This window comes from Liolophura sinensis, chromosome 3 (genome assembly GCF_032854445.1).
Source record: "Liolophura sinensis isolate JHLJ2023 chromosome 3, CUHK_Ljap_v2, whole genome shotgun sequence".
NCBI lineage: Eukaryota > Metazoa > Mollusca > Polyplacophora > Chitonida > Chitonidae > Liolophura > Liolophura sinensis.
Window position 1 is genome coordinate 17,291,714 of NC_088297.1, and position 274,552 is coordinate 17,566,265.

The 274,552-nt window shown below is 39.1% G+C and overlaps 8 protein-coding genes and 1 long non-coding RNA gene across 15 annotated transcripts; 6 read left to right on the forward strand and 3 right to left on the reverse strand.

The window, feature by feature from the left end:
* Positions 1–7,691: 7,691 nt before the first annotated feature.
* LOC135464125 (uncharacterized) lies at positions 7,692–13,759 on the reverse strand. Its single transcript, XR_010443631.1, has 4 exons — positions 13,653–13,759; positions 11,868–11,918; positions 10,771–10,861; positions 7,692–9,016 (listed from the first exon to the last, which is right to left on the reverse strand). It is a non-coding gene; the product is annotated as an uncharacterized LOC135464125 (long non-coding RNA).
* A 19,480-nt stretch (positions 13,760–33,239) lies between these two features.
* Positions 33,240–38,076, forward strand: LOC135463717 (peflin-like). Its single transcript, XM_064741126.1, has 5 exons — positions 33,240–33,265; positions 33,654–33,768; positions 35,172–35,327; positions 36,683–36,826; positions 37,509–38,076. Exons 1-5 carry the CDS (start codon positions 33,242–33,244, stop codon positions 37,733–37,735), a joined length of 666 nt encoding a protein of 221 aa, XP_064597196.1. The 5' UTR covers positions 33,240–33,241; the 3' UTR covers positions 37,736–38,076.
* An 8,073-nt stretch (positions 38,077–46,149) lies between these two features.
* LOC135463929 (transcription factor E2F2-like) lies at positions 46,150–58,972 on the forward strand. Its single transcript, XM_064741393.1, has 9 exons — positions 46,150–46,693; positions 49,829–49,934; positions 51,474–51,565; positions 51,830–51,954; positions 52,387–52,460; positions 53,999–54,098; positions 54,702–54,816; positions 55,674–55,836; positions 58,151–58,972. The coding sequence occupies exons 1-9, from the start codon at positions 46,379–46,381 to the stop codon at positions 58,351–58,353; spliced, it is 1,293 nt and encodes a 430-aa protein (XP_064597463.1). The 5' UTR covers positions 46,150–46,378; the 3' UTR covers positions 58,354–58,972.
* A 9,461-nt stretch (positions 58,973–68,433) lies between these two features.
* Positions 68,434–151,518, reverse strand: LOC135463587 (transmembrane and coiled-coil domains protein 1-like). Of its 3 annotated transcripts, XM_064740901.1 has the most exons (16): positions 151,496–151,518; positions 138,321–138,410; positions 110,203–110,353; positions 103,641–103,699; positions 100,690–100,719; positions 93,383–93,614; positions 91,974–92,142; positions 91,228–91,453; positions 86,043–86,075; positions 81,719–81,801; positions 79,513–79,582; positions 74,669–74,903; positions 73,593–73,724; positions 72,842–72,931; positions 71,138–71,316; positions 68,434–70,410 (listed from the first exon to the last, which is right to left on the reverse strand). In XM_064740901.1, exons 4-16 carry the CDS (start codon positions 103,679–103,681, stop codon positions 70,290–70,292), a joined length of 1,641 nt encoding a protein of 546 aa, XP_064596971.1. In that variant the 5' UTR covers positions 103,682–103,699; positions 110,203–110,353; positions 138,321–138,410; positions 151,496–151,518; the 3' UTR covers positions 68,434–70,289. The 3 variants fall into 3 exon arrangements, with proteins under 3 accessions (XP_064596971.1, XP_064596972.1, XP_064596973.1); XM_064740902.1 differs by lacking the exon at positions 86,043–86,075; XM_064740903.1 differs by lacking the exons at positions 100,690–100,719; positions 103,641–103,699.
* A 525-nt stretch (positions 151,519–152,043) lies between these two features.
* On the forward strand, positions 152,044–184,652 carry LOC135464227 (tudor domain-containing protein 7-like). Of its 2 annotated transcripts, XM_064741733.1 has the most exons (12): positions 152,044–152,412; positions 153,346–153,532; positions 156,264–156,369; positions 162,115–162,229; positions 162,613–162,798; positions 164,688–164,891; positions 166,720–166,831; positions 170,815–170,889; positions 174,308–174,454; positions 175,318–175,392; positions 176,341–176,426; positions 184,408–184,652. In XM_064741733.1, exons 2-12 carry the CDS (start codon positions 153,430–153,432, stop codon positions 184,543–184,545), a joined length of 1,347 nt encoding a protein of 448 aa, XP_064597803.1. In that variant the 5' UTR covers positions 152,044–152,412; positions 153,346–153,429; the 3' UTR covers positions 184,546–184,652. The 2 variants fall into 2 exon arrangements, with proteins under 2 accessions (XP_064597803.1, XP_064597804.1); XM_064741734.1 differs by lacking the exon at positions 170,815–170,889 and having other exon boundaries at positions 184,408–184,561.
* Positions 156,954–160,886, forward strand: LOC135464226 (zinc finger protein 862-like). Its single transcript, XM_064741732.1, has 5 exons — positions 156,954–157,841; positions 158,227–159,310; positions 159,635–159,889; positions 160,070–160,367; positions 160,568–160,886. Exons 1-5 carry the CDS (start codon positions 157,429–157,431, stop codon positions 160,789–160,791), a joined length of 2,274 nt encoding a protein of 757 aa, XP_064597802.1. The 5' UTR covers positions 156,954–157,428; the 3' UTR covers positions 160,792–160,886.
* Positions 184,653–186,674: 2,022 nt separating the features above from the next.
* Positions 186,675–209,515, forward strand: LOC135464225 (tudor domain-containing protein 7B-like). 3 transcript variants are annotated; one of them, XM_064741728.1, is made up of 16 exons: positions 186,675–186,780; positions 191,364–191,483; positions 193,091–193,225; positions 194,103–194,190; positions 196,188–196,406; positions 197,231–197,331; positions 198,180–198,332; positions 200,269–200,364; positions 200,591–200,709; positions 202,433–202,535; positions 203,364–203,519; positions 204,827–205,570; positions 206,159–206,236; positions 207,235–207,345; positions 207,874–207,991; positions 208,353–209,515. In XM_064741728.1, the coding sequence occupies exons 1-16, from the start codon at positions 186,688–186,690 to the stop codon at positions 208,565–208,567; spliced, it is 2,649 nt and encodes an 882-aa protein (XP_064597798.1). In that variant the 5' UTR covers positions 186,675–186,687; the 3' UTR covers positions 208,568–209,515. The 3 variants fall into 3 exon arrangements, with proteins under 3 accessions (XP_064597798.1, XP_064597799.1, XP_064597800.1); XM_064741729.1 differs by lacking the exon at positions 206,159–206,236; XM_064741730.1 differs by lacking the exon at positions 203,364–203,519.
* A 5,510-nt stretch (positions 209,516–215,025) lies between these two features.
* LOC135464222 (peroxisomal acyl-coenzyme A oxidase 1-like) lies at positions 215,026–238,268 on the reverse strand. 2 transcript variants are annotated; one of them, XM_064741726.1, is made up of 15 exons: positions 237,761–238,268; positions 234,993–235,152; positions 232,733–232,893; positions 232,071–232,178; positions 231,548–231,667; positions 229,195–229,310; positions 227,888–228,057; positions 227,208–227,370; positions 226,341–226,531; positions 221,985–222,137; positions 221,249–221,354; positions 220,441–220,587; positions 219,745–219,951; positions 218,067–218,161; positions 215,026–215,933 (listed from the first exon to the last, which is right to left on the reverse strand). In XM_064741726.1, the coding sequence occupies exons 1-14, from the start codon at positions 237,912–237,914 to the stop codon at positions 218,093–218,095; spliced, it is 2,025 nt and encodes a 674-aa protein (XP_064597796.1). In that variant the 5' UTR covers positions 237,915–238,268; the 3' UTR covers positions 215,026–215,933; positions 218,067–218,092. The 2 variants fall into 2 exon arrangements, with proteins under 2 accessions (XP_064597796.1, XP_064597795.1); XM_064741725.1 differs by lacking the exon at positions 215,026–215,933 and having other exon boundaries at positions 217,370–218,161.
* A 92-nt stretch (positions 238,269–238,360) lies between these two features.
* On the forward strand, positions 238,361–264,462 carry LOC135463433 (lysine-specific histone demethylase 1B-like). The gene is given in 25 exon segments (XM_064740693.1): positions 238,361–238,490; positions 239,612–239,737; positions 240,009–240,218; positions 242,270–242,359; positions 243,135–243,201; positions 243,203–243,360; positions 243,779–243,830; positions 244,325–244,366; positions 245,673–245,706; positions 245,824–246,011; positions 248,032–248,208; positions 248,421–248,495; positions 249,104–249,238; positions 251,132–251,200; positions 251,202–251,276; positions 251,279–251,315; positions 252,651–252,709; positions 253,826–254,026; positions 255,201–255,275; positions 256,472–256,561; positions 256,563–256,589; positions 257,190–257,321; positions 257,706–257,852; positions 259,417–259,569; positions 260,170–264,462. Coding segments are annotated over 24 exon segments (2,445 nt in total). The 5' UTR covers positions 238,361–238,490; positions 239,612–239,681; the 3' UTR covers positions 260,266–264,462.
* The last annotated feature ends 10,090 nt before the right edge of the window (positions 264,463–274,552 follow it).

The window sequence follows — 274,552 nt, forward strand, 5'->3', positions numbered from 1 at the left end:
TTTTCAGTCATATGACGACGAAGGAATCCTTAGGGTGCATGCACGTGTAATGTGCCTCCTTGTTGCAGGACGGATTTCCACCGCTCTTTTATTTAGTGCTGCTTCACTGAGGCGACTTACCGAAGGCAAGTAAGCCGCCCCGCCCGAGCCATTATACTGATACGGGTCAACCAGTCGTTGCACTATCCCCTTCATGCTGAACGCCAAGCGAGGCAGTTACAACTTCCTCTTTTAAAGTCTTAGGTGTGACTCGATCAAGGATTGATCCTGGATCTACCGGTCCCGAAGCGGACGCTCTAACAACTGTGCTATCCGGGCCGGTAGCCTTACAGGGGACAAGGCACAATACAGCTTTAAACCGAGCCGCCGTTGCATTAACTCGGCTTACTGGACGCCTCACACGATAATTACGTAGCGGAAGGCGGTCGTTCAAGCTTCCATGCGGACCATTTCACTGATTCCCTTTGTTCACTGATGCCCTTTGTTCACTGATTCCCCGTGTCGCCCGAGATGTAGATATGTACACCCAGTATCGGTAAACCATCTTTTAACTGTAGTCCACCCCTTATAACTTTTCAATCGAAGTCTAACCGAAGTCCGTCATGTAATGAGTATAAAATTCCGCAATGTTCGGGTCGTTCTAAAGATAATTAGTTGACTACGGAATCCAATGTTTTATAGTACAGGTACCCTTATATTTTAAGGTAATAAAAAGCAAAAAACAAATTAATTTATAACGAAAAGTCACGTTTGAAGAAATTTTCGAACAGCCAACAGGAAGGGGGATAAAATAATTTCCTTATTTGACTGTTGGTTTACACCACTGTGGGATTGGACCGCTTCAGTGGCCTAATGCTTAGAGCATCTGCCTCGAAGTCGGGAGACCCCAGAATCTAACCTGTGTCGGGTCGGGTCGTACCAAAGACTAAATGTGGTACTTGCTGCTGCCTCACTTGGCGCTCAGCACTGAGAGACTAGATCAGGGAAACTTTACTGGTTGGCCCAGTGTCAGTATAATGTGACTGGATGAGCTGTCATGTCTGGTGTCTTCAGTGGCCGCAGACTCTCCCAGCTATCCATGAAACACACTGTGTGTACACACACTTCATGACTCCTCGTCGTCATATGACTGAAATGTTTTTAAATACGACGTAAAACCCCAAGCATACATGCATGCATACATAAATACATATATACACGCACACATACATACGTACGTACACTGCACGTACACTACTATTGCGGTCAGACCTTTAGCCAATTACAAAGTCACCCACGTGTGACGTACAGATAGATATACACACTATGATGGTAGAAGGCACGTGGTCGTCAAAAAACGTCACGCTGCGAAAACGGATATACGACCTGCATCGACCGCCCATTGTCAGCAAGGCTCTTCAATCAAGCAGACATAGCGGAGAAATGTACAAATTGTCTGTCCAGTGCCACGAGGGGGAGAAAAAATGTCGACGAAACAATTACGTGCTTACTGTATAGACCGGACGTTTAACAAAATGAAGCTGGAAACTTAAACATATCCGTGCACAGCAGTCAGATAGTTTGCACAAGATGTTGCTCGAAACATACGTGTTTAGCCGGTATATGTCTATTAAAATTTAATCGAAACTCCTGTCTAAAGAAGCTCATACCAATTGTATACATTCATGTATGTATTTTTGTGGGTATGCTAGGGAAGGGGGGTGGGGGTACACCAATGAGGTCAATACTTAACAATTATTCAGTCACATAATGACGAGGCCTCATTAGGTGTGTGTCAATATACACGTTCGCTGTCTTCTTGGAGCATGGCGAGTGAATGCCGCCAAAGTTCTGCCGACAGTGAAGCACCATGCCAAAGACACCAGACATGACACCCTTCCAGTCACATTATACTGACATCCGGACCAACCAGTTCTGTTTTCTTGCTCCATCGTAGCAGTGTTGATTATACCGTTCGTAGTGATTTGGTTAATGTAAAGCATTAAGTGGGTTCTCACCAAGTGTTTTTTTTTTTTTTCCTATTTAAAAGCTTGTCTTTACAGGACTGTATAACAAACGATGTTCGGTTAAATCCCGCCTTTGGGAGTAAATTTTTTAAGACAACGTGTCTTCCACCAATATGGTGTGAACATCTTCCCGTCACAATTGCTGTTAAAGCTCTGCGTATGGAAGCCGGATAAAGCCAACATCGAAACGTCGTTCCAACGCCCGGCATTGGTACGAAGCGATGACACGATGAAGGGAAGCGATGGCACGAAGCGATGACACGATGGTACTTCGAAGATGACAAGAACACAGCAGACAAATTGGCGTCTAATATATCGACAGCCTTCCTGTGTGGGTCTGGTGACTCCTCGAATTCCCTGTCTATGGCCGGGGTATGGACCAATATACCGCATGTGTCCTAGGTATAGACAACCTATTAAAAGCGATCGTCCCTGTTCAAACTATTCATCTATATGAGTGTAGCTCAGACAATTACATGTAGGTAGACATTGAACCACGAGGTCACAGTTGTCCAAAGAAATCCAATCGCATTTAGCCAATGAGATCGCCGTTGACAAACAAGGTGGCACTTAGGAGGTTGCACATTGACCATTGAGGTCACACTTGACAGATCGCCCTTTGTTGGTGAGGTCGCACTTGACTACTCAGGTCGCACTTGACCATTGAGGTCGCATTGGTTGATGACGTCATACTTGACCACTCAGGCAACCCTTGACCAATGAGGTTACCCTTGACCAATGAGGTCACACGTGACCAATGAGGTAACACTTGACCAGTGAGGTTGCAACTGACCAATGAGGCCGCACTTCACCAATGAGGTCGCACTTTACTAATAAGATCGCAGTGGACCAATGAGGTCGCACATGGCCATTGAGGTCACATTTGACCAATGACATCGCTGTTAATTATGTTGCCCTTGACTAATGAGGTAACCCTAGACCAATGAGGTTGTCTTTCACCAATGAGGTCAGCCTGTGCCAGTGAGACCGGCTTTGCCAATTGCGAGGCCGCATTGAACTCTGTGTCTGGGTTGCCGTCCTATATCAGGTCTACTAAAACAATAAGGTGCTGTGGTTTCCTACAAACTTTTCATCTGTTTCCCTGAGCTCTAAAACTTACCGCTGTTAAAAGATGTTACAAATTTGGCCACACAACACGTGTTCAAAGATAGGTAGACAAAAATTGGACGGACAAACCAACTGACAGACAGAGCGTCTGATAAAGTTTCTTTTCGCTTCTATAGAACATATGGAAAGGTACTGTATCTTTAACCTAATTTGCTATTTGAGAAAGTGGTGATGTTGTCATGCGCTCGGTGATACGAGAGAGAGCAGGACTTTCGATCACTAGGTTACATGAGCAGCTGGTTCAAACCCGACCTTGGACAAGGAGTTTGTAATTTTATGCGCTCTTACGGTTTGTGGAGCCTCGTTGACCATAAGAGGTTGACGATGCTCATTGAGGATCACCTATACTGTCAGCATAATAAACAAATAAACGGTTAATTTAAGTTGAACACGCACTCTTTAAGTTCACTTTGTCCACCGGTATGACGCAATTGACAGGATGGTAAACAGTTATCTTTACACACCAGGTAACACCTGGCATGTGTGAAGAAAACACCTTATAGAATTATTGCGCAGACAAACGTTCGTATGTATGCTAGGTACACGTCGGCCTATATATACATTTTGCAACGCGTGATTATTTCCTTGAATACAAGGCCTTATCCAATCACATTTCGCAAACACTTGGATGTCCTACTTTAATGGTGTGCAACAGCTTGAGTCAGTGGACCCTGTATACTTACGGTAGTGTTCAATCATCCCTATTTATAGTTGGACATAGTTCTTGATTCACAGAGTTCTATATTGATTTCAGAAAGGTATTTTGAGATTTGTTCTGAAGTTTAAGACGATATCCTTACTGGAGAAATGTTAGCTTAATTCGGCACCTAGTTTTAGGTTATTTGCAATAATTATGGATTTTTAATTTCTGCATCGATATTTCGACTGAACTCGATGAACATGAACAAAGGAATGTGAGTTTTAACCGTCGCACGGACGTATTTATAGGCGTCCTCTTGCGCATTGGCACCAGTCGCCTGAACAGAAGTCTCCAGAGTGAAAAGTTTTTTTCTTCATCCAAACCTTATTCCTTTCTTCGTCCTTGTCAGCTTTCTTCGCATAACTTCATCAGTCATGAGACGCGTACCTTTCCTACTTGGTCTATGCATTCTCCTAGTTTTGGTAATGACTAATGTGGAGAGCAAACGCTCGAAGGAAAGAGGAAGTGATTCAGGTAGCCATTCAGACCACAGTGAATCCGGAAGCAGTGAATCCAAAAGCAGGGAGTCTAGCAGCAGCAGTGAATCCAAAAGCAGGGAGTCTAGCAGCAGCAGTGAATCCGAAAGCGGTGAATCCAGAAACAGTCAGTCTGTTTTCGGTATCAGTAAGTTCAGTCATGTATACCTCTGTTAACTTTTCACTGTTATTCAAAATACGACTTACAGGTATACACAGGCGTGAGTTAGTCCTCAAAAAGAAGATTGAAAATTTTTATCGTTTATATAACAGTTAAGTTGGCTTAACACCTTTACTTGTAAATTCCAAATATGGGGAGTAAGCAACAATGTTTTGCGTTTACCCTGTGAGACCACGCTAGCTTAGTTGTCTACAGTGCAACTCTCGTTGGAGTTTATCGGCTTTATGAGAGTGCGGGTACTCTACTCCAGCTCATGCCCGTTTTGGAAGTAAGTCCGCAGGTTTGTCAGGTACCTGCCAGGCGAATGGCATCAGTATTCCACCCACAAAGATCCGTTTCCTCCAACAATAAGCCATATCGAGTCCCCCAATATTGGCAAAAGGCTTTTTATAATGCGGCGTTGAAACCTACAGTTAAACATATACCATGCATAGAAGACTATACCTTCAGCGACTTAGTAGATTGTATTTCAAGACAATGAGTTTTTATTGATTGATTGATTGATTGATTGATTGATTTATTTGATTATTATTTTACGCCGTACTCAAGAATATTTCACATATACGACGGCTGTCCGCATTATGGGAAAGAAAATAGGAGAAACCAACCACCATCCGCAGGTCATTGACAGACCCAGAGTTTTTGACAGAAAGCCATTGGTCACTTTGGATTTTTTCCTAGATATACATTTTTGTCAATTGCAAACGAAGTCTATAAAAAAATCCACAGTCTCCATGCGAATGCGATTTCACTTCAGCTGAATAAATATAGATTTTAAACTCTCCCTTAATTGGAACGTGATGCACGCTTGCCTTTCAATCGCAAAAACACACGAGATGCAGGTTTTAAAGCTGACCTTGGACGTAGAACTCGAACATTCCCCCGCTATCACTGTTTGTAAATGATTAATGACAACAAGCAATAAGCCGACTTGTTCAGCGGTTTGCATAGATTAATGTCCCCACTTATCGTTCGCCAATACGGTGCACATATCTGTAACTTGCCAAAGATTAGTGCTGTCGTCGGTGCTTTGCTTTTACTCTCTATGCTGTACGTCTTTAATTATATTACCCCTGGGCACTGCGGTTTTCTCCACCCGTAAAACTTGCTGTCAACCAAAATCTTAAGGTCATGAATATATCAATCAGTCAATCAGTCATTTGTATAATGTTATAGGGGAATTAACTTAACAGTGAATTTCCATCAGCACTGTATATAGCGGTATATATTTTGTTGTATGACACAATCTGTTAATAAAATTATCAACGGTTGTATATTGTACTTGTAGGGAAGACCACCCCGACCACAGGGCCGACCATACTAACATCCACCTAAAACTGCTGATCTCATTTTCGGTTATGCACCGGGTGGCGGACGATCTTATTACGGGCATCATCGTGAATATCAGCGTGTATTCACGAACAGGACACGTACATCAACGATGGCTTTTAGTATGACCTACAGGCCTTTATACATATGCATTGTGTTGTGAACTGGATTTTTTTTCTTTCACATTTTTTTTCAGATTATCGAAGAAAATATTGAATACTCAACGTTTTGCTTATAGTCGAAATTTAAAAGTATGCTGATGACTGGAAAAATGACAGTTTTTACCAGATAAGAAATTAGACACCATGAATTTCTTTTCTCTCGGTTATGTGGCGTTCTGGTTATGACATGTCACGAATGAGAAATTAAGTAGTGACGCATATTTCTACAGTTTGAAAGTGGAGCACAAAGTAAGGTTGCAGACTGTATTATTATATAGAGAACTCAAGACCTACACATATTGCTTGTCGAAACTTGCTCTTTTTCTTCACCTATACCATACTTTTAAAATCTGACACAATGTAATCACGTACATGCAATGAGTTAATAAACAAGTCAGAAGCAATCCTGTATATGTATTTGTCCATCTGCTGTGTTTTAAAGCATGCGAATATAGCTTGCCACAAAAGTTATGAAGATATATTGTAACAGGTATGACCACAGACTTATAACTCATCACTGAGGTTTGTCAGTTACTTGCCAAAGAGAGGAGATTTATTTCAGTTTCCTTCATCCATAAACCCGAACGTTGTTGTGTGCGTGCGATGTTCTTGTGAGTTGCGTGAATCCCCAATGAAGTAATCGTCTATTTCGAGCATTGATCTGGTGTCCCTACGATGTCATGAGTTACCTTATGGCTGGTAAGCCTATAATGAGTCGTGACTAGTGAGCCGACGATGAGACCAGGTTGGTGAGCCAACGATGGGCTTAGGTTGGCGAGCCAACAGTAAACGGTGATTGGTATGTGGCAGTGAGAGTTGGTTGGGGTGCTGACAGTCAGCCTTGATACGTGAGCTGGCGATGAGCTGTAATAGGTGAGCTCACGCTTTGAGCTGATTCGTGAGCTATCATAGATGAGCCGGCCGTGAGAGCTGTTTGGTGAGTTATAGTCCATGATAGGTGAGGCTGACGATGAGCCCTGGTTTTTGAGTCAACAAATCCTCTATTTGGTGAGCTGACAATGAGCCCTGGTTGGTTAGCCGACGATGAGCCTATGACGGTGAGTAATGTCTGACAATGAGTAATGATTGGTGAGCCGACTATGAGCCCTGGCTTGTGAGCTGACGATGAGCACTCGTTGGTGAGCCGACGATGAGAAATTGGTTGGTGACCTGACCATGAGCCCTGATTGGTGAACTGACGAAGAGCCCTTTTTTGTGACCTGACGATGAGCACTAGTTTGGTGAACCGACGATGAGTAAAGGCTGGTGAGCAGACGATGAGCCCTGGGTGGGGGACCCGACGATGAGTAATGACTGGTGAGACGGAGATGAATCATGGCCGGTCAACCAAAGATGAAGTATGTCTCACGGCCCGACCAACGATCAGTAATGACTGGTGAGTCGACGATGGGTCGAAGTCCATGAACCGCCTGTATGTATAAGCTATTAAGTTATGACCTGAATGACACACTACAATTATGTTTCCAAAATCACTGGGAAGCATAGCATAAAATGAAGATATGATGTCATCAGACAAACGAGAAAAAACAACGTACATATATGTCTAAAATACCTTCATTTCCAAAATTTATAATTTATAAAACTTATAATTTTCTTGAACAGAATTAAATTAGCTGGACTAAACCAAACCCAAATGAGTAGAAATCATTTTAACACATATCTCCAAAAAATGTAGGAAAAGGCCATCGGAAAACCATCCATTTATTCTGAGTCATCTCGCGAAAACCCGGAGCTTCTGCCTATAGAAAAAAGAACCAGTGGAATAATTTAAAAACGACTCGTGAAAACCCAACTTAGATCAATCCTTAGGAAACAAGCAATGTTGATCATGGAAGAAGGATCGCGACGTTGAACCTTGGATAAGTGCAGCTCTGTGTTGTATCATTAGAAATGTTTTCGGTACAAAAAAATCATGGTTCTATTTATTTATTCATTTGATTGCCGTTTTACGCAGTATTCAAGAACGTTTCACTTATACGATGGTTGCCAGCATTATGGTGGGGGGGGGGGGGGGAGCCAGGTAGCGCCCTACGGAAACCCACGACCATCCGCAGGTGGCTGGAAGACCTTCCCGCGTACGGTCGGAGAGAAAGTCAGCATGAGCTGGTCATAAACGACCACGGAGACCCACAATCTTTTGCATGGCATGAACTTGATTACAATGTACGCGTCGAAACAGACATTCCTATAAAATCAGCCTAAAAGGACGTTCCAGGTCAGTAATGGCAATGTCAATTCCCAAAACGACGCATAACACAAACCACCAAAGAAATAAGAAAGTATATACAGTACGATAATAGGACGGGATCATGCAAAGAGAAGCAGTCAACAGTTTTCATTGATGTTAGAAAGACACAGGGTATGTTCTAGGCGACTGAGAGAACACAGTATTCAAAGGCATACAATGGTCAACTATTGAAATCAGCGCTTGTCTTCAGGCTGTCTTGGAATCTACATTAGAGTGTGATGCCAAAATGAAACACAGGATCACCGTTCGCGAACAAGATTTTCACTCTCCGATTTCGGGGCGCCACAAGAACAATATTAAAATAAAGCGCCCTATGCACGTGCTGTTTTTGTACTTACACATTCGTTTGTACTGACACGAGAACAGCGCACTCGGCTTACACACTTATGTGGATTGTATGGTGCTACATGGAGTTCGCTGATAACCGCTGACCTACATGCCATCTGTCTGACGTGACAAACTTCATGAGTAACTTGCCAAATGTCGACTGTGTATATTCTGGACACTATGGTTTTCTCCAACCATAAAACCAGCCGCTACCAATGGTATAAAAATAAAGTAAAAAAGTAAAATCTGTATTTGATGACATGGTCTCTAACTAAACAGATTTGGTCGTTAATCGACTTTTCTTCTTCTTCACACCTAAGCCTGACGTCAACATGACGTGTTGTCTTCATTTTCTCTAAGGCTGACGTCATCAAATTTCGCATCATCGTCATCGTTGCTCATGTTATGTACATCTTTGCTCAACTCGTCCGGCACTCCACTGAAACAGAGAATACAAATGTATAACCTCATTTAACATGCAATAGATAAACCGGCATAGTTACATTATTTGCTTACAAATTCGACTGCACTGTCAGTTAGCAGAGACAGTATGTTTTACTGCATCTTCAGAAAATTAATGTATACGATACATATTCAAACGGTGAAGGTTAGCAGGCCAGTGCGGTACAGTGACGCAAGAGCCTCTCACCAGTGCGGTGATTGTTAGCTCAAGTTCAGTTCATGTTGGCTCTCCCACCATAATGCTGGCCGCCGTCGTATAAGTGAAATATTCTTGAGTACAGTGTAAAACACCAATCAAATAAATAAACACAAATACAGCATCTTCATGTGACAGGGCGAGTCCATGCTGAAAAAGTGATGTCGCCAATGAAGTATCTTGCCGATGACACCAGACATGGCACCCCAACCAGTCAATTATACTGACACCGGCCAACCAGTCCTGTTTCCCTGCTCTAACCTCTCAGTGCTGAGTGCTAAACGAGGTAGTAACAAGTGCCATTTTTAAAGTCGACCCGACTTTGATCTTAAGACTAGCCACGTTGAAGCGGACTTTCAAACCATTATTACAGGCAGCGAAATTTGGCGCGAACGAAACCGTCGGTCGCGCAACGGTTACGTGCGGTTCAATTTGGCTAACCGGAAAATCGGTTAGGCCAACTGTCCAACGAGAACGTCCTGAGAGTCAGTGTGCATTAGGTAACTACAGATAAACTGGACTGAACAGCTTTCAGAATCACAACGCGGTTAGTATGGCAACGCGTCTAAAAATAGAAACATCGACTTCAGCCACAGCCAGCTGCCTGTGCTGGTCACATGGAAATGTAATCATTCATATATGCCTTACAGGCTTTGAGATAATACTCAAATTATTTATTTTGACTTATCTTTTCACGATCACGCAAGTAAATAAAACAAGGTTACCTTTTCATGTACATGTAGTTTAACTGCTACTCGAGCCCAAATTAGTCGAGTCTACGTACAGATTGATGGAACCCTTACGGGACCTCACCGGCTGCGTTCTGATTTAGAGCACAGGCCTGTGACGCATAGGCCTGTGACGTCAAGGTCTCTCCCGGCCCTGTAGCGAGTATATATATATATATATATATATATATATATATATATATATATATATATATATATATATATATATCACTGTGGTAAGACTCACACCACGTGCGTTGGAAACTGCGTTAATTATCAGTAATCAGGGATGCCAAACTCGCTCCCCAATACCGTAATGACACTTACTGGAAGTACTTAATGTTGGACTGGGCATATTGCAAACATATAAGCCTGTATAACGGAATTTCACGTAAAAATGTGCCACAGGAGTCAAGTACCAACCAGGCAACACACAACGTTGAAACACCGTGTGAGTGTAAAATTTCTCTTTCTTTTGTTCACCAACCTTACGGTATGAGCTGCTAGATATAGAAAAGAAAAACAAACATAACATTGAGCTGAATACTTTTATTAATGATCCAGAATGATGCCTGAAACATAAACCACGTAAACAATTAGCGTAACCGATCGGGTTGATAAACATACGTGGCGTAACCGAATGATCGGTTAGGCGAGGCGGAAAAGACGTAACCGATTTCTGGGTTTCGCCGGCAGGCCAAATTTCGCTGCCTGTTATTAGGTCACCAACGCGGTCTAGCGATTGAAAGACATGTGTCTCAAGCACGCGGTCATGAGCCGCTTGTAAGCCCGAGCTGCTATGCTGACCTTATATCATATTCAGTGATTTCCTCCGTTCTGGTAGGCTTGAGGGCGGCCATGATCATCCCTGTCAATGATGCCAATAACAATAAACCACCTGAATGAAAAAAGAACAATGAAGCCAAGAGTCAGTTTAAGAATGAGCTTGCAGCATAAACATCGATCTGATTGTTGTTTAATTGTCATATCCAAGGATTTTTCACTTATAAAATGGCGGTCAGTTTCATGAAAAGAAACAGAAATGCCCGGCTTAAACCACCCTTCTGTGGTAAGATAATGACAGCCTTTCCTACGTGTGACGCAGTGATATGCACGTCATAATGGTGGAAGACATGTGGTCTTCAAAGGACGTCGTGAGAATGCTTAGTATATGGAAGGGGCAAACTACCTCACATGTGTCTCACAGGCTTTAAATTAGAATCCAGATATACGTCCTATAATCCTATAAAGAGATCTCCAACAAGCATTCATGAAAAGCCCGGAAGGACTTGAGACCAACTCAACTCAACTCGACTGTAGCGTCGGGTCTAGTGCGCAGGTGTATTCGAAATGGCCATCAGCGACTGGGACCAACTCCGCCCGACCAATTGGATTGAGTCAGTCTTTGGCTTTCATGGATGCCGAATTTTAGTGAAGCCAGATGTTGTTCGTTAACAGTTCAAGCCCTTTATGCATCTGAGAATGAGCAGCGTAAATAACAAATCTGACGAAACACTGGCAAAACTAGAACTACAGGTAGCGTTACCAATAAAACAGGTTAACACCCCAGCATGTGGAAAGCAGCATGAACTACAAACGTTCACAAGAGTAAAAGTCATATCCATCTCTTGGTAGACTTAACCAATATAATCACAACATAGCCATGGCTTAAAATCTTATGTTCAAATGGATTTATTTGACTTGTTTGCTGTTTTACCCCATACTTAAGAATATTGGACTTGCGGGACGGCAGTCAGCTTTGCGATGGGAGGAAACCGAGAAGAAGCCTGGGAAAAATCCAAGACCATCCAAAAAAAAACTTATACACCTATACTACAGAAGAGAAAGACAGCAAGAGCTGGTCTTAAATTCACTGTCCAAGTGGAGAGACGTTACTATCTTACCTGCTGCAACCAGTCCCACCGTATACGACTGGAATGTTTCGATTAAGGTACCTAACCAAGGATATATACAAAGATAAATAAAAAATCAAATTAAAATCAGCTAAGTTTCTTAGTATTAAAAACTGGTAAATTGCGACCCTTGTAAATTCTCGACAGTGAACGAGTATAGAGTTGCTCGAATTCCAAGAACTCAAATTAAATCACAAAAAGAAAACAATAGGGAAACAATTACGAAGAAATTAATTTCAGCATCGAGCAATAACAACAATAAGTTAATACACAATATTACAGTTTAAAGAACAAAACTATAGCATCGACGACCTTGTGATAGCTGGACAATGATCACACGTAACCTCTTGTCAATTTACCTCAAAGTTTATTTTAACTGTTCATGTAAATGCTTAACAAGTAACGACATACACGCCCCTTAGCACCATGGCTTAAGCAGTGATGTTAATTACAAATTACTGAGTTACTCAGTAAACCAGGCAATCATTATATCAAAGTGTCGTTCAAACATATCTACCTGACCATTATATAACAATTGATCCCACTGGATAACCGGCTCTCATGATCAGTGTAATAATTCGGTCAACAGTCCGTAAGCCAACCAGTAAACAGGTCATTCAAACATACCAACTTAATACAAGTAACATTTGGTCCCAGAGGATAAACGGCCCTCAGAGTCAGTTCGATAATTTTAAAGTCACCAGTGTACATGGGAAGGTCTCCAGCACCCTGCGGATGGACGTGGGTTTCCCCCGGGCTCTGCCCAGTTCCCTTTCACCATAATGCAGGCCGCCGTCGCATAAGTGAAATATTCTTGAGTACGGTGTAAAACACCAATCAATCAATCAATCTAATGTCAACAGTTAGCGAGCCAACCAGTAAATGGGTCATTCAAATATACTCACCTTTTACGAGTAACATTTGGTCCTCGTGGATAACCGGTTAAAATGATCGGCTTGATAATTCCAAAGCTTACAGTCACCCAGTCAGTAAGTCAACCAGTCAAAACAGACAAAATCTCACGGGTAAGAATGGACAACGTTGTCGCCAAAAGCAATTCGGGTCAAAACTGTATAATCTATTGTTCATTCCTGCTTTTGTGTTGAGGATTTGTGGTGTCATGAGGATTTGTGGTGGGATGAGGATTTGTTGTGTGATGAGGATTTGTGGTAAAACGTAGTATTCCAGTTCTATATGGCCGACAACAATGGGCAATCTGGCCTGGACCCGGGTCGCCATCGCGTCGGTCCCATTGGCTGAACCAGATCAGCCTCGGCGTGATGATGATATACCAAAGCCTCTAGTCAACCAGAAAATCATTGTGTCATTCAAACATATCGATCTTTCTAATGACAATGAGTTCCAAGAGGCGAGATAACCGGAATGACAAGCATGATAATCCCAAAGCCTAAAGTAATTCAACTAGTTTACCCGTAATCCTTTGGTTCGTTTAAACCTGCTAACCTTTACCCGTAAAACTTGCAAGGCTTCTGACTACATATCACTCAGTGAGCGAAACATTCAATAAACCAATCGGTAATTATTCTAGATACCAACTTTACCGCTAAAAACTGGTCCCAGTAAATAGCCGGGTTACCATGACAACTCCAAATAAAAACCTACAGTCACTCAGAAAGTAAGTCAGCCAGCTGATTAGTAAAACGTTGGGTCATTTCATTACACCAACTTTTATCGTAAAAAAGAGGTAAGAGGACTACAGTCACTCAGTCAAGGAGTCAGCAACTAAATTAATGTGTAATTATACAAGATACCAACCTTACCGCAGGCTATTGGTCCCAGTATAAAGCCCGCTCCCATCGTCACCATTATGATTCCAAAGCCTACTGGTAGTAGTTTCATACGGAGCATGTCCACGGTCAGTGAGTTCAACAAGGATATGTTTCCCTGAGAGTAAAACCCCAGAGCGCAAGCAAAAAACACTTGTCCTGCCTTCCATTGACACATCAACGGCGAAATCAACGTGAAAACTCCCGCCAGGCCAATCGTACCGACGTAGATGACGTACGTGGTCTCAATTTTGTTCTGCGTGACCATTCCCGTCATGATGCGCGCTGCCAGGTTGCTAATTCCTCCAAAGGAGATAAGTAGAGCTATTCTGTGCCTGTCTTCGCCCAGAGAGGCCAGGTAGCTGGGGAAATATAAGCTAACTCCGGCGTAGCCTGCCCCATATAAACACGTACTGGCGTTGAATGACAAGAAAGGTTTATTCGCAAAAATTTCACACAGCAAATCCCTGTAGCGACGAACTCGTGAACTAAAAGACGAGTTATCTCCCTCTGATTGCGTCGATTCTGTCACACCAGGTGGCGTGACTGTCGCGTTCGAAGGTGCGTCCAATAACTTTACTGAGCCATATGGCGTTATTGTTACTGATATAGAGCGTTGGATTGGAGATTTTTCCAAAGTCGATGGTCGAATTAAAGCACTAAGGGGAAATGTATGGAGAAGCATTGCAGTCAGCATGAACAAAAGTCCTCTCCAACCGTAGAGATCAGCAAAGAATGTAATCAAGGGAGGAAATACAGCAAGTCCTGCCCCTACTCCAGCCAAAGCCATACCGCTGGCTAAGTCGCGCCTTTTCTCAAAGTAAAATCCAATTGAAGCAATAGCGGGTGTATAAATCATACCAGACCCTGTGCCTGCAAAAATATTCGAAGAAACCAGTACAAAATCAGAATAAACAACTGAGGGCAAAAAAAATTCAGTAAACTAGGATACATGAGCATTAACCTACATTTTTGGTAGGCCTTATCATTTAAATAATTCCTGCTTATATATCCCCTTCATTATCATCATCCAAAGTTTAATGGATCGATCCTTTCCCCAAGGCCAACCATTACACAAATCTTCATCCATTTTCCCTGAACACCTTTTCCGTAAAGTTCCTGGAAGACAGATATAAACACAGGCAAAACCATGTATCTTTAGCAAAGGGGTGCTTTTTTTTTCACCTGGATGCGGCATATAGCACACTGCACGCTGGAACTGTTATATAACAGAGTATATTTTACTAATCTGATGAACAAAATAGAGCAAAATATCAATTTTCAGCGTGGAATCAAGGATGGCCGGCACAAGACGAAATTTGTCCAAAAACAAAATGTTTTCTGCAAACGTATAAGTATTGTTCTACATGGTATAAAGCGAGTCAATGCCACCAAATTGCTGCTGCCACTGAAGTCTTATGAAGAAGACACCAAACATGGCAACCCACCCAGTCACATAACACTGACACCGGGTCAACCAGTCCTGTTTCCTTGCTCTAATGCTGAGCGCCAAGCGAGGCAGCAAAAAATGCTTGATCTCGGGATATAATGCTATAACCCGGAATTGATCTCGGGTTTCCCGACTTTGAGGCGGATGTTCTAACCTATAATAAAACTGACCGCCTTCCTATAAGTGAAAAATTTATTAAATCAGACACATAAATAAATTCATTTGGAGTTTTGGGCGGGAAAACCGTTCAGAGCAAAATATATGCGTGCACAAAAGTGCAACATACTTGAGAATTATTTCTAATGAACATTATTTTATTTTATTGTTCCTGGAAGTTATCCTATCTCCGCTCTGTAGGCAAAAATTATGTCTGGAAATTGATAGGAAATTGCAATTCACCCTGTGTTGCACGTGTCCACGCACCCTGCTTGATAAACATTGGTTGGTCACTTAGCCTACAATAGACGCCTACAATTTGTCGTTCTCACGGTACGATTTGTCGTTCATACCGTGCGATTGGTAGTCCGTGTACATTGACTGTTTGTTGAGAATATTTGGATACGCTATCCATATTGCTGCTGAGCCTACCATAAAACAGTGACATGTCGCCACAATTGGGCGTCACAATTCTGTAACTTCTAAACTCGAAAAACAAGCGAATATGCGTTTTAACAAATCGTTCGGTCCTATATTAATAATGCCGCTTTATTAAAGTCATAGCCTTACCTGCAATTACACCATAGGTCAAGACGAGCTCTGAAACATTTGTGGCAAAAGCACTTCCGAACAGTCCGGTAAATAATACAAATGAACCAACCAGCATCGCAGAACGGCATGACGTCATTCCAGCAAGGACACCTCCGATAATACCTAGATGAATGAAATTTGTGATAATGGTAAATGGAATAATGAGTAATGTAAAACTGTACATAAATGTTGCAATAAAAACTGTTTAATAAGTACTTAATGGATATTGCCAAAAGGTATATTTGGATCTCCACAGAGAAGATGACCAATATTCCCGCCATGAGGCTCATAAGACATCTTAGCGTTACCATGACAACCGCTATTGTAGGCATGCAATTACGCCGTCGTAGCATTTACATGCGAGTAGGTTTAAAAGAACAGAAAATTCCCAAAATTTTTTGAATATACCCGTTCTGTGAAATGAGTGACCATAAAGCTATGAAGGTTTCTAAGACTACATCGACGTGTTTTAGTTGATGGTTAACTGATATGCAACAGCGTCCGACCGTGAAGTCCATACATGATAAACAGCAGTTCCCAAAGGGATATACTAGTATTAGAAAAAATATACAAATAAAAGCCAACGAAGTTGGTAATATGTCAGAGAAAAACTACTGATATTCAAATACATATTAAACTTGTAGTCCGTGAGGAATTTCAAGATCGATTAAAATTATAGGTATCTTATATGTGCTTTGGTTACAACTGTTCTTACAAGCGAGCTCATGCTGGCTTCCTCTCCGGCCGTAAGTAGTAAGGTCATCCAGCAACCTGCGGATGGTCGTGGGTTTCCCCTGGGCTCTTCCCGGTTTCCACCCACCATTATACTAGCTGCCATCGTACAATTGAAGTATTCATGAGTACGGTGTAAAACATCAATCAAAAAAATAAATATATAAATTATAAAAGTGCCATGCTGATGTAAAAAAAATGGATGCTTATGTCTCCCCTAATCCCAGAATAAAAAAATAATCAAATTAATGCATTTATGTATACACATATAAAGATGTACTGAGAAGAAGTGATAATACGTTCAATATATTCAATAAAGTATATAGAGGTATACATGAAGGGAATGTATTCATTGGTTTATTAATTTGATTGGGTTTTTCACGCCGTGCTCAAGAATATTTCACTTATACGATGGCGGCCAGCATTATGGTGGAAGGAAATTTAGCAATGTCCGAGGGGAAACCCATGACAATTCGCAAGCCGCTGACAAATGCAGCGTCCATTCCCCCCCCCCCCCCCCCCCCCACCCAATGAAAGCAAAAATAAACGCGCAATCCGGTGGATCCTTTTTAAGACTGAAGCAAAACATATTGTCTAAACTTAGAACAGCTTCTGATTTTCACAACAATAGTGAATTTTATCTGGCTCTAACTCACTCAGAAGCTACAGGAAATGTCGTATACAAACTGCCAGTTGCCCATTGACCACAGAATGGCGCTTTTGTTAAGGGTTGGTATGATCTGACAGTTGTCTCCTCAATGCATGGTTTCATTCATGAGTTCAAAACCAGTTGTTTCCAACTTTGTTAGTATCCTCAAGGAGTTAATAATAATTAATAATTTAATTTTGTAATCAATTTTTGGATGACTTGTTAACGTCCAAATGACCAGTTTCAGTTCAACATTTTGTGTCTCGTACAGTCTGTTACAGAGCATAAAATATAAAAAGGCTGAACTGTGGAGAGTAAAACCAGTGCAGTTGGCGAGGCCAATTATGACATTTGGCAAATAGCAACACGTAATTTGTAAACCATATTTGAAGGCAGCATGAAATAGTCTTTTAGATGATACGTACTTTATATAAAAAGTAGTATGTTCTTTTAAGCCATTGCATGCGTCATTTAGAACCCAGTCCATCATTTGATCGCAAACTTTTCTCCTCTTCAAAAATTGGCTGCAGATAAAAACTTTACACCCAGTCTCCATTTACAACGTCATACGAGTTGTACTGAATCGGACACTGCTGTCACGTTGTACAGAGTAACTCCAAATCATTGCGGAAACCTGCTTTTTACAATGAACTACACAGACGTCTTTCTATTGGGACCCTTTCCTACTTAAAGTATAAGTGTCCTGCCTTTGCGATTAGGACTTGTGGACAATCTGGTAATGTAATTCTTGTAGTAAGAAAACAGTGGACCCGCGTCGCCATATACTGCGGGAAACTATACGTTATTCTTCAACACACCTAAGTCTTCCATAACAAGCTTTACGTTATTCGAAACTTGACGTAATATAAAAGACAGCAACATAAAGAGTAAAACCAAAGCAGCGACGACAGTGTGTTAGTTGGAAAATGGTCACACATGATGGGTAAAGTATTCATCAGTCACGGTTTTTTTCTGACTGTTATGCTTTAAAAAAAGTAGCAACGTGCCAGCGCGCAAAGAATTACTTGACATACTGTGTTGTCATCACATTTAACATACATTCACATTAATACCTGACGTGATTTACTCAACATTATAATGGAACGAGGTGGCACGAGGTGTTTCAGCTGTTAACAGAATTAAACAGTATAATTTGGCAAACTCCTTCCACAGGTGGATTTAATTACGGACCTACAGCGTTGAAGAGATCGAACATAATCTCCGCCACATGCGTATAAGCTACAACCTAGTTTCCTTTTGGATGAACGACTTACCCGCCACGCAGGTCAGACTGATCAGCAGAGAGCCCGCAATGGCGGACTGGAGAGGGTCCTCTGGAAATATCTCGAGGAAGAGCACGTACGTAATTCCCGTACAATGAACGAGACCTCCCAATAACAGCATGATGGTGAACACACCGGTTAAAGCTACCCAAGCCCAGCCTCGGTCAACGTCGACCGCCATTGCGGGTATGGAGGACTCCCAAGGCGATCCAGAGGAAACTGGACGGTGATGCACCGAGGTTGGAGGAATCAATAATAGCTTGAGTCGCGCAAAACGGGATGACTATGGTAGACGCTGGCAGTGAGTGGCGAGGAACGTGTTGTGCGAAGTGTACCACAAAACAGATGTTTATACAGGGCTGTCTCCTACATAGATAATCAATCTACACATCTGCTTATGTAACGTTGCTGGTTGTCAAGACACTAGGCTGTAGTAGGCCTACAACTGGCAGCCGATCACAACATCATGAAGCCGTATTCCTACGCAGGTCTTACATAGGTAAAGAGTCCCAAATGATTACGCGGGTAAACAGGCTTGCCCGGAAATTGCGCTTGATTGCGATTATTCATCGGGGCCTACATAAATTTCGTGAATCTTAGAGTGGATTATTGCAAATACAATCACATAGAGTCTCGATCAACATTACTGTGACGGGTAGAGTTCTTTATTTTTGTTTTTGGAGCGGAGCACTATTTATCAAGTGTTGCTATTTGAACTTCTCACAAACCAACCCTTCCAGTTTAATGAATATTTTCGGTAAACAGAAAAAAATTGTCAGCCCGGTCTCAAGCACGTTCTGTACCGATCCCACCGAAGAAATATTGCCCAGATCCCATTTATTAATTTATATATGACGTAATCTAGCGCCACAGCACAGATGGCACGTACGACCTTGGCGACCGCAACGAGCATGGCGACAAACTGACAATACAAAATAAAGACTACAGCATAGCCATATAAAAGACGGCATTGATTGCAAAACAGTCAAGAGCTGCTCAGTCAGTCTGCGCCAAAACAGGAACGTAATGCGAAAGAAAAAAGGGAAGCACAAAAAACCCAAATTTACGGATCCTGAGAGACAGATGATAGATCACTCCCACTTCATTCGAGTGGATAAAGCTTGACATCCGTACTGGTACAATATGCTTGTTGCACTTTTCACGGACACGGGTTTTTACCGCGCTGTGTTTTCCCAAACGGCCTCCAGTATAAGTGGCGGGGAAGTGCCAGAACACTATATCACAGATGAGCAAGGAGGGGAACTATAAGGTATCGCCCTACACATGTTATTGATGTTATTTTTCTTTATAAACACATTTGTAAAAAGCAGACATTAAAAGAAATTAGTATACCAGCCGTCAACCAAATTGGACGTTCCATGTCAATGATCGCAAGACTAATTCTCAAAACAATGTTCACTACAATCAGCGAACTAAGAAAGTACATCAAGTACGAAATAAAGCCAGATTCAGACGTTAAGAGAAGCAGTTAACAGTTTTTCATTGATGTTGGAAAAGCGCAAGGAATGTTCTTGGCGAATGAATGAGATCAGTTTTCAGATAGTAAGTATAGTATAATTATACCACATACGTAAATAGACAATAAGCACTATAAACGAAAAACAGTTGCGAACGAAAATGCATGAATGAAGCTGTGATTTGACGGGCCACAATATCCGCAAGGAAAGTGGCCCTAAAACCAGTGTTGCAAAAAACATATAAATATATAGGCATACAGCATGGAGGGTGAAACCACAACATGAACGACAGTGTGAAAACTGGAAAATTGTCACACGTAACTGGTGAAACACGGCCTCTTTTCATTTAACATTAGTTAAGGTTCTGTTCAATTCATTGGACGTCTCTTATCTAGGATTACTCAGAATACGGTGTTGTCACCACATTTAATGTAAAGTCACATCAATACCATACAAACGGGTGATGCCATGGGGATGCTTAGTCCACCAGCAGAATCTTGATTTATGTAGGACTATAATTAGAATAAATGACTACAGCATACAGAATAACCCACGACTGTTAACTACTTGTAGCTTATGACGCCATTCCCCGGGGCGGTTATATTTTGGGGACACAACACAAGTGGACCGTGAAAAAAAAAACGCACGGTATATACAAATGGTCACACGTAACTGGGGAATACGACCTCACAATATCGAGTCACACCTAAGACCTTAAAAGGGGCAGTTGTACCTTTTCGCTTGGGGTTCAGCATGAAAGGGATAGTGCAACGACTGGTTGACCCGTATCAGTACAATGGCTCGGGCGGAGCGGCTTACTTGCCTTCGGTAAGGCGTCTCAGTGAAGCAGCACTAGATAAAAGTGCGGTGGAAATCCGTCCTGCAACAAGGAGGTACATTACATGCACTCTAAGGATTCCTTAGAGTGCACTGAAATGCATACGTCAGCGAACTAGGGTTAGGAGCAGCGATTAGGTTGCAGGCAGGCATACATTGTGCAGGCATACCAGTCTGAATCTATAATGCTTTCTTATTGCTAAATGGGAATTTTTGTGTATAATTGAAACCACCATTTACAAAGAATAAAGGCCTCTATTGCCAATAGAGGTATCGCATGGTTGAGCATTTGTGCCGAACTAATAATCATGAGGTTTAGTATTAAATGAAAGGGAAATCTTTCGTGTGTGTTTGGGTGTGTGTGTTTGTATATAACAAAACTCAATGTTTTGACCACATGTAGATCACAGGCATGTTATATATGAACAAAATAATTTCAGGCTGTAGAGAGGTCAATGTTGAGATTTCACCGCTGTTAAACAGTATGTGACAATGGAGTTAATTACCAGAAAATGGAGATGCTTTGTAGGTGAAATCCGTGATAAACATGTATGATAGAATTTGGAAGGTTAAATTTTTTGTGTTGACAGAATACAGTTCAATTTGATACAGATTCAGACTTTAGGTAGCAAGGCAAGACGATAAATTTAGACCTATATTGTACGACGTAAAACCCCAAACATACATAGACCTACTTTATACTGTATAGGCAGTGTATTGTAACAGTAAACAAAGAGAGCGGAGGCAGACAGAACAGTTATAACTTTCATTCTATAATACTTTTTTATGTGCGTTGCATTTCCAACTTTAATATGTGTGGACATTTAGATGACAGCGTGTTGTATAAGGTGATCTAACTGGAGTTATAAATAGCGCAATTAATCTGACATTTTTAAAGCATTGTGAAATTTCAAGACAAATAAGGTTGTTTTGCACATAGTTATGTGAACAACTACCGGTAGCTTCTAAATTTAGCTTGCCACTGTTTACATATGCTGAGTTCAGGGCCTGCAGTCTGCTTCTGTCTTAGAATGTTCCAGAGTACGCTCAGCTCGGGGCCTGTTTGTTTACAACAAGTGCTTAAGAATTTTCTTATTCTAGAAAATTCCACCAGTCTGTATAAGACCTATGAAAGCAGGTCAAAAGGAAGAAAGGAGAATTATTGATAGTTTTGGATGCTTTCGCTGTGTGTTACTTTAGTAGGCCTTTTGTGCTGAATTTTGGTGTCTTTATAGCCTCAGGCTTTGTTATATCCTATCTCCACCGAGCACTTGTTCAGTCTGAACTTGTATATTTAATTTGTGCTCTTGTGTACACAGTGCTTATTAGTACACGGACCCTGTCTGTGGAATTTTGTGTATATTTCGTCATACACTCCGTTATACTGTGGACTTTCCCTCTTGTGCATATTGCCTATGTGCATTTTTAAAGCATTGTGGAGTGTATGCGTCCGTTTTGACTTGACACCGTTGTACATGTAAGTACTTTAGTATTTGTATAGATACTGCTATCCTTTCTTATTAAACTGAAGTACTTTAGTATTTGTATAAGTCTTGTTATCTGTTCTTGTTAAACCTAATAAATTATTGAAAAATAAAATCTGCTGGTTTTGGTTACTTTTTTGTGCGGCTAAACTGTCGTGTATTTAGAACAAGCCATCTCTTTATAATAGGCCTACAGACAGTTTGGGTCGTAACAATGGAAAGGATAAAGCTTTCATTGTAAGGTACCGAAGTGGCGATCTTTGCGAAAAATGCATATCCTGATAATTCAGCTAATTCAACCGCAGTTTTACCATTAAATTTTTATTTTAACCAATATTTCTTCGAATGGCAAATTGGTATTAAGTGAAGTCACATCGCAGGTAAACAGTAGATTGTTCTCAAAGAGTTGCACTCAATGGTGAATTGTGCAGAATCCGTTGCATAGGCTGTTTCGCGATATAGGTTAGCGCGTTTGTACCAAAGTCAGACAGTTTTTAATTGGTTAATAGCAGAAGATACCTGGTAGATTTAAATACAAGTTTTTTCAGCAAAATGTTTCATATATGAGTCGGGTCCTACCTCTTCTTCCAATGTTTCCGTGATGTTTTAGCATGCAATTAGACATATTAGGTGAAGGTATAGACCTCAATCATAAGGCTAGTATCAGTGACTTAGAGGCCATCAGCCTGAAACTTTCTCCAGACAACACTTATCAGTCCCCAGCTTATAGATATGCAGATCATCTATCTGTTGTGGTTTATGAACCGCTGGGGCTACGTGGAAGGGACAAGTTTCTTAGACTATTAGGAGAGACAGGATAGGTTTAGCCAGTGGACAAAGGCTTGTACACAATCCATGGCTTTTTGTCGCGGATGTTGATTGGTCGCAAGGAGGTAAACAATTATACCGCAGATTGACTCCAAGATAATACTGATGGCCTTTCGATTGATGGCGCGGAGACAGGTCGAGATTAGAAATAGTCGACAAATATAGAACACAATTTCGAAGGCTGAAGTAGACAATATCAGTACACAAATGACATAAAAGTGCAATATATAGTACTTAAAGACAACAGTCAACAACAACAGCAGCAAAATCACAGTATAGCAAGGCTTCATACATCACCCGGCATGCTTGTAGAAGTTAGAGCTGGATATACATGTAGGTTTGGACATGTGCTTTTCTTTTATAACTGCGCTAGATGTGCGTACGGTAGTGTAGTTACGCGTGTTATTGCAGACAGTGTTGTGGTGAATCCTATGTCAAGGAGGAGAGAAGGATGGACACGAGTGCAATAGTACCTCATGATACAGATAGGGAGGTTAGGCAGGTACAAATTACCTGCCGCCACACAGAGATACACTTACTCTCCACGAACACATATTCACCTCCCAACCGATTACACCACAATGTGATGTAGACACTACATTCATAACCATAACTTCAGGTCACAATTGGTAAGACCCTACATTACATACACGTACATATGAATTTGTTGATTTATTTAACTGGTGCTTCACATGTACGACTTAGCGAAGAATGACTCGATGACCCAAACTTAAATGAGATCCGCATTTCTTCGAACATGGAAATGTTTAGACCCACGCGAAAAAAAGATTCATATTTTGCTCGCGATATTTTCGCACGTGTCTCAAAATTTCCCTGTTCGAAGAAATGCGGATCTCATTTATGTTTGGGTCATCGAGTCATTCTTTGCTAAGTTTCCAAGGCGGTATAAATTTATAGCGGTTATATTCGATCGTCAATTAGAACCCTTAGTGAGTAAGTACCTGTTCAATCCCATCTTTGAGCAGGAAATTTTTAGATTTATTTATTCATTTATTTATTTGATTGGTGTTTGATTGGCTGAGCCCGGAGGAAACCCACGACCATCCACAGGTTGCTAGAAGGCTTTACCAAGTACTGTAGGAGAGGAAGCCAGCATAATCAACGACAGCAATAGTGAGAGGGCACTGTGTAATTGCGCCGCGCTAGCCCGCTACCCAATCGGCCACGGAGGGTACCCAGGTAATGTTTAGATTACTCCATTGTTATGGCATGACTTTGGTGATCTATTGATGACGTTCTTGTTGTCCTATGCGCAGTCTAACGCACATTGCAGACCACACACACACATATATACGTCACACGCTGGAAAGTTCATCAGTAACCTGTCAAAGGTCGGAGGTTTACCTTGGTCACTCTGGATTCCTCCATTCACAATAATGACGCCATCGTATAAGTGAAACTGAATATTCTGGGTACAATAAAATAAATGCGTGAATAAATAAAACTTTACCTGATACGCATGTGAGACTGATGTACAGGGAGCCCGCCATGGCGGTCTGGAGAGGTTCCTCAGGGAATGCTTCCATGAAAATGACATACATAATCCCCGTTGAAAGGGCGTGGCCCCCATGTACCACCATCATGATGAATACAGCGGCTAAAGACACCCATGCCCAGCCTCGGTCAATGTCAACCGCCATTCCGAGCATGGATGAATCTGTTAGCGGAGGAGAAACTCGACGGCCAAGCTGCGCGGAGGTTGGGAGGCAGAATCAACAGCTGAATGGTGGCGGATTTCTCATCTTCGCTGGGAATAAACCTGTTGTACAGCACAGAACTCTACACAGTGCAACTCAAGTAAGAATGCGGTGCATTGAAAATTCAGCTACACCAGCGGCTGGTATGGCAACATCAATGTGTAGTTATGTGGTAATGAATCCCAAATGTTTTTCTTTTGAATTTTTTTTTTTCTTTTTTTCTCTTTTTTTTTTTTTGGCGGGGTTGGGGGAAAGGGGTGTTAACTACTTGTATTTTATGTCGGCATTCCCGGGGCGGTTATACGCAACACAAGTGGAGCGTGGAAAACGCATCCTGTACGTAGGCCTCTGGACAGCTAATGAAGCCTGTATACAAATGGTATATTTTAAACGGGATCTCCATTAAGTATGACTCCATTTTGCTGTATTGTTATACGGCACTATACAATTAAAGACGTGCAGCAAAGAGAGTAAAACCAAAGCAGTGACGACTGTGTAAGATGTGTCAAATGGTCACACGTAACTGGCGAAATACAGCCTCATGTGAATTTACCTCAGTTAAAGTTTTATTTTAGTAACCTAATTTTTTTTCCTGACAGTGCGAGGTCATGCAGCCAGTGAACTATCATGCCGAAGACACCAGGTATGACGCTCAAACCAGCCACATTATACTGATACCGGACCAACCTGTCGTGCTTCCTCGCTCTATCCTCTCAGTTCTGGGAGCCAAGTGTGGTAGAAGAAAAAAAACCTGACAGATCTAGGTCCTCGTGGCAATGTAATAATCCCAGTAACATTAAACCTGGTTATTCCTGAGTACTGCGTAAAAAACAATAAAATAAAAAAAAATTAAATTAAATTTATTTATAATTTTCTCTTCATCTGAGTCTTCTGAAAACTAATTGGTATTGTAAACATTTTCTTCGGGAGACGATCATGGTACGATCACTGAAGCGGTTTCAAAACTTGAATCTTGTTAACTTTTTGAATCTTCCAAATAATCCATTTAAGCTTACTGAACTAAACGCCAGAGCAATTAAATAACCAATCAATCTATAAATTTATATACTCTCCATTAATCTAAGTAACCAGCTGGCCACAAGGTAGATGGGTGAATTAAGTGGACCGTATGCTAGAGTCTATATGGAGGTTTTGATCCACATGACTCAGAAACAAAAACTTTTAATTTTTTTTTACGTGCAAGCCCTAAAACCAAAGCAGTACAGATTTCTACGAGAGTCCATTCAATGACTTGTAGAAGACTAGACCATAAAAATTCAGAAGAACAAAACCTTTATTTATTTATTTATTTGATTGGTGTTTTACGCCGTACTCAAGAATATTTCACTTATACGACGGCGACCAGTACTTTGGTGGGTGGAAACCCGGCAGGCCACGGGGGAAACCCACGACCATCTACAGGTTGCTGACAAACCTTCCCACGTACGGCCGGAGAGGAAGCCAGCATGAGCTGGACTTGAACTCACCGCGACCGCATTGATGAGAGACCACTGGGTCATTACTGTGACAGGTTATTTCCCTTGCGTAAAGTAATGTCAGACTCATGTAACGTCATTGGGGGCGCAGACATTTTCACGGGAACACAACATGTTGCCCGTGATCACTGTATCAGCATAACCCAAAACATCGGGTTTTCTGGTTGTTATAGCTGTCCGATCAACTGTCACGGCCCAGTATGTTAAGTACGATCAACACCTCTTGACACTTTGAATCATTCCTTGGCGGATTTGGGGGTGTTTTCCTAATAAAGGGCGCAAAGACACCTCAAACAGATTGGCTTCCGCCTTGCTCTGTTACATTACGCTGCGCTAGCGCGCTAACCAACTGAGCCACGGAGGTCCCGTTGAGTCTTTATGTTGAATTAATATAATATGAGTGTTATATTAAACAGAACAATGTACTGCCGTAAAAGAATACATTCTAACAACTCTAACAAAATTAACCAGGGAAGAGCTCTGCAACATACAAACCAATACAGACAATTAGCTTACATGTGCATGTAGCCTTGACAGTAATCAAGCATTCGTATAATGTTGCTACAATAAATCCTTCCACATGTATTCAGATATAGTATGTCGAGAATGGCATCCTTATTCTGATTTTAATACAATATTGTAATGGCTGTTAATACCTCATACACTATCTGTAGCCATTAGCAACTCCTATATCTTGGCCATGAACACACATAGTACAATACTTGGATGAATTCCGGTTTTTAAAACCACACATCCTTAGTAGTCAAAATCCCTAAGTCGACCAGAACAATTTTATCTGCTTAATAATTGCTGCTATAACACGCTCCATACTTTAATGGTCATTTCCTGACCTGGTAAGATAGGCTGCATATGCCTTCCTCAGTATAAACACAAAAACTAGAAAATAAGTATCAAAATTCAAACATGGGGCAACAATTGTACCTGTAGTTACCGTTAATAGTATCACAGATTAAGGAACTACAACTGTCCTCCAACTATTGTGTTGCACATAACATTATAATGTTACGACGGGTATTGATACAGTACTCCTGTACCTAACTTAATCCAACTTTGAACAGGTATCAACAATACAACCTATTGTGCTCTTGATATTACCGTGCATATGTTATATGTATCTTTATACTTATGACAGCATAGAGACAATCGTAACATCTCTAGACTTAACATACACCTGTTTTATACATACCTCTGGTCACAATTACACACAACAGTTGTGAATAATCTATTCTCTCTAATGACTTTATACTGCAGCTAATGCCAGCTACATCTACCAATGATTTAACATGTGCAAACAAGAATTATCTGTACTATAAGCCTTCATATGTATAGTTCATACCAATAAAATGTAAAGACCTGTACTACGGTACGCCGAACTGTACACAGAAATCAGCTCCCATGCACTGTGTATGGCGCATACACAACCTTAAAATGAATAAATTCAAGATAAGCATGCTACCAATGATATAACATGTGTTAACAGGTCACATTCCATAACCTGCTTATTTATGCGAGCAATACAGATAAATTCCAAATTGCTGACACCTTAACATGTCAACGAATGGGAGGCTGTTTCACAAGACTGGAGGCTGTTTCATATGATTATAAGAATCTTGTTTCAACCGTTTAACTTCATTACGTTGTTCCATCTTGGTTGTACTTGTACTCATAGAAACACAAAAGATCTCCGAAACTCCCATTCGAGATCACGCGCCTTCCTACGTGATCCTACGGTACCGAGACAAGCCTTATGTATAGATGGCCTCAGACCCACATTAATTTTCCATAAGCGACAATGTTAACGTCTAACGCTGTAGTTCAGTCCCAAACAATCCGTAGCCTATAAGCTTTGGTGCGTACCTGGCTCAGCCTGTGAGAAACAAGCCATAAAAATCTTGACATAGGTTGACTGTCAAAATCTGGACCTTTCCATGCCGGCAGCTGGGAGGCGTGCCTGGCAACGCCAAGAGGACGTCACTCGCAGCCTCATCACTACCTCAAACCTTGTGTCCTCTCGCCCAGAATTTCAAACTTTCATCAATAAAGCTCATACCTCTTCAAAGTTTAGACAGTTTCCAGCATTTTAATACCAAGCATGCGCCTGTACACCAAAAATGGCCGCCTGGGAGCAAAAAAAGACCTTATACCCTAAAATACACAGATTTACATTCGTCCAGATGGGCGCCAAGAGCGGAGTGATTTCCCCCAAAATTTAGGGATATTTGTTGATAGAAGAGTATCAGATGTTTAATAAGTATTTTCAGATTCCTTGAGACTAAACCTGTATCAATGGTATAAAATCAAGCAACTATCTGCATCTGAATTAATCAAAAATATCCAAAATAAAAATGAACTATTTACTCACGTATTAGCTAATGAATATTAACTTATTCAACATGGCATACAACCGGCACCAACGAAAGACGGCATGAAAAGGGAGTTCGAAGAAGCAATCGCGTAAGCCAATGTCAGCGGTGGCGTTTTTGTAGAGTTAAAGGCAAAGCAGGTCGCCGCCTTTCGATTGGCATTTGAGAAAAGAAATGTCATTGCAGTCTAATCGACTGGGTATGGTAAAAGTCTTGTATGCCAGTTTATGCCTTGGGTCATCCTGTATGCTGCAAGAAAGCATCTTTAAGTCAGGGTGATTCTCGGCTGGCTGTTAAGGTGCGGTGGTTTCCTTGCGTATCTTCCAGGTATCCCAGTTCTGAGATCGGAGGGTTGTCATGTACGATGCATGGATATTCATATACTGATAAAGGATTAGGCTAAGCAGAGAAATGAATTAATTAATATGTTTATACATTTTGTATTTACTTCTATTTATTTGTTGTTTAACACCATTCTCAAGACAAAAATAAATAAATACAAGGTCGGTTTGGAATACAGAGTAAACTGAAGTGCCTGGGGTAAACCACCAGTGGTGCTTCTTATAAGATATACGTCCTGAAAGCAAATATCAATTATAAATTTATATATATGTAAGGATATTTATTTCTATGATGAATACATTTTTCTCAAGGTACAGTTTGGTAAATGTCGGCTTAAGGGATAGACATGTACAACCCCCCAACCAGTTTAGCGTATCAAAAGCTGCCAGCCGAATTGATACTTGCCACTCCAACCCGCTTACTCTTCACCTGCCAGTCGGTACTCGCTACTCCCGCTCGCTTATTTTCCACCCGCCAGATGATACTCATCACTCCGACCCGCTTAAGCCTGGCGCACACGAGAGAAACTTGCTGAGCTATCGCCCACGAGAGGCAGGCAGCTGAGCTCTTTCCCCGGAGTGCGGCGAAGTTTTAGTTAGATTTTCGGCACGAGAGGCACTGAGGGAAGTATCAATCGTGTTTGATATTTTCTGCCACGAGAGGCAGAAAATTCTCAAATTCTCACCGTGTGACCACTCTGCGCCGACAGCTGAACTGGAAAACGGCCAATAAAAAATAAATTATCGTAGCACGTGAATATTAGCAGCATGGCCACCATCGAAGACCTCGTGAATGAAGCCCTTTTGGATGATAACTTCGTTGAGCTGTGGCAGGACTACTATAGTATGCGGTGAACACGGCAGAATTAAAAAACAGGGATCTAATCTAGTTTGTTCGAAAATATGCATTTCAACGGCGTCGACGGCGACGTAATAACAGCAGTAGTAAAAGCAACTCTTCTTCCTGCGTTTCGTCGTCCACCATTTTGAGCATTCAAGTGGGATAGTTGAAGGTCACGTGGTATATTAGAGCGAAAATATGCTGAGACGAACGCGCCCGTGTGCGGTGAAGCAAGTGTAAAGTAAGTTGCTGCGCTGACAACTTCTCGTGATCGATAGCTCAGAAAGTTCCCTTCGCGTGAGCCAGGCTTCACTCCCTGCATCTAGCTTTCTCTCCGCCCGTCACCCGGGACAGGCGATAACTGTGGGCCCGCCCCATCTTTCGTTCAAGCCCGCTTGAAAACTTCTGTCTCAGTTTTTCTCCTGTGAGGTTCCTCCATGGAAGGTTGGAAAAACAGAGGTAGATATATGCTCTGCACCATAGCCACTTCATCTTCAGACGAACTGTTCACGGCAGATACTGGGGTTACCCGCCGATGTGCCCGCTTAGACTGGATAGGGGCCTACATCCCATACTAAGTAAGACTTAGAAGACGGAAAAATAATGATACAGTCGCAGTTAATTTCATTAAAGCATTTCCTGTCTACATGTAACCGTGTTACAACTATATGCACACAAAATCGCACGCTCAGATGGTCTACGTCACAATGCATTCGTCAGCTAATCAGCGACCTTCACGCGCAACCTTCTTATTGAGGTCACAGAAAGTATTCTCAGCTGATGCCATGCACGCTAATATGGAAGGGGTGCAACAAAGACACCGAACGTTCTATTTCAGCGTCAACAGTGACGTCACAGTGAGTTGATCAAATACGTCACAGATGAAAGTATACATGTAGCAAGCAACACGCTTGACGTCGTACAACACGAAAATCCCATCCAAATACAGCTGAAAGCGACATTAAAACCAAATCATACATACAAAAAAAGAAGAAGAAAAAGAGTCCAACAGGGGCATAAACTCTATATATTGCTATTCATGTAGGATTCGTGAAGTTCCTCGTAGTAATATACGAATAAGGCTTTTATCCGTGTTCTCTCTCAAATGATGTTCTCTCGGTTTTGGGGACACACTTTGCTTGAAGTCCTTTGGCCAATATATTTCTCCGGGATTTAAATTTAATATCACACCACTTCGGTACATGTACATACATGGTTCAGTCGCAAAACAATCTTGACATTCTTCAGCTGTTTTTTTAGTCCGAGATTGCTCTTACGTTACGTTATGCAAATTTTTCTACTCCAGTTAAGGATGGCCCCAAACTAGATCTGAGATCTGTTTCATTTGTCCCAGCTTAGCTTTAACGAAAATATGTTTCCTTCTGTTTTCATACTACCAATACCTATTCATTTGTCAGTACATGAATGCCATAAGGGCACAATTGTCACACTGTACAGTGGAGTAGGAAAAGTTTTTTGGCGGGGGGAGTCATATGTTCTGGCCCACCCACTTTTCGACCCTACCAAATGAAAACCACTACAGTGAAACTTCATTGCTGTCTTCACTATTTTGAATCGGATGTTAAAACATTTCTTTTAATTTGTTAAATCAGATTAACGCATACGCTGTAATTCTATTAGTAAGATATTTTAACCTCGGGGAAAAGCGCTAATGTCGTCATCTTGTCACGGTATCTGAAATTTTGTAATTTGAAGAATTGATGAAAACTCACATCAATATTAATTTCCTCAGAAGCCCTCTTACCTTCCAGCGCCCAGCAAAACTGAGTGTTGTATTTGCCCTGTTTTATGGCATATTTTCAGCAAGGCGATAATACTTACAAACGGTTCTTATGTTTTATGAAGCCAAGCCTGCATGTTTTCTGTCACTAAGAACGTAAGGAAATATAAACATCGAGTTTACCTAGATTATTATCATAATGCTGTGTAGGAACTCCCTTTTGCGATTTTGTGGATGCTTCTAGCTCTCCGTTCAGATGATCTCCATCATAGCACACCATTTTTCAATAGTTTCAAGTTAAAGACTCTGAACATCTGTTTATATTAAAAGGCAGTTAGAACATGTCTCCAGACGTCTCGAATCTCCGAGCTTCCGGGGCTTTGGTCGTTCCGCTTGCTTATGTACAACCCCACCACCTCTTCACTTCGCTGCCTACAGACCTGATTATTCTGGTCAATATATATAATAAACACTGTTCAGTTCATCCGCATGTGTTATTAGAGTAAATATTTCACAACGAGGATCGGTATTTCAAGGGAATAGTATATGGGCGTACATGTAAAGTATGGAAGCGATCGGAAAACTGAATCTGTGCCAAAATGTGGAGTATAGCCTTTAAAATGGATATTTTTTCTCTTAAAATACGTAAAAGGGCCTTGGCCCTTGGACCCTCGCCTCATTGGTTGGGATTCCGCGCAATATAGGCCTACAGTTCGCCAAAAAAAAAGAGGTTGAAATTCTTCATGTGCTTAATTTACGTAAATACCTATATTGCATAAGCATTAAGCACCTTTGTAGAATGTATAATTACTTACAGACAGCGTTTAAAACTGGGAAAAGGTGTTTTTCTTCCCACATGCAACAGATAAACTGATACGCATTTTTATACATCTAAAGAAAATGTCAGGATATAAATAATAATAGAATATTGCACAGTGCACAGTTATACCTTTCTTGTGAAACGTAGAAATGATAACTAAAACGTAGAAATATAAATAATATCATTTCCACCTCTCACTCGAACAATATTTATGATATTCAACCTTCACTGTGCAGTATCCTCTATTTATCGCGGACGTCAGATCTAGGTGCAATCTAGGATTACAGCTTCTTTCTGTGTAGACATATATAGGACTAGCTGTATGCTCAAGTATAACAGAAAACAGTTATTTTGAGATGAAAGCTCTTAGCCTGTGTGGATTTATACCTACATGGAGGCCTACTGACTACAAATACCACTACTACTTTGAATTAAAGAACAGACCCCCTGCAACAGTGTCTATCTATATGCACTGCAGAGCGGATCATGAAATATTATACAGGCCCCATAGGCCTACATGTATGTGATACGTCAGTTGGCCCGTCATTACATTCTTTTGATGGTGTATATTTAGCATGAAAACAGGTGTACAATTGACCATGATTGCTAACTTCATGATATTTACTTTTCGATACGACACATGCATGTACGTCATTGCGGTGCGTGGATGTTGAACATTTCGCAATATCCGTTTATCTTCCGCGACATAAGTAAGTCTGCTATTTTGACACACCCAAAAAAAAAAAAACATGGCGGGATACGGCTACGGACAGGTATGTGTACGGGAAAACTGGGCGTTTTTGCTCTTTGACAGCCCGTGTATATGTTGTCAGTTTTGGTGAGCATGAAGCCGGGATCCTTCAAGAGTAACCTACGATAAAAATACCAGCAAATATATTTCTGTAATATATATTTGAGCTTAGTCAAATCCTTGTAAAACAACAACAACACAAGTACAATATGCAGTAGGCCTACATCTCTCACGGGGCGTTGGCTACATGTACATGTAGATACTGTGTACATATCTAGAAAGAGTTGCTGGGGACCTTATACACGCTGGCTTGTCCAAAAGAGCCTTCCTCCAAAAATAAAAAAAATAAATAGTATTTAGAAGATGTACGAAGGGTTCGTGTGTGCAACGTAATCATTTCTTCTCTTCAGGGCCCACCTGGAGGATATGGTCAGCCTGGGTATGGAGCCCCGCCCCACGGACAGCCTGGATACGGAGCCCCAGGCGGGTATGGTCAACCAGGATATGGGGCACCCCCTGGCCAGGGTAAGTTCCACATAGGGCTGAAAATTAACATGTTAGCCAGCATAAAACAAGTTAAGTCTCAGCAAATTTTAGTAAGAAGTTACATGTATTTGTTTCATAAGCGAAATTGTAATTTGTCAAGAATTCAGAAGTTAGTTCACAGTTTGCATATACTTGAAAAAGCTGTAAAAGAACAAGCATTGCAAAATTATTAGATGCCATCAAAGGTATGTTGGAAAATTTTGAAATACATGTATTCTCCAATGAAGGATAAGGAAGTGATACAGAGGATAAGTACAACTGTGACATGGCACTGGACTTTAAAGTTGACAATCTTGCTACGTGTATGTACAATGATTAAAGTGAAAGACAGCACCTGACTAATGTTTATGTCCACTGAAAGACTGCCGTTCAGAATATCTTGAACTGGTAGCCTATTAAATATTTTTTTAGATTTTTTTAAAAATTTTAATGAAATTTGGTCTTGACATAGCTTCAGCACGTCTCCATTATTGAGAGCAAGGTGACGTCACATTTACTCTAGCTCTCTAACGTCAAAGGTATTCCCCGTATAAGCAGTAGTTTCTGACGGATGAAAGTTGTGAACTTCGGCAATGAAGGCCCAAGTGATAAATATTGTTTGGAGTAGTTCTGTGTTATCAGATGTCACTTCATAGAATGAATGGGCAAAGGCTACATCACAGCCTAGGCAGTGCATCCTGATAGCAACGTGTTTGATTTGATAAAATTCTGAAGATGGTTACCTTGACTTAACCGAGCGATTTGTGCAGTATTGTCATTTTGTTGTACATGCTATTAGGTGAAATGTCATTAAAATAATAAAGTATGATGCGTTTTAGAAAGCTTGTGTATCCTGTATCCATTGAAATATGTTTTAGCCAGGTGCTGTCTTGTGCTATAAAGTAACTAAAATTGGATTAGTTCCCTTTGGTATGGTGTCAGTATAATATGACAGGATGGAACAGGCCCTACCATAGATTTTTTGCTAAAAATCTATAATCGCTAATCAAATATAAAATTTTTGTATTTACCTAAAATAGTTCAAATTATTGCCTTAAATATAGTAAATATCAGACTTGTACAGGCCGTACCTGTACTATTTGAAGTTTGAAAAGTTGTATCATGACCCAATTTGTAAATTTTAGGAATATAACTTTTAATTTACATATATTTATATATTTTTTTAATTTATAATTTTGAACGATAACAGTTACACAGCAGAGGCTGATCGATTTTGTGACAGGTAATTCTTTAGGCAGTTCTAAAAAAATAGCAAAAATTTATTTGGATTTGCAGTAACCCATTTTTTGTCAAAAATCTGCAGTACAGCCTCTTAAACTCTTTACTAAGGATTGAGTGAAAGGCTCTGAAGTGATGATTTTTTCCTCATTGTCTTTCGACAGGTATGATCCCCCCTGGGGTAGACCCTCAAGTCTATCAGTGGTTCATCGCCGTTGATGCTGACAGATCAGGGAAAATCTCAGCCATTGAACTGCAACAAGCTCTGACCAATACGAACTGGTCACATTTCAACCCTGAAGTCTGTCGTCTTATGATAGGTGATAGCCTTGTAATTTTATTGACTGCATTTGGCCTATAAATTCGCCCCCCCCCCCCACCCCCGAAAGAGTGCTTTTAGAGGCAAGTAAAGATCTAAAAAATGTTACTTCTTGTTCTGAAACTTACATTTTTGTAGTAGGATATCAATGTACCTTCAAAACTAACCTCAAAACACCTATCTAAGATCAATAGAACACTCAGAATTCAAATGAATAAGTTAGTCATGGGGGAATTTTTTTGTCAAATGCAGCGCTGGTATCTCCATGGTTCAGTTGGTTAGCGCACTAGCGCAGGGTAATGACCCAGGAGCCTCTCACCAATGTGGTCGCTGTGAGTTCAAGTGCAGCTTATGCTGGCTTCCTCTCCGGCCATGTGTGGGAAAGTCTGTCAGCAACCAGCAAATGGTCATGGGTTTCCGCCAGGTTCTGCCCGGTTTCCTCCCACCATAATGCTGGCTGCCATCGTATAAGTGAAATATTCTTGAGTACTGTGAAAAACACCAATCAAATAAATAAATAGTTTTCACATTTTGCACATCTGTGTGGTATACAGAAAATTGGCAGAGAAAAAAGTCTCATTTAAATGGTCACAAAATCATGGGGATATAAAGCAGTCTGGTTTTGGTCAACTCCATTATTATTATTATTATTATTATGCATGATATTTATCTGTTTAACTATTGTGTGCACAGTTTGAACCTTTATGATGGCTATTGTCTTAATTAAAGTTTTCTCTTTTCTTGTAAAATATGTGCTCTTTTACAACTTGAATGTAGAACTGAAGATATGTATACATATTATTAGTTACATGGTTACTCATTGACTCAATCCGGAAATATACGTGTATACTGTCAGTATTGCCTTGCCAAATACAAGGGTTTCATGTGGGAGTAAGCATGTAGTGAATGCAGACTTCCAAAGATCCATCAGTTCAGCGCAAAAGACAATAAAGATGTGTAGGAGAATTGCTTCAGTGATGTAGCCAGTGTTTTGACAACTGAACAAAGGGCGATATTTTAGTCAGCAGACGCATGCAACAGCTGCATGAGAAGGGAATACCCCAATTCTTCAACCTTTTCGCATATGAAAGGGCAACTTTCAGTGCAATTTATGAAACTTCGTTTGATTTTGGTGAAAAAACCACATCTTCAGTTGACCTACTGTACTTCATGTTGACCCGCTATGTTTTTATTATACAGGAGTAGCATTATCGTTATCGTTACTGGCTTAATATCATCACATTGGTCAGGATGAAGAAATCAGTTATTTGTTATTTAAACCTCTGTCAGTGATCACCATCTTGTAGCAGACTGCAGATGTATTAATAATGATGATATTCCATGGTTATTTTGTAGGAATGTTTGACCGTGACCAAAGCGGCACAATAGACCTGTTAGAGTTCCAGTCACTGTGGACGTATATACAGCAGTGGAGGGGCGTCTTCCAGCAATACGACAGGGACAGGTCGGGAGCCATTGAGGGGGCAGAGCTTCACACAGGTGGGAGGAGTTTGACATCTTGGATTGCTTCATTGTCTGCCTGATAAGTCAGTGAAAAGATTTAAATTTTATTATATTAGAGCAGTACCCTTTAATGTGGCTGTTAGGCTGTTTAGATGGTCACATGGCTTTGACCAATATGGCATACACATTGACATCCTTGAGGAGGTAAGAACTTGTGTAGCACTATGTGGGAAGGGTCGTGAGTTAGTTGCCAAAGGCTAGTGGTATACTTTAGGAACTCAGGTATCCATCCAATAAACAGACTTCCTTTGCATGGTGAAAAAAAGCGTGTTTAGCTGTGACGAACAACTCTAAAGTGTCTCTGTTTGACAGTTGAACAAGTTGTGTGTCGGTAAAATCTTTAAACATGGACCCATTTACTTTACGAGAGACCTAAGTTTAATGACCTTGACCTGTTTGTAGATGACGTAGCTTTTGCGAATTCGCGCTTGGTAAAGCATATATGAAATGCCTGGCTTTTATTTCTTTATGCGAAGTGTAAGAGGTGGAGCAATACATAAAAGTGAAAAAAACAAAACAGAGAGAAAATTTATTTTCTCAATCTCTTGGAGGTATCTTTCTTCATTTTCCTAATTAAAACCATACTCTGCATTTTACATGTATTCTTAGATGACCAGTTGTACAAATAACTAAATCATTGCATTACTTGTTTCCTTAGCCTTATCACAGATGGGGTACAACTTGTCGCCTAATTTCATCAACCTGGTAGTGTGTAAGTTTGATGTGCAGGCACGCCGTCAACTTACTCTGGACAACTTCATCCAGGCGTGCGTCATGCTCAGATCCATCACCGAGACCTTTCGCCAAAAAGACACAGGTGGCATGGGCACCATTCAGATCTCCTATGAGGACTTCATGACCATGGCTATGTTAAATAAACCTTAATTAATTCTCTTCAGGAATCGTTTTAGCTTTAGGTATAACTAAAAACCAGCCTTCAATAAGTGTCAGGAAGAGAGCATAAGGCTTTTGAGCCCTTATGATTCACTGAAATAATCCTTATTCAACTTCCGCAGAAATCTTGTGAAAGTCCAGGGATTTCAGGACCTGTTTTCACTCACAATACCGTGGCTTTCATTTGATTTCTGTGAAAGTCAGATAGCACCTAGTAATACATGTTTCACAAGGTTCTGTCAATCCATTTTCTGGTATAAACTTTTCTTTCAGAAATGATGTTGCCTAAGGAATGTTGCAACAAGAAAAAAATGTATTTACAAAGTTTTGAGAAAGTTAGTCCAGGAATTTGATTTGGACAGGCAAACTGCAGTGGCTTGGCAATGGCAAGGCAACTCTCAAAATTATAGCCTGACTGAAACGAGCCAATAGATAACATTGTAACATGTGCTATGTCCAGATGTGTAACCCCAATTAATGCTAATACTCTTACTAAAACACTTTCTATAAGACGTCCTCTAAGTAGTTAACATTTTTGATGAAGTAGTCATCATAGTCTGAATGAAATAAACCCATGAACGCATAGATGTTTACATATCCATCTATGTTTGGATCCTGTGAACTCACAAAGTGTTGATATATAGAGCCTGTCAACTCACAAAATGTCGATATATAGAGCCTGTCAACTCACAAAATGTCGATACATAGAGCCTGTCAACTCACTTTCAAATAAAATCAAAAGCTTCATCCTGTAAACTCACAAAAAGTCAACTCACACAGCCTGTAAGCCCTTTTTTTTTAAAAGTAACATATAGAATCTAGAAACTAAAAACTATATAATCTACAGATATGTAACAATTTACCTCATTTGGAATTGTCAGGTACAAACTTGTTAATGTTGACCATGACAACATAATATACTTACTTAAGCTGACCTTGAAAAATACATGAGGTAAAAGTGAAAAATGCAGAATACCAAATTTTTTAAATTAAATGATGTGAGAGCAGATGGGAACATTTTTAGTTTAAACTTAAAAGTTAGCTTGTTTAAGAGGGTTTTATATTCAGCTTTGATTTTGTGTCTATTTTGGATGTTGGCCTTACACTTCAAAAAGCAAACTCTTTCGTGGCTTTACACATTTGGTGTGAAACATGTATGTAAAAAGAGATGGTGTAAATATCACATGTAAATGAGCTGATTATTAATTTTTTACTTTTCTGTAGAAAGAGGTGATAGTTAACTGCGTGTGCTTGTCACTCAGGCAGTGATATTTTGTAGTTTTACATTTGTTACATGTATCTGTGTGCTTGGCATACAAACAGTCCAGCTCATTATGACATATGATGCCTTTGAAAATATTTTTTGGAAATTATTATATTGAGTGGGCCAGAAAAAAAATTAAATTTGTTTTTGTTTTAATACTATTTCACCTATGATGTTGAAATTGTCATAAAAGGTGTGTAACATGTTAATAATGTGAACAAAATACCAGTCATATGTTTTGACTAATCACATATTTAAGAAGGTTATTATTTCTCTCTGGACCAGTCAGTGCTATTCAAAACAGTTTAAAATTTTGAGATGCCTATGTATTTTAGATTTTTTTCCAGTTTTCATTTTGTTTAAATCCGAAATATTATATCTTCATTGTTCTTTTAATTTACATCTTTGTTAAATATGCCTTCTGGTTGTTTGTTGTCCACTCTTTGACCACTGATGTGCAGGGTTCTCTGGCCTATACTCACCTGTACTGTTGATTGCACCTGTGACCACTCATGACAGGAGCATGTCCTTTGATTTTATACTTATATGCTTAAGACATCAGTGCATTAACTATACAGATTGCCGATTCTACATATATTCATGGCACCCTATAAAATTTTATTGATACCTGCTGCTCGATACTTGCAATTTAATAAATTATATTATTCATTTTAAGAAAATTGTGACAATGTTTTAATAGAAGTTATTAAACTAATCAAACATCCTCACCTGTTCTTTGTTGTTCTATGTACAGCGTTGTCTGTTATGTCATCCCATTTCTGTTGTCATCATTGTTCTGTATAACCTTGTCTGTCATGTCTTATATGCTATGTCTGTTCTGTTGGTTAGTCTCCATTGTTCAGTACGGCATTGTCTGTCATGTCTATACCTTTGGGTTGTCCCCACTGCTCTGTACAACATTGTCTGCATGTGTTTACTCATGGGTTTTCTCTGTTGTCATTCTGTACAACATTATCTGTCATGTCTACTGTTGTCTTGTCATCGTTGTTCTGTACAACATTGCCATGTCTTACTGTTGGGTTGCCTCCATTATTCTCTACGACATTGTCTGTGATGTTTTGACTGTTGTCTTGTCAGCACTGTTCTGTACAACATTGTGTGTCATGTCTCTACTGTTGTCTTGTCATTGTTGTTCTGTACAACATTGTCTGTCATGTCTTACTATTGGGTTGCCTTAATTATTCTCTACAACATTGTCTGTGATGTTTTGACTGTTGTCTTGTCAGCACTGTTCTGTACAACATTGTGTGTCATGTCTCTACTGTTGTCTTGTCATCGTTGTTCTGTACAACATTGTGTGTCATGTCTTACTATTGGGTTGCCTCCATTATTCTCTACAACATTGTCTATGATGTTTTGACTTGTCTTTTCAGCACTGTTCTGTACAACATTGTCAGTCATGTCTTACTATTGGGTTGCCTCCATTATTCTCTACAACATTGTCTGTGATGTTTTGACTGTTGTCTTGTCAGCACTGTTCTGTACAACATTGTGTGTCATGTCTCTGCTGTTGTCTTGTCATCGTTGTTCTGTACAACATTGTGTGTCATGTCTCTGCTGTTGGGTTGCCTCCATTGTTCTGTACAACACTATCATGTCTTTACTGTTTTCTTGTTATCATTGTTTTGTGTGGTGTGTTGTCTTCATTGATCTTCATGGTTCATTGGTCTTCACGGTTGTCTTTTCTCCATTGTTCTATACAGAATTGTCTGTCACATCTACACTGTTATTTTATATTCATTGTTGTGTGCAACATTGTCTGTCATGTCTACACTGTTATGTTGTATTCATTGTTCCGTCCGTACCTGATAAGGTTTGTCAGCAACCTGTGAATGGTTAGAGGTTTCCTCTGGGCTCTGCTCGTTTTCCTTCCTTCATATTGCTTGTTGCTGTCCGGATAAGCGAAATACCGAGTATGGCGGACCAATCGGCAATCAAATAAATAAAGAAATATTTGTTGCTCTATAAAGCATTGTCTTCCCTGTTATTTTGTCTTCATTGTTCTAGACCGCATTGTCTGGTGTGTTTTCGCCGTTGTCTTTTCTTCATTGTTCTGTACAGAATTGTCTGTCATGTCTACACTGTTATGTTGTCTTCATTGTTCTGTACAGAATTGTTTAAAGTGTCTTCATTGTTGTGTTGTCTTCATTGCGGTACATGGTACAGCACTGTTGGTTTGTCTGTGTGTCTGTCTGGCTGAGTAATTAAGCCCAGGTTTCAACGAAAAGAAGAGAGACAAACTGAGTAACCATTGTTTGTGTTGTGTGTCTTGTCTATACCACCTGTGGTTGTCTCGGTCCAAATTATAAACATCCGGAGAACCTCTGGCACTTCAGGCACAACGGCTGCTTGCTTCGGGGCTAAAACCATGTCCAACTTGGTATATGGAAACAGGTCTTTCTGTCCATTTTTGGTCTGCTTTTGTTACATAGGTCTGCAAAACACGACAACAATCAAAAGTTTGAAACTGGGCAAAAAGTGAACCTTGACAATCACACAAGCTATGAAGCAAAAACTATGTAAGCACGCATGTTACCCACGACTACCCATCTTGAAAGTTCGCGTGAATAGCGGTTCCGAGTGAATGATTTATGTATTGATTTCATTGGTTTTTTACGCCGTACATGAGAATATTTCACTTATACAATGGTGGCCAGCATTTCGAGGGGCGGGGGGGGAACCCCGGGGAAACCCATGACCATCCGCTGGCTGTTGGAGATCTTCCCACGTTCGACCGGAGAGGAAACCAACATGAACGAGTGAATTAAAGATAGATTCATACACTTGCCACGTGGGCAGTAATTCACATTACGCATAAATATAGTTGGAACTAAAGAATCCCTGATGAATATTCCTCACACTCGCGTATTCGTCGAATAAGGGGATCGATTTTCAAGTCAAAACGTTATCTGTGGTGCATGTAATTTGAAAAGGATCCCTTTTTTATATTTTCGTATTTGCCTACATTAATATGCTGTGGATATACACGTCCATGCGGTTCTCGAAGATTTTTCAGGTACATACAAGGCTGTTAGGTTTGTGTGTGGATGGGAGAAACCATAGCGGCGTGCACGATGGGTCACTTCTCTCGAACAGGTTCCTGACACACCTGGATCCCAACTGCGAAAACAGACCCTGTTTTATGCATATAGAATAAACACTGACTACACAGTGTGCGGAGGATCAGTGTGATGGTTGGTAACTGTCCACACGTAACCGGTGAAATCAGGCCTGTCACTCATGCCTGCAATGGTCTATAATGCGCGTATAGCTAAATCACATTATCAACATCATATATGTATACAGTATGAATTTAGCACACATCGCCCCCCCCCCCCCCCCCCCCCACTGGACATTTTCCCCTCCTGGACATTTTCCCCTCCGGACATTTCCCCCTCCCCATATGTGAATAAAATCTTCTGTGATCCGTCCTCCATTATCCATTGCCAAGGATGGATCTTAATCATTAAAACATTTACAACATTTACAAACTGGAAAGTTGTGGTGAACTTGCAGCAGTTTTTTTTTTTCATGTGTAGCGTTCAATTCAATTGAATCAACACTTTGTAGGACAATCCAGTCGGTACAACGGAAGCCCTATATCGGAAAATGACAGTAGACGGAAAGTTTATTCATGATAAATAGATGTTTTATTATTTGCAACAACAAGCAATACAAATAAAAAGACTGTAGCCAGTGTGCCTGGCTTTTGGGTTAATCCGTTGACAGAGAACTGATTAGCATAGTAAGTGTAAAGATTATTGACTTGTCACAGCTTACTCCAAATTCTGGAGAACACAGGTCTATTCATTAAGCTTTAATCACAATACCGTTTGTTTCTTCTGTCCATTGTAGGCTACTTTTCTCACTTTTCTCACTTCACTGTACAGTTTTATTGAATGGTTTTATATACCATAAACATGCATATCTTCCTTTCATATGAGGACACCCAGCCTTATTATGGGAAGTTCCACTTTGAACTTTGCCGTTCACTTTTCCCGTGTTCAGGAGCCATATGTCTATATTGGGGCAAGTGGATTTTCGCCACAGAGCTTTTGTCCATATTCTTTTGAATCCATCCAAGACACCCCCATCGCCCATGGCTGCGCCCCCCCCCCCCCCCGTGCAATCTTACACCTCAATCACTTTGTATCGGATGGTTCTTTCATGGGCGTGCATGTCATCAGCTCTGTCCTATATATAGCCCCATATATAATTAGGCCTACCTGGATGGCGATCTGCTTTCTTTGTTACTTAAATTTCACTTCGCAGTGTTGACGGAATATACCCAGGACGGTATGCAAGCCTATTGCGCATTATGGTAGATGAATATAACATTTTTTTTTTTAGGAATTCCTAAAGGCTTCAAATATAGGCCTATTTAGTTTGGTGCCATGTGTCCACATGCAGCACGTATAAGGTGCATGGATTTTACAGTCACGTATATTTTGAGTTTGAAGTGTACATTGTAGAAACATTGTTTTAAACACCATAGGCTTAAAATGTTTAATTCTTACAACAGCTAAATTTGCGAAAATGGTAAGCTATATTCCTTATTTAATAGAAAGAAAGGCAATAAGAATAACTGAAAATAAATGAAAGGAATGAATAATTAAATGATTATGGCTTAACTACACATCTGCAATATTCTGCCATGTCGAGGCGAAGTAAAGAAAAGAGAGTTCCATTGACTATTTATTTATTTTATTGTGTTTTTACGCCGTACTCAAGAATATTTCACTTATACGACGGCGGCCAGCATTATTGTGGGTGGAAACCGGCAGAGCCCGGCGAAAACCCACGACCATCCGCGGGTTGCTGCAAAACCTTCCCACTTACGGCCGGAGAAGAAGCCAACATGAACTGACTTGAACTCACAGCGACTGCATGGGTGAGAGACTCCTGGCATTTTGCTGCGCTATCCATTGACTATGTTGGAAGCATTATATAATGCTTTCAGACAGGAAAATGTGTCAAATTTATAAACATCTACATGGGTTTCGATTTCTAGATGTACAAAAAACAATGAAACCTTTTAGTTTTCACTTTTTGACTTTTAGTTCTGATTTTAGCCCTTTTGAGTTTTGGAAGAGCCCTGTATACGGAACATTGCGATGGCACGCTATGGTTCACGTGCCAGCAATATTTGTGACCACACATAATATATGCTGTCTCCAAGTCATTCTGACCGAACACGTATTGTAATTTAACTACACCCTCACCACTTCCTTTACATAGGCAATGAACGCGTGTCCATTAGAAAGGGCCATTCTTCCACCGACGCGTGTCCGGTTCAACAACCATTCTAAACTCCAAATAATTAAGAACGAACCATTCAGGTCCATTTTCTCCCGCGTTTTTTTTTTTCGTTCTCTTTATACTTGACGCGCTGCCCGTGCAAATAGCGAAATGTTCACATTAAGGCATTCATTGAAATGCCCTATACAGCCCCCAAGCGCATGCACGTCATTTAACGCGCACAGCTGTTACCTTATTTGAGCAAAGGCATGCTGAATCCATCATAAAAGCCGTTGCAGCGATATGCGCGCACCTGCTGTTCCATAGCCTGCACCAAGCCACGTCGTCTCTCACTCATAAATAATCAGTACAATTGTAAGTGCTTTTACTGGGTCTTTGTTTATCACCTGTATGTACAACAGGACGGTATACATTATGGAGATAGGATATTCCACCCCAATGGCACAATTAACAATGTATGCACCAACAGGGAAGTAAAATAAAAATCAGTTCCACAAGACATATACATTCGAGAAAATCCCTAAAACATAACAGAATATTAGAGTTGGGTAAAAAATATATGCCACTCGATATTATTTGTTTTATTTTATTTTTACTTTCCACTGGATTTAACTTTGTATAATCATATCTGCTTCACATACACAATATTATACGGTGTTATAATAATAACATATCTCATTGCAAACTCACCGCTCTTCGACAATATGTATTCCTGACAAACTTCAATATCCACCTATATGTAAATATATATTGACACATATGTCATAATATATCTCAGGAACAACAGGCCCCTATACTGAACGACAAGAGTACATTTTTTGGGGGGGTTTATGTTTAAATAGATTTAAGGCACAGGCCTACATATAGGCCTTATATAAGTTTGCGTCCAACATGTACTTCATGTTGACAATGATGAGGGTTCTACATTTATAGAATTTCCATTTTATAATGAGAATTTGTATTGTTGGACTTATTTAGGACCTACATTTATATTTAGTGACATTTATTTATTTACGGATATTTATTCTTCTCTTGTTGTGTTTGCATAAATGGGCAGGTAAAATTTTTTCGTCTTTGCATTAAAACTTTGTAGGCCTACATATGAGTAGTAGGCCTAACGACGGGGTTCTCGGTATCATAGTTACATGTATATCATAATTTAATTTTAATGACAGACGTTTTTCTGTATAGTTCATCATAGCATTAGGACTACAAATTTAGACCTACATATAGGCCCTATATAGGAGTCTATAGGCCCTATAAGGATTGAAATTCCCTTACGGTACAGTATATAATTTGCTGCATGGTGGATCTTTTTGATGCCAAATCAGACTTTAAAATGTTAAATTCAAGTAAAAAGAATTTATCAGTATAAAAAATTTGTAAGTTTTGCTTTTATTTCATTTGTATCCATACATATATTCTCGGCGTTTTGCAATTAGGCGAATCGGTGCATGATTAGCGGAGCGTGCTCAAGTCCCTGGGAAAATATCCTGTAAGAGAAATTTCACTCACAAAGGTAGACGGCCCGGTTTAACCATGATTAAATTCCAGTGAACAAAACTGCACAGAAAGAAATATTTATAGTAATAAAAGGCACATTTGAACGCTATATAATCTGACCAGGTGCCAATTTAATACACCTGAGCATTAAAAGGTTTTGTTTTTATACTTTTCATGGATTATTTTGCGTGGAAAAGTTATTGTGTTTTAACTATACATGGGTATGGGCAGCACCACGTGATGTCATATCGCGGGAAATACGATTTCGCGCCATTTCAATTTCCACATTGTTGGGCCGTGAAATTAGTGTGAGGCTGGCATGACGGGAAGGAGTTGTTAATTCAAATTGGACCATCCCCCACCATCCTGCCACAAAGCTACCCTCCCCACCGATCAATTATCGTCAATGGGTGGCAAAATCATCACTGTTTCGTAATTCCTCACTTTTATCGCAGTAGCACGGGATATTTTGTGGAAACTGGCCGATGTTTTTAGAAGGGGGGTGTATTTCTACCGACCGGAGCTGACGTTGTAAACAAAGGGGGACCTACAGTGATCTAGGGACCTGCCGAGAAAAATCCGGGAAAATGCCTAAAGGTGTCCCAAGTTTTAATCGACAAGTTTGTGCCGCTGTTTTACCTCGGGATAGCAGCTCGGGACAACTTTCTTCACCGCAGATCTTGAATTTGACGAGTATTTATAACAACCATCAACAACCGGTGCAAGATGCGACTCAACTTTTGTCGATGATAGGACTTCCTACGCAAACTCAGGAACTCGGCGTGGGACTTGTGCAAGAGGACACGCAAACTTATAATTTATTACCAGATCAGTTACTTGGTCGGACTCCAAATGGACCTGCTTATGAGCCCATCAACAAACCCTCAGTCGGTAAACCTCAGGTAAAACAAAAATGTCCATCGTCGCTATTCATTTCACCCGTCTATCAACTATTGAATTGTGTTGTAACAGCTGTTGCAAAAAAAAAAAATTCCGCTAACATTGCCCCGTTGAGTCCTCCCCCTCCCATGCTTGTATAACTGTTTCTGTGATGTGTTTCTTGAAATATTTAATTTTGTCCAATGTTGTGATGTGGTATGTTCAGTTTGATTTGTTATCACTTTAGCTGCCGGCCTCCGAGCAAGACAAAGGGACCCAAAAATTTGCCCCTCACCCCTCCCTTACGAATCGTCCCCCTGGCACATCCTGTTCTCGTAAGCGACCCAGAAAGAATTTTGGGGCAAAGTACAGGAGCATGCATCAGTTAACATTGTCAGTGTCAGAATGACATTCCAAAGGCCATGCACAGTAACAGTAATAAACTAGACGAAATTGACCTACATTATCACTGGTAATAGTATGAGCTTTCTTTTAATTTTCAGATGAAGATGTGTTTTTAGTATATTTTTTGCATCTTATCTTATGTGTCCATGTTGCAGGACTTTATATTATTATACGTAAAGGTGAAAAGCAGTATAAATTTGAAACGTGTTAGGCTTGTTTTTAAATGCTTCAGAAATTTCTGAAAAGTCAGCAATAATTCTCGCAGTTGTAAAGACTGTTGTTGGTCATGGAGCTCCTTGTCAGATGTTCATTGTGCAAAACTGCTTCTTCAGTGAATTGACATCACTTTACCACGTGACACTACCCTCAAGTTTAAAACTAACATAATTAATGCTGAAATTAAAACTGATAATTTGGAAATTTTCCATGCCTGTTTTGTCCGAAATTTTGAGTCAGGGATAGATTGATCTTGTGACTTTACAGCTGTGTTTTTGGGTGACTTCGAGTATTTACAAGCAACAAAACAGATCAGCATTTCGGGTTTCTCACAAGTTCATGCAGAATTGGACGAGACAGAATGAGGGGTGTGATTTCGCAGTATTTACTAGGCTGAATATACACCTCTCATAGTCAGCTCTGTTGTTCTCAGCGGCACTGTTAGCAGGTACTGTAAAATGATATCTTTTAACCAAATTGGTTTGGGAGAGCCTTGTATCTCATCTTGCCTTAACCTCAGCGAACTCGCACAACTCCTGAAATGTCGATTCGGCTTACTCGGAGCGTCTTACTTGATGTTAGTTTTGGTAGATCTACGCTGACTTGAGGTTACTGACAACTGCTGACTCAGCATTCGCCCAGACTAAAGCATGGTATGCTTTCCTGCGTGTTGAGACATCCAGGTATGTCACTCTACACTAACATGCAGCCAGTTAAGAACAGTTTACGCCAAGGTGGTTGTTGTGATGCAGCATGAGAAATACAGGACGGTCATATTGATACTTCGTTGCCCACAGATGAGTGGTAATTGAGTGAGTGAGTGAGTGCTTGGGGTTTAACGTCGTACTCAACAATTTTTCAGTCATATGACGACGAAGGAATCATTAGGGTGCATGTACGTATAATGTGCCTCCTTGTTGCAGGACAGATTTCCACCGCTCTTTTATTTAGTGCTGCTTCACTTACCGAAGGCAAGTAAGCCGCCCCGCCCGAGCCATTATACTGATACGGGTCAACCAGTCGTTGCACTATCCCCTTCATGCTGAACACCAAGCGAAGAAGTTACAACTTCCTCTTTTAAAGTCTTAGGTGTGACTCGACCCAGGATTGATCCTGGATCTACCTGTCCCGAAGCGGACGCTCTACCAACTGTGCTATCCGGGCCGGTAGTGGTAATTGACAAACACGCACTAAAACTGAAATCTGTTCGTGCACTGACAGATGCTCACAATCACATCGCTTCTTTTAAAGTTTCAAGAAACATTTTCGCATTGGAGGACCCTGTGGGTAGGATTGGATGTCAACCTATGGCAGGCTTCATACTTATCCGAGAAGACCAGCTAATGACGATTAAAAGCCAGCGTATACTTAGTCGGAGAATGGCCTCGAACCATCGTCCGCACACCCTCCATTTAAAACCTGCAGGCAAAAATTATGCATCGAATACAGTTTCGCGGCTTTAAATTTGCAGTCACACATGTTCCTCACTCTTTTGTCTGTCGATCAACTGCACGCACAACAACGATACATAGTGCATTGGTAGTGCTCAGGAAGGGCTGCTGTACCGGAGGCTTCCGTTTGACATAGTTGACATATGCAGCTAACTGTGTCAGGCTTGTAAGTTAACTCATTTGCTACCACAACGTCATACAGTCCTCGCTACTGCAACCCTGATCACCGCTTGGTCCCCAGCAGGCCACAGCAGAAATACAGTTTTGCACTAAAAAATTCAAAGTTTTTGTTTTATGATTTTGGGATAATTCCACCATCAGATATTTGGTGGCAGTTGGTATTTTTGCTCTGTGAAGCGTGTAAACGTAAAATTAATCACAATTATTAGAACAATGTATCTCTCGAGCAAATAAAATTGCGTTTCCATAGTTCGTGTTGTTATTGTTACTGGTACAGTTTCCGATAGTTCAGGTTCGCGTCTCTCGTTAATTCTGGAGCGTAATTGTCCTAAAGTTAGTTCCTCTCTGTCGGAAGACTCTTCTATGTCACTGCTAACATCTGAAACCGAATATCCGAATCAAAATCCTCTCAAATGTCTTTATTCATAAAGCGCTTGTAATCGTCGTCTGCACTCGAGTCCGCCATTACGGCAAACGTCTCAAGGACAGTCGTCGAATCTTTTCCACATTTTTTCGCGCCTTTTTATTGCTTGCAACCAATGAAAATCTGCGAACCTCACTCGTGTGGCTTCCATAGGGTCTAATAAGGCAGTATTTGATTGGTTTAGCTCCCTAAAAATCCCAATTTTTGTGCAAAAATAGACCAGTCAGAGACAGTGTTTAACGCTGCTTAACCCGCTCGTGGGGAAATGAGGTGCCGTCATATGTGCGGCTTGAGCCGCTTGCGAGGACCAAGGGGTGTGGCTAGGCTGCAGCTTAAGCCGCTCCCGAGAGCAAATGAGTTAAAGCAAACTTGGGGCCATCCTTGACTGAGGAGATTTTTTTTCAAGCCTAAGGCCAGAGCAGTCTGGGATTAGAATACATACTGTCAGATCTGTAATTTCTTTTTCTCATTCTTTCTTGCAGGCCAAGCGGAAGCTTGAGCTGGAACCAGAGATTATTAGTGATGGGTTTAAAACACCATTAAAAAGCTGTAAAAGAAAAGGAAGGCTTCCAGTAATAAGCCCAAAAGGTAAGAAACTTGTGGAAAACACTCATATCTTATTCTATTTAATACAGTAATATTAATAAAAGTTTGTTCTCGATCAAGGACGCAATCTTTGTTGTGTAGATTAAAAGAAATCAGTTCCACAGCCTCTGTGAGTCGGATTACAAGCAATCTTTAGCTCCACAACCTTTGTCACCAGGATCACAAGCAGACTGTAACTCCACAGCTTGTGTGACCTAGATCACAAGCCATAAGTAGCACCACAGCCTTTGTGATCTAGATCACAAGAAATCAGTAGCTCCACAGCCTGTGTGATCTAGATCACAAGGAGTCAGTGCCTCCACAGCCTGTGTGACCTAGATCACAAGGAGTCAGTGCCTCCACAGCCTGTGTGACCTAGATCACAAGGAGTCAGTGCCTCCACAGCCTTTGTGATCTAGATCACTAGCAGCCAGTGCCTCCACAGCCTGTGTGACCTAGATCACAAGGAGTTAGTGCCTCCACAGCCTTTGTGATCTAGATCACTAGCAGCCAGTGCTTCCACAGCCTGTGTGACCTAGATCACTAGCAGTCAGTAGCTCCACAGCCTGTGTGATCTAAGTCACAAGCAATTAGTAGCTCCACAGCCTGTGTGACCTAGATCACAAGCAATCAGGAGCTCCACAGCCTCTGTGATCTAGATCAGTCAGTAGCTCCGCAGCTTTTGTGACCTAGATCACAAACAATCAGTGCCTCCACAGCCTTTGTGATCTAGATTACAAGGAGTCTGTAGCTCCACAGCCAGTGTGACCTAGATCACAAGCAGTCAGTGCCTCCACAGCCTGTGTGACCTAGATCACAAGCAATCAGGAGCTCCACAGCCTGTGACCTAGATCACAAGCAGTCAGGAGCTCCACAGCCTGTGACCTAGATCACAAGCAATCAGGAGCTCCACAGCCTGTGTGACCCAGATCACAAACAGTCAGTGCCTCCACAGCCTTTGTGACCCAGATCACAAACAGTCAGTGCCTCCACAGCCTTTGTGACCTAGATTACAAGCAGTCTGTAGCTCCACAGCCTGTGTGACCTAGATCACAAGCAGTGCCTTCACAGCCTTTGTGATCTAGATCTCAAGCAATCAGGAACTCCACAGCCAGTGTGACCTAGATCACAAGCAGTCAGTGCCTCCACAGCCTTAGTGACCTACGTCTCAAGCAGTCTGTAGCTCCACAGCATGTATGACATAGATCACTAGCAGCCTGTAGCTCCACAGTCTATGTGACCTAGATCACAAATAGTCAGGACCTCCACAGCCTGTGTGACCTAGATCACAAGCAGTCAGTAGCTCCACAGCCTGTATGACCCAGATCACAAGCAGTCATTACCTCTACTGCCTTTGTGACATACATGAAGATCACAAGCAATCAGCTCAGTGAACTACCTTGTGGACCTGAACAGCATTTGCTGGGAATTTGATTGGGTTACCCAACTTTGAGAATTCTCTACAATTTCTTTCAGGGTACATAAAATTGAATGAATTTTGTAAATATTAAAGCATTTTGCATATTCCTTTCTTTCCAACAGCTAAATCTCCAATAGAGAGGACGAGATATGACACATCACTTGGCCTTTTGACCAAAAAATTTGTAGGGTTGTTGAAAAGTGCTCCCGAAGGGGTAAGTAAATTTTTGTATGACTGCTATAGTACTTTTCCAGCATTTCCAACAAGTTGTTCAGTAACTATTTCAATGGGTGTATTCACAAAATATTGTTTTAACGGAAGTACTGTGCATCCAGGCAGTAAAGTTGTGGTGGTCCCTGCCATGTATTTATCTCATATCAATCTAGCACATAGCTCCATAGCAACACGTGATAACACTGTTGAAGTTCATTAATATGTTAAAGTAAACAAAGGTTGTTTTTTTTTTTATCATTTTCAGGTGTTAGATCTTAACAAGGCTGCTGAGTATTTAGATGTACAGAAGAGAAGAATATATGACATCACAAATGTGCTAGAAGGAATTAATTTAATCCAGAAAAAATCCAAAAATAATATACAGTGGAAGTAAGTATAAATAAATTTTGGTGCGCTTCCAGAGTGTGAAAGTGCTGCCATAATGCTGGCCGCCATGGTATATTTTCTAGTTCTGCGTAAAACACCAGTCAAATAAATAAATAGGAAAGCGTAGTGAATTGCTGTTGTGTATTTTATTTATGAGCATGTGTTATTTCTTGTTTCCTTACTGTAACAAATGGATGTGTATGTGCTTCCTTTAAGTAACAAAATGGATATGTGCATTTCCTTTGAGTATCAAATGAACGTGTATGTGTTTCCTTTGAGTAACAGTTGGACATGTGCATTTCCTTTGAGTAACAAGCAGATGTGCATGTTTTTGCATAATAAATGGACGTGTGTGTTTCCTTTGAGTAATAAGTGGACGCATGTGTTTCTTTTGAGTCACAAGTGGTCGTGTCATGAGGACGTTTGTGTTTTCAGAGGCTCATCTGCTTCCATTGCTGCTAATCCAACAAGTGCTAATGCTGCTTCAGAATTTGAGCAACTACAGAGAGGTAAGTTTTTGTAAAATAAATAACATCATCTCTGCTGGGGAACTTACATGCATTTTCATTTTTGTGTTGGGTTTGGTGTTCTTTTCATCTAGAACAGTTAAATGGTACACAGTATATTTCATTACCACAACAACATTTGGTGATACTTGACTGAGGGGCGAACACTGATCGAATGGATAAAGGTGAGGCCATTACTCTGGGGTGGAAACTTCCTCCTTGTGAAATCTTCCTTCAGAAAAGTGAAATGTTCTTGAGCTTGACATTTTGCCATAAGAAACGTTCGTAGCTGAAACTGAAAGAAAATGAAAAATGAGTAGCAGAGTAAAGAGTAGGCTGATGTGGAGCTAAGGGATCTTTCTGCTGATGCCAACAAGCTGCGTTGATTACTGTAATTCACCTAAAGTTAAGCGTTCTTAAACTGATACATTTTATGTGATCCGTCTACATTATGGTACCATTAAAGCATTTCCTTTTTGGTGAAGTTTGATCAGTTTCTTACGAGAAAAAGTAAAGTGTTGCATTTATTTAAAGTAAAGAAAAGCTAAAATATGAAGTAAAAAGGTTCATCATACAGACAACTGAAAACTGTGTAAAACTACTTTCATTTATTTTTTTCAGATTTTTTTTTAAGGGTGTTGAAAGGCATTCAAATATTTGAACAGTAGGCTTTATAAGCCATACTGACGGTATCTAGGAACTCTGATGTCACACCACCTTTGTTTTTTTTTCGTTATGCTCGCCAGAAGGAAGCAGTTTTTTTGGGAACATTATTTCAGTAACTTTTTACTCGTGGCTAAAAAGTTATTCGAACTTTCAGAGTCATGATTAGAGTTGGATAAACTTCCTGTGATGTCAGAGATATAAAGCCCCCCTTAGAAGTCATATGTTTGAGCGCCTTTAACTCTCTTCACAAAAATCTAAAAAAGTAAATTAAAGTATATTTATGAATAGTTTTAAGTGGCCTATTTAATGATGCCTACTTCGATTTTTAGAGGTCTGAACGTGCTTCTGAAAGTGTTGTTATATGTTTTTCACTGATGTATTAAGAGCTGAATGCTTCAATCATTAAAAATGTTTGAGTTCAGAAGTCTCTTAAATGCTGACCCAGGAGTCTCTCACCAATGCGGTCGCTGTGAGTTCAAGTCCAGCTCATGCTGGCTTCCTCTCCGGCCGTATGTGGGAAGGTCTTGCAGCAACCTGCGGACGGTTGTGGGATTCCTCTGGGCTCTGCCCGGTTTCCACCCACCATAATGCTGACCGCCATATAAGTGAAATATTCTTGAGTGGGGCGTAAAACACCAATCAAATAAATAAATAAATAAATAAATCTCTTAAATGCACAACATATAGTAACCTGGTTAGTTGTTGATGATGAAAAGTAAGTACATGAGAAGGTCTGCCTGCAACCTGCGGATGGTCATGGGATTCCTCGGGTACGGCGTAAAACACCAATCAAATAAGTAAATAAAGAAATAAATAACGGAAAATAATTTTGACATACCTTAACATTAGGTGACATGGTTTTAATCTGTTTTCAGAATTAAGCTATCTTGATAACAAAGAGAACATCCTGGATCAGCTGGTGGAACATTCTACGAAACAGTTGAAACATTTGACGGAAAACCAGGAAAACTCAAAATATCCTTATCCGACAGCTCCATACCTTCTTACTTTTCTTCAGCCCCAAAGTCTATTTTGTATGTCTATCCTTGCATTCATTTGCCTACTAATCCACTCAATTTGCCTACTAATCCGCTCAATTTGACTACTAATCCGCTCAGTTTGACTACTAATCCGCTCATTTTGACCACTAATCCGCTCAATTTGCCTACTGATCTGCTTAATTTGCCTACTAATCCATTACCCTGTCTCCATCTTCGTTACTGATATTTATTCAAACATTTGCTTGATTTGTTGTTTTGCGTTTTGGTCTCTTCAAATCAGTACTTGCATTAATTAGCATATTAATCAGCTTAATTTGCATAACTGCTGTATCCACCGTAATTGTGGACGTATTGAAGGGAGATTTACGAAAGTTAGCCCTTATGGTCTTCTAAAGCCACATGCTATGTGTATCACTGTGGAGTACTGCAATTTGCATTGGTTTTGTTCAGTATTTTTTGTACTAATCATGAAAGCATTTTGTATGCCACACGTGTGTGCTATGTTGACCTTCCGGAAGTTAAATTTGGGCTACAGTTTTGTACTACATTTATGCTGGTTTTTCCTTAACTCGGTCACGTTAGCTTATGTCACATATCAAGACATTCGTAGTATACAGTCATTTGAAGAGCAGACAGTGATTGCAATCAAAGCTCCACCAGAGACAAGACTAGAGGTTCCAGACCCATCACAGGTAAGTGGGCTATATGGTTAAGCTGTTTGCCACTAGGTAACCATGGTTACGGGTTGATAATTTAGTCATGTTTTGATTAAGTTGGTGCTGTCACTCTAATCTCGAGTCCAGCTCATTTGGGCCTTCTCTCGTATGTGGTTGTATGTGGGAAGGTCTGTCCACAGACTGCGAATGGTTGTGGATTTCTCCAGGGCTCAGCCCAGTTTTTTTCCCCACCATAATGCTGGCCGCCGTCATGTAAGTGAAATATTCTGATTACGGCATAAAACCGGGGTCAAATAAATAAATAAAACCTAAAGGTGATGGAATTAGTTACATTTCAGACTAAGTGGTGTAAGTTGCAGAATTTCAGTAGGTGTTGTGTAAAATATCACTCTTGAAATGTACGTTGTATCAAAGCCTAACCGAAATACTTGTAAGCTGTTATGATTGGATGAATGTCACACTGCAATGACCGAATGGTAGAAGATGTCTGCCTCAGAAGTGAGCTAAATGTGAGTTGTGTTTGTTGTCCCCACCCCACTTGATGTTCTGTGTAAGGGGATTGACTAAGTCCTAATCATGCCGAAGTCAGTGACTTGGTCTACTTTGACTGGATGGGACGTTGTACAGTATAGCATTACAGTGGGGCAGCACTGTAAACATCAGCAGTGAGATCAGTCCTGCTAGAAGGGGACACCATTTTGGTATGACTGAAATAATGTTAAACCCAAGATAACTTGTGTGAAAATCCTCGGTGATTTTAACAAGTTGTGTATATTTGCTGCACATAGCTAGTATTAGACAAGCGAGACGGCCTCCAACACAGGACTTAGTGATGTGTGTATTTACACGAGGCATTTTGTTTTTTCTGTCAGAGCATTCAGATCTGGCTGAAGAGTCACAAAGGCCCTGTAGAAGTGTACTTGTGTCCTGAGGAGGCTCCAGAAGGGGCGGCCACGCATGACAGCAGCACAAGCGAGGAGGAGGAGAGCTCCACATCATTCTCAGAGGACTCCTGCTCCAATGACAGCTTCAAAGGTGAGTCCCACATTACGGACCCTCAGTGAAATAACATCAGCCACCACAACAAAAAATCCTTCAGTAATCAGTTAAACGCTGATGAGATGAAAAAAGGAATACCGTATTTGCTGGAAAGGTTTGTTGGACCGGGATTTCTTTCACCCATAGTAGTGCAGACCTTGAAATAAGGAAATGGAAGGGTAGTGGCTCTGTACAATTTGCTAAGGGGAGTCTCTTGGGAACAGTAAATCGCTCCATGTCGTGAACTAAGGGGAGCTATGCAGACATGAATCGCATGTATCGGTCTTTCTATTGTGAGGAAAAAATGTGACCTCAGATACGTGTAGTCTTAGTTAAAGTACACAGTGAATAGGTATGAACATGTGAAAGGAATCTCAGTCCACGACATCATTAAATAATGACACACTGACAGGTAGAGATACCAAGGTTTGGCTGATCAATGCATAAAGAATATCTCGTTTAAATTCGTCACCACAAGCCTGAACCGTTAAAATTAAACTCATCTAATCTTTTCGTTTATTGTTTGTGATGATCCTCAACTGGACATGTATGACTTTTTGGCAATACACAAAGACACAGGAAAACATGTACTTAGTGAATGAAAAATCACATCATTGAAGAAATACCAATGCTACATATTTGTCATTGAAGAAATACCAATGCTACATATCTGTCATTGTAACAGCAAATGCCATGCTATCACACCCGTATATAGGAGCCTCCGTGGCTCAGTCGGTTAGCACGCCAGCGCAGCCATCCAGGAGTCTCTCACCAATGCAGTCGCTGTGAGATCAAGTCCAGCTCATGCTGGCTTCTTCTCAGGCCGTATATTGGAAGGTCTGTCAGCAACCTGCTGGTGGTCATGGGTTTCTCAGGGCTCAGCCCGGTTTCCTCCCACCGTAATGCTGGCCGCTGTCGTACAAGTGAAATATTCTTGAGCACGGTGTAAAACACCCATCAAATAAATAAATAAATAAATCACACCCGTGTAATCTTAGCGTTGATGACAAATGCCTGGTGAAATTGTGCTTTGTCAAGTAGCTTGTCTCGTTAATGCATGTGCAGATCTCCTCACGTGCTTTCCCGCGGATTCTACTGAATGTCAGAGCATTTTCTGCAGATTCACTGGTGCCGTAGCCAATGTCACTTGCATTCCACCCCAGAAAAGTGGATAAATTAACAAAATTTCCCTTGTTGCCTCTCTCAGTTACAATGGACGCCAGCACGATACCATCTTCCAGTTCATAACGTTTTCAGTGAGCATGTGTCGCTTCTCAAAGCGGCAAAGCTTCCAGATTGTCAGCTGTTCTGTATGAGAGCAAGTCTGCATGTGTTCGATACGAGTGTGTCCAGACATTCCATAGAATTTTTGTTTCGAAATCTTGTTGAAATAAAATGAAATAAATACTGAACACTTTACAGCAAGGGGTGCGATGAATCTCATTCTCAGTGTAAGGTTTGGATGCGCAATGTCTGCTGACTGCTATGTTACATGTGAAAAATACTGGAGCATGGCATTAGACAACAATAACATAAATGGTGCCAAAGTTGCCTGAAAAAATGCATTTGTAGACGAAACTAAAGGTCATGAAGCATTGCTTTGTTATCTAACTTTTCGTTCCAAACAAACCTCAGGTCACCTGTCTGAGATCAGTAGAATTCTCGGAATCTGGCAAAACGAGAAACTCTGCATGGATTGTAATAGAGACCTTTAGTAAGAAGTCAGAAGTTCAACTTGTAACCTCAAACTAAACTAGGTAAACTGATTGTACTTTTGAAGTTACAAGTTTCACTTGGTAACATCTAACTAAAGGTTTCTATTGCACATTTTAAAACCACTGATAAGAATAAGGAAAGATAAGGCCAGGTAACAAAGCTCTCTTAGTTTCCTCTACCCATAGACCTGATCCCAGGATCACGCAGCAGTCTTAGACTTAAGTCAAACTTTTAACATCAAAATACATGTAGTTTATTGTGCTAAAATTGTGATACACTTTAGGAATTTGCTTCAGTTCTGAGGTTTGTCTCGGTTCTTCCTGATAAAATCGAAAATTGGCGATTAAGTTCCAGTCCAATACAACACGCTGAGACGAAGTGGGAATTAAGTCAGAGACGGCATCATGATCCTCCTGGGGCCAGAACCCGATCGTCCTGAAAGTGGAAGACAAAAAAATGACCACCCACCTGTATGCAGCTGCAACAAAACTGCAACAGTAAGAACGGTTGTAGCTCAAAGATTTCCAGTTCAGTATAAACTCCTATCAAGTTTTGGATAAATGGGTCAATAATTTTTGTCTTTCTCTGCCTGTAGGTGGAGCTGCAAAGTCAGCGCTTCTGATGGACCAGGACATTTTACCTGACACAGAACAATTAAATCTGACACAGACAGAGGACCAGAACCTAGATGCACTGGTGGCCCTCGAGCCGCCCATCAACGTGGAGGATTATATCTTCAGTTTAGAAGAAGGGGAGGGAATCGCAGATCTGTTTGATGCGTATGACATGCAGTTTTAGGCTTACATAGACATAGAGAATTTGGCATCTTGGGGAAAATCTATGCCAGTTGTCTGACTTGATTCACCAAACATTAATGATGTCCAGGTGATAAAGACTGAGGTTTTTACTGCTCTCAAAACTGCTGTTTTACATTGTAAGTTTATATTTACATGCAGGGTCTTTAGGATCGATTAATATGTGAGCAATGTTGGCCAATTATATTCAAGATAATGGGTGTTAAGGAGTGAAAATATTCCCTTTTACATGGTCTTGTTTAAGCATAGTTCATGGGGTGAACTGATAGGCTATAAAAAAGCCGCTGTAGTAATCAATAATTATACTAATTAAGTTAATAATTTAATGATACAAAAGTGTTGTTTTGTCATTATCACCATTATCACCATAAAGAACTTTATGTAATTTCATGTCTTGCTGGAAATGTAATTGTAATACTGTTAATTCACACAGAAATAGTAAAATAAAAAATCTGCTAAGAATTTTATAAATTTCACAGTTTACAAGTTTGTAGATACAACCATTGGCAGCATCAGTTTTTTATGTACTTTAATTCGAAATAGGGGTAAGAAGGTATAATTATCTGTGTTGGACTAACTTCTGAGCACCTAAATTTCATAATTTAGGAAAAAGTGAAGAAAATATTAAAATTAAAATAAAATAAAATATTAAAATTAAAATAAATGCCTCTTCTGGAAATTGATAATTAATGGTTATCCCTGCATTTGTAACATAAAATTAATGTAATTAAATTAAAAAAAAAATTGCCTTCATTTGACTCGAACCAGTCAGGGTTCTTGCACATTTTTCACAGTACATGTAATATTCACTTCATCTGTTTGGAGAAAAGAAATGAGGAAAACATTTTGCGTTGTCGACTCTTGCGACTCAAAAGAAATAAACCTTTTGTTGCTCAAGGTATAAAGCCTCCCAAAAGTGTACGATTTGATAACATAAAAAGCAGCAGTTGCTGTGTTCTGTTTGCAGGAGTCTACTACAGGTAAAACTAGCTGTACATTGTAAGTCTTTTAAACAGATGCATCTTACCACTGCACACTGTCCAGAGACAGATTTCCTTCCTTTATGAATGAATTTTGTTCAGTATCATTTCATGCTATCAAAATGGTTGTAGCTACAACAGGCACTTCCTTGTGATAGACTGTACTCTAGATGCAGAGATATCCAGGAAACTGACATTTTGGAGAAATGACAATTTTTTTTCTTTTTCTTTCACAAATGGTCAGGAAAGTGTAGCATTTCATGTTTTACTGAAAAAAATAAGGGGTTGCATTTATTCCTGTCACTTGAAATCAATGGGGCGAATATCCAAGTTTGTCATGTGTATGAACATCTACTTTTTGAGATACGTGCTGGTTATTGGCAGCTGGATTTTTACAGGAGAAAACCGTAGTCGTGTGGCAAAAAGTTATGGTTTGTTCATGTTTTTCACTGTGACGAGTAGAAATGTAAGTTTTGAAGTTTATCAGTTGAATGCGAGGTTAATACTACTCTGCTAAAACAACACGAAAGCTGTTACATGTATATAAGCAATACAATATAGGTTAAATGGTGCTATGTTAAGATGAGAAATCAATTTGTGTGCATTATATCCCAGCAGTATCCAGATTGTATTGAAGTGTGTTTGATAGGTTATAATTCCAGAGCATGATTATGTTAAATGGATTCTCTTATACAGCCCTGGTGGAAACTTTGTTGTAGAAGTGACGGGCAGCATTCTGTAGAAGCTACCTTACTCCGCTGATGTGTGTTAATTAAAAGCTATACTTAGCTTGTTAATCAAACTCAGTTTTGTTTTGCTCGGTAGTGCCGAAAAATTAGCTGTTTTATGATTTCTTTTTTTTTTTTGGTTTTGTGACGTAAAACCAGGATTTGCATGTCAAATTGTTGCGTGAGGAATTAAACTGCTTTGTGTGCCGATCTATTTTTCTGTTGCATGTACAATTAACAGCAACTTCATCTTAAGTAATGCTTTTGCATTTATTAATGATATATATCTAAATATATATGTGTATATATATATATATCGAAAGTTATATATTTATTGTCCCAATTTCAAGAATGGGACAAAGTACTCTATTTGCAGGACTATTATCTTACGAAAATGGTCGTTAAATATCTTCAGGAATGCTCATAGTTTAGGACAATTTTGACCCAAGTAAAAGTTAATATGTGATTTAAATGTTTGTTTTTTGAACTTTTCGCATGTTCTGACAATTCTGTGGCAATTTAAAGCGCATAAACTGAACATCATGTATAAGTTTTACGTTTTGCCTTTTGTTTGTGGAAAATTATTGTGCAGTTGAAGTGTAATTTCCTTAAGTATTGGATTCTCGAAAATAAAGTTGTTGTAGATGTCCATAAAAAAATCATTTCTTCGAAAAAATATAACTTGAAATTGCTTGTTTTCATGTAATTACCAGGTCATTAAACAAAATTCGAGCTAATTTATTATCTTTGAAGCTTATCGCGTGAAGTGACTGAAAAATGGTAACTGATCTTGCCTGATATTATTCAGGTGAAAAACATCAAGAATTAATTGAATAAGTAACACAATTCTATTTAAGATACCATCATTGTGAAATTTATTTTCTGGTCAGATTTGTCTAGAAATAATGAGGATGATTCTTCTATTTAATGCTGTATTTATTTATTTATTTATTTGATTGGTGTTTTACACTGTACTCAAGAATATTTCACTTATACGACGGCGGCCAGCATTATGGTGGGTGGAAACCGGGGGAAACCCACGACCAACCGCAGGTTGTTGGCAGACCTTCCCACTTACGGCTGGAGAGGAAGCCAGCATGAGCTGGACTTGAACTCACAGCGACAGCATTGGTGAGGCTCCTGGGTCATTACGCTGCGCTAGCGTGCTAACCGACTGAGCCACGGAGGCCCCTTTAATGCTGTAAACAGCAATTTTAATGGATGTTAGTGTGTTTTATAAGCTTTGAGACATTTTCTCTTCCTGTGTGCAGTAAAGATATTTATTCTCTGTCTGATTTCTTGTATTATACAGTTTTTATCAGTCAAAATTAGAAAGTAATAAAGTATGTTTAAAATATGAACATTTTCTTAGTTTTGTGCATTATAACATTGGTAATTGTATTGACAGCACATTAATACTTGGTGCATGGTCGATTTCCATCTGAATGAATCTCTAATTCAGATTGCCTGTCATCCGTGTCTCGTGGTTGGGTCAGTCAAAGCACATAGTTGCTGGCTTACTTTCTGATGGTAGGTTGGAAGGACTGTCAGCGACCTGTGAACAAGGCCTTCATGACATAATGGTCTGCCATGCTCTTGTTTTTTGTCATACATGAAGTCTGAAGATTACAGTTCTGTAACAAGTGGGGGAGTTCCCCAGTAATTTGCCAAACGTCAGTGGTTTACTCTGCATAGGCATTCTGGTTTCTTCCACCTATCAAACAGATTAGGCCATATCAAACAATAAATTTCAAATTTTCACTCTTAAATCCTTCCTGGCATGGTTGTAAGCATCAGGAAATAGGCCAACAGATACTACATGTACATTGTCTTGATGTCCTTATGCTGTGATTGAGTGGGTGCAATGTCTAGCGCCTTGTGCTGTGACTCAGTGGGTGTGATATCTGGTGTCCTTGTGCTGTGACTGAGTGGGTGTGATATCTGGTGTCCTTGTGCCGCAACTGGTGTGCGTTTGATGTCTGGTGCCGTGACTGAGTGTGTGATGTCTGGTTTTTGTGCTGTGACTGAATGGTTGTGATGTCTGGTGTCCTTGTGCTGTGACGAATTGGGTGTCTCTCTGGTGTCCTTGGGCTGTGACTGTGTGGGTGTGATATGTGGTGTCCTTGTGCTGTGATGGAGTGGCTGTGATGTTTGGTGTCCTTGTGCCGTAACTGAGTGGGCGTGATGTCGGTGTCCTTGTGCTGTGACAGTGGTGATGTCTGGTGTCCTTGTGCTGTGACTGAGTGGGTATCATGTATGGTGTCCTTGTACAATGAGTGGGTGTCATGACTGACCTCCTTGTATTGTGACTGAGTGGGACAGTTTGGATGTCCAGCTAAGGCAGTAAGAGTGGAGGAATCCACAAATTTTCTGTCCAAGGTCGGAGTTCAACCAGCACCATGCTATCCGTCCAGGCGATCACAAGAATCACCAAAACTGCACAGCCACAAACAGCTCCATCCGACGTGAGGATGTTGGTCATGTGGCTGGTGAGAGGTGCTCTAAAAAGGACAGCTCTAAATTGAAATAAATGTGGGCATCACAAGACAGACTACTAAAAACTATGTCCAAGAGTAGGCCTACTTAGTCATATTTTTATACTTTTTTTTTTCAAGACGGAATTACTGTAAGTGCCTTCAAATGTTTGAGGGTGAGCTTTTTCATGCATATTTTTCACTCTTCCATACGATGAATCTTCCTTCATTTTTCTAGCTTTCTTTCACTTCTTGTGACCTTTGGAACTACTTTGTCAGCATTCATCAATAAAGTCGTTTTAGATCGTTGGTTAGAACTGCGATTAAGATAAGACATGTTGAGACTTGCTGCGCGCTATCCTGACATTGCGGCGCCACAGCCAGTACTAAAACAAAAGCAAATATAACACCGTGGGCTCAAACAGCGGAGCTTCGTATCCTTTCGTCTATCTTAATCCCAGGTTAGAATGATACTGTCCATGCTTTAGATAAAGATTTATTTATCTATCTGATTGGTGTTTTACGCCGTACTCAAAAAAATTTCACTTATATGACGGCGGCCAGCATTATGGTGGGAGGAAACCGGGCAGAGCCCAGGGGAAACCCACGACCATCCGCACGTTGCTGGAAACCCTTCCCACGTACGGCTGGAGAGGAAGCCAGCATGATCTGGACTTGAACTCACAGCGACAGCATTGGTGAGAGACTCCTGGGTCATTTCGCTATGCTAGCGCGCTAACCAACTGAGCCACGGAGGCCCCGGACCTTTAGATAAAGAGAATGCGTGACTATAAATACAACACACAGTTTTGAGACAGTTTTTGTGTTTTCTGACATCACTCGATCATCTACATGACCCAGTGACTTTGGCATCTTTCAACATTTGTGTACAAAATTTGCTAGTGTTGGCAGTGATCTAAAGCAAACACACAGAGCGGCGTAGTGCAATGTATGGAATTTGAGTTGTGTTGCTGTTTTCATCCACTTAACAAATCATACAAATTTATACAAATGATTTGGATTCTTCCTCTAGCTGAAGTACTTTTAAGAGGGGTTAAACAAACAACAACATAAACAAGATGTAAATAGCTCTGCTTCCTTGTTTTTTTATTTCTCTTTTTATTTCATTGCACTCCCACCCCCTCCCAAATCTGCCAGGTCTATATACGTCAATTTCTTTTCTGTGTGAAAAAAAGAACAACAACAGTAAAATGCAGGCCTACTTGGGAAGCATACATTTAGGTACTGAATGTTTAACACACGGTAAACATTTAATTTAAAACTGCAAAAGGGATAATTTTTCTTCACATCTAAACACCATCTTAAATTACAGCCTATTTCCACTGCCTGGCAAAAAGAAGCAACTTGGTACATATACCCATGAGATACTGTGAGCTAACAAAACTCAACTTTACTTATAGCACACGTGAACTTTGAAATAATACATATAAATTTACCTTGATCTCTAACAGTGTAACATTGCTTTAGTACTGGGATACTGATATCATAGTTGTAGATGTGGAAAGGGAAAAAAAAATTAATAAAAACAACAAATTGATTAAGATATTCTGGACATGTCACAGTCAAACAAATTCACAGATTTACACAAAATTTTCCGGTTGGAGACTTGACAAATGACAAAATGGCTAAAAAAAAAAAACACTGGACAAAAAACACTGGCCATCAATTTTCAACAAGAACCCAATTCCACTTTTCTAAAAAAAATTCTCTTAATTAACCTTGAATTTTTAAAATCCACTTAACACTGAGACATTTAAAAATAAAATGATGTACATGAATAGGACAACCAAAGAGCTTCGAGAAAAAACCAACCACCCTCGGATATAGAGCTGAGAATTCTTTTAAACATTAAATATGAATACAACCCCAAACACGATTTGGGATAAAAACATAGCCAAAACAATCATTAATCTATAAGAGAGTCAAATTCTGTTAGATTTTACACTCCCACTTTTTGTTGGACAATGCATGGACAAAAATTCTCATTTTGTATATCATATATAATATATTATATGCATGATCTAAAATTTTGTCTTACAAAGTGTATTTTTAGCGGCAAGTAAATGTCGTAAAATATTACGTTTAGAGCTGAGCCTTACCTTTTCCAGGTAAGATGTTATTGTCTATTCCTCAAAAACTTTTCTAAAATCAATAGAATTCTCGAAACTGGGGAAAATCTGCAGCTTTGTCATGGGCAAAATTTTCGGTCATTTCTACACTATTTGATCTGCGATGTAATTTAATGGATATAATGGTATTTTTTTGTCAACTAGGTACATGTACTTTTAGACACAGAGTCTTCTCTCTACATGATATATAAAAAAGCACTGTTCCATTAACTACATGCAGGAATCATCTGAGATCAACTACTGAATTAGTTCACTATTTGAACTGCCAACGGAACATTAGAGTCACCTTGTATTTGGATAAACCAGATCAATGTCTGACAGATTAAAGAGCTATGCATTAATATAGCCACAGAAATTGGTCAAGGCAAAAGAAAATCTTCACGCAGAGCATTAAACAGATGTGGGTAGACAGGGAGGAGTAACAATATATAAAATAATATACAAATAACAATATTGATATTCATTTTTTTATGAAATTCAATAACTAAGAACGATTGTCGCAGAACGTCATGAACATTGAACAATAATTTGTGAGTTATTTCATTGTATATTGTATAGGTGTATATTGTATAGGTGTATATTGTATAGGTGTATATTGTATACGTGTATATTGTATACGTGTATATAGTAAAAGAACTTTTTAGTTTCTGCTATTCCATTCACTACTCTATAATTCCTTGTAACTATCCATTGACTGGATTATTCTTCTTTACATGTCACCGACACCTGTCAATAACTGGAACATACCGTAAGAAAGTTGACCGCTGTTTAGAGTACAGTGTTGTCTCATTGCACAAAGGCCTCTCCTTAAGCAAATGACCCATGCTAAAGCCAGCTCAACAGTTTAACTGAATGACAAGACAAAAGCAACTTAAAAACAAAAAAACAAAAAAAAAAAATGCCCAAAAGAATATGAAGTGGATCATTTTATTTTAGCTGTCAAAATGTTGTGAACATACTAGAAGTGTCATTTCATACTGGTATCCTCAGTTAAAGAATAGGTGATAACTTATACCATCATCATTACAGAAATCTAAGCTCCAATTTGACACAATTTAAGCTCACATACTCTTTAAATTTCTGTTTGGTGAAATGGATTCTTTCTTTCCTCATACTGAAAGTACCTTTAAAGACTATGTTGTTTCACAAGCCAATAAGATTTACCTAATGTTTCAACCTCAACATCCCCAAAAGCAACACAGGTGAATGAAAAAAAAAAAAAAAAAAAAAAAAAACGGGAAGCAGAGTGGAGAATTTCACAACCTAAGATCGTATACCTGTACTCCAATGTTATTGCACATGTATATGTAGTGTACACTAATACAATTATCCTTCACACAAGATCCCTTTGCAAGTAAAAAAAACTACATTAAAGATGTTGCACACGATGTGACTGGTCACTTAATACGTCCATGACTATAAGTGAGTTCGGGATTTAATGATTATTAATGGGCCTGACATGGTTCATTAATGTCAGAAACTCGTGCAAAATTATCAATAATTATAATTATTATTAATCATAATAATAATTATTATTATACCCCTCTCTCTTCTGGAAGTAGATAACACTGTGCATGAGTGACTGAATACAGGCATGTACATGTATATACTGGTGGATTTTGTGTACTGGCTTAAGTATTACACATACAGTAGGCCTAAATTTGTATGTCTATTTAACTGCATCTCTTACAAACTTTGATGTCATTGTACATGGAGGTTATCATTCATACATACATATATACTGTAATTTTTCATACATAAATACAAGGTACATGTAGATGTGAGAATTGTCAATTGTTAACACAATAAATTAATGCCAACGGGACTCAATGGAAGCCATCCAATCAAAACGCACCTTGTCTTCAACTTCAAGTGGGTCTGTTTGTGGACCAGTCAAACAAATGTATAAAACTTCCTTCAGCTCAAACATTAAAGGAAAGCAGATACTGTGTTTTCCTGGGTCTTGGACATTACCTGACAGACCCTCCCAAAAAGTTTCTACTGGAATTTTCACAGAAATCTGTTTTTTTCAAAATGCTGTTTCTTTAAAATTAAAAGATACTATATATTTTTTCTTTAAAAGAAAAGAATTCTCTGCTACCCTGCCTTATTGTCTATTCATCATTGCCAATTAACATTTTTTTAAAAGACAAATAACTGTCAACTTAGGATAACATGTAAGTACACTTCTCACTTCTGTAGTTATACACAATACACAACCAGAACAAAAAAAAAACAATTAACGAGACAGGGTGATAAATAAACAATGGCTGTTTAAATGTCATACAAGTATATCATAAACATACAGTGTGCTACGGTTCTAAAACTAATGTCCTATCAATCCATATGTATACATGTACAATACAAAGGGAGCTAACTGTGTAAACTGAGACATGTCTGTCGTCACTAGAAGGAAATGCTGGTGTAGAAAATACTTGCCAGAGCAAGGCTGTGAAAGGCCATGACTTCAGAGAACTGCTGACAGTTAACTGCCAGCCCTGCTGTAGACGTCTGAAAAAGCCTTCAAAAAGATCAGAGCTGTGTCCCCCCAAGTCCCCCAAGTTCTGTAAAGTTACAAACCTATATTGGCTACTGCACAGCAGCCCCACAGTACATGATACGTGGCACGGTACATGATACGTGGCACAGTTCATAATACGTGGCGCGGTACATGATACGTGGCACAGTACATGATACGTGGCACAGTACAACATGCTTCATGAACGGTCACATGTAGCTGTAAGGGAATGAATGGATGAATCTGGTGTAATGCCACTACAGGACAAAGCGCACAGTACAGTACAGTACAGTACAGTACAGTACAGTAGAGCCTGACACAGGGACAGTACATATATGTATGTCATTGCTGAAAAAACCTACAGTTCTCTGTTCTAGTTAGATGATTTACTGATCAGATTTAAACTCGGGTCTCCCCATCCAAAGTCTAACAGTCTGCCAATTGACCTAAGGAAAGTCCCGCTGGCTACAGCTAGTATAAGCCCTGGAAAGCCGCTCCCATTGCAACTATTAAGAGCTCTTTCTGTTGAGTACTGTGCTTTCACAGTACAGTTCTGTACAATGAACATTTGCTGTGAAACACAGGAGCTGTGACTGTAGATGCTATTACATGTACGTCCATGCACCTCATCCACAATTCCATGTATAGCCCTGCTCAAAATCACTGCTATATCAGGACATATCAAAGCACAGTGCATACATTTTGTTATACATGTATAAACATGATAGATACCTACATGTAAGCTAAAAATTTATCACATTGTTGCAAAAAAAAAAAAAGTTCCTTGTGCCTGAAACTCAGGACAAGTTTTCACGCAAGTTTTCTGAATGAGAGGACAGAGTAACTTTCATGTATAGCCATCCCAATGTTAACGTCTTTTACCGTAAATGGATCAATCACCCTTAAACGTCATGCGTGTGCCACCTCCCAAAAAATGAGCACATGGTTATAATTTTCAAACATGTACCTGTACAGGTAATTTGTCTCGTTAACCATGTTAATTAGGACACAAACTGTTCTCTAGCTGTGTGTTTTTATCAAGGCATTTTAGGAAGCATTTTTATAACAGTTTTTTTCATTTCCGGATGATACAGTGAGAAAAGAGTATAATTTAAATTTCGAGATAAAAATGAGGAATATTAGTCGGTCCCAAAGTATGCCAAAAAAAAAACAAAAAAACAAAACACACACACAAAAAAAGAAAGCTACCTGCTGCAACTCATTAATACTTTTGTACTACATCATGGCTTTGTGAGCACACCTTCACAGTACAGACTAAAGACTAGCACATTTTTTTGTTACCCGAGCTGATTAAAACAAACATGTTAAAATAAAAATATTTTACTTGCACCTTGGAAAAAATATTCCCCAGGCATCTGCAAAAAAGGACAACCGCAAATTATTTTTCTCAGCGACAAAAGCATTTTCTAAATTATTTTACCACATGCCCAAAATATCTACCAAAGCTTTAGTTTGGAGCTTTAATCGTGTATTCTTAGCTTGCTTTCCTTACTCTACAATTTAGAGAACTGAAATTTTCAAACTGAGTTTTATTGCTATCACATTTACAAGTACCATGTGATATCAGTTTGCTGAATAAGACAAGTCCGATTCCAAGCCCCACCACACCTTTCTTGAACAACACGACTTTTTGTTTTTGCTTGTTTTTCTACACATAGTTTGCTGGTATGGAATACAAACACCATGTGCACCAAATAAAAAACAAAAAACAACCTTATCTACAGTGCCCTTCACAAGAATACCACAGTGCTGGCAACTGTTTCCAGATTCTTTAAATCATGATTTTCGGACCCACATATCCAGCAGGCTCTAGACCTTTCGTGTTTAAATGTGTTTAAGACCGAGGTGCATCCTGAAGAACATACACTTCCCATGTTTGAATCCTGCAGACTCTTTCAGTTCTGGTACTTCCATCCTGTATACTATACGGTTTTCTCATATTTGAATCCTGCAGACTCTTTCAGTTCTGGTGTTTCCATCTTGTAGACTATACAGTTTTCTCCTGTTTGAATCCTGCAGACTTTCAGTTATGGTGTTTCCATCCTACAGTTTTCCCATGTTTGAATCCTGCCAACACTAGATGTATACGTTTTTCCATCCTACAGTTTTCCAATGTTTGAATCCTGCTGACACTACATGTACAGGTATGATCTTTTAATCCTTCTGACTTTATACTCCTGGCAGTGTTAACTGGCATCTTGATCCTGTCAATATGTTTAATACTACAGACTCAACACTCCATTACAGCACTGCAATCCTGCAGAAGTTCAATCCTGCAGCAGTTCAATTCTAAAGCTTCTGACTCAATTCTGAGACTAAAAACATCTAGGTGCTTTCACAAACCAGTGAAAACACGCTTTCTCCTCCAGAACTGACATAAAAGTAGTCTTGAATCCTGCTGCCTCTCTTAGCTCAGTCTAGCAGTGATATCCTCTGAAGGTAAAATTACACCTTCTGTAATTCTTCCAATCCGCACACTGAACTGTATACATGTAGTTTGGATACTGAATGGCATTAAAATTCACAGAATCTTTGCTTAAAAAAAGGAAAAACACACCCTGCTGGCATTTAATAATTTAAAATCACGTGTGGCTCATTTCGAAGACATGCACATATTTTGCCTTAAATTAAAAACCCAAAATTGGACTTTTCACAAATCATTTCATTGTCAATGCATCACGTAATCCACTGGAGATCGTTCCCATCCATAAAATAGGGTCCACGAATCACCTGACCTATAAAAAGGGCCAACAAATCACTTTGACCTGCAAAAAGGGTCAATGAATCACTCCCGAAAAAAAGGGTTCCTTGTATCACTTCAATCAAAAATATAATCCATCTTTATCTGTCAAAGTCACTCCAAATATCTATTTTCACTTTATCATCGTTCGATAATAGACAACTGGGCTGGTCTATCACAGGTCCTCCTCAGAAGGGAGACAACTGTGTCAGAAAAGCTCCTCTCACAGCCTAGAGCCTTGAAGAACTGCCATGCCTCTTTGCTGTCACAGTGCTGTAGGAATTAACTAAAAAAACCCTCAGCTGGGGCTAAGTGTCTGTTGGAGCGTACTGTTGTCGTATATGGTGTCCCCAGTCACAAATGTCATCCCACTGCCGCCAAATGATCACAAACACGACAATCATTACAGAACTACTCAGAATCCGTGCTCTGAAAACACAGCAATACAGGAATTACTGTTGACATGATAACTAAAAGCTGGGATCACTTTACAGGGGATCAGTTCTCAGGTAAAAGCGCCAATCACAAAATACAGGTGAAAACTTGGACCACTAACAAAAGGTGAAAACTTGTCATACAAAAATGGATGAAAATTTGTATCACACTAAAAAGGTGAAAACTTGGATCAATAATAAAAAATAGGGTTATAAAACAATCAAAATACACCCCTCAAAATTTCTGACATTATAAGCTGGACATCATTTTCATTCTGTATCAAATGACAACTCAGATATCAAATGACAACTCAGATGTCAAATGACAACTCAGATGTCAAATGACAACTCAGATATCAAATGACAACTCAGATGTCAAATGACAACTCAGATATCAAATGACAACTCAGATATCAAATGACAACTCAGATGTCAAATGACAACTCAGATATCAAATGACAACTCAGATACCACATAACGTGCCTGAAATGTTGAATTACCAAAGATTGGAGAGCAGAGAACAGAAAGTTTTTAAAACTTGGATTTTTCAATCAAACATGATGGCAGCAGATGGATTAACAATATTTTGAAATATGTACCATAAATTTGATTTAAGGAAGTAATTACCCTGAGCTACAACTTAATATTTTGATCGGCACAAACTACATAGCTTCAAAAAATGTGTTTTAAAACACATGAATGACAAAAGAGAATATATTTACCTGGTTGTTAGAAAGGGAGCCAAAAGGTTCGCAGATGTTGAAACGAAGACCAGCACTACAGCAATCAGAGCCAATGCCACATTGATCAGTTTTGTCAGCAATGTTCGAAATGTTACATTGTCCACCATTTCCATTGAGATGATTTGTTGTTGTTGTTGCTGAAGTTCCATTTTGGTTATCTGTTGTCATTGAATCACAAAGTAGCAATTAGCATAATAAATGAAAAAATTATTTATAATAATGTAACGAATAAACAGGACGGCGAGAGCAATCAATAACACTGAGGGGCGACAGGCAGAGCACGACGGGTTAGGAAGGCTACGTCTGACCCAGTTAAAAACATATAAACAACAAATCGGCTGACACAATTAAATCTTTTTTACCTGAAGTGCACTGGCATAATGGAAAAAAAAAAAAAAAAAAGGTATAACTCTTCAACTTTTTCGCAGGTTGATTCAAGCAGATTTTCAGGGTATTATTAATTATGTGCAGACTGATAAAATGAAACTTTTTGTGAAGCCCTTGGCCGAAAAATGTAGATTTGTCTCCAAAATCAAACCAAAAAAGGTGAATAAATCACAATGAAACTTGCTCTTTCATACACAAAAAAAATGAGGAAATGGGGTATTCCCCTAGTTGTAAGATGAAAGAATGCCTTTAAGAGACAGCCAGAAGAATCTTATTGACACATTGCAACAATAAAAACAGCAGCTTGTGTGACAGTTTCCTAAAGAGAAAACACATTCCCATATTTTTAGAATATAAAGAGGGTATTGCATTGTGAAGGTTGAATATCCTAAATACAAGTGAGAGGGGAAAATGATAACACACAAGACATGAAGCATCCAACAAGTTATCATTTCCACCTCTCACTTGAAAAATATTTATGATATTCAACCTTCACTGTGCAATATTCTATTTATTATTTAAATTTTGACGCCATCATGATTTTGTGCACTTGAACCAGTTTAAGCAATGTGTTTAGCCTGGGATTTCACAGACTTGTGTACACGTATATGGTGTGACGTCGTATATGGTGTGATGTCGCACATGGTGTCTTGTGTGGTGTCATGTCTCTGACTGAGCCAGTGAGATATCAATTTATCAGTGAAGGAAATCCTGACAATTCATTTTTACATAAATAATATGATAAAAAAAGACTCATACAATAGAGAGTGGAAATTAGAACAGCAACAGTGTGATAACTGCTAAATGGTCACACGAAACCCTCGAAATACAGTCAGGGTTTTAGTCTTATCGTTCATGTCAATACTAAGATACAAGCTGACCTAGCCACATGGTTTAAGCAGACTGAGGTACATGTAAGAAATGTAGTGTTAATTTCAATTTATGATTATGCACTCAAAATGGTGTGTTGTCATCACGTTTAAGACAGTCACAATAAAACACTGCAAAAGTTCCACGCCTCTGAAATGCTTAGTCCACCACAAGAATCTTGGATTATACAGGAAAACGTTTATGACTTCAAATCAACATTCTTCACATTGGCATCCGACTGAACATTGGCATCCGACTGAACTCCTGAGGTCCTGTGAGACATAGGATAGAGTGAGTGAGTGCTTGGGGTTTAACGTCGTGCTCAACAATCTTTCAGTCATATCACAACGAAGGTATTCTTAGGGCGTATGAGACATAGGGTAGAAGCTCCAATATGTAGACTTGTCTGAGTTTCAAGCTACTCACCCTGGTTTGGCAATTCTCCAAGGCGTCGTGTAAGTCACGTGTCCGCTCGTCCAGCTGGTATTCTATCTTCTCCTCCATACTTGATATATCCTGTAAGGAAACACGTATGTTAATAAGTATTACCTGCCAATATAATATATCAGCATGTATCTGATATACCTTCTGACTAATCTGGTGACAAGGCCACCACAGAGCTCGCCTGTAAGAGACACATGAACGCAACACTTCAGCTCAAAGCATAGGATTCCAAAAGAAAAAAAAAAAAGAGGCACAAAATCAGGAGTGTATTGTAATTCTTCACCCTGTTTGCATGTTAGCAACTTGTTTATTCAAGCATATTCTGAAGGCATTATCGTGAGTAAACTGATAAAATTATACTTTCTGTGAAGCTCTGAAACTGGCCAGTCCAACCAATGAAGTTTTATTTCCAAAATCAAATAAAAATTATGAATAAGTAGCACTGAAGGTTGCTCTTTCATATGCAAAAAGGTTACGGGGTTAGGGTAGGGCATCAACAAGGTAACATCCCTCTCGCCTGACTATGGTTTACATATGCAAAATGTAGGCATAACACATGATGCCGTGCTTTTTGAAATATAAGTCCTAACATTTACCTTCACATTGCTTTGACCGTCATTGAACGCCGACACTCAGGTTATGACATTATCCACGTCTGTACTTTAAACAGGTGAGCTATAGATCAAGATTGATATTTGCTACAACTGTCTCAGCCTGTACAGTGAGCACTTACCTGTCGCAGGTTTGTCATTTCGTTCTGATGCAGTTCCGTCATGTCATTGATTTGCTCCTCAAGCGTGGACAGCCGATACCTTTCATCGTCTAGTAAAGACTTCAACTGGCTCATCTCTGTCCTGGAGTTTGTCTGAAAGTAGTTTTGAGATCTGCTTGAGTTTCCAAGTCTCTGTAACTAGTGGAGTATCATCAACATCAATTGTGGGCTATCCTTGAGCTCTACCTGATTTCCTCCCATCATAATGATGGCTGTCTTCGTATACGTGAAATATTCTTGAGTACGGCATAAAACACCAATCAAATAAATAAATAAATCAAAACCAATTTACTGAGTTTAACTGAACCAATATCACATCTCTGAGGGCCATAAAGAACACACAAGAAAAAATTTCATCCCTCCTGCATATGCCTGGTGTTATGTCATAATACAAGATGTCATCCACATGTCACCCATCACTAAAATATAGCCACAAAGGACGCCCAATCCCCAATGGCTTTTGATTGATCTATTTAATTTACGGTTATTCTGCACCATGCTCAAGAACTTTCACTTTACAATAGGGGGAGAGAAATGAAGGCTCTCAGAGTGCTTGTGGTAAGTTACTGACAAACACACTGCATCATATCTATGAGGGACACATGCACAAACTGCTTGTCAACCACTCGTCACCGAGGACCTATAAACACTGAGAGTGGACAAATCAATACATTTTTTGTCCAAACTGTCCAGCATCGGACAGTTTTCACTCACAGCCTGGACAATTCAAACACAGCCACATGAACACGACAGCCAAAATGCCCTCCTCTCATCAATGGCAAGATTTTACCCAAGTTAACAAACTATTCCTTGATTTACTTTTGGGATACTACATCAAAATGATGATAGAAAGAAGAGAGAGAAAGACAGATAAACCTAAGATTTGACATGAAAAGAATAATTTCAAGGCCTTTTATGTGGTTCTGAAAATGCATTTTCGCACACCAAATGTTAGGTGAAATACAGTATTGGTTTCAAAAACAGTTTACAAATGGCCGTCGAAATGGAACCTGCACGCACGCATGTAGAGCACTTACCTTGTAGGCATCAAACTCCTCCAGCATCCTGTTCATGCTGTCCTGCAGCTTCCTGTTGGATTCCCTCTGCTCCTGCAGCTCCTGGTGGATCGGGTGAATGACAGTCTCCAGGCTCTGGGACATGGCAGCAAACTGCTGAGAGGCATTCTGGGAAGTGGAGTGCGGGCTGCTGTGGGCTCCGAACCCAGACCCAGATGTCATGCTGGAGTTGTCATCATCAGAACTGTACTTGAAACTGTAAGCAGAACAGTTCAGAACAGAACAGTTTTTTATTTTGTAAAATTAAAAAAAAAAAAAAAAATAAATAACAAAAAAAACAGATTACTTTCAATTTTATGCTTGATATTGCCTTTTAACAGTGACCGGAAGAAAATTCGATTTTTTTTTTTCCTTTTCTGAAGTATGATGGTTTTAACAGAGAATTTTCTTTTTGCTGATCTTGCAAAAACATGCAAACAGGTGAAAATACACCAGAAATATGGAAGACAGGAAACAACCCAACATTTTGCCCTCAAAAATGAATTTTTCCCAGTGTTAGTCCATCTTCCTAACAAATTTTAAAACACCTTTCTAAGACCAATAGAACCCTGACAAAACAGAAAAATGAACGAGTTAGTCATGTATGAAATTGTAGTCATTTAATACATGTATCACTGTAGTGTTAATCCAAATAATCCATGAGTTACTTAAGCTCGAGCCCTGTGTGTAAATGTATGAAAATTACCATGTATTATAGATTATGGAGATGACTGAGAATAGAGAGAGAGGGGTCGGGGTTAGAACAAAAAGTGGCGTCTCGAACAGATGGAAAGAAAATCTTCCCGTCAACACCGCTATGAATATGTCTGTCTGTGCAGCGTCAGTAAGATTACTCTACACAACTGGATACCAGAATGACTCAAACTTTAATTTGGCAGCCAACTTCAATTTCTATGCATACATTTACAAAATGAAACCATAAAGAATACATATTTACATTTAGTGGAGCAAAAAGAAACAGTCCAGTGGTAATGAAGAGTGAAGTAGTGTTATGACTTGAATTATACTTGTGTATATCTAGCTTTTTCTTCAACTCCAGCCCAGAATTAAGAGAAGGCAATACAGTTATGGCGTATCCTAATTCCTCAACTTTTTCGCATACAAACTTTTACTGTGACTTTATACACTTTTTGTATTTGATTTTGGAGATAAAACTACGTTGATGTGATTGGCCAATTTCAGGGCTTCGCAAAGAGTATCATTTTGTCAATATACACTGAGTAGTACCCTCAGAATATCCTTGAATAAACAGCTTACAAATCCGTGAATATGATTGAAGAATTACAGCATATATATAAGGAGTCCAAAGAAAACTTAACTTCAACAAAAATATTTCTGCTGCAGTAGTTGTCGGGTACCTGACGACAGGGTAGGAGTTGTCTCCACTCTTACACACAACTGCTGTTGTGTACTACGGTATTACGCCTTATTTCATAACGCCTTATTTCATAACGCCTTATTTCATAACGCCTTATTTTCGCATATTCAGGGACAACTTTGAATTTAATTTACGCACCTTAATTTACTGATTACCAAAAAAAGACAAAATTAATTTTTTTCAGTCTAGGCCGAAAAATGCTCCCATAAAATATAGATTAAACACTAAAAACAAAAAAAAAAAAAACATGGGAAACGCTTGATGATATGGGCAAATGTTCCAAAGTGTAGCTTAAAACCCGATCAAAGAAATCAATTCACAAACAAAATAACAAAACTTACCATCACAGACACAAACAATTTTGACATTCAACATGTACACGGCCGGTCACAAAACACACAAATTACCAACAAATATCTCTCATCTTGAATATACTCTATGTTACATGCAACTACATAGATGTGCTGGATCAAGGTACTGACACTGGTTATACATGCACATAGAACACTGATTTACACCCCAAATATGCCCCCAAGTGCAAGAATTGGGAACTTTCTCAGCTAATAACTCCACTCCATGAATTGTGCAATTATTTATAATGCAGTCTGTTGCCATGGTAATGTCATAGTGGGACACGAACACTACCTAATCATTTGTTAATTACTATCTAGTAACACAATACAAGGTAATATAAATGCTTAAGCCAGGCAACATAGTCATACATGTTAGGCCATTCTAAAAAAATTCTATGCTGAGGGTTTACTGACCGTTTCAGAAAAAAAAAAAAAAAAAAACAGGTCAGTAAGTAGGGTGTGTGACAGCTATTAAGGTAGGTGACATGGGTTTGTGATAGGGTTTCGTGACAAGTATATTTGGCAGGAGTGTTCAAAAGGGTTTCTTTCATACACTTAAAAGAGCCAGTTCATTTTTAAAGAAATGCAAGCTGTTCATGTTAAACTATAGTACAGATGAAAACTTAAGACATGTGGTTGATTATCTCTTAGACGTACACGTTTACGAATAAACTGACATGCAACAATATTTAACAAAGCAAGATCATTCTGATGATTCAGTATAAAAGCAATACACATATGTTAAAATATATTTGATCTTTATCTTCAGCTGCCTTGTTTATAAGTTGCTAACAAGCAGGGCTGATGGTCAGTTAATAATGGTACAAAAATGGACTGAAGAGATAAAATCAGCAAATAATAAGTAACTGGATAAAGCCACATCGTTTACTTGCATGTCATCAATGCATACTTACTTCTCCAAAGTATTTCTAAATGAAAGGAAAACATACCCGTCAGAATCCTAAACCCCTAGATAAAATCTTTTTACAAAACCTTATCAATGAGAACGCTTTTATAACGGAGATAGGCAGAAAAGGTCTGTTGACAAAGTTGGGATAACGTAAACGCTGACAAAAGTATTGTCGAGGTGACTACAATAAAAGCCTGTTGACAAAACTGGACCAACTACATGTACATGTAATTGTTGACAAACATGTTGTCGTGGTTACTGCAATAAAAGTCTGTTGACAAAACATGAACTACACCTAATGTTGACAGAGACGGGTAAGAAAAGCTTGGTGACAATACTCAAATGCTGTCTAAAATGTTGTAGCAGATATGTAGGTCTATATACATAGCTGCAGAATAATGATTCTGCCCACTGAACTAAAGTTGACACATATATTATATTACAGAGACCTGATGAGGGGTCGATCTGTGGGCAAACTGAAATCATGGTCATAACCTGGTTAACATTCATGAAACATCTGCAGGTAGCTGAAAAAGATCTACCAGCAAGTCTCTGTCCATAGCACACAAAGCAACTGGTCAATTCTACACAAAAATTCACTCATGAAAACATGTATGCAAGGAGTGTTGGATGAAGTCCATTCGTTAACAATAACCAGTTAATTAATGTGAATGGATCATAAATTATAACGCAAATTTCATGTGTTTAAAGGAGAAGAAAATGTAAATATCCATCAAATACCACTGAAAATAGTATGTATTTCCACATGCCGTAAAAAAAACTGTAGTATGTTCCTCAAGTTGATAAATTATAAATAAAGTCAGCGCCAAAACAAGCAGTGGGCGACTCCATTTTGCCTAAGAACTAGTCCTGAAGTCTTCTGTGTTAGGAGGAGAATTGCTGTCGAAAACCGACGAAGTGCAGTTCGTACATTTCCGGTAGAACTCTTCTTCCCAGAAGGTAGCGAACAGTACATCTCGTTTTCCACTTGACGATCGGGAAACTGGAATGTTGGATGTAGGTTCCGAGTTTACACGAAAAAGCAGGCAGTTTTAACAACTCTCATTGGCTGAGAGGCAACACACCCTCGGCATAAATTACAGGGTGTTAAAGATGGAGGATGTGATAGACTAAGCGATTTATGCCAGCTTTGCTGTTGTCAGGCTTTACATGTATGCCAAGGAAAAATCGCAAAATTATGCAGCAGGCACCACCAGATAGAAAAAGATGTGCTCCTTTCGGCCTATAGTGTCATTTTTTAAAGTTTTCTTCTCCTTTAAATGTGCGCAAACAGATTGGAGAGCTTTGTTCCCCAAGCTTCTGAAGCTTCTAGGGGTGTACATGCAACACTAGTGTAAAGGTAGAAAGTCCACCAATCTGACTTAAGCTATGATTTCTTTCCTAAAGTCACTTTAGGTTATTGCAACAATTACTAGAAAGGAAAATACACATAATCCTGGTTCTGTAAGTACTTTTGCTTCATGTGTCACCATTCATAAATACTTCCATTTACATGTATACTGTAAATCTTCAGCCTTTTCAACCCCTGAAACACTTTTTTTTAGTGGAATTTATGCATATAATTATTTTGAAAATAATGCTAAAAATGACCTGTTTGTGTCATCAAAGATGCAAGCTTCCTCTAAACCCCATAGATTTTTCAGAATGTTTCAAAATATGGATTGCAGAGGTGGCTGAAAAGGTTAAACAATTAGCCTAAGTACAAACTTTGTGAATTTATTTCTGAAGTTTTATCGAAACAGGACCCTGAGAATTCAGTTGTACAAGAATAAAGCATCATTAATTCTTTGAAAAAAAAAAAAAAAGGTGTCAAAATACAAAATTTAGGAAAAAGTCAGCGACTAACTAGGGACTGGATTTCTTTCTCTTCCCTCTCAACATGCCGATACATGTACGCGGAGTGATGAACAAGGTTAAGACCATAATGCAGCATTCCCCATTATGCCAAGTGAACTTCCCATCACCACGATATAAACGGGGCAGTTTTGAACAGGACTATACACAAGTACGTGGGCTAAGAACTCTGTAAGGTTTGAACGCAGGCACGTAACTAACAGAACTACACAGACTGATCGGGCTGAATGGAAACAGTTAACAGGCAAAAGAAGAGCAGAGAAGTCAGGCTGGCAAAACTTCTGCTCACCTTGCTGGCAGAGTTCCTCCCCCTTGCCGGCCACCTTCTTCTTCAGCACCACCATGATTTTCTTCCATTTCTGAAGTAAAAGAAAAAATGTACATGCATTTCATAAGAACACTTTGATGAAGTGAAAAATGTATTTAACTACCAGATTCCTACTTCAGGGAAAAGACTCCATATGTGTATGTACACACATGTAAACGTTAAAGTGTGTCTATGGTTATTAAAATATGGTTACAAAAACAAAGGCAAATTAAAATAGCTGTGACATCCGGCAAAAATCGTCCATGTCACTCAGATTCCTCAAAAAATTGGACATAACAAATCTGACTGACTGACTGACTGACCAAACAACTCACACACCTGCTCACAGGTCTGCAGCAGCTGAAAACTGACCTAATTTAACCTAAATTCAATAATACCTGATATGCTCAGACATCTTAAATCTTTTCTTTTCTTGACAGGAACATTGCCTTTCTTTGAAACACTCCAACATACATGTACAAGCTGCACCTTCCAGGACTTCTGATGTACATGTATATATTTGATACAGCGCAAGATCTTTACAGTGTGAAACTGTGTCACCTGCAGAAGTCGGATTTGTCTTACGTTCAATAGTACAGGTCACATCCCGACATTCGATCTAGTCCATACAATATGCAGCTGTTATGCCTGTACACGGACACAAGCCCCATTGTCTAACATAGTCTGAGTGGTTAAGGATAAGCATTGATGGTTTACAGTCAGTATTTATAATGAGGTCACCATATTGCGTGTTGTACAATCAATCAATACAGTTTCAGTAACTAGTACTACATGAGTGTCTGCTAGATGTATATTGTGATATAGTAGAAAATTTGGCCCAGCAGTCTTGGAGATATCAGAAACACAAGGCTTCTGAAGGGTAATAGTGTACAACAAGGTCAGTAATAGTGTGCTACAAGGCAATAATGTGGTACAAGGTAATAATGTGGTATAAGGCAATAAAGTGGTACAAGGCAATAAAGTGGTACATGACAATAATGTGCTACAGGGTAATAATGTGGCATAAGACAATACTGAGCTACATGGCACTAATAAGCTAGAAGGCTATACTGTGCTATAAGGTCTTAACTGTCTTCTACAAGGTCAGATATGAAGCATTAATGTGTCACTATCTGCTACAAGGTCAGGTTCCTACAAGGTCCTAGTTTTCTACAAGGTTTTCGTCTGCTACCTGTACAAGGTCATGATCTTCTGCATGGTCACAGTCTCCTACAAGGTTATGACCTGCCACAAGGTTATAGTCTCCTGCAAGGTTATAGCTTTCTACAAGGTCACAGTCTCCTACAAGGTTATAACCTGCTACAAGGTCACAGTCTCCTACAAGGTTATAACTTTCTACAAGGTCACAGTCTCCATCAAGGTTATAACCTGCTACAAGGTCACAGTCCTACAAGGTCACAGTCTCCTACAAGGTTAAAACCTGCTACAAGGTCACAGTCTCCTACAAGGTCATAACCTGCTACAAGGTCACAGTCTCCAACAAGGTTTTAACCTGCAACAAGGTCACAGTCTTCTTCAAGGTTATAACCTGCTACAAGGTCGTGGTCTTCTACAAGGTTATAATCTGCTAATCGGAAAAGCTGTCAAATTCTTAAAGCCCATGTAATCAGTCAACAACCAAATTTACTTAAACTTGGCCTAGGATAAAATATCTGGAGACAAAGTACAAACAGGGAAGAGGTCTGATATAGAATCAAAATAATGGCAAATGGACAACCTAGCAGACACACTCCAAAAACTGATCAGTTCTTACAGGGCCAATGTCATAAAGCTCCAAAACAAACTCTGGAGATATCAAATGGACATTGTTACTTTAAGATGCCAGAAAGCACAAACAATTTCTTCTCTAACAGAGTTGACCAGCTCGGATAGCACAGTTGGTAGAGCATCTGCTTTGGGAGAGGTAGATTCAGGGTCAATCCTCGATCTACTGAGACACTCTGGTTTCAGTGAAGCAGCACTATATCAAAGAGTGGTTTAACACTGTCCCGCAACAAGGAGGCACATTACATACACACTAAAGATTCCTTCATCGTCATATGACTGAAAAAGTGTTGAGTACGACATTAAACCCCAAGCACTCACTCACACTAACACAGTGGGGTGTTGGGGTGAGAAACATACGGTAATTAGAAGTTTTTTACTGTGAGAAAAAATAACTACTCACTCAACTGGCTGATGTTATCAGCACTGCCAGACTTGATCTTGATGATTCGATGAGCCAGTTCACGCGGCTTCGAAACAATGGTACTGTGGAGAGAAAAATGATGACATAAGCACTCCGACTGCTCCAAGAATTCACGGGAAACTTACTGATTAGTGCACTTATTCTTATACATGCATTCTACTGTAAGATGTTTAACCTCTTTTGTTAACACATTTTCAGTCGTTACACCTACATGCAGTATAAGGATACATCCGTTAGGATTTAATGATTTGACTGTTGTTTAACGACCTATTCAAGAATGTTTCAATAGACCTATCCGATTTGTCAACCAAGAACACACAACTGACCAATCATAAGCAGTACTGCCGTAAATAGGTCAACGAAATGTCCCAACACAATGATTACAAATGTTCAATCTTTCTAGGACTTCATGATCTCACAACTGCTTCCACATGGAATGGAATGAAAAGTTGTCATCAGAAGGGTTGGGGTGGGGGGAGGGGCACTGGATGTGATGGATTCTTCCATTGTGTGATGGCAGTAATGTTTATGGATGGAGGAAGCCAGAATGCCTCGAGGAAACCACCGCCCACCTCAAGGTATCTGACAAATCTCCTGATTTAAAGCAGTAGCTAAAACAGCAAGAGTTGAATTCAAACATGCACTTTTTACTGTTCAAAGGCCATACAGACGTGAGGATCCCATTGTCTAGGATGGATAGTATAGCTGTGGGATTCAACGGCTCTTGGGGATCCGGCTATTAGACAAATTACTACAAATGTAGCCATTGTTCTTGGCCAATATCATCACCTGGAGTGGGGGGGGGGGGGGCTGTTTCTCAAAGGGGCTGTAACCTTACACTGGTCGCTAATGCCAAGTCAGCCTGAGCGGTCATGGTGATTAGGCCGGTGTAACGTTACAACCCCTTTGAGAAACAGCTGCCAGAAAGTTCATGGAACAATTGCTCTTTGGCCAATAATGGCCATCCTCTAGCCACTAGTACTCAATCATTACACATGTGCCTGTACAGTAAATGTGTACATGACTTCAGCAATAGAGTCTTCTAGATAGGTTTTTTTCCCTTAATATACACGTACACACAAGACCTTACTCAGGCACCTGAAAGGAAAAGCCTGCAAATGAAATATTAGAAAAAGGACTCATTAATGTCATCTACCTTACTAATCTGTAGTAGACAATTTTCAAACAAACACACTTTTCAGGGCATCTGACAGCAGAGACCCCATTCATTTATTAAGGTACATTATGACTAGAATAACTCAAATTTATTTGATTTATTTATTTGATTGGTGTTTTACGCCGTACTCAAGAATATTTCACTTATACGACGGCGGCCAGCATTATGGTGGGAGGAAACCAGACAGAGCCCGGGGGAAACCCACGACCATCCACAGGTTGCTGACAGACCTTCCCACATATGACCGGAGAGGAAGCCAGCATGAGCTGGGCTTGAACTCACAGCGACCGCATTGGTGAGAGATTCCTGGGTCATTACGCTGCGCTAGTGTTCTAACTGACTGAGCCACGGAGGCCCCCGAATAACTCAAATATGAAATCATTTTTGAGATTGTTCACAATTCACAGTGCTGTTCCAATTCATCAGTTTCTAAAGCTACACCTCAACTTCCACATGATTTGATTCATTAGGCATAAACTGCCATGGGGAAATGGAGGAAGCATCTGTGGGTAGCATGAAATCAAAACATTTGGAGTCCCACTGCCTTCATCAAACGATGTTTCTTAGAAATTTAATGGCAAAAATTTCCAGGTACATGGGTTTAATGTACGTAAGTTTTACCCCTAAAATTCTATGAACAATAAAACACACAAGTCTAGGGATATACAGTAATGAATCTGCAATGAAAATATTCATGAGAAAAACACCATATACAGACAGGTACCAGTACAGGTACATGGTAGTAAGTAAAACATGTTGTGCGGAATGACCATAAAAATCTCAAATAAACAGACAGTTGGTAGCATATTTTTCTTTAGCCACAACACAAAGTCAACACTAGGTGTGCCTGCCCCATCTTCAGTGACTTGAACACCGGAATGACCTTACCTGGGATTCAAAACCTTCCTGCAAGCAGATGTTGCAGCTGCACAGATCTAACCTGACATCACCAATAAGAATCTCAGACAGAATCCACAAAACCATTCCCAAGTCGATTTAAAGTATGATTTTACAGATTAATTTTGGTCCCTGTAAATTGAAATTCTGACAACTTCTTCAATATGTTAACATATGGACATAAATGTTGTCAAAACGTCAACTTCCAGTTCCAAAAACGAAGCGTGGTCAAAAGGTTTCAAAATTTGACTGAAGCCAGAAATGGCCTTGTGGAATCTGCCTCCAGCCACTGACACCTCCATGTACAAAGTCCTATCCAAGGACCACGCTATATAACACCAAACAGTTGTGCACAAGGATGGAGGACTATGGAGCACAGGTCATGCTTTAACCTTTGAAAAACCACTCGGGAATTCCCTGTGCTTAAGGATTGTTAATGCCACGTACTGTGTGAAATATGGACAAATGAGCAAGCATGTATGAATAATCAATAGCGCAAATCTTTACAGATGTACATGTCAATGATTGGGCAACTGTATTTCAAGTCATCGCTGGTTGTGGGCCAATGATGACTACATTTTATCCACATATTAAAGTACAGACTACAAGGCACTGTATGTCCATACAATCATGTATTATATGGGGAAAGTCTAACAGCAGGAGCTCTTCAGTGTTTAGCTTAGTCAGTAAAAGGGTTATATGTAGCTTTCAGAGATAGAGAATCAAGGTATGTGGGAGGTATTGGGCCATTTCCGAGAAGTTTTAGTTTCCGTTGTAGCTTCAACAGTGCATGCAGCGCCACAATGAGCTTAACATCACACAGAAAAAAAAACCCTTGAAATTCTATTTCGCCGCAGTGACACCTGTTGTGAGAGAAAATCATTTGGGACCCCATTATGCTGTATCTGCATCTGCTGTATGATCAAACAGCACCTAGTGTCTATATTTACATGCTAACCATGACGTGTACTGAATCCACCATGTACTATTACACAAGTCCGCAGGGAGTCACAGCCAACAGATCTGTGTTACACAATGAAACTGGAATGATCTTATTTATAAATAGAGAGAAAAAATCTTGACAACTGATGTACATTAAGCCAGTGCTTTAGTGTAAGTTTTAAGGCTAATATCAAATCTATTACACACACATATTAAAGTACAGACTACAAGGTACATTGTACATACAGCCATACATAAACATGCATGTGAAGTATTTACAAGGTGGATATGTCACAAACAATAGGATCTACATTAAAGTTATTAAAATAATATTTAGTTTGATTTTGGTTTAATGCGTTGAGCATGTTAATATTTTACTCTTACACTTTCTCGGAGACAGATTTATGGGTGGAGAGAACCCGACTGCTCACTGTATAAAGCCATGTGCCATTCTTCGCCAGCTAACCTGAAACCTAAAGCTGGAACTGGATTCAAAACCTAGTCTCAATGATATGGGATCAATGGGAAACAATACTAAGTTATGGCCCATGACCATAACACACCTACCGCCATCTGGATGTTATCTAAGGGAAGATGGTACTCTGTGGTATATAATTCAAGGGAGTTTAGGGAGTTATCTTCCCTTGGACAAACATCCAGATTGGTATTGTTTCCAATAGGAGGGTTTTGAGTGAGCTCTTTTCTTGTACAAGATAAAAATAGTCCTACTGTTGTCAACTGATTTGTAAAAAACATGTCAGGCAACTTTTCCGGACATTAATTTACCGATTGCCTGTCTCAGTTTTGAGGCACAAAAGACAACCTTTTCACCGCAGGAATTTCTTATACAAATATCCAGCTCTTTAATTTTCTCCATCGACTGACTGCTCTAATAAACTTTTGTCAGATGCTTATATTACAGTCAATGTAAACAAAAATTTTGTGTACCATACCATTTGTGACATGGTAAAGTATGACCTTTTTTACCTTCAACAATAGAAGAGTTCCAACCAGAAACTCACCCATGGCTGCTGCCCGAACACTTTCAACAGAGGTGGACAGAGTCTTAGGATGAAAGGTTTATGTCTTCAGAGCTACTGACTAAACCCTTATCACATATAAATGGTGAGATAAGTGCTAAGTCTTGAAGATGTTCTCACATTCTACAAAAATGAGATTATATGTATACGTATATATCAAAAAGGCTCTCGACTAGCCCCATCCTACACAACAACAACATCACCAGTAGATGATGATGATGATAACATAAAGGTGTGGTTTACTTACTCTTTAGCACCCTTGATGTTATCCACAACCCCGCTGGCAACATACAAAAATATCATACAATAACTCATCTTGTTCAGTTCATACAAAATACACCGTGCAACACTACTGTACATACAAATACGAGTAGGGTAGTTCTTTAGCTGGTCTAGCTGGAGTTCCAATCATGGAACTGATGAATTTTCAAGCACACAAGACTGATAACTAATGACTGAAGCCATTTAATTACATGCCTTGCATGCAACATGATCAAGACTGACAGTTCCTTTGTTTTCTTATTTCATTTATTGTGTTTACTTTTAAGACTTATTTAGGATTCCTTAGAGAAAAGTGTACCATAATTCTTTACAATCATTTCTGTCACAGAGATGTTAGAATTCTGATTCCACAGTTGGAGCTTAACAAGATTTCCCCTTTGTAAAGTGACACTGCTGAGTTAAGCAAATGCATCTCTCATAACAAGGAAGATTATCAGTTTGGAATAAACTGCTGATTGGTTTCTTTCTTTTAGCACATGTACCTTTTTTGACTTTCAAGGCCAAGAAGAAAATGGAAGTATATGTAAACAAAAATTAAAACAAGGAACAATATTTCCTTTTTTTTTTTTTTTTTGCTTAGGGAAGCATATTCTATATTTGTGTACAGTGGCCAGTTTCACTACTGAAACAATGATTTTTATTCATGCTGCACACACTGGCATGTTAAAAAAACAAAAGCTGGAAGACTTTCTATTCAGAAATATTTTGGAAGACTTATCGAACAAGCTAGATTAGTTGGCCAGTAATTGATCACGTTTTACAGAATTAAAAAAAAAAAAAGCCAAGCTCTATACACAGAAACCGTACTTCAGTGAAAATTTAAAAAACAAGTAAAGAAAAAAAAAAGTAAATAAAATAAATAAAGGCTCAGTGCCAATAAGTTTTTGACAATCTGGGCGAAGTCAGAATTGCAAGCAAGACTACTGATCTTTGCGAAAACGTTCAATAAAGAGGCAGACACAATATCTAACTCACAAGCAAATGTTAAGTTTTATTCTTGCTGATTTACAATCTCTTGCAAAATGTATTAACGCATTTGCAGTATACATCACTAAATTGTTTTTCAAGCCTTTTATAATTAATATCTAGCAATATTTCCTATTTGGTAGCAAACAATAGAAATGCCGTAATCCTAGAAAGCTTAAGACATCAGCCACGAGTGATAAGCTACATGTACTGCTATTTAAACCTAGTGAAACTGACAGACCTATTTACAGAACACCACAGAGTCGTCACTCAGGTACCACAACACAGAAGAGTGCTAATCAGGGGTGACAACTCACCCAGAGAAACCTGTTATTCCATCCACTATATTAGCACCCACATCTCTGAAAGCATCAAAATGTCCCAAAACAGAGGCCATAGTGAAAATGATATACATATAGGAAAGAGAGGTAGTCTAACTACATGTTATATCACTTGAGAAAAAATAAAAACAGAAATAAAACAAAAAAAAAGTTAGAATCTGAAAGAAGAAAATGATAACTAGAACAGGATAAAATATGCCTTTTCACGCTTCAAAGTAGAGAGAAATAATGTCACTGATCAATCTATTCGTCTACATCTACCCTAAACGACCATAAATTTCATCCATGACTAACTTGCCCATTCTTCCCGATTCTGAGAGTTGTATTGATTTTTAAACAGAAAACTGTCCTGAGGTTTGCTTGGAATATCAGATCATATTCTACTAGAAAACTGTAAGTATCAGCACCAAGGATAATAATTTGTGACATTTGCCTCTAAAAATGCACTTTTGTGGGCGAAATTTGAGGTCATTTATGGTAGTTACATTTTCAAACTACAGAGATTCTGTGTTACATGTAAGTAGAACACAGTACAAGTCATATGTATATTGGTGCTGCAATAATGATAGGTTATCCAATGGTGTCATTTTAGCACTGTGGTGGCACCAGACAGGGGACACCCAAACAAGCCATAGCACGAGACAATCGGAAGTGATAACTGAATACCTTGGGCTTCAAAATGATCTTTACTCAATCAGAAAGACTGGTCTTAACAGAAAACATGGAGGCCCTCTGGAGGGGTTGTCCAATAGTCAGACTGGCAGAGTTGGTAGATTTTATGAGGATGAAGCTTTGCTGCTTGGGGAACATTGCCAGTGGTCATTTTCCCTGACACTTACCCAGTGGGATTTTCATTTTTTTTTTCCTTCCCAAATTATAGCAGGAGTGTGGAAAAGAGCATAAAATAAAGTACAAGTGGGATCACCCAACAAGAGCAGCAAAAACGACATCACGAAGGAGAAGATAACAAGTATGTGCAGCATTTCAGTTTTGTGCATTCCAACTTAAAATATGAGCTGAAACCTCAAACTGATTTGTCACGGTACCTATGTCCTAAAGTATGAGAACTTGGCAAAACCCCTGTCAAAATAACAGCCCGGGCAAAAGACTACAGGTACAAAAAATTTAGATTCGTTAACTGTCTGCTACTGATCAGGCAATGCTAATCACCAAACAAAGGCGAGCCAAGAGATCTTGGGTTGTCCTTGCGACAGATGGATGTTTCAGTGGGGAGAGGGCACATTTTGTAATCCTGTAAGGCGGCACTAGGGTCAAGCATGGCATAACATAAGCATCCAACCCAAATGAATTCTGTATACGTGTAAACCCTACTGCACCCCTAATAATTCTCACTGCTGGAAAACAAAGTTACTATGTCATAGGGTTCTTATTTACTATTAGAGAAGGAGGTCAGAGCTCAAAAACGGGCAACTGAATTTCAAGTAATAATGTCACAGGTACCACTAATACAAATGGTCAGAGTATCCCGAACAAGTCACCAGAGGGGCAGCAGCAGATGGCTGTCCGCAGCCTGCTCCTTACCCTTTTGAATACCCTACATGAAAACAAGGGTTGAGCTCTCTACACTTTCACAAAACTTATTTTAATAAACCATATTTTCTGCAAATTACTTTGTCTAGGTTATTTTATTACTCAATTCAAAAATTACTTTTAAACTAAATGATTCACAAAGTTTTGGAGGACTGGCTGCTCAATTTATTTACATGGGTTATCCCTATGAAGTGACATGGGTCCACACAGGGTCCACACAGTCCATGTTGACTTTCCCTTTTAACAGTACTGATAAGGGGCTTGGGCACTGTTCTCTTCCTTAACGTACCTATTTTTCAGCAGCTATAAAGTAACTTAGTTGGTACCAGGTTGAACACGACATGCGTTGACAGAGAACACATGCACACAGCCACTTGTACACAGTCTTTGCCATTCATGTATGTATTGCATACAACCATGGAACTATTCTGTGTAGACTGTTAAAATTATGCCTTTGTGATGACCTGAAATTGGCCAAGCCAACCAATATGGATTTGTCTCCAAAGGCAAGTTAAAAGTGTCCCTAAAAGTTGGATTTTATATACGAAAAGGTTGAGGAATTAGATTACACTCATATTTACTGTTTCCCCTCACTCATAGACACGACTGGTGTCACATGTGTAAGTGCAAAATCCTTGATCTGGCATTGGACATCAATCAATTCATTACTTGGTGTTTTATGCCATACTCAAGAATATTTCACTTAAACAACGGGGCCAGCACTTTGGTGGGAGGAAACCGGGCAGAACTCGGGGGAAACCCACGACCATCTGTAGGTTGCTGACCCACCTTTCCACGTACAGCCAGAGAGGAAGCCAGCATGAGCTGGACTTCATTGGTGACGACATTGGTGAGTGGCTCCAGGGTCGAACATCAGTCAAACAAATAAAATATAAATGAATGAATGTGTGAATGACTATTGCTTTCTACCACTTTGGCAATATTGCTGGTGAGGTTTAAAGAAATCAAAATCCTGAGATCGGTGAATAAGAGTGCAAAAATGTCAGTGTAGCACATACGTTAAAACATTAGAAATAAAATCACCACCGAAAATCATCTTCATCAAGTATGTACATTACACACTTCATCCTGAATCACACTGTAAATGACATGGACAGATTCTTGTATGCTTCTGTAACATGTAAAACCACCAATACGGCCCTATAAGCACCGACAAACATATAGCCACCAAGGTTTGAGAATATTTAAGGTGGGGAAATCTTGTTTGAGACTCATCCTCAATAATCAACATGACTATAATCAACCAAAGAAAGGTTACAGGTAGATGTATATGATGTTCACACAACTGCTGTCTCGGCTGATACAACATACCTGAACTTTAATCAAAAAATGATTAAAATGATCGATAGGAGAGTTTTGGAGTTCAAACTCTTTTATTGCTAAAGGGACAAGGACTCTATCATGTCACCTCTCAAAAATGTTAGGCTACTATTCAGGATCATATTTACTCTAACATGGACATGGAAGTTTCACAAAAAGTAATTTAGAGTAAATGAACTTTTGAAATGAAAATTGTGAAGTTGAAGGTCTGTGAACTTGAGAAGTTCCTAAAAGGAAAGATGCATTATTTGTACCTCTGGACAACAATGAGACAGCTGATCCGTATATTCGTGTGATCAAAAGCTTGCCTAACATTTTTCATAAGTCACATGATATAGCTGGACCGTTTTACCTTTGACGGCAACAGAGTTTGAACTGGAAACTGTCCTATCCTGGTACATTAATGATGTTTTACTTCCCCTATCTGCGGCGACTGTATACATACAAGTGAACACGGTTGTTTCTCCAGGTCTATTTCCTATAGCAAGTATACACGTTAAAACAGCACTAACAGTTGCCGAGGGTTGGTCGTCATGATTGTAAGATAATGCCTTTTCCCAGCTGACCTAAGGATGCAGCCTTCTTAGGTTGGAAAAGATAAACTTGAGTGTCAATCAGAATACATGTACATGTAGCTGTTTCAATGAACTGAAAAGTGGAGAGCGGAATTCACCTATTCAGAAATACGACAGCAAAGAATTCCACTGAACCAACGCTGTACACAGACAGACAGACAGGCAGACAGCACCTTCTTCATCAGATCTAAACCTAGTTCACAACAAAGTTAGCATAGAAAAGCGGCGGCTAGACACCCTGAAGAACATGTTCCCTTCGCCTAAAAAATTGAAGCATAGATTTTAAGCAACCTATAGCCCCCTCCCATCACCATGCACAATGATTGGTTAATGGAATGCAGGAGTGTCCCAAAAAAGGGAGAACTCTAGCACTTACTTCAAACCCTGGCTCATTGCCTGCAGCCTCTCTTTGGGATGTTTATGACTCGGGAGTCCATGAATCTCTACATCTTTAAGTCTCTTATGATACGTCTCCAGCTTCTTTTGCATCTGATTAATCGTCTGAGCGGACTTTTGGTTTTTCTTCTCGAAAACGTTCTTGATTCGCTGCAGTTGTTGTTTGTCCGCATTTGCTGCCAGGCGGAGATATTCGTTGACATTTGCTGAAAACAGACAGACAAAGTCAACATCTTTAGTACATAATTTCAACATCACTGTGGTTATATCAAGATGGTGTCCTTAATTAGTAGCTGTTTTACGCCGCACTCAAGAATGTCTCACTTATACGTTGTTGGCCAGGATTATGATGGAAGGAAACCAGGCTGAGCTTAAAATTAATTACAATTTATTACGTCAATTTGATAAGCATGAAACTCACATTTTTATATTTAACTGAACTTAAAATTAAAATTAAATTAATAGCAATCATATGGATTACTGTATTTCACCTAAAGTTTGGCCTGTAAAAATGCACTTTCAGAAGAGTGTAAAAAGCCTTAAATTAATAATTTTGATGCAAACGCATTTAGTTGTTTTCTGATATTAATTAAACTGAGGTGGATGAATAAATCACAAACAAACAAAATGTACCTCTTGAAAAAACAACAGCTAAATACAAATTAAAATTCAATACTCACAACAGCCAGATTTAACTCAGAACAACATGGAACATGTATCACTCACATTCTTTGTTAGCCTGCTCAGTCTTTATGTGGCTCTTGACTTTCTGAATTTTACTCTGCAGATGGTCCATGGCCGCTCGCATGCGTACTGGATCGGGAGCGTGCATCTCCATTTCGTCCAGCGCTGCCTCCGTGCTGCTGCCATTTTCCTTGGAGCTTCCTGTGTCCACCTGCAACAGACAAGCAAGACATCACACAACTCAAAATAAATTATAACCAGCTAAAAATGTGTTACATACCAAATCCCATCAGTTCTATTGCCACAAAAACACCTCATACCATCATTTTGAACAGAAATACCACTAACAGAACAACCTACAGGTAAAACTGTATAATTTGAAAACTGAATTTGTTAAAGTTTATCTCTTTGAATCAAAAGGACAGACACAGCTTAGCACAGGCATGCAATATATACACTGTATGAGAAAGATAAGATAAAATCCACAAGTAGAGCTTATGGCAGTGTTACAAAAATAACTTTTTGTTACACCAAAATAATCTCTTAAATGACTGAATTTTAAAGCACAAATGTACATGCATTTGTTCAGTTTACATTTATGGTTATTATCATCAGGTCACTCCACAAACCATGCTATGAATTTAAGCAATAGGGTTTCAATATTCAATATATAATATTACATTTCAATATGAGGTGAGCAAAGTGTCATTATCAGGTGAAAATGTAGTAAGGCTGTAGTCAGAATTTGTCTTCCGGACTTTTTGGCCACACTGATGTGTTAGGTTTCAAGACTTGGGAGAAGAAATTCATCGTTAGTGATTCATATTAGGTAGGGATATCGCATATGACTATGTTCGTATTAAGTTGTACTTTGTCATCATGGTTGCTAGCTTGCAGGTGGAATAATATTTATAGTTATTGAGGATTTACAGTAACATTAAATAAGTTAGTGTGGTTTCACAGCTATTAAATGATGTTTACTTATAAAAGTAGAGGTTGTAGGTTTTTCATATTTTGCATACCCCTACAGTATAAATAGCAGATTAAGTAGCAGTTAAATGTTCTTGCATGTACCTTTTACACTGTCTTTAAATGCAGTGTTTCCAATGTTTTGGAAACACAAATCTTAGTTAAATCATGTACTGAGTAGACACCCACAGCTGGGTAATTCAATGCTTTCTGTAAGGTCATCTCAGGGTCTATAAAAGTCCAGCCCTAATGTGCAGTGAGTAGCGAGATGACAGCGATACATATCACTCAATCTGATTTGGTGTTTGGGTCAGTTATTTGCCTACCACCTAGCATCCCCTATGTTAGTGATAGCTAACCTGTTGCCTCGCCCCCGGGCAAGGTTACACAAAGGTGTACAGATAAAAGGACATGACCTTTAATACAGCTGACACAAATTATCACTCCTGGCAATATGGGAAAATATTGAAGCTTCTACTCACGATATCAAGATCCTCGGAGCTCTGGCCAATATCATCACTGAGTGAGAGTGGGTTAAGCTGACTTGATGAGCTACCCCCACTGGTGTGTCGGGTTTTCCCCGCTCCGCCTCCATCGATGGCAACATTAAGCCCCGATGATTCATGCGCTGCTTTCTTTGGCAAGTTTGGGCTTTTTGAAACCTTGGAGGCTTTTAAGCCTTTCAAGGCCAACTTTCCTGGGTCTGATTTTTTCCTAGGAAGAAAAAAAAGGTTGATATCTAAAGATTTGTCTGCCAAAATGCTGTTCACAGAACACAGTTGACATGAAAATATAACATTTACAAGGGGAGACAACTACGCTTACTTTTAACAATGACCAAGTTGCTTCCCTTGATATTAAGTTGGCATACAATAGATCCCACATTATAATCTTTCCCACAAGTGTACAATGTCTGACTTACTCTCAGACCAAGTACATCAGCATGGTTTTAGATTATTCTAGATGAAAGATATAAAAATGGAACATTTTATACAGATGTGGTACTATCAGTTAGGCTGTTTCTGAGTTTTTCTTAAAACAAGGAACATCTACGTCTATGCACTCACACATAAACAAGAAATCTTTTACAGTTACTATAGTTGTACTCTGTGTCAGACTTGATTTTTAAATGATCTTTTTGGTTTGATTAAGGATTCCGAGCCATTAATGCTACAAAATCATTTAAACTACATGGACATGCAATTCAAACTAAACTAATATTGTACTTATAATATTAGTATGCAATAACTGGATGAATTTTTAGAGAATTTATTTTAAATAGCAAAAAACAACCTATCACATTTTTCTCTTAGTAAGTACGATATCTAATCTTTATTCATGTATAAATTAGGAATACAGTTATAACTAATTCCACAACTTATTATAATTAAACATTGTATTCTATTTGTTACAAGTGCTTCCTACAAATACTGTGCAATCTACTGGATACCAAAACCAGAACTATTTCATTTGTTTCAGCTATTGGCTTGGTGTTAAAACCATGACCATCTGTAAAAAAATTTTCCTCAAATGACTGCAGTCGAGTTTAAGAGTGGATGAAACCAAGAGCTCATAGATATATGTAACCACCATTCTTCAAGCCTCCGGAATCGTATGCCGTACTCAAGAATATTTCGCTTATACGACGGCGACCAGCATCATGGAGGGAGGAAACCGGGCAGAGCCTGGAGGAAACCCATGACCATCCACAGGGTGCTGACAGACCTTCCCAACATACGGCCGGAGAGGAAGCCAGCATAAGCTGGACTTGAACTCACAGCGACCGCTTTGGTGAGCGGCTTCTGGGTCATTACGTTGCGCTGGCGCACTAACCAACTGAGGTCTCCCCTAAACCCATTTGTATGCTACATAGTACTTTAATGGTGACAATTACAAAGTGCAGTTATTTGTTCATGAACCTGAAGTATCAAGAAAAAATGTTTACAACTGAAAAAAAAAAATCATTATCACTGCTCAAAAGACTGTCTGGGTGGCCTTCGTGGCTGAGGGGGTTAGCACGCCAGCAGTGTGCAATAACCCAGGAGCCTACAGCCAGTGCACTCATTATGAGTTCTAGTCCAGCTCATCATCTCTGGATGTACGTGGGCAGGTCAGTCGGCAACCCGTGGAAGGTAGCCCAGTTTCATCCCACCACAATGCTGGCCGCCATTGTATAAGTGAAATATTCTTAAGTTATCAAATAAATAAATAAATTAATAAAAGACTGTCTGAAATCCTTTTATATCACATCGTGTCAGAATTGTTTCATCATAACACACAGATTATCACTAATACTGAAGTGTTACCCACACACACTGTGCAACTAAATCTATCAAAACCAATTACACAGTATGTTTAAATTCATTTAATTTAATTGGTATTTTTTTTACACTGCCGTATTCAAGAATAGCGGTTAGACTTGCACGTGAAGGAAACCATCACACCTTTCTTACCAGGTACATGCACCTGACACCTTCTGGCTTTGAACCCACAACCTCAGTGGTCAAGAGCTAGAGCTCTGAACTCAAGCAGTCCAGACCATTTGGTCAAAGAGGGTTCTCATCCCTCATCGGTACTAGTAATTAGTACAAAGCTGTAAAATGTTAGTAATAGAAATCCCATGCTCAGCTTTTCACATAAAGCCAGCCTCTGCAGCAAATGATACCGCACACATGTGGACATTTATATTATATGCACATGTAGCGTTAAGACAATAATACTGCTACGACGACAACAAGAAATATGGCACAAAAAGCATTTCATAGCTCAAGGTGTAAATGAAGCCAAGGGAGGTAGCTGAGTGAGGGTGTGCAGTTAAGCGCATGAAGATCAAGAAATTCGAGCAACACATTATGTAGCTTAAAGTTTGAATATGTATCGTGGTGTAACATCATGCAAAAATAAATCATATTTACACTAAATCACTAACTTACATCTGTAACAGTCACACTGCCTGTCATCAAAAATATATAGTCACGTCACGTTTATGTAATTATATTTTACTACATGTAAATGTAGGCAATAGTGCGTGTGTGTGAGCCATATGGCCTGTTATATATTAAAAGATATGTATATTCCATCATAGTCATATCATATTTTACCATAGACGGCCTGTTTATATGTATACAAAGATGTACATATGTAAATAGACGATTTTTATGTCATACATGTAACTTAACACACTACAATATAACTCGGAATATAGATAGAACAACAATCAATAAAAGTGAATGAAGATGACAAAAGTGCAAATGTGATAACTGGTAAATTCCTAAGTGCTAATTCATCAGCTGTATCTCGCACGTAACTGCTGCTAGCTTACATGCAACTGTCATCAAGGACCAGTTGACTAGGCTCTATTTCAACTTTTACAGTAAGAGCAGAATCATACAATATTTTTCTTACTTTCACCTGGAACATATTTCACCACACCTAAGACATCTACTTGTATCAAATTCAAAACATGTACTCCAGACTAAAACACTTAGGTTGAAATTTCTGTGGAAGGGATGGGGATTTTCAGGTAGAGCAGAGAATTTCTGAATAAGGTATCTGAGGTTTGTTGAGTTTTCACACTTTTAATGGGGACGTTGTGGTGTTGGGGGAGGGGTGTGGAGGGGAAGGGGGTGTGGTGGTGTATTTTTGGGAGGTGAGCAAGGAACGAGTCTTCTTGAGCAGGAAATGGGCCTTTCTCAGTAGGGGATGGTATCAAGGGTATGGAGATTGAGATTCGGGGTGTCTGACAATACATGTACCCCACTTTACACAGAGCCTGTAACGACCATTGGTGATCGAGTACACACACACAGCCTGAAGGAGAAATCAGCATCGGGAAATTGAGACAACAGATTGTGCGTTGAACAATGACAATTACTAACAATTCAGCAGTCTGATGCATAGATTAAACTACAGTCAAACCTGTACCTACGGCCACCTGTAATCAGCGTCCATCTGCCGTAAGCGGCCACTCCCTGCTGCGAACAAGCAATTTTCCATGTCAAACGACCTGTAATATGCGGGCACCTGTCCAACGTGTCCAGCGGCCAATATATTTTGCCACCAAATTCTATATCAGCCTGTCCTGAGCGGCCGAGACTTTCAACAGTAATGATGATTGCAGCATCGGACATTCAAAAATTTCAATTTGCAGGCAGATGGTATTGTGTTTCATTTTGCGTGGCCAAAATATTGCCTGTACCGGACACATGGAGAAACTGATCTTCCTTCACGCGTACATGTTGTTGTTGTTGTTTCACCGGTAATGCCGAATATGATTGAACATCTCAGCAGTCTGCCATTTACTGTCCAAAACTTAGCTAGAATAGTCATTTATACCTACGTAGGCCAAACTAGCACATGGCTTTCTAGGGCTTGACAATGATGGGAAGAAAGTTCTCCTGTCATGCATGCCCTCACCTGAAACTCTTTCTGTAATCGCCTGTTAAATGCGTGAAGTCCATAGGTCTACCCCACAAAACTTGAAATTATTGAGTTTTTTTTTTACTACAGTAGTTATATTTCTATGAAATTTATGTAACAGAACAGATTTGTGCTGTAACAATTATGTATAAGATTATTATGTAGGCCTACATGTGTACATTTCCTGAAACTTAATTCAGTTGTGACTTGGCTTGGTTTTCACAACCTGTCTTATGTGGCCAACTGTGATATGCAGCCACTTTTTATGCGTCCCTTCACTGGCCGCATACAACAGGTTTGACTGTACTTATGTATATGTGTATACATGTCAACACAGGCTAAAGATTGAAAACCAGAAGGCACTAGGTGAGCTCAAATCTCAGTCAAAGGCAAATGTACAAATTCCGCCAGACAATTTCTATCCCTGTAGAATTCATGTACAATGTCTGTGTCAGAGGTGAAGAATCGTGTAAAAATTCCTAAAGCTGGATAACCATCAAAACTGGGTCAAGGCTATAAAATTGTGCACGCGCACCAAATTCCATCCAAACATCATTACAACTTTTTTCTGTAACACTGCTGGCATATTGACAGACAGGCAGACACCAATACAAGCTATGTTCATTTGGACATAGTCAGTCAGTTTTGGCTAGAACAACAGTTTTATATCTCAATGAGCCAGATTACAATGGCCTTTCTCAAAGGCTAATACTTTAAGTGCAACATTGGACTTCTCTTCCATCTGAGAAGTGTTGAGGACACCAGACAAAGTGATGAGGACACCAGACAAAGTGATGAGGACACCTGCCAAAGTGTTGAGGACATCAGACAAAATGCTGAGGACATCAGACAAAGTGCTGAAGACATCTGCCAAAATGCTGAGGACACTAGACAAAGTGTTAAGGGCATCTGACAAAGTCCTGAGGGCGTCTGACAAAGTGGCAAAATGTTGAGGACATCACACAAAGTGTTGAGTAGAGGAGGCAAAGGGCTGAGGGCATCTGACAAAGTACTGAGGACGTCTGACAAAGTGCTGACGACGTGAGACAAAGTGCTGAGGACATCAGACAATTAGTGCCAAGGAACTCTGAGAAAGTGCCAGGGGACTGTAACATTGTATATATCCTCAAACTGGTATGCCCGCCCACAGAGCCCAGGAGAAATCCACCACCATACACATGTTCCCATAAAAAGCTACTTATCACACTCCTTTGACTTAGACATACAACTAAGCTAAACCCAGTGGTCTTCACCAGTGTCTTGTACAACATGTAAGTGCCCGAATATGGCATTATAATTTGTTGTTGTTGTTTAGCAGATAAACATTACGGCACTGTGAGAAAAGATGAGCACAAAGAAAGTCTGAAAATACAATATATGAAAACGAATATTTTACTGTGCAGGAAAAATTTTGATTAATAAAAATCTACATTACTAAAGTGAAATGGAGATGTGATACATGTGAGAGTGAACCTTGAGAAATACCAAATACCATGAATAACACCATGAAATCTAAAAATATCCGAAAAAAAAAAAAAATGCACATAAATATCCAGAGTGTCTTCTGGGGATTGTCGACATCTTAGTGCCTCATCGGGCAATTCAGGATTGTCACCACCTTAGTGCCTCATGGGGCAATTCAGGATTGTCACCACCTTAGTGCCTCATGGGGCAATTCAGGACTGTCACCACCTTAGTGCCTCATCGGGCAATCCAGGATTGTCAACACCTTAGTGACTCATGGTGCAATCCAAGACTGTCAAACACCTTAGTGACTCATGGTGCAATCCAGTATTTTGAACACCTTAGTGACACATGGGGAAATCCAGGACTTTCAACACCTTCAGTGACTCATGGGGCAATAATCCAGAATTGCCAACACCTTCAGCGACCCATGGGGTAATTCAGGATTGTCAACGCATTCAGTGACTCATGGGGCAATTCAGGATTGTCATCACCTTAGTGACCCACGAGGCAATCCAGGATTGCCCACACCTTTGTGACTCATGGGGCAATGTAGGACCGTCAACACCTTAGTGACCCACGGGGCAATCCAGGATTGCCCACACCTTTGTGACTCATGGGGCAATGTAGGACTGTCAACACCTTAGTGACCCACGAGGCAATCCAGGACTGCCCACACCTTTGTGACTCATGGGGCAATGTAGGACCGTCAAAAAACACCTTAGTGACCCACGAGGCAATCCAGGATTGCCCACACCTTTGTGACTCATGGGGCAATGTAGGACTGTCAACACCTTAGTGACCCACGGGGCAATCCAGGATTGCCCACACCTTTGTGACTCATGGGGCAAGACAGTCAACACCTTAGTGACCCACGAGGCAATCGAGGATTGCCCACACATTTATGACTCATGGGGCAACGTAGAACCGTCAACACCTTAGTGACCCACGGGGCAATCCAGGATTGCCCACACTTTTGTGACTCATGGGGCAATGTAGGACCGTCAACACCTTAGTGACCCACGGGGCAATACAGAATTGTCAGTACCTCCAGTGACTTATGGGGCAATCCAGAATTGTCAACACTTTCAGTGAGCCATGGGGCAATCCAGAATTGTCAACACTTTCAGTGACTCATAGGACTATCCAGGATTGTCAACACATTTAGTGACTCGTGGGACCATCTAGGACTGCCAACATATTCAGTGACCCATGATACAACCTAACTCTTAATAAATATAACCAGAAGAGTAAAATGCATACAAAATTTGCCTTTTTTTCTCATGTATAAAACAGAGAAATCAGAGCTGTTCAATGCAGTAAAAATAAATAATGGTTGCAGTGTTCAGAAAATGATAGCATCTGCTAAAGAGAAAGTATTACTCAGCCGCCAAGATATCCATGTACCCCTAAAAAGTGAACTACAATACCACCAAAGATGTCAACCTGTGAATATGTTTATTAAAAACATGCTGAACCCAAACATCTAATACAGGACATCATTACCTCCTCTCAGCCACATCATCACAATTAACTTATTTTGCAGTATCTGCAGCTCAGACTGCTTCAAAGGGCAGTGATAAAAGTAATAGAGGTTTGATCTTCAAGGTATGTGACAACAACGTTGGTGTACAACAATGTAACAAAAATACAGATAAATTAGTAAAATACCAGTCTAATTATTAAGTGAAAAGCCAAACTGCATTTTAACATGAATAATCACCTCTTATAGAATTTACAATAAACAATTACATGTACCTAAGCCGGGGACACAAGGTTAGGACAAAAAGCGTGCGTTACTGGGGTAACCTGATCCCACGGCAACACAGTAGGAAAACACGGAAATATGGCACGAGAAAGGGGAAAAAAATGGCAATATAAGGTCGGAGAAATTCCAGTGCCTTACCTGCCGGGAAACAATGGTTTCAATGATCCACTGAGATTATGAAATGATGTGAAAAGTACATAATCAATTAAAAAAAAAAACTACACAAATAAACGTACACAAAAAAACTGACTGGTGAATTAAGACCGCGGAACAGTAATGGATTATATAATTATCGTGTGGTTCATAAGCTAGCCACTAATCTAATTAATGATAACGACATGGCTACGAATCATTAAAAATAAGCGAATTAATGAGTTTATTCAGAAAATGATAATAAAAGTACACTGACTACTAAAACTTGCACACTGCTGTTATATTATACATGTATGTGTAAATTATGGGAACATTCAACGTCAGGAAATACTTTGCAGAGAAACTATAAATACCAAAAAGTGATTTTGTTTACAAGTCAATACAGCTATATATATTTACATGTAAATAGCAGTGATTACTACATCAACACCTAAACATTTAAAACTACCACGGATAAAATCTGATCAAAAAGATTAACTAGAACAGTGATAAATCCTCTAAAGATTTAGAATAGGGAAAACTAAGAATTCAAATGCATGCAACATGTCAAATGGACAATAGGCTGACATTTTGGTCTAAATTTACTTGACAGACCTCTTGTAAAAAGAAGAGTGAAACAGAACATGTACATGTTAAAATGTGAAAAATGTTTATCAGACATTCTTTTGAGGCTAAGGTTTATAAGAAATGTTTTAACAAAGTTGTACAACGAGGTGTACATATATATACAGAGTAAATCTAAAGAAACGTTTTCTGATTTTGCACACTAACGTGAAACAAATTTATGAGCTACATATACTGTGTTATAAAATTAGCAGTTACTATGCCAGTCACATTTAAATGACATCGTGACGTTTTTGCATGACAGTGCTGTGGTCATGTTGTTGAGCTCATGATAACAAAAAAAAACGAAAAACAAAAAAAAAAAAAACAAAAAAAAAAAACAAGGGGAAATAACTCTTTCAAAAGTGATGAAGATAATCTACTGAATGATTAAACAACAGAAATGTTAAATAGTCAGAAAAGTCCCTTAGAACCTGACACCCGTGAGATAATTTGTAGAATAGGATGCTGTGTGGTGCAATTTGATTACACTACAGTTAGTTAAGTAGGCACAGGGCGATGCTGCTTCATGATGGGTAACAAGATTCGCTTCCCTTTAAATAGGGCTGATGTGTAATTAGAATAGCTTGTTATCATTACAACATCAGTTATTAATATAGTCAAATTATCATTAAAATCCTGGGCTATATACATGTCAAACAATTTTGAGAATTTCTCCTGGTTTGCTACATGTAGCTCAGTTGCTTAGAGCGGTTGGACTGGATACCCTAAGTCATGAGTTCAATTCTCACAAGAGCCAGTATTTTCACTGGTCTCAATATAATTATTAGGCTGTCGGAAATTCGGTATAGATTGATGTATTCTAATAAAATTCTAACATTTATGGGAAGAGTGGGCGAAATGTGAAAATGTAGAGCTACATGTTTTCAAATGATCACAAAAAAGTTAATGACGCGTAGAAAAGAAAACCAATAGTGCAAGCTTGAGAACATCTAGCTGTTCTCTCACAAAATATGTGTGTGACTACAAAACAACAAGGAAGAAAACAGATAATAATAACAGTAATATAGCAAAAAATGATAAATAAACACAACATATAGAATCTGTGAGTAAGCCTAAGGGCATTTGTCTGATTCAGACTGCAATCATCATTAAAACGAAAGATGCACATGTTTATGAAGAATGTTATCCTAAAAGTCTGATGACATTGTGGAAATGTGACAAAATGTGTGAAAATGTGCACTTGTACAGATGGCATGGGAATTAGGAAAGAGCTTCTGACAAAGGTGATACAGCTTTATAAACAGCTATTTGCATACAAGAAGAGACAATCCCTGGAGTAGCTTTAGCCAAAATCAGAGTTTGAACAGTCTTTAAAACTAGAGGTACGCTCAGCAAGTATTGATTGGTCAATGATAAATTGATCAGCCTTCAGAATGCAATGTTATCATAAAATGTCAGGCAAATCTGTAAAAACTGCTTAATTTGAAATAATGCATAATAACAGGTTTGTCACATTATATGAAATGTATTTTCAGGTGCAGTCTTCAATCTTGTCTCAGAATCTCAGAAAACCAAATGAAATCAAATCTGAGTTATTTTGCTATCGCCCACCTACACCACTTTACCACTTTAAAATATTTTCCCCTCATCCTAAAGCCTATTTTTTGTACTTATAAAGATATACAATAAATAAGAACTGATCTAAACATAAATTTGATGGCTTTTATCCTGAATTAGAAATATTTCAGCCAGGTAAAAATAATGAACACCAAATTTCGTCAAATCCAGTTTCAGTCTCTTCAGAGGGCACTACATGTGGATTCGCTAAATTGGGATCAAGCCATCTTCTGGAAGTTACGAAAATTTAGGGTTCATATAAAATAAAGTACCAAATAAATAGCTTGCAGAGGTGACAAGTGGGCCATTTAAAGCCATGAAGAATTAAAATATTAATAATGGTGGATAGAAAAGAAGCAGTTTACACTACGACGCGACGATGAACAGCAGTGAACACAGGAATGTGACAGAGAAACAAAAAATACACGTAGCACAGGTCGACAGCAAATCCTTCCCCTAGAGTTATCTCACCTCACTATCCAAAGCATTTCTCAACAGTTCTTCACAAAGCCTCATTAAAAAGTTCATAAAAATTCAAGTTCAATTTTTATATTTTTGAGCGCTTTAGGAGATTTGAAGAACTGTTTCAAGTTTCAAACAATTTAGGAAAAAAAACCCTTCAGATAGCAAAGAAGAGATGGGGAATAGCTACTAGCCAGCCTTGTACATGTATGTGCAAGAGAACAAATAATATGGATGAATAGATCCTGGTCCACCTCTGTGTTCAAATCTGGTTTTTGAACATTACCCACCTGATTGGCAGACTCGAACGTCTAATCATTCCTCGGTTCATTACAAACTAGGGTTCAGCCTGGACAAAAAGACAGCATACACGGACATGTATATGACTGATCGATCCATTGATTGATTGTTCTTTTTCCTGCTATACACAAAAATTTTCCACTTATATGATGGTGGTCAGTTTACATGGGAAAAGAAATTGCAGCGCTTGGGGTAATTAAACCACCAACCTCTGGCAAGTCACTGACAAACTTTCCCACATGAGTGGTGTGACCTAAATGCTGTATTGGTGGGAAACATGTGGTTACAAGGCCTGTGCCCATTTTCACAAAAATGTCTTCTACGCAAAAAGTTACAAGAACTTTTTTTTCAGTTTAGTGAAAGTGGGCCTAGTTTAATAACATCTGAAATTTCTACATGAACATTCTAAAAATTGGTCATATTTCCCTGTAATCCACTGCTAGAGATACACTATACGTGTATGAGTTGTGAGGATTGAGAAATGACTTGTCCACGTTGATGTTCATGACCAACACCATTTGTCTAGGTCACGGATTTCCCTTTCGTAAATGCAGATGCATGCATTCAATAAAAAAAAAACAAAAATAGTATATGACCCTCTTCCTAATTGCATGTCACCTGCATCAGCCAAACTGCATTCCGTTTTATTAAAACTATACATGCAACCTTGTCCTGTCAACATAATCATTACATTAATTCCATAATTTAATCATATGACACATACATATACATTTCAAAGTTTTGATGCGTAAAACATACATGTGAATGAACGTGTCAGTGTCAATTTGCTGGTGAAGTGCCGTAGAACTAGTATACTATTTAGAAAACCTCTACTTTGAACACATTTGCCGAAACAGAGTGCTAGTAGCTGAAAGAATTTTAGAATTCTGACTTTGATTGTGGGACAACCTTTCTAACCATGTTGCTAACTCCCAACTCCAACCATGAACTTGTCCAGATGTACTACAAACATTAGATCTATTACTGGCAGCTAATCAGGGAATGAAAATCTCAGGATTCATCCAGAAGTCCACTGGATTTAAGAAAAGTATTAAAGTGAGTGCTATATGTCTCTCAAAATGGCTGCTAAAATGATGACTGTTCAGTATTGTCAAACTTTTGGCAGTTACTGCCCCTTCATTTCATACCGTTGTTGTTGGTGACATTACTCTTCCCGATTCGCTGAGTGAAGCGCTCAAGTCATGAAAAGTAGATACCAGTGTGTGTGCTAGGAATCAGAGGGAAGCAGGAATCTGAAATCTGTGCGATGATCTAGACACTAAGGTTTCAATAGAATTTACAATGCATCTAGCTTTGTTTCGTTCTTTTTTTAAGCGTGGTTTTCTAGTTAAAGCAACGAAGTAAAAGCTAGCCTACACAAAGAAGGTCAACGTGCTGAACGAAAGATGACTGTATTCACATACAATGACTGACAATCACTCTCAAGCTGTACATCTATATTGCTTTCATACAGTACTTGACAGTAATCGATGGATCCAACACATCCCATGTCCCACCACCCCTTCTTGTGACAATCTTATTGTCGTTCCATTCCCAGGGAATGCAACTGTGACGTCAAGACATCACAGAAAGACCTAACATTTGTAACCAATGTGATTAGGAATGGTCAATTGCGTGTTCCTGATTGACACTTTGGAAAGGTCTATACAGTATTTCAGGTCATAACATAACCCCATGCCATACACACTGCCTTCATTCTCTGATATATATGTATCACTGTTTCTCACCACATGCCCCTGGGAAAGTTATCTCCTTTGTCAGACACATTCATGGTACCAGTTACACTTTTCATAAACAGAACAAACGACCTATACCAACATCTATATTGCTGTCTGTTTACTGACAATGATCTCCCCTCTGTCAGTCTGGGACGACTTGTCCAAATATTAAAATCATCACAGGCACGATTTATCGACTATTCATAATAGAAACAATGTCAAGTTACTGTACTATATGATGTGTTTGTGAAACAAAGCTGCATGTTCACCTAACCAGAAACTTACAAACTTGTTTGGAGCACCGCAAGTTCATGTGGCTTAGGATGGTTTAAAAAAATAAAAAAAGCTTTTTGACTTGCAGATATACTTATGTTAAAGTGGAACTGAATAAATGATGAACAAAATCAGACATTATCAGAGGAGCTTCCAAATTGGAGTGTACTGCTAAAAATGTCCTTAATACATAGGCAAACGTTAATGGAGTCTTGTCATTTTTAGCAGAGCATTGTAGTATAATTTTTATCCCATCTGATCATTCTAACTTTAGTCAAAATAGAAAATGTAAATGACCCCAAAATATCGCTTTTGGCAAATTGCTTTGCTGGACAACCAAAAATCTATTTGGAGTCCATAGAAAGATCAAGAGTACTAATGCTTTGTAGACAGCCTGTAACACTGTTGTTCAGTTACATATACATGTACCTGTATATACAGTGCTGAGGACCTCCCAAGGAGTGATGTGAACCTCAAAGGTGGGCTTTGTTTATCGTGGACCCTCACCTCCCTGATCTGCTGAAGAGCCCTTAATGGCTTAATGTGGCTATGGGCACAAGAATCGTGACCCAGCCCTACACCAATTCCAATTTGGTAAACAGTAGCCGGAGGGGGGGTGCTTACATCCACATTCTAATTCCACGCCAGCCAGCCAAGAGGTGGAGGTTTCAATCCTGTATGCCTAAGCCCAGTATAAGCCTGTCATTCGTAAACATCCGGTATCCATGGTTATTTTCAATTAACACTGCGTCTTGAGTGTTCCCCGCTGGGTGTCCTGGTATTTGATGAGCACAGAAACGCGGGGCATCTGATAAATGTTCACAATAAGCACATAAGCCCATTACTGCTCTATTAAAGGGCTGTGGTCTGGCACCGTATCCTCGGGTTCTTTTCTTAAGGCCTTAATCTGATATGCTGCATTAATGAATTATGAGCAGCAATGTAATTGGAGCTTCACACCAGGGCAGGATGCAGCCCAGTCCACCTTCCCGACTCCCACCTGCCCCCGCCCTATTGTTTGCTTACTAGTATTCACATACAGCCTAATTCTTCTAATAAGTTTTAGGACAGATATTAGTAGTGTTGGAAGCAAAGATGTGTATGAATATGTTGTTCATTAGACGGACTAACAATGTGAAAAAACAAAGAAACTAAATATTCCTGTTACATGTATGTTGGCTAAATAGAGCAGATCAGGCGTCCCAAAAATCAGAAGATTGAGGTAACCGTATATAGCTAGAGGTGTATAAATACACTAAATTACCCGCCCCTTACCCTATATAGCTAGAGGTGTATAAATACACTAAATTACCCACCCCCTCCCCCCTCCAGGACAAAAAAAAAAAAAGAACTCTCCTGTAAATTTTTCATTGGGTATTGGGTGGAATACCTATTTTTATTTTTGTCTAAGTGTTAATTTCTAATCCCTATCTCTTCCATTGGCTAAAATTAAAAAAAAAAAAATACCTGCCAATCATCCCTATTATTTCTAGGGAAGTTTACTAGGCTTAGTTTACCCCCAATAAATAATGTCTGACTGTCTTGGGTGGCTGAATTTCTTGAGAATTTACCATACGTATACACATACAGTGTATATATATGATAACAGGAAATTTGAAAGTTTTTCAAACCATTCTACATGCACACGTTGCTCTGCCTCTAAAAAGTACTACACACAGAGCTCAACAATGTTACTCCCTCACCTGGATACATCCAGGCTCATAGAGAAGATATGTCATTGTGACAACTAGCTGTCATCATGGCAACCGTTCAGCTGGGGGTAAGGTTACAATATTCTTCAAAGAAACCACCCCCTAGGGAGATAGTATACATGTATGGTTTCATCAGGGAGAGCCCTAGAGCCCCTTACTTAAGCCAGTATCATGTAACCCTAACTCAGACACTCATGCCTGCCAGCCTTCCACAGAGAAAAGGCATGTAATGTTACATACCCAGTACTCTACTTCTTCAACCTTAAGTTTGCAAGACGTTAACTCTAGCATATTCTGAGGACACCGTTCAGTGTAGATTAATAAAACTGTACTTTTTGTGAAGCGCTGACATTGCCCAACTCTATCAATGTAGTTTTGTCTATAAAAACAAGTGAAAAAAACTCATAAACTGTACTGAAAGTTGCTCTTACTTGATGCGATAAGGTTGAGGAACGCGTACACCTTTACACGTGCACACATGCGCATGTAAATATGAAGTCATGCTGACATTTACGCAACAAGCGCTAATGACTCTCCAGCTCAACAGTACAGCAAACCTTTTGCTGCTGACATCCTGCTTCTATTACATGGTGTATATGGTGTATATGTACACAGATTGTTTGTTTGCAATCACCCCAAGATCTAGAGTGAGTGAGTAAGTGAGTGCTTGGGGTATAACGTCGTACTTAACAAATTTTCAGTCATAAGACGACGAAGGAATCCTTAGAGTGCATGTAATGTGCCTCCTTGTTGCAGGATGGATTTCTACAGCTCTCTTATCTAGTGCTGCTTCACTGGGACAACTTACCGAAGGCAAGTAAGGCGTCCTGCCCGAGCCATTATACCGATACGGGTCAACCAGTCATTGCACTATCCCCTTCATGCTGAACGCCAAGCGAGGAAGTTACACAACTTCCTCTTTTAAAGTCTTAGGTGTGACTCGACCTAGGATTCACCCTGGACCTACTCTCGAAGCAGAAGCTCAGCCAACTGTGCTATCAGGCCTGTCCCCCCCCCCCCCCCCCCACCCAAGATCTAGAAAATACTTGTATCTCCCAACGCCTTCAACATGTGCGTTTCATCTACTACTGTATTTCACCCTAAGTTAAGCAATTTTTCAAGTGGTACAGTTTGCTTGATTCCAATTGATTCATTCAGTTTGTAGAGTCCTTTAAGAGTTAAATTCTGCATTAAACGTTTTATTAATTTCTCTTCAGAAAAACTTTGAGATGGCATCAAAAGTATCATTTTAATGCCTTTATGTGTTTCTAAAAGAGCAATTTTACAAAACCAAACTAAAGATAAAATGCAGTATTTTGATGTTCTTTTCCATTGCAAAGCTCGAATCCAATTCTCCTGTTGTCTTCTTTATAATAAATCCACTGTACCCCCATGATTTGCTATTTTCACGTTCCTTTGGATGACTGTTCACTTACATTTACATTTCTCACAACAGCAAATTGCACAAAATTATATTTTGTACTTTCATGCATGCACATGTACTTTTGTTGGGATCTACACATTAACTACCATCACAGGTCTGGAAGAAAAATACAGTTTATTATCTGTTTATATCTGACTGCTGTTTGACATCATACTACAACAATTTTTCGTTTAACATACAGTGGTGGCAAGTTAACGTTAATGTGAGCATAATTCTGACGAGGAATACTGCTATCGGTACTGGTAAGAACACATTTTGAAACCTGTGCTGGAAAACGAAAAGACATATTGTGATTCTAAACCCTTTTCACATGTATGCAATGTTTTCTGAAGGCTTTCTTCTGTGTAGACTGTAACAATTACAGATGTCCTTTAAACGAAGCCCTGAAACCTGGCCAATCCAACCAATGTAGTTTTGTCTCCAAAAACCAAATCACAAAAGTGCATAAATTGGACTGAAAGTTGATCTTTCATAAGTGCATGTGGTACATGTAATTCTGTCTCGATGGTGGTATTAAATAAGACCATAGTATCGATCCAATATAATGGCAATTATGTCAGCTTCCTACATGTAAGCAATAATATTTTTACTGTGAAAACGGCAAATATACATTGGTACGTATTTGGCCGAGTTTTAATTCTGACACCCACTACATGGTAATATTCATACATATATATATATATATATATATATATATTTGGCAGTTTGGAGCCCATCACCTGAATATACCATCATATGCATGCTGAAAAGCCAAAGCTGAGCCGGAGCGTGATACATTTATAAAAATTTATATATGTATATATAGAATTTATATAAAGTTCTATTAATAATGCCTTTCTTTTCAGGAAAAAATAAAGCTACAATTTGGATTTTTCATTCAGTGCTTTCTTTTTAGGTTCAATATGTCGCCTTGAACAATATCTAAACATTTATATTTTCTGGTGCTTTTTTTAAGTGTTCAGTATGACCGTCCACAGGGTTTGAACCACTGTCCTTTGAGGATGGCCTCAGCACAATCTAAACAGCAGTTCCAGTATTTCATCTAGGGAATAGACTAACAATCGCATTGCGTCTTCAGCAAAACTAAATTCCAGAAAAGTACAGCTCACTAAAAATCTAACAATCAAAAATGCACAAACCTGGAATCCAAATCAAAAGCATTAACATATCCATAAAATAAAACATCATGATGCTTTGTTTCATATGACACATTCCTATAAACCAAATTCAAAACATTTCAGCGAGCATACAGTTAATCTAACATTTCCATACATTGTTTTCAGTAAATTTTCTAACACTACTTCATCAGAAACCAGCTGAAACTTGTTTTTCCCGAAACTGATTCCAAAAAAAAACAACAAAAACTAAACTTTGCCATACTTACATCACTAAACAGGTGATCTGGGATCTGACCTCTGACCTCGGGTCGTCTCCGAACACGAACACAGCACCTGCCTGCTCACATGACTTACTGTGCTGTGCCACATTCTTCACGTTCAACAAAATGGTGGGAGCGGGCCGATTTCTCTCCACGCCTGAAAACACGACAAAATATTTGTGAGTCCAATGATGCCAGTGAGATTTATTTATTTATTTGATTGGTGTTTTACGCCGTACTAAAGAATATTTCACTTATATGATGGCGGCCAGCATTATGGTGGGTGGAAACCGGGCAGGGCCAAGGGGAAACCCACGACCATCCGCAGGTTGCTGACAGACCTTCCCGCGTACAGCCGGAGAGGAAGCCAGCATGAGCTGGACTTTAACTCACAGCGAAATGCCAGTGAGACAATTTCTGTCTAGGTGTGCATATATATATATATATATATATATATATATATATATATATATATATATATATATACGATACAATCTTTGCCAGTCCACAGATGCTAAAAGGACATTTCTCTTCATGTCAGAAAGCTCTACAATATCTTGTAACCTCAATGACCTTAACAATACAATTAATGGTAGAAGCAGGCATATTTTCATCCATGTTAAAATACAAGATACTCCTTGACTACAATGCAGCATACATGTAAATTAGAGCTACACACAAGCATAACTCCTTGACTACAATGCAGCATACATGTAAATTAGAGCTTAACCCAAGTATAACTCCTTGACTACAATGCAGCAAACATGTAAATTAGAGCTAAACAAAAGTATAACTCCTTGACTACAATGCAGCAAACATGTAAATTAGAGCTAAACACAGGCATAACTCCTTGACTACAATGCAACATACATGTAAATTAGAGCTCAACACAAATATAACTCCTTGATTTCAATGCAACATACATTGCATTGAATTAGAGCTAAGCACAAGTATAACTTCTTGACTACAATGCAGCATAGACTGGAGCTGGCAGACTTCCTTTGATAACTGTAATATACTGTACTAATAGCACAACTAGTGGTTGGAACCAGATCAATCTGTCCATGTCTGTGTAACTCTTTGAACACAGAGACTACACAATACAATAATTGGAATTTCCTTTCATGCTAGGATTTACAGGTACAAATCTGTGATATAATGAAACAAGCTTAGTTGATGTCAAATTACATGTACTGTTCATGTACCATTCTCAGTATGTGCTAGCCTCTTTTCAAAAGAGAAAGCTGTGATTGCAAAGAAATCCAAGATGGCCATTGACAGCCATAATGGAGGATTTCTGAGCTTCATTGGTTGAAACTTTGTATGCAAGTTTGGAAGAATGCAAACACTGCCACTGAAATGAAGGTCTTTCTAAACCTCAATACCAACAACAACTAATGCGCTAAGAAAATTTGTTACCATGGACACCATGAAAGTGATGGGAAATGTAACAAACAAAAAAAACAACAACAACAAAACATTAAAGTGCTCATGAACCAATTGTCATGCAAAATCATGACAGAGATACTGTCCCGAAAACAAAGTTCCCACCGCAAACAGAAACTGTTTCTGAAATGTCCGAAATAAAACCTATTTATTTATCTATCTACATGCAATTATCGCTACACTCCAGCACTTTCAAGCATATATACACATACCATTAGCTTCAAATAAAGTACCCAGAAATCTGCTACTTTTGTCATTTTACTACCAAACTTCCGGTCGTAGTACTACACATGTACATATATCTGCAGAGAATAAGTGTCACAAGTTAAATAAATGAAAACTATACTCAACAGCTTTGACTGCTGTTATTGTTATTGTTGGCGAGAGAGAGAAACAGGTGATTTCCAGAAGATGACCTGATACATGATACATTCATAGGACAGGATGACAATACTACCAGCCAGCTTATAACAGGCCACACAGCCACAAATATACCACAATGACCATGGCTGACAAAGGGTCAACAATATAGTGCTTTACAGGGTAACTAGGACATGGCAGCTACCCCCGAAGATTACAGTGATCACAGAATCACATGTATGTGCGTACTTATGGGTACTTGTATGACTAACGATGAACAGGTTCATCCACATGACTTTGTAATCCTTCCTATTAGCATATTTGTGAAGTGAGTGTAGTCAGGCACTCTGCTACATAAATGTGTCTAATTTGCTACATCCGCAGCCAGAGGCAGTATACCCATCATGTAGAATTAGGTTATCATGTTCGATATGAACAGCTGCAATCAAGGAGCATCAGTGATACTTTTGTCAAAAAAAACATCTGGTTATAGCAACACAAAATCTGACTACAGCATCACGAAATCTGGCTATAGCAATACAAAATCTGACTTTAGTCACACAAAATCAGAATGAAGTGGAATAAAATTTGACTTTAATGAGACTGAGTAACGCCCAAAGTGCTGCAATATCATACACATGTACAACAGCAACAGTGGAATAGAACACAGAGTTACATAACTGAGAGGTTATAACAATAAACTTACAAGGACGAGTTTTCAGCATTGTTTGATAAAAAGAAACATTCACTATGGTTCATTTAGGAGCTGCATAACTTCATCCAAGAAAGGTACAGTTTAGCTCATCCATGAATCATGAAGATTTGGCTCATCCAAGATTTGTGCAACTTGGCTCATTCAGCAATGATGCAGCTTGGCTCATCAAAGAACAGGGTAAACATCCACATGAACAATACCATTTGATTCAGAAGAACAGCACAATCTGACTCATTCCAGAACAGAGTACCATGGCTCATTCAACAAAATGATACAATCTTGCTTGATCATCCAAAAACTGCACCAAACACTCAAGCCAAGAACGCTGCACCAGTGCAAGTACATGCCGGTCATTCAAGAAGAGCTTACAGTCACTTTGGCTTGATCTTCAACAAACTGACTCATTTGTAATAACCCTTCAATCTTGATTTCATTGTACATGTCTCTTTTTCACCCTTATTGTATACGGTACACATGAAGTTGCGTGCAATTTTCACAGTTCTCCGCTATACCTACGTACACACCTATACATGTATGTACCTCACAGATTATCAAATCATGGCGCTATTCTCTGTACATGAGTATCAGCCGATCACCACCTGATCAGCTGATCATGTCATAAATCCTTTGTGCCAAACCCTGGAGTTAACCAGCTGTGAAAGAACTGTACTGGTTGACCACGTCTTGAATTACAATTTGGGAATAGACTATGAGCATTATAAATGTACACATGTAACATGCACCTATAGAAAAGGGTCACTGTGTTATGAGGCTATAGTGTAACTGTGGTCTGTGGTATAATCACCAGTGACTAACCCCAGGATTACAGTAAATCACAAAGCAAGAGTAGTGGGTCAAAAGGTCAGGTGGTGTATCAATTCTAAACTGAACCCTTAATCAAGTAATTAGATCTTAGTTAACATGTACCAATTATTACTGTATTTATTTCATGTTTAAGTTAAATTATTTTGGATTGTTTGGATTGCGATACTGGCCTTTTATCATAGAGTGAGTGAGTGCTTGGGGTCTAACGTCGTACTTAACAACTTTTCAGTCATATGACAACAAAGGAATCCATAGAGTGCATGTGCCTCTTTGGTGCAAGACGGATTTCCACTGCTCTTTTATCTAGTGCTGTTTCTTGGGATGACTTACTGAAGGCGAGTAAGTGCCTTGCCCGAGCCATATACTGATACGGGTCAACCAGTCCTTGCACTATCCCCTTCGTGCTGAACGCCAAGCGAGGAAGACTTCCCTTTTTAAGGTTTTAGGCGTGAGTCGACCCAGGATTGACCCTGGTTCAACTGCTCCTGAAGAGGACGCTCTACCATTTACTCATAGAAAGCCTCATGAGAACAATACGGGGCCAAATACATGTACATGTTCAGAAACTGGTATCTTTGAATGAGAGCTATTTTATCATGGTTACTTGCAAGAACAGTATATAAAGTGTTGTTTCTTGCAATACGAGGGAATCACACACGGTTCCCCCAAAAGGTCTAGTAATTATATGTGGGTACATAATCTGTGTATACAATATATACTGTCTGGCTGAGAATACAACATCATTTTCATTGTAAAATATAATGTACTGCACAGTACAATGCAGATCCAGTTACAGTATTAGGTCCTAAGAAAATGAATTGCTCTATACAATCACTGATAAAACAACAGAATAACACTGGTCATGATGGATTCTTAAACACTGGCCAAGTACATGTAGGTTTGCCAGCAACCTGCTAATGGTTGTGGGCTTTTCCCAGGCTCTTCTTGGTTTCTTCTGTCATAGTGCTGCAGTCATATAAGTGAAATATCCTTGAATACAACATAGAACACCAATCAAATAAATAAATAAATAAACATCAAATGTACTTTGAGCCAAATGAAATCTATAAATTTCCTTTTATCACTGTATACACTGCAAGATGAAATATACTTTTACATGTACATGTATATCTACAGCACTCACTGTGGGGGGTGGGGGGGAGGGTTTTTTTTTTTTTTTTTTTTTTTTGTACATGTAGCTGGAATAAGCAATTTTGGCAAAGTTTCAAATATCGATGCTCTTATTAGCCAGGCACCATCGTCATTAAACCAGATTAAACCGGCTAGCTGAGTTCCATCGACCAAGCAAGATCAACAAGAACCCTGATTATGAATGTTCCTCCTGCATGTACATTTTCCATACACAATATTATAAAAGCAAAATGGCGTCATTCTTCACAATGTTCAAACAAGAATTATCTTTGGCTCTTAATAACCTCATGTCATACATGTATTTATCGCTATATTCAGTAACCATGGCAACAGACATGAGAACAGACTTGCACACGCCCAAGCCAGAAATTCCACTACAAATACTGTCTGGTGCAGTTGGTGCAAATGAACCTAGAACCCTATCCACTATGAATGCATCTTTTGTGAATTAAAGTATTATATATATAAAGTAAAAAGGCTCTTATGATTTCTAGTCTTCTATTTCTTCCCAAAACAAAACAGAAGGTCCCAAAACTGATTCATTCCACTGCCCATTTTTAAAGCAACTCTCCCAAAAAACGCTGAAAGGATTTTTCTTGGACAAAATCTCATTAACATGAACAAGATTAATTTATTTATTTATTTGATTGGTGTTTTATGCCCTACTCAAGAATATTTGACATATACGACGGTGGCCAGCATTATGGTGACAGGAAACCGGGCAGAACCCGGCGGAGACCCTTGACCATCTGCAGGTTGCTGGCAGGCCTTCCCATGTATGGCTGAACCAGATTAAATACCTACAAATATGACCATGCAGTGACACATATTTGCATTCTTCATTACACACTTCACTTTTTGTACTGTGTTCTGATTACATACATTATGTCTGTTTTTCCATTTCTGTTGCCTTTTAAAAACATAAAGGCATAGGTGCACATTATGGACAGAAGTACATGTAATAAACAAAACTCTAAATGAAAAAAAAATTGGACGAATTTTTAAAATTTTTCGGACAAGACGTGAGTTTCACATTTTAAATTTAATATTAGTTCTTCCAACATATCCATGTGTGTTATAAATAAATAAATAAATAATTTGGAGAAAACCAGATTTTGGGTGTTATTTTTTTGTGTGATATTTTTTAATTCCATGAGGATGTGGTAGTATGAAGTCGGATATCAACTTCAAGCCATAAGTTACGTCAAAAACGGAACTCAACACAACATCTACATTACAACGTTGCAATGCATCAATTTGTATGGTAATGTCCTACTGTCTGTACTATCACATGACATTATGACGGACACTGCACATGTCCATGTGGGAAAGGAACATTTCTTCTTTTCCTTAACATCCTGCACACTCATAAATTATCTCACATGTACAAGACTGTGCCATAAGCACCACTGCACATGGAAACTGGTAAAAGGCTTTAGGGCAAAACCACCAGATGTTATCAAGTACTGCAGACTACTTTCTGTTCATCACTCAGCCACAGGTCATCCATATTTAAACCACTAGATAGATCTATGTTTACCTAAATGTGCATGTATTTGTCATCAATAATTTGTGGAATTCTGAGCAAATCTGCACAGAAACATGCGCTATTCCCCTTCCCTAACGTGTACATGTATAAACAATGATTTATTTATCTGATGGCTGCACAATGTCATACTCAAGAATCTTTTGACTTACATGAATATATGATACAACAGTTGCATATGGTCTCATGGGAGGAGAGATCGGACAGAGGTACCCAGCATACCCAGGAAAAACCTCTTAACCGTGGCCAGTAACTGACACACTTGAAATCCAACAAGTGACTTACAGATGCACGCTTCAAGGAGGAATTATGGCCAGTGATCACCAGCAAACTCCATGTAAGGAGACCTGAAAGGCCATGCAAGGGCAGTCATCTGCTTATGTTGCCACTACAGCCCTCAGGAGCAGTCGAAGCAGGACATACCCATGATCAAGGAGCTGCAATGGGGGACTCGTAAAACTCCTTCCTGACTGTAACAAAATGGTCCAAAGCTATGAGTTCTTCTGTTCTGTCCTTTATTACATCACAATCACAATTAATGGTGCATGTGCGCTCATAAAACACTTATGTAGTCTAGAAGCACTGCAACATCGAAGAGGAAAATGATGTGTTTTACTGCGATTTGGACCATTTGTGATGCTCCTGCTCAGTCTCCCATGAAGCTGTTATCCTAGTGATGGCAAGACCATGGTAATTCCACATTTAACATACATGTACATGTAGTTCTGCAGTTCTAAAACACGAACACAGTAGCTAAAGACAGGAGACCTGGGATCAAACCCGGGTTGGGCCATAGCAAAGACTTAAAAAATAGTACCTGCGACTACCTCGCTTGGTGCTGAGCACTGAGAGATTCGAGCAAGGAAGCAAGGAAGCAAGGCTTGATGGCCCAGTGTCAGTATAATGTGACTGGACAGGATGTCATTTCTTGTGTCTCTGGTATGATACTTCAGTGGCGACAGCACCATGGCGGCATGGACTCACCCTGTCACAAGATGACAGTAAATGTACCCACACCTCCTTAAATTAGATGTTGAGTACGATGTAAAACCCAAAGAATGTATACATACATACAAATACAGTAGCAGATGTGCTACAGATTCAAATCTATTACAACCCAGTAAAAGATTAGGCTAAACTGTTTTTCAACAGCAGAACTATGGAAGAAAGGTTGAGGTGAAAAAAAGAAACAAAAATCCATCATTGGGTTTAAGCTTGAATGGCATTATGGGGCATTATGGGGTGATGAAGGAACCAGAATCAATATGGGGTATTAAACAGAGGCTCGCATGAAAGTGCCGCAGACAAAAGGAGCTATAAATACTACCAATAAACGTCAACGGAACAAATGATCAGGCTGACCAACATTTGCTATAAGAGTCAGGGGTAATTAGGGGAGTGTGTCTAGGTGCACTAAAACGCCAAGTTTAATACTAACATTACATGTACATGTATAGCTGTCTCCATCTTAATGACAATGTTTCGTGGAATTAACTAACCTTTACAAAGTTTAACAAAACTGTAAACAAAGAAGTAAAATGATACATATGCTGCTAATAAATCTGTTATGCCTAAAGATAGGTGTATTTAACTCTGCCTAGTGTTAAACACTGTACTCAAGACATTTTCACTCATATGATGAGTGGCAGTCAGGTTTCTGTGTAGATCTTTACATCACGTACTAGAAGTGAAACCTCAGATTTTCGCCCCTTAAGATAGAGGCTGCTAGATTTCCTCATTCGAAATCTATGAATCTACTGATCTATGAATGCATTTCCTGAATGAACCTTGAAAAAAACTATTTCAAAGATATTCATGCCAAAAAAATATCAATGTGATATCACTGATACCTTCCGGCTGGGGAGTTAGTGCACAGCTTTACCAGAGGTCTGATATGCAAATCGCGAATTGCATTTGGCAATCCATGTACTATGGAATATGCCTTGGAGTAGAACAATGAACTCAATGCTGTGACACGTATAGTATTTTACATCTATCCGACATGTTATTTTAAAAACTGCGTAATCTGACCATTTGCATGTAAATACATGTAGCTTCCCTCCAGGCTCATGCATGCATGCAGTGCTGATGATTAAATGTTAAAGGACATGTGCACTAATTCCTTAATCCTTAATGTACATGTAGTTTAGTATTCATGACCATATTCCCATGTTAAGAGGTACTGTATAGGTCCAGGTACAATAACAGCATTATTTAGTCCTGCATGGAGAATAATATATATGTACATGTGAATGTATAAATTCCAACAAAGAGTGAAAAAGAAACTACACTAATGTAAATCTGCAACCATTTCAACCTTTAAACAATTAATTAATTCAGTGAAACCTATGCACACAATTACAATGAAAATGATGTTAAAATGATTTGCTTGTGTCACTATAGATGCAAGCTTGTTAAAACTGTGCAAATTATTTTGATAAACCCCATATTTTTGTTTCAAAATATTGGTTTCAGAGGCAGTTGAAAAGGTCAAAGAATTAGCGTAAATTGAAGAAAACAACTGTTAGCTATGCATATGGCAAGATGTTCACAAGATTATAAGCCAGATATCATTGGAGACTCTTGTCTGATTTCTTGTTGAAAAGAAAAGATCAGGTTTATACAAACTATACCTTAAATAAAAGAGCTACACAAAGTGTGTGGAATTCTTTTTTTTTTTTATAGATTTTTTAATGTTTTCATAGGAGAGGAAATAGGTTTTAAACATCAGTATTTTCTACAAAATCCACCGACTGGAGGCACACTGATAGACTCGCCATGTTTTAGACTTGTCCAATGAAACGCCTCCTTTCCTCCTCTTAAATATTCGCTGTGACGTCAAGGTGCTTAAGGTTTTACTTCTACCACATGAATAACATGCTTTTCCAGTCTAAGGTAAATACGTGTGCAGAGGATGTCCCAGAAGTCGCGCACCATCCAGGTTGAGGTTGAATGCTTGAGCTACAGAGCAGTGTGTTGCCCCATCTCTTCCATACATAAAAACCAATTCAACTCTTTCTTGTACTGATAGTTTATTAGCCATAATTAACTCTGAAACAGTGCAAAAAAATGAAAATCAGTATTAAATTTGAAACAAAGAAAAAAAATGAAAATCAGGATGGTGCACAACCTCTAGGACACCGTGATTATTGTGCTAATCGTGGATTTTAAGGTCTGTGAAAGGCAACTCTAAAAAGGAAGAGTTCGGGATGCGCTAGAGGGCTACATCATGCCAACAGACATGGCTCTTGTCTGTCAAACTTTGCCTGGAATGCCATGTCCTGAAGAGCTACCGGGCAAAGATACAATGTAAGCACGATGACGTATGTTATCTGTTCAAATTGTGGCGTAAAGGTAAATCTAAGCTTTTGATGTTTAACTATGAAATACTCAAATAAGAAGAGCTGCTGACAGAAAATTTATATATTTAGTTTAACATTAGGTATAGTTCTTTCATTTAAACTATATAAAGTGTTCTTTCCGTTTAAAAAAAATCAAAAGCCTCCAGGTAATACATGTATACTAGTAGTACCTTGAAATTAAAAATGAAAAGATTTATTTATTTATTTGACTGGTGTTTTACGCTGTACTCAAAAATATTTTACTAATGCGATGGCAGCCAACATTATGGCGGCAGGAAACCTTGCAAAGCCCGGTGGAAACCCACAACCATCCGCAGGTTGCTGTCAGCCCCATACAGGAAAGGATGTGAAAATATTGCGTACCAAGAGTTCTAAGGAATATATATATCAATTTCAGGATGCAAAACAACAAGAATTTAAATGTTACAGTAGCAATGGATGTCAAGAAGTTCAGATTTCTTTTTTTTTTTTCACGCAGGATCTGTTGGAAGAACAAGACCTTGCCTAGAACACAGATTTGACACAGAATGGAAACGAAGAATTAACTGAAATGGCCTCCATGAGCACTGTACTGTATCCTACATGTATACAGTTAACACCACTCTTTTGTCGGCTTATAAAATCTCTATTAACCACAATGGCCGTTCAAGTACCCTATGTCCTACCATTTAACATTGGTCATAAAGGTGATACTGTTCTAGAAACACATCATTTGTCAACTGACTGTTCAGCTTGCGGATAATATTTACACCAGGTTGAGCCTAAGCAAGCTGTTAGCTGACCCTTGACCTTTTTATATGTAAGCAGGTACAAAATATGTTGGCTGTGAACATTGCAATATACAAAGGTAACCCACCCACTCAAGGTAAAGCAAACACATCTGTGTTCTCATACACTGAATGATCTACATATCTGTACCTACATGCACACACTTACTAACATTTCTATACCACCAGTACAGGGTCCACATGTTTTATGATGTAAATATTACTGGATAAGCAGGTGGTGGCATGAGCACTTCGCCTCCTTCTACCACAGAGTTTATTTTGGTGGGGGGTGGAGGGTGAGGGGTGGTGGATGGAGGGTGGGGTCAGGGGTGGCCAGTTGTGGAGAACCAAGAATGGCAAGTTAGTGATGAACTTTACTGCACGTGGGATATAGATTTTTGATATACTGGTTGGAGAGAGTAAATGAAACGCTGCTAATCTAGTCTGTCACCAAGGGCCCCTTCAACAATGATAAAGTTTTGCCACCAGTTGTGGTAAGAAGGGACTGATAGAGTTTAATGACAGGGTTATATCTCAATCCTACAATCTACGCCCCCCCCCCCCCCCCCCCCCCCATCAATAAAGACACACCTGTACATCTAGAAAGCCAGCCACACATCATCATCTAAACATAGCCACAAAGATCAGTCACATCAACACTGCACACGATAAACATACCCGACACATGCTCTTTAATACAGCTAAGGGTCTGAGCCATGTAAGAAAACCCCACTTCCTCCACAAGCAATATTCCATTCAATTCACATACACTTGTATGTATTCTATGAAAGTTCACAGAGAGAATAATACTCTACAGAGTTGATATTAAAATTCCTTGGGCTAGGTCAGGATTCGGGGATAGCATCCAAAAATTTGTAAGTTTCGGCACCAAAAATAATATTTTGTGACTTTTATTTGCTTCTAAAAATGCATCTGTGCTTGAAATTTAAGGTCATTTAGTGTAATCAAACTCCTATGTCAAAACGTCAATTTTCCTTAATTTAATCCTGTTACATTCACACAACTGACTTTTTTGAAAAAAAAAAGTTCATTTAATATGATTTCTACAAAACCCCTGACAAACAAGGTAGAATAGTACAGAACTCTGCCACACTACACTTGCGCATTATCATGACAATATATAAGTACTAGCTCTGTTCGTCAGTACCTGAGTTACACTAACAGAGCCATATTACATGCATAAACCAAAATTCACAGAGTGCACCATACTGCATGAATAGTATTGAGAGGTCATTATTTGAATGCTATTAACTGCTAGCCTTTCAAATGTCCCCGTTCAACATTCACCCATCGCAGGTTTATGACTAACTAAGAATACCTACATTGTGTTACCCTGAGGCTGCTTGAGGGCTGGGGATAGCCCTGTTGTCTCATACTGCACATGGGTGACCACTCTCTCTCTCTCTCTGTTGTCAAAAGGCTATCCTGGTATTTAACATAACAACAGTTTGCCTGCAGACAGCTTGTCAAGATCAATACATGAACATTCCACGACACAGAAGCCCCTTCCCTGGGGGAGAGGGGAGGGGGGCAGTGCACAGACTGCGATGTCAGACGCAGACACTCACAGACAGATCAGCAGGTGATAGTCAAAATGCTTCTGTTAATTCCGTTGCCCACAACGTACATGTACATGTATGTCCACAGCAATGGATCCCAGCCTGGCTGTTCAAGATATGTAAATATATCACAGTGTCAAGGAAAACTCAGCCAATGCACGTCATGTCAAGCCAAATCACATCCAGCGTAATGCCAATAAGAATATCTCAGCTGGCAGTGTTTCCCCGAAATAGACATGATGAAGAGTCCAGCTTTGTCCCATATTTCTGAGTCTCATCATACAGCCTCACAATAGACATGATGGCCACTCGGCTAGTAAAGGAGACAGGCTGCTGACCAGTGAGAACGATGACAACGTCTCTATTACTGACACCGTCTATGGCGCCCTGCCCTTCTATTAGGCCGCAGAGAGGAAGCGCAGCAGGGTATAATTCTGATCAGTCAGTGAACCAGTGACCCGCTAGAACCAATTGCTTCCCGTCTCCCTGAAATAGATTCCAATTTCCTTATCCTCCATAAAAACCGGCGAAAGGGAATGTTCGCCTTTGATAAATGACGAAGTCAGATTAAGGCTGTTCGTTGGCTTGGCATCTGCACACTTTCAGTACACATGTGTACATTCATGTGTGTACTCTGTCAGTAAAATGGCTGCACCAAGGACCTTCCTCGACACATATACACCGTGAATTAATTTACATCAAGGCTTGCCATCATCATTAAATGTATAAAGCACACAGAAAAACAAATAACCAGCAAATCCACAGCCCCAAGGACATCGAGTCCACTCAGATCTGAAATTGGCATGTACATGTGTATACTGTGTATGATACCAGCTAAAAATAGGAAATCGTCCCAATGCACTACCAGTAATTATCAATGGACATAACTTTGCCTACATGCACATTTACCGAGGCCAAATTACGTGTAAAATACAGATCACGCTGTAAATATATGATGAAACTATAAATAAATAACCCACAGAGAGGTTATTGTGAGAAGTCCATGAAGGTCTAGAAAACACATATATATCAGATGGCAAAATGAATTAAATCATCAATATTAACATTAGGCACTACTATTGCTTTGAGCATACACTCCAGTCTTTATTAAAAAATTATATACAGAGAGCGAGCTATAAAATGCAAAACAAGCCAATATTGGCATTATTGTTCATACGTTTGTAAACATAACAGTGAGAATTATGGAAGGTGCATGCATTTGTTCATGTCGGTGCTACATTTATAAACAGACAACAATTGTCATCCTCAGTAAACCAGCCTGCGTCCCCCCTCCTTGAACCACAATGGACCAGTCTCCACACATGTAGCTGCATATTCAAGAATTGAGCGAAACAACAATGCTGTTATTATACATGTATCTAGTACCTGTAGATTTGTGATTATTCCATCCTATGAGATCATACAAAAGGCAAATAAAACTGATTAAGATAACACTGCCTTAAATCTGCAGACATGTATAACACAGACATACTGCAGTCATATCCTGCTGCCTCACCAGACAAAGTTAAGATCTTGGTTATCTCAATCTGGCATGTTTATAGTTTCGATCGTCACGACTTCGGCCAAAGTACTACGTGCAGGGCTCAAAATTAGCGGTGGTCCGAGGACAGTGGATTTTCTGTCGGGCCAGTTGAGTTTGCGAAGCACTGGTCCGACGGGCCAGTAGAAAATACAAACACTTTTAGTGATAAGTCTTTGTCTTATTTCGAAATCGGGACGTGAAGTTTGTTTTTTTCATACATTGGCAGCATAAAGCATCACTCCAGCATGGAGTGAGGCTTGCTTAAAACAACAGTCGCCCTTGTCAGACGATGGCGGGGTTCTGTTCCACACTGGTCACAGTTTGGTAGATGAAAACACCCGAGTGGTGTACGAAGAGCTCCTGTTGACAACTTTATGAAAAGGAAGTTTGAAGTGCAGAAACTCTCAAGCGATGTATCAGGCACGTCGGAAAGGTGATCTGACTGGGAGGCAAGTACAGTCGTTAAAAAAACAGCCTCTCTCATCGTAAGTATATTGTATCACGTACACAGGCCCAGTACAAATTATGGATTTATATCTCTCTAACCGCGGAAAGAAATCAACAACAACAAGGTCACAATGTGGCGATACTTGGACGGAGCTAAGCCTCCTGAAAAGAAAGCAAGATTACCTGACGATCAGTTAAGTAGACTAAAGTAGCACAAAAGTAGTAAAAGTCATGTGTTAGTACCAAAACTGTCACTTTAAGGTTTGTACATGTGCTGCAGCAAGTGGATTTTACATGCTGCCAAAGATGAAACTTAAGCTGAAATACAGTACTTACGAGCTCATGTAATTTGTAAATGCAAAATTAGGAATTGTTTTGTTTCAAGCAAGACTTACACTTGTAACACCCAATGATTCGTTTCCAAAGAAATGAGCCGTTTTATTAAAGTGCTTGTTATGGCGGTATGAGGCATGTACTTTTCATTTTGTCAGGACCAGTAAACCTATGGTCGGACCAGTAGAACTCTGAGAATACTGGTCTTGCTGGCCAGTTAGACTTTCTGCTTAAATTCTAGCCCTGTACATGACAATGAAACTACATGTATCATGGATTCTGGGGCCGATTCCACACAAGCTGTTTGTGAAAACTTAAAACCTCTTCACAAAGATTAGTTTTTGCTCCTGGAAATTAAAATTGGGCAGATAGCATTGATGAGGTGAACAAAATTTTAACATCTGAAGGTGAAAAATAGGCTTTAAACTCATAATTCAAATCTTTGACTCAAGTCAGAAATTACTTGTCCCCAGATTACTTTTCCAGAAAGAACTTCTAACCTAAGAGGTATATTTTCAATTTTGTATGCTAAAATTGTCTTCAATGCCTATCTCACCAGTGTTAAATTTGCTTTGTTTCATATCCAGTTCTTTAGTCACATGACCAAAGAGTGTGCTGATGATTGGCTCAGAGCACATATGGCTTTACTGCAAAGCTATGGATATCTTAAAAGACAAAAATTGAAGTTCAAAATTCATGAAAGAATTTGTTTACAATGACATTTTCTCTGCAAACAATTTTCAACGAAGGTACATGACTTAATGCACAAACAGCCACACAAGCAGTATCAACAGCTTTAACTGTCAGCAAGGCCCCTCAAAGTGTGAGAGTCATGGAAGCGAGAGAATCTACAAATTCCCTGCCAACTGCCGGGATTGAACTCGGATCTTGCCTTAATAATCTATAGACAAACCAGTACAGTAAAATAGCACCAGAAAGTGACAAATCATCAGGATATTAAGCATACAGCAGCTGTATCATGGTACAAGTACGTGTAGTAATAACCAAAAGGATTACAGCTTCGTGAGCAAATCTCCAATAATCGCTCCTGTAACAAGCGCGTTCAGTCCACAGCGAGCTGTGATAATCACATGCACCACTGAGCGGTTTATCACACTATATTAAACAATCCAGTCTTTTATACACAGATCAGTGAACCTTGGCCAGCAGACAAGCCAATATCTGTGTCAACAACACAATGCATGCACTGTTGATGTCAAAATGGCACTTCACCAAACCAGTCAATACAATTCACACAATACATGTATTTACAGGTATATTAAAGGATGCACAGGTATATTAAGGGTGCACAGGTAATTCCATACTTCTGCTCTTCCTCATCTTTCCTGTATTATCATTAATAATAGCAATAGCAATAACAATATCAGAATGGGTTATGTCTTAAATGACCAGGAGTCAGAAGGAATGTAACGCCATGCCAACAAGTTTTTCAATTATAAAACAGCAGTCAGTTTTTGGAGTGGAGGAAACCTAAGAGACCCCAGAGTAAACCAAATTACTGATGACATCATTATCAACTTTTTATCACTATAAATATAAGCAGTGAGTGCAGAAATGCACAAATTTACTGCCCGCTGCCAGATTTGACCCTGCATCTTGTGCGTCCTAACAACTGACATACATGTACAAGTGTCTTCACCCCTCGGCCACCACCTGATCCCCAAACAAATGTGTATGTATTTGGTCGCAATGGGCATCACCTTTCAGGTTCATTATAAAACTTTTGAAACAAACTGTTATACAGTCAAATAGTGAGGTAAAAAACCATAATAGGTTTACAGTGTATTATATTTACATGTATCGGCCACAAAAACCACTTTGAGCTGTATACTCAATCACAGGCCCTCATTAATCGAGGGTGAGTGGTCTTTTGTCAGAGCACAATGGATCACTGAGCCTGACATTAGGCCGTACCTGAATAATGTATGGGGCTGGGACACACCGCAAATAAATCTCTCACCAGCCTCACAATTCATATTGTATATATATAGTTAATTGTCAAAAGATTAATTGATTCCTAGGGTTTTGTTTGATGCCTATTTGTTTATTTATTTATTTGATTGGTGTTTTATGCTGCACTCAAGAATATTTCACTTATACCACGGCGGTCAGCATTATGGTGGGTGGAAACTGGGCAGAGCCCGGGGGAAACCCACAACCATCTGCAGGTTGCTGTCAGACCTCCCCACGCACGGCCGGAGAGGAAGCCAGCATGAGCTAGTCTTGAACTCACAGCGACCGCATTAGTGAGAGGCTCCTGGGTCATTACGCTGCGCTAGCGCGCTAACCAACTGAGCCACGGAGGCCCCCGTTTTGTTTGATACTATCATGACAATAGTAAATAGTGTATAGGTACATCAGTCGATATGGGTGTACGTGTACGTGTGGGTGTACGTGTGGGTGTAGGTGTGCACGTGGGTGTATCTGTGCATGTGGGTGTACATGTATATGTGGGTGTATGTGTACATGTGGGTGTAGGTGTACATGAATGAAATGTCACTGATAACCAAAATAACATCACAAAAAGTCCACCACCAGGTAACGTTGCAGCAGAACAAAATCTCTTGCGAAAAGACCATATTTCCATATTAAACCATATTATTAGACCATATTAAGGATGAAAAAGAACCTTTACAGATATGCCACTGTTACTGCAATTCTTCAAAATTTTCCCGTTTGCAAGGTGATTATTCAAGCATATTCTACAGGCATTACTCCGTGTTGACTGATAAAATTATACTTTTTGTGAAGCCCCGAAACTGGCCAATTTATGTAATTTTGTCTATAAAATCAAATTAAAAATTAGGGTATATATAACACAAGGTAGGTACATATAATTACATGTTAAGTAAGCTGATCATCTGAACATTTAGTTCGTCAACGGGCTAAGCTGATCAGATCATAAAATTAAAAACTTGACCTGACCAATCACTATTAAAAGTCTTTGTCTTACCGTGTGAATCCTTCCAAAGTTCTCAATTTTACTGCCTCCATATACATGTACATACATCAAACTCCTCACTAACTGCAATACACTGTAGTTCTAATGTTTAACTAAAATCTGTGCTTAATAATTCAAAAAACACAATGAAACAAATACCACAAAAATGCAACTTACCCAGAAATCACGATACATCGTTAAGTTACATGTACCACTCTCTCACTACACTTTGATTACTTTGAGCGAACAACATGCTAAAATAAATCAATGGCAACTGCCGCAGAATAACACAACATTGTATCGATTGTGTTTTCAATCACAAAGGATCAACCAGAACATGACAAGGCAGTGGTTCAATCCCAGCCCTAGACAAGGAATCCTCAAGACTTTCCCACTTCCATAATTGTTCTTGAGACCTTAACTGGTGACAATATTAATAAAGCAGTCAACAACTTTCATGTGTGGCCAAAGGGATTAACACGACTGAGCGCGGTGCAATGACCCAGGAGCCTCTAATCAATGCAGTCGCTATGAGTTCAAGTCCAGCTCAAGCTGGCTTCCTCTCCGACCATATGTTGGAAAGGTCTTCCACAACCTGCAGATGGCTGTGGGTTTCCCCTTGGGCTGTGTACGGTGTCCACCCACCATAATGCTCACCGCTGTCATATAAGTGAAATATTCTTGAGTACGGCGTAAAACACCAATCAAATAAATATGTAAATAACCTTCATATGTATAGCTGTTTAGGTAGTCTCAATCAAAGTCCAGTAGAGATCACTTGCCTTCCACCAATAAGATCGCTGACAAGTACTCTGAACCCACTGCATGTGGATGAAACTATACATGTGTGTGACACACATAAGAAAGCTTGTCAGTTACTTCCCAAAGGCTCGTAGTTTTAAACAATGTATAATAAATCACTAAGTTTTGTCCCAAAAGAAAACAAATTTTTAGAAGAAAATAAATGTCATAAAGTATCACTATTGATGCTCTATAAACTTACATTTTTCCAGTAGGATTTCATATTACTTTCCAAACCAACTTCAAAACTTCCATCTTCAGAACAGACTCAGGAAACATGAGCACCTTTGTTACGGACAAAATTTTAGTGAGTTTTCACCCACCTATAAAATTAAATGCTGGTTCATATTAAAGTGAGGAAGTCTTGAGTATGGGGTAAACCACAAAACAAATAACATAATTAGTGAACGAATGAATGAATCACCTTGTGTTCCATTCTTCAGTCTCATGGCCATGCTCTGTAGACCAATGCCATGCTGATCTCTGTAGAATTTACACAGGTACACACCTATAATCCTCGCTCTCCACACCCGATGCCGACAGAAACCTTACACGTTGCTGATATTACACCCAATGGGCCCACTGGTCAGCAGGGTCTGACACATCTCAGACAGCGGCTGTACTGGAGGAACGGACAAACGCAATATCCGCGCCACAGTGACCACACAGGGACCTATAAGCTACCAGCGGCGGTGAGCAATCACGACAAGTCCTGTTGGTTGAACGTGGAGAGGAGGGGGGCGATGAGGGGAAAAAATCAATGCCTCTCCAGCCCGCTCGTTCCCCCAAATGGTTTGTCTTTACTAACGGGTACATAAAACTGCCAGCAAAAGCCCTGGACTTTCCTGGAAAGCACACAGGTTTGGTCAAGTCCACGTACATCCAGCTGCCAACAAAAGCTGTGGCCTTAATGCGGCACGTACAGACTGCCGAAAAAAAGGGACCCAGTCAATTACCCAGGCTACTCTCCATTGAGCAGAAGCCATGAATGATCTAATAATGCCTCTGCCATGTGCTCCGTGCCTGTACCCTTTTGGGGTTTCAAAGCCTTTAAAGGCCTGCAGGGCTAGGTTAACAGTCTGACATGGCTCAGAGAGAAGTCTCTATCACAGAAACAGTATCAGTAGATTAACACGAGTGTATATGCTCCTGATATATGGCTTGATTTAATTACGGGGAACTCAGGGTAAAGAAAAAATGGCATTGACCTTTGTAAGCCATGTCATTCTTGGTAAAAACAGTAACACCACCAGAAATATTTGGAAGACAATTTTCTGCTAAGTCAGAAAATATTTGATTTGATTTGATTGGTGTTTTATGCGGTACTCAAGAATATTTCACTCATACGGCAGTGGCCAGCATTATGGTGGGAGGAAACCGGGCACAGCCTGGGGAAACCCACGACCATCCGCAGGTTGCTGATAGACCTTCCCACCACAAAATAATTGTGCACAAATCTACAACATGAACATGAAGAAATGCGAAATTATCCACTATCAGGTGCAGAGATTAGTTCAGTTATTTATAGAATGACATGCAAACTTGTCCATGTTTTTGTACCAATGTTATGTATATGTGAAGAGCCTGTGAGGAACTCTGCTGCCAGATCTGATGGTAAAGTTATGGCATTTTGACAACAACTGTAAAATTATTCACACTTACATGTACAAGTACACAACCCAAACAACTTACAGTTTTGTGTTTGCTGCCAAAATTACACCCCCACCCCATTGATAATAACCACATCTCTCAAAAAATTAACATTGATTGAATTTGTCTACAATTACTACAAGTAATATTGGTCTATATGATCAATATCAAACATCTGTAAGATACTGAGCAATGGCACATGTATCAACACAGAGTTACTGCCCCTGAAACACCTTGCCCAAGATCAACTTGCACAGGTGTTAAGTCTGATTGTCACATGTGCTCAATGTCGTAAACACTCTGCCTGTTACAACCTTGCAATCTTCAAGGAAGCAACAAGGAAGCCTTTACACACTGGATGACACTGGAAATTTTTTCTCAACAAAGCTTTTGACAGTTTTATTAATCCAGATGAATTATGTAGATGTTTTAGAGCCAATTATGAGTACAGTAATTCCACACTGTGTACACACATGTATGACTCATGTTTGCTGGATTCGTCACTCCAGCCGTTTGCACCTACCACAGCACATGAGCCAAACATGTAATTTACACCAGAGGACAGACATACATGTATCACATTCATGTGCTGTGGTCAAGTACTTAACCTTTTTTTGATCTAGCCTACAGCAACCACAACCACACATGGGTCAGGAAGTTTAAATCTGCAAATTATACACTCTCTTATTTTCTGTTTCAAGTAAGTTTCATGAATAGTGAAAGCAATATTTGGCACTGTTCACCAAGTCACCAAGTTTGCTATATTGTACATGTAACTACATGTATGGTGTCAATGAACTTAGACTTTTTTTAAAATCTAATCAACATCTCCAGCGGAGTGACCTTCTCTGGCCGATTTTGCAAAAGTAATGGCCTCCTTGCTGCAAACTGGCCCCTGATCAATGAGGCCCCTGATTAATGAGGTGCATGTAATACTGGTTCAACTCTGGCCATAAGACAGGAAGTTTGTGAAGTGCTTGACAAAGGGCCTGGGTTTACATATATGTACATACAAAACACTGTTTCCTCCACCCATTAGCATGACTGCGATCATATATTGCGCTGCCTCTTCCTCTTTGAATATGGATATGTATGTTTCAACAGGATGGAGCAGCTTTTGAGGTCGGTGAGCTGAAAGATTTACTCCCCTTTGATGAGGGCCAGTATACAGGCAAAACCATTTATTATTCAAAATGTATTTGTGCATACAATCTCCACGTATGTAACTATCCACCAAACATCTGACCACCTCACCTCAGCAACATATGTAATGTATTACAACATGTACATTTCTACACATGCATGTCAGGTAGATGATCAAAAGATTAGTCCTTAAGTACAACGTTAAACCCCAACCATTCATTCATTCTTTCATTTAAACGATTAGGGATGGGGTATGTATGACACAGCACTAAAATTCATGCTTGAGTTTTCCTGTGTCAATGATAACAACACAGGGTCACAGGTGTCTGTGGGACATCTACAGATAATCCTGCCCTCCATACACTGTCATGGTAAAAGTCCACCTTGTCCAGGTACCAGCCACATGTCATACTGTATATGTTGACATAGTATAAATGATGACAGCTGGAAACAAACTGGGCTGCAGAACAAATTTAAATGACCTTCAGTGTAACTGTACATGTGTATACATGTATGTCACATAAACATGACAACTCTGCAGGAATCCCTGAGTTCTTGGTTGTTCGCTTGAAGTGGACTGCCAGTATTAAGGCTGATCGAGCTAGCGGTTGTTACAGACATCCTGTAGATTCCTTGAAGTTAGTTTTGGTTGTATTTCAAATTTTCGCTTTGTGAAATCGGACCCAAGAGGTTACCAACATGTACATCTGACCAAATTACTTGTACACGTAGATATCAAATACAGATCCAGCTGACTCAGCAATTTTGTCAAGTACACTAAATGATCCCAAATTTCCCCCACAAAAGTACATTTTGAGAGGCAAGTATATACCATAAAATACCATTTTTGGATGCTAAAACACACATTTTCCCAGCAGGATATCAAAATACCTTTCTAATCAGACTTAAAGCAGTATTTCTAGAATCATTAGAATTCTCAGAATATGCTAAATTGTGCAAGTTCGTACTGGATGAAATTTTAGGTCATTTACGGTACATGGACTGGAAAGGTGCACTGGTTTACCACAAACTCTGTTCTGTTTCTTCCACCTATAACATGCATAAACATTATACTGACCTCTTGTAATCAGTCATACTGATCTCTTGTAATCAGTCATACTGACCTCTTGTAATCAGTCATATTGACCTCTTGTAATCAGTCATACTGATCTCTTGTAATCAGTTATACTGACCTCTTGTAATCAGTCTTATTGACCTCTTGTAATCAGTCACATTAACGTCTTGTAATCAGTCATATTGACCTCTTGTAATAAGTCACACTGTAATCAGTCACAATGAACTCATGTAATCAGTCATTAAACCTTTCATAATCAGTAACATTGACCTCTTGTAATCAGTCACATTGACCTCTTGTAATCAGTCATACTGACCTCTTGTTATAAGTCACATTAACGTCTTGTAATCAGTCATATTGACCTCTTGTAACCAGTCATATTGACCTCTTGTAATCAGTCATACTGACCTCTTGTAATCAGTTATATTGACCTCTTGTAATCAGTTATATTGACCTCTTGTAATCAGTCGCATTAACGTCTTGTAATCAGTCACATTAACGTCTTGTAATCAGTCATATTGACCTCTTGTAATAAGTCATACTGTAATCAGTCACATTGAACTCATGTAATCAGTCATTAAACCTTTCATAATCAGTCACATTGACCTCTTGTAATCAGTCACATTAACCTCAGTCATATTAAACTTTTCGTAATCAGTCATACTGACATCTTGTAATCTGTCATATTAAACCTTTTGTAATCAGTCACACTGACCCTGACATTAAATGCCATATGGGCCCTAATAATACATGTTCGGCATACTGGGTCAAGTGGTATTCCCCCAGGTTCTGCTCGGTTTCCTCCCGCCATAATGCTGTCCCCCGTCAAACAAGTGAAACATTCTTGAGTACAGCATAAAACTTCAATCAAATAAATAAATACCGCACTGCTGGACACAATAAGGATGCATATACATTGCAATCATCTAATCTTCTTTCAATGGCCTTTAGAAGTTGAGCTGGACAACAAAACAGATATATGGATAAACATATGGAATAAATAAAAGTTGTTATCCATACATTCGTTTATATTTGTTAATCATCTAATCTGCCCTCATGGCTCAATTTTCATGCTATATTCCATGGCTCAGATAAAACCACATCACATGGGTTGCGCAGGAAAATTGCTATCATTTGTACACATGAACATGGACCCTGTACTGACACGAGTTCTGTCATGTGTGTACCAGTGTGCATGTCATACCTACTTGTCAGAAGCACCAGTGTCAGAGGGTTCCTGCTGGTTAATAAGGTATACTTTTTTCACTTCCCAGAAATGATCATGGAACATCTGACACCTCACTCATCTCATTATGCTGGAAAAAAGGTTGTAAAAGGGCAATTTGTTCAAACCAGGAGAAAAATGGAGATCATTTTTAGGGCCAATTTTGCAGTCAGTCATGTCCATATGGGAAAGTTTGACATAGTGAATTTATGCCATGGGGAATGTGAGTAGGATTTGAGATAGAGTCAGGGGGATGCGGAGCAGGGGTACAGAGAGAGATGATACATCAACTACTTGTATGTTTACTTTTGTGTCATGATCCAAACTATGGGTCAGGAAAATCCAGTTGGGCAGAAGTATCCAGCTGTTGCCTGGCCATGATCTGCACAATGTCAACACACAGCTTTATACAGGCTTAACTGATGGACTTCATCCAAACCACACAAAAAAAGTTATCTCAGCCAACCATCAGCAAATTCAGTCATGTCTATTAAGAACAAGCCTCTGTGGCGGCCGGGTTGGCTGGATAAGCTGCTGGCTTCACTAATGGGGCCCAGTCATGGATTTATCAAAAAACAAATAAAGTTGATAAAAGGGTTGTGTTGGGAGTGAGTCAACAGTGTTGTGTTAGTAAATGATCATTATTCAAGTGGACAGTACACACTGACTGAGGTGGATGGATGACACAACTCGCTGGCAGTGGATTTCGAGGCATTGTATCACAGTACCACACTTTGGCACTAAGCGTGCTGATGACACACATCTGGTATCAAGTTCAAATACTTTACACACTTAAATCCTTGCAATCAAACAAAGTGAAACATGTACCGGGCAAATATCATCAAAATCTTCTGCTGTCACTGTTCGTCATAATCGCAGATCTGGGCTTCGGCTAAAAGTGTTTCAGTGCCATTTTCTTTCTTCCATACACAAAAATCCTGATGTTCAAGGTGTTCCAATAAAGTTTTAATATGCAGCTGGCTGAGTGATACTTTCTGTCTTTGCATTTCAATGCCTCTTATCACTAGGCCAGCAAAGGGTTACCAGGAATCAACAACATTCAAAACATTGGTAACTGCAGTTCACTTCTCAATGTGATGTTTTACAGGAAAAAAAAATAGTAAGATATATCATAATTATTGATCTGGCATAAAATGACAAAAACATGCCCAAAAAGGCTAAGGAAGATACATGGCACAGCCATAACCTAATTATACTCAGTCACTGCTGAACTTTTCTCACCACAGAGATACTGCAGAAACCAGTCCACACACTGATGTGCAGCAGCTTCCTGATCGTGCAGCACTGCGTATTAGTGAGATATACAATATACTCAATGGTTGCATGGTACAGTTCCGATATGGACTTCGGGGAACTCAAAAATAAAAAGCTTCTTGCACACAGGAGCACTACAGTAACATCCCTAACAGGTGAAGTGCACCAACCTAAAAGTGCACGCATGCTGAATTACATGCTTCCATTCTCTATGCAGAACAAATAGGAGAGACTGAGAGAGAAAACAAAAAAGCCAGAGAGTTATGTCAGCTATTCATGAGGCAGGTGAATGAACTCTAGTCATTACCAGGCCTGTTTGTAAGAGAAGCTACTTATTCTTGTGTAACAGATAGCATGTGTGTGCTTACACAAACAGGCTCTGCACAGGCAAGCAGCCTATTATGTTGAGTGGGAGAGTGTAGGCGGTATTGGGGTGTGAGTGGTCATTGTCGCCTTACTTTAGGCGACCCAGCTCTTTATAAAAGCATATAGTATATCATCATGTGTCCTTATAATTAATATAAATTAAATGGGTTTCAGCTGGGTCTTTGGGAAAAGGAAAATATTTGTTTACTGCATTTCGCCTGACGTTTTTCAAGTGACATTTTGCTTGATTTTGATTTATCCATCCACCTTACAGGACTGCATGTGAAGATTTTGATTTATTCATCCAATCTATAGGGCCACCTGTGAAGATTTTCATTTATTCATCCACCTTATAGGACCACCTGTGAAGATTTTCATTTATTCATCCACCTTATAGGGCCACATGTGAAGATTTTGATTTATTCATCCACCTTATAGGGCCACATGTGAAGATTTTGAATTATTCATCTACCTTATAGGACCACATGTGAAGATTTTGATTTATTCATCCACCCTATAGGGCCACATGTGAAGATTTTGATTTATTCATCCACCTTATAGGGCCACATGTGAAGATTTTGATTTATTCATCCACCTTATAGGACCACATGTGAAGATTTTGATTTATTCATCCACCTTATAGGACCACATGTGAAGATTTTGATTTATTCATCCACCCTATAGGGCCACCTGTGAAGATTTTGATTTATTCATCCACCCTATAGGGCCACATGTGAAGACTAATTTATTCATCAACCTTATATGACCACATGTGAAGAGAGTCATTTATTCATCTACCTTATAGGGCCACATGTGAAGATTCTGATTTATTCATCCACCTTACAGGACCACATGTGAAGATTAATTAATTTCTAATCATAAAACTAGTGTTGGCATCAAATATATCTTTTGAAGACTTTTGTATGCTTCTAAATGTGCATTTTTACCTACAAAACTTTAGGTGAAATACATTACTTTATTAATGTTGACAGGACAATGTGTTGACAGTACGATGTCAAACCTGTTGTATGCGGCCAGTGAAGGGACACATAAAAAGTGGCTGCATATGACAGTTGGTCACATAAGACAGGTTGTGAAGACCATGCCAAATCACAACTGAATTAAGTTTCAGGATAGGTACACATGTAGGCCCCTAGGCCTACATAATAATCTTATACATAATTGTTACAGCACTATTCTGTTCTGCTACATAAATTTCATAGAAATATAACTACTGTAGTAAAATAATAACTCAATAATTTCAAGTTTTGTGGGGTAGACCTATGGACTTCACGCATTTAACAGGCCATGACAAAAAAGAGTTTCAGGTGAGGGCATGCATGACAGGAGAACTTTCTTCCCATCATTATGAAGCCCTAGAAAGCCATGTACTAGTTTGGCCTACGTAGGTGTAGATGACTATTCTAACAAAGTTTTGGACTGTAAATGGCAGACTGCTGAGATGTTCACTCATATTTGCCATTACCGGTGAAACAACAACAACAACATGTACGAGTGAAGGAAGATCAGTTTCTTCATGTGTCCGGTACAGGCAATATTTTAGTCAAGCAAAATGAAAACACAACACCATCTGCCTGCAAAGATAATGGCCGAGCAAGCCAGATAATTTCTCAAAGAAACCATTCATGGGAGGAACCACAGGAGGTCAGATTATCTCTGATTATATCGGAGTATGCCCGCTGTTTATGGCATTCATAGTGGGGACCTCAGCACGGAGCTAAACCACTGCCACAAGGCAGGGGTGTCCGGACAATAACCAGCTAGGCCTGATTAAAGAACAATAGAGTTCACTGCTACTGACCAATAAATTGTTCGGTCGTGGCAGAGAGTGGCCGCATACGGCAGATGGACGCTGATTACAGGTGGCCATAGGTACAGGTTTGACTGTTTTTAATTACATTGAATTATGACAGCAGACAGGTACACCGCAACGGCATATCAATGCAGGAAACTGAAGTGGGTTCTTCATCCCTTTTCACACAACCTTTACTTGCAGGAAAAATCAGGTTACGTCAAAGTGTACTAAGTCTACAGATACTTTAAACTTCGAGGGTATTTGCACCCTAGATGTTATCCACTAGAAAAGCAAATGGTCATTTCTGTCTAGGCTACAGGTATACAGAGTCAAGTGTACATGTAAATTTACTCTATGGCTTGGAGTTTGGGTATTCACGCTAATACTCACAAAAGAGCCAGTGTTATGCATGTAAATGAGCTGAAATAAACGTGCACATCTACATGTACATTTAAAATACATGCAAAGTACATGTACACGTGCATGCAAATGTACCCAACATTCTGTGCAATTTATTCACATTTCTAATTTAATTTTGGGAACAAAACTACACTGGTTGAACTGGCCAATTTCACGCCTTCACAAAAAGTATAATTTTATCAGTCAACGCAGAAAGATGCCTTCAAATCATGCTTGAATAAACACCCTGCAAACATGCAAAAAGTTTGAAGAACTACAGTGCTCTGAATTTTACTGTTTTACTCATGAATACATGGACTTGTATAATATTTGGTCTTTCTACATGTATACAGATATGGGCATGGATGCTTCTGTCTAAAGACTGCTAGAAAAATACCTCAGATATATACATCCCATGAACATCATCACAACCCATATACATGTACACTTTTGATATCAGCCTTATACATGTTACCATAAGAAATTTATAAGTACATCTTGACATCAGCTTACACATTTGGAAATGTACATTTAAATCATCATGAGCATTTTACATCACGATCCAGCTCCCATCAGCATACTAGTACATATACAGCGTAGTTTGACATCACATCACAGTATCATCACATTTTAGTTTCAAATAAGCACACATTGACACCATGTCACTGAATTCTGACATCACCATGTCCTATTTAGCTCAAAAGATCTTGACATTAGCTTAGTGACATCATAGCATTTTGCCATAATGTCACAACATTCTGAGACCACTTCATCACATTTTGTCATTTCATCACATTTTGAAACCCTGTCATCACATTTTGCCATTATGTAATCACATCTGAAAATGTCACAGCCTTCTGAGATCACATCATCACATTTTGACACAGCAACATCCCGTAAACCATAATACATACTACTTTATTATAAACACAAACTTTACCCAAAATGACAATCATAAATGTTGCCCTCAAGTAGTCAAGCTTCCTGACATGTACAGACATTTATCCTTCATCAGACAAAATATTCAGGTTTTCACTGGACAGCAACAGTCACGTAAGCAACATGTATATACCTGTATCTTGCAGCTGATATCATATGTGATAATTACATGTAGGTTATCTTCATTTGTTGGGCTGTGAAAACAGTGACAACACTGAAGCGATTCACCTGTACAGCAACGTGCCCTAAATTAATGAGTCTTTTGCAAGATTAATTCGTTACATGTACATGGTAACCCAGTGACAGGGCATGGAAAATATATGGTGTTGGCAACACCCATATTGGGGGAGGCCTCAGCCGGCCAAGTAATAATTGTATGAGTAGAGCGTAGACTTACCATCATGGTCAAGTGATAACTCTAATCCTGAGGCTGTAGGGAGCGTGTTGATCGTCACATGGACAGCAAAATCAGCTGGTCACCAGGGCACTGAAACAAGCAGATGGTAAAATATTTAATAACGTTATTATTAACAAAAAAAAAAACAAAACAAAAAAAAAAAAAACAAATAGTTTTTACTTTTCAGCTTGATATGATAAACATAGCATTTTGAGCAAAATTTTCAATCATTTATCGTAGCTACAGTCAATGTACTTAAGGAATAATAAGCAGAAATGTGCCATTTGGCAGACGCTAGATGTGAACCTCCATCTCACTCATGACTGAGGGTTGTTACCAATACTCCAGTGGTCTGAACCTCCATCTCACTCATGACTGAGGGTTATTACCAATACTCCAGTGGTCTGAACCTCCATCTCACTCATGACTGAGGGTTATTACCAATACTCCAGTGGTCTGAACCTCCATCTCACTCATGACTGAGGGTTATTACCAATACTCCAGTGGTCTGAACCTCCATCTCACTCATGACTGAGGGTTATTACCAATACTCCAGTGGTCTAAACCTCCATCTCACTCATGACTGAGGGTTATTACCAATACTCCAGTGGTCTGAACCTCCATCTCACTCATGACTGAGGGTTATTACCAATACTCCAGTGGTCTAAACCTCCATCTCACTCATGACTGAGGGTTATTACCAATACTCCAGTGGTCTGAACCTCCATCTCACTCATGACTGAGGGTTATTACCAATACTCTGACTGAGGGTTATTACCAATACTCCAGTGGTCTGAACCTCCATCTCACTCATGACTGAGGGTTATTAACAATACTCCAGTGGTTTGAACCTCCATCTCACTCATGACTGAGGGTTATTACCAATACTCCAGTGGTCTAAACCTCCATCTCACTCATGACTGAGGGTTATTTACAATACTCCAGTGGTTTGAACCTCCATCTCACTCATGACTGAGGGTTATTACCAATACTCCAGTGGTTTGTGTCATATAAACACATTCCACAGAGACCCGTAGATGACGCCATACTACAGTAACCGAATGTCTACAACTGATAATTCCCCCTCCCTTTACACAGGTACTCTACTGATTTGCATTCGTATCATTTCACTTGGGATTCCCATGTAATATACCTGTATGTAATACATCTCAGACTTCAAAATGAAATTTCTCAGCCATGTTTCCTCCCATCTTAATGCTGGTCGAAGTTGCATACATGTAAATGAAATATTCTTCAGTACGGTCATCGGTGTAAAACACCAATCAAGCAAGTAAATCGAACGGACATCAAACCTGCTGATTTTTTGCAGTAAGGTCATGTAGAACGAATGAATGAATGTTTGGGGTTTAACGGCATACTTAACAATTTTGACAACGAGGAGTCATTAGGTGTGTGTAAATATACAATGTCCTCTTGTTGGAGGGCAAGTCTATGACATCAAAATGCTATCACGATATCATGACACCATACACCCCGCCTAGTCACATTATACTGACACTTATCCTTGCTCTAACCTCTCAGTGCTAACCATCAATCGAGGCAGAAACAAGTTCCATTTTTACAGACTATGGTATGACCCGACCCGGGTTTGATCCCAGGTCTCCCGACTTTGAGGCAGACACTCTAACCATTAGGCCACCGAAGGGGTTGATGGACACGTAGATTCTCCTGTATGTATATGTACATATGAATGTACTATATAAATGATGTATACGCACTTTAAGGAGCAAGTCCAGGCACTATAGCTGTTGCTCAATCAATGTAAACAATGTGAAATCATGCGCTTTATACCTCTAATCAAACTAAAATCAACATAAATTTTACTCTCAATCCGCTGTCAATCACAACTGCTGGTCATTAACACTGCTGTACAAGGTCGGCACATGTAACTCCACAGGTTGACTCACGGGATATCGTGGATGTACAATTTGAGTTTATGTAAAATTTTGAATATTTCTTTCTTAAATAATACCAAATAAGAAATATATTATTCAGTTAATGGGTCTAATAGAAGCCCAGCCAGACGACTTTTATGAGCCCCTGAAAACTAAATACAGATTTTGTGTTTGTAATTTTAATGGTGAGAACCTTTCATGCCTACTTACACTTATAGGTACATGTATGCTATTGTAATTCTTCAACCTTTTCATATCTTTGCAAGGCGTTTATTAAAGCACATTACGAAGGCATTTTTCTGTGTTGACTGATAAAATCATATGTTTTGTCAAGCCCTGAAGCTGGCCAATCTCAACAATTTAGTTGTGTTTCCAAAATCAAAATTATAAATATACATAAACTGCTCTCAAAGTTGATCTTTCACATGCGAAAAGGCTGAGGAACTAGGGTACTTAAGGACTTGAAACTTGAGAACATTTTGTCATTTTGAAAATAATTTTTTTTGGCTTCAAGGGAAATTGTTTGGATTCTGGATGTTTCGGTTTTATACAATAATCATAACGAGAACTAAAAGTGCTGGATTCTTTCTTACATTCCAGTCAGAAGTAAAGCCCTGGACCCAGTTGTTCAAATCTGCTTTAAGATTTTATACCAGACTTAACTTCAAGCCAAGTCTTCCACTTTGTACTTATCCCAAAAATAATGGCGTAACAGTATCTTAAATACGAACTAAATCTGCTGTATTTATACACCGATTTTGAACAAATGAACTGGCTCCTAAATTTGTCTATTATCCTATACTTAAAATATGACTTAACAACAGTATTAGCTAATACACTTTCGAAAAACTGGGCCCAGGACTTTGTTGCCTGTCACAGGTCCTTGTACATGTACATGTAACTGTAGTTTAGGAAACTTTATACAGGTACAAGTAGTTTCGGCTTTCAATTGTAACTATTTCAGGAACAATGAAGTAGTTGAAGTAGCTGTTATAGTAAGACTGTTCCTTCTCTATTAACATCATAATAAATAGTGCCTCTTGTCAGGCCTTATCAGCTGTTATCAGCTACCCAGCACAGCTGACAGGGGACCATATAGGCTAGGCCACAACTTAACACACACACTTTAACATATAAATGGTATTCAACCCACAAAACACAGAGCAGACTGAGAAGAGCCCTCACTGTCTCATTTGGATCAAACACTGTTCTACCCGCACCCAATATCAGTCCCCTAAGCTGACTCAGGGCTTTCATTACCAGTGTATTTTTGGAGTTCAGGGCCCAATGACCTGCAAGAAGAGTAGTCAGATAACTGACAGAAGAAGAAACCAAGTGAAGTGGGATTTTTTCTTTAAAGCTGGTGGCAGTCTGCTCAACTTTTGACAGAAGTAGTAAGAGATGGTACATAGCTGGTAGCTGACTTCTATTAAAAATCACATGATGACCCATGAGGTTTCAAGTTCAAATCCAGTTACTGAAGATTTGGCTATAGCTTCAAGTCGGACACCTGGTGAATGGTGACAGTTATTGCTACTCATAACGAAAAATTCTTGAGTAAAACAACAAAACCCAACGAAACACCCTGCCCATGTCAGTAAATCAATAATCTAACACAGGCCAAGGGTTGCCGTCTTGCTAAATAATGGCCGTTTCCATTCATGACCGCCCCAAATACCTGTATATATGTATGCAAGTTTAAACACTTCAATTTAATACACATGTATCAACAGTGCACCAAGTCGCTATAACAAACGCTGCGGTTTCATTATTTTAATGCAGAAAACTGAACATTATCAATGTCACAATGACAATTTTTTCTACTTTTGAGCTTTTTAACCAAGAAAAAGAACTTGACACATCTAACTACATGCAGACAAGTTTTGACTGCACAATTTGACCGGCCTTCACATGTAAATTCTGTCGCCAAATTTGGAAACCCAGTATGTGCAGCGATTCCACTTGTACTTTATGAACGGAATTGGTCACACACCAATATTTGAACTGTAAACTTCTACATGTAGAAGCTTAACCTACACGTAGACTTAGTAACATAACCAGTGCCAAGTCCTTAAGTCTGACAGCGTGTTAACGCTCTTATTTAACGCCAATGGAGCAACTAATGAGATTAAAACCTAAAAGTGAGAACATAATACAGTCGACTTTGATGAGCTACTGTGTAGTCAGGCGAGCCTGAACCTGACGGCTGTGTTTGAACGCCTGCAAAAATAAAAAAAAAATGCTGAAAAGTCCTAATGACTGAATGTATATGTATTTAGTTAACTCTATTTGCATGTACCCTGAATACTTAAACAGGCACAGTGCATGTTTTGCACACTGGAGTTATGTCATCTGATCTGAACTCTGTAGCTGTTGATTATGCACTCGTACCTGAACAATACATTTAAATCTTCAAAATCTTATGAGTTATGATATCAAATTTCACCTTTAAGTTACCCTAAATGACCTACAATTTTGCCCACAACAGTGCATTTTAGAGGCAAATAAATGTCACAAAATATTATACTCGGTGCTGAAACTTATAATATTCCAGCTGAATATCATTCCATGTTTGAAGAAGACCTCTGAACACCTTTCTAAAAATCAACATGACTCTCAGAATCAGGATCAATGAGCAAGCTGTCATGGACGATATTTATGGTCATTTAGGATACTTATACTAAAAATGCTTGTCCAATTTGCTGAGAACTTAAAGTAGATCACAAGTGGCTATTAAAGCATAAAATAGTTTCAAGTAAAATCTTACCATGGCATGGCTGCAAAATTGACGAAGAGACATTTTTAAGCCATAATCATTCATTCAATGATAACGTAATTTTATTGACTTCAAACATGCAACGATTTTCAGCTGGAAAAGTGACGTCAGAGTAGAGACAGAAAGCCATTACAGTAACAATTGTTACAATGTATCATCGTGGACGTTGAATTCTCTTCAAACTGTACATTTCCATGTGGCACTAACTTAACATTCTAATGAGAGAAAATTTGTCCACCTACATGTAAAGATAAGATTTCTATCCAGCACCAATCAATTTGTAAGGTCATAACATGCAGGTTTCAAGATACAACGTCCCGACAAGAGAGTGACGTCCCTTTGTGACGTGACGGGATGCTGCTCCTTCACAGCTTTGGCAAGGCCAATCTGCCAGTTTTAACTGAAACGTACATGTAAGGAGGTATACAGAATATAGAAAACTAACTGACAAGGATTAGATTAATCTTCTGAACTACATTCCTGGGTGAATTTCGTTACCCAATGATGCTCTGCCAGTACAAGAAAAACAATGTTAAAAGATAGGCAAGTAGCCCTACTGTACCATGTAGCTGTGACATCACTTTGCACTGATTTATTTGATTGCTACACTGTAATCAAGAATATATCACTTATATGATGGCAACCAGCATTATGGTGGGAAGAAACCGAGGAGAGCCCAGGGGAAGCTCACAACCAGGTTGTGGAGAGGAAGCCAGCATGAGCTGGACTTGAACTCAAAGTGACCGCATCAGTGGGAGGCCCCTGAGTCATTGCACAACGCTGGCGTGGTAACCACCTCTGCCACGGAGACCACCACTTTGCACTGGGATGTGAATCACGTCATTCTGTTGTTGTAATGACATAACTTGGAAAAAAAGTGTTTTGCTTCTGTGCCTACAGTACATGCACGAAATGCACAATACAACAGAGAGTGCAGCACATGGCATGTTTTATCCCCATGTGACAATGCATCCGAGTACCCATACTGTATTTCTCCACTGCTAATACATTACATCAATGCTCAACGGAACTAGATGTAATTTACCCTGAAAACTACCAGGGGTCATTATCATGTGTTGTAACATGAACTGCGTATGTGTGAATAAGTATATGTGTAACTGAGAACAATTACAGGTACATGAGTGTCAATGTTAGCATTCTGGTCGCACCGAGCTAATTGCCAGTATGAGGTCAGAGAAATATTCAGCCTTTCAATTTAACACAGGTTATCTAAAATGTACACAAATATAAATTCACATAAAATTAATCTAAGTACTGAAAATGACCTTTTTAGAATTTCTGACCTAACTTCATGATTTGAGCACTTTCGGCCTTATAGCATGTATGTTCGCAGTTGGGCACCAATTTTTTTATGCATGCAGGTACAACAAAATTACCTGTGTTTTAAACACTGTGCATGGTCAACCTAAAGTTTGGAGTTTAAGGAACGGCTTAAGTTTATGTAACTGTGACATTTTCTCAGTCCACAAGTTAAAGGGTTTGACAATTTAAAAACCTGATAGCAAGCATGTATGAAGAGTCTGTCAATGTAAACGAGAGAGGGTTTAAGTGTTGGACAGGATGGAAGAGTGGAGAAGCTATCTGTTTTGTTCTTTGTGAGGTGGGGACGGTGGGGTAAATGGGGGACATTCCTGTCCCAGCTAATGTCAAGGGTAATGAAGCCCACAGAGGTGTAGCCCTGTACAGCCATACACAAAGGGTTTGCGTGTTATGCCGTAAAAAAAAAAAAGTTTATTTGTGCATTTGCCTGCAGGTGTTTGCAATCTTCCAAAGCCATATGTCATTTTCACTGCACACTTACATGTGTGACATTGACAATCCTGTTATAAACATACTAATCACGTTATTAATGGGAAAACCATGTACATCCTCCATGTACATGTATCCTAAGCTCTGTTTCCATTTACCAGATTTTCATTGTATCAATATTTCAACATTAATTATTAGATTTATTTATTTGATTGGTGTTTTCGCTGTACTCAAGAATATTTCACTTATACGATGGTGGTCAGCATTATGGCGGGAGGAAACCGGGCAGAGCCCGGGGGAAACCCACCACCATCCGCAGGTTTCTGGAAGACCTTCCCACGTTTAATTATTATAGCGCAATTTTCAAAAGTGCATGAATCCAATGAGTCTAACATGTTATGAAGTGTATACTATTTTACACAAAACTCTTCTGGAACATACCTCTACACACACATTCAATTACAGGCTTCTGCATACCCCAAACAAATTTTTTTTTTATTTTATTTTATTTTGTATTTGTGTTTTAAGTCATACTCACCATTTTAGTCATATGACAGCACCCAGCATTAAGGCTGGAGGAAAACGAGCAGAACAGAGAAATGCCCAGACACATGCAAAGACAGCCCCCACACCCACTGAATAGTCAATACTTGATTTTACTCGTCCTATACAAATCTGACATTTGCTAGAAAAAGTCAGAGCTTTATACTGCCGATAAGTTTGCGAAGAAGATCTTGTACTAGGAATGTCTCATGATTCTGGCTAAAAATCATGATATCATACCATCAGGTACACAGTGTGAAGTGTTCCATTATACATGTACCTAACAAGTACACATGTACTGTACAGTCTGCTGTTCAAGGCAACACTGTGATCCTCATAACTGCACTAAAAGTTCTTCCTTCAGATACCAGAGTGTTAATGAATTTGGGTACTTATGTCCCTGTGAATTAGAACATCACCCTCCTGTGTTACAAGCCCCATGATCTGGCTCAATAACATCAGGCTACACTGTTGGGGTAAAAACCAGGTTAGAATGGGATCAGCCCTCCCAAAAAAAATCAATCAGGGAGAAATATGTGCCTGATATGGCAACACAACAGATTTCCCCATGTATAAATGCCAACATGGCTGATAATGTCGGAACAGGCATACCGTACAACAGATACTAGAGAAAGTACAGTCAAGCGTTGGTTTTAATCATCAACATTTGATTATAAAATATTTCGGCCATGTTTGTACAGAAACAGAAGCAAAACATTGTTCGAATTCTACCAGAATGTGTTTCAGTCTCAGTATAAAATTAGATTATTGTTTGTTCTACATCTTACTGCACATATTGATTACATGGGGCTATGTCATGTATCTCTGTCAGCACATGTGCGCTGATATTGCACATTATTGATCAAATGCCACAATCACTCATAATTAGCCAATCAGAAATAGGTTTTTACTCTAGTACTGCTGTAACATTTTTGAGCATCACAATGCTGAGTGTTCCGAAAGGAATTCAAGAGCACATAGAAATGAAGGAGGCTATCCACTAATACTCATGTACATTTGGGTTTTCTGCTTTAGACAGCCACATGCCACTACACTAATTCTTCAACATTTTCGCATATGAAAGCGCAATTTAGGTACATTTTTAATTTGATTTTGGAGACAGAATTAAGTTGGCTGGGTTGGCCAATTTCAGGGCTTCACAAAAAGAGGAACATGCTTGAATAAACACATTGCAAACATGTGAAAAGGCTGAAGAATTACAGTAGTTTATTGTACATCCTGATGATGTTAAACTCATATTAGCATCCAGTCATTTCCTTTTGTGCTCCATCTCAAATTAAAAACTCTTAGCTGGATCAGCAAAATCTAAGTACGGGATACAAATGTCAAATTTACATGTACATGTGCTTGATTTGGGTTTCAGTTAATGCTGTACCAAAAAATTTTTGCCATTTGGAAAATGTCAGACTGGAAGGTCATGTCAAAGACAACAAGATGACATTGCCACCCACTTACAGAACGTCAAAGACAACAAGATGACACTCCCACCCACTTACAGAACATCAAAGACAACAAGATGACACTCCCACCCACTTACAGAACATCAAAGACAACAAGATGACAGTCCCACCCACTTACAGAACAATGAGCAGTACTTCACAAACATGACAGACATTGGAAAGAAGAGAGGTCACATCATAATTTTCTGATTTTAACAATTAAATTGAGAAAATATTTCCTACAACACGTTTTATTTTGAAAAACTAGAGCCCAAGAGCTGTAAAATGAGTCCATTGCTTTTCTTCCATTTTTATTTTTCTTATAACTAATGACCAACTGTCTTCTAGTACAATTCACTGGTCTTCTCCACCCGCAAAGGGCCTGTCAGTTATTCCCTCTGTAATGGAGGATCTGGCCCCACCTCATTATGACATGACTTTAAAGAGAATGGATTGCACCAGAACGTCATATTATGATATACTGCGAGACTGTAGACATTTTCAGGAAATTGTTTTGGCCACTTAAGCCGTTATCATTTCTATTTGTTCGTTAGTGTGAGTGTGAAAATCTTCATTATTTGCATCACTGCTGTATACGGCAACAGATCAAGGTAACATATCATCATACATGCTTTGGTCCTTAAGTTATATAGCTGTATCTCAAAATATATGTAAGTACAAATATGGCAAGGACACATAAAATACATGTACCATCTGTCAACCTTTTTTTCAATCTTTTCAGGATTAAGTCCTACTGTTCATCACATACAGCAAACATAATTAACAGCTCATTCCACAATTTGACACACAACTTCTTCAACGGATCATGAAAAACTTTGTGTAATAAGTTTGTTGGCATTCACGCAATTAGGAAGATCAACTATTGGGCAGAAACTCAAGGGGTGGAGCAGTGCTACAGATAATTTGTGCGGTACTCCCTATTTTTCCAAGAGAGGGAGTACTCATTAAGCCTACCGCAGTACACATTTTTTGAAAATACTCAACACTTCACTATTTTCGGTTCCCCAGTAATACACCTGGACAGTGTGAAGTTGATAGAGTGAAGGGGATTGAGAAAATCGAAAGACATACATGCACATACATGTAAAGGCTTACCCGTACAGAGATTCTTGTTGTTACATACAGGATTACAAATATATATATGTACATGTTGATTGACCAGAATTATTACTTGTAACACTCTCGAATAAATTAATTATTTCAGCTATTCCTCATGATGTATTAATCTGAATAAGTAATCTGAATAGGCCTATATTTATTTATTACACCTCAACCTGTAGGCCTAATGGGTTTATTCCAATAACTCACACAAACATTCACTGACAACTTTACCTTTTCATTTTGTTTTGATAGGAGTTGCAGTATTATTTCATTCGGAAACTTGCCTTATGCGAATGGTAATTTTTTTGACCTGGCGAAACATTTCTGTATACACGAACAACTGCCTTTTTGAGGTCAAACAAAAATCCACTTGTTGTGCTAAATCCAAACGTAGGCAACCATTAGAGGACAAAAATGTATTATTTGTACTTTATTTATTGACAATATATAGTATGAATCTAAAGGGTTTCTGAACACTAGCTATTTTTGAGATCGTATTTCGTCGCATTAGCGTCTCTCCTCAGAAATCACCAATACATCTACAAGTTGGAAACTACACGCTCGATGATATTTTAACACAGCACAAATAACTGACGACCGGTGTAGAATTAAAACCATTCATTAGGAGCGATATTAGGATGATTTAATGCAGTACAGTAGCAGAACTTGTTGTATAGTAATCCATTTGTTTCTTAGCCTTTGTTGCATCTTCTTCATAGGAAACACTAGAGAACATCACAAATACAAATATCACGGTAGTCATTCTCCACGTCTACGGGTTGTGGTACATGAGCCTTTGCTGTAACCTTCAGTTTCTGAAAACTAACATGTTGTGGAGAGCATCACGCACGTAAACTACTTTGGAGATCTTTCATTTTGACAGGGCTGTTTACTTTAAATCTCACATGTACACTATGGACTGATCAGGAATTTAGGCATACACACAAATCGTTATGCTTATTCAGTACGTTCTGTTTTAATTTTAGAAACGTATCATTTAATTTTTAAGCACATTTACACCTGCACACCTCTTATCCGTAGCACTCGGGTCAAGGTCAAATGATATACCTGCCCTCTGATAACTTCCACATTCTTTATTTTCACCATTTTGGTGACTAACAAAGCCCTTGATTGCCGTAAGGTAGGCATTAATTTTTTTAGGAGCAGTTAAATACATGAACGTAAGCTACCTTACATGGCGTAAATCTTTTTGATGCATACGTTATCGCGATCAAGGTACTGACTAATATGTGACATTTACTGCTACGATCCTCAAAATAGCGCATTCTATAACCTTTCGTGACACAAAGCTAAACAAATAATAAATGATAGCAAGACTCCTAACATAACTAAAATTTTAATTTAATGCTTAATCATAACATAAAAATCCCAACCAAACAATGAAAAAGCTCACAAAAGGAAGCTAATATTTCACCATCACACACGGTCTATTTCATTAAGCGCACTGACTGGTTGTACTTGGGTGAAACTACTTCTGGCAAGTTCTTCACATTTTTTCATGCCTCTATAATGGGCCTCTGGTTATTTTCACCAATACATCCTTTAAAAAGAAGGAATCCCTCATGGAAGATTAGAAATTTAACTTTATGAACTCTGAAGTCCTAGAAGAAGTCACTGCAGCTACGTACATGTACATTGTATACAACCCTACCCTAGCAGGCAGTCATTGCAGAGGCTGTTAGGCTTTATGAAAGTACAAGAATTTGTACCCAAAATCATAAATGTTATTCAGAATCAATCATTTACATGTTGTCATGAATTTGATTTAATTTTTCAACTGATAAAATGAGCATTTGACAATACACAATAATTTTATATAAAAATTTAATTTCAAAGAGTGCTATGCATATCTTCTTACATACTATTGCTACTAGAACATTAATTCTTTGGATCTAATGATCAGACTGGTCTACCATATGACTATGTCAAACCGCACAAAAGAAGAACGAGTGAATGCTTCAGGTTTAACGTCGTACTTAATTTTTCAGTCATATGACAATGAAGGAGTCCATAGAGTGCATGTAATATGCCTCCTTTGGTGCAGGACTGATTTCGACTGCTCTTTTATCTAGTGCTGCTTCACTGAGACAATTTACCGAAGGCAAGTAAGCCTCCCCACCCGAACCATTATACTCATATGGGTCAACCAGTCATTGCTCTATACCCTTAATGCTGAAGGCCAAGCGAGGAAACTACAACTTCCTCTTTTAAGGTCTTAGGTGTTACCCGGCCCAGGATTGACCCTAGATCTAGCGCTCCCTGAAGTGGGCGCTCTACCAACTGAGCCACTGGGGACGGTCAAACAAAAAAAAAAAGAGGCATGTAAAACTTAAGTCTGCACTGGAATACAGCCCTAAGTTTGACCTTTCAATCTTTGACCTTTGACCTAAAAACAATGCTGTCAGCCAAATCTGAGCCAGTCAGTTGTCAAACCCAGTCACTTATAAGCTGATAAATGCATATATATATACACAACATTACAGCTTGTTATGTGCAGTGCATGCTCACTACTGGTGTGCAAATGTATAGTGTAATACCAGCTTAAAACTTGAACATGTAGAAGTAGAAGTAGCAAGTGTCAGTCTTGCCAAGATCTACACAAATGGTACCAGTCCATGGATGTTCACAGAACAGAAATATTTCACTCCACAGACCTGAACTCCAGTTATTTTAACCAATTACTTTACAACAAGTCTGTAAAACATCACATCAGAGTTATACATGTATACAAAGATTTTCTTTTTTTTTTAAACAGTTTTCTGTAAAAACAATTGTTAAAAGACCAGAAATAATTTAACTCGATTAGTAGATTCACCAACGCCACATGTTTCAATTTAAATATTAAATCACTCTACAAACTTGTACCATGCATTTGAATTGTGTACACTTTTCTTTAAGAACCAAGTCAATAATGCAATCAGCTCTTGTCGAGTCATTTTAAAATGATTGGGAAATTCATCAATGATCCAGAACTTCAGTTATATATATATATGAATGAAACTATTAATAATGCTATGTACATTATACTCATGTGACTCTTACAGCATGGGAGCAGACATAGTTCATAAAATCATTCATCAATAAACATTTAACGCCCATTTGGGCTCAACGAAGATATTTTTAAAATTACATTTTAATTGTTACTGAAAAAGGTGAAATAATGGCAACATCAATAAATAGATTTAACATGTTTGTAACTTACACTGAATTCAATTTTGACTTCCATCGATATTTTCACATACATGTGAGAACTACACAAAAAAGCACTTGATAAACACAGTAAATGTGGTGACGAATCGTAAATAGAGAAGACAAGAGAAGACGGTCGCAAAAAAATGAGAGAAGCTGGGTTTGCTCAGAAATGGTCCAGCATCGTACATTGGCTGGTTTCCAAAAGGCGAGAGTGAATTTCGTTGGATTCCGCCTAAATCAAAACACTAGCTCTATATCATTTGAATAGACGGACAGAAGCAAGTAGTTAGAGACACTGTGCAGTAATTTCAACCATTTCCTGAGATTAAATACAGTTTGTTCGTAATTTTTTTTTCTAAAGCAGAGACAACTTACCTCGGTCACTTTTCACACAGGAAGCTGCGTCTGCTTGCCACAGCCCAAGGTATGACGGGAATGCATTCAGGGGAAGTAATCCGTGCGCCTTCACCCGCAAACTAACTCTTAAATCAGTTACCTCCCCTGATTCTATCCAATTGTCTTTGCTAGGGGAGGTAATCAACGCGTCTTCATCCACAAAATAACTTTCAAATCACTTACCTCCCCTGGTCATACAACGTACATATGAGAAGGGAAATACATTGTAATCCAAAAATTCTGGCTAACATAAAGTCATTCTCACACGGCCATCTCCCTACTTTGAAATAACCGGTTGACTTATCTTTACGGTTTTTATGAAAAACCTCTTAAAATGTCTTTCAAATATCTTCTGTAATAAAAGAAAAAGCCAAAGTTTCTCAAAAGATAAGAGCAAGGTCATTCATTCAGTGATAGGCCTCCCCCACTCCCCGAAAGAGCCTCATCGGCCTGGGAGTGACGTCATGCTATGAATATTCATGAGTGTCAGTAGACTAATCACTATGAGATGTTGGATGCACATTGTATGTCACAAGGGTAAAGTATTATGAACTTTTGTATGAGGTTTGATTTCGAAAGTAGCTGTTCTATTCGTGGTTTCGTCATGCAGATATGTCGGACTTCCTGCTAATTATGTCACCGACAGTTTTCAACCAAATTTCTGCCAGAAAGCGTCCATGAAAACGGCGGGAAAGTCCGTCAAGTTGGAAGATCACTCGTATTTAATATAAGGACAACCTGTTATGGAGCAGCAACAACAACAACGACGACGACAGCCACAATAGTCATGGTCGTAATGTCTGAATGCAGCTGGTTTAAATTTTTGAAGACGTCAAGAGTGCTATTTGGGAGTGAAAACCCTTCCGAATTTTCGTTTAGAGACAAATACATTTCAGGTAAGACAAGAATGTAAGACGGTGTGTTATGCATCTCTGTAGCACTATCTAGTTCATCCAGACGCTCGGCCATCGTGCTTTCCTAAATTTCTTACTTTCATTATTATGCTGTTTACTTAGCGTTATTCGCTGACCTTTTCGACTAGCAGGCATCAAGCCACTGCTGTGTGCCAGACTGAAATTTGTTTACATTGAATGATGGAAACTTAAAACAATGCCGGGTGGGATGGGCCATTGTTTTCTCACTTCGACCGATAGTCTGGTTGAAAACACCATATACAACGTATACAAAGAAGTAGTATCCAGATCAGACCAGGAAGTGGTATAAAAAGAAGTTCATTAAACAAGTTATAATGCTACAAGTGCAAGTTTAAAGATTTATACATGGACTCATGACATTGATAAACAGCACACTGCACAAGTCCATATAAATAAACTGTACTTCCAGGTTGAATGTTTATTTATTTATTTTATTGCTGTTTTATGCCATACTCGCCATATTTCACTTGTATGACGACGGGCAGCGTTATGGTGGGAGGAAACTGAGCAAAGCCCAGGGCAAGCCCACAATCATTGAAGACCTGTTCTCTTCCGCCAATTTTGTTTAGATATTGTGTTACACATTTTATAAGTCACATGAAGGAAAGCTCCCCAGTAACCGCTCAAAAGTTGGTTTACACTGCCTACATGGCCTAGACTCACAAGTTTCCTCCACCAGTCTTGTAAGGCTAAATAATCATGAGCTAAAATATATTAAGATATGTAAGATTTCTCTTTACTTAGAGGGATGCTGCATTTTTCTTATGTTTATTTATTTAGAACCTGAATGCTGTGTTCACACTCTTGTTGTTTTTCTTTCCTTTAGATGATCAGACTTGTTGACTTGGAGAGGTAAAACAATGCTACATACTCTTGTGTTGTTCTTTCCTCTAGATTATCAGACTGTTTGACTTGTAGAAGTAAAACATTACAACAAAACATTTAACTCCATAAGTGGAAAACAGATAGACGTCAAAGATGGCAGCTGACCAAAAAGAAGAACTTCTGAAGAGTGTGAAGAATACTTTGAGATCTGTCCTGATCCCCAGCAAGGAAGGTATCCCCGCACGCACCATAGAACGTGAGTTTTGGACACGTTGTCCACATTGACTAAATGATTACTCTAAATCTTTTATACCTTTTCGTCCATGAAAGAGCAACTTTAAGTGCATTTTATGCACACTTTTAATTTGATTTTGGAGACAAAACAACATTGGTTGTATTGGCCAGTTTCAGGGCTTCGCAAAGTTTTACAGTTTTATCAGTCTACATAGAATAATATCTTCAGAATATGCTTGGGTAAACACCTTGCATACTTAGCAAAAAGTTTGAAGAATTACAGCCAGACACTTGTCTTTCAGTCGCTGGATGTAGGTTCAATCCCGGTCCTCGCACAGGAAAGTTTTAGATTCGCTGCCTTCGTGACAGTGGTCAGTGATACTCATTTTGCTATCCGTGTCTACTGCAGGCCTTGAAATAACGTCTGCTTGGGGTGATCAGAAAATCAGTCGCCTGATTTAGGTTCTAGGTGATCGATTTTTCGATCACCCCAGTAGTTTGCAAGATGACCAATCGATCATCCAAATCGATCACCTGAGAGTTACAACATTGTAAGAAAATAAGAAAGCAAACACGTATTAATTGTGATGTAAAAGGATGTAAGTGCATCCTTCATTTATTCAACGTAAAAACCAACCTCATCCTGAGAACAGATCTCAGTTGAATGTATTGATTCATAATTTGTTAAAAGCAACCTTTGAACAAGGGAGCCCTTAACACAATAACCATGTGGTGACTTTGGGAGGTTTTAATTTCATATCATAATCAAAATGGTCAGTTTCAAAGTAGAAATTGAAAGTTTAGACAGCATTCAAGTTTGGCTTTTAATAGTTGAAAGTCCAAATGAAGTATTTACATACTCAGAATATCACCAAGATGATCTGAGCATATTTTACATCGCAGTTTACGTAAGTTACCATCATCCTCTGTTTGTTTTAGAATTTCAAACTCGTCACAGAAGTGCAACTTTTTAAATGTCCGCTTAGATGCTGTCTCCTTTCACTCGTCGCCCATTATTGCAAGAAATGCCGAGATCCTTCCAGTCTCATTGACAAAAATTCCATGTCACTTGTCCAGCAGAAATAAATGACAGTCTAGGTGACGAAAACTTCTTCAAGACGAGTTTTATAAAATATTGCCTGCTGCTAGGCTATGAATATTACAGTAGCACACATTTAGAATCTTCTCAACCAATCAGCGAACATGTGAAGATTGAACCGTGAAGATTGAACCAATCAGCATGTGTAATTAAGGTGTTTTTCAATATTGCGCACCCCTAGATGTTGCGTAGTCGTGGTTTCGGGGCTAAAATCGTGGATAATCATAATTACCCTATAACTTCATTGCCCCTGGCTGTTCTGAGAGATTTTAGGCAATTTAACACTGTCGGACACGTAGAATTAAAACAAAAGGCTAGCAGCCCCTTTCTTTTAGTGCTTGTGTAGTCTACGGCTGGACTGTCGGCAACCTCGGTAGTAATCAGACTTCCTGCTTCTTGGTGGACAGATTTTCCTTTGTTTATCGGTGGATGGTCAGAGGTATTTTATGATTTAGTGCACTAAAAAAGATTAGTGGCTTCAATGGTCCATGTTTACTTTTTTTTTGAGAAAGTGTTTGGCTTGTTTAATGATTTTCACACCACGTGTTGTATGTGTCTACATGAGATTTGAAGAGTGTCACATGTCATAGTGCTTCTCACAATGGCACGCATACATTAATACCAGGATATCTGTTTATCAATAAATGTGTTATTCAACATGATTTAGATGTTGAACAAGAAAAATAACTCAACCCAGGAAATTTTATAATGTAATCTTTGATAAGATTATATTACATGCATACATTAATACCAGGAAATCTGTTCATCAATAAATGTGTTATTCAACATGATTTAGATGTTGAACAAGAAAAATAACTCAACCCAGGAAATTTTATAATGTAATCTTTGATAAGATTATATTACATGCATACATTAATACCAGGAAATCTGTTCATCAATAAATGTGTTATTCAACATGATTTAGATGTTGAACAAAAAAAATAATTCAACCCAGGAAATTTTATAATGTAATCTTTAATAAGATTAGTCTGTGCACTTACCTTTTACGTTGTGTTGTTGTGGGTTTCGTAATGGCGAAGGCTATACTTACCAATGTGCTTTGACTCTCAGCTTCTTCACCCATGGATGTTACACTATGTTTCCTCTGGATACAAAAGTAACCATAGAAAGTGTATCCTGTGCAGTTGCAGCATATCTACTGTCTCTGCAACTCCTGAGCTGTGTACAAATAAAACTTTACCCTGAATTAATTAGCAAATTATATGCCTACATTAAGTTGACAGTTACGGACACTGAACTGAAAAAAAGTTTGATAGTAATCTTATACATATGTTTGGCATTCCTTTCCTCAAAAATTTTCGGTTTCCTGATTTTGGCATGGTGATCGAAAAATCATTCTGCCTAAATTTCATGCAGGCAGTGATCAGGCGATCGATCGGTTCGATCGCCTACTATTTCGAGGCCTGGAGTCTAGTCTAGAGGTCATTGAAGATCACTGATATGTATCTTCCATCAGTAAGTGTAAGTCTGTACCCCACACCGTGAGAAAGTTCATCAGTTACATGCCAAAGGTCGCTGGTTTTCCCCTGGAACTCCAGTTTCCTTCACTCATGAATATGACCATCCAAGTATAATTGAAGAATTTTTGAGAACAGAAAACTCTAAATCCGTGGTTGATCACTGCTTGTTTCAGGGGTGTACGATGAACTGGCTTGTTCCCCCTTACCATATCGTCAGCTGGGCTTCAACAGCTGTGAGGAGTTTATCAGGTCTATACCAGATGTCGTCAGGATTGGCAGGTAACCATGATAACCAGAAGGGCTGGACAATTTTGAGACATTGTGCAAGTTCGTGACTTGTGAAATTTGTGTATTTTTTGGTTGGCACTAGTGTGTCATTGAACTTTAAATTTAAATTATAGTGCTTTTATTGAGTTTTTACAGGGATGAGAAGTTTCAGCTACTTTTAAGGGAAATCAAGATTTTTAAATTAACTGATGTTTGACCAATCATCCAAAACTAATGTTCTTACTCATGAGTCTCAGCTAGTAAATTTCTGTTAAGTTTTATGGAGAAAATTCTCTACCCAGTGTTTAGCTGTGGAAAGTAGCTCTCTAGTTGCCTTTGTCTGCATTCACCCCATCTCCTGAGATTCTGTCTTTCAGCATGTACGATTCACATTAACATGGGGACTGAGTGTAAGATGGCAGGGAATATTTGCTGAATGTCCAAAGTTTTGTCCACTTTCATTCAGACTGGTATGTGTAACTTAAAACTTCAACCTCAGGCTAGCATGGAGCAATGATCCAGGATCCATCCACCAGTATTGTCACTGTGAGTTCAAGTTCAGCTCATGCTGGCTTTCTCTCCTTCCATAGCAGGGCGTTAGCCAGACACCCGTCCACCCGTCCAACTGGACGGGCAATCCAGCCAAAAGGGGTATTTTGGACGGGCAAAATTTTGAATCAACATTTTTTTTTTTGGGGGGGGGGGGGTAAAAACAAAATTAATATATTCAAGATCGTTCCATCGAAACATACGTGAGGTTGCGTTGTTGTTGTTGTCTGCATTGGCGCTCGTAATCAGTGACAAAATCATCTGAAAATGACCGAGTAAGGATATGGATCCGAACTACTTTCGTCAAAATACGATATTTTAAGGTACAATAAAAGTAAAGTTCGCGGGTTAATTTTGAGAAGGGCTTCAGACTCGCACTCTGTACACAGTGCCGACCGGAAAGGATTGGCAAAACCCGAAGATTGACGATTGGGATTGCAACTGAGTAGTCCGAGAACTTTTTCTTTCACACGTGCTCATTAAATTGTCAGTTTGTGCGATGGGTTTTTACTAGTTGTAGGCATGTCGAAAGGGAAAATTACGGACTTTTTTCGGTCAAAAGAAATAACAAATCCCAGTAGCAGCAGTAGCCATGTCGATGTCAGCAGCGAGAGTGACGGCGATGAAGAAATTGTAGGCGACCCACGAGACAGGAGTCCCATTAAGCGCGCGACAGGCACGGCGAGTCCCAGCCCACAGACCAGTACTAGTAGGCCTACTGCCAGCGCCAGTGGGCCGAGCTGGAGTGTCAGTGGTGAACGCCGCGAGACGAACGCTGCCCCAGAACAAAGTGGTCGTGTTCGGAAATTTCCAAATTCCTGGCTCGACCAATTCCCATGGCTGGAATATGATGAAGTTGAGAATGTTATGGTGTGCAAAGACTGTAGAGAATTCGGAGTAGAAGGTTCGTGGTCAACCGGAAATAACAATTTCAGGTACGATTGTATTCTGTCACTACTACTGTCACTTGTTATGTTAGGCTAGTGTCAGCTCAAACTTTGGTACCCATATCGGTTTACTCGTCTTACAAGTTACATTGTAATTTCTACATAAAATAAATCGACACTTGATTTGTCAATATGTCAGAGTAAAACCAGTATCTACAGTATAGGCCTAATCAGTATCAATGTGAGTTTTACACTCACTTTGATTGAATGATCATATGATAGTGATAAGGCCTATACTGGCTATAGTGTACTTAAAAATGGAGAAAAAAAATTAAGATTGACTGATCTCAAAAGATAAATGCCTGCTTTGTTTCAGTTATTAAATTTAACAGTGACAACATACTTCATATAGATTTATTTATTTTTTCTTTAGATTAAAGACCGTAAAGGAGCATGTTGCTTCAGATGCTCACAAAACCGCAGCTGCTGGAAGTCAGCCTGGACAGGTTTCTCTTAATACCCAGTGGCGGAAGGAAAGGGAGGAAAGGAGAAAAGCAATAGTGACTGCGCTTAAAACAGCTTACTGGCTTGCTACAGAAGAAATGCCCAACAGGAAGTATGGCAGCCTGATCAACTTTTTGCAGGAGTTAAACTTGAAGGAGGCTAAATTCTTGAACAGGGGAAAAAATGCAAAGTACACAAGCCCAGATGTGTACAATCAGTTGACTGAATGTTTGAGCAAGGTCATTTGGAGGCAGCTCAAGTCCGGGATCCGTCAGTCCCCAACTATTGGTATTGGGATTGATGAAAGTACAGACAGGGCACAGGAAAAACATGTCGCAGTCATTGTCAGGCATATTACTAAGGAGGGCCGTGTCACAACAGACTTTTTGTCACTTGAAAGAATTGAGGACGGTACGGCTGTTGCCAGTTTTGAGGCACTGAATATTGTGGCGAAGAAACTGGATGTTCCGTGGAAAAAGGTTATGGGCCTTGGCGCTGATGGGGCGTCTGTCATGTCTGGGGAAAGGAATGGTCTGCGAAGTCTGGTGGAAAAAGAAAACCCCCACTGTACGTATGTGCATTGTGTCTGTCACAGGCTCAACTTGGCAGTATCACAGGCCTGTAAAACTTTTCCAGAAATGGAAACAGTCAACAAAATACTGTCAGCTGTGTACAGCTATATAAACCAATCCCCAAAGAAACACCAGGAGTTTAAAGAAATCGCAATACTCCTAGAGGCAGACAGTGTAAAATTTAAGAGGGTGTTTGAGATAAGATGGCTGTCCATGGGGGAATCGGTTCTGGCTCTTATCAAAAATTATGAACCATTGACATTCTTTCTCAGCCAGGAGGCAGACAGGGGTGACCCAGTGGCAGTGGGTTTACTGCAGCAGCTGACTTCCTTCCTCTACCTCGGCCTTCTGTTCCTGACTGCTGACATTTTAGCAGCCATCCACCACCTCAGCAAACTGTTCCAGTTCCGCGACGTCAGCTTCAGTGCTATCCAGGGCTCAGTAAGTAACACTAAAACAGGCATTTTTGTCTTCAAAAAAGGAATCTTGTCATATTTGTGTACTGGTAACTAATAATGATGACCAAAGTCATTACTGTCAGTTATTGACATGGTCAGTCAAGTTAGACTGATATTGAAACATATGGTTAAAAATTAAAATGATACATCAATTTTTGTAAGAACTTGAATATATATTTGCTTTGACATGTATATACATTTATATATATATGTATATTATATATACATGTATGGTGTTTATGTTATATGTTGTACACATAAATGTATTTCTGTAAATTCTGTATCTGTATGGTTTTATAATTTACAGCTGAAGGACTGTAGAGACACCCTTCAGGCAATGCAAACACAGGATGGTCCACATCTAGGAGCAATGATGGCACAACTTCAGGCAGGTGATCCAGAAGTCTTCAGGGGCCAGCGCATCAGAATGCTACCTACAGGACGAGGGCAGCATCAACCTCTGACAGAGCGTTTCCAAGAAGTGCGACGGGATTTCATCCAAGAAATACTGGATAATCTTGAGAGTCGTTTTCCACAAGTCACCCTCTTGAATGCCATGCAGGTGAAACTTGTTTCATTCTGATGTAATCCTCCATACATATCATGTGCACTATTACTTAGTCATTAAGTATTTAATGTAATACTTTAATACTGACCATGTCTGAATTATATCACGCTAAAAACAAAAGCTTCATATCATGATGTGTACATGTATATTCATTGTGTTATGTTCTATTGACAGGTATTTGATCCCATGGCCTATCCTCAAAATCCAGAAGACCTATTTCACTGGGGCAACAGCCATCTCAACACACTGTTGGAGTTCTATGGAGAATCTAAGGAAAATGCTGATGGTGTTCGTTTTGACAGGATCGTTGATCCAGATGTTGCAAGAGGAGAGTTCTTGCCCTTCAAGCGAGTGCTTCATAGAAATAGGAGTGACGAGGGTGCAGCGACACCTAGATTTCTGAGACCCATTGAACTCTTTGAAAAGATCTTTGATGCCAGGGACAGATTAGGCAACAGGCAGATATTTCCAGGTGAGAAAAACTGATTTTAATAAATGTTTTATATGTAGTATGTTTATGTACATGTTATATGTTCTAGCAAAAGCACTTTCGTCAAACATGTCAAGTTAACCAAAATAATGGGGAGGTTGGGTTGAAAGCTCCGTTTAATTAATCATTGCATTGCATTGCAACAGTCATTAAAAAACACAATATTTCTGTTTCTTTTACAGAACTGTTCAAGTTAATGTCTGCCAGTGTGACAGTGATGGTTGGGAATGCAGAGGCTGAAAGGGTGTTTTCTGCCCAGAATCGCATCAAATCCAAACTTCGCGCGGGGTTGACGGTGGAGCACCTGGATCACCTGATCAGGATCAACTACAGCAAACGGCCAGCTTGTCAGTTCCCCTTTGAGGAGGCAGCAGATTTGTTTTTTGAACAAAACAGAAGGATTTAAGACATTCAAAGAAGTTCAATCACTGTTTATGAAATGTGTTTACAAACCTTACACGTACTGCCTTAGCTATAACCAGCTTATTTTGTGATGACCAGTTGGCCAAAAAAAAAGTTTTTTTTTTGTTTCAAAGTGTATTAACATTATATGTATGTATACTAGATTGTGAATATTTTTCTAACATGTAAGTTTTCAAAGTGTATTCATATATGTATTCAGATGACAGAAATGATGTTTGACATGCACTACTGTGTCACTGTGCCAAAAGTTAATTTCGCGACATAGATATGTGACTGATAGTACATGTAATTGAATTGTGTTTTGTTTTGTTTTTTGTATTTTACAAAGTTTATTTCTACCTACTGTGACTTAGCTGCTCAAATCGTATGGTGATTGGTGACACTACTCTTTTTAGTGAGTGACAGTCAGATTCAGTGGTGATAATTTTGCCTGTTCTCAGACTCAGTTGTAAGAGCTATGTATACTGTATTCTGATTTGGTTCCGTTGCATTTTAATGTGAAGTAGTGTAACTGTGAGTGACATGCACCTGCTGTGCCAAATTACCATGCATTTTGATTGTTTTCCTTTTATATGTATTTTTGTGTATTTTATTATTCACAGTTTATTTATTTCTACTTCCTGATTCACAGCATTCACACTTGAACTTTCAGAACTGCTGTGCCAAATTGCCATTGTTTTCCTTGCATCTGTATTGAATTGTGTATTTTACAGTTCAATCGTTTTTCTACCTCCTGTTTCACACTTGGTTGTCCAAAGCATAACAGATTGTAACCTTACATAGTTTAAAATAAAATTTATGTACTCTTTTTAGTGATTCGCACTCAGTGTCAGTCATTGGTGGGAAAAGTGTGATATATTGGGTGCCCCTAAAAACTGTCAATTTCTTGGTTCTAATAGTAATACATTATTTCCAGTGATATAATGGCAATTAAAGCTATTAAAAGGTCTTGATTTTCAATGATACAGTGGCGATAAAATGTCTCCCGCGGCAGACCCCCTGCTTATTTACGGGGGCCTCAAACGGCAGCCCCCAAACCCCTTGCCTTTTGGACGCCCTACTGTCAGATCCTGGCTAATGCCCTGTTCCATAGGTAGGAAGGTCTGCCACCAGCCTGCGGATGGTCATTGGTTACCCCCAGGCTCTGCCTGTTTTCCTTCCACCATAATGCAGGCCGCCGTCGTATAAGTGAAATCTTCTTGAGAGCTGTGTAAAACACCTATCACATGCATGTAAACAAACGAAATAGACAAACTTCAGCCTCGCAACAGCTGTGAAAATGTGCACTTGGATTTTCTGTTTGCAGAAACAAGGATGGTGGGCCTCAGCTGTTTGCCGTTGCCACGGCAGCAACAGCTCACATTGTGAAGATGGTCAGTGCTCAGCGGAACAAAAAGGTGCGAAGCAAGCGTCCAGTCAAGGTAAGAGGAGACTTTTAATGTGGAGTATGTGATGTGGTCTAGCGTGTAAAAGTACTAAAAAGCTCTCAGTTTGCAGGGTTCTTCTTTGGGCATGAAAATGTTTTGTTTCTAAGGCCTCAGCGCTCAGTTCGGAAATAAATCAACCTGCTCTGGTGATTTCAACAATGCCCAAATTGGAGACACTATGCCTGTCCCGCCTTCCCACATTCCAGAATATTTCCAACCAATGACGGAAAATATGTATAAAATAGAGCAGTTATTAAGAAATATAGAATTTACCTCAAAATTAAATGTTGTTTGTGTCCAGCAGATATGACGTTGAGTAAGGTATATTGGTTTCTATTTTCACCTCATGCTCTACTAGTGCTGTTTTCCCCCCACAGACCCCTGTTCGACGCCCTTACAACCAAAAACCTGGACCGCCTCCTCGCCCCTATCAGAGTCGCTATGGTTACACAGGCAAACCGGCCTATCAGAGCTCCCGCCCTCTTTCCAGACCTATAGGCAAGCCTTTTAGGAAGCCTAGTCGACCCACAACGAGGAGCCTGTACAACAACAACAGCAACATGGTTAGTCAGCATTTGATGGTAGTTGTAGGTAGGCAGTTAACCAAGTCATTAATGGCTCCAGGGTGGATCTCTTTGAGGTACAGGATAGATACTAACGTCTTTGGGAAATGACAAGATTTTGGGGTTTTTTAAGGGTTTTGTGGACCATTTCTGTTATCCTGTGTACTGGATGTCGCCGTGTTATGGTAAATATTCTCCACAGAACGGGGTTCTGTATTTATCAAGTGACGTAACATTTAAAACATAAACGGAAATGCTTACAAAGCCACACTGAGATCAGGAAAGAACTGTGACTGGTACATTGCTCGGCAATAAAGAATCAGTGTTCAAGTTTTAAACTTCGTAGCGCAAGACGTTTTACTATTAGACTATCTACTATTTTCTTCAATGGCTTATTTATATATATAGATATAATATATATATATATATATATACTGTAAATGCCTTTTTATTTGCCTGGTACTAACATTCGCAGATTTCGCGGCAAGCACATTTCCGCAAAACTAAGTGCCATTGTATATAAAAACCCATGTAAGTAATTTATTAATGTAGCATGCGTTACAGTTATAAATTCGTTAACAAGCACAACATACTTTTTCAAACACATTGATTAGAAATACCTTATTAGAATGTATTCCGGTTTTCACTAATCCAGCTTAATAGATCATCAGTTAATCTCACTTTCTTTTAAGGAGGCTTAGCTCTGTCTAAGTATCGCCACAATGTAACGCTGTTGTTGTTGATTTATTGCCGCTGTTAGAGACATACAAATCGATAATTTGCACTGGGCGTGTGCATGTAATGTGATATGCATACGATGAGAGAGGCTGTTTTTATATCGACTGTACTTGCTTTCCAGTTAGATCACCTTTCCGACGTGCCCAATACATCGCTCGGGGGTTCTGCACTTCAAACTTCCTTTTCATAATGATGATTTCTGAGAAATTTACTCAAATCTGTCACAATTCACTCAATGTTTCACTCACTGCCGATGCATGAGAATTAAACAGTGGGATTTATTTATATGACATTTAATCCTTCGTCGTCTCCCAGAGTGAGTGACACGAATATTTGCTTACACAGCAGGCAAGGACGTCGTTTTATAAAAATTAACAGTCTTCAAAAGATCAAAAGCTCAGAAGAATTTTTGTCTGATCAAGTTACTGTATTGTATAGAATTGGTTTTACATCCTACAGGTACAAACAAGTTTAAATGATAACATTGTTACTTGAATGCTTGAGTTGTTTTATTGACGTTTCTGTATTGAAGTTTGAACAGTTGTCCAAAAATTCTGTTAAGATCTATGAAAGTTGATTCCTGCGAATGTGTCTTCTTACCAAATTCTCAAAAGTTGATGCCCGCAAATAAAAAGAGCATTTAAAGTACACAAACTAAATGATGCACGTAGGTTTAATTCCCTTCTGGAATTACTATACGTCATTACTCTGTTAAGTAAAAGATGGTAAAACTACCCCACTTCCGTGAAATGTTCGGGAAAATGCTCAGTAAATTACACCAAGTACAGACTCGACTGATATAACTCATTTCAGCCTCACTGATGAGGTCACAAGTTCAAATCCAGCTTTTTCTCATTCATCACTGGTTTGAAATTAGGTGATCTGTCAGTAATTGAAAAATTACAGCTGTTTTCTTACATCTGGTACTTTAGTTTTCCCTGATCTTAAAGTTCTCCGCTGTCATGTATACAATGGAATGGGCTCTAGCACAGTATACACCATTCAAATAAAATAGCTACATGTAATAGATAAATAAATTGTAGAGTTGTGCCCCTTTGGGAAGTACAAATGTAGATGGAGAGTTACTACCTGCTTCACACTTTGATGTGAGATTTCTACCCCTAAGATAACTTCTTAGTGTGTGTGTTTAGGGTCAGCCCCACCGGTCAGCTCCATCATACTCCGCCCCCAGTGGGGCTTCATACACAAACTTTGCTGTGACAGTACAGAGTAACAGAGGCGGTAACAGCGTGGAGCTCCGTTACGACTCAGACGATTCCGAAAATGAAACAGGGAAACAAGGAAGAATGAGGAGTGTTGTTGTGAAACCCGCCTTACTTCCAAACCCTAATCTGGCAAGTGCTCACTTTGTCTCTTGATGGTTTTTCATTTAACTCTGTGAGCCCATTGTTTTGCATGGCACCTTGATACCCTGTAGAGGGCATTGGCTAGCTTTTTAGAAGGACTTTTTTATATGATCCCCCCAAGCTAAGATATGATGGCATTTTTGTCTGCGTTGAATTGAACTTCAAAACAGTTTTTAAAAAATGCTGTCACTCAGAAGGAATCCTTAGAGTGCATGCAATGTGCCTCATTGTTGCAGGACAGATTTCCATGCTCTTTTATGTAGTGCTGCTTCACTGAAATGATTTACCAAAGGCACGTAAGCCGCCCCACCCAAAAAACACAAAACAGCTGGAGTGACTGTTAAGCAAGGAATCTTGTTTCTGCAATTTCCTGGGTGTTAGATCTTTGAGATCTCCACCTGGATTATTTACACTATTTGTTGATGTAGAAAAAAATTTAGTATCAGCAGGCAAAAGTAGGTTTCTTTTCTCTACTGTGAAACCCTAAAAAGCTGTAAAATTTATATATAAATGTGTTCATTAAGCAGGATTAAATGGAAGGAACTACAATTTCATTTAATTCCTTGGACCCAAGGTGCATATGGAATACTGTTTGTGAGGGGGCAATCATGCTCCCTCTGACCATCCCTGATAGCACAGTTGGTAGAGTGTCCGCTTCGGGAGGCAGTAAATCCAGGGTCAATACTGGGTCGGATCACACCTAAGACCTTAAAAGAGGAAGTTGTAGCTTCCTCACTTGGCATTCAGCATTAAGGGGATAGTTTATCCGTGTCGGTATAATGGCTTGGTTGGGGCACCTTACATGCCTTCGCTAAGGCGTCTCAGTGAAGCAGCACTAGATAAAAGAGCGGTGGAAATCCATCGTACAACAAGGAGGCACATTACATGCACTCTGAGGATTCCTTCGTCGTCATATGACTGAAAACTTGTTCAGTACGACATTAATCCCCATGCACTCACTCACTCACTCACTCACTCACTCCAGAACTCTCTGAATGCTGACCTTGGAACTAATGGTGTAACCATTGTCACGAGTACTAACCACTAACATTGCAACTCACTGCACATTGCTCCTTGTTCTCTGTGTGCATCAATGCCACCACTAGAAATCTATAATGATATAGCATGCAGTTAGTTCAGAGCAAAAGAAAAATACTTTTACAACTTTCTCTTTGTCGCTCCTCTAAACATGTGTTTGCATATGTTTACAGCAGTAACCACTATTTTACTATAACAGCAAGTGGGGCCTCTGTGGCTGGATGTGGTGGTGGAGGAAGGGGGGGTGGGGGGGGGGAGGCTAGCAGGAGCCTCCCATCAATGCAGTGGCATGAATCCAGCTAATGCTGGCTTCTTTTGCCGTAATTGGGAAGGTCTGCCGACAACCTGTGAATGGTTGTGGGTTTCCCCAGGCTCTGCCAGTTTTCCTCCCACCATGGTGCTGGCTGGGGTTGTATAACTGAAGTATTCTTGAGTACGGCGTGAAACACCAATCAAATAAATAAATAAATAAAAACAGTGAAGAGAATGAACAATATCACAATCATTGTGGCAGTTAGTTTGCTAATTTACCTGCTTGTGGAGATGAAGGAAGTGTCTTGGTTGAGCACGTTACTAAGACATTGCTTGTCTTTGGTGAGAGTGTATGATTCGTCTGCATGATGTAACTTGGACAATTCCTTTGTATCCAAATGGCACCCTGTTACGCCACAAAAAGACGAACTGAATGTAGACAATTAATACTAGATCATTTTGCAAGATTCCCATTGATTGGTTTGCTGGTTTTGTTTATTTCTTTTTTTTTTTTTGTTTATAACAGCGCTCCCAAAACCCTAACAATGAAGAGGTGAAATTTGGAGAGAATTTTGAAGTTCCGCCACGGTTACGTAACAGTCGAGGTGGGCGAGGTGAAAAAGATCACCTCCCATCAGGTGGGTGAAACCATGAAAAATTTCATAGTGTTTCCTACTCAAGTACTTCAGAAGGATTTGTTTCGTTGTACCAGGGCCTCCTGCAGCTGGGTTATTATATGAAGAAAACAGTTTATTAAGTTGATGTTGTTACGGCTTTAGAGGCTGAGGTGTTTGTTTCTTAGTTGCCATGACCCTGGAGGCGCTGGTTGGATCCCAGTCTGGAACATGAAATTTTCAGGAATCTTTTGCTTGTACTGTTTTTATACTGTTATAAGATTGTCTAGAGATATTGAGAGGTCACTTTGACGATGCTGTTGCGTTTGGCTTTCTAAACCGTGGCACAGCTGAGAATCAACTTAGATTCTCGTGCATTCGTACAAAATTCTGACTATGAAAGTGATGTCCATTTGATTTGAATTGATCAGTCAGATTTGAGATCCGTGTGATTCAAACTTGAAAACATGCAGACTGAGATGTCGCATTTCATTGGGATGCCTTGCTCGTGAAAAAAAAAAAGATGGCATAAAAAAAGTTTTAAGTGTCGCCGTCTTAATCTGTCTGACAATTAACAGTTGTTAGATGCGTAGAATTTGTGCTAACGGGCGAGCTGACACTAAAAAATATAAATAACTATATACTACTTGTTGAAACCAGTGATTCAAAACATGTTCATGTAATGGTGGAACATCTAAATGGTTTTCAGCTGCAACAAGCAGCCCCATACGATGTTGTTGTTGTTCTTGTTTTTGTAATCGTTGTTGTTATGATCTGCTTCTTGTTCTCGATTGTGTTCGTTTTTATTTTTCTTGTTTAACTCACGATGTTTTGTTTCAACAAAGGGAGATTCTCCATTCCATTAAATCCCTGTTATTCTGATTAGCTTTTGCATTTTTGGGTAAAAATAGATTAGCACAAATGCAGTCAATATTTTGGCATAATTGGAGAGCAACCCAAATAATTCCCTTCCTCAAAATATGAGCCTCATACTAGTCATACATAGTTATAAAGCAGGTTACAATGTAACCGTTTCAAACTTTTGAATGATTTTAACACAATAAATAGTACAGGTATGAGTGATATTTTTTACGAAAACGCAGTAATTTCAACTGTTCTTGAAAAGGTACAGAAAATTCAATTGGATTTGCGCTGATCAGTATTTTGCCAAAGTTTCCGGTATACGCCGTATCAGTAGCTTTTATAAGATGCACTGGATTTAAATTATAAACAGATGAGTCTTTTGTTTTTAACTCTGTATTTCTCATAGTGTTCTTATTTGTTCTGGGCAATAACCATGTAATTAAGTGTTACTCAAGGCTGCACATTAAAGGTACAAATCTAAAGTGTTACACACTTTGAAGGTACAAATCTGAAGCACCTTAACTTTTATGTGCATTCCTTAATCATTTTTCTAACAATTTTATTGGCACCCTAAAAGACCTAAAATTTTGCCCGTTAAAGTACATTTTTAGAGGCAAATAAATGTCACAAAATACTATATTTGGTGCTAAATCTAAGGATTTTCAGGTAGAATATCATCCCTTACTAAAATCTGTAGAACTCTTAGAATGAGGAAAACTGGGCAAGTCATTCCTGGACGAAATTTATGGTCATTTGATGTACAATACCATTCTGTTTTTGCTAACGAAACACACCTGAAAATAAAATTTATACATATTGATGAACAAGCTAAAGGTAAAAGTTAGTATTTATTATTGATTGGACATGTGCTTTTGATAGTAGTTTATTGGTGTAAGGATATTTGATATTTTTGTATTGGTATTTGACAGCCATGTTACTCGATTACCTATGCGGTCGTAATACAGTATGCTGTGTTATTTTCCTGTATGGCCTGAAGGATCTAACAGAATAGATTTGTGTATTTCGCGAATCTTTCAGGGTACAATGCGGCGTGCAATAACTATGCAAACCAGTCCCGTGCCCAGCGGGCATACTGTGAGTTGTAGTTGTCTGGTTGTTTACATTTTCAAAAATGACATAAGGGCAAAGGTCACTTTAAAATGAAGTAAATATCAGACGAAAGACCTTTAAAACCTGTCCAGGAAAATAGTCGGATTCTTTTCTTTTTTTTTTTTTTAGAATTTTTCTAACCGAGTAAAATTGTGTTAAAATAAAAGAAAGCTGAAATGAAAGTAAAGAGGAAGCTATTCATCATACAGACAACTGAAAACTATGCGTAAAAATACTTTCATTTCTTTTTTCAGATTTTTTTTAAGAGTGTTGAACGGCGTTCATTATTTGAATACTATGGTGGGCTTTATGAGCCATTCTGACTGTATCTAGGAACTCTGACGTCACATCACCTTTCTTCCTGATGTTCATTAGACGGAATTAATTTTTAGGAATCTTTTATCAGTAATCTTTTAATCCTGGGTAAAAAGAGTTATTCCACCATTCAGTGTTGTGATTAGAGTTGGAAAAACTTACTGTGACATCAGAGCTCCTAAACTCTGATAGTATGGTTCATAAAGCCCACCTTAGAATTGAAATGGCTGAACCACTTTAACTCTCTTCACAAAAATCTAAAAAAAATAAATGAAAGCATAGTTTTAATTGGCCTATTTAGTGATTCATGCTTTGATATTTAGAAGTCTTTTCCTTAAAAAGATCAAGTTCTACAATGGTTTCTTGTGACCCAGAAGGTATCAGTTATGTCACATCTATACTTTTGTCTGAAATAATTCGTTTCAAGGTCAATTCGGCAAATGCTATTCCTAGATTTATATGTATATTTATGTTGAAGGATGAAATGTAGCAGTTTAAAGTGTGTTAAGTGGCAAAAACCTTATGTGACGTCATTGGTCCCATTGTGGTCAGAAAAGGCCACCATAGAACAAAATATTCAAAAGCATTTTACTGTTTCAAACAAATTGTAAACAAAAAAAAAATCTGACTATTTTCCTGGATAGTTTTTGATGGTTTTTCATCAGATACAAATTCATTTTAGTGGTTTTTTAAATTGAAATTCAAAAAATGTTTTCCTAATGCGGTGACGGGTAAATTCTAGTGTTCTAGTGTTTCCCACACTATTACAGAAAGTTAAGGATATTAACTTGTGGCGTGTGTGTGTGTTGGTCTGTTCGTCTGTTCATCTTCTGTTCGTCCTTGCATTGGTTTCCATGCAATGACTAAATATTGTCCAATTTCGATAATCTTTTAAGTGCATGTTAACTTTGTAGTGATTTACACCCTAACCTTTTCCTCAACCTTTTAGCATATGACAGAGCCCCAATTCAGTGTAATTTATACACATTTTCAAGTTGATTTTGAAGACAAATTTACATTGGTTGGATTGGCCAATTTCAAGCACAGTGTACACAGAGTAGTACCTTCAGAATAAGCTGGACTAAAGACTTTGCAAAGATGCGAAAAGGTTGAAGAATTACAGTATTTAGTTGTTTTCTTGATTCTGATTGGAGGTAGGTTTCCGTGCAAACTATTTCAGATATTGTTTGATTATGGTAAAATTTTGTGTATAAATAGATTTTGTTTTCCCTCAGATCACTAGATTGAAAACCAGCTTGATCCTTACATGCATTCATATTTAGCGTGGGATTTAACTTTTTTGAATTTGTTTGATTTAATGCTTTTAGTTGAAATAAGTATTAATTTTTTCTTGCTTTCAAACATGCTGTGATCAGTAATCGTGTCTCTTTCTTCATCAATGGATTACTGGGGCCCTCCGTGGCTCAGTAAGTTAACGCACTAGCGCAGCGTAATGACCCAGGAGCCTCTCACCAATGGGGTCGCTGTGAGTTCAAGTCCAGCTTATGCTGGCTTCCTCTCTGGTTGTAAGTGGGAAGGCCTTCCAGCAACCTGCGGATGGTCGTGGGTTTCCGTTTTCCTCCCACCATAATACTGGCTGCCATTGTTTAAGTGGAATATTCTTGAGTATGGCATAAAACACCAATCAAATAAATAAATAAATATCATTTGACTGCTCGCTCTTATCCTGTATGTCCCCAAACTTTATTTCACGCCAGCTTTCCAAGTGTATTCTGCTCCCCCCAAATTCCAAGGTCCCCCTGTGAAATGGCAAGTGCTGAAGCAAACTTCTTGTGAGTTTAGACTTCTACCACAGTGAGCAGTATTCAGCATCCACAGAAGTTCCACAAGAGCCAGAAGATTTTGTGCGTAGAGGTTAAAGATTTAGAGAAGGCTTGTCACTGTTTTTTAACTGTTTGTATGGAAGATACTTGCATTGCTTGATTATTACTTATTTTGATGCTAATCTGACTAAATGCTAGCCAACATAAGAATTCATTTGATACTAGGTAGACACATCTGAAAAACAGATAGAGGAGTTATTTTTCTGAAACTGTTTCAAAACTGGCAAGTATACACATATATACTCTAAGGTTCTTGTAAAATTTCCACAGAAATTGAATACTGCTTTTGGTTTTCTTCAAATAGAAAGTTATTTTTAGTACTAAATGTAGTCTTTTATTGAAGAATACCTATTTCCAAGGATTTTTCACTTATCTAAGTTTAATTTTTTGCTTTACTGTGACATTCTTTGCCTTTGAGCAAAATGATCTTTGTCATGGGCTCAAATCACCAGTCATGAGGTTAACAAAGTACTTTTTATTTAGCAGAGAATTTATTTATTTCATTTTATGCTATGCTTAAGAATATTTCACTTATGTTGGGAAAAAAACCCGGCAGAGCTTGTGGGGAAATCCACCACCATCCGCAGCTTACCCTAACAGAGTAAGAAGTGTTTATTTATACTGGTTATAAGCTGTAGATTTTACACTTTTATGAATTTAGGGTCCAAATTTTGCGTTGATTTATTTTTGTTGTTGTTAAAATGTTTTATTTCTACCAATTTACAAGTATGGTAAGAAACAGAAATTGAATTCATACAAGTGTATTGTAAAGGTAACTGTTAGTCAATGGTATTTCATATAGGTGCAAGGGAGACAACTTTGCCTACCAATAAGACTTTCATACCCGGTCCGAAGTTACCCTGTTGTAAGTTTTTTTCTCCTCCGTTGCCGTTAACATGATTGTTAACCCAAGGCTGCACCAGTTGTCCCTGAGTATTAGATATCCACAAATTTTGTATGTTTTTTTTTTGTTTTTTTTTTTTTTGCACTGTACCACATCTTCGTTTTACTTCCAAAGGACACTGGGACCAATTCCTTTGAAAACGTTTAGTGAATCCTCCAACCCCTTGCTATACTAGAAGGAAATACACTGTTGCTGATTTGGCTAATTCTAACATTTTAATATTTAACTGTCATTTTGTTTACCTAACAAATTAAGCGCTAATTCCATGTGAACACGATTTTTTTTCCCTTAAAAATAAACTTTAATGTTGTTGCATGTGATCAAACAACTGTCAAATAAAATTATGTTTTTGTACAGGTATATATGTAGGTATACGGTGTATATGTTTTAGGTAGGCTTTTACATTTTTCCTCTTTAAGTGCCCAGGTACTTATTTTAGTGAACCTTTTTTATATTTGTGTGTACTAATATAAGTGTATTCGTACTTATTTTGCAAAATAGAAATAAAGCACTTCATTACATTGTTGAAATACACATGCTGTTATTTACGTGCATGTGTACTGATATTAAGTTAATTGTAAAGTATTTTGCATATGTGCAATGTTGTGTGAATGTTCTGTGAAGCTGTTTAAAGGAGAAGAAAACATAAAAATGATGCCAAAATCAGATGAAAGAGCGTCAAAACTCATTTGCAAATGTGATCTTTAATATTTTTTTGGATTTTTTTTTGAAGATAAGAGGGTATTTAAAATATTTTTGTATTTTGGGTATTTAGGACCAACTTTTGGTGTTAATCATTGATAATGTTTTAAATAAGGATGTGATGCTTGGCTAATAAATTTATTTGAATGTAAATTTGTTGTTTGTATCAAAACATATGCATTTAACCTAAATTATGATAATATTTATGAACATATTAGAAATAGAAATATGATCCAAATTGAGGTTTAATACATTTGTTAGCTGAAAAGAACAAATTCTAGTGCAAAAATATTTATTAAACCTGTGTTACATCCTCACAATACCCACAATACAAAAATTATTTTCAAGTGTCTCTGTCTCCTGAAGAAAAAATCAGAAAAAATATTGAAGACCACATCTAGGAGTAACTTTTTGCACTCTTTCAACTGATTGTTGTCATTTTTATGTTTTCTCCATATTTAAAGGTATGTGTACCATTGCAGAGTTATGTTAATGTGCCTTCATTTAAGTGACCTTAGTACATGTTTCATGTAAAAGTCATACTGATCATTTCTACTGTGAGCTGGCACTCCTTGATTCGGATTTTTCTACCTTATTGAGCCACTAGTTTTTTGTAAAGCTTGATTAATTTCTTATCAGAAAAATCTTCATTGTTGGCATCAAAAATATACTTTCAAGACAATAATATGCCTCTTATAGAGCATATTAACACATCAAAACTTAAGGCGAAATAAAGTAATTAAATCAATCTAAAGGCATGTGCTGAATATATATTTAAATTGTTTGTGTCTGAAAATTTCCCTGAGTACTAATTCTGTTACAGTTGCCAATAATTTCAAAGACTTTTGACTGGTCTTGTTACAGACTTACAGGTTTTATCCCAAACTTTCACAAGTGTGAGGGATTTTAATTTGGGTTTGTTCACCTCTCTGTGTGTAAGTCTGCCTTTGGTTTCTGTGCATTAACTCCTCTAAATATATAAGGTGAAAAAATATTTCAGATTTACTGAATACTATGATTGTCACTGGGTGTGGGTTTCCACACAATCACTGCTCCAAATATTTTCAGACTTTCATATAATTTTGTGTTCAAATTCATTTTTGCCCCTCAATCTGCTAAAAATCAGATCGTATCTATATGGCTTCACTAACCACGATCTGACATATTTCTTTTCGCCGGCATAATTCAGTCTCCTCCTGTGAACTGAGATTACGTAAAAAGAAGAGTTCATTGACATCAGTCACGACCAATCAGTATGAGGCTTTCTACAGAGTTTGTTTTCACTGGGAACAGTCGATAGTCTGTTGGTAAAAGGGGAATTCCCATTTTGATAAACATAGGATCTGATTTTTATCCGGTCGGTAGCACAGCTATACAATTCTTGTTCAAATGGAGACATCCCAATATTTCTTCATGCTTCTTCTCCAGGTTTTCTGTTTGGAACTGCAACAACGCAGTTTTAACTTGTTCTGACAAGAGTTCACTTGTTTTGAGGCCAGATGTTGGTTTTGTCGCCGTGCTGTTGGTTTTGTCGCCATGCTGTTGGTTTTGTTGCCATGCTGTTTTAGGAAAGTTAGCCCCAGATTCAGCTCTGTCCATGACAGCTGCCTTGTGGCCAGCAGCGCATTTGTGATTGGCTGAAAGAGGCACACCCCTTAACGCGCCGGGGGTAGGATGTGTGCTTAGGCCCCCCAGATTACGTGTAAGAATTAGCTTGATTCATACAGAAGTTGTGCACATACATATTTTCTCTCGTTTTAGTTGTGGAGCGTGGACAGCTGTATAAGAAGTTGGTGATCGACTATTGCAATCAGAAAAATCTACAGTTTCCGGATTACGCCACAGTTGCAATGAAAAAAGGCTACGTCAGCTCTATTATCCTAGAGGGAAGAAGCTATGGCAGTCTAGGTGAGAAAGTGAAAGTATTTTAAACATTATTTGTTGCTTGCTGGCCTTTATGAGCTGTACCTAAACTCACATCGACCGCATTGGTGGGAGGCTCCTGGGTCATTGCGTCACTCTGGCCACCAAGGCCCCCAATAGGGGATTACGCAATAATCATATAAGTAAATCTGGAGATGTAATCTCAAAGAGGTTGTACTTACAGATTTTTGGCAAAACATCAATCTACACAAATTCAATCGAAATTTTTGCATTTGATTTTAAAATGTCCAAGATAACCACCTTTCGCACAAGATGAGACTTGCCTGTGTGTGTGTTACCATTCAAAGTCAGTAATAAAGTTTCTGCTGTTTATAAAGCCAGTCTCATTGTAACTTTTTTGAATGTTAGGACTATTTTAACACCATAAATTCTACAGGTGAGAGCATGACAATTGTTGAAAGGCAATAATATGAAGTATTCTAGTTACATGTGAAAAATTTTATTTAGTTAGCGAATATGGATTTTTTGCCAAAAATCTCTTTGACCTGTTTGAGATGGAGCTTGGAAAGGTCCCTAATACCTCAACCTTTTTGCATTTGAAAAAGCAACTTTCAGTGTAACTTAGGTGCATTTTTGATTTGATTTTGGAGACAAAATTTCATTGGTTGGATTGATCAATTCCACGGCTTCACAAAAGGTGAATCAGTATATACACTGAATATTGCCTTCAGAATATGTGTGAATAAACACCTTGCAAATGTGCAAAAAGGTTGAAGAATTGCAATAGCATGACTTCTTTCGTAGCCAGAGAAAGTGCGGCATTCAGATGCCCTAGACAGTTGGTAAGGTTTGTAACAAATCTGCTCTGTTTTCATTTTGATGGACAGAACCGTATCAGACCCCAGAGAGTGCAGAAGAGGCGACTGCTCTGAACGCTTGTAAATCTTTAAACATCGAGAAAGGTGAGAGCAAAATGGAGATAGTTACCTGACACATCTGTCATGAGTACATGTGTCTGGCCAGTCTAGCACCACAAAAGCAGCAGCCAATCGCTTCTGTTCTGTATTGGATTGTAGCAGTATTGGACTTAATGGACTTCACTTGAGCCAGTGACCGCTTGCTACTCTGTATAAGACACTCTTGTTGAAATATAGGTGACAGCTGGCGAACAAGACGATGGATCCATAAGGAAAAGAGAATTTTCAAGCTTTTGTGGCAGTAAACGATTTGCCATACATATTGTCTTACACAAAGTACAATTGAGATCACTAGCCTTCCTCAGAAATGTCATGCAAAAATGCCCCGCTCATGGGCAAGAGACCTGGGCTCAGTTTGTTGAAAATGTATTAGCACTTAAGCCCTGTATTAAATTTAGACTGGACTGAAGTGCCATTTGTTTTGTATTTGGCCAAGACTTGTATTAAGATTTAAACCTGGCTTTAAATATACTTTTGATAAATAAACCTTGATATATTTGTGTTCGACTGATCAGTCAGTCAATCAACCTTTGAGAGAAAACAGCTCATTTTTGTGCCCACATGTTTATTATTTATGGGAAGAGTATCACAACCATTTATGTTTTCTGCCCCATTTTTAGCTATTGTGATTTTGAGTAAAGCAGCAAATAAAATTCTGACAATTGATAGAACAGACATTATCTTTGACTCTTTGGAAATTTTTTTTATTTTAACCTGGAAACACATTTGTCGAGTAGCCCAGCTGTGCTTTTATTGTTCAGAAACTGGCTGGTGACTGATGATGTTTGTCTTTCAAATGCTAGCACACAAAGCACTGTACATGTAGAGGTTCAATCCCAGCCTTGGAATTTGTAAATTTTTCCGCTCTCACAATTAATAACAGAAATATAAATGTACTGATATAATTTTTTTGTGATATATTCTGTGCCGCAGGTCTTAGTGCTGCAAAAGAAACTGAGCCTACACAGTCAGATCAACCTTTAACCTGTGACCCAAAGGTCAAGGACAGAATTGTACAGGTAAGCCGTGATGAGGTCAATGAAAGCAGCTTTCTCATATGTTGTGTGTATGTCTTACTGCATATAGTTAGTGATTCTGCAGATGGACTAGGCAACTATATGTGTGCAGGGGGCCTTCGTGGTTCAGTTGGTTAGCGCGCTAGCGCAGCGTAATGACCAAGGAGCCTCTCACCAATGCGGTCGCTGTGAGTTTAAGTCCAGCTCACGCTAACTTCCTCTCTGGCCATAGGTGGGAAGGTCTTCCACCAACCTGTGGATGATTGTGGGTTTCCCCCGGGCTCTGCCCGGTTTCCTCCCACCATAATGGTGACTGCCGTCGTATAAATGAAATATTCTTGAGTACGGCGTAAAACACCAATCAAATAAATAAATAAATAAGTAAAGGTACATGTACGAGGGGAGACTGAAAAGTCTTTTTTAAAGTGACATTTTCCGTGATTCTGATTGAATCATCCACCTTATAAGGTCAAGTAAGAGTTTTGTGCAAGTGATTAATTTCTTATCAGAACCCTGTTGGCAACAAAAGTGCCTCTGAAAGTGCTTTTTTACAAACCAAACTTTCTGTGAAGTACAGTAATTTACTTTCAAATTACCTTTTTCTCATAAAAGACAGTCAGCTTGTGCATCTTCCAAAAAAAGCTCAATTGAAAAATGATTCACTTCTTTAGTCACAAAAATTTCAACAAAACTTAAAATTTTACTTGACAAGCCAATGCACATTACATTGTTTTTTTTTTTTGTTTTTTTTTTTTTACAAAGCAGGAAATTTGTATGACTTCTGTAACAACATTCTGATAAAGAAAAAACAGGGCAACTTTGAAAGGCCTTCATGCTTCTTGTATAATGAAGTTTCAGCCTGTATTCCAGGTACACACATTCAGTATTCTTTACTGGTGACATCATCACTAATGAGTGACACATTATCCAATCCAATGTCTTGTAGAGTTTTACTCTCCCCACAGAGCTTTTTGATCTGACACTGCACTCGTTTGTTGCACTCTGGGCAGGAGAAGTCAAAATCAGACCTGACATTGACGCCATGTTTAATGCAGCGGTTTCGATTCGCCTTCCATTGTTCACCTACTTCTTCTAATTGCCTGGAAACCTTTTCCTTCTTGTTTCGAAGCTTTCGAGCCTGCATTTGGGTCTTCATTTGGTTCTGCTCTGAGGCTCTTGCTACACTTCTCAAACGTAGAATCTCCGCTTTGTAGATGCTGGCTGTTGTTGTGGCATTAAGTTGGGAAAACAGTGGATTGCGCTCCAGTGTGTGAAGATCTTGCCGAGTCACAGTTTCTAGACACTTTTTGTACAATTGTTGGAGTCGAAAATTTTGGGCGGCAACAAGTAGTTTTAGGGACGACTCTTTAGCCAATAGAAACACTTCACATTCCGATTTTATCTTCGGCATTTCAAATTTGTCGCCAAGTTCTAAGAGGGAGTACACATTGGCATCTGAAAGGAGAAAAGTATGTACGTGTACATTTAACAAGGCATTAGTTAGGGACAAAAATGGGCTGTTGATTTTTGCTGACAGTGTAACATCTTGTATTTATTTATTGATTTATTTGTTAATTTATTTGATTGCTGTTTTACACCATTCTCAGGAATATTTCACTTATACGATGGCGGCTGTTTAACACCATTCTCAAAAATATTTTACTTATATGATGGTGGCCAGCATTATGGTGGGAGGAAACCGGGCAGAGCCCGAGGGGAAAACCCACGACCATCCGCAGTTTGCTGGCAGACCTGCCCACGTACGGCTGGAGTGGAAGCCAGCATGAGCTTGATATATACAGTAAACCTGACAACCATCATATAAGTGTCAAATTCTCATATAAGAACACAACAATACGCTTCCAGTCAGAGAAGTAGATAACGTGTCACAACTCACCTGTGACGACTTTGTGAATGCCATATACAAACTGGAGCAGGTGTAATACAGTCTGGAGCTTGGTGTCTCTCAAGACGATCTGGTCGCCCGCGGCAGAATTGACATGGACAAGGTGGCGCCATCTATTGGACCAAGCTGACATAACCTCTTTGTGGATGTAGAGCCTTGTGGCATCCACCAGAAGTGTGAGATTCGCGGACGCCTCAGGTTGCGTGAAGTCCAGTCGATTCAGCTGGTGTTTTGTCAAATTCGCAGGCATCATGGTTTTAGAATTGCAGTTGTAACAATGCTGCTGCTGCTGTTGTAGTTGTTGTAGTTGACTGCTATGACTGAAATCTCCTGTTTCTGATTGGCCGGTGGGAGATATTGTGTTCAGAGCTTCTGATTGGCTGACAGGAAAGTGGCCACTGGCAATACCAGATTGGTTCAGGACTGATTGGCCTTGTTGATTGGCTGAATTTAATACTCTGCTTGAGTTCTGCTGGCTGTGAGAAAGCATCCGTGAACATTCTCTTTCGCGGGAAATCATGTCCTGTTGAAGTTGATAAAGTAGAGTTTGAGTGTCGGTTTTCAAATCAGCTGTCTGTGATGTTCTTCCTAGTGGCATGATGTCATGCCGTTGTTGTTGTGCAGTACTATCAAACTGTTCATTGCCTTGAGAATACTCACACCTTGGCTGTTTCCCTTTGCTTGTGATGCTGTGTGGATGAATTTTTCCATTGCTCATGTATGAGTGGTTCCCATTTCTCATTGGTTGATGGTTACTGTGACTATGATTATTGCTTGAGATTTGAGGAATTCCTGTGCTTGGGTTTGATTGGATGCAGGATGCAGGATTGTGATATCCATTGCTACTGCTTGGCAGGTTGCCAGGATTTTGAAGGTATCCAGTGTTAGTGCTAGGGATACTGCCAGGATTGTGAAAGTATCCATTGCTACAGCTTGGCAGGTTGCCAAGATTCTGAAGGTACCCAGTGTTAGTGCCAGGGATACTGCCAGGATTGTGAAAGTATTCAGTGGTCGGAATCGATGCACTGCTGTGATTTGCAACAGTGCCAGAAGGTGTGCCAGAGAGGGCAGAATCTTTGAGGAAAACTGCATACTCTGTAGCTACCTTGTTAACGCAAGACGCAGTATTAGGAGGGTGCTCTTGTTGCGGTGTTGTGTGCGCAAATTTCATCATTTTTTCAAAATCTTCACTTCGAAACGAAACATCTGCTAAGTTCTTTCCATTTATTTTTGTGGCATCGTATGCTTTTGTAAAATGTTTCAGCTCGTTTTGCCTCTGTAGGTACAGCCCGTTGTGGTCATCCGCGTAACTACGGGGAGTTAATGCGGACAGAGATGTCTCCAAGGCGTGAAGTCTTTCGTAGATATCCCTGTTCACGTGTTCTGTTGCAGAGCTCTTTTCTTGTGTGGAACACTTTTCGGGCAAATTACTCTCATTGAGCATGTGGATCTCGAGTTTTGGGATAATGTGTGTCTCTTTCACAGTGCTTTTCTGGATGGTGCACTCAGATGAGGAATGATTTTTCATATGAAATTCCTCTCCCTCTTTGTCATAGCTTTCCTTTTTACTGTCCTCGCTTTTGGTAGTAATTTTACTCATTGGATCCAAGTCAGACATGATTTGAAAGATCTCCATCTTGCCCTTCTCTAACATTTTCCCTCTCTTTGAGTTCCTTACGGCATTCTGTTTCAAACCATCAGATTGGCTCTCAGCTGAACAGTTGCCATAGTAACTCCCCCTTGGTGTTCGTGCTTCACAGCTGACACTTGCTGGTCGGCGTAGAATTTGTTTTTCAACTGCCCTTGTGATGTCACTCTCGGTGTCGGACCCTTGGTCACTCATATCTGTTGAACAAGGACAGGGAAAAAATTTTCAGTGGTTTCATTTCAAAGAGCACTCTTGGTGGTTTCAGAGATGAACGTAAAAAAAATGTTCTGCTTTTTATTGACGACATTTTATATTGGGCATGCAGAAATATCAGAAATGCAAGATATTAAAACATTTTAAAACAAGTTTCTCTTCTAGATTGTCTGTTTCTTTTCACTTGAGCTCTAATGAAATATGTAGTGAAACATTTCCCACTTGAGAAGATATCTTTCCTTGCAGATTATGTAGAGATTTACAAAAAGAAAGCTGTTCTTGATGGGTTGATAAATTTGAGGGTCAGTTAAAGAAAACCTGACTTTTTGCTGACAGGCTAATGGTCTTGGCATAAGGCTAATGGTCTTGGCATAAGGCTAATGGTCTTGGCATAAGGCCAGTGGTCGTGGCATATCTCAAAATATGCAGAATGCTGATATGAGAAATGATAAAGATGATATGGTATCTTATAAACCAAAGGCAGACTTGCAGACAGACACACACACAAAGAGGTGAACAAACCCAAATTAAAATCCCTCACACTTGTGAAAGTTTGGGATAAAAGTCTGTAACAAGACCAGTCAAAAGTCACTGAAATTATTGGCAACTGTAACAGAATTAGTACACAGGGAAATTTTCAGACACAAACAATTTAAATATACAAACATTCAGCACATGCCTAGATTGATTTAATTACTTTATTTCGCCTGAAGTTTTGATGTGTTAATATGCTCTATAAGAGGCATATTAATGTCTGTTACAGTTACCGCTGTAGTTTGTTGTTTTTTTTTAGGCAACAGTTTTACTTGGAATAAAATTACTAATTATGATTTTATAACTTGATAAAGTTTTTGTGGGTGGTTGCTGATGCTGCATGGTTTTATTATGTTCCATATCATGAATCGTTAAGTCATTACTGAAATATGTAATGTAAAATTTTAATGTTCTGATCCCAGACTTCAAAGGTGATAATGTGACCATGCACATAAAGAAGTTTTATGAAACGCAAAACAAAATAGTGCTTTCCCACAGCCTCTAACTCTGTGAATGGAGGAAATTTATATCAAAACCTAACTTTTTATCGGTTAACCATCATATTTTTTTTTCAATTTACTTGTCACTTTTGATACGGCAGTTCTGATACATTTTGCAGAATGCAGTTGCTAGCCATTAGGGCTGGTGTATTTTCACAGAAAAATCACTACTTGTCATTTGCCATACAGAAGATATTTTTCATGTGCATCAGAATTTCTAATCCCACTTTTAACTTGGATCAAAATTTGTTGTGAGTTTTTAATCAGAATTTCTTAAACTATAAAATAATGTGTAGCCACATATGTTTAAATTTTTAACGTTTCAACTCCAGACTGTTGCAGAAGGATCTGTCATGCTACATACCTGTGTTTTGTGAGGTGTTTTTCCTCTGTAGAAATCCAGTTTGCAGGCTGTGCCAGATAGGAATGTGTATACCTCTTGCTCCTACAAACTTCCAACAGCTTACTCAACACATTGACAGATATGCCTGTCAACTGCTCAAACCCTGCTCGTTGTAAATATGCTAATTATTTGGAAAATGTAAAGAAAAAATTGTTTGTGTGTTTTTTTTTTATAACGGGCTTTGTCATAAAAATTCCAGCTTTGACTAAAAATATTGGTGATAATGTCACTATGTTGTTACGTCTTTACCTCGTCTATAGACAGGAGAAAATACAGGCCAATAGTTTGATTGTGTTAAACTGATATTAGCCATTCTTGTTAATGTGTAGACATTTAGGAAGTCTACTGTACCCATTGCCTGTATTCTACAAGTTTGGCCAGAGCTCTTCATGTGCCATAATGAAGGCTTAAATATTTTAGCAACAAAAGGCCTTCACACCAAGTGGAGCCCAGTCCTCTAACAAGAGGATTAGCGACTGCACACCTGAGCTGACTAATTTACCTATTATCATGATTAATAATACCTGCGTTTACCTGGGTTACTAACCACACCCGTTGATCATTATTAATAGGTTTGTTCTCACCCTGCACCTTTAGACCCATGCAGTGTGCTTGAGCAGACCTAAGGCTTGTGTTAGTGTCTCAGACAGCCAACAGGCAAATGCAGCCTAATGCTTGCTGTCAGCCATGTGTACTTTGAACAAAACACTTTGCACTGACAACACATTGTTCACTTAACTATAAAACTTAACAGTGTGACCAGTGGCCAGTTTTCCTCCAAAAGCTCGTGCAGATTGCGCCCAGTATAAGCCTGCATGTATGTGTACAGGTAGCTTGTTTCCAGTGCCACAAACTTACTTTCCTCTGTACATGGTTGTATGTCGGAAGGTTTGCCAGCAACCTGCACATGGTTGTGGGTTTCCCCTCAAGATCTGTTTAGTTCCCCCCATCCCCCCCCAACTCCACAATTTATTGGCTGCAGTTGTATAAATAAAATATTCTTGAGTAGGGTGTTAAACTCAAATCAAATGAATAAATGAATGTGCTTAAGTTATATCGGTTGGAGACATGCAAACCTACAAAACCAGACCCTAGATAAACCCATCTGATCATGTAAGGTTTTAAACATTATATAAAACAGTTTTGTGATGTTGCCTATATCTGTCAGATCTCCTTATTTTCTTTAAACTTCTGCTTGTATCAATTTATTGTGCTCATTTTTGTGGTTCGCCTCTAAGATTTGATCCCATATGTTTCTCTCACCTGCTTACATCTGTAACAGTGGCAAGTAGGTAAGGTGAAAGATGACATGGGAAGGTATAGGGATATGAAAATGAGTGAATGCTATTCAGAAAACTATAGCTGGTAATAGCTAGAAATTACAGTATGTTAGGGAAGAGCAGCCGTCTGATCCTGGCCCCACTCCCCATCTGTTCCCTGTCGCGCCTTGACTTTTGAATCATGGAAGCTCTGACCATCTGGGTGCCTCACACCGCCGGCAGGAAAAATATTTAAAGGCTGTTAATGCTACTCCAAGCCAGCCTGTAAAACTTCATCCTGGGGCATACAGTGTATCTGTAATGTTGTAAAGAAGCATGTGGGCCCTACATGCAAAAAATATGCCATTAATCTTTCAAAAATTTGAAGCTATTTAGACATTTGTTTGTTTTCATTGATAGGCATGCATTTCATGATTACTTCTAGCCAAGAGTCGCAGATTATTTTGTGCCTCAAAAAGGTTAAATATTAGCATTGGGTGACTGTTAGATATGTATGCAATTATCTCCTTTAAAATTACACATTTTCTTGAGAAAACGATGCCGTAAAACGCATTTAGGTCAGTAGCTTATATTCTGTCCGCTGTTACAGGCTGCGTACGTGTTGAGGCGGTGGACTGATAATCCGCTAAGGAAATGTGTGGTACGATTTTATGCACTTGAAGCTTGTACGTGCATGTGTGTTTTTTACGTTTTCCCTTCGAAGTTGACGTAGCGACATCAGTAAACATAGGGATGTTCTAGGCTGTTTACATGTACATGCATAAACAACAACACCTAGAATCAAATGCTATATGCTCTGTTGTTCTAAATTCTAAACTGCTCAAACTTACCGAAATGAAATTCCGCCATGCATAGCCTGATAATTTCGGTTAAAAATGGCTTATATTTACTATGATCACTCAGGTGAGTATATGTATGACGGGAGGAGGATCAGATTTGAGTCTGTTGTTTTTACTAAGGATGTCTAAACTGGGGCCATATCAGTTACAAGTTTGACAAGTGAGAGACACCAGAGGGAAGTAAATCGGCTAAATATTGCACACGTCGGAGTATTGTTCTTTTCTTTGTATTATAATCATAAGCACAGGAAGTTTTCAGATTTTTAAAACATGGAAAAATTCCATTCACAATATTCCTTTTTATACATACACGCCTGTACAAAGCTTGATATAAATAAATATGAAACAAATGTATAGCACCATGTATCAGCCTACATGTTGTTAAAAGTCAATCCTCTCAGGCCGTGTGTGGGTGAGTCTGTAGGCAACGTGCGGATGGTTGTAGGTTTACCCCAGGATCTGCCTGGTTTCCACCCACCATAATGCTGGCCACCACATATATCAGGTGTCATGTGTCAGTAAAGCAGCACCTTGAATATATTGGCGTCAGATTAGGTCCTGGTACAAGAAAACCACATTTATAATTATAATAAGACCAAATTTATGTAGTTGAAAGCAGTGTTACATTTCAGATGTATAAAACAAAGTCCTACACTTTCAGATTGTGAGGAGAAGGCAAGCCGGTACTTGGTTGAAGCGAGTACCAGTGGAGTATAAGGAGAAGTATAGGGAGGAGTGTCCAGCAAATCTGCTCAGACTGCTGCAAAGCTGGCCGGATCTTGTCAGGGCTGAGAAGTAAGGCAGGGTTTTAATGTTCTAAATAAAGATGTGATACAGTTGTAATAAGTTGTTTAAATGTAAATGTGTTTTTTCATGTGCAAACACATGCATCTAATCTGAATTATGATAATATTTATCAATACATACATGTACTAAAATATAAATATGATGATAATTTTAAAAAATACCTACTCTAATTCTTAAACCCTGCAAGGTGTTTGTTCATGCATATTCTGAAGGCATTATTCTATGTAGATTGATAAAATTATGCTTTTTGTGAAGCCCTGAAAAAGGCCAATCCAACCAATGTAGTTTTGTCTCCAAAATCAAATTATGATTGTTTATTATTATTTTCAAATGTCTTTTGAAGACCACATTTACAACTAACATTTCAGACTCTAAACTTTACGTAATATTAGCTTAAGTGTCATTCCCGGAAGGTTGGCATCTAATAAAAGGAAAATCAGTGTTTACAAACAAAATTTTAGGGGTGGTATCTTTAAACATACTGCATGTATTGAGCTGAGGTTTACGCGCGTGTAAAGTGCAATAACGCTAGGGAGGTGTTTTCTCGTTGATGTCATGTGTGCATATTAAGCACTGTCAATTTCAAAGTCCATGACTGACATGTTGTACATTGTGTATTGGAATCATTATTAAGGTAAATGCTTGAGGTGGTATCTCAAACACTGCTGAGAGGCCTCCATGGCTCAGTTGATTAGCTTGATAGTGCAGAGTAATAACCCAGAAGCCTCTCACCAAAGCAGTCGCTGTGAGTCTGACTCATGCTGGCTTCCTCGCCAGCCATACGTGGGAAGGTCTGCCAGTAATCTGTGGGTGGTTGTGGGTTTCCCCCAGGCTCTGCCCGGTTTCCTCCCACCATAATGCTGGCCACTTTCATATATTAAAGTGATGTATTCTTGAGTATGGTGTTTAAACAGCAATCAAATAAATAACTAAAATAAATCAAAGAGTGCTGCATGTTACATGGACTGACCTGAAGTTTTAGAGATGCCTAAGCACAATGTTGCATTTAATTACTGTTTAAAGACCAGCTCATGCTGGCTTCCATGGGTTTATGTGGGAAGGTCTGACAGCAACCTGCGGATGGTCGTGGGTTTCCCACCGGGCTGTGCCTGGTTTCCTCCCACCATAATGCTGGCCGCCGTTGTATAAGTGAAATATTCTTGAGTACGGCCAAAACACCAATCAGATTTAATAACTGTAAATTACCAATGTCATGACTTCAGTATTTTATGTATTGAGCTGAAGTTGTGCATTCATGTGTTTTCTACAGACAAGCTGTACAGTGTAAACCTTTCATCAATTAAATAAATAAATCTAAAGACGAACTCTTTGGTAATCTTGCTACCAAATCTAAATTATGCTTCCCGTTAAACCCATAATCTCCATTTTAGAGTTACTGGTTATGTACCATACAGCCTCCATATGAAGTTTTGTAATGAATTATACCTTGATGCCAACATGCACTGTCATTGGTCAAGGACCTTGATACTGGCCCATGATATTTGATTCATTGAGTGGTTCAAGAAAAAATTCTTTAGTACCAGCAAATAAGTAATTGAATTGATTTTCTCCCAATTTTGCCAAATAGCTCTGGTTATAGCCCATCTAAAGGGAAAAATCCCTGCTGAACGCACCGAACAAATTTGTCCAAGTGTCTGCGAGTCATCATGCTCTACTTTTTCTAGGTTCATGTGAAGTAGATCTCGTCTGAATTTCAGGCAAGAAAGTAACAAAGGCTTTGATTGATATTTGTCTTTTTCTTGTTAACAGGAATGAAGCTACTGACACATACATCGTGTATCCCGCAGCCCCGAAGGTAGACATTCCCATGGCGGCCTTGTTCACTGTACAGTAAGTGTCTACTTTCACGGAGTACCATCTGGTTTTGTCATTACTTATCACCGAACTTTAGTCATGTCTCTCCTGTCCGTCCGTCCGTCCGTCCGTCCATCCGTCCATCCGTCCATCAAATTTTTGTACATAAATTTTAGTGAACTTTTGGTTATCAGTGCTTAATTAGCGATCCCATTAAACCTGGGTCTCATCTTCAATTATCGACAACGCCTCCACTATTTCTGATGTACACATGTTGACATTTTTGTCTCTGTTGTACAGAGAGCGAGTAGCCGTATACATGTCTTACCTTTCGGGGGATGGACATTTCTACCTTCACCGAGCCGACACGGATATAGACAACATCAACGAGGACATACAGTGCCTTAGCGAGGTAAGCATACACCGTGAGGAGTAACTCTGTGGGAAGAAAACTTGACAGGGGTAATTCATCTAAAGAAGGCATTAATATCTTGCTCAGAAGCGTATGGATATTCAAACCTGGTTTTATCTTTAATCTGGACTTTCACTTTCTCTCGTACAAGGTGAGACCAGTATTAAATTTTCAAAGTAGGATGTGGGAAGGTCTGTCAGCAACTTGTGGATGGTGATGGATTTCCACGGAGCTCTGCCTGGTTTCCTCCCATCATAATGCTGGCTGCCGTTGTGTAAGTGAAGTAAAACACGAATCAAATACATAAAAACATTGAAGCGAGTGAACAATATCACAATCATTGTGGCAGTTAGTTTGCTAATTTGCCTGCTCGTGGAGATGAAGGAAGTGTCTTGGTTGAACATGTTACTAAGACATTGCTTGCCTCTGGTGAGAATTCATGATTCGTCTGCACTATGTAACTTTGACAATTCTTTTGTATCCAAGGGGGCCTCCGTGGCTCAGTTGGTTAGCGCACTAGCGCAGCGTAATGACCCAGGAGCCTCTCACCAATGTGGTCGCTGTGAGTTCAAGTCCAGCTCATGCTGGCTTCCTCTCCGGCCATACATGGGAAGGTCTGCCAGCAACCTACTGATTGTCGTGGGTTTCCCCCGGGCTGTGCCCAGTTTCCACCCACCATAATGCTGGCCGCCATCGTATAAGTGAAATATTCTTGAGTACGGTGTAAAACACCAATCAGATAAATAAATAAATATTTAAATTTTGTATCCAAATGGTATCCTGTTACACCACAAACAGGCCAACTGAATCAACAGAGTCAAAGGGGCCAAAACTGTGTCAACATCAGCCTTGATTGACTGAACCATATTATCCCTTCGAAATCCTAAACTTCCCTTCATAAATATGCATGAGTCATGGCCCAATTAGATTCTGCGTCCAGCACAGTATTTACTGATGCTGATTGGAGCTCAAAACAACATGTTATCTGGCTGTAGTGACAAGTATGTGATGTGTGGAATAAATATGTTTTCTTTAAGCAGACATAGAAAGACACAAAGAAATAACTGCCTGCATATGGATTTTTTAAAGTTTAGAGGGGAGGACGGTCATTTTGGGGCAAATAGGCATGGTAAAATTAGGAATTAGTTGTGAAACAACAACACCGGCTGCATTGACTGTTCAACCTTGTTGGCCATCACCGGTATTTTCTGATAGAACACTGACTTTCCGCTGCCTGTTGGTTACGATCTGCTTATTGCTGGAGAATATAACATACAGTGCAGCTAAGTCAGTTGTTTATCGCTCGTAGAGCGCTCCGAGATATTGAATAACACTCCACAGGCGCGTGACTAACCCGCTACTGGGCTGTGTCGGAGATCTGCGGAGGAGCACAGGATTATCATCGGAAGGAGTGAATATAGTTTTGTCTACAGACACATCCTTGTTTGCAAGCAAAGGTGCAGCCTGTGTTTCAGCTATTTGAGCATGTACTAGCCATAAAAAGTGGAAAGTTAATCTTGCAATCTGTAGCTTACCTCTTGCAAACAAAATCAACTTGATTATAGGGTGTAAATATGCAATCAAATCATCGACGGTCATCACACTGATTTTCATATACATTTATATTTATGCCATATAGAACCATGCAACAGATATTTTATAGTAAACTGGCCAAATCTTTGCATAAATTTCACAAACCAGTGCAACTTTCTTGTGAATAAAGCACGTGGAATATCGGGCGATTCTCACTTAGGATATCGCCCCAACACAGGTTGATAGCTGTCTCTTGTGGCCGTGCCTCTGTGTGGTCTTTGCACTGAGGTCTTATCATTTCTTACGTTTGTATAAAGGTGACATCTAAATAACATCAGGTATTCATATTGCAGCAAGGATCATGTAAGCCTCATATCAAAAGAACTAAAAACAAAAAGACCACCCAAAACATGCATCTTCAGATCAGAATCAGACATCACCAGGCTGCAGACCTTTCACTGTAGGCTACTTTCGGTTGACGGACATGTAGGCAAAGTCGCAGCAATCGTTGTTTTCAACAAGTAACCTAAAATGGCTGGTGTTTTTTTTTTTATTTAATCGGACTGGTGTGTTTATTAGATTAGGCTACATCAGTGATTGTTTATACAGACATGTTCAGTTGCTGACTGAATTGCAACCGAGGAAGTTGTACATAGGTGGGATTTACATCAAAACAGTGAACTCAGCCCCAGCAGCCAGATTTGAAAGATTAATTTATTCCATTTGTTTCCATTGATTTTCAAAACCATACAGTGTGTATCAGTTAATAAAGTTTGTCACTTGTGAGTATTATTTACTTACCCCAATAGAACATGCCTATTGTTCTTCAAGCCTGGCAAAGGGACACAACTGGACACAAAGCTTGCTTGAGTTCTTCTTGCAGGCCCTGCCTGATACTTCCGAATATTTTAATTAAGCCTGGGATTAAGACAGACCTCTATATCTTTATCTCAGATTAAGAATCCGATTTTCTGTTGCTTCTTATTGAACACCCATGATATTTTTTCACACAAGTATGGTAAACACCAAAACATTATTGTCCAACTGAAGCAAAAAACCAACTTATCATATGTTCAGCCTGAAGGGGATAGTTCAACAACTGGTTGACCTGTATCAGTATAATGGCTTGGGCGGGTTGGCGTACTTGCCTTCGGTAAGGCGTCTCAGTGAAACAGCACTAGATAACAGAGCGGTGGAAATCTATCCTGCAATAAGGAGGCGCATTACATACACTCTGAGAATTCCCTCGTCGTCACATGACTGAAAAATCGTTAAGTACGATGTTTAACCAAGCACTCACTCACTCACTCACTCACTCACTCACTCACTTATAATCATATGTTTATTGATACACATGTAAGTTATTCACGAACGTTTTGCCACAGCTTTCATTCTCGTTCACAAATAGAATTTGATATCTGAATTCATCTGGGTGTTGGTGCAAATCATGTATTGTTTGTAAGCATAAATTAAAGTGGAATGAACTTCATGCAGGCATTTTGTAGTAAAAGAGAGTCAGAAAAGAAAGTATTTAAGGTACACTCTGCCTGGTACGCAAAAAATTCGAATAAAGTGTACTGGTGCAAATAGGAAATTAGTATTTCTGTTTGTGCGAGAGATAGCGTTTGAAATAATTGTTTTCTTTTCCCCTCGTGTGTTTGCTATGTGGTTTCTTTTCCTACATGGTTTTGTACAAACTACAAATTCTCAGTATTGTCAAGACTTGTCCTGTATCATATCATTGTTTTTTTTTTTTACCACTTCTCTACATGGAAATTCATCTTGTAATACCGCAACGTTGTTGCTGAACGGCGTGCCAGCTTCAAAGTGTCAATTTGGTGTTCTAAATCACTGAGTGGCAGATAGCTTTGCGCTGCCAAATGACTCCCACAACAAGGAAAACCTCCTGTGGAAGAAACGAAAGTTATTTGTCCATCTTTTAACTTGTTATCAGAGCTGAAGACTGAGCTAGTTTTGGTAGTCGTTGGTCTTTCAGAAATCCTTCAAATCATTCAAAGAACTATATTTTCCGACGTGAACTTCCCATAGCCACCGCATAGACCTACCGATGCTCAGCCATGTATGTGCAATCAGTCACAGTGAATGAATCTATTGACTCTGCAGGCGACTGTCTGTCTGCAGACCCTCTACCAACTCTCTACAAGACCTCTACGATCGCACGTATCTCCTGGCTGGTTTTGACATTTAGCCTGAGCTGTACTGTATATATATATATGTTGTCAAGAAGTGAATCAGTTCAAAGTCAGATGCATTTGCTTCAAGACAAGGAAATACACTTATAAGGGACAATCAATGGTTGGCAGAAAATCCCCTGGCAGAAGTATGCGGGCGGCAGTGCCATTTGTTATCGAAAGAGTCAGTTTCTGAACGTTCTTATATGTACCATAAAGCATGGGTGATTCCGAAGCCTGGAGCACAGTATCAGCCTTGCTGGCAGAAAGATGGTTATTTTGAATGTTACCCATGTTATTTTGAATGTTGCCCATGTTATTGTGAATGTTACCCATGTTATTTTGAATGTTGCCCATGTTATTGTGAATGTTACCCATGTTATTTTGAATGTTGCCCATGTTATTGTGAATGTTGCCCATGTTAGTCTGAATGTATTTCACATTTTTGTGAATATTGCCCATGTTGGTCTGAATGTTGCCCATGTTATTCAAATGTTGCCCATGTTGTTGTGAATGTTGCCCGTGTTATTGTGAATGTTGCCCGTGTTATTGTGAATGTTTCCCTGTGTTATTGGTTATTGTAAATGTAGCCAGTGCTACTGTGAGTGTTGCCAGTGTTATTTGCCAGTGTTATTGTGAATGTTGCCAGTGTTATTGTTAATGTTGCCAGTATTATTCTAAATGGTGTGAGCGTTATTGTGCATGTTGCCAGTGTTATTCTAAATGGTGTGAGCGTTATTGTACATGTTGCCAGTGTTGTTGTGAATGTTGGCAGTGTTATTTTGAATCTTTCCTGTATTATTCTAAATGTTGTTCACATTTTTATGACTGTTGCCCATGTTATTGTGAATGTTGCAGACTGCTTCACGAATCCCAGGACCTGAGCTGACACCAGGAGACTACTGTGTCGCCAAATATACAGCTGATAACACATGGTGCAGGGCCCGCATCTTACAATACGTCCCTGGAACAGACACGGTGGGTAGACTTTGGCCCAGAAGCATCTACCGGGCTTCTTATGATTTTAAGTTTTTAATTAAATGCCCATTCTTGGATGACAGATTAAGCTTTGTTATTCCACTCTTGTATATTGGGCTATCACCTATGAATTGAAGGCTAGACTTTTTTTTTTCGCTCCCTAGTGTGAGGTATGGTGTGCACATTCTTGGATGACAGATTAAGCTTTGTTATTCTACTCTTGTATATTGGGCTATCACCCATGAATTGAAGGCTAGATTTTTTTTTTTCGCTCCCTAGTGTGAGGTATGGTGTGCACATTCTTGGATGACAGATTAAGCTTTGTTATTCTACTCTTGTATATTGGGCTATCACCCATGAATTGAAGGCTAGATTTTTTTTTTCGCTGCGTAGTGTGAGGTATGGTGTTTAAATGCACATTCTTGGATGACAGATTAAGCTTTGTTATTCCACTCTTGTATATTGGGCTATCACCTATGAATTGAAGGCTAGACTTTTTTTTTTCGCTCCCTAGTGTGAGGTATGGTGTGCACATTCTTGGATGACAGATTAAGCTTTGTTATTCTACTCTTGTATATTGGGCTATCACCCATGAATTGAAGGCTAGATTTTTTTTTTTCGCTCCCTAGTGTGAGGTATGGTGTGCACATTCTTGGATGACAGATTAAGCTTTGTTATTCTACTCTTGTATATTGGGCTATCACCCATGAATTGAAGGCTAGATTTTTTTTTTCGCTGCGTAGTGTGAGGTATGGTGTTTAAATGCACATTCTTGGATGGCAGATTAAGCTTTGTTATTCCACTCTTGTATATTGGGCCATCACCCATGAATTGAAGGCTAGACTTTTTTTTTTGTTCGCTCCCTACTGTGACGTATGGTGTTTAAATGCACATAGCAAGTGAGCTGGTAGGAATCTCTGAATGCGTGGTTTTTGGTTACAATTTACCTGTCTAAAAAATAATTTTAGTATTAAGGACATTTCAACCAATAAATTTTGCTGTTCTGTGATTCTTGCAGATCTAATTGTTGTTTACTTTGTAAACTAAAAATCGCCATAATCCCTCAACCTTTCTGTTGAAAGTTTATGAACTGTCACTTAATGATTGAAGCATCTGACAGCAAACTATGGGAAAAAGAAGGAAGAGAACTGGGTACTCCAAACTTTGTCAGTTTGAGTTGTCTCCCCTGTCCGAAGAGTACAGTGCAGCATATGAATCCAAATTTCATATGAATCACAACTTCTCTGGCAAAGGGCCTTCATTGGCTTTCTGTCCTACATGTAATTCATTGGCTGTGCTACTTCCTGTCCATCGTGGCAACGTTGCAAGCTCGATGAGATTAAAAAGATCTGTTATTCGTGAGACCACTTGTGGTAACAAAGTACAAGTGCCTAGTGACAACCTTAGCCACAGTTTGAAGGCTCACAAGTCTTTGGACGTCTCTTCTACGTTTACTAAGCAGTAGTGTGTGATTAACCAAGCCTGTTTCATGGCAAACGCACTTTCATTTCCGTGATTTCCGTGATCGCTCCGTGAAATTCTCATAACTGATTCAAAAAAGGTTTAAACTCACCTACATTGTGTTTTTTTTCCTCTCTCGCCACTAGGTGGATGTGTTGTTCGTGGATTATGGCAATGAGGAACAAATCGCTCTCCAGTCTATCCGCCAGTTGAACCCCAAACTTTCCTTTCATCCTGCCCAGTCCATCAAATGTGAGCTGTATGGGGCAAAGTCTTGGCAGGTCAGAATTATATGAATCATTACTATCAGTAAAATGTTCTTCAATTTCCTAATTACAGCCTCTGATGAAATAATTTCAAATTTTCTAACCTCAGTCTCTTACAAAAATTTTCTTAATAATTTGTTCATTTGAACAGATTATGGGAGGTAGTTCCGTTTATAGAGTTTGTCATTCCAAAATTCTGACCGCAGCCCAAAAATTAAAAATTTCCCAACTTCTGCCTATTGCAAAAATTTCTGTGCCTCTGTTTAAGATGAGTGGTGGGAGCTAGTCCCATTTACAGGGCCTGGCAGTACAAAACACAGATTACAATATTGCACAAATAACAGGTTACATTCATATAGAAAGGCCATGCATCTGTTGTCGAATTTCCTACCCTCAGCTTGAGACAAAAATGTTCTAAAAAATTTCCTTAATTTAATCCCAGCTGCTTTAGGGAATGTCCTGAATTTGCCTAAAACCAGTAACGGATAAAAATACTTTCAAATATCCTTAATTTATTTTCTCACAAAAGTATTCTCAAATTTCCTTATCCAGACTGAATTTATCTAAGACAACTTATCTGGTACCAATATGGTTGACATGTTCAAATCTGACTGAATCCGGTGCTGCCTTTCGTCAACCGAGATGGCAAGTTTCAGCTGATTTTAGAGGCCTTCAGGTTATTAAATCTTTAACCAGAATTGCTAAACTAACCATTTTACTTGTGGTGTAACAAGAAATTTCAGCCGATTTTGATCGCAAAGATTTTCTTCCCAGCATGAAGCAGTTTGTTAATTGGAGAGGTGTAAAGTTTATTCAACAATTTGTCAAATTGCCAGCAAAAACCTCTCCCATCATAGCTGTGTATTTTGTTTTGTTTTTTTCTTGTATTCAGGGTGATTTATGGAGTGAAAAGGCAATTGAGAAATTTGCTGACGTTTGCGGGAATGTGGAACTAGTGGCTCTGACTATATCACACTCAGGTATGATACCTTGGCTACCTTTGATAAAGGATATTACACAAGGAATTTTGTTCACACAGGCATTGTTACTCACAATAGAGCACATAACTACAAATCTTCTGTCAGTGAATGCTTGAAAATCAATGTAGTATCACTATTTAGGCCTGTAAATAAATACGCTTGATTAGAAAACACCGTTTCTGAGTAATTGTTAATTCTGAGAAGCATCGTTGGGTAGTAGCACATGTTCAGTTCAGTTGTCGTTGTTGTTGTTGTTCATTCACGATGCTGTTGTCATGCCGCAGCGTGATCTTGTAGGGTTCTGTTGATCGTGCCCTCAAAGTTTCCTGTGTATAGTCTATTGGCGGAGAATTTATATTCACTAGGAATTTCCAGTCCCCCTTTCTCAGTATCTGATTGCCTTTTCTTTGTCAAGGTGGTTTTGCAGTCGATAGTCCCTCCCAACTTAATAAAAAAAAAAAAAAAAAAATTCTTGAAGCATGTGGCTCACAATTGTCTGCCCCTTTCTCCCCGGCTGCAGTGGCATATGGGTCCTACATGGTAACAACATCTCAGAAAATATTCAGTCATTCATTCTCTCATGGATTCCATATTGTTCTATTAACGTGGTATCCTTGTACCGCTTAGGAAAAGTTGAAAACGGGCATGTTGTGGAAATTTAGATTATGGCAAAGTTTGTATGGCACCTATATATATAGTTCACAGACTTCTGACTCACAGTTTGATATCAAGCCAACATAAATCGGCTATTCTCTTCCAAATCTGTACCTTCCGTCTTGGCATCATGCTGATCAATAATTAATGTATAATGAAGTCGTTAATCAAGCAGGTTGCCGTTTTTCTAAGTGCGTAGATGTGAATGGCTAATGCAATAAGAAATTATAATACAGAACTGTATATAGGAGCTATATTTGGTCTGAATAACAATGCCTTCTTCTTGATGAACAAAAAATATAACATCATGAAGTAAACTGCCAGTATGAAAGAGAGCTGAATGCTTAAAAGTAACTCATGGAGCCAGTTTGTCAAAAAGTGTAGTGTTTTTTAATACTGGTGGGCTACTGAGCCATATTTCATTTTTAAGAATTGCTTTATATATGTGATTGGTGTTTTACGCCATATCAAGAATATTTCACTTATTCGTCTGCGGTCAGCATTTTGGTGGGAGGAAACCTGGCAATTAAAGGAGAAGAAAATTTAAATATCAAACAAATACCATTGAAAAGAGTTTGCATTTCCTCGCAGGTGCATGCCATAAAAGAAATTCTGACATGTACCTCAAGTTTATAAATTATAAATAAAGGTAAATTTTATTGGATAAAGATGTAAGTAAAAATGAACAGCAGGAGACCTTTTCACATACCATATGGAACTCTTTGATAAAGGATAAGCAATTCTTCGTTCAGTTGCACCTGGTAGATCAAGGCAGTAAGTAAACTGCTGTTTGAAACAACAACAACACAAACTTACCAATATGTATGGTACCAATATGTATGTAAACCCGTATATATTTCAAAAGGCTAGCGTATGCAAACTAATGTAGGATACAACTATGACCCAAGAGGGCCCGTGATCACCAGCAGAGACTCCTGGAACTGTGTGCCACGTGCCTGCTGTGATCAAGCTCACTGTTTGGTGGGGATCACATGACAATAAAGGTATTTGTTTCGGTCGAAAACTGTCATCGATTCATCTAATTCATCTAATGAACAACATATTCATATCTTTACTTCTCCAAAAGAACTAGGAGAGGAATGTGATTCTTTGCTTTCAGCACTACTAATAACTGTCCTGAGAATTAGAAGATTTACGGTATTAGAACAAGGCCACAATAAGTACAGAGTAGAGCCCATGTTGTCTATGACAATTCATTGGGTTACCCCTACAAACGTATATTTTAGGACGGCCTTAGATGTCACAGACTATATACCCACAAACCTAAGGTCTGTGCTAAAGCCTTGGTATATTGATGACTATTTTTTATTTTACACCCACAGATAATATGTGTGTGGTGGAACTGTATAATTCTGGGGGAGACGGGCAGTCTATAAACGAGCTCATGGTCCGACAGGGATTACTCAAACCAACGGCAGAGAAACTCCTGCGCTTAGTTCCCGAGAAGACAGACAAGACTACAGGGAATGGAGAAATGACAGAGACAGAAGAACATCAAGATAGGGAGTTGCCGGCAGTGACACCTCCTCTCGGTAAACCTGGTAAGCTTACCTCCTGGGACAGTGAAGCCTGGTCACTTCTGTCGGTGCTCTGGCTTTACTCGTTTTGATGTAGGCCTTTTTTTTTGTTTTAACAATAAGAGATGGTTTGTGAAAACTTCTTATCTTCCACCTGTATGCTGTGCATATAGTTCGATTCATTAAAGGATGGAGTAACCTCATGGACTCTCGTTTCCCTCACCCATACAAGTGGTCTCCTCAACCCATACCAGTGGTCTCCTCCACCCATACAAGTGGTCTCCTCCACCCGGATAAGTGGTTTCGTACTCCCATACAAGTGTTCTCCTTCACCTATACAAGTGATCTCCTTCTCCCATACAAGTGGTCTCCTCCACCCATACAAGTGGTGTCCTCCACCCATACCAATGTTCTCCTCCACACATGCAAGTGGTCTCCTCCACCCATACAAGTGGTCTCCTCAACCCATGCCAATGTTCTCCTCCACCCATACAAGTGGTCTCCTCAATCCATACCAGTGTTCTCCTCCACCCATACAAGTGGTCTCCTCCACCCGGATAATTGGTTTCGTACAGATATACAAGTGTTCTCCTCCACACGTACAAGTGATCTCCTTCTCCCATACAAGTGTTCTGCTCCACCCATACAGGTGGTCTCCAGAGACATTTCTTGAGTATGGCATTAACGTATGATAAGGAAGAAAGAAGAAAAAAAAAGAGGCTTGTGTTCCTGAGCTGTAGCATTCCTAATTCTTCCAAATTAATAGTCGTAGTACCTTAAGAGCTTTGTGTTCAGCAGTATCGTCTGTGCTGTTCAAATTAGTTCAATTTTTATGAACCCTTTTGAAGGACCTCTCCAGTTCCCAGACGAGCGATACTGGGATGTCTACGTCTCCTTCCTGACCTCCATCAAAGACATCACCTTCAGACTCGTTGGGGAAAATTACTCTGTGAGTACAATAAAAAATCATCTGACAAAAGTGCCAGTAAAGCTGAAGGCCAGAATGGATAGGTTGCGGCCATTTGGTTTAAAATGTTTATTTCTCAATTGCTCAGTTTAGTCTTAAGACTCAGAAAGAATATGTTTTGAAGTAGTAGGGTAGCAGTATGTTTAAAAGACCAGTCTTGCATTGAATTTCTTGGAGATAGCGTCCCTAACACTGATATAAAATGCATGTATACATTGAACTCGCTTTGTGGGTAAATATGTGGACATGTTACATGGATAAGTAAGTCAATAGCTCGCCAAGGGCTGATGGCTTACTCCCCATGGTCTGGTTTCCTCCAGCCATAAAAGTGAGCAGCATGGTATAAGGAAATTTGCCAGTCAAGAATATAAAACATAAGGTTACCTTTAACTGAAAGAACTTGTTATACACTGGAATAAATTTATTTATTTATTTGATTGGTGTTTTATGCCGTACTCAAGTATATTTCACTTGTACGACGGCGGCCAGCATTATGGTGGGTGAAAACCGAGCAGAAACCCATGATCATCCGCAGGTTGCTGGCAGACCTTCCCACTTACGGCCGGAGAGGAAGCCAGCATGAGCTGGACTTATACTCACAGTGACTGCATTGGTGAGAGACTCCTGGGTCATTACGCTGTGCTAGCGTGCTAACCAACCACTGGAATAAATAATTTTAACATAAAATTTTAAAATTCTTAATAATGAGTGGTTATGGCTTAATGCCACATCAGCATGTTGTGAAGAAATTATGGATGTTTGTTGAAGTAAAGTCTGAAGATTATATATATATAATATATATATTTGTCTTCGACATTCTTATATTTAAGGTCAAACTGGAGGAGCTAGAGGTGTCCTTGAAAGATTGTTACAGTTCTGCCGCTGTCACTTCTGGGGAAGAGATTGTCGAAGGCTCTGTGTGTGTGGCCAGTGTGGATGGTCTGTACCATAGGGTCAGGGTCCTCAACAGAGAAGGGAACAAGGTGAGGGAGAGATTGTGAAGAGCTATGTGTGTGGCCAGTGTGGATGTCTGTACCGTAGGGTCAGGGTCCTCAACAGAGAAAGGAACAAGGTGAGAGTGAGATTGTGGAGGGCTCTGTGTTTGTGGCCAGTGTGGGTATCCTGTACCATAGGGTCAGGGTCTTTAATAGGGAAGGGAACAAGGTGAGGGAAAGGTTGTGGGGGGGGCTTTTTGTGTTGCCAGTGTGGATGTCTGTACTGTAGGGTAAGGGTTCTCAACAGAGAAGGGAACAAGGTGAGAGTGAGATTGCTGAAGGCTCTGTGTGTGTGGCCAGTATAGATGGTCTGTACCATAGGGTCAGGTCCTTAACAGAGAAGGGAACAAGTTGGGGGAGAGATTGTGGAGGGCCCAGTGTGTGGATGGTCTGTGTCATAGGGTCAGGGTTCTCAACAGAGAAAGAAACAAGGTGAGGGAGAGATTGTGGAGGGCTCAGTGTGGGTAATCTATACCATAGGGTCCTCAACAGAGAAGGGGACAAGATGAGGGAGTGATTGTGGAGGAGACGGTGGGGATGATCTGTGCCATTGGGTCAGGGTCCTCAGCAGAGACGGCAACAAAGTGAGATTGTGGAGGGCTCAGTGGGTGTGGCCAGTGTGGATGGTCTGTACCATAGGGCCAGGGTCCTCAACAAAGAAGGGGACAAGGTGAAGGAGAGTGTGGAGGGCCCAGGGTGTGGCCAGTGTGGATGGTCTGTACCATAGGGTCAGGGTCCTCAACAGAGAAGGGAACAAGTTGAGATACTCAAAGCAAAGAGACCACATCAGTGGCCTAGTGGTTAGAGTGTTTACCTCCAAGCCGGAAGACCTGGGGTCAAACCTGGGTCAGGTCACACCAAAAATGTTGCCGTGCAAGTTTTGTTTCATGTCTGGTGTCTTTGGCATGGTGCTTCATTGACGGCAGCACTTTGGTGGCATGCACTCGCCCTGCCACGAGAAGACATGGTATATGTATATGTACCTCCTACTGACTCTTCATCGTCATATTCAAAAAATCTGTTCAGTATTATTATTAATTATTATTATTATTAATTATTATTATTAATTATTATTATTAAGTATGTTAATCCCCAAGCGTACATTTGTATACATGTTCAAAGAAAATAGAAAACACAGTCTGAGAGATAACTAGAGGTACATGCTTTGTAACAGAATGTAGACTCTGAGGAAACTGTGAACAACTTTGTAATGGCATACTAGAGAAGAGATAATGTAACGGCACGCTAGAGAAGAGATAATGTAATGGCACACTAGAGAAGAGATAATGTAACGGCACACTAGAGAAGAGATAATGAATGCAAAGCCTCTATGGGATCTTTGAAAGTGAATTTCTTGACTAGGAATGACTTGCACTGGGGCAACCTTTTGCAAGCAGGGGGCAGTAAACTTCCAAAGAAATCAGTGTTGAATCCATGGCAGGCAAATGGGGTGATTAGGGGTAATCCTGTTTGTCTAAGATGCAAGATGCGCACTCTAGGAGGTCTGATGTGTGTCAGGCTCTGAAACGAACTTTTTTTTCCAAATTTAGAGAAACCCCAAAGAGAAGTTGAATAAAGCAGGCTACGATTTTGGTGGCATTTGTCTGCTTGTCTGTCTATCTGTTTGTAAAGCAACATCATGGGACATGGATTTTGATTCAAAAGCTTTAAGTCAAAATGGCCAGTTCATTAAATTTTGGTGCTGATTTGAATCCAACAACATTGTAATGATTTTTCAGTAGTTAAGAGATCATACAGAAGCACAGAGTAATTTCCCTTATTTTGTGGTGATAGAATGCATTTGTACACTTTGCCGGGATGGGAGTTTATACTCCTGGAGACGCCTTTGGTGAATTGATGAATAATGTTATCAGTTGTTGGTTAAAATGTCATTTCGTTTGTTGTTGTTGTTTATTTTTGACAGGCAAAATGTTTCTTCCTCGATCATGGTGACACAGATGAGATGGACATTCAGAATTTAAGACTGATATCGGCAGACTTCAACACTTTGCCCTACCAGGTTGGTCGAGTAAAAACATTATTTACTTCAGTTTTGCAAATCAGTAATTATTAATTTGTTAATCAAGTCTACCAGCAAACTGCAGTAGGCTGTGGGTTCCCCCGGGAATTGCGTGGTTTTCTCCTACCGCAGTGCTGGACACCATCGTAGATAAAGTGGAATATTCTTGGGTAGGGTGTTAAACACCAATCAGATAAGGAAATAAATGAATATATGTCTTCTGCAGGCTTGTCACTGTGAGCTGCATGGACTGGAACTGACCAGTGAGGCACTGACAGCTCTTGCCCTGGAAACTTTGCTTAACTACGTGCTTGGCAAGACATGTGTTGCCGAGGTAGTGACCAGGTGGGTGTGTAGGCGTAGTATGTTCTGATGCACAAGTGTAAAGGTGGCAGATTTGTTAATCGCTACGGTGACGCTAGTGTGAAGCAGGAAATTGATCTATTGTTATGCCAAAATTTATTGTTTTGCAACGTCTACAATGTTGAAGTCGATTAGTTTTTACTGTAACGTCGTTCTGTCTTTATTGTGACATCATAATGATGAGATGGGAATTCTACCTCACTGTTATTTGCGGACCGTGTGCAAATACACATATTAAACAGAAATGACCTTTCAAACAACATCAAATGTGTCACACAACACACCGGTCGATACGTTTTATGTTTACAAATGAAAAAAATTTGTGTTTGTTTGCGCGTTAGATTTGCTTTTGCGATTTCTATACAGGTGAACTATCAGAATTTCCTTCAGTGGAAAAAGTGTTATTTCGTACAGTTTATAGATTTCGCTTCTGTTTGTACATATTTGATAGTTTACACCCAGGTGCCATGACATGAAAAAAACAAACATTGGTTTGATGACGTTTCAATCTGAGCTCAGCGGTATGACGTCATAATACATATACAGGGCTATTTTAAGTTGATGTGATTCAGGACATCATACTTATGCAACTTTGAAATATCTGGATCAACTGCAGTGGAATAAACTTGCCGTTGATTGGTCTAAAATGTATGACCTCTGCAGAGAGAGAGAAGGAGAACGGCAGGTAAAAGCTGCATAAAATATGCAGTTTTTGCCTCGTTTTTTTTTTTTTTTTTTTTTTTTCAGTTTTTAGTGTAGAATAGACCTTGTCTTGGTGTTTGTTATGTAATCCAATACCGCTGAACCTTGTTTCGTACCTCGACAAATCCCAAGAAGGTGCGAAACAAGGTTCAGTGGTATCGGGTTACACAACAAACACCCTTGTAACCCCTAAACGAGCATTTGACATCATTAAAATGGCGTCAAGGTCATGCTACCAGGCGTTTGACAGGCCCCCATTGTACCAACTGTTGTTTGAATACCATATTGGAATTGTTGAAACATTCAGTTCTTGTTTTTGAATTAGATTTATCAGATTTTGAACTGAAGCTGATTTAAAATTAAGTTGTGACTTTGGGTAATTTTCTGATTGTGTCACGTCACATCTTGTTGGATAGTAAGTCTTGTACCACATCACGTCACATGATAAGTCTTGTGTCAGGTCATGTCTTGTTGCATGATAAATCTTGTCACGCCACGTCTTGTTGCATGATAAGTCTTGTCTCGTCATGTCTTCTTGCATGATAAATCTTGTATCACGTCATGTCTTGTTGCATGCTAAGTCTTGTATCACGTCACGTCTTGTTGCATGATAAATCTTGTATCACGTCATGTTTTGTTGCATGATAAGTCTTGCATCACGTCACGTCTTGTTACATAATCAGTCTTGTGTCACATCACATCTTGTTGCATGATAAGTCTTGTATCACGTCATGACTTGTTGCATGATGCAGGAATGTTAACATGATTAGACGCATGTGCGACGTCGTCCTGCTGACCTCAAGTTGGGACATCATAAAACAAAATGTTTCCCCATTACGACATCACCTGTGAGATATCAAAATGCAATAACAGAAGTGATATCTAACATATGTAATAACATTTTATCAGTGACATAAATCCTGACGTTTTACCGATGTATAAATAGTAAAATAAATATTTGGGTTGAAGTCTTGATCATTGTCTTCATGTTGCCCTATGACAGCTATGGTCGCCACCACAGTGTTGTTTTGTTCGACACTTCTGGAGAGGAAGATGTCAACATCAATGATGCCATTGCAAAACTAACAGCAGAGGAAAATACAAAGGTAAGAAAAAAAGAAATTTAATTGACCAAAGGTGTATTTATTTATTTACAGTATTTTGCCAGATGTTTAGGAATTTTCAAGTGACACAGTTTGCTTGTTCGTTCACCTGATAGGTTGTTGTAAAGTAGGAATCATTTTTTTTTTTTTTTTTTTTTGTAAAAAGTATCATTTTGAGTTGTTGTTTTTTTTGGCTTTTGAAAATGCAATTTTTAACATACCAGTCTTTGAGTGAAATACATTATTTATTTGATTTTACAAAACCCAGTCTTACATTTCTTTCACCTTTACTTAACTTTTAAGTGTGTATGTCAGTCATAGGAAATTCATCGTTGACTTGCCAGGCATCTGTGGTATGCACAGGGCACTTTCGTGTCCTCTACCTGTTAAATCCTTGAGTTTTATGTGTAACAGTCAAATAAAGATATTAATGCAAGCTTCCACCACCATTCCATATGCTCACCACTAGCAGGCTAATGGCAGATCAATGGGTGGCCTCTTTGAGAACTTTATGGCTTGTACGGGAAATTCATATTCACATTAGGCCTTTAGGACAGAATAAATCAAACATCAAAATCAGAGGAAGGTATAGATATAAAAACAAAACTTGAAAGTCATTTAATTTGTAAAAAATGTGGAATAGGACAAAATGAAAAGATAGATTTCCAGCTTTACTTTTATTCCATTGTTTGATATTTTAGTGTTGACTTGTCTGTAAAACATAAACTAAAATTGGTGTCGCTACATGAGGAATAACGAAGAAAGAATTTACTGTGTGTAAATCTGTAACTTTTGCCTTGTATAATGAATGCATGTCCGTCTGTCTGTCAGTGTGTACAGTTTGTGAAGTCCGGTGGATATCTGCTCATGGGACCATACGATATTCCTACGCCATGCGATGATCAGTTATCAGTCACCTCAGAAAGTAGTTCCATCTCCAGCTCGGGTAGACAAGAAGTTGTCATTGTGAAGCCGAAATTCTTAAAAGTATCAAAATTCAAAAATATTGTGTTATGTTTCACCTTCTGGCTGTAAACAACTGTTGTTTAACCAAGATTAACTTGTGTTTTAGACAGATTTAAAGTTTTAAGCTCAAGTCTGTTTTTTTAACCTCCTCATATCTTGTTTTAACTACACCAAGTCTTCCTTAATTAAGCCATATCAAATTTTGTTATAACCTGTTCTTTTTTATCCTACTTTTGTTGTATCTTTGGACACCAACACTAATTTGATTTTGAGTTTTTTTTTATACGTACAATATATATGTTTTAACCTTGTATTGTTGAGATCATATATACAGTTACAGTACTAATCTTTAACTGTTACCTGGGAGAGGGGGGCCTCCGTGGCTCAGTTGGTTAGCGCACTAGCGCAGCGTAATGACCCAGGGGTCTCTCACCAATGCGGTCGCTGTGAGTTCAAGTCCAGCTCATGCTGGCTTCCTCTTTGGCCATATGTGGGAAGGTTTGCCAGCAACCTGCAGATGGTCGTGGGTTTCCCCTGGGCTCTGCCCGGTTTCTGCTCATCATAATGCTGGCTGCTGCTGTATAAGTGAAATATTCTTGAGTACGGCGTAAAACACCTATCAAAAAAAAACAAAAAAAACCTGGGAGTGGGTCTTGGCCATATGGTTAAGAAGTGCGTGTTCAAACCCAGTCTTAGACTTGGAATTTATAGATTCCTCCCCTAGCGATGTTGGTAGGGCCTTTAAGTGCATAATTGAATGCCGCTCATAAAACAGTGTGGAAGTGATTTTTCAGGCATTCCAGTTTCCTTCACCCACAAAACTGGCCTCTTTGTGAGCAGTATTTTTAGCATCATTAGTGGTGTATGGTGTCTGTCATTCATCAGGAGGAGTTGGTGGGGAGGGGGACAGTTACATACACATTGGATCTGTCCCAAATGGACTACATTTGAAATCTCCATTCTCACTAATCTCTCACCTCCCATCCAAACCAAAAAAAAAACGTCAGATAAAAATAAATTTATTCAGAGACAATAGTTTGTCAGGATCCAAAATGTAGTTCACTGCAGCTGAGAAAACACTGCCAGAATGTCTTAAACTTGGAAGTATTAAAATTTACTTCTGGAGAAAATTAGCTTGCTCCAGTAGGAGATTGTTTTAAGCTCTCAACTTGTACTTATCATTTGCATGTACTTCATGTGTTGTAGTTCATTGTTCTTGCTGTTTTTTATCGTGTTAAATCTTGAAAAAAATATATATACATATATTGAACTTTGAGGATATTTTATGTGCATGTGTTTGGATAAATTGTCCTCGATTTCTTCTTCAGTACCAAATGAACCGTGAGTCAGCATTCAACGATGCAGAGTCTGTGTCGTCCGAATGCAGTTCAACTTCTGAGATGTCCATAACTTTAAAACCAAAGTTCCACACCAAATCCACGACAAATCAATCTGCGAGAAATCCAAATGCTTCAGCAGATTCAAATTTGCTCGCAATAGGTGACCTTCAGTTGTCAGAATCTGGTGACAGTGCAAATTTCTCAGACGTTGCGTCCTCTTCAACGATGTCAAGTCTGGACACGTCACTTGGTCAGCCGTGTTCTATCGAACCTGCGATGTTGCAACAGTTTTCTCAAGGTATCAACCAAGAGAGCATTGTAGGAACAACATTGTCACCTGGCATGTCGCAGGGGAAGTCCCGGCCATCCACCACAGAAGATCGTTCTGATGTTCATCCGGAGGACATGCCCTTACCGGAATCCTGCTCTGATTTCTCCTCCGCGTCCGACTTAGACCAAGGGCTGTCTTTGGGTTCCGGAATGCCAGGAATCTCTTCATGGGACGGGAAAACAAGCGACATCCATCGTAAGGTTTCAACGACAAAGAGTCAGACACCTGTTAATGCTGCTACGAGTTATGCTCCCCAAGGGGCTTGGTCATTCCCTGCTGACATGGACATCTGGGGCAAAGAGTATCTGTCCCTGCCACTCCCACCCTTCTTGCAACCTCCACCAGTTGGACAGTACATGGACGTACGTGTGCGTTGGGCAAGCGATCCAGAAAACTTTGTAGTAAGTGTGACACCAACAGTTCATTTATTTGATTGGTGTTCACCATACTCAAGAATATTACACTTATATACGACAGTGGCCAGCATTATAATGGCAGGAAACCGAGCTAAGCCTGGGAGAAAACTCACCAAGTGACCTTGCCACATATGGCCAGTGAGGAAGCCAGCATGAGCTGGACAATTAAAAGCGATCGCATTGGTGACAGGCTCTTGAGTTAACCACCAAGCCACCAGATATTGATTAGAATCTGTCTGTTCATATGTCCGTCTGCCAAGCTTTACATTTCATGCAATAACTGCTCCAAATGTTGTTTGACTTTTGATAAAATTTTGTTGTACAGGAGGTAGAACCTCAGATCATTGTTGAAATCCCAACTGGACCCATGCATAAGTTTTGCCCATTTAATTTGGTGCTTCTGATTGGCCAGTGGTTTCCATGTAATAACTTCTTCAAATACTGCCAAATTTTGAAAACCACTTGCAGATTCATTTTTTGAAAACCACATGCAGATTCACATGCAGTGAAAACCACATGCAGTGGGGAAATAAATTCTCTGAATTTGATTGATATGTTACTTTGCTTTTTCAGTGCTTGCCGTACAACACCTTGCAGCAGTTTACAGAGTTCACGGAGTCTTTACAAAAATACTTTGAGGAAAATCCCCCTGTGAGTATAAAGAAATATCCACTATTCTAAGCAAACGGTGTTGTATTGTCTTTTGTAGTCGGGGGTGGAGTTGAGAAGGAAGGCTCAGTTTACCAAATTAAGTTTATTGCAATTCCTCACATATGCTTAGTTTATTATAAAGGGATAGACCAAATTTGCAATTTAGGGCCTCTGTGGCTCAGTCGGTTAGCGCAGCCTAGTGACCTAGATGCCTCTCACCAATGTGATCGCTGTGAGTTCAAGTCCAGCTCATACTGGCTTCCTCTCCGGCCGTACGTGGAAAAGGCTGCCAGCAACCTGCGGATGGTTGCAGGGTTCATTTCCACCCACCATAATACTGGCCGCCGTCATATAAGTGAAATATTCTGAAGTACGGCGAAAAACACCAATCAAATAAATAAATAAATCAAATTTGCATTTTTGATGGTCAGCTCAGAAAGGTTCATGTGGCCAGACTTGAAAGCCTTTGAAAAAGAAAATGAATTCCCTACCATGGAAATCCTTGGAAAATTAGCCAAATCATTGAAAAAGTGTAGGCATGGAAAGTCTTTGAATACCAGTTTGGGCTGTGTAGACCTGAACAGTCCTTGAATACGTGTTTGCGCAGTGTAGACCTGAAAAGTCCCTGAATACCTATTTGATCTCTGTAGACCTGAAAAGTCCTTGAATACCTGTTTGAGCTCTGTAGACCTGAAAAGTCCTTGAATACCTGTTTGAGCTCTGTCCTTGAATACCAGTTTTAGCTGTGTAGACATGAAAAGTCCTTGAATACCTGTTTGAGCTCTGTAGACTTGAAAGTCTTTGAATATTCAGTTAATTAGCCCCAGTTCTAGAATTAAAGTTAAAATAAGAATTGGTGGCCAAACATATCGGAAGTTCTTTTGATCTTTTTACATGTCCCTTTGTCGCTTTTTATGCTTAGCAGCACGTCAGAAACCTGCCTTATGTATTTATCTTTGCTTATTTATTGTTGCTCAATGATATACTGTTAATTTCAGGCTCGCACCCCGCGTATGGAGGAGATCCAGGCGGGCCATCTGTACGCAGGTCGCCAGTGTGGCACCTGGTATAGGGTCATTGTCAAGGACTTCTTACAGGACACAGACCTGGTCAGCTATTCTTTGTTAAAATCTAGGCTAAAAATTTATTATTGTACTGTTTCAAATAATAAGTAATTAGAATACATAATGAAGTGAAGTCTGAAATAGAGAGGTTCATTTCCCAGGGTTAGCTGTATAACTTAGGCACCAATTTTGATATGCACAGTGCTCAATTTCATTATTTTTATATACACTTTATGTAAAAAAGAAAGATATGAAAATATGACAGTCATAGAACACACATTATTCTGTATTTGATCTAAAAATTTCGTACAAAAAAGTGTTTTTTACTGGCAAATAAAGGTCATAAAGTATTACTTTGAGCTGAAACTCGCATTTTTCCAGTAGTATATCATTTTACTTTTCAGACAGACCTCAGTTTTCTACAACAACAAAGACAGGAACATTTGGTCACATGAAAACATAGGAAACTCACTCTCAGCTCTATTCTCTTTGTTAACTTGCACATGCCCTAAACACCTTCCAGATTTCTAATAAAGTGTTTATTTTGTTTTGTTTTGTCTTTCAATCCAAAAGGTATGTATTTTAATGGCGGATATTGGAGAGTTTGATGTGATGTCCCTGAGTGATTTGCACCCTTTGCCCCTCCAGTTCTGGAGAATTCCTTTTCAAGCTATCCGTGCCAAGTTACATGGTATGCTAATAATTATCAGTTGGACACAACCACAGTGTAGGGAAACATGCTGCAAGTTAAATGTTTTAAAAATCCTTTAAAAATCTATGTTATAAAAAACGTCCACCTTAGCACGGAGAAACCTTTGACTATTTACTTCTGTAGATGAAATTCTAAATGAGTCAATGCAAGTATTTCTATATAAGGGGTTTTTTTTGCAGACTTGTCAAGAAAACGATTTAGTATTTGACTGTGAAAAAGTGTTTTGTACACAGTTGATAAAATGGTTTGTTTTATTGTGTCTGTTGTCTTTTATTCTAACTATGCAGTTTTTATTTTTGTCGGTCTAAATTTACTCAAATTCCGATCTGCATGTTTAAAGGTGTAACCTGCGCAGCGTCCAAATCCTGGTCCGAGGCAACAAAGTTCAAGTTCCTGGAACTCGTTCTCGACAAAGACTTGGTGGCCATGGTCCAAGCCAAAGATGACAGTGCAGGGGTTGTCTCCCTTGATCTTGTTGACACCTCGCAGGAAAACCAAGATATTTGCATTAATGATATCTTCATCTCCAAGCTCCTTTCCTGGACTGACAGCTAAGGCGTTGCTCTGATAAAAACAAGAAAAAGTTGTACATAACTTGTAATCAGATATTGTATGTGTAATGAAAGAAATCCGATGCATTGTAACCCAAAAAAATTGATACGTTGATATATTGATACATTGGAGTGGAAGTTTTCACTCTTTTCATTTTCTCAACGTTGGGTGACTTTTGGATTCATACCTTGCCTGGCTGGGCAAAATTAAGACTTGAAAAATTATTATGTCAGTTATTACACCTAATGTTGTATTGTGAATATTCATGGAGATTTATGTGATATAAGGAATGGTATTCAATATTACTTTTTTGTTTTGGACTGTGAACAAATACATACATTTATACAGTTGTCCAGCAAATCCTTTAATAAGCTGTTAAAGCCTTAAGAAAATATCATATGGCCGTTGGATCTATTCTTTCCCAATTTAGAGTATACACACGTAGCTCTGATTAAATGTTCCTAGGCATGAAACTTCTAATTTTGTTATGTGAATGATGGGGGTTCCATGTGTTTGTGACGTGAATGATTAGGGTCCCATGTATTTGTGACGTGATTGAATGGGGCCCATGTATTTATTACGTGGATGATTAGGGCCCATATATTTGTGAGGTGAACGATTGGGGTCCATCGATTTGTGACAGAGGATTTCAACTGTTGAATTTAGAGCATGAACTTAATGTCATGGAAACAACTTGTGTGGAAAGGCAACCTCCAAGGGTGTGTTATTGTGTAAATAAGTACAGTGAGTTTGCGTAAATCATGATGGTCCATGGAAAGATCTACCAGCAACCTGCGGATGGTTGTGGGTTTGCTGCCATCATAATATGGGCTGCCATTGTGTAAGTGAAATATTCTGAAGTACGGCGTAAAACACCTGTCCATTAAATACATTAAATTAATGTGCTTGTGATTAGACATCAATGTGGAACTTGCCAGTGCCAGTGCCAGTGCCAGTGCCAGTGCCTGTTTGAAATTTGGATACCCAGTTTCTCGTTACTCCGCACTGCATACCCTGGGCAATTCACACGCCAAGTGAGAAGACAACGGATGAACGATTGTGATAAAAGAAAGGTTCAGAAATTCAAAAGACTGAATTTCACTTGTACGTAAGGATTTGGGCATGCATACTTGATTCTGCTTGCTTTTTTCCACTGGTGCAGTTAAACATGTCGTTTAAGACCTCTGTATTCTGGTGACAACATACAATGACAAGACTTTTATTAGACAAGGAGTGTGGACTGTCTCGGATCATACAAGCAGAACATGACCATGGAAATCTCAAGTTCAAACTCAGCTCATGCCAGCGTGAACACAAGCCTTCACTAAAGTGTGTCATGCTAAGCACAGTGTTAAGGTTTGCTACCGTCTACTTTATAGTTTGTACCACCCATAAATCTGATCTGGCCATTGTGTGAAGTGAAATTTTGTTGTACATGTACACTGGCTTACATATTCATCTGTGGCATGACATCATACTTTGCCCCATCTGTCCAACCAAACGACATTTCAGAGACTTACTGAGACATAATTAGCACAAAGTAGACTTTCATCCTGTATGATTGTAATGATCTTGGTTTGATTTTAGTGAGTCATTATCAGTGTGTATACTTCTGAGTCTTCGTGATCAGATGTGAGTCAGCTGACGAAGGTTGCTGAATGATTTTGCCTTACAATTGTAGTATAACCATTGATGAATTGGTTAACCTGTGTTACGGGCAGAATTCATTTAGGTAGCTATTGAGGAGTCAAATGATATGGCCCAAAGAAGTTCATATTGCCAGTGAAGAGTTCAAATACAAGGAATTCTTAGCTTGGAATCTAATTAGGAATACCAATGTTAATAGTTTGTGTCCATTCTTGGGACTCTTGATGTAGTCAGAGGTGTCTGGTGTTGGCTCCAGCTGATCAAACCCTGTTTAAAAGCTGTTATTGCCACATGAAAAATAAACTCTGGTTCAAAAGTTTTTTAACAGGTAATAATTCATTCATTAGCCATTTCATGTACCTGCCCGTCGATGATTTGGGAATGCTCCTTGAAAATGCATTAGCTGGTGTTGTGCATGCTTGATTTTTGTAGTCCACTTACACATCCCCTTTTTTGTCTCGCTCAGATTCAGCAAAGGAGTTTGTCAAGATACTTCAGTTTAGTTGAAGTCCGAATGAACTGAGTGAGGTTTCCGAGGGTTGGGTGTTGATGCACCTGGTCATACCGAGCATCATTCATAGCTTTTGAGCATGCCTTTAGAGTGAATAGTAGATAAATACACATGGGAATTTGATAATCCTTCTAATCTAGGCATTTATTAGGACACTGAACAAATGGTATATTTCGCTCTGCGTCTGCAAATGACCTTCAAGAGCCTCGCATGTCCCAGACCTGCAGATGCCAGAAGATCTACACGGTTTGTATTTTCGTGGGGGAGCTGGGAAATCTGGCATGTCATCTTTTTACTCGGATCAAACCACTTGAACTTTGTTTTCTGAGCGAACATTGTTTATATACTTTCTGTGAAATAACCGATGCCATTAACAGCAAAACGTACTCCTCAGAGCTCGATGTTCTCTCAAAGTTGTCTGGTACGTAGATCAGAAGGCATTTGTATGGTAAAGTTGAAAGCCGGGTTTAGCTAATTTAATGACATATATACACGAAAGTACACGTATTAATTTTTCTTGAAATGCCTGTGCTGATATGTTGCAAACTATCTTTTTAAAAGTAATCTAAAAAGAGCTGGAGTGGCCGGCATGGCGATGTCACCCGCCGCGAGCACTTTGCGGGAGACCCCTGATCTACCCGCTTACTTTCATTGTGTCTCAATTAGCGAGTGTGTAATTATTGAAAAGGTAAGGTATCCAAATACTGTCAGGTTGAGATGCCAAAGAACTCTGCTGCTGAGTGGACACAATATGTATTTTAACTGAAAGAATCTTTAAAAGTGCTGGAAAATAAGCCGCAAGTCATTAGAAAGTCATAGCAATATATTGTCGTGGGTCAGAAATCTGAAGTGTTTGTAAGTATGTATTTTTCCGGAAAACAAAGGTCCTGGGAGCTGGAAGTCCGTGAAAAATATTGATTTTCATGGTTCAGAAAATGCAGGTTGGAAAGTTCTTCAAAATACTGACTGTTATAGGTTGGAAATCTGAAATTTATATATTTAGCTGGAAAATAGATGTCATCAGGTCCTTGAAAGTCCTCACAAATAATGATTTTCACGTGTCATAGATCTAGGGTGGAATGTTCTTCAAAAATATTAACTGTCATGGGTCAGAAGTCTGAAATGGGTCAGAAATCTGAAATGTATTTGAACATGTAAACGATATTTTCGCGGGAAAAACAGAGGCCATTAAGTCACTAAAAGTCCTTGTAAAATATGGATGTATTGACATGCAAGTTTGAGCAGGGAAAGATGTCACTGATCAATATAGTAAATGAGCACTCACAATAAATAAGAACAAAATTCCTGAAAAAAGCTCTCCATGTCTTCTCCACAACCATTGTCTTACTTACAGAGGGCTTCCCGTAGCGTCTTCAAATATGCATCTATTCAGAAGTTGAACTTACTCGCATAGAGGATTTGTATCCAGCATAAGCATGTCAAGATTAAAGTTGTCCAAGCACAAAAACCAACATCTCCCATGTACAGATTTTTCTTCAGATATACTCAGAACCTGAACTTACTTACATAAAGGATTTGTGTAATCTGGTTTATATATATATATATATATATATATATATATAGATATATGTATCCTCAAAATCCTGAATAAATACAAGTGAAGATTTTCTTAGAGTGCAGAGAGATTTTCTGTGTACTCAACTGTGATGGCGCTTACACAGAAGACTTTTGCGTGCCATAAGTGTCACAGCACTTACAGAGAGGACTTTTGTGAGCCATAAGTGTCAGCACTTACAGAGAGGACTTTTGTGTGCCATAAGTGTTATAGTGCTAACAGAGAGAACTTTTGTATGCCACAAGTTGTATAGCACTTACACAGAAGACCTTTGTGTGCCATAAGTGTCACAGCACTTACAGAGAGGACTTTTGTGAGCCATAAGTGTCAGCACTTACAGAGAGGACTTTTGTGTGCCATAAGTGTTATAGTGCTTACAGAGAGAACTTTTGTATGCCACAAGTTGTATAGCACTTACACAGAAGACTTTTGTGTGCCATAAGTGTCACAGCACTTACAGAGAGGACTTTCGTGAGCCATAAGTGTCAGCACTTACAGAGAGGATTTTTGTATCCTGGTGAACATATGTTAAAAATCACTAATACATAAATCAGAATAAAGCTCCTTATGTGCACACAGTCCGTACATGTTCTCGACTTATCGTACATATAAATAAATTAGCCTACTTTTTTTTACCACATCGGCTAGTACATTTATATGAATGTATATTTATATACAATGCTGAATAAATGCATGTTCACTGCAACTTTAAATATCTTCAGGTAGATGTACAACTGTATATGCACTGCACTTCACTCTCATTGAGGATTTTCTGGCCTTATGCGGGAAGGTCTGTCAGCAACCTGTGGCTGGTCGGTTTCTTCCAGCCATAATGCTGGCCGCCGTCGTATAAGTGAAATATTTTTGAGTACGGCGTAAAACACCAATCAAATAAACAAATCCTTAAGGATTTTGATGTTTTGGTAAGTTTGTCCTTACAATCCTGAATACATACGTTTAGCATCAGGATTAAATGTCTTTAGATATATTCTGCATTTCACTTGCTTAAAGTGCCTTTTTATGGTGCCAGAAATGTGTTCTATGTGGCGTGAGTAAAGATCTGTCAGTACATGTACATGACTAGAGAATTTGAGGGGTTTTTTGTGGTATCATACAATTGGCAGCTAGACCTGAATAAACATGTACATAGCATGAGGATTAAACTTACAGATGCTTCGCACTTCCAGTAGCAGCTTACTCAGAGGATATTACCCTGTTCTGGCCATTGTATATATGTCCTCAGTCCTGAAGATGTACATATACATGTCTGTACATGCACTTTCAAAGGGTTGTAGAACACAAAACCAAATACATTACTTTGCTCTTTATGTATTACCTATGTATCAGACTCAATGTATATAAATGTACAATTACCTGTATATACTGTTTATACTTTTTTTTGTTTTCTCTTTATGCTGTGATTTGAACAGTTTGTAAATTCAGTCACGTTGCACCGGCATCTTTTCGGTAATGTCACTTCCTTTATTATCTGGAAACTGAAAAAACATTTAAAGAAGGTGTATTTTTGCTGGAGGTCAACGATAATTTAAGACTGTTAACAGATTTTGCTGAGCAGGTATAATTGTAATTAGCAGGCTTTGAAAGGGTTAGTGATAACATTTTTAAGTCCCAGTACATGATATTCTTTCAGAAAAGCAAGACAATACATTTGTATAAAGTGGGGAAAAAAATACTTATTTCTTGTTCATTTCACCGATTAAATTATTGTGCTAAAATGTTTGCCTGATTAATTGGTGTATGCTTCATACATTATAGTTGTATTTTATTGCTTTAGATTCCTGTTGTATGATGTATTTTTTGGCAAATCTGTGGTGAAAGATCTGGCCAGGTTTACCTTGAACAATCTAAAATTTCAGAGGAATTTATTCTTTGATTTCCTGATAAGGTAATGTAATTGGTAGGTGTGTGCACATGGCAAGAATAAAAACACATTATTGGCCATTAAAGACATTAAGCTTGGCTTTTTATGTGCATCTGATTTGTGTAAAGACTTGTAACAAGGGCCTGAAGTGTGAAGTCTGTCATCCTTAACAGTTGCACCCACACTCCTGCCTTTTTGCAGTTATAAAAACACATTATTAAGTGTATTTACGGAAAAATATTTGTATTGATATGCACTGTTTCCTTTTGATCAAAAAAGTTAAGATTTGCTGATTTTTTTTCCACTAGAATCAATGGAAAACTAACTTCCCACTGTTCCGATTGAAAATTTTACTGGGGAAAGCGATAACTCCTAACTAAAAATGTGTCATGGTTGAAGACAACAGTTCTAAAAACTGATTTCTTGTTGCTGTTGTAAATAAACATATTTTAACAGCTTTGTTTACTGGTTATTTATTTACTTCATTGGTGTTTTACATCACAGTCAAGAATATTTCACTTTATATACTGTGGCAGGCAGCATTATGAACCCAGAGCTTGGGAGAACGTCGCCGATGTGAAGAAACCCAAGACTATCCATAGGTATCCTTACCACCTGTGACCGGAGATGAAGACAGCATGAGCTGGTTTTGAACTCAGCGACTGCATTGGTGAGAGTGTACTGGGTCATTCTGCTGAGGTAGCAGGCTAACCACTAGGCCCCAGTGGTCCCAAGGAAGGATGCATACATGTAATGGCTATTTCTATCAAAAGAGGACACTAAATATTTCCACAAATTGGTAGATTTGAGGCTTTAATTTCACTTATATATATATACATAGTACATGTTAAAATGTTCATTTGATCATGTCGTTTTCTGTGCCCGAGCATTAAATATGACACTTCTCTAGGTATACAGGGGCCAAATCTACACAATCAACTATTTCTGAGTTCAGTAAAAACTTGAAATATTATAAAACAACCGGTACAAAAAACAAAGCACTATGACAAGGTCTTATATTTTTTTCTAAATCAGAAATGACTTTGTAGAATCGATCAGCCCTAACATTAGTCCTCTTATTTATGTACCCATATTTATGTATTATGAATACTATTTAAAAATAACACATCACCGGTATTTAAAGGTAAAAATTAAAATTTGTACGCAAAATAAAGAGTGAATAACTTCCTTGAATTCTTCAATACAGATACTTCTGGTTACTGTTGCCAATACAAGTAGTCTGGGTTATCAAGGGGTCACCAAACTGCACATTAAGAAAACAGGGTTCTTCATGTCAAGAAATGCTATGTTCACATCCAGATGGTGAATGACTGGTCTTTCAAAGCAATTCTTATAACAACATTGGTCTGGGGATGTTAGGCCTATAAACAGAATTCATTGAAGTGCTTTGTAAAAATTTGAAATGTTAAGAACTGATATGTTTTCTCTTTCTTTTCTTACTATCCACATGGAAAATTCATTAAAGGTTCTACATGTCACCTGTCCTTCTAGGTGTGTTAGAATAATAAATAAAACATTCCTTCCTCTGTGTAATGCATGTACATGTATATTCACAATGTCAAAAGTAATTCATCATACAACACCTGACGTCTTTTTTCATCACATATACACAAAAGGTTCCTGACTGAAGGAAACAGTTTTTATTTGCAGTGTTTTATTCTGTAATCCTGTAATTTCCCGCCTATACATACACATCAGCTGTCATGACTTGGTCAAGCATGGGTGGTGAAATCTGTACAGAAGGAACAAGGCATTCAGAGAACACTGGTAGCCCCGCTGATTGAGAGGTTCATAAAACTGCATATTGGTCAAGTCATGTGATACATTCAAACTGACCTCAAAACCACAATAAAGTAGAATGACTGACAGTCAAATACTGATATTGTTCTCTAATTAGTTGCTGCCAAAGTCTTGCCATTAAATCAACAAGGCCAAAAAAAATTATTGCACTGTCAAAACTATAACTGTGCATCATACGTTAAGGATTACAGAGTAGTGACTTCGTATGTTAAGGATTACAGAGTAGTGACTTCGTATGTTAAGGATTACAAAGACTTCAGATGTTAAGGATTACAGAGCAGGGACTTGATATGTTAAGGATTGCAGAGCAGTGACTTCATATGTTAAGGATTACAGAGTAGTGACTTCATATGTTAAGAATTACAGAGTAGTGACTTCATATGTTAAGGATTACAGAGTAAAGACTTCAAATATTGAGGATTACAGAGTAGTGACTTCATATGTTAAAGATTACAAAGACTTCAAATGTTGAGGATTATAGAGCAGGGACTTTGAATGTTGAGGATTACAGAGCAGTGACTTCGTATGTTAAGGATTGCAGAGTAGTGACTTCGTATGTTAAGGAGCTGTAAATCATTATGGTAGTGACAGAAAAAATGGAGGGAGTGCATGTACAAATTTACCGCAGAGGTCTTTGATACGCAAATTGCGAACTGCACTTGGCAATCCACGTACAATGGGATGCAACTTCAACCATGTTAATTTTTGAGGAAATGTTGAGCTATGGGGCAAAAAAAACTTCCTTGGACTTTAATATGCAAATTGCTTCTGACGAATGGCTATGTGTCCACTATGGGTGGCCACTGCAACCCTATGCAACCCACCAACAGCATCTGCCCCCTCACCTACCACCCACCCCCTCACAATTCCTCTCCTTACTTTCTACAGGTGAGCTATACACGAATGGTTATGGCTTAATGCTACTTCGGCATTATTGTATCCATACTGTTGCAAGAAAATGTTTACACCAGGAGAGAAATCTGGACATAAACCACAGTTCCTAGCCAGGCACCCGACATTCCTCCTGAGGATGCTTCAGAACCAGCTGGAGTTGCATTTAAACTTAGAATTGGTAGTAAGGCTACCATAGAATTCATCCAGAGGAGACGCAGGAGTGCAAAACTTCAGCTCCATACATAAAGTATTTAAACATTTTCCTTAAAAAGGATTCTAACACAGAAAAGAGGAAGGAAGTTTGTAATTTTTTGTATTCAACATCCTTGCAGCGCGTCAACCGTGGAACAACCCCCTCCAAGTTGTTGTGCTTCACACGCATGCAAAACCTGAGCTCAATACATGCAGTACTTTTCACAGAACAAAGCTTAACATTGCTTTAGCTAGCTGATATATTTGTTCTTACTGGACACCGATCCTCAGAGTATAAGCCACGCTAGCAAATGAACTCATTGATTTAAGTTGAGGCAGTTTATAGACAGTGTGTTTTCCCAGTAAAGGTATGCCTGATTAAACCAGGATAGGACCAGTGTGAAATACCTGTATCTGACTTTCCAGATTTATTTATAGGTTCTAATTATGACTGAAGAAACTGTGCAAAGATTAACTCAGAGTGAGCAACAAATGCATCGGGCAATACACCCAAAAGACCCCCAGACTCAATACCAGACAAATGCCAACTTTATAGCTTAACAGGTGCCTGCAACCTTACTGGTCCACAGCTAATGTTCTCCAGCCAATGGGCTTTAGACGGCTATAGTCACTGGTCATCAATTAGCATTTCAGTGCAGCAAGTTGGAGTCTTCATTCAAATATACACATCACTGATGGAGAATCTAGGATGTAATTATTTGTACACACCGTTTATTTGTTATATGTACAAAAACATTGGCCATTTAAATCTGAATTGCAAAAACTACCAACATTTACAGCTGATACAGAGCAAAGTAATGGATTTGTGACACTGAAAATTTACAACTACATGTAGATTTGCTTTGATCATAAAAAAAATACATTCTCCTGTATTATATATGATTTTAAGATAGATAATGGGGTGTTAAAACTACTTGTATGTGGTATTTCCAAATACAAAAAGAAGTACATGTATGACCTTTACAGGACAGAATTAATGCACTGTTACAGCTTGGACTGAGCCATCCCAGCCTGGATCAATGGACGGAGGTACTTGTAGTACGAGTCGTGGACCTAAAATCAAAACAAAAATCACAGATTAAAATACTGGTATTAATACTAACTATGGTAATTAAGTTTAAAAAAATAAAATAAAACTTCTAACGCAGCATACTGCATCACATTTCCAGAAGCTCTTGCTGATATCCAAATAAAACATTTTGAGAATGGTTTCTTTCTCTATATTTGGATTAACTGACTAGTGTGTTACAGCTGCACAAGAAGATTATGTACATTTCAATTACAGTTATGAGTGGGGAAACTAAAACTATTTATTTATTTATTTGATTGGTGTTTTATGCCGTACTCAAGAATATATCACTTATACGATGGCAGCCACCATTATTGTGGGAGGACCCCTGGCAGAGCCCGGGAGAAAGCCACGACCATGCGTAGGTTGCAGACAGACCTTCCCACGTATAGTCAGAGAGGAAGCCAGCATGAGCTGGACTTGAACTCACAGCGACCGCATTGGTGAGAGGCTCCTGGGTCATTGCGCTGTGCTGGCATGTTAACCCCCTCGGCCACGGAGGCCCCCAGACTAAATATACCATAGACCATGGTATTTGATGGCTGGATTACAATATTTTACCTCACTGGTCAAGGGCTTGTTATCTCTAGTCTCCACAGCCACAACACCTTATGTCACTGAGCCAGACTGACGCTTTTACCTCACTGGTCAAGGGCTTGTTATCTCTAGTCTCCGCAGCCACAACACCTTATGTCACTGAGCCAGACTGACGCTTTTACCTCACTAGTCAAGGGCTTGTTATCTCTAGTCTCCACAGCCACAACACCTTATGTCACTGAGCCAGACTGACGTTTTTACCTCACTAGTCAAGGGCTTGTTATCTCTAGTCTCCGCAGCCACAACACCTTATGTCACTGAGCCAGACTGACGCTTTTACCTCACTAGTCAAGGGCTTGTTATCTCTAGTCTCCACAGCCACAACACCTAATGTCACTGAGCCAGACTGACGCTTTTACCTCACTGGTCAAGGGCTTGTTATCTCTAGTCTCCACAGCCACAACACCTTATGTCACTGAGCCAGACTGACGCTTTTACCTCACTGGTCAAGGGCTTGTTATCTCCAGTCTCTGCAGCCACAACACCTTATGCCACTGAGCCAGACTGACGCTTTTACCTCACTAGTCAAGGGCTTGTTATCTCTAGTCTCTGCAGCCACAACACCTTATGTCACTGAGCCAGACTGACGCTTAATACCATGCATAAGACACTTATGTAAAGACAGTCAGGTGCATGGGTCTACTGTCTATATGTACCCGACAACCCCCCTGTGAGAGCCAGATTTTTGCATGCAGTATAACTGGTCAACACACAACAGATCAGTAAAATACTCTTTATTCAAGCACGACATTCACTTCTAGAGGAATTGACAAAATTCATGGCAATATCAGTTCATCAGCCAGCTAAAACCATCATCCTCAGCAACCGGAGTGGTTATTGTCACCAAAAGCCCCTTACAGAGATGTTTTGGCGTCCTCCTGTGTCCTAGTGATTGAATCCTAGTGACTGAAGGGCAAGCATGTTTCTTCCCACAATCCCTTCAGTTAAAACAGTACCTCTGAAAACTTACTTCAGTTTTGTTGAGTGGTGAGTTCTTGGCGTAATTGTACATGGCCTCATACACGTTTCCGTCATACCGCCCAATACAACTGTCAAGGATTTCGTCTGGCATGTCCAACGCATCAACCAGAGCCACTGCATCTGGTCGTAAATCAGCAAACAGGCTTATTTCCCTTTCCTTCAGCAGTTTGGCTTGGTCAGCACTTAAGTAACCATCCTGTGGAAAAAAAAAAAAGACACAGATTTCCAGTTAAAAAAAACAAAAAAGTGACCTATTCTTGAGGCAACATTTTCACATGTTTATGGTATTTACAGATATCACATTTTCTGAAAAGCATATGAGTATGGGTGTCTTTACACAAACTGATGAAGATAAGGTTAATGTTTTGTTCGGCTTGACACAAAGTGATGTCATTTTCACAGAATTGTTCTCATATCATAAAGCTGTATCCTTGCAATGACCAGCATACCACTAAAACACTGTCATTGCAAGACAAGATTTATTCGCCTGAATAAATGCATTTTTAGAGGTCAAATAAAGGTCATAAAATACATCTATTACTTTATATGCTGAAACTCTGTCTCATAATTTATCATCCTACCTTCTGAACAACCCCTAAAATATCTTGATGTTTCCAATCCCACTGGCTTAGATTGACAGAGGCATTACTTATGGATAACAATCCAATCCCACTGTTAAACTCACCACAAGATAGTCACCAAGGTGACTGTTGATGGATGAACAGCAATACAGTCTGTACAGAGTTGTCAACACCCGTCGGACGCCTGCATCAAGGGTCCGCTCTGACAGCCGCTGACTGAACACCTTCACAATGAATGCCTCACAATGGGCCTGACATGATAAAACAAACAGGAATTACTGTTAAAGTTATAAGGTTTGACAGAACATAACTGACACTATGTCTGAAAAAAATAATAAAGAATGTACAATACTGTTTAATGAGTGTAAATGAAGTTTCCTTCAAAAACGTACAATCGGCCTGACTTGATTTATTTATTTATTTATTTATTTATTTGATTAGTGTTTTACTCAAGAATATTTCATTTATACCACAGCGGCCAGCATTATGGTGGGAGGAAACCGTGCAGAGCCCACGTCCATCTGCAGGTTGCTGGCAGACCTTCCTAGGTATGGCCGTAGACAAAGCCAGCCTGGAACTGGATTTGAACTCACAGTGACCCCATTAGTGAGAGGCTCACCAACAGTTCATTTTTCGCTACCTAATATGACAACAGATGTACTCAGCAGTTGAATCAGTAGAATACTGTAATAATATATCCAAGAATGATGAAGCATAAAAGTGAAACTCAAAACGCACTTCCCACACCTCCTTCACAATTTTATTATTTTCATCATTTTTCCAGGCAATCTCTGAAATATTCAAATCAAAAATTACACTTGAAAATGGATCAGGAAAACCATCTGAGAAAACATCTAACCACTCCTCCCTATTATAGTGAATCTGTCCAGTTCTTGTATCCTCCAAACTTACCATGGCAGTGTCCACCAGCAACACTGATGACAAATTCCAGGCTTCTGCTTGTGAGTGACCTTGCTTGGTAAGGTCAGCAATGCTCTGAGCCGATGCCAAGATTAACCTGCCACAGACACAATACCAAAGATAAGAACTAGAAATTACCTGGTGACATCATTCACCCAGTCAACCAGTCTGTGAGTCACCCAGCTAAACTGTCAGTCAACTAACAAATTCATCAGTCATTCACCCAGCCAACCAGTCTGTGAGTCACCCAGCTAAACTGTCAGTCAACCAACAAGTCCATCATTCACCAACAAGTCCGTCAGTCAATGAACTAGTCAACCATCAAGTGAATCAGTTAGTCACCCAGCCAATCAGTCTGTCAGTCAATCAGCCAGTCAACCAACAAGTCAGTCACCAAGCCAACCAGTGTGACAGTCACCCAGCTAGCCAGTCTGTCAGTCAAGATACCAGTTAACTAACAAGTCTTCTTTTTTGCCCTGTCATCGTTCAGATACTGGTAAATGAAACATAAGGAAAATTTGTGGTTTCACCCAAGGTAAAAAAATACATGTACTTGAAATGACCAGCGTGAGAGATCTTGCCTAAGCTGAATTTCATGGACTGTACAGTTATGCAAGAGTGACCAAGGCTGTGGGCTTTAACCATGAATATCCTATCTCCATCGTCAGCCAGTCAGCTTTGGTTCTATATGTATCTACAACCTGTTGTTGAATGGCACAAAACTTACCTGGCAGCTCTGTACTCAAAGGCATCCAGCAAACTCTCCTCATTCAATGCACTGTTCAGAGATGATTGTCTGTTGGGTTTGCGCCCCAGGTATGCTATGAAGTTTGGCAACGTCTCTCCCATTTGAAGTTTAGTGCACCATTTCATCAAAAACCTGAAAAAAAACACAAATGAACCAACTTGCAAATTATTTTTCCCTCAAGATGAAGAAATGGAGGAAAAAATGTAGAGATAGGCAATCTGAATAGAGTTTTGCTACACATACATCTCTGATTAAATAATCACTGTATTTCACCTAAATCAGAAGCACATGAAGGCTACGAAGCCAACACTCAGGCTTTTCTAACAGTAAAAATTAATCAAACTTCACAAAAAAACTCTTTAGTGGTCCTGTGAGGTGGATGAATCCATCAGAATCAAACAAAACGTGTCAATTGAAAAAAAAAAAACGCTTAACTTTAGGTGAAATATGTAAAGCTGTAACTCCATGAACGGTAGATGATCCATAGTCTGATACACTGTATGTTGTTGAACATAGGACTCCAGGCACCAGGATCATGGAGTGATCTTAGACTTAAGTCAAAATTTCTATCACTACAATTGGTATATTCCTTTCCAGTATTTCGGCTGAAACTTGTTTCATAACTTAGCCAGAATTCAAGTTGTCAAGCAATATATCTGACGCAAGAAATAACAGTTTTAGGTTGATTTTAAATTTTGACTTAGGTCTAAGATCACTTCTTTCTCCAAGCCTTGCTCTATTTCTGAAGGTTACATAGGCACAATTCACACGGATTCGGGTCCAAAATTTGCCTCCAAATTGAAGAGTTCTAGGGCACTGATTTCATAACTCTTGCACACTGGCATTACGTGTTGGTGACACACTACATATAGAACTGAAAATTGTTAACCCAGAATGAATATACCCCTAATTGCTCAACCGTTTCCAATGTGAAAGAGCAATTTTCAGTGCAATACATGCCCAGTTGATTTTCAAGACAAAACAAAGCGTAATTTTATCAGTCTACACACATTAATGCCTCCAGAAAATGCTTGAATAAACACCTTGCAAACATATGAAAAGGTTATGTTAATTCCAGCGTCAACATTTCCATGGTCATGCTACACATAGGCAGAACTTTTTTATAAATGTGTGCGGTGGAGAAAAGTGGAAGCTGTACTTGGTGGTGTATAGCACACTGTCCCTACCTCATGCTGGATTGTCATTGGCTGATCAGTTGTCACAGCTGCAGGACACGCCCACATAAGGTATATGAATCACATCAGGGGTTTAAATGTCATACACCCTGCACAAAAGAATTACCACGCAGGATTATAATAAGGGGGATAACTCAGCTCAGCCCACTGTAGTCTGCTGGAGTTGCTAAAAGGAGGATCACGCTGATGTGTGTACAGGTGGCATTTGCACCTTATACCAGTGAAGAATTTTTAAAAAAGGCAAAGTTATTCCAGAATCAACACAAAAGTGTAATTCAAAAGCGGAGAGAATATTTCACGAATACCTCCTCAAAAAACAACAGGATGTGGATTTTGAGACATACAACCCAGTGAACCTTGATGAAGCTTAATCACACCTTTACACTGACTGTCTCAAAGAAGACTGTACTCACTACAAAACAAATTCCCTAGATAGTTTCCAGTATGGATTAAATCGCTATCTTAAAGCTCCGCCCCACTGTAAGAAATATGACATCATCAGAGACCCGGCATTTACAGATGCAAAAGAAATGTTCAAGGCAGCCATTAATGAACTGAAACAACTTGGCCATGGTACAACAACCCATTACCCTGTCATTTCTGAAGCTGAGAGGAAGAAGATTTATTCCGCCATTCACCTCACTCCCAAAATATACAATAACCCCTTATGGGTTACTAAATAAACTTATTTTTGACGTGAGACTGTAAATTTGTTGATGAGGATTTGAAAATATGGACAAGATGACTTAGGCAACATCTGCGGTGAAAGTGGACAGTACCACTTGACTGAAATATGTATAAACACTGTAAGGCTGTGGGCAAACTGACAAAAAAATTAAAGAGCTTGTGACAAAGACAAAGTTTCTGGTTTCATGCCAGAAGAATCAGACTCATCCATGTGCCTGTTGGCTTCATTTCAACCATACATCACTAAATTGCATCCCGATCTGGACAGCCTCTGGCAGTACCCAATGGATTCATTCCTGGATGAAGAAAGTGTCTGGTTTAACAGGAAACCACTGGGGAAGGCCACCATATCACGCTTCATGTCCAAACTGAGTGAACATTGTAATCTGTCCCAAACATATACCAATCACAGCATCCCTGCCACAGGGGCCACAATACTTTCACAGTTAAACTTCAGCGTGTCACAAATTACTTAAGTCATGGGTCACAAAAGTGTGTCGAGCCTTGCTGTGTATCAGCACGTATCCAAGAGTGAAAAGTTGGTAACAGGGAAGCCATGACTGCTGGTATGTCATCAATAAAACGTAGTGTGCCTATCTCTGGAATACAACCTCCTGCATTACTTCCTGCAACTGTAACTGCCAGTCCATCAGCATCAAATCTACAGTCAGCATTAACTGGCCCAAGTGACATCATCTCTGGTGATGCACTAGTTCACCAGCCCCACACCCACCCACCCACCCACCTCTTTAAGAAATAGAAATAATCATAAATTCAACTAGCAGTTTGTTTTCTAGACTAGGGCCCAAGATAAAGGTCACTTGCACATAGGCCCCCTATATATATATTGGGTGGGCATAAAAAAAATGGGCCGTACTTTGACACTCAATATCTCCAAAATCCTCTTAAGTCACCTTCTAAAAATTTACACGCTCAAAAGCCATTATGTCCTAAGTATACAGACCAAAATTCAATTTCATCCTTTAAGATTCCTCTTCATGGGACCAAAATCAAAAAATGCATGTTCTGCCTTGTTTTACTTGAAAAGATTATCAATTGGTCCTCCCTCTTCTCGGTAGATGGTGTGCAAACGTTTCTTCCATGAACTGATTGAGTCCCAAATCTCCTTAAGAGTACTTTTTTTCCTGCAGCCCTTGATGCATGCTTTTAGTTCATCCTCAGTGAATTTTTCCATGCTCTACTCATGACACCTGACAGATGATGCAATGTGGGTCACCAGAACGTGCGTTTTTGAGGCTATGTTTTCATTTTAACCCTGTGTACAGATTACTCAAGCTATGACCTTCAAAATGGGTCAGTATATTAACAAAATCATGCCATTTGAATGTCTGAAGTTTGAAAGGCTTTGAACAAAGGATAATGGAGCAATGCAATATCAAAGTACGGCCCATTTTTTTATGCCCACTCGATATATTAATTATAAATTCAACTTACTAGCAGTTTGTTTCACAGATGATGGCCCAAAATAACTTGTAGGCATATATATGCTCCCTATATATATGTTGTCTCCTATGTCGAAAGTTACTACATTGATCTTTGTCTGATACATGAAGGCCCACACATACCTACATGTACATTTCTGATTACCAGTATAGAAAGTGAATATTAATGTTTACAAAGATGAATCGATCTCAGAGTTTTTATTAAATTCATTTAATATTCAGTTCATCATCTAAATGTGTCTTTGCCTTAGCATTTTTCAGCCATTAAATTCCTAGCTGACATCGCATGTGTTATAGATAGATTGCCAGATTAAATTTGATTTGATTGGTTAACAGAATAACTGCCATTCTTATAGAAGCATGCTTATACGATAGATGTTGACATACGTTGGAGCTGGTAAGCACACTGGTGATGAACCACAAGGGTATATACATAGCCTATATAAAATTACAGTTCCCTTTATAATGGCATTTGGAGACAAAATCACTGTCCGATGGATATGGAGGTGTTTAAGCACAGTAAGACGAGTTCAGCCGACGTCAATTTTCTCCATGTCGCTTGATTCCACGGAGCTGTCACTGTGGCATAAATGAGCGTGACGAGTGCAAATGAGGTCATTTTTCTTTGTGACGCTGCATTCCATGGCGCGTCACAGTGACATCACGCTACTGTACCAGCGCTGTCTGCATGCTATAAGGCTTACACGATATTTCTTAGCTCAGCTTTACATATATTAAAGAATGGCTTTTGACAAATATTGTGGGGACAAAGTAGTTATCCGCTTATTGAGAAGGGTACGTGGGGATTCAAACTCTGGGTGTGATATTTTAACCCTTTCGCCTGCAGCACTACATAAACAAAGAGAAATTCTATCTGTTCATATATAGCATAGTACATGTACCACACTGAAAACTGTGGGTGTATATTTTTGTATCAAGACGAAGTTTCATAAATGGTAATGATAATCAAGGTGCTCGCGTAACCTTACCGAGCTGTCTGAAGTGCCATAACGGTGTATTCTCCCTCATATGTCACCGCTGGAGTGATATTCTCGTAAATCTTGGGGAGTCCGCTGAGCTGGGCGTAGCCGTGACCACCACAAGCCATGCGACACTGCTCTATACCTGCCGATGTCACCAACGATGTGAACGCTTTCAGGCCCGCTGAGAGTGCATGAAGCTGTCAAAATAGCCACAAAATATTAAATATACATTTAATTTTTTTTCTGATTATTCTATTCGAATATTGTTTAATGGCATAAGAATTCTTCATGTATACTACAGCAGTCAGTTTTATGGATGGATTGCCCAGGGATAAAACCTCCATCCATGAGCAAGTTACTGATGAACTTCCTAACCACTGACATACACTATTAAAATCATCAACAAACTTTCAGCGCCATGATATATTTATTTATTTTTACATCGTATTCAAAAATATTTCAATTGTACAACAGTGATCAACATTATAGTGGTAGAGTCCGGGCAAAACACACTGTCATCCACAAGTTGCTGACAGACCTTTCCACGTAACGGCCGCATAGGCAACCAGCATGAGCTTGATTTGAACTCACAGCTACCGCATTGGTGAGAGCCTCCAGAGTCACTGTGCCACGCTGGCACACTAAACCCTTTGACCATGAAGGCTACCCAGCTGGATCCCAAGTGTTTTTAAAACAAATGTTACTAAAAATGTTACACTGTGTTACTCGCTCACACGAGCATCGTCCAACACTTACTGTCACTTAGGCCTCTACAAACAGTGAGAGTTGGTGAATCTATATATTCAATGTCAACGGCCAGGATTAACCCCACACCTCATGGCCGACCCAAAATTAAAGAATCAACAAACTAACCTTTGGCAGGTTTTCCAGATCTCCCTTGGCGACATCCTCGCTGATCCGTGTGTACAGCGAGATCATTTCTGTGGCGACTAAATGAAAGGCGTACGCCTTGGCCAGGTGTGGGAAAAGCTTGGACTGCTGTGTTTGGAAGTCCAGGACTTGGGGCTCCCTTTCTCTGAAAATATGATCAGTAATGTAAAATTTCATCCAAGACCAAGTAGCACATTTTGCCTTATTCTGACAGTTCTCCCGATCTTGGAAAGGTCTTTTACGGTTTGTTTGGAAATTAGCATGATATCCTCAGGGAAACTTGTAACTGTAAATACTAAAAGTATTCTTTAAGTATGTGTCAAAAATAACCTATTTTCTATAAAAATTCATAAAATCAAAGAGGAAGAAAAGAAAAGTATTTGGTATTTGTATTTTTTCTCAAATACATTTACATATCAGACTTTTTTCTAAATAATTAAATTTAGTTCAGTGTATTTACCCTAAAATCTCACAAAAAATACTCATTTTTCCTGATTTTGCAAGTTTTTCTATTGATCTTGAAAAGGTGCTTCATGGTTTGTTTGGAAGGTAGGACAATATCCTACAGAACAAGTCTCAGTCCCAAAGCAAATATTTTAAAACCTTTGGTATCCCCTAAAAATGCACTTTATTTTTTATGACAAATACATTATTAGACTTACTGAGGGTTAATTTTAGACTGTCGTCGCACGGCACTGTAGCGGATAGCAATGGTGCATGCCTGTTGCAGTGATCGTGCCATATCATAAACAATGTAACTTCGAATCAGCATCATGGAGCCATAAGTCAGTTTGTCGTACGCAAGTTTACGGAATGTACCATCTTTTTCCACCTAAAAATTAGATTATACCTGGATCAATTGATTAATTCGTGTTTACAGTCATACTGCAAGAATATTGATTTTCAGTTTCAAGTTGAAAGAAACCAGGATGTCCTGAGGTTCTCGTACGCAAATTTACGGAATGTACCATCTTTTTCCACCTAAAAATTAGATTATACCTGAATCAATTGATTAATTCGTGTTTTACAGTCATACTGCAAGAATATTGATTTTCAGTTTCAGTTGAAAGAAACCAGGATGTCCTGAGGTTCTCGTACGCAAGTTTACGGAATGTACCATCTTTTTCCACCTAAAAGTTAGATTATACCTGGATCAATTGATTAATTCGTGTTTACAGTCATACTGCAAGAATATTGATTTCTGTTTCAAGTTGAAAGAAACCAGGATGTCCTGAGGTTCTTGTACACAAGTTTACGGAATGTACCATCTTTTTCCACTTAAAAATTAGATTATACCTGAATCAATTGATTAATTCGTGTTACAGTCATACTCAAGAATATTGATTTTCAGTTTCAAGTTGAAAGAAACCAGGATGTCCTGAGGTTCTTGTACACAAGTTTACGGAATGTACCATCTTTTTCCACTTAAAAATTAGATTATACCTGAATCAATTGATTAATTCGTGTTTACAGTCATACTCAAGAATATTTATTTTTCAGTTTCAGGTGGAAAGAACCAGGATGTCTCCCTGAGGTTCTCGTATGCAAATTTACGGAATGTACCATCTTTTTCCACTTAAAAATTAGATTATACCTGAATCAATTGATTAATTCGTGTTTACAGTCATACTCAAGAATATTTATTTTCAGTTTCAGGTGGAAAGAAACCAGGATGTCCTGAGGTTCTTGTACACAAGTTAACGGAATGTACCATCTTTTTCCACTTAAAAATTAGATTATACCTGGATCAATTGATTATTCGTGTTTACAGTCATACTCAAGAATATTTATTTTCAGTTTCAAGTGGAAAGAAACCAGGATGTGCTGAGTATCAACAGGATTCGATGTCAGAGATCGGAATTGGACGCACAATTTTCTATTTATTTGATTGTGGTCAAGAATTTTTCTCTTCTCAACATTCAGTCTTATGGATTGAGGAAACCAAAGCTTTACAAAGCTTTAGACTTACCACAGCGTGTTTCATCAGCATGTTCAGTCTGGGAACTCTGACATTATCCAGTTTAAGAAAACCATTATCAATGGCAGCATAGCCGAACTTTGGCCCGATATCACCCACCGTCACACCTGATAACAAATGAAATACATGTACGTATGTACGTGTGCTTGGGATTTTACATCATACTTAACTTTTCAGTCACATGATTGATGAGTTATTGGTTGTGGTACACTGCCTCTTATTGTCCAGGGCAACCATTGAAGTATCATGCTGAAGACTTCGGATTTGACACCCCACCCAGTCACATTTCACCGATACCTGGCCAACCAATCCCACATGAAATTCAGGTACTCAAGGATAAGACAGAAGAATGTCGAAATTCTCAGTGGAATTGCTGAGCTGAAGCATATAGCCATCTTTAATACATAACTAAACCTTAATTTAAGGGATACAGAATCAATTCTGAGTGGTTTGTGTGAGAGTCCGGGCTATACCTTACCTAAACTCAATTTTAGGTACTTTACATTTATTCAAGGGCGACCAAGGCTGCAAGACTTAATTCAGGAAACCCTATTTCAATTGTCAGCCAATCAGGGTCGATTCTGTATTCCTTTAAACTTTTGACTGCATAAAATATAAACGCGAAATGATATCAAACGATTATGTTAATGACATTTTGCTTTTCCTTTGCACAGAAGAGTTGTATTTTAATCTTGCTGGTACCTTGCCCTAAAATGAAACCCTTTGCTGCTGTAGCTGTTCAAAAGAGTCTGGGATAAAAAAAGGGAACTTGCTAATTTTCGAGAAAGAAGAAAACACCAAACTGTGAGCTTGTTCGTTGGGTTTTTCTCGGTAGTAGTGAAGTGTTTGAAGACAATGCACAGTGACAGTTGTGGATGTAGGCCTTGTTTTTATCTGCAGAAATCACACGAAAGATACGCTTCTCGAGGATGGTGGTACGCTAGAAAGCGTTACACACTTGCTATTACCTCTGAGCACCCACCTAATCAAGACGCAAGATTTATTTATTTATTTATTCATTTGATTGGTGTTTTACGCCGTACTCAAGGAATATTTCACTTATACGATGACGGACACCATTATGGTGGGAGGAAACCGGGCAGAGCCCGAGAAAAACCCACAACCATCCGCAGGTTGCTGGCAGACCTTCCCACATAAGGCCAGAGAGAAGCCAGAATGAGCCGGACTTGAGCTCACAGCCACTGCATTGGTGAGAGACTCCTGGGTCATTACGCTGTGCTAGCGCGCTAACCAACTGAGCCACGGAGGGCCCTCAAAACGAGGGACATGATGCCCAATCCATTTGGGGGTAGAACAACGCTGACATTTTGCATTTCAGGTCAGTGCAGTATGACAGCTACATGTATGTTCCCTTTATAATAGGGATCATTTCTGGCCTAAACACTCCTCCTTCTTGGGCTGTTTTGTTGTAGTACTCATACACTACATCTCTGCATCATGTGCACATTAACAAACAGTGACAGATTATAGAAAAACACACTGCTGCAACCATCTAGTTCTAACACCATAAGCTGTGGCAACCACCGGAGACGCTGCCAATTCTGCATTTCTGTTAAAAGACCAGACTAGACGAAATATATACATGTATGTGCATTGATACAAAATACCCAAAATAAGTCCCACATACAGTTTAAAAAGCATACCTTATCATTTTTAGGACATTGCATAATCAAGATATCAGTTCAAATAAAGCAAAATCTTCCACACTGAGAAATTCTGTTGCACCACCATATTATTGGTTGTAACCAATGAGGAATGTGTTCTTTCTATTATCAGCTGTTTATTCCAACGTCACGCGAAGCCTGAATTGCCTTGTAACCCTACAAGCGACATCATGATTCTGGTTTGTTTGACATGACAATATCTCATCGCCTAGCAAGGTTTCTGGATTATAAGTTGATCTATAGAGTTATCTAAGCATGTCAGAACAAAATGTCTGTGGACATCTAAATTTGTTTAAACCCCTTTTTGAAATTTATTTATTTATTTATTTGATTGATGTCCTAAAATGCTGTACTGAAGAATATTTCACGTACAGGACGGCGGCGAGCATTATGGTGAGAGGAAACCGGGCAGAGCCAAGGGGAAACCCACGGACCATCCGCAGGTTGCTGGCAGACGTCCCACTTATGGCCAAATAGGAAGCCAGCATGATTCTATCTATAAATATAAATGCTCTGTCACTCACATGGATAGAGACAAAGGCAAGTAGCCCAACTGCGCCATTGGGCAGCCACATCATTTTGCACGAAGATGTTGGTGTAATAGCCTAACACAAAAAAATCTGTGAAAGAAGTTGAACTGTATCTCCATGTATTCTGACCTGGCATTGGTTGGTGATTCTGGAGACTCCTAATCTGGACAATGATTGGGTACACTCCACAATGCTGCCCCCTGGTGTAAACCTGTGCCATGACAATGGCGTGGTTTGTTGTCTTCCCCACTGAAAAAGATGTCTTTAGTATTACATGTGTATCAGGACTTAAATAAACCACAGGGAATAAAAAGCAAGCTCACAGAAAAAGTATAGCCAGAATTTTAACACGAGGATTTTCAAAAACCTTATCTCTCAAAAGGGACATAACTGTGAAGTTAACCGTGATGATCCAGCCAAAGATATTCCCATGGAAAACCAGATTTGTTTAAACATGCTCTGAAAATGCAATTTCTTCATATTTCAAATTTTGTTCTACAAGACCCGACATCCTGCAACAACGTCATGACATGAGCAAATTGCGCTCAGAATAAATTATCGCTGTTGTTGTTTACATATTTTGATTTATTCATTTATCTGACTGGAGTTTTCTGCCGTACTCAAAAACAGGCATAACTCTGACAAGACTTACAAGCTCCAGGCCACCATTTCATGGATGTGAGTGATGGAGTGTTCATCACAAACTCGTCTGTTTTAGGGTCAAAGGTTGCTGTAGTTTCTAATCCTCTTATGAATGTGCCTGATATATGAAAACAAAGAAGTCAATGTATGATATGAACTGAGTTTAAAAAGCATTACAACTCTGGCGCCAATTGAATGACTTAAGTCAAAATTTGAAATGCAATCTTAATTCTTATATTTGGGCTTTAGAAATTAAAATTTTGCAAACTTTATCAATGTTATATTGCTACAAATGCGTCCAAATTTCTAGCACTAAGAAAATCCGCATTGTACAGAATTTTTAAATTCTGACTTTAGAATCTGCCCCTGATGACAGTAATCATGCAAGGCTAGTTACAATTGTTCTCAGTATTAGTCAAGGAAAAGCTAAGCCCTGACTCCTTGCATACATCTGAAAGATCAGTGTTGACAGTGGAGGAAAACTGCTGACACAGTACATATTTCCAGCAAATTAAATCACATTTTGTTTTTTAAAGCAGTTATTTTTCTTTAACACCCCTCCCCCCCCCCCCCCCCCCCCACCCCAGATGATATTGAAGAAATATCCATTCTGCCTGTAAAACAAAACAATTAAATCGGTGTGACCTAAAGGAGAGCTTCAGCTATACATACCATGACCCAGCTCCGTCTGAGCATAAGTCCCTATAATCTCCAGCCTGTTAGATCTGGGCACCCAATGATTCACTTGCTCCTTTGTGCCCATGCCTTGAAGGGTCTGCAAGAACATGCTGAAATGCAAACCTAATGGGCTCCCCTCATGTGCAGTGGCTGCACTGAAACATGAATATATGACCAACATTTATACAAAGATGACACTTCAGTGGAGTTTGAAGCTCAGAAAAAATTTCACTTTGCATGACACCAATAAGTTTTAAGGGCAGAGGAAATATCAGGCAACATAGGAAAAGAGCACACCTAACCAGATACTTGTGTGACAAGGCAACCTGTTAGGTTGGATTTGATCTAACGACCTTTAGGTTTTGATTCCACACTTCTACCACTAAACTAAAGGGAAATTCCCTCTATCCCGAAGATAGATACAGCGCTTACATATGACAAAGTCCTTCCCAAAGTATAGAAGACTGAACTTAAGCTACCCCAACTCTTCCCACCTCTGACACCAGAATGTAACCCATACTGGAAGGGAGGGCAGAGAAAACATGCAACACTGCTCTTAACGTGCAACAACCATTTTCCCTCTCCCCTTAAACCTAACTCGCCTCAAGTGCCAAGTGCTTTCCCTAGAACGGGGAAGATCACCCCTCCAGCCCCAAGCTAGAGTTAAAATCACACTATTTGCAATGATGAACTAACCAAAAGATTGCAGTTAAATGACCTTTAAAATGTATTTTAACTGAGGTTTTAGGGGACTACATTTCACTTCTATGCCTGACAACAGTCAACTTCATTGCTGGGAGAAACCTCTGTTAAACCACCAAACATCACCAGGCACCTGACCTTTACAATGCATATGCCTACTGATAGGTGTTTTGCCTCAAATTCAGGTACTTATATATTTCACTTCCATCACTGACAACTGTCAGGTTCATGGGTGAAAGAAACTACACGTAACCAGGTACACCTTTAATTGATTTATTTATTTGATTTGTGTTTCACGCCGTACTCAAGAATATTTCACTTATACGACGGCAGCCAGCATTATGGTGGGTGGAAACTGGGCACAGCCCGGGGGAAACCCACGACCATCCGCAGGTTGCTGTCACACCTTCCCACGTATGGCCGGAGAGGAAGCCAGCATGAGCTGGACTTGAACTCACAGCGACCACATTGGTGAGAGACTCCTGGGTCAAAAACTGTGCTAGCGCACTAACCAACTGAGCCACGAAGGCCCCCCTCCTCTGTTATTTTAGAAGAGGGGTTGCAGCAGACCTATTTAATGACAACAGCCTTATTTCTCTGGTCAGACGTACTTGATGATTCTATAATTATCTTTACATTAACAAAAAATTCTTATGAGGCTAGGGGATCTGCCATATTAAAACGAATGAATGAATGTTTCCGGTTTAATGTCGCACTTAACAATTTTTCAGTCAGATGATGATGAGGAGTCATTATGTACATGTATGTGTACATATATTGTGTCTTCTTGTGAAAAGGTGAGTTCTTGCCACCAAAGTACTGCTGCCACAGAATAGGTACCATACGAAAGACACCAAACATGACACCCCATCCAATCACGTTATACTGACACCGGGCTAACTAGTCATGTTTGCACTAACATCTCAGTATTAAGTATATAGTGCTAAGCTCATATACAGCTGGCACTAATGATTTTCTACTGGTTGACTGATTGATTGTAGTTACAACCTTCTGCCGTGCTCAACAATTCTTCACGCTTCAGAAGGCAGGTTACACAAAAGAAACACAAAGGTCTAAATGTGCACTTTTTGTCGTCTTTTAACTGTAACCTGTCGGTTATACATCACCTAAGTAAAGGGATCGCTTCGGTGGCCTAATGTTAGAGCATCAGAAGATCTGGTATCAAATCTGTGTAATACGAAACGCTTTTTGATACCAAAAAAGGCACTTGTTGCTGCCTCAATTGACACTCAGCACTGAGAGATTAGAGCAAAGAAACAGGACTGGTTGGCCCAGTGTCAGTATAATGTGACAGGGTGTTTGGTGTCTTTCATATGGTACTATTTCTGTGGCAGCAGTACTTTGGTGACACTGACACAAGAATATACTGTACATGTACAGACACCTAAATGACTTGTTGCCATCATCACTGAAAAATTGTACTACACAAAAACCCAAGCATGCATCATAAATAGGTATTAACAGGTGTGCTGTTCAAACTTAGTGCAGGTTGATTAGACATTTCCTTTAGGTGTACTTTCCCTGCACTTACTAATTGAAGATCGCCACCTCGTAAGGGTCTGTGAGGTTGAGCTCTTTGATCCGGTTCTGCAGGTAGACGGCTTTACGCATGCTCTCCGAGTAAGCCTCATCCCGTGTCAGGTAAGTAAACTTCTTCTGACGAATCTTGTGATCCGACAACGCCAAGTTCTCTGATACACAGAGCAGAGACATGTATGCCACAAACTGGCTACCTGTGCACGTTGGCCTGCATCTAGCATTTACAGAACCTAGCCATTAATTTTAATGCATGTAAATTTATTCATTTACTGAATTATTGTTGAGCACCTTAATCAGGGCTTTTTCACTTATGATAGCCAGATTAACAAGTGGAGGAACCAGAATGCTCTGGGGTAAAACCACTGACCTTTGGCCAGAAACTTTCCCATGTACACGTATGACATACTAAAATGCATGCCCGAGTTACAGACCAACCCCATTGAGCTTTAAACCAATAGCCTTTATCAGGAAAGTATATTTATTTCTTTATTTCATTGGTGTTTTACGCCTATTCTGTGGTGGCCAGCATTATAGTGGGAGGAAACTGGGCCAGGTTCAAACCCATGACCATCTGCAGGCTGCTGAAAAATCTTCCCACATATGGCTAGGAAGGTATAGCATGAACTTCTAGACCTCGACCACTTGGTACATGACAAGTGTGCAAACAGCCACGTACGCATCAATGACCAGCTAAATTTATTTTGCCAATCCTCCCAGCATGTACTTCTTGTTTGTGTCATATAATTGAAATATTCTCGCAGTAAAACTCATAAGAACTCCAATCCAATAAATTAAAAACTTAACTTACTGTCAACCACAAACAATGAGACAGGGTTCGTGCAGGTATATGAAAATGAAATTCAAGGAGTTTTCAAGGAGTTTTTTTGTCATTTTCAAGGTTTTCAATGCTTCAATTTGCATTCATGTATATTGAATAGTATGCTTGCTTTTGCAAGAAATATCTGCCCTTCACCTACATGTATATAATAATGCGACACATTCTTTGATCTGGCCTTGGCTCAGTTAAAAAAATGAACGTCATATATCAATATGCAGGGCTTCCTCTGGGTCAGTATTTTTTTTAGCCAGTCACTTTAGCCACTCATCAGATTTTGTAGTAAATACTATTTTTCTTTAGCCATACTTCCTTAGCGGCCATGACACTTGTAGGTCTCCTTCTGTAATTCGTTTTTATCTGCCTTAGTGTAGCTGCTAGAATCAGTTTATCAAATATTACAATTAGAACAATTGCCCTCAAAATAATGAACCAATGCTTGGCAGCATGTTTTCATTTTTATCTGAAGGATTCTAGTAAAATGTAATTTCCTGTCTCAGAAAAATTTGTTACGAAATTAATTTGTAAATTCAGTTTATTTAAGTGAAACACTATGATCAGTACATTGGAGTAACTCAGTCTGAGAGGAGAAAACCGGACGGTGTACACATTTATGGAAAGGCATACATTCTGAAAAATTTAATTTACAGTTACAAAAAAAAAATAGTTTATTAAGTGAAAAGTTTAAACTTTTTATGGGAGGTAACTTCATTTACAGGTGTAGCTCTACCTTGATTTATTTCCCTTGATAACTGTTTATCCCCCAAAATGCATTCTCATTCGTTATTTAACAAAAATGATTTCAAGCGTTATTTAATGTAAGTCAATTTGCAACAATGCTGAACCCCCCTTTGTAGATTTCTATCCATTAATCGCCATACAACTGTGCTGTTGTTGTTTCGCCGAGATGAGATCGTTTGAAATGAAAGTAAGCGGATTATTTTCATAAGAAAAATTGTGAAAATCTGCTAAAAAACCCAGAAAACTCTCATGGCAGATTCTGTATAACGATTGTATTTTTTCTTAAGTAAATAAATTTGCCGCCAAAAACACTCTCTTTTTTCAAATTTTATCACATCTCAAAAAACTGTTCTAAATTTGCGACAATGGCGAGTCCCAGCCGAAGCCCTAACTATGGCAGAATTATCAGTGAGCTCCTGATATACAGACTCAGCGGTCAGCAGACAATATTTAAATTTGGGACAAACTAAGATTTTCAAGGAATTTCCAGGAGTATTAGTCTTTTTTAAGGACTTTCCAGTACTTGAAAATGAAATTGTCTTTTTCAAGCACTTTCAAAGGAGTTTCAAGGACTGTTGAACCCTGTGAGTGCTGGGGAATCTACCAATTCCCTGTTCCAGTCAAAGGCCAGTTTAGACCCTGAGTTGGATTTAATTTTGGTATCGGGAGTAGCTTATTGCTCATGGGCTTGAAGATCTCTAGAATTTATCCAAAACTATAACTATCAGGGCAGAGTTTCACAAAGAGGCGCACAACATTTTTTAATCGTACATTTGTTGTACGATACTTTGTACGTCACTATTACCGACAGATGTATGACATCTTTGTGAAGCTGGGCCCAGTTGAGCCACACATGCAGCTACACTACAGACTGACAGATCAACAGAACGGCCCACTTAAACTGAGTTGCATGTGTACCAGCTAACATTAAAAGCATTGCCTAAATCAGTTTTCGCAGAGTCTCGAAAATGGTGTCACTTTAAGGCTTTTAGTGGAAGATTTTGAAGAAAAGAAAAAAAGAATATAAAGGTCGTAAAGGAATGGCATATTTCGGACTTCAAGCTCCGTTCACCTGTAACTCGTACTCGAAGGCTGCTACGTGACGCCTAAGAAAAGGCACACCAACTCCTTCACTAAACCCCCAACTCCTACCCTACCCCCACTTAGCTAAAAAAAAAACTCACGAATAAACCGCCTCCTTCGAACTTTTTCTGGTCCGTCGTACAAAAAATATGTCATCTGCAAACTGTCAAATGAAGCTCGGTCTCTTTCCTTCTGCAGGTCTGGGTTCGTTTTGCTCGGCATTTTCCCGGTGTCTGCCACAGAAGCCGATTCCATCGCCTTGTTTCACTGACAGAAACAAAAATGACTTGCTCATTCAATTTGTGTCTCTTTTTTGACCTTATGGACTTTATACCACACGTTCGCCATTCACCTCTGTTCACCTCCGATATCTGCCTCGAGCCGTCTTCCGCGGGATCTTAAATCTCCGAGCTGCTGTACTGCCCTCTGAATGGTTGGTGTGCGTTCAGCAGTCCGTAGCTCAATGGCTCGTTTTCACTATCCGTGTATGAAGAACTGTTGCCTTCTTCATGATTGTTAGATTCACAGAAATACACAAAACAGTGATGTCATTTCATTTGCTGAACTATTATAAGGACCGAACAAAATCTTTGCCAAACCTAACTTCAGAATCGGTCCACGCGTGATGAAAAGAAATCAAACTGAAATTCTATGGTAGCAGAGTAGCGGCCCCTTGCATGAAAGTCTTTATTGTTGGAGTGTGAAACAGATGCTCAAGCTACAAAACAGAGACTAATTTTGGCAACAATAAGACGTTCAGTATATCTAAAATTTGTGTTGCCAGTGCTTTCTGCTATATACTGACGGCCTGGATAATCTGAGTCAAGCCGGGTTAGTGAGTAGCATGTGAAGTAATGCATTTTCGAGGCCAAACCAAAAGTTAGAACTGTCGCGTGTTGCAACAACAACAACATTTGAATTATTTAAATAATGTTTGTCACTTCTCTCTTGGAGTTCGTAAATTCAGAATTGATGTGCCTGTGTTGTATCGATAATTCATGTAGCTTTCTTGTAGTCTTTATTTCTGTATGTGATAAGTGAACAGCTAGATGCATGGAACATCATTTAGTGCTCCTACAACGCAGTTGCCTCCCCTTGTTGCAGCACGCTGTGCACAACAAAATTCCAGTCCGAGATAGCGGAGACGTTAGGTTTGGCAAAATTTTGTTCAGCCAAGTATGGCCCCAAACCAGCGTCATAGCTCGCTTCATTTTAAAAACAGATGCAGTTACCTGCCAATGTCAAATATGTCAAGGCTGTGTGTACAGCCAGTCGCTTTGAACATCTCCAAGGAATTTCGGACCCATGCGGCCTGCAAGTGTTAGGCCGTGGAGATGTATTAGGTAGTTAATGTTAATGACACAGCAACTACATCAAGGTTTTAAATTGAGCGTGCTCTGACGCTGTTTTGACTTATTTATTTGATTGGTGTTTTATGCCGTACTCAAGAATATTGACGTTGGTTTGGGGCTATCCTTGGCTAAACAAAATTTTGCTAAAGCTAACATCAGAGCAGTCTCAGATTACTGAATTCGAGTTAGTTTTTGCCTAGTACCTCTTTCACTGGTCAATAAGAATTTAAATGCACTTTTTGATCATTGGTTAAGACACTTGTTTTAAATCGCTAGGACACTTTAATGCAGGGTCAATCCAGTCCCTGGATATGTTGGAGAGGGAATTTGTAAACTGCACGTCCTACTGTTTGTGGGGCTTGGTGACAGGAAGCAGTCCTCAACAATTGTATCATTATATGCCATTTGGATTATGATATGGATATCTTTGCTTCATACGTGGGAAAGTTCATCCTGGACACCCCAGTCTCTTGGCAGTCATAAAACTGACCACCACTGTAGATTTTGTGTGCGTGAAATATTCTTCAATATGGCATTCAGCAACAATCAAAAACAAGATTTAATAGCCTGTACTGTTTGCCATGTTTTATATTTTCCCAGGTCTCATGTTTGCAAATTGTCTAGTAGTATAGGCACAATGGTCAGCTGACTCTTTGCGGGCACATTTATCATGGACAACACTGTTAAGACTGAGCCCGCCTCAAACCAGCTGGGACAAACACCAAGGTGAGCTCCTTTTCAGGTTTAACTCTGGTTTCCTCCACAGATAAAACTGGGAGCCATAGTATATTTAAAGTGAACAATTCTTGAGTGTGGCAGTAAGCAACAATCAAATAAATCAGTCAATCAGATGATAAAGGTTTATTGACACAGTTTATCAAATAAGCTTTTGTTGTTGTGTCCAAATTATGTTGATTTCTTTGTAGGTGTTCATTTACAAAAATGAGGTTTACATTTTCTTTTTTTACTGGTAATATCCTTAAACCTGTTGCTTTAGGGTGTCATCACGACCGACAAAAAGAAAGTCTTTCTTTGACGAAGAACAACCCAAACCTGCTGTGAAGCCAAATCCCAGCAAACGCCTCTCAGCAAGCACTGTTACTGCTAAACCCAAAGCCAAAACAGAACCAAAGAAAGCTTACAGGAAGTGTGAGAAGTCTGGCTGCTCCGCCACTGTACCCATATGTTTCGTAAACGCCACTGAAAGGTACGTAGTGAACAGACTGTGGCTGAGTCGTTAAGGCACTGGCCGGAAGCCTTTCACTCGTTCTAGTTTCAGGTTCAAAATAACCTTGGACAAGGAATTTGTAAATTCACCTGCTCCTCACTGTTTGTGGGGACTTGGTGACAGTAAACAGTTGATGGTGCCAATGTCATTGCGCAATTGCGTGTAATGTTCTTTGTAGGCGACTTGCCTCCCTCCAATATGGCTTACATATCTGCACTTGTAACAGTGAGAAAGTTTTTCAGTAACAAAGGTGGCTGGTTTACTTTAGACTCAAAGCTTCTCTCTCTTTATATATCAGATAAATAAATATATTAAAGGCGCATGCACGTGTGTGCACCTTAATTCTTATCACCGCACCTTGGTAGCTTTGAGAGTAGAGATGTAACGATGCACCGCTGTATCGATGAATCATGATTCGTTGCCCCACGATTCCTGTATGGATATGCCAAAACATGTATCGCGATACAGAGTTCTTAATGGTTGGTTTATTCTCAATATAAAGTGCAACGTCTATGTATAACGTAGTTTGCCAGAGCGTGAATGAACTCACAAACCTTTAGTTTGCCGGGTTTAAATCTGTGTTTCGGCTACCGGCTTCTGGCTTACAGCGGAAGTCAGACCGTTTCCAGAAGCCTAGCTCTGATAGGCTCTCGGTCAGCAGTACAGCTAATCAGATGACCCGTACTATGTCTCCTTGAAAGACCAACAACCAAAATAACTTCACATCAAGAACTTGATACCCCGAGCCATGCAAGCGGAGTGAAGTACAAATCTGGTGTGTGGAAGCATTTTACTTTCATGGCAGATAACTGCTTGGTAACTATATGTCAGACTTTCAAAATTGCAATCGTTATACTAAGACACATTCTGACAATAAATGTAAGTCTATATTGTTTTAAAATAATTTCAAATCTGCTTAATTTGCAGTGTATAATTTTATTGATATACGGGTCCATAAGTTAATTCACTTTGATCCAATGAGAGCAAAATATTTGAACGAGATTTCTTTATTTATATTTGGTGATTGCCTTCTTGTTAAGTTGCTTGTATTCTGGGATAAAAGTTTTCACAAGATACATTTATGTTGAACTTGTTATGTGATAAAGGAAATATGTTTCTTTTTATTTTCCACACATTGTAGCTCTATGTTTTTTTATTTATTAGGAAAGATGGATTTATTTGATTTAACCAAAGAAACTTAAAAATGTTTTATTTTTGGAGATTCAAATAAGATTAATAAAGTTATGTTTTCATGTGATTTGTATTCCCTTCTTCTAAGTAACCATACTTACCAAATAATGAAATATGCAGGGCTTCACCTAGGTTAAATTGAATAATGATTTACTCTCCAGCCCAATAGTCAGACAAGGCACTGTATAAAGTGGGCGTATCGTGAACGTATTGTATCGCAACTCCTGTATCGTGTATCATATTGTGACAGGACCATATCATAACATGCCTATTTGAGATTAGATTGTCTTGCTCTTAATAAGTGAGAGGTTTTGGGTTCAATCCCAACCTTGGACGACGAATTTTCAAGATTTGTCAGCTTTCACTAAATTGCTCAGTGCTGGCCCTGTGATCGTAAAACTGGCTTAGATTGAAGTCAGACTGATGTTCAAAAAGAAGATGGCACCTTGTAGTCACAAGTGGTATTGGAAAACCAATCTGACAGTCCATTATTAATCAAAATTTTGAATGGTAGAGAAAAAGTTTGACTTTCATGTAAACTGATGGTTTGAAAATTGTGGCTTCAAAGTTTAAAAATTATAGATTCATTGCTAGAAATTGAATGATTTTTCCCAGTTTGGAAATTTAAGGTCCTAAAAAATGTGGACTGTCCTGGATTTATTCTGTGTTCCTATCACTATAAATGCCAGTCAAATAAGTTAAAAAAGTTAAAGTTATTAAGAGAATGTTATTAAATTTACGTTGTTAAATAATTTCCAAAATTTGTCATGTGAAATCCTGAAGTCATTTTGGGGATCAATGTAAAATTTGTGTTCTTTACTGTAACAATGTTTATACAGATGTGCAGGAAATGGCTACACGTCACGATGGTACCACATATCCCCAGCTGAGCACTTCTGTAATGAGTGTTTTGAGTATTACTACAGAAGGTGAGTTATAAGGGCGAAACTACATATCCCTAGCTGGGTTTTTACTGAAAAACTTGCTTTATGAAGGACTCCAGGATAGACCTGCGTTACCATCAAATTTTAGTACTGACAAACACATTCACTGACCTGATTTGACCCGCACACTAAAGAGTAATGCTGATGCTCAACCAACTCAAAATTTCAGTGAGTCAAGGTCAGGGGAAAGTGTTGTGCCTTAATTCAAAAAGTATGCAAACCTCTAAAATCCCACCAGCACCAAAAAAAATAAAATTAAAAAATAAAAAAAATTGTTTATAATTTTTGTGGTGACAAAATAGTCAGTATATAGATTATTCAAATCAGTGTAGCTTCATTTTACGATTGATCGATATAATACGCTATTTTACATGCAATACACGGCTTCGGTGACCTAATTGCTAGAGTATCAGCCTCAGAGTCGGGAGACCAGTGATCAAACATGGATCAGCTCATACCAATGTCTTTAAAAATAGTACTTGTTGCTGTCTCGCTTGGCACTCAGCACGGAAATATTAGAACAAGGAAACAGGACTGGTTGGCCATGTGTCAGTATAATGTGACTGGGTGGGGTGCCATGTCTGGTGTCTTCTGTATGATACTTCAGTGACGGCAGCACTTAGGCAGCATGGACTCGCCCTGCCACATGAACACACAGTATATATATACACACGTCTAATGACGACTCTACATTAACGTTAAACCCCAAGCACTTATCCATTCATTCTTCATGCAGTAAGTTTATAATTTCTTGCGGCAGTCATAAAGATGGCTACGAAGTTTTCACAGCTTGGAAGAGACAATGGTCATCCAACTCCAAGACGGAGGCCAGCATCCGCGGCCTTCATGATGGACCAGGTATTACCCTACTGGGTGCAGTGCACTCTTCCGGGCTGTGGCAAGTGGCGACAACTCTCAAGAGACCTGGAACTCTCCCCCAACTTCATTCGACGCTACACCTGTGGTATGAGTGCCCAGGGGTCAAGGTAGGTGAAGTCCATGTTAGTATGGGAATTTGAAGTTATGACTTGTGACTTCGTTGGTGCAGTTTACACCATTTTAGAGCTAACTTGTGCAAATTCTTAAGAAAAAAAAGTTGAGAAAAAAAAGTTATCTTTTGTGGATGGTTTTTCATTACTGTATATACTCATCCATGAGAAGATACATTGCTTTGCCTCAACAAGTCGCACAGTGGTAATGTCATGGAAGAAAGGGACATAACCATGGTTTTGAAACATCACAATTTTCCTGTTCTGAACACTGTGCTGACCTTCACATAGATTGATACAGGCCTACATGGTTATTGTTGAGCGTGTGATTTTCACACCCTTTCGCAGAACACAAGGGGTGTGATTTACACACCTACGCGTACATACATTCTTCTCAGAGTTGTGATTATGTTAGGTGTGTCAAGAGTGCGAAGAGAGTGACAGCACATGTCAGATTTGAAGTCCAGGTATGATTAGGCTTGTACTGTACATGTACATATGTGGCCATTTTGATCTTAGAGTTTCCACACAAGTGAAAATGTGGCCAAGCGTGCTAGCGCGGCATAGTGACCCAGGAGCCTGTCACTAATCCAGCTGTGATGAGTTAAAGTCCTGCTTATGCTGACTTCCTCTCTCACTATACATGGGAATGTCTGTAATTACCTGCAGATAGTCATGGGTTTCTCTTGCGCTCTGCTCAGTTTCCAGCAACCTGCGGATGGTCGTGGGTTGTCCCCAGGTTCTGCCCGGTTTCCTCCCTCCATAATGCTGGCAGCCATTGCATAAAGGGAAATATTCTTGAGTACGGCATAAAACTCAAATCAGATAAGTAAATAAATAAGTAAATAAATAAATCCAACCAGATAAATAATATGAATAATAAAAGAAAACTGGGCTGATGAAGAATAAAGGAAACAAATTATTGGCATTCTGGTAACTGTTGTGAAATATTTGGTTTCAGAATGAGAAACAAGCTGAAAACTGTGGAAGGCTTGAAGATGAGGTAAGTTCTTCACAGGTTACTCTGGATGCAGTTTTTCCCTAAGAAAGCATTCCGTTCCCATTTCTATTTCTTTTATTTCTAGCTGCTCTCAAAGAAATACAATGTTTGTCTTCAGTCAGGTTAATCTATGCTGCATTTGCCAACTGGTAGAGTGTAAACATGCTTTATGGCAAGCAGGGAGTGTTCAGTTCTGAGTCAGGCCGTATAGATCTAAGACTATAAATCAGCATCGAACTTAATAATCAACTGGAGGCAACAGGCCAATAACTGATTGCTCGGTATCAGCCATGGCAGGGCTGTTCTACATGCCTTCGGTAAGTTGTCTCGGTGAAGCAACCACTAGATAAAAGGGCAGTGGAAATCCGTCCTTCAACAGGGAGGCACAGTACATGCACTCTAAGGAATCCTTCATCGTCTTATGACTGAAAAATTGTTAAGTACGATGTTAAACCCCCAAGCCACTGGACTCACTCACTCTTCTTTCATTAGAGACAGAGATGTATTTCAGTATGTATACATACTTTAGTCATGTTTCCAAGCATTTGAATCAGCATCATTACTTTTTGTCTTTTTTTTTTTTTTCTGCCGTCTTTAGAGAGCAACAAATATGAGGAATGCAGCATGGTGGGAACTCCAGCTTCTCCCATCATTCCTCAGGAAGTCTCCAGCCATTGAATACCTGGGGCCTCATTTTTCCGGGACCGTGTTGGGATGTCACCATGTGACGAAGCCTTCCTAGAACATGCTGAAGGCAAAGCTGGTGAGGATCACTTGTCAAGTTTGATTCTGAAATGCTAAACTTTTTACACTTTGTGTAATGAAAAAGCATGCAGTAATTTTCAATTCCATTCAATGCTTGAAACCTTGGAAAGTTTCTCTCTTGTTTCTCGACTTTCAATTTTCTTCGATATTCCAGTTATGCTTTCACCATTTTACCACCCATTTAACCATCTACTTTTCTCTCTGAAAACACTATTTTAAGGCTATTTTAAGGATCAGTTTATGTTTTATGCATTCACATGTTCAACATATGTACATGTGTAAATACTGAAAGACTTCAACTACCTTACTGAATTTAAGAGTGTATTTCTTTCCTAAACCATCCTTGTGGTCACATTTTCTGAGCTGTATGCATGTTTTTTTTTGTTTTGTTTTGTTTTTTCTGACAGTGTTGCATGATTTTTTATTCTATCTCAAATTTCAAGCTTTCCCTTCAGAATTGTCCTAGGGCAATAGATGAATATTTTCCAAATCTCAATATGCAAATTAGCTACTGAAGGAGTTTGAAATCAGGTTTTCTTGACAGGTACATTGTTTGAAAATGTGTTTGAATCACCAAAGTGATTAGGTTAAAGAACTTTTGATTATTCAGATAGACTGGTAGTCAGTTATCTTTTAACGGAAAGGTCTATAAATTTGTCTTTTATTGTAATTGATTTGTGTAACTCTGTGTTCAGAACTACCAGAATCAGACTCCATTATCCAGCCATTCGCCATTTCTGTGGAGCCAATGAGAGCACAGAGTTTTGACCCGGCAGCCATGTTGTCTATGGAGGAGATGGAATTCCCTGGCTATGTGCGGGAACCAGTCATGTACCTTGGTCTCAGGAACTTGGTCGTTGCTCTGTGGGCCAACAATGTCACAGTAAGTTTTTATGCAAATTCATTACTTTTTACCTGTTTTTGTATTCGGTAGGTGACTAAAAATTTCGTCCATGCATTAAGTTGTGAAATTTTCCTGAAGCTAAGAGTTGTATTGATATTTGAAAGGTGTTTTAAGGTTTGTTTGGAAGGTAGGATGATGTCCCACTGGAAATATATAGGTTTCAGCACCAGAAGTAATGTTTTATGACATTTGACCTCTAAAAATGCACTTTCCCAGGCCAAATTTTAGCTCATTAAGTTTTAATTGATTACCCGCCTATGTATGTTGGCTTAAAGTGAAAGGCAGCACCTGTCTAATGTTTATGTCCACTGAAGGACTATCATTCAAAGTGTCTTAAACCGTCATTAATTTTTTTTTTTTTTCAATTTTCTTCACCTATCCCACATCACTGTGTGAAATGGGCCTTCGGCTATACGTAAACAAATCATTGTAAATGATGTCTTATGCAGTAACTCACATGTGTTATCACATGTCACTTCACGGAGTGAATGGGTAAAGGCTATGTCACAGCTTAGGCTGCTCAGGGAGGTAGAATAGATGGAGGCACAACTATGAGGCTTCACAGTGTTCAGTATACATTACCAACACCGCGGGAGCTGCTCTCTGGACAGGAGATAGCTGTCTAGCTCCGTCAGACCTAGGTGCATGCACTCTGGAGGCTGTTGCAGAGGAGCAGCCAGGACATGTTTGTTTTTAATAAAGACTATGATAAGCTTGCAGAGATCTGCTGACAATGCCAGTAAATTTGTGTACTTCTGTTTGTGTTTTTTTTGGGGGGTGAAATTAAAATAAATAAATGTTTTGAACATCAATGGAAGTTGTATATTTGCGAATAAGCAGGCCAAGAAGACAAAGAAAGGACTGACTAGCATCTTGATCTTGGACTCGCATGAACAAAGCAGGAAATACATGTAGGCCTACATGTGTAATGTTAAAGTTGCTATCAAAATAGTGTGAGTTGTTGATGGTTCTGTAATCAGGGTCCGTTATGCCCTCTATGCAATAATACACAAAATCTCCAGGAATTATAGGGTCTATGTGATTACAAATGTTGATCTACAGTGACTGAATTTATCAACTTATTGTATAAGATTCGGTAAATCTGATAATTTACATGTTTGTTTGTGATCGATGCATTCCTATTGCTGGGGCCTCCGTGACTCAGTTGGTTAGTGCGCTAGCGCAGTGTAATGACCCAGGAGTTTCTCACCAGTGGGGTCGCTGTGAGTTCAAGTCCAGCTCATGCTGGCTTCCTCTCCGGCAGTACATGGGAAGGTCTGCCAGCAACCTGCAGATGTTCGTGGGTTTCCCCCAGGCTCTGCCCGGTTTCCGCCCACCATAATGCTGGCTGCCATCGTATAAGTGAAATATTCTTGAGTACGGCATAAAACACAAATCAAATAAATAAATAAATAAATGCATTCCTACTGGTTTGTCTAGTTCAGTTTGGAACAAACTCGAGGTAGTGGTCATTATTTTATATATTATTATCCATTACGGAGTTTTGTATTCAACACTAAGGAAAATGGATTTTGTAAGCTTTGCAACAAGAATTGCATGCTGTGTCCAAGTTCTGTTGGACAATAAGAGTTATGTTAATTTTCAACCTTTTCACATCTGAAATAGCAATGTATGCATATTTGTTACTTGATTTTGGAGACAGATCTACATCGGCCATTTTCAGGGCTTCACAAAAGTATAATATTATCAGTCTTAACAAAATAATGCCCTCAGCATTTACTTGAGTAAACACCTTGAACCTCCTGCGAAAAGATTGAAGAATTACAGTTGTCACTTTATAGCTTCTGCACCTGATGCATATTCACCGGACAAACTTTGATAGACATGATGAATATCACTGCTGCAAATTACATTCATGACAGAGACATAAACCTGAAGAGCGAAAGAAGAAAGATCTTGTGGAAAAAATTCTGGCAAAAATAAAATTATGTAAACTTTGAAAAGCTGCATTTGCTGATTTGTTTCGTATTTATTTCAGGAGCGAGTATCCCTTGAGCGCTGTGTCCCTCACATTATCTGCCGAGGGATCGCACGGTTGCACTACGTTCAAGCTGCAGAGCGCATCATATCCTTCCTTACCAGACAAGGGTACATCAACTGTGGTTTACTCAGCCCTTCCGAGGAGCCTGCACTTCTGCCAAAGGAACACAGTCAGGTAGCAGCTTATTGGAAGTGCAAATCCACTCTTTGTTGCCTCCAAGATATTTTTAATATTAAACTAGCTATATCTTGAATTGCAAAGAAAAGATAGAAGTGGAGCAGGCATCATTTGACAGACCATTACAACTTTTTTTATGAAAATACCAAAATAAATACTGATGCTCTATACAGATTCTTCCCTTTATATCCGACTGTTCTGTTGTACAGGAAATGGTTGCTGTTATAGGAGCAGGCCCAGCAGGACTGGCTGCTGCAAGACATCTTAACAGTCTGGGGGCCAAGGTTAGTACTTAAACTGTGCGTATTTCCGTTTAACAATTCCTTGTAAAAGTTTTGGTGTTACCACTATATCTGCAGAGGCGTAGAAAATTTGCTCAGAAACAAGTCATGTTGCTTTAGAATATGCAGAATTATGCCCCTTTTTGGGATATATTGGCGAAGCCTCTGTGACCTTGTGGGTTTTTTTGGGTTTTTTTTTTTTTCGAGTGGGTGTTTTACGCCGTACTCAAGAATATTTCACTTATACGACGGCGGCCAGCATTATGGTGGGTGGAAACCGGGCAGAGCCCGGGGAAACCCACGACCATCCGCAGGTTGCTGGTAAAATACAACAAGTAAACAAGTAAAATATTCTTGAGCACGGCGTAAAACACCAATCAAATAAATAAACAAATAATGGTGGCTGTCATTGTTTAAGTTCAATTATTCCTAGGGTACGTCGTAAAACTCCAGTCAGATAAATAATTAAAAATAATCCTGTCCATTTCTGTCATCAACACTTGCATGTAACCGGATTTCATTGCTATTAATTATGTCATTAATTATTCACTGTGCCTTGTGCTTGACGAGCATTTCTTGAGACCCAGAACACTGTTGATTTTGCTGCACAGGTGATTGTTTTGGAAGCACGAGACAGGATAGGTGGTCGAGTCTGGGACGTGGAAAGCCTGGGTCAGGCTGTAGGGAAAGGGGCACAGATGATCATCGGGGACATTAACAACCCCATAACTCTGATCTGTCAACAGGTGAGTCACACACAGTGTAAATGTAGGGGGTCAGGGCCAGACTGTGGACAAAGGGACACAGATGATCATGGGAGACATTAACAACCCCATAACTCTGATCTGCCAACAGGTGAGTCGCACACAATGTAAATGTCGGGGGTAAGGGACAGAGTGTGGACAAAGAGACACAGATGATGATGGGAGACATTAACAACCCCATAACTCTGATCTGCCAACAGGTGAGTCGCACACAGTGTAAATGTAGGGGGTCAGGGCCAAGCTGTGGACAAAGGGACACAGATGATCATCGGGGACATTAACAACCCCATAACTCTGATCTGTCAACAGGTGAGTCACACACAGTGTAAATGTTGGGGTCAGTGACAGAGTGTGGACAAAGGGGACACAGATGATCATGGGAGACATTAACAACCCATAACTCTGATCTGCCAACAGGTGAGTCGCACACAATGTAAATGTCGGGGGTAAGGGACAGAGTGTGGACAAAGAGACACAGATGATGATGGGAGACATTAACAACCCCATAACTCTGATCTGCCAACAGGTGAGTCGCACACAGTGTAAATGTAGGGGTCAGGGCCAAGCTGTGGACAAAGGGACACAGATGATCATCGGGGACATTAACAACCCCATAACACTTATCTGTCAACAGGTGAGTCACACACAGTGTAAATGTTGGGGGTCAGGGCCAGACTGTGAACAAAGGGACACAGATGATCATGGGGGACATTAACAACCCATAACTCTGATCTTTCAACAGGTGAGTCACACACAGTGTAAATGTAGGGGGTCAGGGCCAGACTGTGGACCAAAGGGGACACAGATGATCATGGGGGACATTAACAACCCCATAACTCTGATCTGTCAACAGGTAAGTCACACACAGTGTAAATGTTGGGGGTCAGTGACAGAGTGTGGACAAAGGGACACAGATGATCATGGGAGACATTAACAACCCCATAACACTGATCTGTCAACAGGTGAGTCAGACACAGTGTAAATGTAGGGGGTCAGAGACAGACTCTGCACAAGTGGGTACACATGATCATGGGGGGACATTAATAACCCCATAACTCTGATCTGTCAACAGGTGAGTCACACACAGTGTAAATGTAGAGGGGTCAGGGACAGAGTGTAGACAAAGGGACACAGATGAGCATGGGAGACATTAACAACCCCATAACTCTGATCTGTCAACAGGTGAGTCACACACAGTGTAAATCTCGGGGGTAAGGGACAGAGTGTGGACAAAGAGACAGAGGTTTCTCCATGCTGTGCTAAGTGGATGAAAAATTCACAAGAAATTGTATGTGATAACTGGTTGCTATAGTAGCCCAGATTCACCGAAAAATCATGAGGTGCTGTTATATAATACATATATGCATTTTAAACAGGAAAAATGTGATTAAAAGAGGAAAATTACTGTGTTCAACTTTTTTTTTTTATTATATCCGTGTTAATGGCTGAGTGAGTAAACATCTATAGAAATACAATCATTTTACTGTTAGGCAACACCAACTTTATTTTTTTTTTTTATGGACAAACCGACACCAAAAAATCCAAAAGCGGAAATAAAACTGAAAATGCACCTTTTTATTTTTGTCCTATCTTGGTTTATTTATGATTTTTCCTGTTTTTCAAGGCATTCCTGATCATGTATATATCATGATATCATGATCCTGTCATCAACAACAAGACAAATGCATATGCTGGGTCAGTCCTCACTTCTCACAGATTAGACGATTTTCAGCTTTTAATTTTATACCCTTTAAAGACAGATTTTGAAGATTTATTTTGACCATAAAAAGACAATTTAAAGTAGTGTAGCCTTACTTTTCTTCAATCTTTTATAGTTCACCCTGTGATCATGGCGCGATGTGTTTGTGTGTTCAGACAGGAGTACCGATGAAGCGAGTAAAGGACCGATGTGACCTCTTCACAAGCTGTGGCAAGTGTGTGGAAACACAGACAAACACAGACGGACAAACGGATTGACTTCCACTTCAATGCCATGCTCGATATCATCGCTGAGTGGCGGAAAAAACAAAGACAAAACTGCCCGATGTGGATCTGCTGCGTGAGTATGTGGATGTGTGTTAGGTGAAGACACCTGTGAAATAATGTCAACACTGGTGCATCTAAGTATAGGTGTTTATGGACGGATGTATAGACCAATAGAAGCATGGTGTGGACATGTTATCCTAGTATGTGGATTTGTGTTAAATGTAAGAATATAAAAGCTGTAATAAAAGGTTGTAAACTCTGATGGACTATGTAAACAGAGTACTGAAAAGTGTAAACACATTATTTAAAAGAAAAGTGGAAATACACCAGTAGGAGAGTGCAAACACTTATACAAGTGAATACACTGATGGAAAAAATGGATACACACTCATTATCAAGTGGACACACACTTATGGAAAAATGTAGACACCCAGTATTGTAAACACTTAAATAGACAAGTGAATGCACTGATGGAAAAATGGAAACACGCCAATTATCAAAGTGGACACACACTTATGGAAAAATGTAGACACACAGTATTGTAAACACATTAATAGGTAAGTGAATGCACTGGTGAAAATGGAAACACACTAATTATCAAGTGGACACACTCTTATGGAAGAATTTAAACACACAGTAATTGTAAACACATTAATAAACAAGTGAATGTAGTGATGGAAAAATGGAAACACAGTATTGTGAACACATTAATAGGTAAGTGAATGCTCTGATTATCAAGTGGACACACACTTATGGAAAAATGTAGACACACAGTATTGTAAACACATTAATAGACAAGTGAATGCACTGATGAAAAAAATGGAAACACACTAATTATCAACTGGAAACACTCTTATGGAAGAATGTAAACACACAGTATTGTAAACACTTAAATAGACAAGTGAATGCACTGATGGAAAAATGGAAACACGCCAATTATCAAGTGGAAAGACACTTATGAAAGAATGTAAGCACACTATTGGCAAAAAATTATTAAGCGCTTCACTGGAAGACTGGAAACACATTTGACACACTCCAGAAGAAAAATGTTGTCCACACCTCACAACAATACCATAGCACAGTTGCGTCGTTTTGCGGAGAAAGTGCATCTGTGTCTGGTCACATACAAACCGAGGAAGAACAGTAAGGCACTAAATTGTGTTTTTGTTCTGCAGGAATCATGAGGAAATTATTATTTTATGTAATATCATTTCATTAAGCTTTGATTTCTTCTGGGAAAAACTTTAGGATGAATTATGAAGGTCTTTTTTTTGGGGGGGGGGGGGTTGTTTTGTTTTGCTATTGTATAGATAATTTAAAAAAAAAAACATATGTATGATCATTCAGCATCTTTGTCGAAATTCTAAAAACAGCAGCATAATTATCAAGTTGTGTGTTTTTGTTGTAGAGAAAATTTGGGAAAAACATCAGCAGTTCATGGAGGAATCTCAAATGGAGTTCACAGAGGTAGGGTGTCTGGTGTTTTCAGACTTTGGCTCATGGCTAAGTTTTTCAGACCACTTGGTTGATATAATGGCCAGAGCATTCGCATCGAACTCTGGAGACGACAGTGATCAAACCCATGCTTGATCATACCAAAGACATTAAAAATTGTACTTGTTGCTGACTTCCTTGGTGCTCAGCATTAAGAGGTTAGCGCAAGGAGACAGGACTGGTTGGTCTGGTGTTAGTATAATGTGGCCAGGTGGTGTGTGACTGGTTAGGGTGTCATGTCTGGTGTCTTCAGCATGATAATTCAGCGCGGCAGCACTTTAGTGGCGTAGACTCTTCCTGCCACAAAACGACACTGCATGTAAACACACACCTGGTGACTTTTCGACATCATATGACTGAACAACAGTCAAGTACAATATTAAAACCAAAGCATACATGATGTACATACATATACAAAAAAATTCTGTGGTATAGCACTAAAAAACATTGGTAAAATCCATAATTCAGTTAATTATTGTCATATGTATGGCGTGATTGTTGTCTTGATGTTATTCTGTATTAAAGCAGCCATGAACTAGCCTTTCAGATTGTTATATTAGAACATCTAGTTTTACAATTCATAATTTATTTTTCTTTTCGTTAGTGCTTTGATTGTTGTCTTGATGTTATTTTGTATTAAAGCAGCCATGAACCTAGCTTTTCAGATTGTTATATTAGAACATCTAGCTTTACAATTCATAATTTATTTTTTCTTTTCGTTAGTGCTATCTTCCGATTTTAAAAACAGTACTAATTCTTGAGACAATAAATGTGATTGTGTGATTATGGCTTATAACACCACAGTCACTCTCTGAGTCATTCTGCTTGAGGAGCTGCATGGTATCATAAACCAAAAAAAATATTTTTGTAAGAATGGTTGCATTACTAGGTGTTGCAACATAGCATTTTGTCAATTTTGGTGCATCTTTCAATGGCATGTATTTATATGACGTATATGGGCCCAACCATTTAGGATTTTTGTTGCATTGTTTGCATGACTAATTAATGTCAACCAATCGCTTTTATGTTTACATAGTTGGTTCAGTAGTTGATTCCAACCAATCAGATTTTGTGTAACATTTGCTTTAGGAAGAGACCCAAGCGCTACAGTTCCACATCAGTAACCTGGAGTTCGCATGTGGGGCACCTCTGGACAAGGTCTCAGCGCTGTACTGGGACCAAAACGAGAGCTTCCCGCAGTTCGCAGGGTCACACGTCTTCATCCAAGGCTGGCATTCAAAAATACTCACAACAGTAGCTGATGGATTGGATGTGAGGTTAAATACAGAGGTATTTGGAATCTTCAAATGCTGACAAATTGGTTACAACCTGGATTGAGGGCTAAATTGTGTTAGATACCCTGAATGACCAACAAATTTCATCCATTTTGAGATTCTGAGAGTTCTGTGGAGTTAAGGATGGTGTTTTGAGGTTTGCTTGGGAACATGGATGATATTTTACTGGGAAAATGTAAGTTCAGCACCAAAAATAATATTTGTGACATTTATATACCTGCACTTTTGTGGGCAAAAGTGAGGTCATTTAGGTATTTATTATTTATTAAATTTAACGACAGCAATCAGTGTAGGAGTGTAGAGAGCCTGGTGTAAACTGTCGACCTTTGGCAAGTCACTGACAATCTTTTCCACCTTTGTGCATGGATGCATGTTGACGTCATGAAGGAAATGAAAACACAGAATTGATTTCCAAAATCAGATGAAAGACCCATTTGCAAATATGGTTTTTAATTGTTTTTTTTATTTTGCAAGTAAAAAGGGTATTTGAAAAATATTTTGTATGGTGGGTAATTTGGACCACCTTTTGGCATTCATAGTTGTTGCATAATAGTGTTCTAAATATGATGTGATGCATGTCTAATAAATATATTGATTGTACATTTGTTGGTATATCCAAACATAGTATTTAATCTGAATTATGACAGTATTTATGAATATATTAAAAATATGAATATGATCAAAATCAAGGCTTAACAACATTTGTTAGCTGAAAAGACCAAATTCAAGTGTATACGTTTGTTAAGCATGTCTTACATACTCGTTTATAACATTATTACACAAAGACTATATGTACCAAAGGTGATCAAAATACCCAAATACAAAATTTTTTTTGAAGTTTAACTATCATATTTACAACTAACTTTTGCATTCTACCATCTGAACTTAAGTAATTTTTACATTTCTCCCACCTTTAAAGATATGACATTGTCAAAAAGTGTTGTCCACTCTCTTGGTTTTTATTTGAAGAGTGGTGAAAAAAAAATGTGTATGACGTTTTAGAAAAGCATTTATTGTTGCTGAAAGCGAAATATTTGTAAGGACATGCTAAATAAGCCACTTGAACGATATGCTTGATGAGCCACTTGAACGATATGTTTAATAAGCCACTTGAACAATATGCTTATTAAGCCACTTGAATGATAATCTTTAAGTATTTTTCCTTCCAGGTAGTCAAGATAGATTACTCTTCTGACTTGATCTCCATAGCAACGGACCAGCGGCGAGACCTTCACAGCAGTAAGGTTACAATGGTGTCTCTTGTGCGAACTGATTGCTTTGAGCTTTCATATTTTAAAAGTCCTTAATAGGTGTCTTCTTAAGTAATCAAGACTTACAATCTCCAACCAGTAGGAAACAATGAACTAAAGAATGATAAAAATAAAAAAAAAAAAAAAAGAACACACTGGTGATAAATTTGTAAATAGATAAAGAAGTTTTTCAAGGCATGTTGCAGCTGATTTTTTTTTTTTTTTTTTTTGTATAGTATTTTAATCCCATGCTTACATGAGACTAACCTACAATCAACTATCTACAATGTAAAAAAACAACTTGATCAATCAGAAAAAGGAGCACGTTACTGTGGTGTGGGAGTTGTCAGGGATTATCTTTATTGCAGTTGTCATGGACAGTATTAATCAGCAAAGAATGTGCAGATGATAAAAGATAAGACCTGGGCAATTCTCTGCAAGGGAGAAATATAGTATCATAAAACAAGCATAAGCAGTGAAACAGATTTGAATGTACATGTATAATAGTGCGTGTAAAGTGTGTTAGCTGGGGAATAAAAAATGTATAGATAACACCTTTAGCCACCGGCAAATTGTGCCTGGGTCAGTACAGGATTTATCAAAATCTAGTATTAAACAAAGTTATAGGCACTTTTCATGATTGACGCAGTGTTTCTCTCCCAGCTTACATCTGTGGACATAAATAAAGATCAATCTGCTATAGAGGTTGCTTGTGAAGCTCTCTGAAGACTCATGACCCAGGGATGACCACATTCTAGCCAGGTCGTCCTCAGTCCAAATTAAAATCAGATTAACAGGGTAATCCTATCCCAATCTGTCACCCTTTGGTTACTCAATAATACTTCCCAAGTGTGGTCCGATTTTGTGTGCAGGTTAACTTTGTGACACCTAAAATCAATTTTAATACCACAGTCTGTGAAACAGTTTTGTGGACCGGTATGTTGTAGTGGGGAATTTCATTTTTCTCACAATCCATTGGTTTCTGTGAAATAATTACCCTAAGTATGGTTCAAATTTAATTCAAGTTCAATTTTATGTGCAGGTTCGTTTTGTGAAATCTCAGCTTAAGTTTAAAAATCAGCCAAATCCGTTCACATTAAGCTTTGCTGTTAGCAATGAGACCCTAGCTCTAATTTTACGTGTTTAGCTAGGGATTTTATATCTCTGAATTGGGGTGTTTTCTTTAACAGGTCCTTGTCACATTGCCCTTGGGAGTACTGAAGAGAGACAAGACTTTATTTACACCCCTACTACCTGAGCACAAACAGCTAGCCATCTCAAAGCCTAGGAACAGGCGTCATAGAAAAAGTGGGTTATCTCCCTTTATGGTCTGCAGTTATTTGTCAACTTTTTCTTGTCCATAACTCTTGAAAATTGAAGAAGGCTTCATGGACTGTTATTGCATTCATAACAGTTTCAACAGTAGACTAGGTTCATGATTTGCTTGTTCCAAAGTCAGTAGGTAACATCAAGAATTAAGGGATGTGAAAAATACAAAAAGCTTCCGTAAACCAACAGAAAATATAGTCTTTAACACATCGCTTTGGCGGTAAACATGAACATTTTTGTGTAGGAAGTTTCCAAACAGGTTAGGCACAGTGACCCTTCTCACCAATGTGGTTGCGATGAGTTCGAGTCCAGCTCGTCCTGTCTTCCTCTTCGGCTGTGCATGGGAAGGTCTGCCAGCAACCTGCGGGATGGTAGTGGGTTTCCCCCGGGCTCTGCTTGGTTTCCTCCCATCATAATGCTGGCCACCATTGTACATATATAAGTGAAATATTCTTGTAAAAAACTCTGGTTAGCCCCTCAATAGATCCATTAGGAGTTAACCATGTATGTTTCCATTGTCTCTGCTTGCTAATGGAATGGTTGGTTTTTTTTTTTTGTTGCTTGTTTCCTGCGCCACAGGTTGCTTTACAGTTTCCAACCAAGTTCTGGGAGTCCAAGATGAAAGGTTCCATGGTGTTTGGTCAGATTCCAGTCTCACCTGATCAGCGCGGTCTATTTAACGTCTTCTATGATCTCACAACAGTCACACAGGTGATTAAACTTTGTACATTAAAGATGTACTCAAAGACATTTAATGCAATCATGATCAAAACAGATAAAGATCACATCATTTTCGTTCTCATATGAATCTTGAACTAATCATGTAAATTGCAAATAAAAAAGAAATATCTTGGAAAAAACAAAAGAAATCTGATGGACATACCGAGATAATTTATACATTGCTGCCTTACTGAAATGCCATGATATAGACACCAAACATGACACCATATAAAGTCACAATATACTAATACTGGTCCAACCAGTACTTGTAAACTTGCTTGGTGGCTTGTTGTATCAGTGCACCATTACAAATATGACTGTAAAATTGAGTTCAAGTCTATTTTTAATCAAACTTTTGTCTATTGAATTTTCCAGGAGTGCAACGGTGATACGACTCCTCATGAGCAGTATATTTTGATGAGTCACATGACAGGGGCTGCTGTCACCATGATAGATGACCAGTCAGATGAGGATGTTGTGGCCATGTGTTTGCAGGTCTTACGAACTCTGTTTCCACCAGAGGTAAGAGTTTTGTCCCCTTCCTTTATATCCCTCTTTCCTCTCGCTGGGTGTGATGGCTTCAGTGGCCTAATGGTCAGGGCATCCGTTTCAAAGTCAGGTCATACCGAAGGCTTTAAAAATGATACTTGTTGCTGCTTCACTTGGCGCTCAGCACTGAGAGGTTAGAGCAAGGAAACATGACTGGTCGGCACGTTTTCAGTATAATGTGACTGGTTGGAGTGCCATGTCTGGTGTCTTCAGCATGATACTTCAGTGGCGGCAGTACTTACAATTGGCAGCATGGACTGGCCCTGCCACAAGACGACACAGTATATGTACACACACCTAATGACTCCTCGTCATTATATGACTGAAAAATTGTTAAGTACGGTGTTAAACCTCAAGCATTTATTTATTTATTCATTCATTTATTCCAGCAGGGTGCAGGGTCTTCTGCAATCACTACACATGGTTCCCTGTGCATGTTTGTGTTCGTCTTTGTGAATGTTTAAACTGAAGTGGACGTCCCCTGTTCTTACTGTTCATGGGTCGTTGACAATAAAAGGCCACTTGTCCTCTGCTCTTATGATATGTCTGCATATCTGTGTGGAGAATTTGTTACTAATTTATCAAATGTCTGTGGTTCACCCCAGGCACTGTGGGGTTTTCTCTACCCCTAATTCTGATAGCCATTGTGAAAGTAAAATATTCTGGAGTATGGCGTTAAAATACTCGTTAAAAACTACTTGTCTTCCACCTGCATAGTGTGCACATCAGTACTGAAAGTTTCTATGTAACCTCCCAAATGTGTGTAGTTTATCCCCGCCGCTCCGGTTTCTTCTTCACACAATGCTGACTGCCATCGTATAAGTGATAAATACTTCAGTCTGGTCAGTGACCAACATTGAAATGTATAATTAAACAAATAAACGTAGACAAGATTTTGGGTACAGCCGGCTAAAATGTTTCACAAATTGTTCTCTGGATCATGATAGCAGTAAGCAGTCAACTGTGAAGATTGCTGGAGACCATTTGCCTTTCACCAGTAAGGCGCTCGTTGTGAAATTTTTGATTATAGCATGCAAAATGTCAGTGGTATACTACAGGTACTACGGTTTCCTCCAGCCATACCATACTGGTCGCCTTCATGTAAGTGAAACGCTAAATGACCATAAGTTTCACCCGTGACTTAACTTGCCCATTTTCCCTGATTCTTGGAGTTCTGTTGATTTTTAAAAGGTGTTCTGAGGTTTACTTTGAACATGGGATGATATTTTACTGGAAAATTGTAAGTTTCAGCGCCAAAAAAATTTAGGTCAATTCGGGTATTGTATCATGAAACAACAGTCTGCAATACTAATATCTAAAGGTCCATCAGATCTTTGAGATGAAAACTTTATGATGTCATGGACACCTTCCATCGTCTGCAGAGTCCAGTGTTAAAACAACAAAAAAAAGTAATTTTAGTTTTTGGATGTAATTTTCAGAGAGAAATTTCACACCTTTTCATAATAGCATATTGCGTAGAAAATTAAGGGTGTTAGTTTTGAGTAAACTTCAGAACCACTGCAAATGTATACAACAGGAAGTACCAGATCCAGAGAAGTATTTTGTAACCAGATGGAGAGATGACAGGTATGCTCATATGGCCTACAGTTTCCTCCCCGTGGGAGTGGATGGTTCTGCATATGATGTCATGGCTGAAGAGGTCAACGGGAAAGTCTATTTTGCTGGAGAGGTGAGTCAAGCATGCAATCTAAGGTCAACAAATATTATGTGTGAATGTAATATAATATGTTTAAAATGTATGTCTTTTTGTTAATGTATTCATGTCCACGAAATTTTTCAAATGATATCTAACAAACGCCAGCCTATGCTAAAGAGACTGTACCAAATTATTGCCTTTCACAGATTTCATTGTGTTAAATTAGTGAAAAAGTTCAAATATGAAATAATTTGTAAATTTTAATAGCTTGAGTACTTAACGCCATCTATGACAGTTAATAAGCCAGTATTCTCCAGTATAGTATCTTTTGATGTTGCTCCATCATCTGATTCCCAGTTGATAAACTGTTGTTTTTCTGCGAATATAGCCTTAAAAAAAACCCTCCATGATAGCTACAACATGTTGTTTTGGCAGCAGGTATGAGTCATTAATGTCAAGGGAAACTATTTTATGGTGGATACCTCTGTTTTTTCAACTCATTAAGTCTGGCTGTTAACACACTAGTGAAGGATTCCTGAACATGAGTTAATATGCCAGTCAAATAAATGTGAAAGCCTGTCAATGTTTCTGAGTGTAATTTTTATAAAACGTTCCCTTCCCTGTCTTTTACAGGCGACAAGTCGAGCTCATCCACAGAGCGTCACTGGAGCGTATCTGTCAGGAATCCGTGAGGCAAATAAAATTCTGGAGTCGCTTGATTTGTCATAGCTTGAATTCCTGCAAATCTCAGAGTATCAGTCTGAAAACACCTGTGCCAACATAGACAAATGTATTAAAGGGATGCAGAATTGACCATAATTGGCTGACGACAGTGGAGATAGGATTTGTTGGGTTAAACCTTCAAGCCTGGGTCAAGCTGAATTCTGAACCTAAAATTCAGCCATCGTGTATGTGAAATATTCTTGAGTACATAAAATAAAATTCAGCTTACCGGTACCCTTAGTTTTGCCTATCTCTGACACCAAAAAGTCAGCAACAATTCTGTATCGGTGTAACGTACAATTACTTTTAATGCAATCCATGTGCCCAAAATTACAGATGAATGTACATGGAATTACTGTGTTGGGTGTTACGACTCACCTTAGGGCTCCAAAAGAATGAGTTTCCTCCAAAGCGTAATTTGTTTTGCAGGAATAAGTGTTCCAGCTAGTCCTTGAAAGTCCTTGAAAAGAGTTTATTTTGGGATAAGTCCTTGATTTTTACAATGTTAAATTTTATCATATTGCATTGTGTGTGAAATGGTCAGGTAAATAAATACTAAATTACTGCCCATTAAACTTGACTTGATAGAATCAATTTAAATTGAATGCATATAAATAGTCCTTGAATATGCAGGAAAAAGATGAGATATTAAGTCCTTGAAAGTCCTTGAAAAACATTTTCTTTTACTTGTGGGAAGTGTGCGTTGGTAACGTTTCAGTGGCACAATTTAGCGTCATCAGTTGAAGGACTAAAGCGTTTGTGCAGTGAAGAAGTAACAAAAACACTGCCACAAGAATTCACAATAAGCACATTATTTGTGACACTACATTTTGGTGCAGCAGCTTAGGATGGGATTGTGTCAGAACAAGTTTTGTGTGGCACTTTATAGTTTAGCGGCACAGTGTTTATTTTAACTAAGTTGCACTGGCACAACTTTTGTGGCCAAAGTTTGATGCAAGAGCGGAAAATAGAGATGCGTGCGAAATATTTTGGTGCGGTGAGAGTGTAAGCATTGTTGTGCGAGGAAACATATTTTTTTTTAAACTCCACATTACTTCTTTGTAAAAAAAAAAACATATGATTTTGGATGAGTACAATAGACTTTGAAATGGAATGTCCAAGGTTCCTTGTAGCATTTCATCCACGAGTTTTTTCACCCTTGTGCATATATGTGATGTGAGTAATTGCATTTTGATTAATTTTAAAAGTACGCAACTGTCTACATTTTAGCATGTGCTTCCCTGATTATTGAACATTGTGCCATTTCTTCTCATTAATTGTCATTTTGGTTGAACTCATCTTGATCTATAATTGTATAATGATAAAATACCTGTGGAGTTAATCAGTATAATCATTCTTTACAGGGTATTCTGACAGTATTGATTGTGTGAAGAATTAACTAATTTTCTGAACTTTATGAACTAATTTTCTGAATGTAGCATGGTACAATATACCATGAATGAAATTTCAGAGGAGTCGGTCTCAAGATGACACAAACATCTTGAATGTTGGACGTGTATCTCTAAATATGAGGTTACAATGTACGGCAATAATTTGACGTGATTTATCACTAGTGTCAATAGTTTTGCATGGTAATAAAGCTTTTAGCTGTTTTAGAGGATACCTGGTGTAGGTTAACTTCCTGACAGTCTTGCAGATATTCTGTAGCCGAAGTCATGAGAAATCATCAAGAGTTTATCCAAAACCGAGAAGTGGTAGCGTTGGCTTGAAGGGAGGTCACTCTCGCGATACAATGCAATAAATGGACGGAAATGGACTTTTGTGCTATTAAAGATATGTGACATTCCCATCTGAAGGCTTGGAGCCTTTTTTTGCCCAAGAGAACTCTTGCTTGGCCATAAAACTTTCTTGCCGCTGAAAATTTCATGTTTAGCATTGGATATGTTGTTTGTTCTTGAAAACTCAATATTTGGTCTTGAAGACTTCGTTTGACCTTGAAAGTTGTGTTTGCCCAAACTTAGTTTGGTCTTGCAAAGCGTTGTTTAGTCTTGTAAGTCTTGTTAAACTTTATTTGTCCTTCAAAAATTTGTTTTTATTGAAAACGTGCTTGCCCTGGAAAATTTGTTTTCCCTTGAAATCGTTTTCAAATGAAATATTTTGATTAAGCGAAACAACAATCCTCTGCAAGTGCCAAAGGGTAACCAGTGAATATTGGTTATAATATAACAATATTTTTTTTAGCAGTGGCTTAATTTTAAACATGGTTGAGCCTTTGTTTGGATACACATGTCTATATCAAAAACAACGTGTGATTTTAATTTTAGAAATGAGATCTTCCATTTTGTGAAATAATCTGCAGTATTGAGTTGGTCAATTTCAAAAGTAAACTATTTTTTACGAGAATACAAGAGAAGTTTTAAACATTATATCAGAATGTCATAATCGCTGCATGTCAAAAATTCTACTAATTGGCGTAGGAGCTTGAAATGTGCTGTTATAAAATGAACATGGTGTCTTTACACAGGTAGTAGTTGTACTCCTCAGTTTACATTTATTACGACAATTCATTTAAATGACGTTAGCTGCAATACATGTGGTGATGAGTTTTGAAATTAATACTTTTATAAGTTTGCATTTATTGTATGAAATACATTTTTTTTTGTTTTTACCTGTGAGTAAAGGTTTTTTTTTTCTACGATGTATACGAATTGGCATATTATATATAAAACCGAGCACATACCAACTGCGCACACGTTGAGGCTTTGTGGAGATTGGGAATGACAAGGATGTTTTGGTTTTATTATACCGAGATATGAGACATTACTTCTGACAATAAGTTACGAGTACTTTATTACTGCATACTCTGAAATCTTCACGTTGTGTTTTTTCCCTTTTTTGTCCAAAGTAGCGGTCTGCTTTATGTGCTATATAATTTGTGAAATGAAATAGATTTCTCCTCCGCAAAGAAGATTCAAAACCAGTTTTGAAGGAAGACAAAGTTTGAAATTTGTTAGAAAGTCCTATTTCAGCGCGATTAGATATCATTAAAAAATAGAAGTGAAGAGTATGGCTTTCAGAGTGAGCAGGTATTAAATTTTTTAGTAATACTGTGTCACTTAAACTTGGGAACACTCAACAAGTGGTATACTGAGATGAAGATGTCCTTTATTTTGAATTTCTTTGCGTTATAAACTGTAATTTTGACCGAATGAGTAAAATCGATTTGTGGAATCTCCTCTTGATGAGGTGTCAGTGGCAGCTTTCAGTTTTCAATTTTGTCTTTACGTTTTTACTTTACTGTTAATAGGGAGAGCTCCCACGGTTTCTTGATTGCTTGAAAGTACTTGAATTTTGTTAAAAGGTTTTGAAGGCCTTGAAAATCCTTGGAGAAAAGATTTATTTTTGGGATATGTCCATGAAAGTGTTTTTTGATTTTTTATTGTCTAAATGGACCGATAAAGGATACTACCAGAATACACTGTAGTATCGATTAATCTCCACGTGGAGGTTTGTACTCGCACTGATTGATCCTTGAAAGGGCTGAAAATCATTGGTAATTGAAAATCCTTGAAATTTATTTTGTCTTGTACGAATCCTATTAAACACAGGGTGTCATAGCGATGGTTTTAGGTTTATTATACGTCGTTTACAGTCATAGCTGTGGAGGCTTAAGTTACAGGCGTACCTGATTGACACTAAAACTGTTACCAGGACAATCCGTCCTTCAGTTGTTCACGAATAGTATCCCGGAGTAGGGATTATTTTTCTCCACGCCCAATGGACATCTTTATATTGGAACGTTCAAGTTCCGGATTGTTTTCTTGTGTGTAAGTTTTTCTTAGTGAAAGTCTTACCAATTATTTTCACTTATTCCAGGCAAAGAGATGCTTTTAGCATATGAAGGTATATACGTTTACTGTCATTGAATCACATTCGTTCCACTTATTTTATTACCCCGTCATTGTAAAAAGCTGTAAAACGCTTAGTACTTTTATCGTCTTGAGGGACTATCATTTATTAAAATATATTTTGCAGTTATCTGTTGTTGAGTGTATAAATAAAAGGAACACGAGTTTAAACTTGTAAATATTTTTTATTCCAGTGTAATCATTTTATAGCGTTCGGAACTGATGCACATGCAGTCTACCTCAGTTTTTCTGTACATAGATTTTCCACAACTAATGCAAAAAAAACTTTATACCTAGATTTCGATAAGGACGGATCTTTATTGATGTTGGTAAAGGAATACACGTTTAGCAATACGGATGGATGCTCTATATCACTCGTTGTTGTTGGTGTTTGGTTTCAGTTGGCTTCTCGTTCCACAAAGTCAATATTGTTATTAACTGTTTGTATCCTTGTACATGTACATAAAAAAAAAAAATCTTTCATGATCATATGTTCGTCTTTACTCGTCTTTTAATGCTGGCCGCAGTGGTATAAGCGAAATATTCTTGTGCACGACGTGAAATACCAGTGAAATAAATAAATAAATGTATGATAGCAGTTTGTTAGAGCGTTCGTCAAGTGGTAGACGACAGGTCAGGTGAAGCATAAACCCCCCATAGTAGTTCGCCCGTACGGACATCCAGGGCGACACCAGATGCGTCTGGGACGAACCATGACCATCCGTAGTAACGGAACCCTGGAACCCGTCATGTTTCCTATATATACAAGTATTTCTGACCCATTATGGTTTAACCCGAAGCACCGTAGTCTTACCTTGGCCATCCGTAGTAGAACTGTATATTGTTGTGTATGGCGTAAAACCCTAACCAAGTAAACAGTTTTCACGCTTGACGCTCAAGAGCTGACGAGGCTTGTGTGCATGTATCCGACTGGATTGTCATGCCAGGTGTCTTCGGCATGGCCTTCCAGTGAGACAGCACTGTTGGAGTCGCTGTCTTGATTTAACGGGGGAAATGCAAGGTACGTTAAACGACAAGGAAAAACCTGCAAAGTGAACTTATCACCCCTTCCTCCTCAAATAAATGCTGTCTTGCATGTACTGGGATTAAATTAATGACCCTGAGTTTTGGGGTCTGAAAGCAAAAATTTTCACCTATTCAACGAAGTAGTTTCAGTTTTAGAATGAACTGCCGCGGTGTGTTTTACCATCTCCGTAAGGCTTTCTTCTATTTGGGTGTGTAAACCCACGTAGAACATCGTCATTGTGAAGAACAATACTTCACAAAATACTGGTCAAGTTGTGATTCTTTTATAATAACATTTTAGTGTTGTCTGTTCGCATTCGTTAGCTACATGATACAAAATGGTCGCATTTTCAGCGATTCAGCCAGGTCATGATTTAAGAAAATGTTTGTTGCGGGTGATGTGACCGAGTCGCTAAATTCGGGCCGACTGAAAATTTGTTTTCGGGAAATGTGAGAATTTCTTTCATCAGGAGACAAACATTGCCGAACAAAAGCCACTGCACTGCTCCGATTTACCGAAATTAGGTTCAGTATTGCAAGTTTGCCCTCGGCGGAGTCAGGGGAAAATCCATTTCATCCACTACGTTACAGCACATTCATCTTTACACCATGAATGTTGGTCATGAAGTCTAGCAACGGCGTGGTTTAAACCCTGATATTTTGCAGCCGATACTCACAGATCGGTTGGACCTACCATTTAATACCACTAGTCAGTGTGGATCAGTACTGCTCAGTACGTCAGTGCATCGTTAGATCAGTTGACCCACATTCGAGCGGCCAACACCTTATAATCCTGCAATTGCATTGCACAATAACCAGACCCCTTTTAAACCTTCGAGTTCTTGTTAAACAATATCAGGTGAAAACTGGAGTTTCTATAGTGTAGAAAACGTTAAGACAGCCTTTATGTACAGTGTATATGTAATCTATAGTTTACGCTCTTTGCTAAGTTCCGGAGCTTGTATGTATGTTACCATGGTAATAAGTATTGTGCAGTCAGCATAGCCTGTTAACAGCACTGGAAAATATTACATATTACATTCCTTTAAAATTCGTTTCATGTCATAGCTTCCACCTGTAGGATTATCTGATAGATTAATGTTTAATGCAGCATCATTTTTTTCAGTATATTCATTGCCATTGGTGGAGGATACAATGAGCCTACCGTTGGCAAGTCTGACAAATTTACACCCGTAACACCCTCCCAGATGCCGGCATAGAAAGTGTAATATATGACTTTTCACTCACAGAGCAAGTGTATGCTAAGCTAAATTGACAAGGGGCCGTATTTCAGAGATAAAATGTTGCCACGTGTATCACACGCTGTCGTCGCTGCTCTGATCTTTCACTCTATGCTGTACGTCTTAATCATATTGCTAAATACATGTATAGTTAGTTGTCCCTTTGAGGTTACCATATGATAAAGACAATGCAATGTGCGTTGAACGATTGTTCTGCGTGTAACAAAGCTCTATGTATACTTCGAATTTTTGCCAGTTTTGAAATTGTTTAGGCCTATCAAGATACTATTTTATTAATTTATTTAGTTAATTAATGTATATGTTACTCGATTGCATGGCGTTGGCCGCAGCACTGAAAAATTTGTACGATTGGGGTCAGTTTAAAGGGCGCAGGAAATCTGAGTGACCGGCGTAAATTACCGAACTTCACAGGTATATATAAGCCTACAGTCAAACATAAGAGAACAGACGAGGTACGGGTTCGAACCCTGCCTTGGACAGTTAAAATTGTCGATCCTCCAGCTCTTATTGCTTGTGCGGTCTTGGTAACAATCGGCCGCTGATGGTTGTGTGTCCTTTTGTACGGTCTAACATTTGTCGACAACCACTTGTCTTCCACCAGTAATTATGGTGAGCATATATGCACGTCACATGTAGAAAAGTTGGTCAGTGGCTTGCCAAAGCTTTGTGGTTCACGCCGGACTCTCCGGATTACCTCCACCTATAACACTGCCCCATCGTATGAGTAAAAACTTTTTGAGCACTGGAAAATGTTCGGAACTCGAGGGAATTCAGTGACGCAAAACACAAGCCTCCCCAGGATGCAGGATCCATGTACTCCTCAGGGTATGGAGCTTATTCGATAAGGAGGTATACATCACGTTATACGGGTAAAATCGTTGTTTGATTATTGGTGATTATTTATGAACATTGCTGTTCTGTTCTTTTTAATCTGTTTGTGTCCAGTGTACTTTGATTTCAATATTAAAGAATCTTTTCGTAACATGCACAGTGCATTGTAGTTATTTATTTATTTGACTACCATTTTATACCGTACATACGGTAAAGATTTTTTCACTTATACAACGATGCCCAGTTTTATGGTAGGACAGAGCTTGAGTGCCTGGGGTAAAACAATGACATTTGGCAGTTACAAATGAACTTTCCCAGATGTGACTGTATATTCATTTTTTCGGACTATTTTCACTACTCAACAAGAACACGCCATGTTGTTGGAAAACAAATGGTCGTTAAGAAATGTAAGACTGCAGTGGCTAATTTTCACGAAGGCCGCACAAACACAGATGAGAGCGGGAATCTAGAAAATCCTTGCATTCCAAGGCCGGTGTTGAACCCGTGTCTAATTCTACATATATAGGAGTGGATTTGGAATTATTTATTTATGTATTGATTTATTTATTTGATTGGCGTTTTACGCCGTACTCAAGAATATTTCACTTATACGACGGTTGCCAGCATTATGGTGGGAGGAAACCGGGCAGAGTCCCGGGGAAACCCACGACCATCCGCAGGTTGCTGCAAGACCTTCCCACGTACGGCCGGAGAGGAAGCCAGCATGAGCTGGACTTAAACTCACAGCATTGGTGAGAGACTCCTGGGCCATTACGCTGCGCCAGCGTGCTAACCAACTGAGCCACGGAGGCCCTCTTTTGGGATTGAGCTACAGCGCTAAACGTTAACATCGTCTCTTATGGAAAATTAATGGGGTTCTGAGGCCATTTGGTATCGAGTACCTTGTCACTAAGCCACATTCCGCTCCGCGTACGTCACGTCTTGTTGTATATACTCAAAGGTGCGATCGTTTTGCCACACCCCCTGTCCTTGGAATGGTTGCTATCCATTGAACGGTTCAATCAAAAAGCAGGCAGCCACGAAGTCACCGAAAAGGACAAATCTGAAACTGAAAAGATATTTTTGTCTGTTGAACTGCACCATAAAACATTCACCGTTACAGATACTGTGTGACTGATGTTGAAATCACACGGCATATGACCCACCTAAAGCCCTTGTTGTTTAACCTGTCTATCCCGTTAGGCCCGGGTTAATGCCAAACACTTTAAAACGGGGAACCGTTCCCACCTTAAGTAATTCGTACTCAAGCTGTGTAGTCTGCTATTCATCCAACTATTATAATGACGTTTTGTGACCAAAATGCTGACGTAGTATACTCATTTATTGCAAGGAAACAAGGGCCACTCCAGCTTGGACCCGAGTCGTGGTTGGGGTAGGCATGGCTGCTTGGGTCCATGCTGAGATGATCATTACTGCATTGCAATGCACGGGTAATACGTTGTAAGTTTGTCCACAAAGACAGTTGTAAGGGATATTAGACTATACACAGCGTAGACGCGGGGATATTTTTATTTGGAAAAAGTTCCCCATTGCACGGGGAAAGTTAACCCATTCGCAATCTTAGTAGTTCCTCCTTGGTATAATTTATTTATTTGATTCGTAGTTTACGCCGTACTCAAGAATATCTGGTTGACATGGCGTTCAGGATATAAGTGTACACGTATAATATAGATAGTAGTAAGTATACTTAAGACTACAGGTGTACTAATTTGTCCGATGTCAGTATATACTGTGGCTGAGTCGGGCGTCATTTCTGTCTGATGTCGTCGGTTTGTATTTTAATGCGGCAGCATTTAGAGCACGGCCTAGTGATATACAGGTAAGGTTCGTGAAAGCATTATTATTCCAAGTCATTCAGTCTGAGAGATGGAGGCAACGTCGTGAGAGAAACAAAACAACACCTTTATCTTTGTATTACGGAGTATTGCCTTGTATACATAGGCATTTAATGCAGTGTCTATACATTAAATGAAGACACCAATAAAAAAACACATTTAAACTTTGTCCGAACATATTTGTGTTGTTTGTTTTTTGTTTTTGTTTTCTTTTTTAATGTGCGTGTTTGTTGTAATCAACACACAGTAACAAGCAGTGTGCTTGAGGACATGCATCCAGGTACGTTCGTTCTTGTTGTTTTCATGAAACAATTTAACCCAGTATGCAAATGAAACTTTCAAGTCCGTGTAATAGAGATAAAGTAATATGACATTCTAAAACTTCAAGGGACATTGCTTATCAGATAATCTTGGATATATATTTTAAATTAATGACTTTAATGAATACACTTACATTGGCTTAAATTTGCTTCTGTCAACACAGTACGAAATTATCAGTCACTATTTTCGTATTTGATCAGTCGCAAACTAGATCTTGCCCGATATGTCATTATGAAGAACTAACTTTAAATTAACTATATACAGACAAATTTAATTACTTCTTGCATACATGTTCTTTACGGGTCGTCGACCTCATTCTAACTTAATCTGCCCGCGCTGACAGTTAAGCTTGCAATATATGAATATATTAGCATGGTTATAGGACGATATCCCAGTAGTTTGGATTGTATCTTCAGCTTTAATTCATTAACTTAATGAGGGTTTATTTTTTCATATACCTCACACAGCCTAAAATACTTACGCGTAGCTATATCGCAACCCTATAGGCATTGCATGTACCTCCCATAGCTTAAGTGTCGACCAAGTTATATAAAAATACACCATTTCCGCTGTGACGTTTGAAATAAACGTTTTGTGGCTGGGGTAATATCGCGCTAAAGTAACGCATTGTATCGTATATAGGCATACAATATATATGGACAACTTCTAAAACGTACAGCCAACCCACAGCGATCTGTTTTCATCCGAATGGTATATTTACAAATGACTTCAGTTGTGGAATTAAAATAAATAATGTAGCGAGTTACGTGTTTTGTAAAAGAAAAATAGGACAACTAACTGTACATTACGGAACCTAATGGCAATGGCTTCAAAGTTTTCCTCGTTTTTGATTACCACACTCAAAATATTAATCCGCTAAATATTAATTTAAAGAAAGTCTGTTATCCGAGTGATGCTAAAATGTATTCTGTAGCAGATTATTCTGTTAAATATAATACCATTATTCTATTAATTCAATGTAAAGATTCTATTAAACTAACAGAATATTATGTCTTAATAATAGGATACATTCTATCATCACTTAGACATCAGACTTTCTGTTAAAATTAACAGACTAATTTCCTCAGTGTATACACACGCCGTGCTTTGTGTAAACTCAAACGTCACTTTAATCATGTATTGAGGAACACGGAAGCAGGTGTATGACTTTGGCAAGAGTTATCGTGCGCACACGTTCAGAAACCGTGACGTCTATACCGATAAAGTAAATGGGCTACCGGTGGCCATATATCGTGTGTAGATGTCTACAATATTGCCGCGGTATTTATTTATTTATTTATTTGATTGGCGTTTTACGCCGTACTCAAGAATATTTCACTTATAAGACGGCTGTCAGCATTATGTTGGGAGGAAACCAGGCAGAGCCGGGTGTAAAACCCACGACCATCCAAAGGTTGCTGCAATACCTTCGCATTTACCGCGGGAAATATTGCCAGTGTATGAATTCCGATTGGATTATCAGTTATGAATTACTGAATTATTTCAAAGAAATTATGATGAAAAAAGAGAGTCTCCTTTATTTAGCAAATCCGTATATACAGGCTATACATGCCTTTTCAACATCCAATGTAGACCACTTGGCTGGTTTAATGATTAGAACGAGGAAACATGACCCGTTGGTTCGGTGTCAGTTTAATGTGAACGGGTGGGCTGTCATATCTGATGTATGGCACTTCAATGGCGGCAGCACTTTGGCGGCATGGACACTGTGTATGTAACCACTAATGATGACTCATGTATCGATTGTTAAAGATTTATTAAAGACGACGTAAAACCCCAATTAAGCATACATGCGGGGATTCAACGTCCCATGAAATGTACCCAATAAGTCCGCAAACGTACACATGTATGTATACACAAGCGTCTAAATCCCATCGGTTGCATGCAGTTGCCCACGAATGTTTACACGACGAATGCTATAAAGAACGGCCTGAGGATTTCACTTGTACTGTACACGGAAGAATAAACATGTATTATCAGGATTTTCAAACTTTGAAAATTTGATATTTAATAAAAATAGTTCACTTTTTCCATGGCGATAAGTTTCAGGTACTGAGTAAACCCTTAGTTTGGTCAGACTGGCCATTTGGTATGTGAGGCACAAGTTCCCCCACCCTGCATTTGATTATTTATTTGATTGGTGTTTTACGCCGTACTCAAGGTTATTTCATTTATACGACGGCGGTCAGCATTATGGTGGAGGAAACCGGGTAGAGCCAGGTGGAAACCCACGACCATCCGCAGGTTGCTGAAAGACCTTCCAACAGCCATGAAGGCCTCGAGTGCCGTTGTCGTATCTGTTCTGCAGGTGTCGTAGAAGTGGCCACACATGCAGATGTTGTGTGTATGTGGCATCTCATGCAAATGCTGTGGAAGTGGGGATGTATGCAGATGTTGTGGAAGTGGCGACTCATGCAGATGCTGTGAAAGTGGCAATGCATGCGGATATCGTGGAAGCGGTGGCTCATGCAGGTGGTTTGGATGTTGTGGCGTATACAGGCGCTGTGGATGTGGCGACGTATAGAGATGGTGACAAAAGCTACGTATGAAAGTGGAGACGTATCTACGTGGTTTCAAATACCTTTTTCGGACCTTTTGCTTTCTTTGGTCACGAATATAATTCGTCAAAAGTCGATGGTGTACTCCGAGCACTCAGGTTTCTCCAACCAATATATTGACAGACATTATGTAAAGGAACAATTTTTGAGGATGGCGTTACAAAGCAATCAAAAGAAGAAAAGAAAATACAGAAATGTGTACAAAGTAGCGGTGTATATTGTATGCATGGAAGTGGCACCGCAATACAAAATACGCTCTATAAAGAAGTGGCACCCAATCCAAATTACGCACTATATAGAAGTAGCACCGAATTAAAATTTGCGCCTTACAGAAGTGGCACCTCATGAAATTAGGCTCTATTGAAGTGGCGACGCAATAAAAAATTAGGTCTAACAAAAGTGGAGACGCATTAAACAGTTAGATCGAATAAAAGTGGCGACGCATTAAATAAAGCCCAGTGGAAGCGTTGACGTATTAAAGAAATGTTCAATGGAAGTTCCAACGCATTGAAAAATATGCCGTGTAGTTGTGTTGACTCATATACTTTGGACTGATGTAACAGCCGCGCAAACTATGAAGAGACTCGGCGACGCATGCACTCTATCTATAGTGGGGGCCACAGGCCGAAGTGGTTAGCGTGTCAGCGCGGCCCAATTACCTGCTCAGGAGCATTTCACCAGCGCGATCGCTGCTGGCCTCCTCTCCTGCCCGACGTGGGCAGGCCTGCCAACAACCTCTGTAAAAAGAGAGCATTTGACAACTGGATTTAATCTGCTGTTAATTGGTTAACGGCTTGCGGTTTCTCATGTCATGCAGACATGCTGCGGTGATATAAGTGAAATATATTTGAGCATATACTGTGGTGGTATAAGTGAAATATACTTGGGCATATACTGTGGCGGTGTAAGTGAAATATACTTGAGGACATACTGTAGCGGTATTAGTGAAATATACTTGAGGATATACTGTGGTGGTATAAGTGAAGTGTACTTGAGGATATACTGTGGTGGTATAAGTGAAATATACTTGGGCATATACTGTGGTGGTATAAGTGAAATATACTTGGGCATATACTGTGGCGATGTAAGTGAAATATACTTGAGGACATACTGTAGCGGTATTAGTGAAATATACTTGAGGATATACTGTGGTGGTATAAGTGAAGTGTACTTAAGGATATACTGTGGTGGTATAAGTGAAATATACTTGGGCATATACTGTGGTGGTATAAGTGAAATATACTTGGGCATATACTGTGGCGGTGTAAGTGAAATATACTTGAGGACATACTGTAGCGGTATTAGTGAAATATACCTGAGGATATACTGTGGTGGTATAAGTGAAGTGTACTTGAGGATATACTGTAGCGGTATTAGTGAAATATACTTGAGGATATACTGTGGTGGTATAAGTGAAGTGTACTTGAGGATATACTGTGGTGGTATAAGTGAAGTGTACTTGAGGATATACTGTGGTGGTATAAGTGAAGTGTACTTGAGGATATACTGTGGTGGTATAAGTGAAGTGTACTTGAGGATATACTGTGGTGGTATAAGTGAAGTGTACTTGAGCATATACTGATGAACACCAGTAAAATAAATGTATAAAATTTGTTTGGAGTAGTCACGATGCTTTACTTCTACGGCACACCCCCCTCGATGTATTTAATGTCAATGCACCCTAACTTTTCAGGGAAGGACTGCGTGTTCTGTTGTAATTATCAAGATTCGGGTACAGTTAAAAAAATTCAAGTTTTTATCAAAATAGTATCATGAGACCATTAAGTACTATCGAGCTATGCTGTATAATTGCCTATATCATATATCGTGTCCCCGTCTTGTTTAGTCACGTGCGTCTTAGACCATGGTCATTAAACTGTCCATCACGTTTTAGACCAGGGGGCTAGGGCTGGTGGTGGAGGGCTTGTGGTTTGGTTCATATGATATTCGATATACAGACCGTATTGTATACCCATATTCTTTTTTAGACTGTGAATAAAACGACAATCGTCTCGCACAAAAGAGCAGTTTTGTGTTAGACCGCTTGCCAAAAGCTATAACCTGCCCCAGCGGAGTGTTTGCTTAGTCGTTGTGTATATGTCTGTGTACAGGCCCTACCACACACTACGGGCCCTGCACGAGGTGTTCATATTGGGGCCCCCAAAAGCGGCTGACGGCACTTTCGAGCCCCCGGGCCCTTTGTGCAGTGTTTTAAGCTCCTTTAATTAAGGCCACTTATGTTCCATCAATTTGATCTGGGCTGTAGTCTATAGGTCACACATGGGAAAGTTGGTCAGTACTTTGCCAAAGTTTGCATGGCAAATTACGGCCGGGAGTTCAGTTTCTCCAAATCATTAATGTGACCTCATTTGCATAAGTGAAAATTTAATGCAGTATGGCATCAAACAACGATCAAATCCACAAATGAATTTTGGGGGTAATATTATCAAATCTTTCGACCCTGTGGGTTCTCAGCCCCCAGTTCCAAGTCCCCAGCCGGTTTAAACTAATCACAATTGGTATTTTACATGGATTAGGCTGGCCGCCAT

What these genes read in the sequence shown, in the direction of transcription:
- LOC135464222 (XM_064741726.1), bottom strand. Translation starts at nt 237,914, where the DNA reads ATGGAATCGGCTTCTGTGGCAGACACCGGGAAAATGCCGAGCAAAACG. An exon ending in CAGTCTAAAATTAACCCTCA is followed by an intron (nt 227,371 to 227,887) that starts GTAAGTCTAATA and finishes TCATATTTTCAG; the next exon opens with AGAAAGGGAGCCCCAAGTCC. An exon ending in ATCTGGAAAACCTGCCAAAG is followed by an intron (nt 226,532 to 227,207) that starts GTTAGTTTGTTG and finishes CTATTTTGACAG; the next exon opens with CTTCATGCACTCTCAGCGGG.
- LOC135464227 (XM_064741733.1), top strand. Translation starts at nt 153,430, where the DNA reads ATGGCAGCTGACCAAAAAGAAGAACTTCTGAAGAGTGTGAAGAATACT. An exon ending in TACTTCCAAACCCTAATCTG is followed by an intron (nt 164,892 to 166,719) that starts GCAAGTGCTCAC and finishes TGTTTATAACAG; the next exon opens with CGCTCCCAAAACCCTAACAA. An exon ending in AGTGCTGAAGCAAACTTCTT is followed by an intron (nt 170,890 to 174,307) that starts GTGAGTTTAGAC and finishes CTCTCGTTTTAG; the next exon opens with TTGTGGAGCGTGGACAGCTG.
- LOC135464225 (XM_064741728.1), top strand. Translation starts at nt 186,688, where the DNA reads ATGTCTTACCTTTCGGGGGATGGACATTTCTACCTTCACCGAGCCGAC. An exon ending in TCGTTGGGGAAAATTACTCT is followed by an intron (nt 197,332 to 198,179) that starts GTGAGTACAATA and finishes CTTATATTTAAG; the next exon opens with GTCAAACTGGAGGAGCTAGA. An exon ending in TCAACAGAGAAGGGAACAAG is followed by an intron (nt 198,333 to 200,268) that starts GTGAGGGAGAGA and finishes TATTTTTGACAG; the next exon opens with GCAAAATGTTTCTTCCTCGA.
- LOC135463587 (XM_064740901.1), bottom strand. Translation starts at nt 103,681, where the DNA reads ATGAACCGAGGAATGATTAGACGTTCGAGTCTGCCAATCAG. An exon ending in AAACCATTGTTTCCCGGCAG is followed by an intron (nt 93,615 to 100,689) that starts GTAAGGCACTGG and finishes TTTTCTTCCTAG; the next exon opens with GAAAAAATCAGACCCAGGAA. An exon ending in AAATGACAAACCTGCGACAG is followed by an intron (nt 72,932 to 73,592) that starts GTAAGTGCTCAC and finishes GTTTCCTTACAG; the next exon opens with GATATATCAAGTATGGAGGA.
- LOC135463717 (XM_064741126.1), top strand. Translation starts at nt 33,242, where the DNA reads ATGGCGGGATACGGCTACGGACAG. An exon ending in AGTCTGTCGTCTTATGATAG is followed by an intron (nt 35,328 to 36,682) that starts GTGATAGCCTTG and finishes GTTATTTTGTAG; the next exon opens with GAATGTTTGACCGTGACCAA. An exon ending in GGGGGCAGAGCTTCACACAG is followed by an intron (nt 36,827 to 37,508) that starts GTGGGAGGAGTT and finishes TTGTTTCCTTAG; the next exon opens with CCTTATCACAGATGGGGTAC.
- LOC135464226 (XM_064741732.1), top strand. Translation starts at nt 157,429, where the DNA reads ATGTCGAAAGGGAAAATTACGGACTTTTTTCGGTCAAAAGAAATAACA. An exon ending in ACCGGAAATAACAATTTCAG is followed by an intron (nt 157,842 to 158,226) that starts GTACGATTGTAT and finishes TTTTTTCTTTAG; the next exon opens with ATTAAAGACCGTAAAGGAGC. An exon ending in CAACAGGCAGATATTTCCAG is followed by an intron (nt 160,368 to 160,567) that starts GTGAGAAAAACT and finishes TTTCTTTTACAG; the next exon opens with AACTGTTCAAGTTAATGTCT.
- LOC135463929 (XM_064741393.1), top strand. Translation starts at nt 46,379, where the DNA reads ATGCCTAAAGGTGTCCCAAGTTTTAATCGACAAGTTTGTGCCGCTGTT. An exon ending in GAAAACCAGGAAAACTCAAA is followed by an intron (nt 54,099 to 54,701) that starts ATATCCTTATCC and finishes TAACTCGGTCAC; the next exon opens with GTTAGCTTATGTCACATATC. An exon ending in AGGTTCCAGACCCATCACAG is followed by an intron (nt 54,817 to 55,673) that starts GTAAGTGGGCTA and finishes TTTTTCTGTCAG; the next exon opens with AGCATTCAGATCTGGCTGAA.